Source organism: Megascapheus bottae, chromosome 16, assembly GCF_031878675.1.
Source record: "Megascapheus bottae isolate mThoBot1 chromosome 16, mThoBot2.hap1, whole genome shotgun sequence".
Lineage (NCBI taxonomy): Eukaryota > Metazoa > Chordata > Mammalia > Rodentia > Geomyidae > Megascapheus > Megascapheus bottae.
The window spans coordinates 25,383,892-25,672,249 of record NC_143524.1 but is presented as its reverse complement, the minus strand read 5'-3'; the positions used below and the strand labels follow the sequence as shown (position 1 = coordinate 25,672,249).

General features: G+C 35.5%; 2 protein-coding genes and 1 long non-coding RNA gene across 7 annotated transcripts; 1 reads left to right on the top strand and 2 right to left on the bottom strand.

Moving 5' to 3' along the window:
- Window positions 1-61,520: 61,520 nt before the first annotated feature.
- Window positions 61,521-121,945, bottom strand: Kif18a (kinesin family member 18A). 2 transcript variants are annotated; one of them, XM_090347961.1, is made up of 18 exons: window positions 121,843-121,945; window positions 119,270-119,615; window positions 113,439-113,808; window positions 111,745-111,902; window positions 108,229-108,333; window positions 107,616-107,726; window positions 105,753-105,950; window positions 102,761-102,937; window positions 101,520-101,594; window positions 101,209-101,321; window positions 96,727-96,889; window positions 90,148-90,312; window positions 87,397-87,518; window positions 84,771-84,997; window positions 72,212-72,620; window positions 71,276-71,383; window positions 64,097-64,206; window positions 61,521-61,912 (listed from the first exon to the last, which is right to left on the bottom strand). In XM_090347961.1, the coding sequence occupies exons 3-18, from the start codon at window positions 113,761-113,763 to the stop codon at window positions 61,833-61,835; spliced, it is 2,646 nt and encodes an 881-aa protein (XP_090204087.1). In that variant the 5' UTR covers window positions 113,764-113,808; window positions 119,270-119,615; window positions 121,843-121,945; the 3' UTR covers window positions 61,521-61,832. The 2 variants fall into 2 exon arrangements, with proteins under 2 accessions (XP_090204087.1, XP_090204088.1); XM_090347962.1 differs by lacking the exon at window positions 119,270-119,615 and having other exon boundaries at window positions 121,843-121,909.
- Mettl15 (methyltransferase 15, mitochondrial 12S rRNA N4-cytidine) lies at window positions 119,461-235,616 on the top strand. 4 transcript variants are annotated; one of them, XM_090347964.1, is made up of 7 exons: window positions 119,461-119,547; window positions 121,878-122,100; window positions 125,539-125,822; window positions 173,582-173,718; window positions 211,434-211,625; window positions 215,065-215,243; window positions 232,498-235,616. In XM_090347964.1, exons 3-7 carry the CDS (start codon window positions 125,556-125,558, stop codon window positions 232,944-232,946), a joined length of 1,224 nt encoding a protein of 407 aa, XP_090204090.1. In that variant the 5' UTR covers window positions 119,461-119,547; window positions 121,878-122,100; window positions 125,539-125,555; the 3' UTR covers window positions 232,947-235,616. The 4 variants fall into 4 exon arrangements, with proteins under 4 accessions (XP_090204090.1, XP_090204089.1, XP_090204092.1 ...); XM_090347963.1 differs by lacking the exon at window positions 119,461-119,547 and adding an exon at window positions 119,550-119,601; XM_090347966.1 differs by lacking the exon at window positions 119,461-119,547 and adding an exon at window positions 119,550-119,601 and having other exon boundaries at window positions 215,109-215,243; window positions 232,498-232,697.
- Window positions 211,514-217,426, bottom strand: LOC150053037 (uncharacterized). Its single transcript, XR_016538063.1, has 3 exons — window positions 217,229-217,426; window positions 212,707-212,770; window positions 211,514-211,597 (listed from the first exon to the last, which is right to left on the bottom strand). It is a non-coding gene; the product is annotated as an uncharacterized LOC150053037 (long non-coding RNA).
- Window positions 235,617-288,358: the final 52,742 nt, after the last annotated feature.

Here is a 288,358-nt window from a genome sequence, read left to right as displayed (position 1 = left end):
TGCTCATCTGCTTTGAATGCTGCTTATCTGGGAAGCAACTAGTTAGAAAATACATTTGCTGTGGAATGCTAACCCCCAGGAGAAATGAGATAGTGTCTATTTAAACATCTTAAGGGTATCAAATGCTAAGGTGTAGTAACTTGCAATCAATACCTGTAACTTGATGAATAGGTAACCAAATCCATCCACCTGGATCCAATATTTATTTATTTTTCATCAAAGACTAGACTCAAAACAAAATCAAGTTTTATAACCTGTCATTTCAGGTGAAGCATAGAACTTAATCTGCAATAAATCTTAAAACATAAACAACACAATACATAGATAGTTTGAGTGCCCAGAAAGATGGGTGGCCCAACTTTTGAGCCAGAGCACATCTTTAGTGCCAGAGACACATTCTTACAGTTGAGCAGTGCTCAGCTCACCTCCCCCAGGAATCCATGTCTCCCAGACTTAAGACCTAAGTCTCTGCCTCCCAGATGGCACAACACATCTTTGAAATAGATCAGTGTTAAAGATAATTTCAAAAAAGACTTGGTATCTTTGAATATTATCCTCAATCTCTTAAAACTTCAGAAGAGAAGATTTGAAAGCTTAACTCATATCTTGGGAAATAGCTATAGTTCTATGAGCTGTCTTGATTTCCCAATATACTCCTGTTTTCAAAATAAGTTTATACTCATTCATCACAAAGAAATCGATCAGTGGTGTTGATTTTGAGATAGACACTGAATATGTAGACATGAACAAGATGAAGACTCTGTCCTTGTGAAACTTATATTGAGGAATGTGTTGAGTAGCTTTGTTCTTCCTTCACCTCTTTCTAGAAAAATTTTGAGGGATAGAAAGACAAATTTTATTCTATTGACTCCAAAGAATATGATGAGGAAATATATGATGAACCTAAACGAATTCCCAGATTTTAGCACCTAGAAAATCTAGGAAGCAACTACTCATTATCCTAAAAACCCCTAAGAGTATCAGTCAATTAAATTGATCTATTCTGTCTATAAGAAAGTCCTCTTGGGGGAATCAGAGGAAGATGGTGGTGGTTCAATGTGAGTCTTCCTGAGCTCTTGCCAAGATACCAGTTCTGGCATCATAGGGAAAATTCATACCCAAAGATTGATCCTAAGTAAGCTTTAGCACCACAGAGATCTCAGTCAGAGAGGAAAAAGGCAGAAAACTGGTGCAAGAAGACAGTGTGGAGCGGCGCCGGCTGCGGAGACAAAGCCTCTCTTCCAAACCTATGTAGACAGTGCTTCTCGGCAGCGAAGATCCACCGACTCCAGACAGAGCCACACACAGCCTGCGCGAGCCCAGAGCCTTCACCCTGCCTGGCACGGACCTGTCAGCTTCACAGAACCGGAGAATCCAGCAATTTGTGAGTACCTCTGAGGAGAAGTTTCCACTTCTGCTCGCAGAATGGCAGTGGGAAGGAATCCCCTCCCTGACCAGTTGAGAGCAATGCCATCTTGACTGCTGGCAAAGACCTGCCGATCCAACTAAAGCCTGAGAAGTGGTGCTGGCAGTGCCATCATTCAAAAGGACAAAGGATTTCCCAGAGGCAGCTTAGCCGGAAGTCCGCCCCCTGTACTAGCTGAAGTCCTTCCCCCTGCACTGGGCCACAGTCCTGGTAAACAATCATGACTCTTAGAGTTTCTTCCAATCAAGCAAACTGATCCGAAAAACTGCAAAGTCAAATCACAAGAGAAAAAGACTTTTTGAAGTGTTTGGATCCTGAATTTAGTGGAGACACAAGTTTCCTATCCTGCCCACCACCCCCCCCCCAAAAAAAAACTAAACTGAAGAATAACCCCCCTTTTTTTGCTTTTTTTTTTGCTTTTTTCTTTTTCTTCTCTTTCTACCCTTTTTCATTTGCATTTTTATGTGTTGTTATTTTTATTTGTCATTTTACCTACACCTTTTTTTTAATGTTATGAGTCTTTCCTTTTTTTTTTTCCCACATTCCTTCTGTCATTGCACTCATTCCTAGAAACATAGTGACAGCACTGGGTGCAGACTGGATACAAACGATATTTATAGTGATATAGTCATTTGCTTTTTTTTTTTTTTTGACAGTCCTGGGCTTGAGCTCAGGGCCTGAGCACTGTCCTTGGAGTTTCTCAAGACTAGTGCTCTATCACTTGAGCCTCACCACCAATTCTAGCTTTTTTCTATGTATGTGGTACCGAGGAATCAAACCTGGGTCTTCGTGCATGCTAGACAAGCACTCTACCACTAGGCCAAACTCCCCGCCCAACCCTAGTATTTCTGGTCTAAGAACTCACAATAGTGTGGGATCTCCCCACACCTTTTCTCTTTTTCTTTTTTTTTTTTTGCTTTGTTTATTTTTACTTTTTAAATTTTTTCTTTTCTCTACGTATTCTTCTTATTACTCTTCTTATTTTCATAAGTTTTATCTTATTTTTTCTAAACTTTGTACTCAACTATATTACCTTTCTATCACCTTAGGTCAGTTATCCTTACGCTATCCCTTTTCTTCATTACTATATTAATGTTACACTCCTACTTTAGCTTTTCTTACCTCCCCTGTTGTCTTTCATACTATTTTTCTATCTCTGGTCCTCTGTTCATCCTTCAACTCTTATAATGCATGGATCTACACTTGATGGTTGTTGAGCAATACTGTATATCTAGGTATTCACTTATACTCTGGGTCCAGAGGGACTTAAATACAATAGAGATTGGATAGAGGGGTTTATTGTTTTGGTCATAAAATGGTGATCAGTGGTGGTATTAGATTTGTCTGTAAGTGCACAAAAAGAGAGAGTGCTAATTCCAATCTAAAATTGTGAACTTCTGTTGTCTGGCCAGCTAAAGAGGTCTAGATTGGTTATGTCTTAAAAATCGTAATCTTGTTTAGTATTAATCTTGCTACCATTTTCAAATGGGCAGAACAAGAAATTCAAGAAAAATGTCAAATCAAGGAATAGCATCTCCCACCCAATATAAACAGGCAATGGAGAAGTCAATGGCAAAACTAGAGGAGAGACCTGAAAGTGCTATACAAATGCAATTGATAGACATGATTAATGAAAAGCTTGAAAACATACAGAAAGAGATACAGGAGGAAGCCATATCTAAATGAGGTGAAACCATAAACAAGGTTATATGTAAAAAAAAGAGGAAGCCATAAAGGAGGGTATAATAAAGGTTTTTCAAAGAACAATGGAGGAATTCATAGAATCCACAAACAAACAGCTGACCAAACTCCAACAAATGTCCAATGAGAATAAAGCTGCTGAACTAACCACTCAAATGGAAATTAAGGAGTTAAAGAAATCCATACATGATCTAAAACAAGAGATGGAAGGTATAAAAAATGAGCAATTAGAAGCAAGGGAGAGGAAGAGTAAAGTAGAAAGTTTTGATAGCAGGTTAGACAATGCAGAAGAGAGAATTTTCGGGGTTGAGGATAATTTAGTTTTTATAGAGAAAGAAAAGAAAATGAGTCAAACCAAATCTAGGAAATATGAGAGAATGCTTCAGGAGGCCCAAGATACAATAAGGAAGCCTAATTTAAGGCTAAGTGGTATTGATGAGGGTCTGGAAAAAGAGGTCAGTGGTTTTGGAAATATATTTTAGGGAATCATCTCAGAGAATTTCCAAAATATTCAGAAGGGCAGGCCCATCCAGACACAAGAAGCTTTTAGAACCCCAAACAAACCTGACCAGAAAAGGACATTCCACCACCACATTATAATCCATATAGGATCAATAGGGACCAAAGAAAGGATCCTAAAAGCAGCCAGGGAGAAGAGAACAATTACCTATAAAGGCAAACCAATCAGAACCCCCCAGATTTCTCAGCAGAGACCATGCAAGCAAGAAGAGATTGGAAGGATATATGCCATGCCCTGAAGTCAAATAACTACCAATCAAGAATAATGTACCCAGCTAAGCTCTAATTCATAATTAAGGGAACAATAAAAAACATTCCATTCCAAGGAAAAGTTGCAACATTACGTAGCAACCAAACCAGCATTACAAAAAAATTCTCAAAGATGTTCTACATATTGAAAACTAACACAAATGTAATACTGACAAAGAAATGGCACCTAAAAATCATATCATCTAAGTACCACAAGAACTGTCAAGCCACAGGCCATAATGAAAGCTTTTAAAAATAGCAGGAACTAGTAAATATTTTTCAATGCTAACTCAATTTCCATAGACTTAACTCTCCAATTAAACGGCATAGATGTCTAGTTGGATCAAAACGCAAGATCCATCATTCTGCTGTCTTCAAGAGAAACTTCTTGCCCCTGAAAACAAACATTTTTTCAAAGTGAGAGGTTGCAATAAAGTTTATCAAGCTAAAGGCCCCCATAAATAGGCTGGAGTTGCCATCCTCATATTAGATAAAATAGACTTCAAACTTAAATTAGTGAGAAAATACAAAGAAGGTTATTACATACTAATAAAGGGGTCTCTCATCCAGGAGAACATAACCATCCTAAATATCTGCACACCTAATCCTGGAGCACCGAACTTCATCAAGCAAACTTTACTTGCACTGAAACCATACATAGATCGAAACACAGTGATTGTTGGTGACTTTAACACACCACTCTCATCTACGGACAGATCAACCAGGCAAAAAATCAACAGAGAAACCTCAGAATTGAACAAATGTATAGACCAACTAGATCTGACAGACATCTGCAGATTATTTCACCCAGTAACAACACAATATATGTTTTTTTCAGTAGCACATGGAACATTTTCCAAAATAGACCACATTTTAGGGCATAAAACAAACCTAGACAGATTCAGAAACACTGAAATTATTCCCTGCATTCTCACAGACCACAAGGGCATCAAATTGGAACCGAACATGAATCTTCACCAACGAAAACCCTGTAACTCATGGAGACTGAACAACACATTATTGCATCACCAATGGATCATCGAGGAGATCAGAGCAGAAATTCAACAGTTTATGAAATTTAACAAAAGGAGCACACAAAATACCAGCTCCTTTGGGACACAGCAAAGGCAGTACTAAGAGGAAAATTTATAGCTCTGAGTGCCTAAGAAAACAAATTGGAAAAATCGCAAACCAAAATTTAATGTGTCACCTTAAGCTCCTGGAAAAAGAGCAACAAACCAACCTTAATCCCAGTAGAAGGGAGCAAATTATTAAAATTAAAGCAGAATTAAATGAATTGGAGTCCAAAAAAACTATAGAAAAAATCAACAAAACAAGGAGTTGGTTCTTTGAAAAAATTAACAAAACTGACAGACCCTTAGCAAATCTTACCAAAAAAAGAAGGGAGCACACCCAAATAAACAAAATCACAGACGAGAATGGTAATACAATGGCAGAAATTACCAAGATCCAGAGCGTCATGAGGGAATACTTTTCAAACCTTTATGCCAACAAATTTGAGAATCTAGAAGAAATGGATGAATTTGTAGCCAATATTAACATACCCACACTGAACCAAGAAGACCCAATCGTACTAAACAGACCTATTTCAAGCACTGTAAAAGAAATGGCAATAAGAGATCTTACATCCAAGAAAGGCTCAGGGCCAAATGGATTAACAGCTGAATTCTATAAGGCTTTCAAAGCAGAGCTCATACCAATACTCCTCAAGCTCTTCAACGAAATTGAAAATGAAGGCTGTTTGCCAAACTCATTCTATGAAGCCACTATAACCCTCATCCCCAAACCAGAGATTCATCAAATAAAGAGAACTATAGACCCCTTTCTTAGATGAATATTGATGCAAAACTTCTCAACAAAATACTGGCCAACAGTCTTCAACAACTCATCAAAAAAATTATACACTATGATCAAACAAGATTCATCACAGGGAGGCAAAGCTGGTTCAACCTATGCAAATCAATTAATATAATGCAATACATTAGCAGGAGCAAGGACAAAAATCACACGATTGTCACAATAGATGTAGAAAAGGCATTTGACAAGATCCAACACCGCTTTATGCTAAAAGCTCTGGAGAAACTAGGAATCCATGGAACATTCCTCAGTATAATAAAGGCTGTGTATCACAAACCCACAGCTAGTATTATAATTAATGGCGAAAAGATAAAACCATTCTCTCTAAAATCAGGAACGAGAGAAGGATGCCCACTCTCTCCACTCCTCTTTAACATAGTATTAGAATTCCTAGCCAGAGTAATAAGGCAAGAAGCAAGCATAAAGGGGATCCAAATAGGAAAAGAGGAAGTGAAACTTTCCCTCTTTGCAGATCACTTGATTCTGTATGTAAAGAACCCTGTAGGTTTCACTCCCAAGCTCCTTGAGCTGATTCAAAACTTTGGCAAGGTAGCAGGGTATAAAATTAACCCTCAAAAATCAACTGCCTTTCTCTACGCCAACAGTGAGAGGAATGAGGCAACAATCAGGAAAGCAACTCCTTTTGCAATAGCCCCAAAGAAAATAAAGTACGTAGTAATTACATTAACTAAAAATGTAAAGGACCTTTTTAATGAAAACTTTAAAACACTGAAAAAGGAAATTAAAGCAGAACTGAGGAAATGGAAAAACCTCCCATGATCTGGATTGGAAGAATCAACATCGTGAAAATGACAATCTTGCCAAGGGCTATCTACAAATTCAATGCAATACCCATCAATCTCCCAATGTCATTCTTTAAAGAAATAGAAGAGGCAATCCAAAATTTCATATGGAATAATAAAAAAAAAACCATATAGCAAAAACACTTCTTAGCAGAAAGAACAGCACAGGAGGAATTTCAATACCAAACTTTAGACTCTATTACAGAGCTATAGTGACCAAAACAGCTTGGTACTGGCACAAGAACAGGCCTGCCTGAAGACAAATTGAATAGAACTGAGGACCCAGATATTATCCCACAGACCTATGGCCACCTAATCTTTGATAAGGGAGCCAAAAAAATAGAATGGACAAAAGACAGCCTCTTCAACACTGGTGCTGGCAGAACTGGTTAAGCACATGCAGAAAACTAAAGTTGGAGCCTTCTTTGTCACCCTGCACCAGGATTAACTCCAAATGGATCAAAGACCTGGAGGTAAAAGCAAATACACTGAAACTTTACAAGAAGGAATAGGAGATACACTAGGCCTCCTTGGCACAGGTCGAAACTTTCTTAATAAGGACCAAGAAACACAACAAATTAGAGAAAGGCTGGATAAGTGGGACTGCATTAAACTGCAGAGCTTCTGTATGGCAAAGGACATAGCTAGTAAATTAATTAGGAAGCCTACAGAATGGGAGAATATCTTCACTAACCATACAACAGACAAAGGCCTCATATCTAAACTATATCAACAGCTCAAAAAATTGAATCACTCCAAAACTAATCTCCAAAGAAACAACCATCCCATTAAAAGATGAGCCAAAGACTTAAAGAATCTTCTCTGAAGAAGAAATTAGAATGGCCTATAGACACATGAAGAAACGCTTGACATCTCTGGTCATAAAAGAAATGCAAATCAAAACAATATTGCAATTCCACCTCACTCCAGTTAGAATGGCCAGGATCAAGAAATCTAATAACAACAGATCCTGGAGGGTATGTGGCTAGGAGGGATCACTACTACACTGTTGGTGGGAGTGCAAACAACCAGTAGAACCACCTTTTATTATTATCAGCCAAACAGCCTCAATTCTTTACTGCTCTGTCATCCTCATCCTAATACCCACTGATGGCTTAATCGAAAAAAAAAATTACTCCAATGAAGACTGCTCATTCAACCACTATGGAAAGCAGTCTGGCGAGTCATCAAAAGATTAAACACAGAGCTACCCTATGATCCAGCAATTCCACTTCTGGGCATTTACCCAAATGTCCACAAACAGGGGCATAATGAAGCTACTATTATAAGTATGTTCATTGCAGCATATTTTCCCATAGCTAAGATATGGAACCAACCCTGAAGCCCCTCAATGGATGATTGGATCAAGAAGATGTGGTTCTTGTACACAATGGAATTCTTTGCTGCCATCCGGAAGAATAACATTGTCTCATTCATAATGAAATGGAAAAAGTTGGAAAAAATCATATTAAGTGAAGTAAGCCATACCCAAAGGAACATAGGTTAAATGGTTTCCCTTATTTACAATAATTAGTACACATCTAGGATTCTCCTAGCAGAGGATAACAATATATTAAAGCCTATGTAAATGTGGTCATACATGATGAGACTAAATGAAATGTACTTGAGGTTATGGAAACAAGAGGTTTATCTGTGTCATTGTTGTTTTTCTTTTTCTTTTTCTTTTTTTTTGGCAGTCCTTGGCTTGAGCTCAGGGCCTGAGCACTGTCCTTGGACTTTCTCAAGACTAGAGCTCTACCACGGGAGCCTCAGCACCATTTCTAGCTTTTTTCTATGTATGTGGTACCGAGGAATCGAACCAGGTCTTCATGCATGCTAGGCAAGCACTCTACCACTAGGCCAAATTTTTTTTCCACCTATGGTTAATCTCATGTGGTTACTGTATCTGACTTTGTTACCTGGTACACTGTATATACAGTTATTTGTTTATTTGAATTAGGGAAGGATAGGGGGAAAACAAGATTATTGGGTGGGGTTGGGAGATGGGAAATGGGAACAAAAATATGACACAAGGATATGAGAAGTAATGTACCCATTGCCTGATGAATGTGAATGTAACTGTAACTCCTCTATATGTTATCCTGACAATAAAATTTAAAAAAAAAGGCGAGAAAGTACTTATGAGTCTAATATATTTTCTACAAAATTAAGAAGTGAGGGAAGGTGGGATGGATAAGAATATTGAAAGGGATGACATCATTCAAGTTATATTGTATTCATAAACTGTTTTGTTAAATAGCACCTTCTCTGTACAGCTAAAAATTAAGTAGTACACAGACAAAACTTTAGCAGAAGAGCTTGCAAAAATACTACGTAGAAAAAATATTATATTCAAATTATCTTAAGTCGCATGAGATACATTCTTCATAAGGATCTTGAGATTTTAGTAGGTAAGAGGACTTTCTTTTTTATTAAAGAATTTATTAACATTGATTTTTACATCATATTTCAAATGACATGTTTAACAAACAAGTATTCAAGAAGGGAATCTCTATATGCAATCACAGGCACTTAGATTTTAGAACATAATTAAAATTAGGCTGAGGGTTTGCATGTCATAGATAAATATTAATTTATGTAATAAAATATTATATCTATACAGTCATAAATGTTTATACTTCCAATACCATGTCCATAGCATTGGGTACGCAAATATTGATTAAGAGGACTTTCTTTTTTGTGCGTGTATGTCAAGCTAATGTATTAAGATGTTCCAGTCACATTCAGAGATGTCGAGCATTTCTTCAGGTGTCTATAGGCCATTCTTATTTCTTCTTCAGAGAAGTCTCCCTTTAAGTCTTTTTTGTTGTTGTTTTGCTTTTTTGACATTGGCAAATATCTTTATTTCCTCTCATCATTAATTCTTTATTTCTTTTTTCTTCATATATTTTCATTGTAATTAATAGAAGGGTTACATTATACTCACCAGATATAAGGTACATTACTTCACAAATATTGATACCCTTTCTCATGTCATGGTCCCCATTTCCCTCCCTCCTCCCCCTGCTCATCTTGATTTCCCCCTTTCCCTATCCTATTTCAATTCCTTTAAGCCTTTATCCCACTTGTTAATGGGATGGTTGTTCCTTTGAGGATTTGATGAAAAAGCAATCCAAAAATTATATGTAATAATAAATGCCCCACGAATAGCAAAAACAGTCCTTAGCAGAGAGAACAGCACAGGAGGAATATCAATACCAAACTTCAGACACTATTACAGAGCTACAGTAACCAAAACAGCTTTGTACTGGCATAAGAACAGGCCTGAGAACCAATGGAATAGAATTGAAGACCCAGAAATCAACCCACAGACCTATGGTTACCTAATCTTTCACAAGAGAGCAAATAAATAAATAAATAACATGGAGGAAAGAGAGCCTCTTTAACAAATGGTGCTGGCAGAATTGGTTAAGTACCTGTAGAAAATGAAAGCTAGATCCTTATATGTCACCAGGACCAGAATTAATTCCAAATGGATCAAAGACCTTGAAGTAAAAGCAGATACCCTCAAAACTTTACATGAAGGAAGAGGAGATACACTAGGTCTCCTTGGCACAGGTCAAAACTTTCTTAATAAAGACCCAGAAACACAACAAATTAAAGAAAGTTTGGACAAATGGGACTGCATTAAACTGCAAAGCTTCTGTATGGTAAAGGATATAGCTAGCAAGTTAAATAGAAAGCCCACAGAGTGGGAGATCTTCACTAGCCATACAATAGACAAGGGCCTCATATCTAAAATATACTTACAGCTCAAAGAATTGAATCTCTCAAAAACAAATTCTCACCTTCTTTTATTTATTCTTCTTCCCCATTTCTCTTGACTGAAACCTCACCTTTCAAGTACCCTCTTCCTGGTGCTTTATTTTGCTGACCTTTACACTATTTGTGATCTCCCTTTACTCTATCATATTTCAGTTAATACATTTGTATACACTTGCATATAAGTTGATAAGCTAAATCTAGCTTCCACATATATCCTTTGTCTCTCTGTGCCTGACTTATTTCAGCTACAATTTTTTTTCCAGTTCTTTTCATTTCTTTACAAATGGTATAATAGCATTCTTTCTATAGGATGAGTAAAAATCCATGTGTACAAATGCTGTTTTCTTGACCCATTTGTCCACTGAAGGGTATCTGGAGTAATTCCACACCTGGGTTATGGTGAATATTACTGTAATATACATAGTTGTTCTGGTTGTTTTACTGTATTCTGGTTTACAAGCTATTTGGTATGCACTATTTTTCCTTCCAATTGTGGAGCTTAAAGTCAGGGTCTGTGCACTGCACCTGTGCTCTTTTGCTTAAGGTTAGTGTTCTATCACTGAGACACAAAGACACTTCTGGTTTTTGAGTAGTTAATTGGAGATAAGAATCTTACAGAGACTTTTCTACCTGAGCTGGTTTCAAACTGTGATCTGATCCTCAGATCTCAGCCTCCAGATTAGCCTCCAGATTACGAGTGTGAGCACACTGGCACCTGGCCAGTAGGCACTATTTTGATTCAGTTCTTACAACAATCATATTGGGTAGGTTATTTTGTATAGATTTCACGCATAAGACAAATGACTCTTGAGGTAGGGAATCCCAAATTTAGTGAGTTCTACTGATTCATGCCACGCAATTTCTATTGTAGAGCTTCATACATGTGAAATTTTCCAATAATAAATGAAGAATGGCAAAACTGAGAAATTCAAGCTGTTTACTTCCAAACCAGGAATCTTTACCACATTAACTGCCTCCTCATCACATCTGGTACTAACAACTTATGATGCCTGTAGCATAGTCTACATTTGCCTTTTACTTTGTGCTCTGAGAATTTGACATCCCTGAACTGCATCACCAGGCTCCACTGCCTACTGGATTCCAGTTGGATTTAGCCAATGCGGTACACACAAGAGAACATGAGAGATGGGATGGAAGAGAGAAGATAAGGTTAGTCACTTCACTATTTTCCATTCTCTCAGAGTATAGGTTACCCACGGGCATATTTCTTTATCAAAGGAATGGATGGCTCTTAGCAGATGGTGTTCTCCAGAAGTTAAATCTCTCTTCAGGTTCTGATGATTGTTCTATCCCTTTCCCTTTGGACCTATGGGTGGTCAGGGCTCCATGTTCAAGTTGTTAATGAAAGGAGTGTGCTTCACCATTTCTTGATGACTTTCTTATATCTTGTCCTTATATTTGTAATAATCCCTTCATCAAACCTTCTTTCAATCCCCCCCTTTAGCGTGGCCATCTGTTTTTGTATTGGGCCCTTGATTGTTATAGATTGGGAAATGGAATTTAAGAACTAAATGGGTAAGGTTATTTCCTTTAATAATAAAATTAAATTACATAACCGTGACAAACTCCTAAAGGGAGCTCTTCATATACTTGGTGCAGAAAATTGCCTTAACTCTTCTCTTTGTCTTTCCCTGAAGATGGAACTTTTCTCCCATTCTCTTCTGGCATTGTCAAGAAAACAAAGTTATTTTTATTCTTTCAGTGTTCATTCACTTCAAGTTGATATTTCTTCCTCTAAAAAGTTTAAAAAATTCAATAAAACCTTAGACCAGAACAGATGTTAACATTTTAATATTAAACTTTAATATAATGCCTTTTGGTATTACTAATGATGCCTGATTGCTCTAAATTTTGCAATAAAATAAAAGCATCTTGACTGTATTTTGGAATGATGGGACATAGTGAAGTCATAGGTTATTATTTCAGTAAGAGAGACACCGATAGAAGTTAGTAAGATGGTATCTATTTTCACTAGTCTGCCTTGTGAACTATCTTAAAATTGGTATGTCCAGGAAGACAATTCTCCTACTTTCTCCTTCATTGGCCAGAATAATCATGGTTTTAAGAGACAGTTCATATGGGGAAAGAATATATTCTTTTCATAAATATCACAGAAAATTTCCCTGTATTACAGGATTGCACTGCAAATATAGTATTGATTCCTAAGATGTTTATAAAGTATCCTTTATTACACTACTCCTCCCTGCCACTGTCCTAGAGTAACAGCTCCCTGAGGAGACTCTCCACTTTGAGTAGTACTCTTGTCTCATCCATCTCCCATGCTTTAACCAGAAATGTCTTTCTACAGAGTAAGTATGCTTCTTTCCTGTATCAGTCCTTTGAGTGTTATTCCACAGTGTACAGAGTAAAGCAAATCCCTGAAAAGAGCGAGGGAAGACCATCTTTACCTACTTTTACAGGTGTTTCTGTTTCTTACAGGATCTATGCTTTCTACACCTCAAAGTGTCCCACTCTTATCGCCCCTGGATGCTGTTTGATCTCATTCTTTCTTTTAGGGTCTCCCCTCTGCAGTCATATGGAATGTTCATTTCTCTCTCCCTTGGAGAGTCTTCTGCTCTGGAGAGCACGACAAATGTCATCTTTCAGATAAAATGTTCCCTAGTTTCCTCCTTACAACAGTTTTCTACCACCTTTCATTTCTTAGACTTTTTGGCTAAGTCCCTTTTTTTCCTTTGTTGTATATCCTATCTATTCAGAAATAGGAGAAAGCACCAGTTATCTTTTAAAATGTCATACTCTTCTAAATTTACGAGATGTTACCATATTTAGCAGGGAAATGACATGTATTAAGCATCCTTTTGATACTGCAATGCATTATTTACAGATATAATTTCATTTCATCCTCATGACAGTCTATAAAGAAATGCTACTTTCCCACTTTTTTCATGAGGAAACTGATTTTGAAGAAAGAAAGAAAGAAAGAAAGAAAGAAAGAAAGAAAGAAAGAAAGAGAAAGAAAGAAGGAAAGAAAGATTACTTAAGGCAGTTCAACTGGTTTTAAGGAATCCAAAATTTGAAATAATAATCTTTGATTCAAAATCTGGGCTTTTTTCCATTATATCACCTTTTATGCATGAAAATTGATTAATTCAACTTACAAGTCTTGCTATTTTTACAGAGCATGGTAGATATGACAAAGTACTTCCAACACATTCTCTTATTTGACCATCATGTTATAGCATGGTATGGGCCTCACTTTAGGGTGTGGAAGCATCCCAGAAGAGAACGATTTTACTCTGGCCATTTAAACCAAATTTAGAGCTATCAACACTGTAACTCATATCTCCAAAGACAATTCTCTTTCTGACCTCCCTCACAGATTATATAGTTTCCTCTTTACTGGAAGAAAAAGCCTAATCTTCAAAGCAATTCACCTTTCTTGGGAAACTCCACATGAACTTCTCACATATCGTGTTCTTTGATTCTATCTTAAACAATGGAGACCTAGTAACTGTCAATTCTGTCCTCTTTTTGTGTTTTTTTTCACTGTACACTACATTAAAAATACATATGTATAGGCCAGGAGTGTGGCCTAGTAGTGGAGTGCTCTTCTAGCATGCATGAAGTCCTGGGTTTGATTCCTCTGTACCACATGCACAGAAAAAGCTGGAAGTGGCATTGTGGCTCAAGTGGCAGAGCATCAGCCTTGAGCTAAAGTGTGCAAGGACAGTGCCCAGGCCCTGAGTTCAAGCCCCAGGACTATATATCACACATATATACACACATATGTGTATGTATGTATACATTAAAAATCAGGTGTCAAGAGAAAAAAATAAAGCCAAGGCTATCCCCATCACTGACTGAATCCAATCATGGAAACATCATTTCCTTCTTACACACACACACACACACACACACACACACACACACATATATATATATATATGTATATATATATGCCTAGTAGCCTTCTGAGTTTCTAGGTTATTTCTCATCCTTTGGAGATTCCCTGTTGAGATTGATATGATGTGAGAGCTCACAGGAGTGATGTCCACAAATTCACTTGCCTCTATGCTAATTTTCAATTGTACCTCAAGGCTGTGTGTGCTTTCTTGGAATCAGTCCTTTCTCTCAAGCATTAAAGAGCATCCTCTACAAAGACACTTTCTTTCTTCCATGAAGACTAAAGACATCAGGCATCAACTATTCCTGATAGTGTTCCTTTCTGAACCTCCTTGTACTGGTACCCCAAGTTCTCCAGGAGATGAAGTGTTGGGGACCGACTGTGGGGTCAATGACCTTGGACCTGGCCTTGGACCTACACAACTGTATACACAAGGAAGCAATTCTTATCAGGATAACCTTAAGCAATGTCAATCAGTTCTTATCAGGATGACTTTAAGCAATGTTAATCCTTTCTCATTTATCCTATATGTGACTTGTTTACTATTTTGTATGAATGTAGCCTCTGGCAGTTCCCTAGTTTTAAGAAGAGTATTTAAGGTCGGAACTTAAAATAAACAGGACAGTCTTAGGCGGCAGTCTGGAGCTCACAGCCTTCTTGGACTGCTGACTTGGGCTGTAGTCCTCCCGAACTCCATCTGTTTGTCTCTCTTTTAATTTTTCCTAGTCCTTGCCCCTATTTCAGGAATCCCAATCTGCGAACCCTGGTTTGCTGCCGGCTGGCCCCAGCAATGAAGCATTTATGAGAGGGAAAAAATTACTCATTCAATGATGGAGGAAGTTCTGTCTAGGAGGCCTCTTCCCTGTCACTTGTCATTCTTGTGTTCTCAGTGGCAAAAAAGTGACAATTGCATAATAGAAAAAAATGCTCCACAATCTTTCTGAGCCTCATATTTCTATTTCATCTTTAACATGGGTCCTTTGCTCTTTAACAACTCTTCCTTTTTTTTTCTGGTTCTGGGCCTGAACTCAAGACCTGGGTACTGTCCCTGAACTACTTTTTTTATCCTTTGTGCTCTACTGCTTGAGCCACAGAACCTCTTCCTTCTGAGTAGTTAATTGGACATAAGGGTTTCACAGCCTTTCCTGCTTTGGCTTGTTTTGACCACTATCTTCAAATCTCAGCCTCTTGAGTCACTAAGGATTACATGCATGAGCCACCAGTGCCTGGTTCCAAATCTAACATTTTCTAATGCTATCAGGACTCATCTTTAATAAGCTCAATTTTTGGCATATCAGTACTTTATCTATTGTATTATAATTAAAATATTAAAATATGTCTCAATTTTCAGTCAGAAGAACAATCCCATATGTATACATTGTGTGTTCGCTGCTCACAAATCAAGAGTACTTCTGGCTTAAATGCTGAACCCTTCTCCCTACTCTTCTTTTTTTTTTGGTGGGTCATGGGGCTTGAACTAAGCCTGGATATTGTTCTTGAACTCTTCAGCTCAAGATTAGCACCCTACCCTTGAGCCAATCCCCACTTCCCATTTTTTAGAGATTAATTGGAGATAAGAGTCTCAGGTCCTTTTGTGCCCAGGCTGGCTTTGAACTTTGATAGTCAGATCTCAGCCACCTGAGTAGCTATAAATGCAAGCCACCGCTCCCAGCTTTCCCCCTACTCTTTAAGCTTTAGTTTTCTCTTTATAAGTTAATGACAATGGATTAAATTCAATAAATCTGTAATTGTGAATTCAAGAAATACCCTTTGATGAGCTTATGTATCAGTGATTATTGAGAAAAATACTGCAGAGAAAATTAGAGACCTAGGTGCTATGAATAGATCTGCTTGCTCTGCAAGAGCTTTGGTCACATAGACATACTCTAGGCCTTTGTCCTGTGGACATTTATCACTTTGGTGCTGTGTGTGTGTTTTCAATCTGGACAACATCATTAATCTTCATAACCACTTTCTGTCACTCATCTTTCATCCAGGAATTTCATTCATTCAACTATTATCCACTAACTACTTTCTTTAGGGACCATACTTTTCTGGGAGTTGGCAATACAGGCAGAAGAGTCTCTGGGAAAGTGGAGGTGCCTTCCTGAAGAAATCTGATGCTACATGGCACATAAAGCAACAAGGCTGGATTCTGACACAACTGTTTCTTTTTTATTAACTCTCTTGCTAACTTTCCCTTTTAGCCTCCATCCAGTGTCTTTTCATCTATGTACTTTTTATTCACTTACACCATGTTTAATCTCTACCTTACCAGGGAAAGTAGGCAGTGTAATAAGCATATAAGCAAACATTAAAAGTAACTACACACTAATGGGCGATCTTTCAGCCAAAGGAATGGTATATGTAGGTTGTGATCTCAGGAGAATGGGAAACCAAATTTTCTGTGGGACTTTAGTCAATTTAATCTTTTTGATCCTCAGCTTTTTCTTTCAGACTATGGAAATACCAATAATACCTGCCTTATAGGGAAATATAAAATAGTTTAGTGTAATAATTTATATCATAGACCCGGTCAAGTTTTATGTAAATTAAATATGTTTATTTGACAGTGAAAGAAAAGCCATGAAAGGGAGCTAGTGAGAATCTCCAGAGAAGGGCCCAAAGTGGTGTCCACTGGAATCCTCTTGGAGAGTGGGTTTTACAGTATGGGACTTCTCACCTATGTCCTCTTCTGGCCTTTGCATGAATTGCTTGATGAGTTGGTCATGCTATCACTGCTCTTTTCATTGGCTGAGTGGGCTACCAGGGCATGATGAAAAAAAGCAGGTAAGCAGGAAGCCACAGCATCCGAACAGGATTCCCAGGTACTATGAGAACAGTAAGTGCCATGATAGGTCATTCGTTATGTGCCATGTTTTACGTCCAATTTTTATTTCTAGCAATTCCTCTTTCTTCCTCTCATTCCCACCTCCTGAATGGAAACCCTAACTGCCATTAAGGAACAAGGTAATGAGTACTCCAGGCCACTTCCTGCTGAGTGACATCAGAAGGGTGTGTCTGGGATGCTCCAGGGAATTTTTTAGTCAGATGGGACATTCAACATCGGTGGCAAGTAAAACCAGTACAAATTTTGAAAAATCGTACTTGTGGTCTGACCAACACCAGAGGAAGGACCTAAACATCATGCTAAAGTTAATGGAAGCGGGTAGAAGGTCTCAATTCAAAGTCACCCTCAGTGAGTTTGCTCAGGTTGACAGAATCAGCAACAAGATTTCAATTCAACTCCTCTGGTATTCAGCATAGCAAAGAAAACCTCTGTCAGTTACAGAGAACAGGGTTTTGATCTCTGGTACCAAAGCCTAGATTTTGTTTTTCTGAAACTATGCTTGTCAGGAGCCTTGTTTTGCAGGTAATAGATTTGCGAATGGGTGTGTTCTTCGTTTTTGTCACCTTGAAAGGAGACACTCCACAAATGGGGAGAAGGATCAAGTGGCTGTTTTGCCTAGAGTGTCTCTTGCCTACATATTGTGCCATGGTGTTGGAGGCTAGGCTTCATAATTACACAGTGCGACACACAATTGCTCACAATTAGTCTAATTATATAAATACACTATGATTATCTGAAAGATAATGTTAAGTCACACACAAAGAGGATGGGATGGCCCTGAGGTAAACTTAAGGAGATGATGGAGGGGATGTGAAGGGCAATCAAGATAGTTTTGGAGATGCCTGGACAATACATTAGGGAGGATTCACCCATCCTTTTTCTTTGCACAGCAACAAGTCCTGTTCACAGGTTCAGAGTGCTTGTTTCCTTTCAGGTAATTCCCAAATGTTCTCTTTTCCATCTGTCTGTTAGCACAACAAGTTATAAAGGGCAACTGGATGGGAAATCATATCTAAATTTCAGGGCAACTCCATAGCCACACTGCTGACATTTAAAGACAAACAAGTGCATTCTGTATTTTTACTTGTTACTGATGGGCTTGCCATTCTGAGTTAGCCAGGCCAGCACAATTAAGCAAAGGTTTACAATAACATAAAAATGACTGCCAATAGACAGAAAAAGCCAACTCCAGAACCTCTTGCCTCCTCTGAATATTGGCTGCAGACTTAACATTTTGACAAATGCATGTTCAATTGTGAAGGAAAAGAAACAAATTAGTATATACACATAAGAAAAAACAAAACAAAACAAAAAAAACCAGCTACAATTTTGGATTTGGAGGTTAGTATTCCAAGTGTCTGTTTTCTGGACTCTCCTGAATCAGGATTCTTGATATTCATTAAACTTTATTGAAGATTGATTTATATTTTTTGCATTTTAGTTTTTGCTCATATTCAAATTAGAAGCAAGAGCAAAGAAAAACAGTCTTTTTACACCAGGAGCTCATAGTCTATCTGAGGTGAGAGAGAAGGAACATACTCTGCTTGGAAGTGGATTTGCCTGGTTATGTAATAAGGAAGATTTCATGATTTAAATCTCCTTTCCTAACTTATGAAGCCACCACTTCTTCACATTTGGTGGATTTCGCCACTAGACCTGCTTTGGCTGATGGGATTTTGGTCAAACTGATAATGGTCAGTTACAAACTTTATCTTCAAGAGACATCATACTATCTGGTCTCTCAAGGAGCCTTAAAACTCTGTCCCATAAGTGGTACAGAATATGTCCGAGGTATTTGCTGGTCCTAGATGAGAGAGAAATACATGATGCCATAGTCCTGAACTGAATCTAGTAGAAAATACACCAGAACTTTTGTGTGGAGACAAACCCTGACTAAAGCCAAGATCAACAAAATCAGTTTTATAGCCATACTGAACTAATGAAAAGTCTTTTTGAAGTTCTATGTAAAATACTTCATTGCCAGATTACTTTCACTGAAAACAAGGACAACAAAAAGAGACAAAAAACTTTTGGAAGGACACAAACGGAACTGTTAACAATGACTTTCTTCTTTTTATCTTTCTCTTTTTATTTTTTTAAATTTTTAGTAGTACTAGGGTTTGTACTCAGTGCCTCATGCTTGCTAGGCTGGGTCATGTCTCCAGGCTGGTTTTATTTTTATTATTATTACTGATTATTTTTCAGTGACTTTTTCTGACAGGGCCTTGCTTCCAGTCAAGTGTGCATCTAAGCCTAGAGGCTTTCCATTACAACTAGGATGGCAAGTGCATGCCCCCTTGCCCAGTCTCCTTCCAGGTATATGGAGTCTAATGGACATTTTTGCCTAAGTTAGTCTGGCAATATGATCAACCTAATCTCAAATTCCTATGTACTTTGGAATACTAGATCTACCCCACTGTTCCTAACTGTGGGTCGAGAAATAATTGTTCAAACTTATTGGGCAAGGCTAGCCTTCAACTACAAACCTCCTGTTCTCAGCATCCCAAATAGCTAGTGCATCTTTTTGTTTTGTACCTGCCTCTTTTTGTTTTGGTTTTAATGGTGCTGGGAATACAACCCAGGCTTGAGGACATACTAGGTAAATAATCTACTATATCCTATTCACTGTTTTTGTTTTGTTTTGTTTTTGTTTTTGTTTTTGAGTTCTGCTTTTGCTGTGAAGATCAGGATGGTTTCATGAGCTTGTTATATAATCCAGACATGCCTCAATCTCATGATCTTCTTGCCTCTGACTCCTGGGTTCTAGGATTATTGACTCAGTTCTTTCCTTTACAAACTGGTTTAGAGAAAGAAAAAGAGAATGTTATAGAATAACAAGGGTTATTACTCTGTAAATTTAACCTTTAAGTTTCAACAAGAAGGTTATCTTTTTAAAGAAATGCATTTGAAACAAATGAAACAATTATAGAACAACACGAAAAGAGAAATGGGCAGAAGATAAGCCTTGATTATACCCTTATTGTATTCTAGGCACAGTGTTATTACTTAATACACATTTCCTCATTTAATTCTTTTTTATTTTTATTTTTTCCAGTCCTGGGGCTTGAACTCAGGTCCTGATCACCATCCTTGGGATTTTCTCAGGGCTAAGTCTCTACCACTTGAGCCACAGCACCACTTCTGGCTTTTTATATATATATGGTACTGAAGAATCAAATGCAGGTTTTTGTGCATGCTAGGCAAGCACTTTACCACTAGACCAAACTCTTAGCCCTCCTTATGTAATTATTTGAACTATACGGAAGCATATAATACTCTTCCTGTCTTAAAGTTAAGGAAACTAGGCTCAGAAAGTTCTGGCTGCTTACCCCAGGCCCCAACAACTACTTCACTAGGGAGAGAATATTTGAATTCAAGCCTGTGAACCTCAAAATAATTATTCTTTCTTTATATTATATTGGTACATCCTGCCACAGATGAATAACACTTGGAGACTTTGTTCATCTGCAAAAACAGAATATGCCACATCTTCTCTAATGTTTCTGATAGTCGAGGAATCTGTGAGTGAAAACTCACACTATGCAATAAAAGATTCTTTACTTTCAGAGGAATACAATCAAATTCCCTTTAAGTATAGTGCTCCCCTAGCTCACATAAGTGCTTATTATTTCCAGATCATTAACTGCTTGACATAGAAATTTGGCCGAGAAACTTGAAGCTCCAGTGTTAGAGGGCTCTGCCAATTGAAAATCAGTCAAATGTGGATAATGGCTTCTGTTACTATAATACAAGTCTACAGGAAAATGTGATTCAATTTATAAAAATTCTATCAACTGCAGCTTTTCAGGAATTCTGTTGAGTACAACAAGGTACATCTGTCTTGTATTACCCAAATAAGTTCCACCTGGAAGGCAGATGACTGTAAGGCTTTAAAAAGAGAAAAAAATAGGAATAAAAGATATGAGTTGCGTATGTGTGTGTGTGTGCGCGCGCGCTCTCGAATATAAAATCCTTCTATCCCTGCTCTTTCTATTTTAGCTTGTTTTAGTCTCATGCATTCATTTCTACGTAAAGCCAAACCATTAAATTTGGCAAAAGAATAGTGATGCACTTTTTATTAACAGACAGAGATGGATTGGTCACGAGAAAAGTTTTTCAAATGTTATGCTACAGTGTGGAAAATCAGGAGGGGGATGTGAAAAAGAATACCCATTCTTTGTTGAATTGGCTTTGGTTATAAAGAAATTCATAAAATGGTCATGGAAGCTGTGTAATGTGAATCCCTAGAGGCTCACTCTAGATTTAGCAAACACTAAGGGTCCTAAGAATACCAAAGGCTGCCAACCTATTAAAAAAAAAGAAGCGTAATTACCTTGAAGCATTAAGAAGATCAAGGCAGGTTATTTGAATGTCTGGGAAACTAGGACTGGAAGAATTCTTTCCAAGTCTATAAGATTTAGCACACCGGATTGTTATTATGGTTCATAGTCTGTCTTGGGTGACAACATTTGAACTTTCAGCAGGAGATCCCTTTCCCTTCTTTCCATTCCCTGCTCATTTTCCCTCAGTCTCAGTGGCTTCACCTAAGACAATGTTGTCCATTCTTACCTAGGGCCTTTGTAAATCTGAATACTTCCAGACTAAGAAGTTATCTTCAAGAGCCAGACATCTATTTCATTATGGATAATCTGTTTAATCATAAAAGAGTCACTCAACACTGCCTCCTGTGATCTCATGAGTGCTACAATAGCAGACCAAGAGAAAACAGACAGACACACGTCCCATGCTCACCCCCTCCCCCTGACCAACCCTGACTGCCTTGTTCTAGTTCCAAAAGAAGCAAACCTGGAAATTAGAAGGCTTTTCAGATATAAGAAATAACAATGCTATTTTCAGACACTGGTTTTATTTGCTGTTTGTAAAATTCTTTTCTAAAGCCAGGGGTACTTCCCTGCTTTTCAGGGAAGTCTGTCATGTTTAGCATAATTGCCACTTAGATTTATTATTAAAACCAAAGAGTCAAGAGGAAGTTGCTAGTTCATTGATTGTTCTGTCGACAACTGGAAATTTGATAAATTATGTATAATCAACAGATGAGATTTTAAAAAATGCAACTCTCCAGATATCAAGTTATGTCATTGCTCCCTTCTTCAGTATGAAGATATTGAGGATAGAGCATATAGAGCTGAAAAAATCCATGATGTATTTGGGGTAGGAGATCATATATATTTCTCAAGATAGAGATTTTTTCTAAAGAATTATCCATTTTAATTGCAATCAGAAATCTTCAGAACAACTTCTCCATCTTTGAATTTATATATTCTCAGAAATAGCCTCTTCCAAGTATATTCTGCCTGCTTTACATAAGGGTCACCATACTGAGATACCATTAAAAGCTGTGAAAGTAGATTTTGTGTAAGGAATTAATAAGAATTAGAAGAAAACAAAATATACATATAGTCTTTCTTTTCCTGAAAATTATCTCATTAGAAGGTCATTTGCATATTCTGTTGAGAGTTCCTCTGTTCCTGATCTCAGATCTTGTAGGAAAAACTTCCATAGGCACTGAAGTTACACAGAAAAATTAATTTAAATACCTCAGAAAACTTTCTTTTTTTGTTAGCTAACAAAACGACCTTTCCCTAGGTTGTACTTTTCATATGAGATTTAATACTTAAAGATTTTTAATATTTACAAATGTCAAATTCACCACCAAAGGATTATTTGCTACTATTAAGGCTATTCCAAAGGATATAACATAAGACTTTTGAGGTAATTCCAATGTTCTGTACAAGGTGATATTTTTAGATTAAGTGTGCCATCTGTAAAGTGACTTCTCTGAAGATTCTGCTCACATGTTTGTGTGGAGTCAGGTTGCCACACCACACAGCCACAGAGAAGATTCCAAACTCATTGCATTTAGGTAAATAGCCCCTCCTGGTAGATATGGATTATAGATATAAGCTCCTCTGTGAGGGAACACCATAGGACTATGATCAAAAAGTTACCATCCTAGTCTTTAGCAAAAATCATTTTAAGTATATATGTTTGTGTGCATGTGTGTGTATGTGCATGCATACACATGCACACATGTATGTTTCCTTTCTTGTTGAATCATCAATTGATGAAACTGACTTTTTAAAAATAACTATCCTTTGTTTTATTTATGAGTCTTCCAGAGAAATAGGAACTAACTCTGAACATGATTTGGATTTTTTTGCATACATTTTATTAATTTTTTCATGTATTTTTATTGTAATTAATAGAAGGGTTACATTATATTCACCAGATAGAAGGTGCATTACTTCACATACATTTATACCCTTTCTCATGTCTTGGTCCCCATTTCCCTCCCCCCACCCCCACCCCCATCTTGTTTTCCTCCCTTTCCTATCTGACTTCAAATAACCAAATACACATATATACAATATATCAGACAACCAGGTGAAATACTGTAACAATATGAGATAACCAACGGACAACAAAAGAGATGAGAGATAACACAGTACATTAAGGACCACAATCACTCATTATGTGGCTGGTTTGGCTTTGTACATTTTTATTTTGCACAATGGTTTTTATATGGCAAAATAGAAACATTTTTGTCTTGAAGTTAGTGAGATAGTCTTGAAAGGTTGAGAACTTTACTGCTGGCATAACTTTCCTTTAATCTGTTCATAAGCAAACAAAAAAAAATCACAGTGAAAAGGAGATTGGAAAAAAATGACAGAAACTTCTAAAACGAAAGACCCAGGGATAGAAACTGGTTACTGGCCTTACTTAACTGGTTAGGTTTACAGGTCACATTCATCAATATTTTGTTTCATAGCAGATGTGGAGGAAGTAAAAAGTCTGGATTGCAAGGGAACCTAAGAATACAGAAAAATATCAGATTTCACACACATGGAAAAAATGGAGGAAGGAGAAGATTTATGTATATCTGAAAGTAAGAAGGATGAAAAACACACAATTCAAGTCATCAAAATCATTGTGCATAAGCTCTATTTGAATCTTGCTCCGAGTTTTTCTAATTAATTTCAACAACTCAATGCCATAAATAACAAGTATATCTCTTTTGCACCACAGTGTGGTCTAGTGTCACACATGGTGTGTGTGTGGGGGGGGATGACGACTTCAGCATTAGACTTGTGAGTACATATTGGCACATACATCTCTATATGCATAAGCATGATTGACTGTTCTCTTCTTGTCCCTCTCCCTCTCAATCTCTCACCCCTCCCTCTCTCAAAACATTAAAGGATTATTCTCTGAGGACCTTTTATCCATTCAACATTTAGGGAACCCTCTTTGAGGACTAGTCTCTCTACTAGGTATGTGAGGAGAAACAAAAATAAGCAATACAACAGTAAAAGGAAGAAAATGATTAGAGCTACTCAAAATGTAAGATTCTTCTTGAGAAATGAACTTAGGGAGAGAAAAATATGTGTCTCCCTAACAGATCCCCAAGCCACACTAGATATCCTTATGCATGCCTACTGTGTGCCAGAGGTGTGGCAGGTACAGTGGGGAGTAAGCAAAATCAAGGCAGAGCTTTCTGTTCTCACCTTGAGCTTTAAGATAAATTTCTTTCCAAAACATTCTTAACCTTTTCCTCATTTGCATTCACCCAAATTGCGCAAGTGGACGTCACGAGTCATGGCGCCCTTTCCAACCGAGCTGACTATGTAACACAATTACAGATACCCACTAACTCTAATCGGTTGTTTACCACAGCAGCTATTTTAAGGGCAGCTTGTGACAGCTGCTGGCAAGTTGGTGAGTGGAGGAAAAACAGGAAATGAACAAAATCATTTATTAACATTGAAAATAACAAATCCAAAAGTGTTGAGTCCTGGGGTAAATAGCACTTGGCTATTGCAAATGAGGGAATGGGGATTTTCCAAAGAAAGATTTCACCTGAGAGTATTTTCAATCATGCGCTTTTGGTGTCATGGAAAAATACTAATTTTACACAAATTTTATTGATTACCTAATCTGTCTTACTAAGAACTGTCACACCATCATCGAACCTGACTGTGGTATACATGCCTTGGATACATATCCTGAAAATAAAGGAAGAAGTGAATGAAAAGTTTTCTTGTGCACCATCTTTATGTAACAGATGTTTTCAGAAACATTATGCCATCTGTATTTCACAACAACCTTGGGTATTAAAATCACCTCTTTACAAATGGGAAAAAAATAGATGCTTGGAAAGGCCAAACTACTTTTCTAAGGTCACATAGCTTATGAACACAGGAGCTTGTGCCTTTGACACCAAGATATTCATCTGTCCATCTATCCAACAAACTACAAGTCTGCCTTCATTCAGCTCACACACTCTAGTAAGGGCAGACTCACATGAGCAAAAAGGCACTTTGGAATTTCCTTTTAAAGGTTTTAGTTAAGGAAAGATAGTTAACCAATCATGTTTTTCTTGAAATATGTATTGTTCTAGAGTATTGTATAAGATAGAGACATGCTATTTAGGTGTCACTGTTTTCCTGCCTTTTCCTTTATCCCAAGACTGTGCACTGCCCTGGGACTGAACACTGACCCGGGAAGTCAGTAGGAAAAAGAAAGAAAAGTCTTATTTGTTTTTCCCTTCCCTCATTCAAATAAATACATAAATGTAAATACAATGCACCAGGCACTAAAGTCAGATACGGCAACAACAGGGGATAAATCATAAGGGGGAAAAAAGAGTAAAGAAATAACTTCACATAGTACATTAAAAACAACAACCATAAGGATATATCTCTTGGGAAAAGCAAGATGATGAGACAAAGGTCAAAGGATGAACCATTGTTAACAATGATATTAACAAGACAATATGTTGGAAATAAACTTTTCAACTTGGAAGGAGGTGAGGGAGGAAAAGTGGAAGAAAAACATGGGAAGGGATAACAATGTTCAAGAAGTAATGTACTCACTACCTTATGAATTTAACTGTAATCTCTCTATACAGCACACTGATAATATAAAGGTCCAGAGGATTTTGTTACACTAAAATAATGAAACAAATGGCAAAACACTTATGAGCAGAAATCCAATGTGATATGATATAAAGTTGTAAAAATTCTTTAATACCTAAATGTCTGGTAGAGCAAATACATAAATGAAGCCCATTTATACAATGTCAACTTTAATAGTGATTAGAAGCAGTGGTATGTCCCTGAGTGATATACAACTAGCCAGTCTTCATCATACCATCTTGTTTTGTATGTATGTTAAATTTCTCACACTGAAGTATTTTTCAGGTCAGGTACAATGGCTCATGCCTGCAATCCTAGCCTCTCAGGAGGCTGAGATCTGAGGATCTCAGTTCAAAGTCAACCTAGACACTAAAGACAGTAAGACTCTTATCTACAATTAACCACTAGAAAACTAGAAGTGGAGCTATGGCTCAAGGGGTAGAGCAGTAGCCTTGAACTGAAGAGCTCAGGGATAGAGCTCAGGCCCAGAGTTCAAGTCCCAAGACCAACAGAAAAAAAATTAATGCTGACATATATATGTTGATATGTTACTATAGAGAAAAAGTTAATTGAGTGAAGTAGAAATTCACATTATTAACTCACACCCATTTCTTCCCCCCCTTCAAGGCATGAAAGGATTATACTTCTTTTCTTCTTGCATGTAGTCAAAGCGATATGCCTCCTTCTGGCTTATAGATGAAGTCAGGAGTGACATGTGACATTACTTTTAGTTGAAGCAGTTAATTTCTAATGTGAGACTCTTCAGCCTTCTTCATCCCTTACTTCTGCAACCTGTAGCATTGCAAGCAGTAGAGCCTTTGTCTCCAAGGGAAAACAGCTTCAAACGAAACTCCCTGACAAAGTAGAATGGACTTGTAATATGAGCAATAAGTAAACCTTTGATGTTCAGGGCCATTGAGACGTTCATAGCCACGGCCTAGCTTAGCCCATATTGATTGATTCATAGAAGGACATAATTTTCCCAGGAGTACTCATCTTGCCGCCTCTTCATTAGGTGTTTGTATCAATCTTATTTTCCAATTAAGAGCTTTCCCATGTGGCTCCCTTTTAAAATTGCAAACTCATACCCCTTTAAAAATGTTTTTCCCATAGGTGATTCTTCTCTATAGCACCTATATCTATTTTTCATACTACACGCATGAAATACATAAAAACAAATAGATTCTGTTTATCTATCACTTTTATTGTTTATTATCTGCCATCCTATCTAGGCTGGAAGCTCATGAGGGAAGGGATTTTTGACCGGCCTTTCCAGGCATAACTAACCCTTCAATTTGAGACAATTAGGTGAATGCTAATTGATAATAACAATGCTTATTTATTACAACACCATTGGCCATTTCATCACAGTTTGCTCATATTTCAGCTTGGAGGACAGTAAAAATGAGATTAAAAATATGATCAAACCTGGGAAGACTGTGTTCATTTGTAGATCACAATAATTCCAATAGGTTAGACTTTATGGTGGTCTTTTTCTGTGCTAATCGTGTTCGATGTTTTATCTGGTTTAATACTCAAACCAACACTTCACAAGTGAATTGGATCATTAGCCAATGATCAATAGGATCATTAGTAAGGAAAGAAAAGAAATTTGAGACATTCCACCAACAGTCACTGAGTAGTAACTAAAGCTCAACATTGATCCGTATACTGAAAATACAGTACTAGACACAGGCAAGATATTTTTCTTGTGAAGATTACACACCCTTGGAAGGAAAGGTATGAATATTAAGTATATCAAACACTGAGGATCCCCACATAGAGGCCTGAAGTCAGACTTGAGTCTAGTTGCTGCCATAGATGTTTATGCAATATATTGATTCAGATCAGATTAGAATTGGCCAAAAAATTAAGACCCATTGATAAAAATTTCAAATACAGGAAAATGGTAGCTTATGTGCAAAAGTCCTATCCCAAATTTAGATAATCTGGAAGGGAAAGCATATGAAACTCAATGAACAATTTGCTAAGCAATATCAAGAATATAAGGCAAAGTACAGTGATCTGGCAGGATAGAGCAGGCTCTAGTACTAAACTGAGTGTCTTAGTGCTCAAGTGAACTAAGATGTATGACAAATCTTCAACAGATAGTATTTGGAAACTGGCTACAAGCAGGGAGAAGATAAAAGCAAGATCCTTCAGAGTGTACAAAAATAAGTATAAAATGGATTAGAGATGGTAACGTAAGACCTAAAACTTTGCAACTGCTACAGGAAAACAGAATAAACATTGGAAGATATAGGCATATATCACTTTCCTGATTATGGCTGCAATTTCCCAGACAATAAGAGTAAGATGGCAGCAAATTAGAAAAGTTTCTTCACAGTAAAGGAAATAATCACCAGAAACAAGAGATAACCTATAGGCCAGGAGTTTGGCCTAGTGGTTAAAGTGCTTGCCAAGCATGCATGAAGACCCGGGTTCGATTCCTCAGTACCACATACATAAAAAAAAGCTGGAAGTGGTGCTGAGGCTCAAGTGGTACAGCTCTAGCCTTGAGAAAGTCCAAGGACAGTGCTCAGGCCCTGAGCTCAAGCCCAGGACTGGCAAAAAAAAAAAAAAAAAAAAGAGATAACCTATAAAACAGGAGAAAATTTCTGTGAATAATTCACTGGTTAAAGAATTAATATCCAGCACCAGGTGCAGTGGCTTGTGCCTGTGATCCTAGCTACGTAGGAGGCTGAAATCTGAAGATTGCGGTTCAAAGCCAGCCCAGGTGCTAAAAAGTCCATGAGACTCTTTTTGACAATTAACCACTAGAAAACTGGAAATGGTGCTGTGCCTCAAGGGGTAGGATGGTAGCTTTGGGCTGAAGAGCCCAAGGACAGCACCCAGGCCTGAGTTCAAGTCCCAGGACTGACCCCCCCCCCCAAAAAAAAAAAACAAAGAATATCCAGAATATAGAAAGAACTCAGAAAATTAAATACCAAATAGAAAAAGAACATACAAATGGATTAAACCAAGCATTCTCAAAAGAACAAATACAAAATGGTAATTAAGTACATAAAGATTTAGTGGCCCTTAGTCATAAAGGAAATGAAAAAAAAAAAAGCCAAATTGATTTCACTGCACTCCAGTCAGAATGGCTATCATCAAACAGAACAATGATAACTAGGTAGACAAAAGGAACTTGTATACAGTGTGGATGGGAAGGTAAATCTCTTATTGTTATTATTTAAATAATTGGACAAAGGACTTTCAAATCAATATGTTAATTTATACATTCAATGAATCTTGACTTTTATAACTTTCATCATTCTCCCCTTACCTTCCTTCTATCACTCCCATAATTCCATTTTAATTTATTTATGTTTAAGTATTATGACTGTATTCCAATTTCACATTGAGTAATTGTAACTATTTTTACTCTCCATTCATCCATCCCCCAGTCCTTAACTGCCACATATGTCAGGCAAGACAGATTTCAGTTTTCTAATATTCCTCTTATTAAACTGTCAGTTAAGTATTCAAAGGGGTTATACCATGGAAACCCACCTCTGTGCATACTATAGTTTAGTCTGATCATGTATATAGGCATATGGTCCTCTAATGTGTTTTATATATTTATAGTTTAGGTTTTACTTCTGTGTATGAGAGAAAATAGGCACTCTTATTTCTTTGAATCTGACTTCACTCAATATAGTTTTTTCCAGGTCTTTTCATTTCCCTGAAAATGACGTACTATTTTTCTTCCTGATGGATAGATAAAATTTCTCAAGGGACATATTACATTGTCTTAATCAATTTGTCAGTTGGAGAGCATTTTGCCTATCAGGAAGCTTTACTGCATCTTGGTTTACAATCTTTTGGATAAATGCTTGTGTGACAGGGAAGGTAAACTTTTGCAACCAACATAGAAATCAATACAAAGGCTTCTCAGGAAAATAAATATAGTACTATTATATGATACGGTCATGTTACAACTTGTCACATATAAAAAGTAATGTCAAGTAGCATACAATGAAGGTACTTAATATGCCCATTTTATAGCAACATTATTAATAATAGCCAAACTATGAAATAGTCTAGGCATCTATAAACTGTTGAATAAAGAAACCATGGTGGGTAAACACCAGGGATTAATATTTATCCAAGAAAAATAATGAAATTATGCCATTTGCAGGGAAATGGATAGAAGTGGAAGTCATCATGTTAAGGTAGATTGAAAAAAAGAAGTATCTTTTGTCTTATATGAAAAATCCAGACTACCCTCAAAAATGACAGGAGTGTAAAATGGATACGGTTTAGAAAAGTAAAACAGTGAGAGGCCTGGCTAAAAGAAAGGATAGTGGGGAGTAATTATGATTGAAGTACTTTATATACATATATGAGAATAGGATAATGAAACCCATTAAAGTCAGTTAAAAGTAGGGAGGGGAGCAAGAAATTATTACATGGGAATTCAGTCAGTGAGGTACAGAGAAGCCACTCTTTTCAGAGGTCGAATTGAGAGTCTTTATTAAAATGCCAACATCGGCAAGAGGACTCATCACTAAAAAACTTTCAGCATTGATGAAGGTAGAACGAAACTTATAAAGGCAAAACCCACAGATGGTGTGAAGAATTAAACCTACCAAAAATGTTTTACATAAACAATCCAGGTGAGGAACGAAGCCTAATAAAAGTGTTTTACATAAGTAAACAAACCAGGTGAGGATCAATTAAGGACTTGGGGCAAGAATTCCGTGTAGCAAGACTTTTATGGGTTAAACAACATCTGCAATTCTAAGAATGACCTATTTTATCTCGAGTTTTTCCAGAAAGTCTCTATCTTCTATTAAGATGTCAAGATGACTATGAGGACAAAATGACATTACTTAGACCCAGTATCCATATTTCAAAATGAAGTTAAGTTCCTTTGTACATGATAGAAGGTGGTAGCACCAATGTGAGAAAAAAGAAAACAGGTGAAACTAGGAAAATGGAGGTGGGCAGGATTTTTGACTTTTAAATAGAAAACACAGGAAAGGTCCAGTTAAGATTTTGAGCAAGTTTATCAACAATTGTGGAAGTTAACCATGAATAAATAACTAGGATAAATGGCCCCAAGACCAGAGTATGATAAGTTTATGAGGAACATAAAGAAGCTGGAACAGATATGTGATGGGGTGTTATAGAAATCAGAGGCAATGGGGCTACACCATACAGGACCTTATAGATGATGGCTTGGATTTCCTGTCTCTAAATGAGATGAAACGTCGTGGGGAATTTTGATAAGAAATAGTGGGACTGAACTTATCAAAAGATCCCTTTGACTTTTCTCCCCCCACCTTGGCTTTTCTATTTAAAAAACTGATGAAGGTGTCAAGGTAAATGCAGTGAGGTTGTAAAAATCCATTGCAATAATCCAGATAAAGGTACTTGTATCAGATAGAACTGGTAGAAGTTGAGAAGAGGATTTTAAATCCATTTGCTAGGATTTGCTTGTGGATACTTTCCACTGAGGGAATGACGAATCAAGGAGAAGCCTAAACTAAAAACTTTCATTTTTAGCTTAAGCAACCGAAAAGGAGAGGTTGAGATTAGGAACAGGTAGTTCTATCGTCCCTAGCATTTCCCCCTCATTTTTGTGATCAAAAATGCTTTGCTACACCTAATTGTACATTTCTATATTCTTGCCAGAGAAGATGGGGGAAACACCCGGTAAAGATCTTCTTTTTTGTTATATACACAATGTTTCCATCATAGTCCTTTGGCCAAAACTTTAATATCTAGCCTTAAGGTTGATAAAGAAATGTAGATTTCACCTGGATTGTCATGTTCCTCAGTCATGAGTTTATGTGTTCAGTTACCAAGAGAGAAATGGAATATGGATATTAAGAGGACCATCTAAAGTCTAGGTCACTGTATACATTGCCTTCCCAGCAGGCAATTAGACCCCTAATTGCTGAATCTTTCTCCAGTTCTCTCACCTTCTTCTAAATAGTCCTCTCTTTAAGTTGTGAAACATTTTTCATAAATCCTACCCCAGCAATATGAATTGGAATACTAGTCCAAGTACAAGGTGTAATTTAGCTACTACACATTTCTAAAGCCAACAAACATCTGAATACTTACAATGATCAAGACCATATGATAGAGGCTGCAGAGGGGAAACCCCCAAATCAGTAAGACATCATGCATTTCATCAAAGATCTCATGAAATGAAACTGCAGAAGAGAAAAGAACAGACACATATAATGAACTTCAATCAGTGGTAGAATTCAATTAAAGCAATAAGATGTAAGCAGTCAATTAGGAGAGATCGAGATATTTAGTAAACTGTAGATATCCGGGGAGTTAATATGAGTGAGCCATTGAAGACTGAGAAAAAATTCACTAGACCAACAGACACAAGAAAGAGCAATTAAAGTCCAAACCACAGATGTACTGAATTGGTGTGGGGTTGGGGGACAGGAAATATATGTTCAAAGAATGATGAGCTGTCCAGTGGGCTGAGACATCACCCAGGTACATGGGGAGATGTAACATGATATGAAGTTGGAGTGATGGGTTAGGGTCAGATGGTGACAGCTTAAAAATCTCTCATGAAAGTGTTTATAGTTCATTCTGCAGGTGTGAAGGAGACATTTGGGGTTCGTGAAGCAAGGGATTTCTAGATACGACTTTGATTTGAGAGCAATTACTCTGGCATTGTGGTAGATTGGGGAGAGAGGGAAAAATGATTTTTATTCCTACTTTAGGGATAGTGCTTGTCCCCAAGTTTGTCAACTGCTCACTTTTCTTTCTTTCTTTTTTTCGTATTGTATTTTATTTTCTGGGGTTACAGTTATATTCGTCAGGCAATGGGTGCATTATTTCTCTAACCTTGATACTCCTTCTCATGTTTTTGTCCCCCTTCCACTTCCCCAGCCCTCTCTAATCATCTTGTTTTCCCCATTCCCTTCCCTATTTCAAATAAATCAATAAGTATGTGTACAATATACCAGGTAACAAAGTCAGATACAGTAACCACATGAGATTAACCATAGGGGGGAAAAAATAGAAAAGAACTGCTCACTTTTCAAACTGATGACTCCTCTCTCAATCTTCCCAGAATGTCCTAGGCCCCTGAAATTTGATGATCTTTACTGACACAAATATACTCATTTTGCATACTTACATGGAAATTAAATATACTAGAAAGAACAAAGCCTAATGGAACTAAGAAAATATGGAATCTCAAGTCATTTGTCACAGTTCTTAGGAAAAGATGCATCCCCAAGCAGCAATGTCACTTTAACTGTAATAAAAAGTCATAATTTAGGGCTGGGAGCATAGGCTGGTAGTATAGTGCTCACCTAGCATGCATGAAGTCCTCGGTTCAGTTCCTTGGTACCACATACACAGAATAAGCTGGAAGTGGCACTGTGGTGCAAGTGGCAAAGTTTGTCCAAGGACAGTGCCCAGGTCCTGAGTTCAAGCTCCAGGACTGGAAAAAAAAGTCAGAATTAGAAAAAGGAACATGGATCAATTAGTAGAGCTGAATGCGTACAGGTCCTGAGTTCTAATACCAGTTCTGAAAAAAAAAAAAATCCGCCCCCCCCAAATAACTCAACAGCAATATCCCTGTGGAATTTGATGGATCATTTGCCTTGGTGATCAATACCAGGTCCCAGAGAAGTGAATAGTGAGTGCTCAGAAAACAAAATTCAGGACTAGTGGTAATATTATAAACTTCAATATTAAGTGCTTTATCCACTGCTCTAAGCCACAGAAACTACTCTTCACTTAGAATTTCATATTTACAAGTTTGGGGCCAGCTTCCAGGTAAGAACAGATGAAAAAATGTTAGTTAATATGGTATCACTTAAATACTTAAAGCTCAGTCAAAGCTTAGTTTTAAAACCTAATATTTTATAATCATCAGCACATTTCTACCTAATTACTTAGTTATGAAAATCTCATAAAGATGTGTAAGGTCACCTGATTGATTATTCACTGAAGACTCTTCAACTAAGTACCAAAGAGCCAGAAGTGAAGCTGTGGCTCAAGTGGTAGAGTTCTAGGTCAGACCCAGGCCCTTAAATTCAAGCCCCAGGCTTGGCATATATACAAAAGAAGTCAACTTGTCTAATGACAAAATCTTCAAATTCTTTGGTTTGACTTTATGAAAGATATGAAGGCTTGCCTTGAGTTATCTTGGGCCAAAGAGTAATAAAATGTGTTATTTGTACCATCACTCAATAAAGGAGGTGAGGTCAAGGTGAAACCTATTCTTAAAATGTTTGTAGTTCAGTAAAACAACCATTACTTTCTTAGTTCTCTCCTCTACTACTCTTAATGTTCTTGATACTAATTTAGACTATATAGAAAAATTAGCTCCTTGTTCCGAAATATAATCAACAGGATGTCAGTATTTGAACTTATAGGGAAGGGAAGAAAGGATGACACATAGAAAAGCCTCTCAGCTGCTTTGTTCACCTCACATCTGGAACTCACTGAACAGGAAATACCTACTGAAGCTCAAATGATTACTCTGTTGCCTGTGTTTGCTATAGAGGCTTCTCCTAGCCAGGGCCAGTAATCATTGACAAGCCATACAGAGAGGCCCTTGACAAAGTTTGCAAATAAATTGCCCTGACAAAAAATGAACCAAATCTTAGCCATACATTTCCCTGACAGTAGCCACAAGAGAAAACCTAGTTCTCGTAAAGACATTTGCCCTGTCTTAGGGTCTGCTATCTTCCTAGAGCCAAACCCCTGGAGTAAGTCCATAATTCAAATCACAGGAAGCCTTTCTGCTCTTCAAGTACCAATTCATTCTTAAGTACATATTGCCTGAGACAGTGTGTACACTCAAAGGAAGAGCTAGTAGTTGTAATAATAGTAACAAACTTGGGCAAAACACTTCTTGGTCAACAAGGCCCTCTCTCATTTCTATTTGTTCTCTGTGTAGGAGATAAACTGAAATTGTAAACAAACTATGATCCATGTTCTCAGAGTGCTCCTCCCACATACTCCTTCTCCCTTTTTTTTCTTGGTGGTGCTGGGGATTGAAACCTGCAGTCGGCATGCATGCGCAGCAAGTGTTCTGTCACTGAGCTATGTTTCTAGACCTCAAGTTTAACCAAGCAATACTACATTCTGGTTTCATATTTTTGCACAACCTAGTCATGACAGTTGCTTATCTAAGGATGTACAAGTATCATAAAGTCTGTAGTTGTAGAATCTTTCTCTCTAGTGTAGGAGCTATATGGCTGCTATGTACTTAAAATAGGGCTGGCATGAGCTGAGAGGTACTTATAGTGTAAACAGATACTACAAACCTGGTATGAAAAACATGTTTAAAGAGCATCTCCATAATGACTATAGATAGAAAGATTGTTTATATATACATATATACATATACTGATATTGAAATACTGTTTAGTGAGTAAACTGTACTATTAAATTAATTTCATCAGTATTGTTGTGTCTGTGCTAGTACTGGGATTTGAACTTAGGGCCTCCTGTTTATGTTTAGCTTTTTTTACTCAAAGCTCATGTTGTACCACTTTCATACCTCCACTTTTCTACCTTGGACATTTTTTAATATATTTTTACTGTAATTAATAGAAGGGTTACATTATATTCACCAGATAGAAGATGCATTACTTCACAAACATTGATACCCTTTCTCATGTCTTGGTCCCCATTTCCCTCCCCCCACCCCCATCTTGTTTTCCCCCCTTTCCTATCCAATTTCAAATAACCAAATACTCATTTAGCCAATATATCAGATAACAAAGTGAAATACTGTAACAATATGAGATAACCAAGGGACAGCAAAAGAGATGAGAGATAACATAATACATTAAGGACAACAATCACTCATTATATGGCTTTTGTTTTATATCCTAGAGGTCCTTTCATTTAGCGTACCTTGGACATTTGGCTTTTTTTTTGCCAGTCCTGGGCTCGAGCTCAGGGCCTGAGCACTGTCCTTGGACTTTCTCAAGGCTAGAGCTCTACCACTTGAGCCTCAGCACCACTTCTGACCTTTTTCTATGTATGTGGTACCAAGGAATCGAACCTGGGTCTTTGTGCATGCTAGGCAAACACTCTACCACTAGGCCAAACTCCTGGTCCTACACTTTGGACATTTTTAAGTGAGGCTACTGAGCAATTTAGTCATATATCTGGCTTCCCTTGTAGTCCTATACAGTGCCATTTGCAGGTGAGTTAGTTTTGCCTTCCTTAAATCTTCCTCTATTATTAAGAGGGCGTGTCTCAGCCAGTTGGACAATCGTGAGAATCATTCACAAAGGATCTAAGAAATAGACAACTTGTCCAGATAAATGACTGATTATTCTCTTTCCTCTGCTCCAAGTCACAAGGAATGAAGCCCTTTCCATGGAAAAAAAATGCCCTTGGCCTTGAGGGATAGAAAATGGGCCACAGAAGAGATATCTAAGGCTCATGGAGTCTCCAGAGAAAATTCTATGGTAGCTATATATCTCATAAGACTAAGATCTAGCTGGACAGAAAGGTAATTAGCCCTTACCAAAACACTCAGAGATTGACTTCTACTCTAATCAATCTGCCTAAGAAATGTGCAACCTGAAAATTTTTTTTAGAGCTTAGGAGTTTATTCTATGGCAAGGCTCTAAGGTTGGTTTATATAGGTTAAATTTATTCCCCAGGAGTTCTTGGCACTTGATCCTATTTAACTCCTAAGACCTCCATAGGTCTTCCTTCATGAACTTATCTTCCTACTCTCTCCCTTTTCCTAGTCAGAGTATCCTCCTTCAAGACTAAGTCAAAGAACTGAGTGTATATATCCCTAGTGGTACTGTGCAAGGCCCTGGGTTCCAACACTCAGCACGGAAAATACAAAACAAAGCCCTTAAGATCAATGACCTCATCAGCCCTCTATTTAGAATCTCCTGTAAACCTCAGTGTAAAATCATCTATCCTATAAGTCTAAATCACTACTTGATCACGTCTTTTCTTTACTTCTTATAAATCACTCAAGTCTTGACCGTGACTTGTTCTTGACTTTTCCTTTTAACTATGATATTCTTCTCTTATTTAATGAAATGGATCATTACCTTATCTCCTTTAAACTTTTCTGAAATCTCCCTTAGCATGGTCTCCCTAGCACCTACTTAAATGAGCAACCTGCCTTCTGCAAAATCCAATTTCCTTTATTTACTCTGTACTGGGAAACATATCTATCTAGTTACTACTTGTCCTGGGCAGAGACTATGAATATGTCTTGTTTGTTTATTGATATTTTCCCAAAAATCCCAAACAGGGATTGATTCTCAATAATTACGTTTTTCATAAATGAAGGGAGTCATATATGTCTGCCCTCTTTCCCCAACTATCCACAATTACCTTTCCAAGGCAACTTTACATCACGCCTTATTAGGAAGACTCCAGGAGCATCTTACCTTATTATCTCTCTGTCCTTCACACTTTTCTAAGTCCTACCTGGTCTTGCCATTATGGTTGAAAGGATTGTAAAATTCAAAAATTCAGGATTCAAAATTAAGCTTGTAATTTGATTCTTGATGGAACAGCAGTGCTAGATGTGGAATTCAGAGATTGATTAGGTTTTGTAGGCAGTCCTCAAGAAGGGAGTAAATACCTATTAAGGGACTTTCAAGAGCATGCCTGATCTCTGTCCTGCCACGAGAACTCACAGCATTCATCTCATCTGTAGGATATGGAATCAAGGCATCAAGTTGAATCAGAACAAGAACTCACCAGACATGGTTGGATCTACCATTTCATCGATACTGGACTTCCCAGCTTCCAGAACGCGGAGAAATGTCTTTTCATTGCTTACAAACTAGCTAGTCTGAAGCATTCTGTTGTATGAGCAGAAACAAGTGAAGATATTTGCCTGCAGTCAAATTCAGTAACGCACAAATAATTAAGCACATTCTGGTGTATAAACAGTTTAGGGTGGGATTGTTTAACAAGTCTCAAAGGCACAGTTATTCTACTAAGGAATAATTAAGCCTGTATGAAATGGAGAATTGTTGAAAACTTTTAGTAAGTGGCATTTTAGCTATTCATTCTTCTCAATTCTTGGAGTCTGTTTTCTCAGAATCACTTTATGTAGTCATAAAAACAAACTAGTTGGTTTGCATTATCAGACCTTGAGGGGATGCTGTTGAGAAATAGCTTGTCTATAAATATTACACATTTAAAAAAAAAGACATATAAAGATCATCTATTTTAATACCTTGTGCATCTTTTCACAAAGTTGAAACTTTTTTTGGTCACTAATGGGTAAGAAATGGCCTAAAAGTAGTAACAAAAGAAGGTTTTTGTTTTTTTTTTTCTGTAGCTAGGTGAACTAGCTTTCTTCTGTCAAAGAATGACAGTAGTCAAATGTGATGTCTTTCTTTTGTGCATAATTGTCACAAAATCTTTTTCAGGACTATTATGGTGCTTAACTTTTTATTATTAATAAATAGTATCATGAATTTAATTTTTTCATTATTATGATCAATGCATTAACACATATTTCTATAGGCATTTTTTTAGTCTTCAGCTATTTGTAAGAGTTGGAAATATGAAATTTCTGTGTCAAAACAATTGAACAAATGGATGATTAACAGCTCTGTCTTGATCAGAGGTAGGGGAAATTTTAACATTGGAAGAATAATGGCTATTGTTGACTAAGACATGTGGATACAAAATGACATGAGAAAAGAGAAAACACAGCAAAACAAAAACTTGGTTACTCACAGAAGTGACAATTTCACTAACTATTGGACATATGCAATAGTGATTAAAAAGAAAAGTACATATTATTTCATTGTAACTATAAATACAGTGCACTTGTAATTGTCAGAATAGAAAAAAGATTTTTTTTAATTAGAAAATACAACTGATCATTGTGAAGTAAATAACACAATCACCTTACTTATAATGTATAATGAAATAACAGTGCATACCTTCTACATTTTTCCTGTGCTTCATTTGTAGGCTCTGTCCCATTTTGTGTGGGTCATACATTCGTTTAGAAGTATATGGCAAATATAATGAGTGATTGTTTTCCTTAATGTACTATGTTTTCTCTCATCTCTCTTGCTGTCTCATATTGTTACAATATTTTACCTTGTTATCTGATATATTGTATATATGCGTATTTGGTTATTTGAAATAGATTAGGGAGGCCGGGAGTTTGGCCTAGTGGTAAAGTGCTTGCCAAGCATGCATGAAGACCCGGGTTCGATTCCTCGGTACCACACACATAGAAAAAAGCCGGAAGTGGTGCTGAGGCTCAAGTGGTAGAGCTCCAGCCTTGAGAAAGTCCAAGGACAGTGCTCAAGCCCTGAGCTCAAGCCCAGGACTGGCAAAAAAAAAAAAAGAAATAGATTAGGGAAGGGGGGAAAACAAGATGAGGGGTGGGGTGGGGGAAGGGAAATGGGGACCAAGACATGAGAAAGGGTATCAATGTTTGTGAAGTAATGCACCTTCTATATGGTGAATATAATGTAACCATTTTAATAATTACAATAAAAATATATGAAGAAAAGAAGTATATGGCAATTTTTGTCAAAATTTCAACCTTGGTCTCATGATTTTTTGTGATCATTCTGGTATTTAATTTTGCTCAATCCTTCTGTGTGCTTGGAATCAGCTAAACACACCCATTCTTGTAAACTTATCCTCGTGCTAGTGCATGTAGACAGCAAGAGAGAAAATTAGAGCATGCTATATTTAAGATATAGAAAAAAAATTAAAGCCTCCAGTCTTTTCACTTATCATGCCCCATCAATAGTTGGTCAAATGATCACCGTAGATTCTTGTCCTTATGCAACCATTCTCATTCTGGGCTGTTAGACTTCGAATGATTTTTGATTAAGTAAAACGTACTTATTTCCTTCAACTACTGCCAAAACAAATTTCCACCGGTTGGGTGGCCTAAAACAGCAGAAATACACTCTCTCATACTTCTAAAGGGAAGACATCTCAAATCAAGCTTTTGATAGAGTTGTTTCACCCAGAAAACAGAGCAAGAACCTGTGCCTCAGGCTGTTTTCAGGAGACATTGACATTCATTTGCATGTTAGTTGTGTCATTCCATTCTCTGATGATGTCATTACAGAGTAGCTTCTTGGTATGTTTGTCTGGGCTTCTCACTTTTTTTTAATAAGAACGTCAGGTACTAGGGAATGGAAAGGGGAGGGGGCGGAACAAGATGATTGGCAGGGGGTGGAAGAAGGAAAATGGGGACAAAAACATGAGAAGGGGTATCAATGCTCAAGAAGTAATGTACCCACTACCTGATGAATGTAACTGTACACATTACCCCAACAATAAAATATAATTAAAAGTATAAAATACCAAAATAAGAATGTCAGGTACATTGAATGAAGAGCCCACCCTACTCTCAAATACATTCATATTAATAATCATATTTTAGTGGCCCCATTTCCAAATAGGGTCACATTTCAAGGTACTGAAAATTGTTTCTTGAATAATTTTCTTACAGAATGAAATTCAGCCAACGGTACAACAAGCCACCATAGCCACTGCTTATGAACTTCCTGAATTTGGTGTCATGTTCTCTAGCTTGATTTACTTTGGAAGATACTAGGAAGAGAAAATAGTAACCAAACAGGCACCAATGAGAGTTAGAAATCATGCAAGCAATTGATCCCAACCATTTCAAAATTTCCACCAATGAACTTCAGTGCCTTTACTTGACCTTATGTGTTCCATTTGAATTTAAAGTCTTTCATGGATCTTCTTGGACTTCCAGTAGCTGTCTCTACTCTTGAGGCATTTAAGCAATCTACAGATTGATTTATTCTTGTCTTCTTGTAAGAACCCTAATCATTCCCTTTCCTGTGCTCTCCTCATCTCTCACAATACCAAAGCCACCATTTTTAATTATCATTTGAAGTAGTCATTTCCTTTTGTCAATTAAAGAAGCAAACCTGTTGTTTGATTTGGTAGGTGGGTAACATCCATAACCTTTAAATCTTAAAGAATTTCTGAATTAGTTGTAGCAACAAAATGCCTCAGTGGGAGAGACATGGGAACAATCCTAACACTAACAAAACAAAACTCCCATTCACTAATATGAGGATGAATACCTGTGAATGGTCAAGACACCAACTTTTCTAAACATTTGTTTTAGTATGTAAATAGCTTTTCTTTTGCAAACTTCTTAAAATGAGTAAGCAAGATATTGTTTATGAGGTGCTCACAAGAAATATTAGCCCAACATCAGCGGTTATTTCAAGATGACTTTCAGTGAGTGCTGCTACTTTCTTCCTGACAAAAGTCTACAACTATGTATTATCCCCTAAGCACATTGACCATTTGAGAAACAATATTTAATTATTCTACAAATAATCATGGTGAGTATTTATAAGAATCACATAAAGAGGGGCCAGGAGTTTAGCCTAGTGGTAGAGTACTTGCCTACCATGCACAACGGCCCAGGTTTGATTCCTTGGTACCACATAAATAGAAAAAAAAAAAAGGCTGGAAGTGGTCCTGTAGTTCAAGTGGTAGAGCTCTAGCCTTGAGTTCAAGCCCCACAACTGGCAAAAAAAAAAAAAAATAAAGAATCACATTAGTAATAACATTCAATCACACAAATGGTACCTGAAAGCCAAGCACTAGTGGTTCACATATGTAATCCTAGATACTTAGGAGGCTGAGATATGCAAGGCCATAGTTAAAAGTGATCTAGAAAAGTTTGCTAGATTCCCACTCCAAAATAATCAGAGAAAAGAAGGACTGCCTGCATGGCTTTAGTGGTAGAAAGCTAGTAAGTGAGACTCTGAGTTCAAATTCCAGTACAAATTCCAGAAACAAAGAAACTTGGATATAATTTTTATCAATCTCATCATTTTCAGGCGAGAAATTAGTCTTAGAATGAGTGAAATATTTATCTATAGCTACATAGTTAAATATTCACAGAACATGAAAGGCAGCTTTTTGTTTTGATTTTGAGCTTGAAAGAATTTCATGCTTTTAATTGAGACTTTGAACATTGTAGAAATTATTTCAAACAATTGTAAGCAATAAATGTGTTCTTAATTGATTTGGCAGTGAAATACAAACTTTTCAATCTGAAATAAGATGTAAAAATAAAAATATGTAGGCCAAGCTCCACTTTCAATTCTCTTATACTGTATTTGAAGGCCATACATTCTATTGGCAATATCTTGGGTGGTGATTCAATAGAAGTGTGTGTTTTGGATTTTTATGTATAGGGGTTCTTAGATAACTTTGAAGGAAAGCTATGGGAAAATATGCTGATGCCTTCCATATAAAGATGTTCTGAGGATGAAAAGATCAGTGCCTGGTACCTCATTATTTCCTCAGCCATGTATCTAGGACTCCTCAGTGTCTGTTATTTTTTAACACATCTGGAAACTAGCACTAATACTAATTCATGCCATCATGAGCACACTCTATAAAAGTTTGTGGAGCTTATTTATTGTGCTGCGTTCAGTTGTAAGAATTCAGATTCAGTTTAGAGTATGGATTTACTTATACATTTGTTTGCATGTTTCTACTCCATCCTATATTATTCAAATTCTTTTTTGCTAGTCCTGGGGCTTGAATTCAGGGACTGAGCACTATCCTTGGGCTTTCTCAAGGCTAGACCTCTACCACTTGAGCCACAGCACCACTTCTGGCTTTTTCTATGTATGTGGCTACTGAGGATTCAGACCCTGGTCTTTATGAATGCTAGATAAGCACTTTACTACTTGGCCAAACTCCTTGCCTCAGATTTCTGTTTTTGTTTTTTTTTTAATAAAAACAAACATGTGTTTAAAAGATAACAGCTTCATTGAACTTTGAGAACTAGTATAGTTATTTGTCTTCTTTAAAATGATAGCTCACCTACATAGATGGTAGTTTAAAAGAGGGAATCATTGCCTACAATCAGGGGAGTCAGCTCAGGAGCTATGAAGAATCACCATTCTCTATGTCTTTCTTGACACAGTGGTGACTACTTACATATTCTTGTTTAAGGTGCCTGGAGAAGCAGAGCTAGCTTGTTATCACGGTGCATTTTTGTTAAATAACATAATTTGCAGAACTAGACCCTATTCATCCAGGCAACGGTGTTTATGTTCCCCTTCACATGTACCATGAAAGCACAGAGGTGTGCATTTATCAACCAGGCTTTTCCAGTAAACAGACTCTAGCGGGAAATTTCCCAGCAAAGTCAAGCAGAGATATGTTGATGGGTACTGCATGTTTCTGTGGAGGCCAGCAGGGATGGGTGATAACCAAGTGTCTAGGTGCCATTTGCAATAGTATATTACCACAGAAATAAACTCATTCAGAAGCACAGATGGAACCACTGAGCCAGCTGATTTACTATGAACTGACCAAAGTTAATTAGAAAGCTTATTATATAAAAATGTAGCTCAATTATAGAAAAGTGTTTTGTGCTTCTGACTATGTACAATGAAATTTACAGTAAGTATGTACATTTAGGCAGACAGAAACCTTATATTTTTCTAGTTGCAACCACTGTGCTCTTTATAAAAATGTTACCTATCTTAGCAACAATTTCCTGAAAAAAATCATATCACACTTAGAATGCACAATTATTTAAAATGTAATATATCTCATATTGGAGATGAAATGTATATGAAGATTATGTAAATTACTGGAGATCAGCAACTGCTGATGAACAGGGATAAAAATGCCTGTTTTTGAACTCATACACATCTTTTCTTCAGCTCAATTATCTACCTTATTATATCTTCTTATAAATTATTCTCTTATTTATTTCACAGAGGAGTCGTTTCTGTCATAGTGCAAATAAGACATGGGGAGGGAAAGGTTTTCAGACCAATGAAGAGTAAGCTGAACATTACCAAGTTATTTTTTTGCCCTGATACCTTCTAAATGTAATGGATCGTTTCCTTCCTCCTCTGAAACGATGGGTGCCAATCAATCCTTTTGGATTTGGACCAATAATTTTATTTTGCCTTCATTTCCCACTCATTTACTCCAAATCCACTGCCCATTTCTTCTTGTAAAAAGTCAGTTTGGAAGAGGCATCAGGTAACAAGAAGATTGATGAGAAATCCAAAGGCAATGTCTGGGTCAGTGAACAGGGCTCAGCAGATACCATTTTACCAGAAAGGTCTTTTTAATTCCTTTACATCTCTAGTCCAAGCGGAAACCATTCATGTTTGTCATTGGAATTCAAATGACACTTTCTTCATTCATCTATTCATTTTTATTACTTATTGAGCATTCACGTTCATGCTAGGAGTTGTTGTATGCAGGGCATTTAGCCATGAACAATCCATGCACCTTGTCTTTATAAAGAGTTCAGTTTTAATGTGGCAACAAAAACTGCAGTTTAAAAAAAGCTCAAAAGTACAGTAATAGAGGGGATCTGTCTACACACAGGTCTGCATTTCAATCTGTCCATCTGTCCATCAGTATTAGCATAATGAACATCACTGAGTTCATAAGTATGGAGTTAGAGTGGGAGACTGAGTAGAATAAAATCTTCAGCAAGAAGGTATGTTTTAATGGACCTTGAGTTTGTCAGGTGGTGATCAGCAAGGTTTTGCCTTCACTGGTGAGAAATATCAAGTTGTAGACCAAGTGTTGATTTCCCAAGAGTGTTTACATGATTAAGACCTGGCATTCGTCTTTTGGACTCAATGTGAATAAAATATAGGAACAACAATCAAAAACACTTGCAGGGCCATTTCCACTTATCATCATAAGATTCATCCAGTTATGGGGGAAGGAAAGAGAAACAAAATCATAAGAAGGGCTATCAATGTTCTAGAAGTAATGCACCTATTACCTGACAAATGTAACTCTAACCCCTCTATACATTACCATAACAATAAAATACAATTAAAAAGATTTATCCAGTGAAATGATATATACTACATGTTTTACCATCAGAAACTCTCCATTTCAGTTTACTGCCTAAAGGTGCTCAGAAGTCTAGTGTCGCACCATCAATCCTCTTTAAGGATGATGGATCTCATTTGACTGGTGCTAAGTGGAAGATCAGGTGTTTAAAGTCAGGGAGTATGTACAAAGCTCTAAGTAGGCAAAACAAGCAGTATGTGTTTCCATGGACCTCACCTTGTATTACTATAGAACATAGATACCATTCTAATAATACAGACACTCAACTTACAATGGTTTATCTTAGACTGTTGTCAATCATAGTAACAACACATTCACATAGAGCCCTTCTGGGTTTTTTTCCAAGAAAATATTCAATAAATTATAAGCTATATTCTATACTTTACTATAAAATACATTGTTTTGATTATTTTTCCCAATAAAGACCAAGGTAAAAGAAGTTATTAAAGTTTGTGTACTAAGAAATTGTGAAGAAGGAGCCTGAGGAAGGAGAGTGGTACAGAGGAAGCAAAATGTACTCAATGAACTAAATTCCAGAAGTGAGCAAGGGAAGAGAGTGGAGCACAGGTAAAGGGAGTGGGCTCAGGAAGAGAAATGTAATAAAATTCTTAAATCATAATTTCATATTTAGTTTAGAATATGTACACAGATGGGCACTAAATATGATTATGACCATACCAAAACCCAGGAAAAACATTTGTAACCAGAAAGTTAACAAAAAAGATCACAAAGTGATTTTTCCTGTAAGAGGTCAAGGACCAGTGTAGTTATGTGAATATTACAGATGAAATTGAACATAACTTTTTAAAACATTATTATACTTCCCTTAATGCCAATCTTTAGTACATAATAGATGTCTGTGAGAATACACCAACTTCAACCAAGAAGAGAAATAAAATGCTTGAAGTCCAAATTACATAAATAAAAATGATGATCAATATCTTGACATCAAATAGCACTTTTAGATATAGTTCAAGTATTTTTCTTCACTAAAAGTTGTGCCAGGAGGGACAGAGAATGCATTGTTGGTGTCTTTTGAATATGGGTTACTCATTTGGAAAAGACAGAATTCAATAATACCATTATTTAGAAGCTGAGTAAGTAGCAGTGACATTCCAGGCACAGCTCTAGCCCCAGGATATAGATAAATGAAAGCATGAACACTACTGTCACAGAAATTACATGTTTTTGATTGCCTCATATGTAACTAATTGGAACTTGTCTATAACCAAGTTTAAAGGGAAAAAGAAGGCAAGTAGAAGAAGCCAAGATCATCTTGTGAATTCTGCAGGGTTTTTTTTTTCCTTAACAGTGGAGCATCTCCTGGGGCCAATGTACAGTCTTCCACACAGAAAGCTAACGAACATTTTCCGTTTCTGTGACTATCAGTGTGCTCACAGACCCCCTTTCCAGGCTGCATTGTGTACACACACACACACACACACACACACACACACACACACACACACATTTTATATATATATATATATATATATATATATATATATATATTACAACAGAAATACTCATGAACCTCCCTGGGAAAATCTAAGAGGATAAAGGGAGCAGGTATGTTAGAGTTCTTCATTTTGGTGTGCTATGCTGAACAATCTATTTCAAATTTGTATTCTGCACAAAAAGGAGCCTGAATTTTCAGAATGAGTTTAGGTATTCTTTTTATTTTCTTCTTCTCTGCCCTCCTCTCTCAATTGCTAAGGCTTCTGCACACAAGAATACCTCCATTAGAGACAGAAAGTGGTAGCATGATGCAGGACCAGGCTCTGAATTGTACTTCAATGGATGAAGTCATTTAAAAAAGGATACCATAAGTACAAACTTTTGGGTAAATACATTAGCAAAATTTAAGTCTCCATGGGAAGATTTAGGAAGAAACAGCAGACATCCCAGTATCTATGCTTCATACAATAAACAGACTGACTGACCCAGATAAACTGTCAGTTATCACTAATCCCTAATGATAACAAAATTCATGTGTTCAGTGTTGACTATGTGCCAGGTATTATGTTAGTGTATGGCATCATACTTAACTTTAACTTAATCTGGAGATCACTACAATTACTGTCTTAAGGATCGAAATAGCAAGACTCAGGAAAATAAAATAACTGCCTAAGATTAAATTACTAGAACTCATACTTCTGTCTTTTTAACCAATACATTCTGAAATTCTGTTATTTAATGAGGAGCTAGAAACTAGTAATTAAACTCATCATCAGTACTTGTAATTCAGTTATGTATGCTGTTTGTGGTTCCAAGTTATGCAATTTTTTATTCTATAGAATATATTCATTCATTCATTTCTTTAAAATCTCATTTGGTTTCATAAAATGTCCTTATAGAATAATACCTACAATAATCCTGAAGATAGAAGACAAGCATAAAAATTTCAGCAAGTAACTAGAAACCATAAAAATTGGAGCATTGCTTCTTTTTTAAAAGAAACAAATAGAAACTAAAGAATTGAAAAATGTAGAAATGAAAATAGTTCAAAACCCAAAGGATGGATTTTGCAGCAGTAAAAATATGGAAGGTATGAGAAGAGAGATACTTAAATATATAGCAGGATACATTCATTTAATTGGTGTCTCAAAGGAGAAAAGAGAAAGTGAACATTACCTCAGTGCTGAGATGAATATTTCTTTTTCATATTTTTACAATTTGTGAAATTAGTCTGTGCTTTACAATTGATACTATGTTACTAAAGCTGGGCAGAGTTATCAATTATTATGTCCAGTGCATTTAAGAGGGTAAAACTTCCAGAAAAGTGGTTAGTGATTTATACAAAAATCCCAAAGAAAATAGTGAAGCATTCTTTTCACTAGCTAATAGGTATGAGAAGATGTTTAGCATTTTCTGAGGAGTCAATAGAAGGCTATTTCAGAAGAAACCTTGGCTTTTGGGTGTAGGGGTGGGGAACAGTCCTGGGCCTTGAACTCAGGGCCTGAGCACTGTCCTTGGGCTTTCTCAAGACTAGAGCTCTGCCACTTGAGCCACCCCAGCACCATTTCTGACTTTTTTCTATGTGTGTGGTATCGAGGAATTGAACCATGGTCCTCATGAATGCTAGGCAGGCACTCTACCACAAGCTTAAACTCCTAGCCCCTAGAAGGCTATTTCATAATGTCAAAGCCAACTGATTAAGAGCTCATCATTAATGACTTTTAGTTTCTTTATGGAATATTTGAGGGAGTATTATACACAGATTACTGTAAAATAGTGATTTGGAAGACTTGGATTCTTCATGGGGAGAAGTTTTAGGAATACTTGTTAAGTAATTTGTATTATGGCTGTTTGTTGAACATTGTGGTGGTTGAATGTATGTGTAAAAATTGACTGCTCAAGGGGCCGGAAGTTTGGCCTAGTGGTAGAGTGCTTGCCTAACATGCATGAAGACCCGAGTTCGATTCCTCAGCACCACATACATAGAAAAAAAAAAGCCAGAAGTGGTGCTGAAGCTCAAGTGGTAGAGCTCTAGCCTTGAGAAAGTACAAGGACAGTACTCAGGCCCTGAGCTCAAGCCCAGGACTGGCAAAAAAAAAAAAAAATGAGTGCTCAAACATTCTGGATGTATTTGTGAGGATATTTTCCAATGTTTATATTTACACCAGTAGGGTTTGTATAAGAAAATCGCCATCCACAAATTAATTGGGTACATAATAATACATGATTTTGTTGAGCTGGTGATTCAAGAGTATGTTTAAGAAAGAAAGGTTCAGACATTGCCCCATCTGTAGGGAAATGGAAAGACTTGGAAAAAATCATATTAAGTGAAGTAAGCCAGACTTAAAGGAACATAGGCTCCATGGTTTCCCTCATTTGTCATAATCAGTAGAAACCTTGGGCTCTCCTAGCAGAGATTTACAATAGAGCAAAACCTAGATACATAAGGCCATATAGGATGATGCTAAATGTAAGGACCTCTAGGATATAGAAACATAAGCCATATAATGAGTGATTATTGTCTTTAATGTACTATGTTCTCTCTCATCTCTTTTGCTGTCCCTTGGTTATCTCATATTGTTACAGTATTTTACCTCATTTTCTGATATATTGTATATATGTTTATTTGGTTATTTGAAATCGGATAGGGAAGGAAGGAAAACAAGATGAGGGGTGGGGATGTGGGGAGGGAAATGGGGACTATGACATGAGAAAGGGTATCAATGTTTGTGAAGTAATGCACCTTCTATCTGGTGAATATAATGTAACCCTTCTATTAATTACAATAAAAATATATGAAGAGAAAAAAATGAAAAAAAGAAAGAAATGTTCAAAATCTCTCTGACCAAAAATAAAGAGCTATAGATTTCAGATATCCAGTAAACTCCAAGGAAGAATAGAAAGAGTGAGAAAAAAAGGGAAAAAAGATAGAACCACATATAATGAATCTCATGAAAGATAAAGAAAAAATTTTTAAAAAGAAAGATAAAGCCAAAGAAAAGTCTTCACAAAAGCCAGAGAAAAAGACAGGTATTTTTTTTCCTCCTCAGTTCTGGGGCTTGAACTTAGGATCTGAAAACTGTTCTCAAGCTTCTTTTCCTCAAGGATAGAGCATTACCAAATGAGCCACAGCACCGCTATTGACTTTTTCTGTATGTTTGGTATTGAGGAATCAAACTCAAGGCTTTATGCATGCTAGGCAAGCACTCTACCACCAAACCACCTTCCTAGCCCAGAGAAAGGTATTTTTAAAGGAGCAATAGTAGAACTGACCACTGAAAAGCAAAAACTGAAATCAATATAGCGATGTCATTAATGTGCTAAAGGGAAACATTTGCTTCTAAGCAGGGTACAACATCAATAGTACAAATCAGTAGCTGTTCTGTGTACCAATAACAAGTATGTTGCAAGATAAATCAGGAAAAATAATTCTATTCACAAAGAATCAAATCTAGGAACAGATCTAACTAAACTCTCAGAAAATTAAATACTTAATAATAGAGCTGACCAGATAGAAGACCTCTTAAAAGGCAACACAGAATAAATTGAAAAAGATCCCAGATAATGGAAAGACCTAATTAAAGGAATTAATATTATTAACAATTACATAATTATGGGTATATTAGTTATTGTTATTAATACTAATATTTAATATCCCTACATTCAACATTATTACAAAAGGCTATATTTCTTTAGTTGTATTACAGATCCAATGTGCTACTATAAAATTTCACAGAAGTGAAAAAAAAAATCAACCTTAAAATTTATTTGAAAGCCCCAAAGATCCCAAGTAGCTAAAACAATTCTGAGCATAAAGAGCAATGACTGAAGTATCAGGATGCCTCACTTTGAATTATGTTGTAGACATAAGGTTACCAAAGCAGCATGGTATAGAAGCAAAATCAGACATAGTCCAATAGAATAGGAGCCTTAAAAATAAACCCACAAAACCACAGCTATCTGAGTTTTGACCAAAGCATAAAACACCTTTCTTGGAGAAAAGACAGTCTTTTCTGCAAATGCTGTTGGGGGGAAACTGGATCTACATGAAGAAATCTGAAACTAGACTCACATCTCACATGACATAAAATTTACTAAAAATTGGACTAATTTACTAAAAACTTACTAAGGGTCTTAATGTAAGACCTGAAACTTTTAACATGTTGAAGAAAACCATTCTATAGGAAGACATACATATTGGTAACACTTCCCTGAACAGAGAACCCCACTTCCTCAGAAAATTTTTCTTTAAAGTATTAAAACATGGGATTGAATCAAATAAAAAAGCTTCCTAAAGCTCGTCATTGTTGGCTCACATCTGAAATCTTAGCAGCTCAAGAGTCTGAGATAATGGAGGATCATGGTTCAAATCTAGACCTGGTAGTACCTCTGTGAAATTCTATTTCCAAATATAACTAGCAAGTAGCTGGTATAGGAGCATGTCATGAGTGAAAATGTGCTAGCTAAGTATGAGGTCCTGATTTCAAACCATAGTACTGGGATAAATAATCACCAAAAGAAGTAATCGCCCATTATTCATCAGATAGAGGATTAATACCCAGAATATACAAAGAACTACAAAAACTGAACACTACAACCAATAAACAATACAACCAATAAACTGAAAAGAGAATTGTTTTCAAAAGAAGTACAAATGGCTAGTAAATGCACGAAAATATTTAACATCCATAGTTACAAAGGAAATGTAATCAAAATATCATTGAGATTCTATCTCACACAATTCAAAGTGATGATTACCAAGAAAACAAGCAATACTAATGGTCATGCAAAAGGAAAAGAGAGAGTTTTATGCACTGTTCAAGGATTGTAAATTAGTGCTACCACTATGGAAATCAGTATGAAATTTCCTTCAAAATCTCAAAATAACAGATGATTATATATCACACAGAGACATAACTCCAAAGTAATGTAAGGCAGCCTATAGTCAAGGCACAGGCAACCCCGTGTTTATCACAGCACTATTCACAATGGCCAAAAAAACAAATAAATAAAAAACAGCTTAGATACCCATCAGACAATGACTGGATAAAGAGAACATGGCATATATACATACTAGAGTATTATTCAGAAATGAGGGAAAATGTAAACATGCCTTCCACAGGAAAATGGATAAAATTGGAGATTATGTTAATTAAAATGAGCCAGACAGGGAAAAACAAATGGTGTAGTTCTTATTACAATATATTATATGCAGAATGTAGACTTTAAGAATGAATGGACAGGAATGGAAAATGTGGTCTGCTAAAAATAGGGATCCGAGCAAAGGAGAATAATGAAACATGTCAAAAATATGTTTTAAATGGCACTAGGCTCCATATAAATCACACCTGTAATCTTAACTACTTGGAAAGCTGAGAATGAGAGGATCATGGTTTAACAACAGCCCAGGCAGAGAAGCTTATAAAGCCTTTTCTCAATCTCAGTGACACATATTTGTCAACCTAAGCTATCTGGCAGTCTAAGACTGGGAAGATCAAGGTACCATGATGGTCACATTTCTGCCAAAGCTTGAAAGTCTTAGAGACGCTGTCTCCAAAGAAGGAAAACTAGACTCTGTGAGGCACACCTGTGATCCCAGTGAAGACAGAAAGTCTGAAAATTATCAGTCTGAAGATTCCACCTTTGTGAGAGTAAGACCCTATCTCAGAAAAATGATCAGTGAAAAACAGGACTAGAATTGTGGTTTGGCAATATCAAACCAGTGCCACAAGTGAGAAGCTCTGATTTCAAACCTCCAGCATTGTCATAACCAATTAACCAGACAATCAATCAATCAACCAGTAGACATGCATACAAATATACCCCATATATAAGAAATAATGACACTGTTGTCAGACTTCACATTAACAATGCCAGATGGGTGAGTAATTCAATGTCTTCAAAGTTCTGAATGGGTTGAAAGGATACTGAGAATAGATTTCCATATTTATCCCAACTAAAAATGGCCAGGTGAGATTATTTTTGAGTAACATCCTCCTAACCCTCTACTTTAAAAAAATTAATCAAGAGCTTAATTATGAGTGACTGTTATTCTTAATGTATTATGTTTTTCTCTTTTTCTTGTGTTGATTTTTGGTTAATCTCATCTCGTTACAGTATCCCACTTTGTTACCTGGTATATTATATAGATGTTTACTTGTTTATTTGAAATAGGAGGGGAAAATGAGGGGAAGCGGTCGGGGGGGGAGGAAAATGGGGACAAAAACATAAGAAGGGATATCAATATGTGAGAATTAATGCACCTTCTATCTGGTGAATATAACTGTAACCCCTCTATACAGTAAAATAAAATATTATAAAAAATTAATCAGGGCTGGGAACGTAGTTTAGTGGTAGAGTGCTTGCCTAGCATGCACAAAGCACTGGGTTCAATTCCCCAGTATCACATACACAGAAAAAGTGGTGCTGTGGTGCAGTGGTAGAGCGCTAGCTTTGAGAAAGCTCAAACCCTGAGTTCAAGCCCTAGGACTGGTTAAAAAAAATTAATCAAAGAGAAACAGTAGGAAAATCTAAGCAAATAAAATGACATGAAAGACAGTAAGCAATGGCAGCTGTGTATGAGCTACAAAATACAAGAACTGATATATTGTACATATACCAGTTTATTTGTTTGATATAAGGAAGGGAAGGGGGAAAACAAGATGATTGGGAAGAGGTGTGGGGAGGGAAAGGGGGACAAAAACATGAGAAGGGGTATCAAGATTCAAGAAGTAATGTACCTATTACCTGACATAACTGTAACCCCTGTGTACATTATCCTCACAATAAAATACAATTTTAAAAAAGATTAAAAAAAAAGACTGTTTAGAAGATTATTTGTGAAAAGGCCAAATTTTAATGCAGAGTATTGTTTCTCAACTGGGACTATTTTGACACTAGGGGAAATTTGGCAAGGTTTAGGAACATGTTTGGTTTTTACTAGGAGCAAGGAATGCTGTTGAGCAGCTTACATTGCACAGGGCAGATCTTCATAACAAAGAACAATGAAACTCAAAACATCAATAGTGCAGAGCTTGAGAAACTCATACATTTCCTTGACCTTAGATCAAAGCACATTACTTAATTCTATATAAATTACAAGTATAAAATTATCATACTAACATTGAGAGTCCTTAGTAGGTGTTTGCAAATTAATAGAATACCCTACCATACATATAACAATATGATGAAGAAAAATTTACGATTGTCCAAAAAGAAATGGACTTATTACCTGACGTATGTAAATGTAACCTCTTAGTACATCATCTTTGAAATAATAATAACATGAAAATGAAAAAAAGTAATGCATGGTGAAGCGTCAGAAGATGTCCACATTTCAAAGGACGTAGTGGGAGTCTCATCAGAGTCAGGAATCCCTTTTAGGATATCTTTTAGTCTGAGACTTTTTATTTCTTACAATTCCTTCTGTTATTTTTTTCCCTCCTCATCAACTATTAATGTTTTCCTTTTATATTTAATGTTTTGAGATGTTACCAGGAAAAACAATACAGTAAACATTGATTGATCACTTATTATATTGGTGATTAACTTATTTAAAGACAAAAATCACCAACTATGCATCACTGGAGTTTCTCTTGTTACTTTTAAAGTACTAGCTAGCAAATAATAATACCAAAATATGTTTCACTTTATTTTTCTTAGTTTCTTTGCATTTCAGAGAAGAGGGAGGGTTATGATTGCTCTGCATTTCAATTTTATATGGTCTGAATTCCTCTACGACTAGAAGTTTTTTTCATATACTTATATTGAGGTAAACACATAAATTGATTGTATCATTTTTGTAACATTTAATTATTACCTACAAAGTGCCATATTCTACCAAGGGTTGGGAACCAAACGGATTGTTCATACAGTCATTTTGGAATACTTTGGGGAAGCTTTTCCTTTCTGGAGAAAAACCAGATGCAGTCAGGGAAAACAGTATTTCCCTTTCTCCTTTTCTTGAATATCCAAAGTGACCAGAAAGGCCTAGAGAAGTGCAAAAAAAAAATTTATCCTTGAACATCACTGTACTTTAGGGCAAATACTAAAAAAAAAAATGCTAGGTCTCTAGTTAGGTGGGAAGAGAGTCCTTTCTTCTTAAGCTATTATGGTTGGATGCGCTCTTCCTCACAGTGTCAGGCATTTCTGACTAACATAGCATGTGCAAACAATCAGGAACTGGTTATTTCCCAGTGACATTATCAAGTCCTTTGTAATAAAGGTTAATGATTCTGCATGGCGGATTTTATATTAAGTGTAAGTGGGAAATTAGGGACAAGATATGTAACTTTATTGCTTTCAAGAACAGAACTAGAGCCAATAACTAAAGTTTCGGAGGGCCAGTTTTGCATACAACACAAATTGCAACTTTTTTAAGCATTAATATTTCAATAGTGGCATGCACTATATTGCAAAAATATTAATTTCTTATCCATTAAATATTTCTGGATGAGGTAGGGTTGCCTTAGAAGAGACTCCTGCATGGATTCCTACACTACATGTAAAGTTAGAAGAGATGAAAAGAAAACCATGTTTCTTCTTTTGCCAAGTAAGATTCTAACATCAGTTTTGAAAAGTGAGACACTGAGATGTTGTTATAACAACAATGTTATAATAATAAATATGTATTTGGGTTTGTCTCCTTTCTGGCACAAAAATTTTCTAAGCACTAGGCACAATAAAGGTAAATGTATCACATTATTCGTAACAAGCTCCTTTCAACCATATGTGAGTTTAGTTTAATCAGATGACTTTTGGAAAACCCTGGAGATAAGATGGGGGTGGTTGCCAGGGGAACCAGTCACATGATTACAGGGGAGGGTTGATAGCCTGAAGACTGACTTAATCATCAATGGCCAATGATTTATCGAATTGTGCCTCATAATGAGGTGTCTATAAAGAAAACAAATGGGATTGGGGTGGCCTGGGAGTATAAACTATCGTCAAGATAATTAAGTTATAAACAGATACAGGTGAAATAAGAGCTAGGAAGTGATGTCTCTGCGAAAGACTTGGGACTACATTTTCTCTCTTCATTCATTCATCTCTGTATGTCTTCCATCTTGCTATTTCCAAGGATAAAGATAACTAGAGTGATTGTGTCTGGAGTTCAGTGAGCAGTGACAGCAACTAATCAAGCCTGAGAGGATGGTTATGGATTCTGCCAACTGTAGCGAAGTTGTTAATGTGTAGTAGAGAGGGAATCCATTATTTGTGATTGGTGTCTGATATAAGTGCAGCCTTCTTGACTAAGACCTTAACCTATGGAGTCCTCACTAATTCCTAGCAATTGTCTTAACTGAATTATAGATCAGATGTCTAAATTGGTCCCTAGAGACATGGAGGACAGGTTTATATGAGAAAATGTGTATCTTTCAATGTCAGAAATGAAGTATTGAAGGAACAATAAAGTGCCAAGAAGTTCTCCTTCTGAGAGGCCAAAACAAAGCTTTAAATAAATTTAAAAAGCAAAAAAGAAAAATTCTTTCAAACTATTGAACCCTAAATACAAGTGATCAGAATACCTCAACCCCTTAATTCAGATTATATGGGTTATGTAAGAGAGATAGTAATTTAATGGAAGATTTCATTTATATATAGAATGTTTGATTATTTTTCCTTCATCTTGAAACATATTGACAGGATAAATGTACACAACATTAACAAAAACTCACCCATTAGATGTTTTAGAAGAGCTTCCCCCCTCCTTCTTTTTCTTTTTGGTCAGTTGTGGGGCTCATGACTAGCACTCTACCACACTGAGCCACAGCACCACCTCCAAACAAGAGTTTTACTCAGCAAAAGAAAACAGGTCTTTACTTTTAGCTAAAAAGGAAAGGAAAGAAAACCCTCTAAACAATTGCAATTATAACTTTAAGTGATGGTTTCATAATCTTGACATTAACATTCAATATGTTAAGATGTGATTTAAAAGAATTAGAAAAAAAATAATTCAATATTCAGTGCTAAATTGAGATTCTGCCCAAGATCAGTGTAGCCACATATCCTCTGCCCACATGGAGGGAGGGAAATGGCATCAACCTCACAAGTTCTGTGACTCATTGGCTACCTGAGAGATAGAGAACATATGACCCAGGCCAGTCTGGAGGAGTGAGAACATATTTTAAAAGACAATTGCTAGTTTAAAATTCAGTGATCCCTACTCAGAGTCTGAATTATTCTCCTGTAGATTTAGTTGATTCCCAAAGGGAAATGCCAAGATCAACTAGAATATGGATTAGCTATAATAAGTTTCTCAATGGCAAGCAAAATAGGACCAGGTACTGAGTTCAGTTTGGGGGTACAGGGGGGTAAGCAAGAGCAATATGATGCTAGATTTTGGAGAGCTTCTGTTCTTGTTGCCATGAATGTTATACAACTCTGATACAATAGGATATGAAATTACTTCTTTAAATGCAAGACAGTAGGCTCTAACATTAAGAGTAATATACAGGGGCTGGGATTTTGCCCAGTGGTTGAGTGCTTGAATAGTAAGCACAAAGATCTGAGGATCTGGGTTCGATACCTCAGTACCACACACATAGAAAAAAGCAGGAAGTGGTATTGTGGCTCAAGTAGTAGAGGGCCAACCTTGAGGAAAGCCCAAGACCAGTGCTCAGGCCCTAAGTTCAAGGCCCAGGGCTGGCAAAAAAAAGAGTAATATACATTTATTAAACTATTGGTTCTGATTTTAGTTAAGTAAAACAACAAGACATTTTAAACCTTATGTATATATTAGTTACTATAAATATCAAATGTAATTTTTCAGTGTGTGATTCCCTTAATTTAAAAAATTAATTTGTACTTATAATGGGGACTTTTCTTTATAACCTTTGTTTTCACCTAAGGAATAAACATTTTTATCTTTGCATTAATGGTTTAATTTACAAGTGTTACTAGTTAGGAATGCTTTTTTACTACACACCTATGGATGGTCTGACTAGCTCTTTCACAAACAGACCTGCAGGAACACAGAAGGCCCATTTTGCTACTGTTGAATAAGTAATGCTACAACTGTCTTTATGAATATAACAATCCAAATAACAGATTATTCAGAAACAGAATTCCTTTCTTCTCTCAGTCTCAGCAATTTTCATTCTAATGACACTCCAACTGAAAAATATCCTACATCCAAGCCACTTGTGTTGTTGAGTCATGCTAAGTTATGCAATATTATGCTGTATCCCATCTGGCATTAGATAATACCTTAGAGTATACAATAATTATACGTGTTCAAATATAGATGATTCAAGGTGCTTCCTGTATTTCAGGATTTGTCTTATAAATGTATTTTATAGATAGATGATGGCCAATTAAAGGTAAACACTTCTAATACTCATTGCACTAAATGTGCATTTTCTATCTAGAAATGTTAAAAATAATATTGGCATCCATTTGAAGGACTTGTTAAGCTTCTATAATTTTGTACCAGCAAGTATCTGGAATATGCCTTGAAGCAACTTCTGTTTACAGACAAAGTCTGTAAGATATCCAAATACCACTGTGATATGTTTACAGTTTATAAAAAGAATTAAATATCAAGTCCTTTTGGGTGTGCATTTCTAAATGAGCATTAAGTGAATTGGGGGGAAAAACTAGAAAATTTTCATATCTGGCATGTGCTAAATGAATGATTATATTTGTCTTCTATTTATTAGCATACTTTGGTAACTGAGGGACTTCCTAAAGGTCATTAATGACCAGAAGTCAATTTGCTTTCTAAAATGAATTTTACCTGGAAATGTCATTCCTATGCAACCAACTATATCATCTTGGGCCTAGAGCAATGATACCGAACTGTTGACAGATGGTGAATTTTGAGATGAGTCCCAACTAATTCTGACAGGCATCACTTCCCACCACTCTTTAAAAACTAACTTCCAATAGTGCTTTTTGTTTGGGGGAGAAAGGGATGGTAAAACTTCTCCACAAAATGTTTAATATCACAAATTATTATTCATAATTCTTTTGGTAGAGGTAGAATGTGTCTATGTAGGGAGTTGAGGTAACTTCCAAATAAATCCAAGTTTGTCAAATTAATTCTTTACACCTCAGGAAACTATCTGCTGGGGAAAAATGTCATGTTACAGTGATAAAAATATTATTTACTAAAAGTGTGACAATTTACCTGCAGTTTGTTTAGTTTGTGTTGTTTTATGACTTGTTTTTAAGTCTTCCTATAAAATGAAGATTAAAACTAGCACATTTCTTCAAGAGTCAAGAAGATCCTCAAGGGCTTGGTATCAGTGGTAGCGGATGCTTTGCTTAATATGTATGGCTGTAGATCAAATCTCTAGCATCCTCTACCCTCTCCCAAAACATCATCAAAGTATTTAAGAAAGTAATTCTGGATGGTTGGATGCCACAAAGAGCTAATTAGCTAATTAGACTTATCATTGCTTTAAAGCAGAGACAGAAGCCTGCCCTATAGGATTTGAAAGCAAGAATCGAGATCCTGAACTTTCAAAACTCAGAAACGTTCATTTCTTGAATGATTGATACACTAGTGGGAAGGTCTCAGGGTAGCTCCATCAAAGTTTAGCCAAATAGATGACTTTGTTAAGAGCATTTGTAGGTAAAACTGACTTAGGGAACAGTTTACACAAAAGAGTTCACATCAACCCGTGTCACTGTAGTTATTGATGGGTGCTCTACTGTTTCCCACTGTATACTTCTTTTTGATAGTTTCTATTTCCACCTGGTTTGCCTCCCTTTTGCCAGGAATGGGATGGCTAGGCAAAGGCCAAGTGTGTGAATTCACACACACGAAGACAGCAATTATGAGGGAAAACTCATGGAATTTGAGAAAATAATAGCAATGCAAAAAAGGAATATTGCAGTTGTGCAAAAAATGGAAAATGGTAGCACATGGTAGCACCTTACAACGAAGGTGCTCTTGAGCTGGGATGGAAATTTGGAGGTGCAGTCATATAGAATTGAATAATTGTTTTGGCTCAATCCTGCATGAGAAGTGATATAATTAAGAAACTCAGATGGCAATATATGAAGTCTTGGTATCTGGATGGGAATATCTATCTGCCTGCCTATCTATCTATCTATCTATCTATCTATCTATCTATCTATCTATCTATCTATATCTATCTATCTATCTATCTTGCCACTCCTGGGCTTGAGCCCAGGGCCTGAGCACTGTCCTTGGGCTTTCTCAACACTAGAACTCTTCCACTTGAGTCTCAGCACCACTTCCGTTTTTTTTCTATATATGTGGTACCAAGGAATTGAACCCGGGTCTTCATGCATGCTAGGCCACATTCATGACTTCATATTACCACTAGGCCAAACTCCCAGCCCCATGGATAGGAATATTTATAAGAATTTTTTAATTCTTAAAATTTTAATTTTAAATTTTTTAATTTAAAAATTTAAATATCTAGCCTGTTCCAGGAAAGAATATATGCCCACACAATACTGGGATAGGGACTGAAGGAGCATGAACATGCATATATCAACCATACATCCTGTGCTCCCAGCCCCTACCCTGGATGGTGTATTGGTGGACAAGACAGCTCTTTTAGATGAGATCCAGCACATTCAGGGTAGTATGACCATAGACAAGACAGCTCCTTTAGGACCCTGCTGAATGGAGGGATTTACCAAAGAAAAAGAATTTTAATCTCTAAGTAGGCAAATAACATATCTGACAATAAAACATTACAGTAACAATTCTATGGAAATGTATAATTATTTTTTTGGTGCTGGTATTAGGGCTTGAATTCAGGTTCTGTAGCACTTCCCCTTATCTTTTTCACTCAAGGCTGGTGGTCTACTACTTAAAATTACATCTCTACAGTTGTAGGTTTTTCATGATTACCTGGAAATAAGTCATATGGACTTCTTTGCCTGTGCTGGCTTGGACTGCTAATCTTCAATTTCAGCTTCCTGAGTAGCTAGGATTAGAGACGTGAGCCACCACCACACAGCAGATAAGTGTATTTATTCGGTAATCTAACAAAGAACATTGTGAATGATTATAGTGAAAAATATCTACAGGTGTATATTTTTATATGTTGAAAATGGTAATAGCTGGGAAGGCTGCACAACATTTACTAATTAACCAGATATCTATATGAAATAGCTTCAAGGCCGGGAGCTTCGCCTAGAAGTGCTTGCCTAGCATGCACCGAAAACCTGGGTTTGATTCCTCAGTAACCCATAGAAAAAAAAGCCGGAAATGGTGCTGAGGCTCAAGTGGTAGAGCTCTAGCCTTGAGAAAGTCCAAGGACAGGGCTCAGGCCCTGAGCTCAAAGCCCAGGACTAGCAAAAAAAAAAAAAAAAGCCTCAAGATAGTGGCAAAATGAATCTTACATAACATTACATGTTAAATGTGTACATATTATGTACTTTAATCAAATTCACTTCTTTTATTAAAATATCCATCTCACCCTCCCTCACAATGGTTCCCTATAGCCAAAGTCCCCATTTTATATGTGTGTGTATGTTTTATAGGTGGTATGGCTTGAAGAACTGTCTGCCTGGGAACTGTCCTTGAGCTCTTCGGCTCAAGGCTACTACCCTACCGAGCACAGCTCCACTTCCCATTTTTTAGTGATAAATTGCAGATAAGAATCTTATGTTCTTCAGTCCCTGGGCAGGCTTATCCCCCCCCCCAATCTCAGCCTCCTGAGTAGCTAGGATTACAGGCGTGAGCCACCATGCCTGGTGTGTTATTTTACATAGATTAACACATATCTATGACATACAAACTCTCAGCCTAATTTTAATTATGTTCTAAAATCTAAGTGCCCGTGATTGTATATAGAGATTCCCTTCTTGAATACTTGTTTAATATACCATTTGAAATATGTAAAAATCAATGTTAATAAAATCTTTAATTAAAAAAGTAAGAGTAACTGTTAAAAAACATTTTTAATTTCGTTCTATACTGCATATCTGAAATACATACCTACAAAATTTGTATTTTATATAATAGTTCACAGTATGCAAAGGCTGGTAATGAGACAGGAAGACAAACACTTTAAAAATCTACATCTTTACATATCGATGAGTATTATGATGGTATTAAAACAATATTTACAAAACCTTTGTGGGGAGATCTATCTACATTTTTACATTAAAGTATTTTACAAAAAGAAAGTCATACATAAAAGTAAAATAGTGTATGAAAACATAATAGGACACCAAATACATCTTGGGAAATATTTCTACCACTTGTAAATTCTGCTGATTTTAAAAAAACAACAGGTAACATTTACTATTTTCTAAAATGTTTTAGCTACTAGCTGTAACACAGTGAAACTAGTATAATGCTAGGTTAGGAATTTTAAAGGGGTGGCAAATATTTTAGAAATTTAAACATAATTTTGTCAAAATTCTTTATTTAAAATTTTAAAAAAGTTAGAAGGTTTCATTTTTTTGCTTGCTGAAGACTCTTGAACGAACAGCTTTAGATAGGCTTCTTTCACAGACTGAGACAGTTTTACAAGCACACTTGACCATTTCACTTTGTTTTTGATTTTGAAGCCCGTTATCTCAGATTTCCTTTTGAAATATTTCTTCCAAATTTTCTAACCACGCCTGAATTTATTGTATGTTTTTTCTTATCCTCTGGAGAAAAAACAAGGGTGCATAAATACAGGAAGAGTGTCATTCAACAAGTTTTTCATTTAACTGATACAAATATACAGAAACATAACCAAAAGAATATTAACTTAACATTTATTATTGTGAGCTTTTAATTACAGTAACAAAAGAAGATTAATACCTTTGGTTTAAGTCTTTTACCAACTTCACCTCTCATATTGCAAAGTAAAGTTTCAGTGAGTCTATATAGTTACCAAATGAAGTCAGGAATGAATTTGTGCTTTCACATTCCTTCCTTCTCACAGATGCAGGATTATTTTGTATTTGTTCCCTTTTACTTTTGTATACACAGTTTTTTGTTCTTTGGATTATTTCCTCAGGGTTTTGAAACTTTTATGTTTTTGCTTCTAGTAGTATTTTCTAACTGGTTGACACATATCATGCAGTTCTCTTTTCTACCTGTTCTTACTTTTCTAGTTCTGCATTAGCCTTCACAGTGATTCTGCAACCAATGAAGTCATATTATGATAAAGTGCCCTTGATTTCAATAAACAATAGTTTATCTACTTGCTTTCTTGGTCCAAGTAGGTTTCAGATTCAGAGGCAAATATTTTCTTGACAATATTTCTTATTTTTCTGCTCACTTTATAGTAGTTATCTTCTCTCATGTAGATGGCTTTTTGTCTTTCTATTTGTATACTGGAGGAGAATTCAGGTGAGTATAACTTAAGAAAGGAAATCTTAATTTTTTGCTTCCCTAATATGTGTCAAGTCTTCATCATTATTTACTATTAATATTATTAATATTACTTATTATAATTAATAATATTAATTTATTCTATTGGCTTGTACTCAAAGCCTGAGCATTGTCCCTGAGCTTTTTCACTCAAGACTGGTGCTCTGTCACTGAGCACTGTCTTTGAGCTTTTTCACTCAAGACTGGTTTCTCTGTCACTTGGGCCATAGCTCCACTTCTGGATTTTTCTTAATAACTAGAAATAAAGACTCAAGGACTTTCCTGCTCAGGCTGGCTTTGAGTTGTGTTCTCAGATCTTAAGCTAGAATTATAGGTGTGCACTACCAACTCGTGGCTTACTTGCATCATTTTAATGTACATAAAATATTGTCTTCTCTTACAAATTAATATGTAAGTCCTCTACAAGTGCTCTACTATCCTTAAGCATCTGTAAATTTTGTAACTTTCAGCTATTTTTTTCCATTTGGCAAGCAGGAAAAAGCTTTCACCATAATAGATATTCTTAGTTGGTATTTTTATACCATTTTTAGAAAATAAGCAAATACATATAATTTCTATGATTGGAGATTTTCTTGAGTTTATTATTCCTTTCAATTCCAAATGCTATTATAGGACAAGATGAATGCTTAGTAAGTAAATGCTTTTTCTATGAAGTGTTAGAAACTGCAGTACTAGATAGCAGAGGTCTAGATAGCATAGCCCAGATATTTAGGTCATCGCCTGCAAAGGTGAAGGAATTTTGTGATCTTTCAAACTTGTTGAAAGGGAGTTACCAAATAATTATAGCTAGGACCCTGTCTGTGTAGAATCTAATCTAGTGAATCAAAAACTGAAATATTAAAAATAAGATGAGAGGGGCTGAGAGTTTGGCCTGGTGGTAGAGTGCTTGCCTAGCATGCACAAAGACCTGGATTTGATTCCTCGGTACCACATACATAGAAAAAAGCTGGAAGTGGTGCTGAGGCTCAAGTGGTAGAGCTCTAGCCTTGAGAAAAGTCCATGGATAGTGCTCAGGCTCTGAACTCAAGCCCAGGACTGGCCAAAAAAAAAAAAGAAGAGAGAAAAATTCTAAGCAGGTATACTTATAAAATATACCTAATTAATAAACAATAGATTTAGTTTCTTATTTCAGTTATTAGCTTAATTATTTGCCCATTTTTCCTGCAACATGAAGCAAGCTAATTAACAAAAAGAGTAAAGCATACAGTTAGTTGGGAGATCAAATTCTGAGTTCTGGCTACACCATCTTATTTCTAACTAAGTACTTTACATTTTATGTCTTAACTTTCCTTATCTGTGACATGTGGAAAACAATATTTGTTCTACTGCATAATACAGGTGACAAGTACTACAGAAGAGGACATTTTTATGAAGATATTATGTAAAGAAAAGTATTAATAATATGTTAAATACTCATGCCATTAACTATCAAATAAAGGGCTCAGACATACCCACTGTTGATTTGTTTTCCTGTAAGAGCTTATCACTTATATTTTCTTGTCGAATGCGTTTGGCAAATCCATGATTTTCTTCAGCAGTCAATGGCACATCTGATGAAGAACTTGAAATGAAAAATTTAAGGAAAAGCATTAAAAACCAAAATCTTTGTTATACCCTCTATGCTCTACATGTAATATTTTTCAAACTTATAGGTGCCAAATGTATTTCTGAGCCACAGAGAAATCTTTATAATTTTGGAGGAACTAGGATTTGAACTCAGGTTCTTCTGCTTGAGCTATGTATGGCCTCAGCTCTCTGTTTCGTTTATTTGTTTATTTCCTGGTCTTGGACTAGGACTCTTCTACCTGTGTCTCCCACACAGCTAGATTACACACACACACACACACACACGCAAAGGTGAACTGCCATCCTGTCAAGCGTAGTTGTGATCACAGGAATTTGTTATCATTTCTAGATGCTCACAGACAAATCTAGCTGTGTGTATTTTTTTATGTTGCATACTACTGTTACAAAATATAGAACAATTCTAGAGCAGATCATTTCCAAGTTGTTCTGGTGAAATGAGTAAATATTCACAAGGGATAAAAAAAATACAAGCTTTCATGACAAATTTGAAGCAAGAACCCTAATATGGGAATGCAAATAACTGATACTAATTTAAAGCTTGTTTTTAAAATCAAAACATAGTAGACTACAATACAGATAAAAACTGTTTGATTATAATTATTGAAACAGCAAAGAATGATCTAGTGTCATTCATCCCATCTTCAAACATTTAACAAATTTTACAATGTAATACTAAATGAGATGAAACACTTACTCTAATCTTATATTATAGGACATATAAACATGACATGATCTCTGCCTTGAAAATGTATATAGTGGGTATAGTGGAGGATGTGGAAAAACAAGGTAAAGATTAAAATTATATAAAGTAGAATGAAGAACACACTACACAAATTTTCTGATTTAACAGAGATTGAAAAGATTTGATAAAGTTTGAACTGAGCTCTGAAAAATTACAACACTAAGAGGATTGAATTTTAACAGGGTAGATGATGAATCCTCACGACTCTTCTACCTTAGTTCAGATAAGCTAATTTTAGGCTAATAAACATACCACATGATGTTATACAAATTTATGTTAACCTGATTATTAGTTATATTAAGCAATGGGGGATTTATTTTAATGGCAACTTGCTTTTCTGGAAGTATGAATCATTTAGTAAATTGGTGGGTATATGTTTGTGGAACACAGAGGATGCACTAACTGTATATTCATTGCAAATAGTCCGAAACACCAATTTAATATGATAGCAACGAAAAAATAGCCAAGTTTTTGAGCAGAAAACGCAGAGAAAAGTAGCCAACTTGATAAACATCAATTTTTTAGAAACCCTGAGAGAAATGATTATGGTGTTCATAATGGTCATTGTACCTAAGGTGTTAAATGATATCTAAGCACTGTGTTTACAAAGAAGCACTAATATTATACAAGTAAACAAATTCATCTGCTGATAGTTTTCATCAATTAAACACACTTGTTGACTACATTTCTTGAAGTATAAAGGTCAAGATCAGGGCTAGGAGAGTGGGCCAGTGATAGAGTGCTTGCCCAGCATGCATGAAACCCTGGGTTCGATTCCTCAGTACCACATACACAGAAAAAGCCAGAAGCGGTGCTATGGCTCAAGTAGTAAAGCGCTAGCCTTGAGAAAGCCCAACGACAGTGCTCAGGCCAGGAGTTGAAGCTCCAAAACTGGCACAAAAAAAAAAAAAAAAAAAAAAAAAAAAGGTCCAGATCATTGATGACTTTTGAGAATATATACTTTCTTTATAATTTATATTGAAGTTATCCTTAATATTTTTCCTTTGGTTAGTTCTAACACCTTGCATTTTATTTACAGCATGCTGTTATTTGAAATTAGACTTTTGAATGTAACTGCTGGTTTAAAATTCTTCTTTATAGGAATGCAAGAAAACAAGTTGCATATGTCTATGTAAGTAGAAAAATACCAAAACAATTCTGGGTGTTAGATGAAATAGGCTGTTGATGAAATGTATCATTTAAAGTTAGACCAAAAAAAAAATCAGATGACTTGAAATTGATGAGTGCAATGTCAGACTACATTACAGACTATATTTAGAAGAAATCTAATGACTTTTGTGAGATAAATGTGTTTTCCATAAGTATTAATGCTAAGAATTAATATTTTGCATTCTTACATATGTAAAATGGTTCTAGTACATACACAGTTCATTCCATACTCTTCTATACTTTCTAGTTGGAATTATGAAACATTATTTTTAACAAAATGAAAAATATACAGCAAATGCAAGACCATTTTTGAGTGTTAAGATTGTAGCACAAATACAACCAACCAACTGGGCTGGGATGTAGCTCAGTGGCACAGTGCTTGACTTGCAAGCACAACATTCTAGGCTTATTAACCTGTAAAAAAAGAAAAAGGCAAAAAGAGCCGAGCATGATGTCTCATGCCTGTAATTCTAGCTACTCAGGAGGCTGAGATCTGAGGACGATGGTTCAAAGTCAACCTGGGCACTAAAGAACATGAGACTCTTTTCTCCAATTAATCAGTAGAAAATGGGAAGTGGGATAGTAGCCTTGAGCTGAACAGCTCAAAAATTCAATTCCCATGAACACAATAAATAAATAAATAGGAAAAAACAAAAATAAACTTCAAGAATTTTTGATTACTGTAATGTATTAATAAAATTATGTATACATGTTATATTTATATATTCGGTGCACTACTTTCTTTAGTCAAAATAGTTTGCTCCATGAAGTTTACAAAATTAACATTCTCTATGAATGTAATAAGATAAAATTTTTTCACAGATTTTGAAAAATTTAGGACTCTTCTTTCAGAAAGAAAAAAAATAGTGTAAGGCAGAAAAATACATATACCTTGAAACTCACTTTATTTTTAAAAAAATACCAGAACAAACATAAGCCTAAATATGCATATAATGCTACTAAAATAGTAGTGGAAAATACCAGTATTTATTACTCTCAAGCCCATGTAGCTTTAATTGGGAAAAAGGAAGGTTAAAAAAAAAGTAATTATGTACATTTCTAACATTAATCTCTTTTAACCTTAGTTAATGGCAGGATCTAATTATTGGTACCAGAGGGAATGAAATAGAATAATTAATGGGGTATGAAAAAAAATCAAGATACTTTCTTAACATGTCTTTTGATATTATTTCACAATATTAGCTCATGTGGTAAGCCTTAAACTCATCCAAATACATAATTTACATACCTAGACATTTCTGCAAATCATGTGTCTAATAATGGTTGTGTTTACATTTTACAATTATTCTTAGTAGTAAACATTTGCCACATTTTGATAAATGTAACAAAGTGGATGCTACCAGTAGAAAAGCAGAAAACTCAACAGAAATTGATGGAAAGTACAAAATTAGCATTATCAGTGATACAATAGATGAAACATGATAGTGACTATTTAGGATCACTAGTGAGCCAGATTAATTACACAATTTAAGTCTGTTTCTTAGCAATACACAGTAGTTATTCCTTATCACCTGGCTATTAAGACCATCAGTAGATTCCTGAAATTATGGATAATACCAAAGTCAATACGTGCTGCTTTTTTCCTACACATTCATATTTATGATAAGTTTTTAGATTTATTTTCATTGCTAGAAATCTTACTCTTGTTATTATTAAGTAAACAGAGTTTACTGAAATAAGAAGCATTGAGATACTATGTTGACCTTGTAGCCTAGATGTCATTTAAGAGACTAACAAATGTGTAGTATACACAGAGTGGATACACTGGAAAAAGAGCTAATTCACTTATAGGTATAAAAAGCATACAGTTTTAAAATACTATTCAGAGTTATGTGCAATTTCTGGAATTTTCCACTAATATCATCAAATCTTTGCTGGCTGTAGGTAGTAGAAAACAGTAAAAGCAAAACTGAGTAAAGGGAAACTACTGTTCGAATTTTTAAATTCATGGAAAAAAATCAAAATGTGAATGTATAGATTATATATTCCAAGTTATTTATGTATGTTAGAGGGCAAGGAGAAAGCTGACATTCACCTATGAGAAGATATTCCATGAAGTGAAATAAGCAGACTTTGTACATTTATTTCTTGTGGCTCAGATGACAACAGGTCCATGGCAGAAAATTAGAAAATTGAAAGGGAGTTTTGTTAAGGTCTTACCTTTTACAATTCAGTATACTCTATTACTGCATAGGAGTGTTTCTTTTTGTATTATTCCTGTTTGTAGCCTGCAGGACTTCTTGATTCTGAGATTGAATGTCTTTAAAATTTTTTAGTCTAGGCCCCCCCAAAAAAAAAAAAATCTGCATTCTCTTTGGGCCGGGAGTTTGGCCTAGTGGTTAAAGTGCTTGCCTAGCATGCACGAAGACCCGGGTTCGATTCATTGGTACCACATACATACAAAAAAGCCGGAAGTGGTGCTGAGGCTTAAGTGGTAGAGGTCTAGCCTTGAGAAAAATCCAAGGACAGTGCTCAGGCCCTGAGCTTAAGCCCAGGACTGGCAAAAAAAAAAAAAAATTTTTTTTTTAGTCTAGCAGGATGTGGGTTGCTCACGCCTGTAATCCTAGCTACTCAGGAGGCTTAGATCTGAGGATCATGGTTCAAAGTAAGCCTGGGCACAAAAGTCTGTGAGGCGCTTATCTTCAATTAACCACCAGAAAACAGGAAGTGGTGCTGTGGCTCAAGTGGTGGACTGCTAGCCTTGAGCTGAAAAGCTCAGGAACAGTGCTTAGGCCAAGAGTTCAAGCCCTCTGACCGACAAAAAAAAGTCATCAGCCTATCCTCATCTACTGTTTTATTACATTATTTCCTTGTAAGAAATTATCTCTTCTAATTAAATTCATATATTTCAGACCTTTAAAACAGTGTCCTATAAGAATCCTCTTGCCATCTTGTCATCTCTTTATGTATCAGTGTGGTTAATTTTTCTACTTGCCAACCATCTAGGATACTAAAATTTGTCTTTTGCTGTTATGATGAATGTAAGTTGATTTACTGAGTTCTTAATTTCAGTAAATTCTGTTTTCAGTTCTAGAATATCCATTCTACATTGTTTAAACAAATCATATATATATATATATATATATATTTTTTTTTTGCCAGTCCTGGGCTTGAGCTCAGGCCTGAGCACTGTCCTTGGACTTTCTCAAGGCTAGAGCTCTACCACTTGAGCCTCAGCACCACTTCTGGCTTTTTTGTATGTATGTGGTACCAAGGAATCGAACCTGGGTCTTTGTGCATGCTAGGCAAGCACTTTAACCACTAGGCCAAACTCCCAGCCCCTCATAATTATAATTTTGAAATTATCTTCTAATCCTAATCTCTACAGTATTTATAAGTCACTGCTTCTCTAAATTGTTTGATAATTCTTAAGGACGTGGTCATGTCTCTTTACACACGTAGCTGTAGAGGCTCTGGATAGTATACTCACCCAGTGATACTAAATTCTGTTTTAGCAAGTTAAACAAGAGATAGACCACCTTGGTCCAAACAGATTTAGTTGGGAGATGGACAAAGGTCTATTTAAGGCTTTCAAGGGCTGGTCTATTCTAAGTTTCTCCTCTACTACAGTACAGACATTTGATTATTTCAAATAAAATCCTGGTTGTCATATTTGTTATGATTCTTGAACTATTTTTATTTTTTTTTTGGGGGGGTGGCCGTGGGGCTTGAACTCTGGGCCTAGGCTTTGTCCCTGAGCTCTTTCTTCAGCTCCAGGTTAGCACTTTAACTCTTTGAGCCTCAGGGCCACTTCTGGTTTTCTCAAAGCCAGAATGCCTGGGCTGGCTTTGAACTGTGATCCTTAAACCTCAGCCTCCTGAATAGTTAGGATTATAGGCATGAGCCATTGGCGCCCAGCCTTGAGCTGCTATTTTATGTCTCAGTTCTGAAAGAGTGTTAAAACTAATACTTCAATTTTTCAACAGCTACTTTTAGCTTGGTCTCTTCTTTTCCTCCTTAAATTTCTCCTGAACTTTAAGCCTGTCTTTTCTCCCTTTCTTTCTTTAGAATACTAAGTGAGTCTTTTATTTTTTTTTTTTGCCAGTTCTGGGGCTTGAACTCAGGGCCTGGGTACTGTCTCAGCTTTTTCAATGCTAGCACTCTACTTCAGGGCTTTGTGCATTTTAGGCAAGCACTCTACCACTGGGCCACACTCCCAGCCCCAGAATACTGAGTCCTGAATTCAGGGATCATGCTTGCTCAGCTTGCTTGTTCCCATCTGACACTATTACTTGAGGCATGCTTCCAGCTCAGCTTTTTACTAGGTAACTGGAGACATTTCTGCATGAGTTGGCTTTGAACTTCTCTCATCCATATCTCAGCCACCTGAGAAGCTAGGGTTATTGGTAAAAATCACAGGTGCCAAGGTCAACTTCGTTTCTTGGCCTCTTATTCCACAGTTTAAAATTTGGAAACCTTTGAAGGTAAAACTCAGTGAGTCAATCCTCAGTTTACATTTTCTGATACTTATATATCATAAGCTATGAATGGCAAGTACTAATTGGAAAAAAGAGGTAGGGACAGCTAGCTGCTCTCCATGGCTTGTTTGTCTTTTATCTGGGATGTTATACCCTTGAGTAATTGGTTACCTCTGTGGTTCTCTAGTGCCTTTAGTTGGCTGCTAGTTGTATTTATTTAGCTTTTACAGTTAAAAGTTATCACCACTGTTTTTGAGTGTCTTAGTCTTATACAAGCTAAACTGTCAGAGACAAAAATAGTAGACTGCTCACTTTATTATATATTTAATCAGATACCAGAATCCACTAATACAAAGGTGAAAGAAAAATATTTAAAAGTACAAATAACTGGGTAAAAAAAACTGCCAGCAGAAGAAAAGTTAAAATGAAGTGACATTTTGAAAGCTAGAAGACTTTTCCATTTATTTTTAATAATATAAAAGATTGAATACTTTGAGTAAATATCAAGTGGAAGACTTGGGCTTTATCAAGATCGCCCTTTGATAACATAAATCCATTGCTTCTTTCAGAGCAACTTACCATAAATATGCTTAAATATGAGTTGACAGACTAATTATAAGAAATACAAAGAAGTCATGGAAAATTGAAGCATAAAGTTGATCTTGTGGAGAGATGGAGCCAAGAAGCCATACCTTGTTAACTTCCGTTTCCTCTTTGCAGCAGCAGTCATTGCCATGTAGGAGGGCACTATGTTTGATATGGGCAGAGGATGCTTAGATGAGAGTGACGGAGGGTCCTGTCTGCATATTAAATAATGAAAAAGAAAGAAGAGAAATAACTGATTTGTTAAACTATAAAACAAAGGCATACATAGTTCAATAATTAGAAAACCATTTAGTATTAATATATATAGAGAAAAATATTATGTACACAATAAAATTTTCCTGCACTATAAATATTTTCGGCACTAGTATGTCTAATTTGCAAAGGGTTTACTTTTTCTTATTCTTAAGACATTTTTACATTCCCATAGCATACAAAGGTGGAGGAGTTTTTCTTCTTATATTTTGATCGGGTGTGATTAAGTAGATGACATGCATCAACCTCGACTTAGATAAAGAAGTTTTATAACATTAATAGAAAGTATCAAATGTCCTTTAGGGAGGACATTAATGAATAAATAGCCAGACAATTTGCTAACAACAGTTTATGTCAAGTAACTTTAACTACAGGAAAAGAAGAAAAAAGGGTAATATTTAAGAGCTATATAAAAACAACAATAAGCCAGGCATGGTAGCTGATGGCTCACGCCTGTAATCTTAGCTACTCAGGAGGCTGATACCTGAGGACTGAGGTTAAAAGCCAGCCCAGGCACAAAAAGACCTGAGACTCTTGTTTCCAATTAATCTCCAGAAAATGGGAAGGGAAGTGCAGTAAGTGCAGTGTGTGTGGCTAGGATCAAGGGTAGGGTGGGAGCCTTGGGCTGAAGGGCTCAGAGACAACGCCCAGGCCAAGGGGTAGGGTGCTAGCCTTGAGCTGAAAAGCCCAGGGATGAGTTCAAGCCCCATGAGAACTCCCCATGACCGACAAAACAAAAACAGTAAAATATTAAGCATTTTTTCTTGTACCTTTGTAAAGTACTTTTGTTTGGTAGTGATTCTTCTTCAGGTAATTTACTTTTCAACCTTCTGGTAAATGTAGAGTTCAAATTCTCCTGTACATGTTTTGTTCTTCTGTGAAGAGAGATCTGGCCCTCATACATTTTTGGGCAACTGTCACTGTTTACATTTGAGCTGATAGTCTGAAAATTTATAGTATGTGATGCTCCTGGAGATAGATTTTCGAATGCTTTTCTAGAGTCTTCTGGAGTATACACAATAGGCTGAAGTTCTTTGCTGAGAGAATCATTGAGCTGCACACTTTCAAGCAATGTAGATTGTTGAGAATGTTTTATTTTTAAAGGAGAAGGCATTAGTTTTCTTCGGGTTCTCTTTTGTGTAGTAATTGTAAGCAGATTAGACTCACTTGAGGATGTGCCTGTTCAAAAATAATGTTTTAAGAACAATTAAGAATATAAAGGATATTTTCCTTAAAGTTAAGAAAATATCATTTATTGCTAATAAGTTTCCATTAGCAAACTCACAAAGAATCTACAATACAGAATTAATGTATAGTATATACTGCATAGTAAATGTATAGTAAATTCTGAGATACTGAGTAATTATAAAAACAAATTTATAACCAGCTCCAACAACTTCCAAGGACTTAAAATTGGTAGGTACAGAAATGAATACTTTCTTATTGGTGAACATATCAGTTTACCATTACTCCTAGAGTCATACTTCAGTAAAGCTATTTAGAAGTTCAGCCTGAAGGGACCCCTTATCTGACTTCCCCCAAATCCAGCACCTATAGGCACTTCCCATCTTCATGACAAAGGAGTGACTCAAGGCAGGGTCTGTAAATTCCCTGATAACAGCTCAGATTGCAAGAGCAGTTAAACTAGGTGGAGTTACCAGAATTCCTCCCCCACCCAACTCCCTTGGCCTGAGAAGAAATTCTCTCCCTTTCCTTTGTCATCAGAAGCCCACCTAGATGATAGGTGAGTTCAAATAGCAAAGGTGTCAGTGTTGCCCCAGTCAGCACTCAAGTATGTTGGGATTCCACTGGCCACCTGTATATAGCCCAGCCCAACCACATGGCTGGCGGCCTATAAAAGTAGCCTGTAAGATTAGGCGGAGTCACTCTCTCACTCACATCTTAGAGATGGCCCGGATGGTCAGTATGATTCTTGATGCTAGGCACAGAATGAAACTGTTTAACTTCCGCTTTTGTGTCAAATTTGTTCCTTTGATCACGGACCCTAATATTGGGGGACTGGACCCTAACACAGCCAAGTTAAAATATACACATATAAACTGGGAGTCAGTGATTACCCCTGTATATTACACCTGTAATCCTAATTACTCAGGAGGATGAAATCAGAGGCTCACAGTTTGAAGCCAGCCCAATCAGGAAAGTCCACGGGACTCCTATTTCCAATTAACCACCCAAAAGCCAAAGTGGAAATATGACTCAAATGGTAGAGCGCTAGCCTTGAGTGAAAAGCTCAGGGACAGAGCCCAGGCCCTGATTTCAAACACCAGGACCTGCACACACATATTCAAAACTACACATATAGCAACCACTATAGCACATGTGTTATTCTTGTTACAATATACTTATTGTGTATAGCAGAACAGTTGACAAGAGTTTCTTCTGTAGGGTAAAGTTGACAATTACCCTCTAGGAAATGCAATTTAAAAACAGGAAGAAAAATATGATCTCTGTTCTACTAAGGAATTTGACTTTTCTGAGAACTAGATAAATGAGATCTAGATCTTAAAATAATTTTCCACTCCCTTTAACATGACATTTGTCAAATTTTCCATTACCAGATATTTTTATACTAATGCAGCAGTGTAAAGACAGTTACTTTTCTCCACTGTGCAGCTACCACCAATTTGGTGGCTATTAATAGCTGGAAGATTAACTTCTTTTCCCATGAGAGGCACAGGGGTATAGAAGACAGAAAACTATATCGAGGATAAAGAACTGAATTGGGAGTCAGGAGACTTGAATTCTATTTCTGGCTTCACCAGCAACTCACTGAGTGACCTTGGGCAACTCACTTAAGCAGTGTGGACATGGATACCCCTAGGAAAAAAGAAACAATATCTTCATAGACAAGAATTTTCTAGGATTCAATGATAGAAATATTTGGGATTCAAATGAAGGGTTCTAGAAATATAAATATGCCTCAGCTTAGCACTACAACTTTCATAGAGAAGGGGTAACTTACTTCTCAATAAGACATCAATAATGAATTTATACATATTTATTTCTAATACCTTTCAAAGAATGTTTCCCGTTCACTTAGCACGATATACACAGTCTTTCCAAGTTGGTCAAGTATTATTTGCAAACTGTAGGCTTTACAAACATGTTCAGAATTATGTATTCACATGGTTATGGTTTCATTTGGTTTGGAAGAAAGACATATTATAGAGATACATTATGTATAATATAGAAATCACATCTTTTCCTCTTCCCAACTACAAAATAAGAGGGTAGAGGTAGATGGTCGATTTAGGACTAGCTGCTAAGAAACTTTCAAGTGGGAAGCCAAACAAGACCAAGAGCACAATACATACATAAAAATTAAACAACCTCTGTAACTATAAATAAAAAGGACAATGACCTTATTTATTATTGAAAACTGAAAATATACAATATATTTTACTTCAAATATGATTCGTAAAATATATAAATATAACAATTATTTTTAAAGCTAAATTAGATAATTTAAGATAGTATAGTAACTAAGAAGTATTGGGCTAAGAGAAATGAGTTTATAGGCTGTAAAAACTACTGAATATGCTAGGTCTAGGTCTATTAAAGAGATTCTCTGTATTTTTCCATTAGAAGAAAAAGGTGCATAGTAAATTTCCAGAAGAACAGGCTTAGGTTGCACTACAGAGCCCTTGATTTAGCTTGGGAAAATCTTACCTACCAAGATTCCAAAATTTTGAGGATGCAGTATACAAATGATAAGAAGGAACCTGAAAGCAGACTATAGTCCCACAGAATGAGAAAGGGAATTGGAGATTGTCAGAAGAAAACACCTTAATAGTCAATAATTTGGGTGTTATCCAGAAAGGCATAGAACATTAAAAATAAATTGTTATAACCTGGGATAGAAAATATAAATAGCCATTTAACAGGTCAACAAATCTTTTCTGTATAAGAAGTTAGCTCAGTGTATTACATACTAAAATATAGGTGTCATGGTGATAATGTACCTTATAACTTTTTAATAATTTTACTTTCTTTACATCCTCTTTTGGGGACTTCTCATATTATAGATGTACTATACCAAATTTCTATTAACCTGAGATGGTTATGACCCATGAGATATTTTTGTATCTCATGAAAATGAACTCTTCAGACCCATATACAAACAGTAATAAATATGTTGAGATATTTAAGCCACTACTATGAATTCTAATGCTGAATCCATATTTGTACTGTTTCCTACAGGGAAAAAAAAAACTTTTTAGCTACAGTTCTTCATTGAATGAGAATTTTAAGGGGTTGGGGAGGGAAGAACATTCTAAGGATGGGATATATGGTTTGAGACTCAACTAGTTATGATGCAAGTTTCATAAAGATTTGGTGAAAGAAGGAAGGAAATCACAGGTACAAAGATACAATGGTAACAGTCAATTTATGTAGCTTACAGAAAAGAGGATTGTGGGACTGAAATGTAATTAAGTTAGAAGCAAAATAGAAAAAAGAAGAGACTATAGAAATCAAAAGTGGGCCAGGAGTTTGGCTTAGTGGTAGAGTGCTTGCCCAGCAGGCACGAAGACCCAGGTTCGATTCCTTGGTATCACATGCATAGAAAAAAGCCGGAAGTATGTTGAGGCTCAAGTGGTAGAGCTCTAGCCTTGAGAAAGTCCAAGGACAGTGCTCAGGCCCTGAGCTCAAACCCAGGACTGGAAAAAAATAAATAAAGAAAGAAATCAAAATTATTATTATAGAATAATGGACACCATTAGAGTTCAGACTTATTCTAAATGCAAAGGGGTATCTGTGGAGGATCTCAAGTACGGGTATACTGAGATCTGATTTTAAAAAAAGATTGCTTTGCTTGTTGGATAAGAATAGAGTTTGAATGGGCAATACAGGGCCAGGGAAATCAGTAACAAAGTTATTGTCAAACTCATATAGGATACAATGAAAACTTGAAGAATGACTGCTGTTGTGGTGGTGAGATATAAGAAAGGTGTTAGAATTAAACAGCCACATAAAAGTCAGCTCACTAGACTTATAGAAGGACAGAATAAAAATTTCCTTAAATAGATCCCAGAAATAAATTTCATGTGTTAATATTTAGGAATATGAAAAATACTATTTTCCTAAGAATATTTTAAAGCAATGCTTACAATTATTCTTTTAATTATTATACTGTTAGGCCAGTCCATCCTAAATTATATGCGATATCCAAATAATTATAAACAAACGACGTGGCTTTACTTAATCTCTATTCAGAAGAAACATAGGTTTCTTAGTAGCGAAGAAATTTAAAGACATATAATTCTAATCAACTAGTGTTCAGGTAAACTTTCTCAGCCTATAGTTTGTTCTTTATAATAAGAAAATGATATGGTCAAAGTCATAATATCATTTATATTGGCTATTGGTAGATGTGAAGTTATATCTGGTCATTTGTTTATTGAGTGTAGTCAGGTAATAAAACAAGTCATATAAAGTAATAACAGGTGATTAAAGATTTGTGTAAAGCAAATTCTCTTTATGGGTCCAAAACATAGGAATAAAAGTTAATACTTTACTTCAATCTCCAAAGTGAGATAGCCATCTTCTGACTATCATTATACAATAAGAAAATAAGTGGGGCCGGGAGTTTGGCCTAGTGGTAGAGTGCATGCTAAGCACGCACGACACCTGGGTTTGATTCCTCGGTACCACATACACAGAAAAAAGCCGAAAGTGGTGCTGTGGCTCAAGTGGTAGAGCTCTAGCCTTGAGAAAAAAAGTCTAAGGACAGTGCTCAGGCCCTGAGTTCAAGCCCAAGACTGGCAAAAAAAATTCCAAAGTAAATACATGGCTCAAGCTGCAGAGCACCAATCACGAGTGCAAAAGTCAAGCAAGAACGTGAAGCCAAGTTCAGGTCCCAGAACTTCCAGCCACTTCTCTAAGAAACAGTAGCATCAGAAATTTTCCTAGATGGTTCAATTAGAAAGAGATATGACAGCCAGGCTCAGTGGCTCACGCCTGTAATCCTAGCTACTCAGGAGACTAAGAGCTGGTTCAAAGCCAGGCCGGGCACAAAAGGACCTGAGACTTTTACCTCCAGTTAACCTCTAGAAAATGGGAAGTGGGGCTTGGCTTATGGGTAAGGCAGTAGCCTTGTGCTGAAGAGCTCAGAGACAGCACCTAGGCCCAGTTCAAGCCCCATGACCCACCAAAAAAAAAAAAAAAAAAAAAAAAGGTATGAGATATTTAATCACCAATGAGTTTGAAATCCTAATCTTACAAAAATGGGCTGGTGGGCAGGCCTTTTCAGGTCATTTTTAATATACTATATTCTGCGTTCTGAATAATTTTACCCTGAGGAATTAATTTATCAAAGGCATAAGGTTAAAAAACAAAACAAAACAAAGGTGTAAGACTTGAAAACAATGAAAGTTAGTGTAAAACGCAGAATGCAGGATTTAAGAAAAATGAGTCACAGTCTGCAAAGTATGGTTACTGTGACAGTGAGACACTAATGAATGGGATTAGATTTGAGATTTGGTACAAAATGATAGCAAGGTTATTTCTTTTGTTAGCACTCCTGTTAATATGTACATGAAGAGGTATTTTGGGAAACTGCTAAATGACAAGTAGGTTCTAGAATGAAATCAAGTATTAATACATGCATTTCAATAAACATTTTGAGGCTAAAAATGACTGATACAATTACTATACTAATCGTAAGTCCAGATACTTTATAACAGCCTTGTGACTCATTGCATTCACAGTTGCAAATAACAGAAGTGAATGAATTTTAACTATTTAAGAGTTACATAACAAGATATGACCAAATTAATCAAAGAAGTTTTTGCTAGCGCAGTATGACAGTACGTGGTTGTTATATCAGTACCAATAAAGAAAACATCAGCTATAGAACAAACATTACAAAAAAGAGAATGTATTCCCAGGTACTGAAGAATTTCCATAGTGCTTCACATTAATCCAGCACTTCAAGAAATAAATCAACCTTGACCTTTTGATATATGTCTCTGTAGGAAAAAGCTGACCCTAGGTTTATTTTTTCCTCTGAATAACAAGAAAAAAAACGGACAATGCAAAAAACTGTTTAATTCAAAGCAATATTTGCAGTTGCAGATAAACAGCAAAGAGCTCTTTTATATACTTGGAAAATAAGAGGAAAATAAAATATATTTAAGACTAAACGTAATGACTTAGGCTATGCGTAATGATCAGATTTTGTTACCATATGGGAAGTATCTGGAAGATATGATTTATTGCCACTTTTTGAAAAAGTAGCATAGAGGTCCTATTTTAAATTGAAATTTCCTTCAACTAAAGCAATTTGAGAGAAAAATCTAAATTTATGAAGGTATTCAATCAGAATATACTTTGGAAAGGCTGCTTTCTACAATCTTTTCTTTCATTGTGCTTTGAGATAAAACGACTGACACAGGGTGTAAATTTTTTAAAAAGGAAAGGTTAAAGACAGAGATTACTGACTGTAAGTTTCCAGATGGATAATGAGGAAATCTTGACTTTTCAAGATTCAGTTCCGCAAATAAACCTTGCCGTCAGCACCCGAGTGAGTGTATTATTTTCCAGACAGAAAATAGGTGCCCATATTACTCAAAAAATATCATTTGAAAGTAAAATTTCAGGTCATAAAATTTGTTTCCCCAAAATTCAACAGGTTGACATTGGCAAAATATCAAAATTTGTTAAAAAATGAAAAAAGTTAGTTTTTTCCAAATAGAAAGTAATATATCAATATCAAAAAAGAAGCCCATCTAACAAAAATATGAAACATAATACTTAGGCATATTGTTAGTAACAAATTACAGAAAATGTATAAAGAAAACTAAAACTTGAGAAATATAAAGCTAAAATTTAGAGAGATAAACTGTTAGTGGGAAATGAGAAGATATAACTCATTTTTTTTTTCTTTCTGTTTTCAGTGTTGGTAGCGGGGTGTGAATTAGACTGATACTATCCTTTATGTTTTTCACTCAAGGTTAGCACTCTACCACTTAGGCTACAACTCCACTTTCGGCTTTTTGGTAGTTAACTGAAAATAAGTCTAAGGAACTTTTATGCCCAGGGGCTGGCTTTGAAAAGCATGTCTCAAATCTCAGCCTCGGAATAGTTAGGATTATCTCCAGCTCCTGGCAACCTGTCACTTTTTAAATACATGTTGTGTTAAAATAACATATACTAGCCCTATATAGATAAATAGGCTAAGAGAATACAAGTTCAATAAAAAGAACTGTGTTACTGTGTAGTAAATATAAAACAAAGATATAATAAGGATAAACTGTATATGAATATGCACACACATACATACACACAAACACACACACACAACACTCACACATACACAGAATAACAAGCTTCTTAGAAAATGTGAGTTTAGGGGTCTATCACATTATATAAAAATAGGAGCTGGGCACTGGCCTGGGTGGTTCATGCTTGTAATCCTAGCTACTTAGGAGGCTGAGTTCTGAGGATCACAGTTTGAGGCCAGCTCAGGTAGGAAAGGCCATTGGGACACTCATCTCTAATTAACCACCTTAAAACTGGTAGTGGAGCTGTGGCTCAAAGTAGTAGAACTTTGACCAAAAATGCTCAAGGATAGCACCTAGGCCTCGAACTGAAGCCCCAAAATTGATTACAAAAAAAAAAAAAAAGAAAAGGGAAGAAACTTTAAAAGAAATTATGTATAGAAAGGCCTTTTGAGGAATGTTTCCAAACTTTTTGAGAAAAGTTTTAAAATTTCAACACAAAATAGGACCCCTCAAAGTTAAGAGTAAATGATGGCTTAAGTGGTAGCCATGGGATCTATTTATAGTAACCCCCCACCCCCAATTAAAAATAAAGTAAATAATGAAATTTCAAGGATGTAACTGTACATAGAAGTATCCCATGGTGATCTCATTTAGTCCTGTGGTTTTAAATACCATGAAAATGTTAACATCTCTCAAATTTGTATTTTGGCATAGACTTCACTCCTGAACTTCAAATTCTTAACTGCCTACATGATGTCTCCACTTGGATTCATTGTAGACACATTTAACATGACCCAAACTGAACTACTGATTTCTTACCCTCCGATCTATAAGCCTATTCCACTTAAACTCTTTATTATCTTGTTTAAAGTGACTCCATTTTTTGAGATGTCTAGTTCGAAAATCCCAAGTCTATTTTGCCAAGAAATTCTGCTAGCTTTGTTTTCAAAATATATTGTAGGCAGGTATTGATAGCTATGCCTACAATCCTAACTACTCAGGAAGCTGAGAGCTGAGATTTGAGAGCTGAAGTTCAGCACTGGCCCAGGAAGAGAAACACACAATACTCTTACCTCTAATCAATGAAAAAATGCCTGAAAATGGAGCTCACATGGTAAAAAACCAACTTTGAACTCAAAAGGGATAGCTCCCAGCCTCTCCTCCCTTCAACCCCCCTGCTGCTCAAGCCCTAATACTGGCATGTGCAAGTACACACACACACATACACACACACACATACACACACACACAAGCACTTTCTCTCGCTATGACCACTTGTCACTAACTCTATTGCCAGAAGGAAACCTTGTCTGAGCCACCTTACCTTTAACTTGGGTTACTGCAATAGTTTCCTTTTTTACTTTTACAATATAATCTCACCCCAGAAGCCAAAGAGTCTTGCAAAATTTTCTTCAGATCATATAATTCAGAGTACAAGACTGAAATCTTGGTAGGCAATAGATGAAGGAAATAAAGAAAGCTAATCCAGGGTCATTGAAAAATCCTATAATGGGAGACTACATTCCTTCTCAATTTACTCTTCAACCTTTTTTTCTCTGGATATTTTTGTACATGTGTATAGTTTTTTTGCCAATTAGATTTTTAAATAAAACAATTTTTATTAAAAGAAGAGTACAAGACTGATTAATTTTTCAGCAATTTACAAGGCTCTGTGTTATATCTTGCTACTTTCCTTCTCTTCTTGCCATTCTTTTAATGTGCCAAATATAAGCATTACATATCTTGCACTGTTTATTTTCCCTGCCATAAAGGCTAGATATCCACATGGCTAAATTTAAATTTCAAGTTTTATCAGTAAGATCTACTTTCATCATGCCATTTCAAATCACCAATGCTACTCCTATCCCTTAGTCCTAAACTACTTTATGTCTTTGCACATAAGGTATGCCATATTCTAAGATTCTGTTTAATTTATACTTAAATTTTAAAAAATGTGTTCAATTTACTTTTTCTTTTCTTATTTTTACTAAAAAAAGAAGCTCCAGGAAGGTTTGAGAGTTAAGTTTTGTTAGCCTCAAGTAAATAGCTGGCAAATGGTAGAAGTTCAATATTGTTGAGTGAATAAATATTCTTATACTTATGATTTTGTAAATTATTTTCCAAAAAAACTATATTAGAAAAACCAACTTATACAAATATAAAAGTCAGAAACCTTTTAGTAAATAAACATGAAAAGCATAGTAATAATTATTAAACTGGCAAAAAAAGTCAAGAATTAGCAAGGACGGGTATCATAGCCAACTGTAAAGCAACTGTTTGGTTTTCAATATGAACAAATGGTAGCAGCAAATCACTTGTGTGATAATGGAGAAATATGAACACTGATTGGATAATTGACAACCTTAGTAGTAAAGAGGGCATTACACTTTCTTTTAAAGACATATGATGTCTCTAAATGTTAAGAAATATAGGTGTGAAATTTACTTTGAAATAATCTGGTGAAGATTCCAGAGTAGAAGAAGATGGAGTTCTCAAGACTAGACATGAAACAGCAGTTTTTAAAGTTAGGTAATTGGTACGTGGGCTTATAATGGAGTTTCTTACTGAACTCTATTCATATAAGTAATTCATTAACAAAATGTCAAAACTGAAATTATTCTAATATTAAATGGCAGTGGATAGTCAGGTACAGTGGCTCATGTCTGTAATCCTAGCTACTCAGGAGCCTGAGATTTGAGGATCAAGGTTCAAAGCCAGCCCAGGCACAAAAGGACCTGAGACTCTTATCTCCAATTAACCTTTAGAAAACAGGAAGGGTAGGGTGGTAGCTTTGTGCTGAAGAGCTCAGGGACAATGCCCAGGCCAAGGGGTAGGGTGCTAGCCTTGAACTGAAGAGCTCAGGGACAGCACCAAGGCTAAGTTCAAGCCCCATGGCCCACCCCCCCCAAAAATATAAATAAGTAAGCAAGTAAGTAAGTAAATAAATAAATAAAATAACAATCAGTGGATATAAAGAGAGAAAGGAACTCTCTATCCTGCTGATGGGCACTGAGATAATCATATAAGGGATATGCTGCATAGTGAAATACATCCTGAGTAAGAAAATTCAACTTGCAGCAAAATATATAGGCTTGTTAACTGAGATATTATTGTAGTAATAATTTATCAAACAACCATAATAATGGAGTACAGGCTAGATTGATAGTGGTGGTTAATCTAATCAAGTCTTTTTAAATCACAGCATGGCTTGTGTGCAAGTTAGAGAAAAACATTGCACTTGATACAAAAGTTCTTAAGGAACTTGAAAAAAAATCAGTAGCAAAACCACTTAATATAGACAACTTAGATAGTTTCAATTTTACCTTGGAATGGTCTATATTAATATTTACATTGCTTCTGAAATAGGTACTATCTAGGTACTGTATCATGTCTTTAGAAATCCAAGCACAAATTATTCTCGTTATGCTTTGCATGACTAAAAACAGTAAGTGGAGTCATGAAATCCTTCCTGATACTGTTCTTTGATTCTGCTTATAAAACACATATAATTAAATTAACAAGACATATTAAGCAAATAGTTAACTTCTAAAATCATTTCAACAAAATAATGTAAAATAAAAACTCAAGAAAACAAAACACATTCTCTGATGTTTTCGAAAGAAAATGCATACAAAGTATAACATGACTTCAGTAGCCTTTCCTTTGCAAATACTATGAAAGAGAAAACCAAATAAATGTTTGTTTCATTGTTGACAAGTATATTTAGTGGTACTACACTTGAAATATGTGTTTTAAAATAGGGAATAATGAGCATCAACTAGCAGTTGGTCAGTCAGTGCTAAAACCCTATTTCCTCTTGAACATCTTGAATCCATTATATAGAAGGAATTAATTCTAGGCTCAAAAGATATAGAGAGTGAGTTTATTTTTTTTAAAGAGAATATATTAAATTTCTCTATTATGTTAGAGAAAAGAAAAAGATGTAGTTAATTCAGACCAACCTATCTCCCTGTGAAAAATAAAAAAAATCTGTGTGTATGAGTGTGCATGTGTGTGTGTGTGTGTGCATGTAGGGCTACTCTGGGAGGACCTGGAACCTTAGAAGTTAGAGCTGGTTGGAAGAGGCAAGTCATGGGGCCATGCCATTGAAGGCTAAACCTAGTTGGTCCCGTTATCTTCTTCTCCCTGGCCACCATGAAACTGAGATGCTACTCCATCAAGTGTTCTTGTAGCCAGGATGTTCTGTGTTCAAGTGCATGAGGGCAAGCAGCCAAACCAAAACCAACTTAAACTGTGAATCAGAATGAATTATTTACTTTAAGTGTGTTTTCTCAAGTATTTGGTCAGAACAATATGAACTCTGACTAATGCAAACAAGTATATATTGTGATAAGACTATTCATAAAGAGAACACTAAGTAAATTATAATATATCTATTCTCTGAGTTCTTGTACTTTAGAAAGAATGAAATAAATTCTTCTTATAAATATCCTAAACTAAACAAGTGAAAAAAACTGCAGACCAATATTTATAATATCCCACCATTCAAGTGAAACGTAATGAAAAGCTGACAATTTAAAATTGTTAACATCCATTATCTCAAAGATAATTGTAAGATAATATGCTTTGAAGAGAATCAAAGAGGGCATTTACCTTTTGTTATACAATGTCTGCATTTGTTTAGTCCAGATTATATATTAACTTTGCAATTAACACATTCTCCCACAATTTCACGAGTAAATAACAGATAGAAAATGATATGCCAATGAAAACAGTAATTGTATGGGTCACTTGATCTCACCAAAGGATGGTTATTTATGACTGAACAGAGTATTATTGATTATAAGATTTAGACCACTTTAATAAAGGTTACAATTATTAGGGCAGAAGTAGAATTTTTACTTTAGAAAATGGTATTCAAAAGATTCATTTAAAACATCCAAGTATACTTGCTCTTAGGTCTTAGGAAGATACATGTGAGTTGAAATGACTTTGAAGTTAATCTTATTGTTAGTAACCACTAAGTACTTGAGTATCTTAAAAAAGTAAGTGCTCAATGGATTAGTTTATACAGAATCTCTCTAGAATAATGTTACTATTTGGTTAAAACAAAACCAGTACTTACAAGAAGTAGCTGTTCCAAGTTGTGGAAAGGCCATAAGGACTGAAATCCCTGGTATATCATTTTGGTTTGGATGTTCAGTACTTTGGTCAGCCCAAACCACCACTTTTTTCCTTGCTACCAAATGTTCAATTTCTTTGAAGTCAGATTCAAAAGAATTATTTGAAAGGCCAGCTTCTTTCAATGTGCAATACTGTTTTCTTAGGACTGGAAGTAAAGCATTCAATACTCTATGAAGAAAGATGACAAGAGAGATAAACATTAAGTTTTAAATATATAGTTCATTTGTACAATGTTCAAACTATTATATCATTAAATTATTTCCTGTATATGATTTCCTTTAAGATATGCTATTGCAATCAAATAGCTTGAGTGAGAACTGTAAGAACCAGGTTCTGTTCTTAGCCTTTACATAGTTTCTTTGGAGAAACAACAAACTGAAGCTTCTATATAAAGTAGGGTGACACCTGAGCAGCAACATATAATGTTCTGTGGACTAAATGACTTACATATCTGTAAAAGCTTTTAAAAATGTGCTTTACAAATCATACATGTTCTCATTAACATAAAATTGAAGTAAAAAATACAGCATGTTAAATAAGATTCATTTATGTATATAATATTAAAATATGTAAAATAAACAACAAAACAATTTTACTTGAAGTTACATAAGCAAGAGTAATGGTTTTGTAATGAGACTGAATATGGTTTGAAGAAGAGAAGTTTTAGGCAAAGAATATTTTAGTAATATTTGAGGTAGGTACTAGAATCTTGTCTCTTTCTCAAAATCTCTCGCCAATAAACAGATCCTCAAGGGATGTATTTTATTTTATATTAGACCTCTGTGTAATCATTCAGTGAAGAAATAGTAACTAGGGGCCGGGAGTTTGGCCTAGTGGTTAAAGTGCTTGCCTAGCATGCATGAAGACCCGGGTTCGATTCCTCGGTACCACATACATAGATAAAAAGCCAGAAGTGGTGCTGAGGCTCAAGTGGTAGAGCTCTAGCCTTGAGAAAGTCCAAGGACAGTGCTCAGGCCCTGAGCTCAAGCCCAGGACTGGCAAAAAAAAAAGAAATAGTAACTAGTTATAAATATATATTCAACCAATAGTTTCCAAATTTTATATTAAGAAGATGCCTAACAACAAGAAGGACATTCAAATGATTCAGAGTTCAAGTATATTAATAGAGTCAGTAGATGATACTTCAAGTTAACTTATTCAGGAGAGTAGAACCGATTTAAATACGTATGGCAATGGGAAAAGAAAAGCAAATCAGGCATCAATTTTGCTATAATTACAAAACTGTAACCTTAAATATCTAGAAAGTAGTACCAATAATCTGTGACCTTGTTTTTCTTGGGGTGGCAAGAAGTTTAAACTGTGGCTCCCCAGAGTGACCAGTTTCATATTCCATTATTAATAAAACATTTAAGTTCCAAATCTCCGATTTGAATTTCTTCCATGCCAACAACTATGCCAAATCCATATCAAGAGATCTCTAACATAACCTGGGTACACATACCCACTATTTCACAGATTCTCAGCCTGTTTCTAGATTTGTGACTTTTGTTTTATTCATCTCCTATCTTTTCATGGAGTATGCAGTTAACCCTAGATTGCATCTACAATGAAAATGTTGTTATTTGTGTCAACAAGACACAAAGTAAACAAAACTCAAGATCTATGAAATGATGGGAGGCTACATCAGTGAGCACCTATACAATTCTCCAGTTAAGAAATGATTGATTACATTGATACATTTGTTGAACATTAAAAGTAAAAAGTCAGCCAGGCACAGTGGCTCATTTCTGTAATCCTAGCTACTCAGGAGTCTGATCTGAAGACTGTGGCTCAAAGGCAACCCAAGTACTACAAAGCTGTGAGACTCTTTATCTCTATTTAGTCACTAGAAAATGAGAAGTGGATCAAGGGTAGGACAGTAGCCTTGAGCTGAAGAGCTCAGGGACAGAGCCCAGGTCCAGAGTTCAAGCCCCATCACAACGATTCCCCCCCCCCAAAGACTGATTTTCTTTATTGTTTCATAAAGTATTCATATAATTTTTAGAACTAGGAAGGTAAGACTGGCTTACTGTGTTTACACTGTTTTCACAAACAACATGCTTTATGCTGCATGGAAACTTTAGTTTTGAAATCTAGATTATTTGAATATGGTACATAGAGGGTACCCATGAGACCCCAAAAGAAACCTATGCCACCGCGTCTCTGAAGAGTTCAGATGTTGCTAGAATTTTGGTGGAATTAAGCACACTCTTTTGAAACAAGATTCTTCAAAAGCTTGTACTTATTTAACTCTGTCCAGTACCTTTCCCATTAGCTGAATTTACTTTGTATTTTCTGGCTAAAATAACTCACCAATTATATGGGTCTTTTGATTGTTAGTAAGTCTCTGAACCTAGAAGTAGTCTTAGAGACTCATGACACAGGCACTATATTGTATTTATATATAATCAACTTTTGGAACAAAGGCATTGCATTATATTTATATTCTAATCTACTTTTATGCTTAAGAAAACTAAGGCATATAAAGTTTATATATTTTCCGTGGGATTGTATGTATTACTAAAGGCAGCAAGGCTTAAAGACTTGATCCTAAAATGTACACTTACGCCTCCGTCTGACTATGTTGCTGTTCCTGAAGACAAACTAGATCCTTCATATGTCTAACTTGTGCTTTCAGATCTTTGTTATGGAGTTGTAAATGGTGACAATGAAGTTCTCTATTGAGTTCCTAGAGGAAAGAATGTAAAATATATTTTAGATTCTTTGAAGACTATTAAAATTATATATTAGTATATCTAATTTTAAGAAAATTAAATTTATTTTCATTTTGGCAGTATTAAGAGTTTGAACTCAAGGCCTTATGTTTGATAGACAGGCATTTTTAGCATTGAGCCATTCTTTTCTTTCTTTTTAAACACTTTTTTATTATAATTAATAGTTATATTGCCAGATAGAAGATGCATTACTTCACAAACATTGATACCCCTTCTCATGGTCTTGTCCCCATTTCCCTCCTTCCACCTTCCTCCTAATCTCGTTTCCCCCCCTTCCCTATCCTATTTCAAAAAAACAAATAAACGTATATACAAATGTACCAGATAACAAGGTAAGATACTGTATAGATACGAATGGTTTCTACTGTTTTTTTTTCTTGTATGCCAGACCTGGGTGCTGTCCTAAGCTTTTTGTGCTTAAACCTAGTGCTCTACTATTTGAGCCGAAACTCCAATTCTGGCTTTTGGTTAACTGTAGACTCTCTAGGACTTTCCTGCCTGGGTTGACTTCAAACCATGATTCCCAAATCTCAAGTCTCCTGAGTATCTAGGTTTCCAGGGCTAAGCCTCTGGCACTAGCCTTGCCTTTATGTTTTATACAAATGTTAACAAAGTCTCATTTTCTTAAGTCTTATGTGTTTGGAGTCAGGTGCCTGTTAATGTCTGACCTGTTACCTAAAGTTACTAATGTTTCCTGAAACCTGCTAAACCCTAAAGAGAAAATATTAGCCCAGCCTGGCACGGTGGCTCATGCCTGCAATCCTCCTAGCTACTCAAGAGGCTGAGATCTGAGGATCAAGGTTCAAAGCCAGCCCAAGGAACAAAAGAACCTGAGACTCTTATTTCCAATTAACCCACAGAAAATGGGAAGTGAGGCTTGGCTCAAGGGTAGAACAAAAGCCTTGCGCTGAAGAGCTCAGAGACAGTGCCCAGGCTATTTAAGCTCCATGACCCCCCCACACACAAAAAAAGAAATAAAAAAGAAAAAAAAAAGAAAAAAAAAAGAAAATATTAGCCCAGTGGTTACAGTGAAGTATGATGGATAGTCCACGGGCATTTTCAGCATCTGGGGAAAATTTTAGGTAGCATAATTTGGAAAAAGCTTTGGAGAGGACATTTCGTTTAGCTGAGCCAGTAATCTCATAACCAGGAAAGCTAGGCCTGGAAAGTTCCTTTAATGAAAAATTCCAATTATCGAATTAACTTTTTGATAATTGTACACACTCTAGAGTTGACCACTGATTTACTTTTTACGTCCATTAAAAATTACTTCCTGGGGCCTGGAGTTTGGACTAGTGGTAGAGTGCTTGCCTAGCATGCACAAAGACCCGGGTTCGATTCCTTGGTACCACACACATAAAAAAAAGCCGGAAGTGGTGCTGAGGCTCAAGTGGTAGAGCTCTAGCCTTGAGAAAGTCCAAGGAAAGTGCTCATGCATTGAGCTCAAGCCCAGGACTGGCAAACAAACCAAAAAACAACTTCCTAGAAGGATGAAAAAAAATGTAGGCATGGTACTCAGTAGAGACTATATGGAAAATGAACGATGGAACTTGTAGGCAGGGACTAGAGGAGAGCAGGAGAGTTAAGGAAGGGGTGATTCTGTTCAAAAAGAAATGTATTCTTTAACTAAGGAAATGGTAACCCCTCTGTATAACATCTTAATAACCATAAAATTATATTGAAAAATACTTCCTATGCCAGTAGTGGGAACTACAACAGAAAAACAATGTCATTCTGTTTACCTGAGATATATTAAAGATACAGTTTTATTATATAACTTATATTATATAACATATGACTTCAAGAGATATAAATAAGTACTTTAGGGAAAAAAATTTTCATGGAAGCAGGATGATATACCTAGAATACTGTGATATGAGTCTTAATTTTTAGGGAAAGGCTTAACATGAAAGAAATTGCCATTCACATTATATGGTCTATATGCATGTCAGTTTCCATGACTAAGATTTAAGATCTGTGTCACATAGTGCTAATATATCAGAACTGCATACTTCCAAGACAATGTTTGTTAAAGGAGTAAAATATAGCCTAAACTGGCTAAGCCATTGAAATCATATTACTTATAAAACTCTTACAAAGCCATTAATGAGAACTACCATCACTATACTTTATAAATAAATGTATTCTGATGTTCTAACATGGAACATCTTCTGACACAAACAAAAACACACACAAATATACATCTCTCTGTACCTCACATCACTTTACTTAGCTATAATATTAGTAATATTCAAAACTATTTTTTCAAAAATATCAATATTTAAAACTAACTTAAATTACCTCCATGATCAATCCTAGTTTGAAATTTAAGAAACACCTAATAAAGGGAGAATTTGTTTAAGAATAACAAAATTTAAAAGTAACTTTTCTCTTCTGAAAGTACAGAGAAGACAAATCTAGTAGCTAATTAGCAAGCAGAAGGTATATTGAGTCATAAACAGTATAAAATGAGCCAATTAAAGTTCAGAAATTGGTTAATAGTTTTCTTATGAAAGATACTAAATAGGAAAGATAGAGCTCAATTTTCACAAATTAAATCTGAACATATAAATACATCTGTACCTTTGGAATATGACCATTTTGACCTAAGAGTACCATTTCATTTTCTACTTGCTGGAGCCAATTAGTATTTTCATCAAATTGCTTCAGTTCTTCATCTCTCTTTTTCTCCAGGTAGCTACGACGCGTTTTCAACATTGCAAGTCTATGGTCTCGTTTGCAAGTGGCCTAAAACATGATATACACATTTAATTGCGTATTTGATATACATAATATTAGCAAAATCCTGTTTTTCTGAAATGTTAGCAAAGCATATTAACTTAAGCTATACTTTTATACATAAAATTATTTCCTCTTTAAAACAGTATAGTACTTATAGGAAAACAGGAAATTGAATTGTGAGTCATTTGTATTAACAGCACTTGTTGAGAGTTTATTGCTGTAAGAAATACAGTGACCAAATTCAAAATCTATAACTTTTTATTTTTTGGAGTGTGTGTGTGTGTGTGTGTGTGTGTGTGTGTGTACATGTGCTAATAAAATACATCCTCTTTCAGTACATTGAATCTGTAAAGTTTATATAAGGTCAGATAAATTCCATGACTTCCTTAATCAAAATCAAAGTAGATTTATATGCTCCTGTTACCTTTTCACAACTCTGAAGGATGTGAATAAATAGCTACATTGTTCTGATTTTGCCTGTAAGGCCTTAAATTGTCTCATACAAATGACAGAAATGAGTTGATAATCAGACTGCTTTTCAATATCTGATTTTACCTATGGATGGCTTCCATTAATAGCTACATGGCTATATTTGGTGTTTTACATTTGCAAAAATCACATTGAAATCAATCATACAGCATGACCTCTGTGGGAATTTTTCTAAAAGATACCTAACTCAATAATTATCAGATATCATCAGTACACCTGAAACAATACATCTTCAAGACTTGAACAAATACAACTAAATTTGGAAGCAGAAAGTGAAAGAATAATATAATGAGGAGGAACTAGATTTAAGGACTTTACCCTTTTTGGCTAATAAATTCCTCTAGCTCATTAAGTTTTATAAATGTTGCATAATTAAAACTGGCAGGCATAAAGCAAAAACAAATATGACTGTCTTCATCTGCAATGAGCCTTACATAGGATTTTGGATATGGTAAATGTAGCTGTCATTAACTCAAAGCCAAATTCTAGGTATTCATACATTTTATTTAACCTTTCCTTCAAGAGAAACATAAAGGTTAAGTAAAAAAAGACTTCCACTTTATGCTAGTGTTTAATGATCAAGAAAAACTAGTTGATATTCATTGCCATTCTCAATAAGATTCTTGACATTATTTCTCTGATTAATTACATCCCAATAATTCATTGCTATTAAAACAAAACAAACTGTTTATACAAAGATGAAAGATAGTAAACAGAGCCTTATGCCCAAATTTCTAGAGCAAAACGTTACAGAATGCTACAATGTCGAAGAGGCTAAAAAAGATGTATGCAATCATTATTTAAAGATCCTTAAGACTCTTTCTTATATTTTACACAATCAATACAATTTTCATAACAATGTAGTCTTATTCATAAATTACAGTATAGTTTTACAAACCAGAAAACCAACATTATTTTTTACTACCCATTATTTTGTTTTTAGCCACAATTAACTATTTTCATAAAGATGTTAACATGAATTATTGTGAAATCAACTTTTTACAATTAGTTTGAGTTTTTTTTTATAAATTTCATTTTTACTTTCTAATAGAAATATTGGTAGAATAAGGAGGGGTGGAAGGAGGGGAAGCAGGAGAAAAACAATGCTTAAGAAGTAAGTGTAGGACCTGGAGTTTGGCCTAGTAGTAGAGTGCTTGCCTAGTATGTAGGAAGACTAGGGTTTGATTCCTCAGCACCACATACACAGAAAAAAGCTGGAAGTGGTGCTGTGGCTCAAGGGTAGAGCTTCTAGCACTCGAGAAAAGTCCAAGGACAGTGCTCAAGCCCTGAGTTGCCAAAAAAAATGTAAATGAAGTGGGCCGGGAGTTTGGCCTAGTGGTAGAGTGCTTGCCTAGCATGCATAAAAACCTGGGTTCGATTCCTCGGTACCACCCACATAGAAAAAAGTCAGAAGCAGTGTTGAGGCTCAAGTGGTAGAGCTCTAGCCTTGAGAAAGTCCAAGGACAGTGCTCAGGCCCTGAGCTCGAGCCCAGGACAGGCAAAAAAAATAAATAAATAAAAATAATAATGTACTCAGTACCTTATGGAGGTAACCGTAACCTCTTTATACATTACCCTGACCAAACCAAATTAAACAAAAGATACTGCTGTTACAGAAAGTGGACTATAGAATTTCTTCTGCTATTCAGAAGTTGTAAAAATTCAGGCAAGTCAGTCTTAGTGGGAATTCCATTATCTCACAGGAAAATGAATGTAGTATTGGTTCTGTAAGACAGGCACCTAAATCAACCACTATTGTTATATCATTTACAAACGTAAAGACACCCCTAGAAAACAGGGCAAAAATGATCTGTGGATCTGAATGTAGCAGTATTTAATGTCAAAAAGATCCTAGCTAAAAGTTCAAAAGTAAGTTCGTAGACTTTTTACTTTTGGGGGGGGGAGGGTCATGGGGCTTGAGAACTCTGGGCCTGGGCTCAGTCCCTGAGCTCTTCAGCTCAAGGTTACTATCCTACCCTTGAGCCACAGCCCCACTTCCCATTTTCTAGTGATTAACCGATGATGAGTCTCCCGGCTTTGTAGTGCCCAGGCTGGCTTTGAATAGTGATCCTCAGATCTCAGCCTCCTAAGTAGCTAGGATTCCAAGGGTGAGCCATCACGCTCACCTGACTTTTTACTTCTAATGCTCAACAAATGTATCATCCATGACAATTCTCTATAGGAATATTTACTTACTTCCAACGAACCACTGTTCCAAGATGGAAAGTAAGTAACTGGAAAAAAAGTTTTAAATATACAAATTATGTACTGGTATTAAAATGAATTTTTGCCATTAAGTTTGAAAAGAGCTTTATGCATTTCAGTAATAAAATGTCCAGAACACCACCACAAAAGTCTTGAAAAAGAACATAATTTTGAAATTTTAGGTGTTATTACTTTGTACAAAATAACTAGTATTAAGATGAACTCATATTTTCATTATAAAAATTTATAGATTACCTTTATGTGGCTATAAAACTACCCATGAGTTTTATTTCAACACAGATTTCAGTATCCATATTCCAAGCCTATTTATAGCTGAATCAATGTTATGTCATGAGATTCTTTCAGTAGTTCTGATAATAAATCTCTTTTGGAAGGCATCCAAAATAAAATTCTTTGCCTTAGAAAGCAGCTTATTAAGACATTTCTGTCTACAATAAAAATGTTATAAGGGTTGGGAGTTAGCCTAGTGGTAGAGTGCTTGCCTAGTATGCACAAAGACCCAGGTTCGATTCTTTGGTACCAAATATATAGGAAAAAAATCATAATAATAACGAAAGCCTGGTATATTACTCAATGGTTTAATTATAACTAACAACTTCTCTTTTTGGTCACCATGTACCATAGACTGGCCTGAACTTATAAGCTTCCTGTCTACCAAGTGCTAGACTATTGGTATGGGCCAATATGCTTGTCTCAAGATTTTCATTTCCATTATTTACCTAGTTTCATACATCCAGCTCATGCTTCTAATACTAGCTACTTGGGAAATAGAAATAAGGATGAACACAATTCAAGGCTAACCTAAGCAAAAATGTTAGCGAGATCTCATCCCCGCAAATAAGCTGGATGTAGCAATACATGCTTGTGGTATCAGGTAGAACTGTGGTCTAATGCCAGTACTGGGCAAAAGTAAGAGAAATCCATCTGAAAAATAATTAAAGATTGAGGGTTATCACTCAAGGGGTAGAGTATCAAGAATGCCTGAAAAAAAGTATCAATTATAAAAGCAAACTGGGTCATAGAAAGTTAATATACAGAATGAAGATAAAACACAATTCAAAATTCATTTGAGAAAGTAAATCAAAGTAAAAATTGACCTAAGCTAGTAATTAATATTTGCAATAAAAGTCTAACATTCAGACTACCTAACAGGATAGTGTTTTTAAAAAAGTAGATTCTAAATTCCTGGCAAACAATGCTTCCACAATGTGTGAAACTGTATCTTCCCAATTACTTGTCAATAATTTTAACAAAATGTCTTCTATTTATCATGTGCCAACTTCAATCCATTTATATATAATGTCTTTTATTTATCATGTGCCAAACCAAACCCATTTATAGTGGTTTGTGCATGCTAATCTGTAGTTCAGAAAGATTAGGGCAATTTACTAGAGAAATAAGCTATGAATAAAGAAACTATTTTTTAATGCAGAAGTATTGAGTGTATTTAGGCATTTTATAATAGTCTTCCTGAGTATACTTTGTATTGGTCAAATTCATATTTTATTTAGAATATACTATTTTTGTTGTTTTCCAATTGATATCTTTATTCAAGGATCAAAATAAATCTGTTCCTTCCATCAGAAAGTTTTTTTTTTTCTTTCTTTTTGTTGGTCATGGGGCTTGAACTTTGGCCTGGGTGCTGTCCCTGAGCTCTTTAGCTCAAGGCTAGTGCTCTATCACTTGAGCCACAGCACCACTTCCTGTTCTCTGGTGGTTAATTGGAGAAAAGAGTCTCTTGGACTTTCCTGTCCGGGCTGGCTTTCAAACATGATTCTCAGATCTCAGCCTCCTGAGAAGCTAGAATTACAGGCGTGAGCCACAGGCACCCAGCTTAGAAAGCTTTTTTAAAGTCATCACAATGGCAATCTAATAGTTACAATACTTATGGTACCTACAGAACAGCAGTAATTAAGGAAGACTGAAGCAAGTCAACTAGGGTTTTATATTTGTTTAGCAATACTAATTAGATAGGAAACTAGAAGACTTAAGAGTTCTCAGTGCTCTGCTCATCAGAATTGGTTGTAATATTATTTTCTGACATACAGAGTTGTCATAAATACTAAAAATTAATCTATTGAAAGAACTTTAAAATGATGTCTGGCACATGGTTAATGTTCATTGATATTAACCTACTTTTAAAATTATGATGCTATTGTAGAATACACATTACTTGCATAGTGTACATGACACCTGGATTCAATTTCAGCACACAAAAAAAGAACAAGAAAAAGAAAGAAAATACGAAAGACATAAAAGGAAACAGATAAAATCACACGTACGTATACATGCATATACCTTACCATCAATGAACATTAAAACTGTGGAAATAATTGTGGTCTTATGGGTCTAGGTATGTATATATTTTGTATTACTGGAAGTCCATTCCTTTTGAAGTTACATCTTTTTTACTAGAAAATCTATACAACTGCATTGTCTTCTGGAATGTCTATTAGATGACGTTTTGGAGAATCTGTCCTATTTGCAGTCTGTGAAGTTTTTCTTTTTCTTTTGGTGCTGTGTCAGGGCTCATAACTCAGGGCTTTCTTGCTCATGTCTAGCACTCTATCACTTGATTCACACTTTCAGTACAGTATTTTGCTGGTTAGTTTTTGAAATGGAGCCTTTCTGTTTAGGCTAGCACTAAACTTCAATTCTCTAGGTCCAGCCTCCCTAATAGTTAGGATTACAGGATGAGCCACTAGTACCCAGTCTCTGCTGATTCTTGAGTGTGATGAAATTGTTCCACTATGTGTTTTGTAATTATTGACTTAATGGGTAGAGTTGAGGGTTTCTTTCTTGGGTGATTTTGCATTGATTCTGCAGAGGAACTACTGTTTTAATATCATTTTGTTTATTTTCAACTTTAGGAGTTTCCAAAATAAAATAAATAAGTTGTTAAAGTTCAGACCTCAAATCAGTCAGGGGAGTTGGGCTAACAAGAAGGATAAAAAAAGATAAAATATGGTCAAAGTAGACAGAGTGTATTAAAATAAAACAATGAAACCTGTACAAAATGTTTTGAGAAAGTGGGTAGTGAGAATGTACAGGGTGAGGGCCGGGAGTTTGGCCTAGTGGTTAAAGTGCTTGCCTAGCATGCATGAAGACCCGGGTTCAATTCCTTGGTACCACATACATAGAAAAAAGCCGGAAATGGTGCTGAGGCTCAAGTGGTAGAGCTCTAGCCTTGAGAAAGTCCAAGGACAGTGCTCAGGCCCTGAGCTCAAGCCCAGGACTGGCAAAACAAAAAAAAAAAAAAAAAGAATGTACAGGGTGAGACTGGCTGGCATATGCTCCCCTCTTTTGCTGTATGCTAATCAAAAATTAAAAATATTCTTTTCTGAAAAACATTATCTCCCATTGGTTTATTCTGTAAATCACCACCTGGGTCTAGATGGGCTGTCTCCACTGTCATATTTCTAGCAACAAACTCTACTTGAGACTGTACTTTCTGCAAGGGGTTCATACACACTCAGTAAAACAAGAGATACAACTGAGATTTTGCTGTTTCTCATTTTCTTGTTGCTAAAATAGAAACTAAATTTCTTTCTACATACTTTAGCATTTAAGATAACGATTGGCATAGTTCTTTAACATTTCCAAATGTTGGTTCAGAATTACTATCTTTGTCTTTGAAATTTTTGAAATCCAAACTTTTTGTGGATTTACATTCTACACAATTTCACTATGAAGTAATTTAGATACCTTTTCTAGTTTGTCTTCAGAACATATCATTTCTATCTGTTTATGACACTGCTGGTGATAAAATGCCTTAAGTTCATTTTCTTTGAGCAACATTTCCAACTTTAGATATTCTTGTCGAATTTCCTCTCGATTCTGGAACAAGCAGTTTAGAATTTCTTGAAATCTGAAAAACAAAACAATACAAAATTTCATTAATTTTGAAGTGATACAAATTTTCTTAAATAACCAAATAGATGCCACTTAGAATTCTATTCAGTAATAAACTGAAAGTAGATAAATGTTAGAAAGGAATACTATATTTTTTTCTACTATAGGTTTTTTCTCAACCTCTGAAAAAGGAAAACCTGTTATTGATATATATGTCTATCAAAAGATTTCTATTATTAGTAATAGAATACATTTTGTTCATGCTTCTATCTATAGGTAAGACTACTTACCAAAAAAATAATAGGTATTTATAGAAAAGGATGATAAGCTAGAATTGTGTTGCGGCTATTCTCAAGGACCCACCAGTAACCAAAAATTATGTTATTTTGGTGGCAGCTTACTGTGAAGAAATAGCATTAGGAGGCACAGTCCCAGACTGCCTCCATGGCTCCTTAGGGATTATGAGAGGGACAGAGTTCAGCTTCAGAATTTATTTTTTTCTTTTTTTTCTTTTCTTTTATTTTATTGTAATTAGTAAAAGGGTTACATGATATTTGCTAGATAGAAGGTGCATTAATTCACATACATTGATACCCTTTCACATGTATTGGTACCCATTTCCCTCCCCCCCACACCCCCCACCCATCTTGGTTTTCCCCCCTTCCCTATCAAATTTCAAATACCCAAATACAAATAAATTCAATATATCAGATAACAAAGTGAGATACTATAACAATATGACATAGCCAAGGGACAGCAAAGGAGATGAGAGACAACATAGTACATGAAGGACAACAATCATTCATTATATGACTTTTGTTTCAATATCCTGGAGGTCCTTTTCAGCTTCAGAATTTATTATCGTGAAACACACCATAAAGGCTAGGTAATCCCCACAGCATGGTTAAAAATCAAATACTTTCAGGACCCAAAGTATGCAATAAATGTAGAAAAGTCACTATAATTTTTTTAAGTTTAATACAAAATCAAAGTAGGGAAATTTAATTCAGATAATCACATGTTTTAACACTTTATGTTGATTAACTCCTATGAAAATTCCTGACGGAATCCATAATCTTGAACCTTTCTAGGATTAACAGAAACACACACTAGAACCATGTTTTAGTTTTATGTAAACAGTGTTTCCAAGCCAGAAATCAGAAATGAGAAACAGTATCAGTCTAAACAGTTACATATAGACAAAAATATCTAAGAAAAATTAAGTGTAAAGCCTTTAAAATAAAATCAAATTTGCACATTTAAAAATAAATGTTCTTTGGTCAGAAATTTAGATGTATTTGCAAGGATCTGTGGTAAAAATACTGCCAATTTACGTCAGTAGTTCTTAATGAAACTCTACAGGGAATGGATATAAGCCACAATACATTGACTTTACTGCTGTTTTGTCAAACTGATGAATATTTCATAGGAAATATGTACGGACATTGTGATACTGTATTGTATTACACCAATGCTTATGCCAGTAAATGAACTGTCAAGTTATCTTTAGGCTTTGCTCAAAGAAAATATCTTAGTTTTTCTGTAACTTATTAATCAAGGACAAAGTATTTGCCAATTTTGTCGATCAGACATTTCACATGACGCTGTTTACTGATTAAAATGGAAAGAAAGGAATTAGTATCAAATGTTTCTACAGCATGTCTTTAGGTTAAAAAACAAACAAACAACAACTCTGGAAAGGATTGACAAATTACTATTTTCTAGTCATCTACAAAATTCAAATTCAATTTGCATCAAGTGGAAACAAGTAAAATTTTGCACCAATATTTTTAGATGATGCACAATAAATTTCATATTACATAATTTTCTTGGCAGTTACTAGTGAAGTTTAATGTGTATAGTTTACAAAGAATTTTATTTTTTCTTTGTAAAAGTTCCTACGGAACATTACTTCTTCAAGTAACTAAGCATCTACTGCATATTTTTCCCACTATTTGTTTAAACAGCATAAAAATGCTATTTACGTTTCATGATGTGACATTGAAAACCAGGACATTAAAAAGGCCCATGTTGGGAGTTGGGTTGTGGCTCAAAGCATGAAGCCCTGTGTTCTATTCCTCGGTACCACATACTCAGAGAAAGCTAAGTGGCTCAAGTGGCAGAGTGCTAGAAAAAGTGTCTAAGCCCAGGCAGGCGCGGTGGCTCATGTCTGTAATCCTAGCTACTCAGGAGGCTGAGATCTGAGGATCAAGGTTCAAAGCCAGCCCAGGCACAAAGGGACCTGAGACTCTTATCTTCAATTAACCTCTAGAAAACAGGATGTGGGGCTTGGCGGTAGCCTTGAGCTGAAGAGCTCAGGGACGATGCCCAGACCAGACCCCCCCCGCCCCCCCGCACAAAAAAGGCCCATGTAACTATATGATTGATATAAAAGGTATTTCATGTGGGAGACAATTACTTTTGACAGAAATAATAAAGGTTACAGGATTCAGAATTTTACAATTATTTATGAGTTAAAATGCATTATTTAACATGTGTCTGGAACTATAGTAAGTCTCAATTATTAAGTCAGATTGAAATAAAATAGCCATATAAATGTTCATTTCATAGCCCAGGCTACTGCCCTTCTAAATAATTTCACCAGAAAGTAAAGCTCAATGATTTAAAGACATCAAGTCCAAAAATTAGTTTACTAACTGTAAGGTTTTCAAATAGCAGAGGTGATTTGGCTAAGTGTGGCTGAGAGCATATGAATGCTTTAACTTAGAGGAATGATTTCTTCCAATATATTCGTGTTATTTGAGGACTTCCTGCTATATTTGAATAACAAAATGAAACATTAAAACAAATACTATACCATCTATTTCTTTCATTGATGAAACTAAAAGAATTTTTTTAAAAAAGAATTACTTATTTTAAGATACTAAGAATGGTAGGAAAGAATTCAAAAAATTTGATGCAAAATAAAATATTTAGTAACAACTGAAAGTTTAAATAGGTTGCTTGAGAGTAGTAGGAAATTTCTAGAATAAACAGAGCTTCACTTGTAAGAGCTTCATTGTAAGTCAATTTGATGCTGTCTACAGAATGGATGACTGACACTGATATTGTCTAATGATGCTTGTAAAAATGACTGTGTTGGAATCAAAGATTACAATTTGAAAAATATGGGAGCTGGGAGCGTATCCTAGTAGTGGAGGGCTCACTTAGCATGCTCGAAGCCCTGGGCTTGATTGCTTGGTACCATACCCCCTCATACCCCATCCCTCTGCCCCAGACACACACAGAAAAACCCAGAAATCCAGAAGTGGCACTGTGGCTCAAGTGGCAGAGCACAAATCTTGAGGAGAAAGTGTCCAAGGACAGTGTTCAGGCCCTGAATTCAAGACCCAGGACTGGCAAGAAAAAAAAAAACCAACCAAACAACAGCAACAACAACCACCACAAAAACTCCGACAATTTGAGCTCTTACTCCTATTTGTAGTTGAGGGTAAAATAATTCCTTTAACTATATTTGAAAACTTTCTGGTAGTGACTAGATTAAATCAACATGCACAAAAAAAATCATCAAACCATATCAAGCCATATATAAAATAATATAGAGATGGAGATGGGCAAGGATTAAGAAATACAGAGCAAGTCCATCAAGGACAATACCATGGAGTTAAAAAAAATTATCCCAGCCAGGAGTTTAGCCAAGTGGTAGAGTGCTTGCCTAGAATGCACTAAGACCAGGGTTTGATTCCTCGGTACCACATACATAGAAAAAAGCCAGAAGTTGCTGAGGCTCAAGTGGTAGAGTTCTAGCCTTGAGAACAAGCTCAAGGACAAGCTCAAGCCCAGGACTGGCAAAAAACAACAACAACAACAACAAAAACAATAAAAATTATCCCAAAACAATTATGACAATTTCAGTTTTGTAAACTGACTCACTGGAACACTGAATCCAGAAATTATAATCTGGAATCATAAACTGTTCTTGAGAGACACCATTTCTACTAAGTCCCTATCAATTTTTATCACTATGAGATGTTTACTCAAGTAATTAATTTAAATATATTAAGTAGACTACTTGATCTATGTAGAAAAATAAAGAGATTTACATGTAATTTTTACATTAAAGGTTAATTTCATAGGTGATGTAACTGGCTTTACCTCTTCCATCTCACAGCTAAATATCAATTATCACTATTATCTGTAAAGTAAAAACATGATTTTCAAAATATACAACAGAATAGTGACTTTCTGAATTCAGCTGGGTATGTGTGTGTTTGTGTGTGGGAATCTAACATGATAAATTATAACAAAAGATAATTAACATAAAATATCTAAATTTTAAAACAATTCCTCAAAATAAAATTTTATTGTCTTTACCTTTCAATTTCTTTTTCCTGTGGGTTTGGAAGCATTAACTTTGATTTATCATTTTTATCAGCAAAGGCTTTCTGTTCTTCATATGACTTTAGTTTCTCTTTTAACATTAAAATCTAGCAGAGAGAAAATACAAATCAAGTTATTTGTTCCCATGGTACCTGATCACAGCAAACGTGCAGCTAAGAATACAACCAAATAAGCCAGATTTCAATTGTAATAGAAATACACTACATTATTGGATAATTAGTAACAGAGTCCTATAAGTGAAAAACTGAAGAAGTTTAGCATAACAATGTAAACATCAGACATACCTCTGCCTTTTGCTCATTACAGATTTTTACATATTGAGATATATGACTGTTGAGATTAAGAACGTTGCTCTTCAACTGTTAAAAGAGGAAAAAAGGTTGTACCTCATTAATCAAAATTAATTGTATAGAGTCCCTTCTTGAACACTTGTTTGTTAAACATGTCATCTGAAATATGATGTAAAAATCAATGTTATAAATTCTTTAATAAAAAAGTACAAAAAATTAATTCTAATTTTGAGACAATTTTGATCATGTGGCAATCATAGTTTTACTCCTTAAAATCTGTAACAAGAGAACATGCTGTGCATATTAATATTATATGAGATTATGTATCTTTTTTTTTTTTTTTGCCAATCCTGGGTTTGAATTCAGAGCTTTGTGCTCTCAAGGTTTTTGCTCACGGCTAGAGCTCTAACACTTAAGTCATGCCTCCAGTTCTAGTGTTTTGCTATTTAATTGAAAACAAAAGTCTCACACATTCATCTGCCTTGGAGGTTTTGAATTATAATCTTCAGATTCCAGTCTCTCAAGTAGTAAGGATTATTGACATTGAGCCACTGGTTTAAGATCACGTAACTATAACCAGAGCAGTACTGAAATTTGAACTCAAGTTTTGCATTTTTGAGCAGGCACTCTATCACTTGTGTCATGCCCTTAGCTTGTTTTCCTTTAGTTGCTCTTTGAATATGTGCTTAAATTTATGCTGGATTGAGAAATTTCTATTTCTACTTTCTGGGTAGTTGGTCAATAGGTATGCATGATCACATCCTGTTTGTCTGTTCAGATAAGCTCCTGAGTTTTTTCCTGGATTGGCTTTGAACACAGTATTTCTGATCTTAGCCTCTGGAATACCTGAGATTATAGGCATGAGACACTGTGCCTAGCTTCAATTTTTTTTTTTGTGTGTATGTGTTTTAATAAAATGCTTTATAAGTTTGATAGTTAGTTGGTGCTCACTAAAGTACATCATCATCTTCCGTCTGTTAAAGTGACTACTTATTCCAAGGTACCATCCAAATACTACCTGCTGTGATGGGAAAAAACTTGAGGAGAGATGCATTAAAGTATGCAAAAGATTGAATATTATCCATTATAAACAGAATCAGGATGTGCAAAAGCTAAGTCAATGTACAATTAACCACGTAAATAAAGACAGTTTTAGCCCTCAGCAGCCTAACTACTTAATAGAAATAGAACCTTCATTAATACTTCTGCAACAAAAGCAAAGTAAATGTACTTACAGAAGATTTAATATCCTTTGCTCGGTTAGCATACTTAAGAGTGTTATATGTGTCCTCGTAGAATAAAGAAGAAGGACTAACAGCAGCTATCATTATAGTTTGGCAGTTTCCACCAAGAGAATCCTTCAACAAGCGAGTAAGCTTACTATTTCTGTAAGGGACATGCTGATTCTTTTTCTGAAACAAAAATCTTATATCATTTTCCACATTTAAATACAAGCTTGCGGGTGGGGGGTGTGTGTGGGGGGGAGGGAAACGGGTACCAAGACATGTGAAAGGGTATCAATGTATGTGAACCAATGCACCTTCTATCTGGCAAATATCATGTAACCCTTTTACTAATTACAATAAAAAAAAAATAAATAAATACAAGCTTGCTACTACTACTTACTACATGAATAAAAGCCTTGCCTGATTTTATAATTGTAACTGATTATTAATATGTTCCTCAATCTCAAAGGATTATTCAGTTAATATAAGACAAAAATCATATTTAAAAATTGTCTCCATCTAAATATAAACTTTAGAATAAAAACAAACTATAGATATCAGTTTATTAGTTGTTACACCATGTATCCCACTAAAATAACCAACAGAGTTGGGTGTAGTGGCATGTGACTATAATGCCAGCTAGCTCAAAGACTGGTTCAGGAGGCTTACCAGTTTGAGCACAGCCTGAGCAACATAGCAGGACACCGTTACAATAACAAGAGTAACAGCAACAAGAGTGACAAGAGGAGAAACCAGGCATTAGGAATACTTAAAAAAAAAATCTCTCTGCATTGTTTATTTGAAATAGGGAAAGGGAAGGGGGAAAACAAGATGATTGGGAGGGGGTGAAGTGAGAGAAAGGGGGATAAAAACATGAGAAGGGCTATCAAGGTTTGAGAAGTAATGCATCCATTACCTGACGAATGTAACTGTAACCTCTCTATACATTAGCCCAACAATAAAATACAATAAAAAAAAATCTTTGCATTACTTTCAGACTTTTCTGGACACCTAAAGCTATCTGAAAATAAAAACATTATTTCCATCATTTATAAAAACAGGAATTGGACCGGCAATTTGGCCTAGTGGTAAGGGTGCTTGCCTAGCATGCACGAAGACCCGCATTTGATTCCTCGGTACCACATACATAGAAATAGCCCAAAGTTGTGTTGTGGCTCAAGTGGTAGAGTCATAATCTTGAGAGAGCCCAAGGCCAGTCCTAAGGCGCTGAGCTCAAGCTCCAGAACTGGCAAAAAAAAAAAAAAAAAAAAAAGAAAAAGAAAAAAAAGAGAAGGTGAAAGTAAAAATGTATACATGGAAGTATACACACATACACACACACACACACACACACAAATATAATAACGGAATAATAAAAATTCTGCATGTAACAAACTTATTTTACTCTTTAAATACTCTAATTAATATGGATACAAAAATACAGATACCACATATAAAATTACAAGAGTTCTCTTCTTTCTTTTTGGTAATACCAAGGTTGAAACTCAAGGCCTCACTTTCCCTAGGTACACACTATCACTTAGGTTATTCCACAAGCCTCTAGAAATTATAAAAGATTTCTAAAAGGATCTATACTTTCAATGATTTCCTGTACTTAAAGACACAGCTCTAATCACCTTTACAATAAACATTTTAAAATGACATAGCTCTAATTCAAATGAATAAATTGGAAAACTAAGTCACAGAGCTGATCAGATTCCTATTTCCTAGTAATTACGTGCTTCAAATCATAGCAGTCTTCCTCAAACAGTATGAAATGTTTACAAAATCAGTTTTATAATTTATGGTCTGCACACAGTTAAAATGTTAACTACATATAACAAATACTTTGTTTTTGCAAACTTCATATGATTTTAGTCATTCACGGCTTTTTAGAAGACTTTCTAATCATTTTAATATACTGTTTTTTTCATATATTTTTTATTGTAATTAATAGAAGGGTTACATGATATTCGCCAGATAGATGGTGCATTAATTCCCATACATTGTACCCTTTCACATGTCTTGGTCCCCATTTCCCTCCCCCCTACCCCCACTCCTCATCTTGTTTTCCCCCGTTCCCTATCCAATTTCAAATAACCAAATACAAATATATCCGATATATCAAGTAACAAAGTGAGACAGTGTAACAATATGAGATAACCAAGGGGCAGCAAAAGTGATGAGAGATAACATAGGACCTTAATAATATACTGTTTTTTAAATCAAAATATAACAGGGAGTGGGAATGTGGCTTAGTGGTAGAGTGTTTGCTTAGCATTCATACAGTCCTGAGTTTGATTCCTCAATACCACATAAACAGAAAAAGCTGGAAGTGGTGCTGTGGCTCAAATGGTAGAGTGCTACCCTTGAGCAAAAGAAACCTGGGACAGTTCAAGCCCCAGGTCTAGTAAAAACAAAAGTAGAAAAACCCCTACATGAGCTGGGAGTTTTGTCTAATTGTAGAGTGCCTAGCATGTATGAAGACCCGAGTTTGATTCCTCGGTACCACATACATAGAAAAAAACCAGAAGTGGTGCTGTGTCTCAAGTGGTAGAGCTCTAGTCTTGAGAAAGCCCAAAGACAATGCTCAGGCCCTGAGTTCAAGGCCTGAGACAGGCAAAAAGAAAAAAAAAAACAAACAAATAAAACCCCAACACACACACACACACACACACACACACACACACACACACACACACACACACACACATTATGTATGTATAGATGTGTATTTTTTGTATGTGTGTGTGTATATATATATATATATATATATATATATATATATATATATATATATATATATACACACTAGGCTAGAGGCCCACCTCAAGTAGTAAAGCTTCAGCTGAATAAGTGCAAGGCCCTGAGTACAAACCAAACACTAGCTAAAAATGTGATATTCTTAAACTTTGAGTTATAATAGAATCTCAAAAAATTATATATTATCTGTAGAAAATACTGTCAGTATTTCAAAGTCTTTAGCCAATTATGTACATACCTTTGTGTCTGCTAAGGCATTGATGACATTCCCAAGAGCTAAAAGTGACCTATTAATATTTGTGCCTTCCACAAATCGAGTTCCTTTAGCACTGGTAGCACTGGCACGCTCAGACCCGGCCAGGTCAATGAGTGACATCTTAGCCACACGAACATTTTGATTGATGCTTGCTATTTTGTCTTGTTGTCGCAAATAAATCTTCAATTAGAAAATGGAGAAATCAAGGAAGCGATTTAATAAAATGAACAGGGAAGTACACTCCAGAGAACTTGAAATCACAATTACTGGCATTTATGCAATGACCTGAACAATCTATAATCTGGTTGGTATTTTAGAGTACTGAGTAATGGAATTAATTACTGAAGTTGAGATAAATACAAAATCAAATTCTTATATGTGAATGCTACTGTTTGGCTCTAATGTTTCCCAAAGACCCATGTGTTAAAAGGTTGTTCCCCACCTTGGTGATACTAGCAGGAGATGAAAACTTAAAAGGTTGGGGCTAAGTTGGGCTTCATGGTGCAGAATTGTAGTCCCACAAATTTGGGAAACTGAGGCAGGAGGATCACTTGAGCCAAGGTGTTTTTGAGATCAGTTTAGACAACATAGTAAGACCTTGCTTTCCCTCACCACCTGGAAGAAAAGCAACAATAAGGTAGGGCATGGTAGGAGGTCTTTTGGTCACATGTTCCCCTTAAAGGAGTAGGACCCTAGCCCTTTCCTCTTTCATTTAATTTCCTCACTCACAGTCGGAGAAAATAGGTTTTGTTTCTGTACATACTTTCTCCAATGTTCTGCCTCACTACAGGCACAAAAGAAACAAGGGAAATTGATTATAGACCAAAAATTTCTAAAACTGTGAGCCAATATAAGCCGTTTAACTATTGCCTTTTGTATTCTCATACCATACACCCAGAACTCGGATTGGCTGGAGGTGATAGTGGGGCATGCAGATTCTATAAAAAATACTTCTCCTAAGAGGAAATCAAGGTAGTAGCTATAATGTTCTAGTATTTTATCCAAACAAAAGGCTGAATTTGATAGCTGAATCAAACTGAAAGCAAATTTACTGTAATTCCCAAAACTGTTGTAGATCCCTGAGATTATTTCATATTAAAGAGTAAAGGATTATTCCTGTCATTTCACTGTATACTTTAGTCAACTAGTTTAATCTCTTTTGTAGTTTATCTAAAATAATAAACCAGGTGGTAACAGACGAAGAAGGAAAACTATTACTTCATTATGAAATATTATTATTATAGCAAGATCTAATTATTTGAGGGAAATCTAGGTCCCACAAACACTCAGCTCAGGATCACCAATAAATGCTGTTAGTTGTAAGACTAGAAAAGATCACTGAAGTAGTGTTGCACGGAGATTACTTGATAGCGTCAATGCCTTGGTTTTTTTGTTTTGGTCAGTGGTGAGGCTTGAACTCTAGGCCTGGACACTGCCCATGAGCTCTTCAGCTCAAGGCTAATGCCCTACCCCTTGAGCCACAGTACCACTAGCTTCAATACCTTGGGTATAAAAGCTATCAACTGTAACAATTTCTTTCTTATACAATGAATTTCATATATTACGACCCATAGTGAAAATTTTATATAATCTCTTGGAGGGAAACACACTAGATTTATAAGCAATAAAACATTAACTTTTATTTGGCTCTTTTTGGACTTCTAAAAAAAGTCAATTAGTATTTTTCTCCATTAACTGGTTCTATAAATCTAGAACTACAGAGTAAAATCTATGAATTTTAAATTAATCACTAGAAAGATTATTTTCACAAATTTATACAATAATAAACTTGGCTTCAGTTATCTTAAATTTTAATTCCAGAGTGATAGTTTAAGGGCTTGTTACCTGAAAAACAGCATGAGAACGAGAAGATGCAGCATTTGTATCAGTGGGATGCTGTGTCCTGTTTTTGTTTCCACTATCCAATAACTGTAAAATTTCCTCTGAGGATTTGGGCTATAGATGTTTATGTAAAAGAGAAATGCACAAATTAGAAATCTACTCAATGTTTTTCAACAAGCGCTTATTTTTCTTTGTGATTCCAGGGATGGAACATGGGGCTTCAATTATGCTAGGCCAGCATGATGAGATACACATCCCTGGCCCTTTAATAAATTTCAACAAATAAGACCTTCAAAACAAAAATGTAAAAAAAGAAAAGAAAATGTATTCTATAATTTTAATCCTAATAAATGTAGACTGTGTACCACTTGCTTGCACTTGGCATTATATAAGGAATAAAAGATAAAAATCTAGTCTTTTGAGTAGATAAAAATATAAATTTAGGAGACTAATATATGAAATCGAATGCCTTATCAGATCTCTCGTTTCTACAGAAAACAAAACAAGGCAAAAGATACACTTTAATCATTTTTACCTCCTATTTCTTTATCAAATGGCTAGTGGCCATTGCTAAACACAGTATTCTATTAGAAACAGAAGATGTTTATAAACATACCTGGTGTAAAGTCAGACCCTGAACAACAACTCCTTTTTGGGAGTCTTCCCGGACAGCCAGTGGTCCTGAATTTACTAAAAGATCACGTATCTGTTCATTGTATACCTTCAAGTAAAAAGAATAACTTCATAATCTATGTCAAAATAACGATTACATCACACATATGACCAACTAAAAGGATGTTAGACTTTCATTTTAAAGATAAGCAACTGTTCATTTTTATGCTTCTCATCCCCTTTTCTTACATTGCCATTTTTCTACTATTTTGGAAAAACAAGAGATCACCTATATTTAGAATTGAAAATTAAAATTGGAGTCATTTAAATTTTATTCTGCAATTCCTAACTTGATATTGATGATAAAAAACAAAACAAAACATTAAGCTGCCTGGATTGCTTCTCCTTATTTTCTGAAATATATTAATTTTAGAGAAGAAAGAAAGCATATGCTCAGGAACAGATGTTTTTTGTCTTCCTTTGAACACATGAAGTATAACATAATTATTTAAGAGTTCCCTCATTTCAAAGACAGGGCATCTAGGACCTCCTAAGTGATTTGTCTATCCAGACTAGGGTCTGGATACCCTGTCTATACTGGGACATGGATTACAAATCTTAATTTTCTTTATTGTGGTTCTGGATTGAATTTGGGCCTTGGCACTTGTTAGCCAGAGTTCTACTACTTGAGTCCTTTTGGTTTTTAGTTCGTTTTTCAGTTAGGGTTTCATTGTGCTTGTCTGACTGGGCTGCCCTCTAACCATGATTCTCATTTCTTTGCTGCCATTACAGACATGAAATATCATGCCTACCAACATCTCCATTTTCTATTGTTGCGACATTAAAAAGTAATTTTTATAAATAATACATACAGCAAAATTTACTTGATTTTATGAATTAAAGGAAAAAAGTTTAATACTTGCCAACCAAATGACAGTTACATCTATTACTGATAAGATTTAGGAAAAAAAAATACCCATATAAAAGTCTTTTGCCCGTAAACCTAGCTACTCAAGAGGACTGAACTTCTTGAGACTCAAAAAAGCTGGAAGTGGTACTGTGACTCAAGTGATACAGTGCTGGCCATGTGCTTGGGACAGTGCTAAGGTGCTAAGTTCAAAACAGGCAAAACATACACACATACACACATACATACATACATACATACATACATACATACATACATACTAAAATCTTTAAGGGTTAATGACATGGCTTAGTGACAGAGTGCTTGCTAATCTATGTGAGCAGCTGAGTTTAATTCTCACACTACATGAAAGATTGCCTATATATCTATATCTCTATATATACATGTATAACACATACATGACTAAATATGCTATTATTTCCTCCCATATGCTGATAACCCATAATGAAAATTCTTTGCTGAGGTAATTATCCACAATTAAGCTAGAGTTATGGCTCCAGTGGTGTAGTACCTGCTAGCAAAGGCAAGGCCCTGAGTACAAACTCCAGTACAAGGAAAAACAAACAAACAAAAAAGTATATTTTCCCACACTAAAGACATCCTATTATCTCCAATGAAGGATATATTTATTAAAATACACGATTTTCTTAGTTATAAAATGATATAAAGAGACAATTATCATATTTTTTTTTTCTGCCAATTCTGGGCTTGAACTCAAGGCCTGAGGACTGTCCTTGAGCTTTTCCTCAATGCTCGCACTCTACCTCTTGGGCCACAGCACCACTACCAGCTTTTCTATGTATGTGGTACCAAGAAATCAAACCTGGGTCTTCATGCATGCTAGTCAAGCACTCTACCACGAAGCCAGATTCCTGGCTAATATTTTAATTCTTATTGCTGATGGATAACAGCTACTTTTCTATTTGCTTCTTTTAATCCATTTCCATCATATTAAACAATGATTTCTGTCCAGTTTATCTGTGCACAAGACTCAACTGGGAGCTTGTAACAGGCAAAGACCGACACCTTGGCCACAGTGTAGGCCAATTAAATAAAAATATTTTATGGATAAAATGTGACAATATGAATGTTTAAATACTCCAAAGGCAATTCTGGTGCATAGCTTGAATAAAATGCCATATTGGGTACTGTTTTATAAAAACAAAGAAAATAAAAGAAGGGAGGAAGGAAAGAATGAGAGAGAAAAAGATCAAGACAAGAAGGGGAAAGGAAAGGGGGACTAGAGGGGAGGGGAAGAAAAAAGGGTCATAAAAGAAGGAAACAAACAAAAATGAAGCACCTAAACAGAAAAAAAATTATTACTTACCCATGAATTTTATTTTTTCTAATGAGTTTTACATTTGTAAGTTTTATAGTATAATGAGGAAAGTTCTAAGTTCTATAATATATATGAATTTTATCAATCTTTGTAAGAATAGTCAGTGGGGATCAATTTCCAGATGTTAATGAGAAAAGTTTTCTGACACCAGGAATAAGTGTCTATTAACACTGTGTGTGAAAGTAGGAATTTGTTTCTGTACTAGTTTCTAAAACATGATCTAAATGTAAAGTTAGTTTGCCATTTAGTTACTATTTACAAAACATCAGAAATTATTAAATAGGAGTTTTTTTTCAAAGAATGGTGACAATTTGACAAAATGACACAATAAACCATATGAATGTGTCTCAACTGGACAAATCTTGCAAAAATTTTACCACACTAAAATAATCATAGAAAAGATTACCATCAATTGATCTAAAAACAAAAAGACAGAAAATGAATGTTCTTTCTAGAAGAATATTCTAGAAGAATAACCCTAGAAATAATGATAGGTTTCAAAACTTGTCATCATCTATCACCATCATTATAATTGACTCAGTTATCTATCATCAGTGAATGTCAATACTAATGATGAAGAGTTTGAGAAGAGGATATTTACATCATCTCCCTATAAGGTACTCATTAATTATAAAAGACAAGATAGTACCTTTTTAGAGCAAACTTGCAGATACCAGCATAAATGAAATTCATTGAAATTAAAATTGCCAGTAATAGGACCAAGCAACCACATAAGCTTCTTGATATGAGGGGATAAAACATCATTTCTATGGTATTTCAGTCAGTATGTAATCTGTATCTGACACACATAAATAGAGGATTCTAAAAGAAATGTAAAAAAAGGACAATATAAAACATGACATAGATTTTTGTCTCATAGTAAAGGCCATTAATAGAAATAGGGAAATCTTATCTATTTCCTGATTTTAGTAACTATTTGGTAGTTATGAAAATCACTCATTTTTGTAACTTAAATAGCTCCAAAAATATAAATACATAGACACAATAGAAATGTTAAAAGATGGAGCTTGTGAATGAAGAGTTTCTCAAAGTTCTTCCTATTATTCTTACAATTTAAAAGAAAGAAAGACGTACAAAAAATATTCAAGATCAGCTACTTCAATAATTTGACACATTCATGACAAGATTACTGTATAAATAATTGGAATGATCTAGGTAACTAAAAACTCTCTCAGAAGGTTAAGGAAGAACGTGTGTGTTTATGTGTGTGAAGGGGGATATTGCCAACTTACCTCTAGATAAGAAACTGCAGTACTACATATTTTTTCTTCCTTAATCTCATCCATGGACTTGTAAAGGTCTAACATTGTCAAGTACATTACTCCAGGCTCAGCAGGTGATCCTAGCATTGTGTGGGTCTTCCCAGCTCCAGTGGCACCATATGCAAGTACTGAGGTTTTATGAAAAGATATAAAGGAATCAATGCTTCTCATTGTAACATAACATTACTCTATCTACTGTCTATTGGATAGATAATTCTATTTGAATATCCTGAATAGTGACTTTAAACCCAGTAGAAACCCTGTGTTCTTACTTGAGCACCAATGCCATTTTCTTGTTTCTTCTTTGATAATAAGCAATGTATAATTATTCATTCTCTCCCTAAAGCATATGTTACACATCCATATCCCTCTAGTTTATCATGTATTATATTGTATTCCAAATGTGAGCTTCACCAAGGTATGATGGCAACACAGCCTTCTGTGCCTCAGCAAATCACTTGACACAAGAGTAATACAAGTTGAATAAATGAACTGCACATAGAAGCCATTTATAAAATTCTCTCATATAATCTATTCTTAGATTTACAAATAACTAATGTCTAATATACAGATACAGTATTAAATTTTCTTAATATTACTATTTGGTAAAATCTTTTTTAGTAAATGAATTAAATTCATCATGTTTTGCTTTGTTTGATTTTTTTTGTTTATTTGTTTTTGCCAGTCCTGGGCTTGATCTCAGGGCCTGAGCACTGTCCTTGGACTTTCTCAAGGATAGAGTTCTACCACTTGAACCTGAGCATCACTTCCACCTTTTTTCTATGTTTGTGGTACCGAGGAATTGAACTCGGGTCTTTGTGCATGGTAGGCAAGCACTCTATCACTAGGCCAAACTCCCGGCCCTGCTTTGTTTGATTTTATGTAAGTTCATGTGAAAATGTTTTGAGATAGCTGAATGATTTAGCAATGACAGAGAACTATTTTTTTGGAGTTAAGAAAATCAAAAACTTCTGAGATAAAATGAACTAGAACAAAGAAAGAATATCTGGTTAGAAATGAAAATCATGTCCTAATCAATAAATCATATTCCTTTCTTATTTTGATCAACAGGGCAAGTATTCTGAGATAAAACTGAATGAGTAACACCAGATGGTATATTGAAAATGAACCATGTAACTTGTAGGTGGGGATGGCAGGGAAAAAATTTCATACAGAGAGAAATGGTAAGATGGTCCAAAATGAAATGTAGGGGTTGGGAGAGTAGCCTAGTGGTAGAGTGCTTGCCTAGTATGCACAAAGCTCTCCATTCGGTTCCTTGGTATCACGTATACATAGAAAGCCAGAAGTGGTGCCAAGGCTCAAGCAGTAGAGAGCTAGCTTTGAGCAAAAGCAAAAATAAGAAAGCTCAAGGGCAGTGCCTAGGTCCTGAGTTCAAACCCCAGCACCGGAAAAAAAAGAAAAAAGAAAAAAGAAATATATTCTTTACCTGACTTATGTAACTGCAACCCCCCATGCATCAACTTTGTAATAATAAAAATATTAAAAGAAAAATATATTAAAAAATCAGTAATAATAAACATTTTACAATCATAAAGCATATTGTAGAAATGTCATAAAAGGACTGATGATTATAAAAATAAGATGTAAACAATAATGTTTGGACTGAAGCCAGATGGAAAAATATACCAAATGAAAAAAATTACCTGTGCAGTTGTATCCATTCAAAAAACTACGAAGAATTGGCTTGGTGGTATGTTCAAAAACATCCATCTGAGTTGAATTTTCATCAAAAACAGTATCAAATACAAATTTAAGATCTTTATTTTGCCTCTTTGTAACATCAAAATTTGTAACTCTCTTTCTATGGAAAAAACTGACTTCTTCTTGTTTGGGATCAAAAACCAGAATACGTTTATCCACAACATGGACCACTTTATGGCATCCAACTGCTTTTTCTTTTGTGTTCTCAGGGCGTACACGAACGACGACTTTCATTTGATGACATAAGTCTTCTTCATTAACAGACATTGTCGATCAACTTGATTTCTTGTTACAGAAATGCTTGCTATGTCTCTGAAATTAAAAAGGGAAATAATATTTTAATATTATTTCGACTTCTATCTTGCAAGTAGTATTCATTCAAAAAAGGTGTTAATTTTCTTCCACAATCTAGTGTCACTTAGTAAATATGGAAAATATATATACCTGGATATCTATCTATCTATCTATCTATCTATCTATCTATCTATCTATCTGGTGTGTGTGTGTCCATTCATATGTGCCTGCTCTGTGATCTTAGTAAGGCTTCCTTTATGGTGGGGATGAAAGGTACATGTTATGAGGCCTAGATTTTTATTGGTTGAGTTAAAGGGGTCTCATGAATGGTTTGCCTTAAACTTTGATCTTCCTGCTTGCCAAGTTGTTAAAATGACAGCATGAGCCACAGCACCTGGGAGTCTCTTAAAATTTTTTTATTTATGGCAGAAATGGGGTTTAAACCCAGGGTCTTGCACTTGCACCATTTTTTTTTTTTTGGTTATTTGTTCAAATGATGTCTTATTCTTTTTACCAGTGCAACCTTAGGAGAGAACTCTACTTATTTCCAAGCTGGGATTACAGACCTGCACTACCACGCCAAAATCAAACATTTTAAAGTTGCTATGGGTGGAATTTCACTGTTTTCATCACAGAGAGCTAAACTTGTGAGGTATAAGTAATTAGCCAAATTAGCTCATTCAACATTATATAGATAAGAAATGTCCCTTTTCATAAAAACATCCAGTTTAGTGTATTTTGAGGGAACACTGAAATATAACTGATAATTTCCCCTATACTCATCACATATCATGCAATAGCTATCCTTAGCAGGTATGTTTTTAAAACTGTATTTTATTGTTGGGATAATGTATAGAGGGGTTACAGTTATATTCATCAGTGAGCACATTATTTCTCACAGAATGATACCCCTTTTCATGTTTTTGTCCCCCTTTTCTTCTCCCCTTCCCATCCCAGTCATCTTGATTTACCCCTTCCCTTGCGTATTTTAAATAATGAATGTATATACAGTATACCAGGTAACAAAGTCAGATGTAGTCACCACATGAGATTAACCATAAGTGGAAAAAAAGAGAAAAGAAATAACTTCACACAGTACATTAGGAACAACAATCACAAAGACAAACCTCTTGTTTAGTCTTAAACAAATCCTCAAAGAAACAACCATCTCATTAAAAAGCCAAAGACTTAAAGAGAGCAGACTTAAAGAGAGACTTCTCTGAAGAGGAAATAAAAATGGCCTACAGACTCATGAAGAAATGCTCAACATCCCTGGCATAAAAGAAATGCAAATGAAAACAACTCTGGCCTTTATCAGGAAATCTAATAACAACAGATGTTGGCAGGGTTGTGGTCAGGAGGGATAGCTACTATACTGTTGATGGGAGTATAAACTCATTCAACCATTCTGGAAAGCAGTATGGCAGTTCCTCAAAAGACTAAAACATAAAGCTCCCATATGACGCTGCACTCCCAGTCCTGGGCATTTACCCAAATGTCTAGAAACAAGGACATACTAAAGCCACTAGCACACCGATGTTCATTGAAGCATTATTTACCATAGCTAATATATGGAACCAACCCAAATACCCCTCAGTAGATGAATGGACCAAGAAGATGTGGTACTTATACACAATGGAATTCTATGCTCCTGTCAGAAAGAATGACATTGCCCCTTTTGTAAGGAAATGGAAAGACTTGGGAAAAAAAAATCATATTAAGCAGGTAAGTTTTAAAGAATCCTTGAATTGGGCTCTTTGGGCCATATTTATATATATACACATATGTACAAATTTTTATACGTATATATACACAAGGATATATTTCTTGATTAAAGTATGAGATTTCTTAAAGTAGGACCCGTGGTGAACCAACCTTTGACAATATTCATTTAGGAAAATGAATATTAGGAAGATGAAACATGTCTAAAGTTCACATTAAAGGTGGGAGGTCGTCAAAAGATTGAAGAGTAGCTAGGCGTGGGTAGCTCACACCTGTAATCCTAGCTACTCAGAAGGCTGAGATCTGAGAATCAAGGTTCAATGTCAGCCCCGGCACTGAAGACCAAGAGACTCTTACCTCCAATTAACCGCTAGAAAACTGGAAGTGGATCTGTGGCTCCAGGGTTAGGGTGGTAGCCTTGAGCTGAAGAGCTCAGGGACAGTGCCCAGGCCCAGAGTTCAAGCCCTATGACTGAGAAAAGCAAAAAACAAAAAAACCCAAAAACAACAAAAAAAGAAAAAACTTAGATGAGTAAGAAGGATGACAATATAGTCAAAGTAGTTGATGTAGGGGGCAGGGAAATGGGTACCAAGACATGTGAAAGGGTATCAATGTATGTGAATTAATGCACCTTCTATCTGGCAAATATCATGTAACCCTTTTACTAATTACAATAAAAAAATAAAATAAAATTTAAAAAAAGATGAAAAAAAAAGAAAAAAAATAGTTGATGTACACGTGTGAAATGGAGCAAGGAAACTTGCTTTGAATTGTTTGGAAAGGGAGAGGAGAAGGAGGGAAAATGAAGGAGGGGGTGACTGACCAAGATGCACTGTTTATAAAACAGACATGTTAAAAGGAAATTCCTTGTACAACTGATGCTAATTTTTAAAAAGGAAGTAAGGCAGTTTAATTATGGGTGTACTGTGAATTGTACTTTCTGAAGGACAGAATGTCTAAAAAGACACTGGAATGATGTATGATGTTCTAGCTAGAATGAGCCAAGTAGAAGGGGGAGGGTAAAATAATTTGGATTATAGTCATAATAATAATAATAAAAAAGGACTGGTTAAGTAACAATATGATTATGTTTACTGCTATGTAGAAATGTAATATAAGGATTAGAGATTAACCCACTGATATGATATATTCAACATACTATCTGCTTAGATGCAGGCATGAGCAGCAAAGTGGCTCAGATTTTGTATCCAATCTTAAAGTAGACAATATTTCCAGATAGGTAAATATGGGCTATAAAGGATGAAAAGAGTAATAGAAAACTAATTAATTAATTAAGTTTTTGGCTCGAGTTGAGATAGCCATTAAAGTGAGATGAAAAAATATTGAGGGATGGGGCCGGGAATTTGGCCTAGTGGTAGAGTGCTTGCCTAGCATGCAGGAAGACCTGGGTTTGATTCCTCGGTACCAGATAGAAATGTAAAGGCAGAGAGAAGCCAAGTCAAGAAAATAAAGGTTATCCTTACCATCTAACTGAAGTTTTAAGACTTAAAAACTTTTAAAGTTTTGAAAACTTTTTTTTTTTTTTCTAATGGTTGGTCGTGGGGCTTGAATCCCAAACTCTGGGCCTGGGCACTGTCCCTCAGCTCTTTAGCTCAAGGCTACAGCCCTACCCCTCGAGTCACAGCACCACTTCTAAAGTTTTGAAAACGTTTGAAAGTCTTAAAATATGTAGGAGAATGACTATGACACTTTTAACACAGCAAGTTTGAACACAATTCTCAAATATACAATTAACAAATAAATTGAGCGCATACATAAAATCCAAACGCAATTTACTCATGGAGAGGCAACTCAGGAATTTTCTCACAGAAATTAAGAATATACTCGCACACTTTAAAATATCTTAAAGATAGAATATATTCAAGACATATGATTTAATATATGTAGAGCTTGTGTAACAAGTACAACAATCAAATTAATAAATTCATCACCAACTATGCTCTGTGCTACACTTTAGATCTCATGAACTTATAACCTGAAGTCTGTATGTTTGGTTAACATTGTCCCATCTCCCCCATTCCCCAGCTCCTACTAAGCACTTTTCCCTTTTCATAGAAATCTCCAGCTTAGTGCATTTTAAGTGAATGTTGAACTATAACTTTTAATTTTCCTTGCACTTGTCACATTTCACCCAATAGCTGTCCTTAGCAAGTATGTTTGGGCCAGCATAACAATACTAATGATAATGAACAATGATAATCATTGAGTCACTGGGGTATGTGTCAGGCACTAGGATAAACATCTGACTTTCATCACCTCATTCAATCTTCATAATAATCATGTAATGGTGTTATTTAGTGTTGTCACTTTGCAAATGTAGGAATATAACCTTATAGTAATTTTTTTCAAGGTCACAGAAAATTAAGTAGAGAGCCAGAAAATGGATCCAAGTCCTAATAAAAAGCCCATATTCTTCACAACTCTGCTTTGCTAGAATCAGAAGAGAATGTTTCCAGTGTGGTGAGGGATGTAGAGTTATTACTTAAATACACACTCAAATGTGAATTTGGTTCTCATTCCAGATACATTTTTTTAAGGACTGGAAATTATCAATTATAGCTTCATGTCAATTTCTCTTAAAATAGCACTTCTACTGTTTTACAATCTAGGGAAGAATGACAGCTAGTTTTCAAAGAATCAGCCACATAACTGTAATTTTATTATTTACCATAAGTTGATCAGTGAGAAAAGACACTTGTAAAATGAAAACTCTGAATTGAAACCTCATTATACAACGACTTAATAGTAGTAATAAATAAGTTAAAAAGCAACAAAGTAGAAACTTTACGGACTAGTAAACACACTTGGCCAATAATGTAAGAAATGAATTACCATTAAAAGGCCGACCATCTGTTCAACTAAAACCTGTGGAGTGTTTTATTAATGTACTGTTCAATTGTTTCATGGTTTAAAGCCTGCACTATATGTATGTAACAAAGACTAGTTCTGGTTAAACAATCCTTGCGCATATAATAATAATAATAATAATAATAATAATAATAAAAATAAAGCATCGACAGCCAGGCTTGGCTTAGCGTTTAACTGAGAGGTTAAGGAGTTCTAAAGGAATGTCTTGCAGAAACTAGCAGCAGCCCAGTAGGACGGACACTTCAGCACCCAGAGTGAAGCAGGGTACTTATCTTGGATCCTCAGCAACCTCATTAGGCCGCCCAGAGTTCGGGTTTGCTTCGATGCTGCTATTATTTGGAGTTCCAGACGGGTACCCTCACAGCCTGGCCAGACGAAATCAATAAATAAACCAACGAACACAAAACCTTGCCGTGGCGACAAGGGAAGTTTCTCCATCTGACAGTCAGTAAAAGCCCCGGAGTCCACGCACTCGGTCCGCAAAGGATTCCCAGACTGGAATCCGGAAAGAACGGGGCACGCAGGCGCGCACACGAGCACACACACACACACACACACACACACGCACTACCAGGCGCGGGGCAGTTAAAAGACCCCGGTCCACACCCGGGAAGGGAGCCAGGGGACCCTTTAAAGTTTAAAGTAACTCCCGACTTCCTTCCTCCTCAGACTGGAAAGCCGGAGATCCCTCCCTCCCCGGCCCGCAGACCCTCGCCGCCACCCAGGCAGCCCCGCCGCTTCCCCCCGAGCCCCCCTCCCGTGTTTGTCAACAAGCCCCTCGGGAGCCCCCTTCCAGATCTGCGGCCGCCACACTCTCCGCTGCCTGCACACAAGCGTCCCACACACCACAATCCCGCTTCTCCCTCACCTCAAGGCCCAGCCGGAGTGGGCGCCACAACTTCAATTCAAGGCCGGGTGTCCCGGCGCTCCAAAGTCAGCCACCAAGATTCAAAACCAAGCCAGCTCCTTCTGGGCCTGCTCTGATTGGCTACTGTCCTCGTGACGTCACCACGCTTGACGTTGCAAACGGCGCGCTGTAGTTTGGCGCCAGCGGTTTCGCGGCAGGCCCGGGAGTGGGAAGTGGCTGGGTCGGGGCGTCGCTGTGACAACGCCGTTGCGCGCACATTTCCGGAGGCGGTGGCTCAGGTGGGCGGGGCTAGACCGGAGGTGCAGGTGGGAGGCTGCCACCTGGAATCATCTGTAAGCCAACAGACCTGGGGGTGCAGGGATTGGATTCAGGGTTCAGGGTGTGAGTGACACGGGAGGTGGAAGGTGCACCCTGCTAGCAGGAGGGGCGGATCCTGCCTGGCGTGGATGAATGGGTTCTGGATGTTTATTATTTATTTTTCCTTTTCCTTGTCACCTCAGGAAAACCTCTAAGACCTAGGTATTAAGCTCTGAAAGATATGGGGCCTCTTCAGTGAATTGGGGTGCTGCACTTGTCAGGTCTCCTAGGCCTGTTTCCATTAGCGTTGTGAAACGATGTAGTATTTCATGGCTTTTTACATTTTCTGAAGATGGTATGACAGAACAAATTTATTTAAAGGTTCTGGCCGACTTTGTTATTGTATAGTCTAGATTGTACCCGTTAGTGGAGGATGCGTACCCCATAGAGAGAAAATTATCAGGTAGGAAAGTGGGGAATACTCTTGCTGAGATATCTCATCTTCATATTTTAACTTTTGTGGTGGTAGGATCCAATTTAGGGCCTTGTACATGCTAGAAAAACTGTTTACAGAGTGACATTCTGTCACCCCACTGGATAAAATCAGTATTGTGATTTGAATTTCATTCTTCTTTATATAACTGTTGTACTGTTGTATTCATTCATTCAGCTAATATTGATTCTAGATTTTAGAGACACAAAGGAGACAATAGTCAAAATCTACTCTCTAGGAGTTTATATTCTGTATTTTTTTTTGGCCAGTCCTGGGATTGAACTCAGGGCCTTAACACTGCCCTTGGACTTTCAAGGCTAGAGCTCTACCACTTGAGCTTCAGCACCACTTCAGGCTTTTTCTCTATATATTGTGGTAGCGAGGAATCGATCCCTGGTCTTCGTGAATGCTAACTAGGCAAGCACTCTACCACTAGGCCAAACTCCCAGCCCAATTTAGGAGTTTATATTCTTACAATTCATTATCAGGTATACAGTATAAATAATAGGTAACAGTGCAGAATATTTATACATGAAACAAGGTGTTGAAAAACCAACACCTTATTCCGACTGAAGAAAGTCAGGAGCACTATCTATGATATCTAATTGTTTGAGTAGGGGGATAGATAATAAGTATATCTTATTATATCTGGTAGAATTATATTTCTTTTAGCTAGGTGATGATGGGTTTAATAAATTTAGAAGCCTTTTCATTTTTATTTCAAGTATATCCTGATGTTCTAATACCTTAGCTTGGTTTTTTGGGCATTTTTTTTCTTAAGTCTTTGATGTATCTCAGTTAATTCTCAAAACATCTCAAGGTATGTGGAAATTATCTTTAATTAACAGAGACAAAACAAGTTCCAGAAAAGTTCTAAGGGAAAATATTTATCTTGAATCATACAAATAGGCCAATTCAGAATTCAGCTTTTTGCCTTTGAAATACTAATGACTAAATGACCTACACTGCTATTTAATCTATCTCAACATGTGCATATTTTGCCACTTAGCTTTAAAATTGCACTGGAAAGTGAACATGAAAATAGAACTAGTTAAAACTTACTCTTTTATTGAAATTCACAGGATTCGTCATTTTTAACTAATCTAAGCATTTCTGTTTTATGTTCAGCACTACATTCACCATACAGCATTGTTGAGATTATGAGATTCATTTTCTCGAGATAGTCACAAAGATTACTATAGCAGGACAGTGAGAAGGTGTGACCGGATAAGAGAATATTGTATCTTGGAATGAAAAAAAAATATCTTTGGACATACGTAGAGTCAAAAAGTCCCATCTGTTGTTAGAAATTAGGGTACTCAACAACTGTTGTTAGTAAACACACCAATGTAACCTATTTTCATGGGGAAGAGTAGGGGAGACATGAAAAGTTTATATTTTTTATGGTATAGGAAGGTTTTTAATAGACATTAGGAATTAGATATAATTATTGATTCCGGTCCTATACTGACTATTAAAAAACAAATTCAGAAAAATCTTCACTTGGCTTAGACTAGAAAACAAATGTTATTTGTAATTATTTCTTAGACTACTTGAATATATTTGCCCCTATTACACTTCCAAACCAAGAATATCACTTTCATTTCTTTATGATTATTCCGTGAATATATAACAAGATTTTCTTTTGCCAGTCCTGGGGTTTGAACTCAAGGGTCCAGGGCACTGTCCTCAGCTCCACTTCTGGCTTGAAAAGTTATACTTTTAAGTTGCTTCGGGGAAAACAACAACAACAACAACAACAAAGTAAAAGTGAAATTTTCACCTGACACTGGTGAGGTCCTCTTTCTTTCCCTCCAGGAGGCTCCCTGAGAAACTCCAGCTTCTGGCGCAGCGGAACGAAAGGAGGACGGGCGTCAGTTGCAGGGCCGGACAGAGGGGCCGCTCCGTCCGTCCTTCCCAGGTTCCCCCAGGGCGGCCTGCCTGCGACCTAGCCCAAGTAGGGCCCAGTGGTTCCACGAAACCCAGGGGGGGTCATCGCTGGCCCCAGTTGGAGGCCGACTGAAAAATCTTCGTGCCTCAGGTGAGGAGAAGGTGGCCAAGTTTCGGGTGCTCCAGGGGGTAGCCGGATCCCCCCACCCCCAGCCCCAGCAGAGGAAATCGGTGCTCCTCCCTTCCACACTCCCTCCACCTGGACTCCCAAGTTTTTTCCAGCTTGCTCCTTCCTTCCTTCCTTCCTTCCTTCCTTCCTTCCTTCCTTCCTTCCTTCCTTCCTTCCTTCCTTCCTTCCTTCCTTCCTTCTTTCCTTCTTTCCTTCCTCCCTCCCTCCCTCCATCCCTGCCTCCCTCCCTTCTTTCCTCCTCTTCCTCCTCCTCCTCTTCCTCCTCCTCCTTCTCTTTTTTAAAATTACTCGTCCCAGCATAACTCCTAGGCAAAAGAGTGCATTCTTCTTTCTTTAGAACTTCTTTCACTTTCTTTGTGTGTGGACTCCCATCTTTCATTTAGGACACTTTTTTTTTTTCCTTTTTGAACTCCCAACTATTACATTTGCAATGTAACTTAATGTCATGGAATTTCTCTACATGGGGGGAAACTATCTGCAAGAATTCTGATGAGCACTTTTGAGGAAGAAGCAGTCTTAACAAGCATTAAGGACCTTCCTGTTTCCCAAATCTTGTGGTCTTTCCAAGTGAGTTTTTGTTGATAAGACTGAAGTTCACTGAGTTACATCTGCTCTAGGGACCAGATTTTTTTTTTTTGTCTTGTCCTAAAACTAGAAGGAACTTAACCTTAAATAATTTAAAGTGTCTAGCCCTTAGAGGATTGCCAGGAGGGCTTTGGGTTGTCTGGGGAGACCCAGAAGGAACACCCTAAATGAATCTTTCCTCTTAGAATTTTTAAAAAATTGTATTTTATTGTAAGGGTAATTTATAGAGGGGTTACAGTTACATTCGTCAGGTAATGTGTACATTCCTTCTTGAACATGGATACCCCTTCCCATGTTTTTCTCCCACTTTCCCTTCCCCATCCCCTCCCAATGATTTATTTTCCCACTTCCTTAATTCATGAGATACGGCATATACACAGTCAGCACAAAGAGCAATTAAGTTACATCAATATATTAAATAGTTCCAGTGATTTATGTTTCAAGGAAGACTAAGATTTCAGGATTTGAAGACTATTTGTTGTTAAAGGTATAGCTCTGTCACTGTCCAGTTGTGTGATTTTTGTCAAGTTATTTAACTTCTTTGTTTTCCTCACGTGTAAAATAGGGTAAAACAACATGTTAAAGATTGAATGATTCAAGCATGGTAAGGTGGCTCAAGCCTGTAATCCTAGCTACTCAGGAGGCTGAGATCTGAGAATCATGGTTCAGAGCTAGCCTGGGCACTAAAAAGTCTGAGACTCTTATCTTCACTTAACCACTAGAAAACTAGAAGTGGCACTGTGGCTCAAGGGGTAAGGCAGGAGCCATGAGCTGAAATGTTCAGGGACAACGTCCAGACCTAGAGTTCAAGTCCCAGGATTGACAAAAAAAAAGATTGAGTGACTCAGAACTGCTTATAGTAGCAAACAGTTCTTAAGTATTAAATATTGGCCACTGAAAAATTTAGATGCATTAACCTAAAGGATAGTTGGATATGTGGAAATCTTTGTGGAAAATCTTTATGGAAAGTTGAGGCATAAATAACAATTTGGCTAATTCATTGCTACTTACTTAATATCCAGAAGTTTACTAAAGATTTTCTGATCTACTTAAAAAAAAACTTTGTTATTTTGGCAGTGTTGGTGATTGAATTCTCAGAATCTTCTTTTTCTTTTTTTCATATATTTTTATTGTAATTAATAGAAGGGTTACATTATATTCATCAGATAGAAGGTACATTACTTCACAAATATTGATACCTTTTCTCATGTCCTGGTTCCCATTTCCCTCTCCCCCTCCCCCCGGGTCTTGTTTCTTCTAAGTAAGAACTTTATCAACCTATTGGAACATGTCTTCAATTCTATAATTTAATTCACTTGTTTCTTTTCCTAATTATAGTTTTGTTGTGTTAAATTCTGTGGATTGTATGTTTAGCGAAGATGACATCTTTAAGGAAACATCTTGTTCATATTTGTATAGCATACTTGCAGTCAGTTCTAATCTATACATGTTATCAATTCTGTACTTTCTATTGTAAACAAAGGAAGATAGGCTTAAGTAGTGCTTAGGTCTTCAGTGGTTTGAGAGTAAGTGTTTTCTGATGGAGCCAGAGAGGTGAAATTTCTGTAAAAGAGTATTGATGAAATTTTTTTTTCTGGTGTCAGAAGTTTATCTGTCCACTCTTTGTCTTTCTGGAAACACTGAGCATCTAGTTTACATTTTGATTTTGTGGATACAAAGGTTTGGGTCTTATTCTTAAATAACTCATAATTCATGAAGATGGTTTATGAGCTGAATATTGTCTGAGGCAGTATGGAAAACGCATTTTGAAGCCAATTAGATAGTGGACACTGTTTTCAAAGGGTCTTTTGTTAGTATATTTGCACAAGTTTGTTTTCCCTTACAAGTTTGTAAGAATTATAAACTGCAGAAGAAAATAAGGAATTATAAGAAACTGAAGAAATGTACTTTTTTTTTTGATAATGGGGCTTCAACTCTGGGCCTGGGACTGTTCCTTAGCTCTTCAGCTGAAGGGTAGTTCTCTACCATTTGAACCAGAGTGCCACTTCTGGTTTTCTGGTTGTTATTTGGAGATAAGAGTCTCACAGACTTTTGTGCTTTGGCTGGCTTTGAAACAATCCTCAAATATTAGCCTCTTGAATACCTAGGATTACATGTGGCAGCCACTGGCACCAGGCCAATCCTGGCCTTCAGCTCAGGGCCTGAGCACTGTCCTTGGACTTTCTCAAGGCTAGAGCTGTACCACTTGAGCCACAGCTCCACTTCCAGCTTTTTCTATGTATGTGGTACCTTGGAATCGAACCCAGGTCTTTGTGCATGATAGACAAACACTCTACCAGTAGGCCAAACTTCCGGCCTACATAAATCATTTTTTTGTGTACATGTTCACTTCAGATAATGGGTAATTTAGGTTAAATTGAAAATGAAAAATTAGCATTATAAAAAAAATTGAGCAGAAAAATTTACAATAAAAGACTGTCTGAACATAAGCTCGGGAAGTTATAATCCCCTTAGTCATCTAAATAGCTTTTCAAATAAATTATTTTAAGTCATTGAAGGTACCCTTTAGAATGAAGTAAAATTAAAAAGCATAAATGAAAATGATGAATGAATAATGAATTTTCATATCCCTGATGGTTAAAATGTTAATGGTGTTAGCATTTATGAGGCTACCTTCAAAATTATGTTATCATTATACGTTTTCATAGGTACTTTGTTTAACTTGAGGAAGTAAGTCATCTTGTTCAGATGATACTATTTGATATATTAAGTGTTTTATATTAATTTGCTCCCAAATGTTATAACATCTATTTAAAACTCCAACAAAACTCATATTTTAATTTTCTTTTCTAGATTTATTGGCCTACACCATGCTTCGATACTCATATTTTTGTAGGATAGTTAAAGAGTTTTTTCCATATTCTTTGGAATCTGGCATACGTAATTTAGGTGTCTGGCAGAAGAAGATACATACTACAGCAAAAAGATATGAACATGAAGCTCAGGAATCAACAGATGAAACTAAAGCTCAGGAGTTAGACAGATCTCAAGACTGTGATTCTAAAGTCATGGATAACTTACATATTCCCGTAATGGTGAATGAAGTTATTCATTGTTTGGCACCACAGAAAGGACAGGTGAGTCGATTTGCTTTTTATTTCTTAGAAATAACTTTTGCTATTTTTTTGTTTCTTTTTTTGTCAGTCATGGGGCTTGAACTCTTAGGCCTGGGTGTTGTCCCTGAGCTCTTCAGCTCAAGACTACTGTCCTCCCCTTAAGCCACAACACCACTTCCAGTTTTCTAGTGGTTAATTGGAGATAAGAATCTCAAGGACTTAAGAGTCTCACGGCTTTGAACCACATTCTCAGATCTCAGCCTCCTCAATAGGATTACAGGTATGAGCTACCAAGCCCCAGCTAAGTTTTGCCTTTCTGATAGTCACCATTTTAAAGTAGTGGTTTGTATCATACTGACATTTTATAGTCATCACTACTGTCTAATTCGTGAACATTTCCTTCTCCCTTGTAAGAAACCTCATTCCCTTTGGCATTGATAATCAGTCCCCTTTAATTTCCTTTCCTCAGTGCCTGATAAACAACAGGCTATTTTTCTTTACTCTTCGTGGAGTTCCTATTTCAGGACATTTTATATAAATGCTTTCATATAATTTGTGGGCCATTGCCTCTTATTTCTTTAACATGTTTTCAAGGCTATGTATGTTGTAGCATAAATGTACTTTGCTCACCCCTACTGTCCCACGTATTTTTGTAGTGTCTAGGGTCAAACTCAAGTCCTTAGGCATCTTAGGCAACTATTCTGCCACTGGGTTCTGCTTCGCCTCCATTTTTACTTTGCTGTTATTTATGGCTGAAGTCTTTTTGTATGGTTATACTACATTGTATATATCTACTTTCATTTAATGAACATTTATGTGTTTAAACATGTTCTGACTGTTGTGAATGTGCAAGGTTTTTTTTTTTTTTTCTTTTCCAGACCTGGGGCTTGAACTTAGGGCCTGAGCACTGTGTTTGGGCTTTTCCTTAATGCTAGTGCTCTACCACTTGAGCCACAGCACCACTTCCTGCTTTTCTGTGTATGTGGTACCAAGGAATTGAACCTGCATCTTCTTGAACGCTAGGCAAGCGCTCTACCACTAGGCCAAAATCCTGGCTTGTGAATGTGCAAGTTTTAAATGTACATGTTTTTAAAATTTTCTTGGGTATATAGTTGTGTATGTGTTGTTTCATGGTTAATTTATTTGGGTGATTCTGGCAAATTATTTGCTATAATTGATTCATTTTGTTAAATCATTGTAGTTTGAAGAAAAATTTAAACTAGCTAAGAAGTTAGGTTATGAAAACTGAATCCTAGTATAGTTTCTTGAAAATTTTATAATCTTTTCAGGAATAACTGGATACCAAGGCATGAATCTAAATTTCCGTTTCTTATTTTCTCTTTCCTAGTTTTCCAGTAACTTACTGTATTAGTCATGAATCTCAAGAGACATAAAACTAACTCTTCCCCCCCATGTGCGTGCGTGCGTGCGTGTGTGTGTGTGTGTGTGTGTGTGTAGGTTTTCAGTAACTATAATAAAATACCTGAGTATGAATAACTTGTGGTGAGGAAAAGAGGTTTATGTAGCTCATTTTGGAAGGCAGAAAGCCAAATGGTGTGCTAGCCAGCTATACTGAAGTTAGTCTTGGGAATATATCATGGTGTTTGGCATCATGGAGGCCGCACATGTGAAAGAGAGAAATCATAATGTAAAAAGTAAGAACAGAAAGGACACTCTTGTTCTTTTTTTAGCAACTGTCTTACAAGAACTATACGAGATTCTTCTGAGAGCAGCACACTTATTCCAAATGATCTTATTACTTCCTACTAAGCTCTACCTCTTGAAAGTCCACCAACCTCTCAACATTGTGACACTTGGTTTTCAACATGTGTACACAAACTACTTTAGAAGATATTACATCATCCCCCCCACCCCTGTACACACACATCTAAGACCTCTATTGTATATTTGAAATTATGGATAGTATAGGGTCTTATATAAACTAATTATAACATTCAATTCAACTCAGGGCTTGGGCACTGTCCTTTAGCCTTCTCAAGGTTAGCACTCTAACACTTGAGCCTCAGTACCACTTCTAGCTTTTTCTGTGTTTATGGTACCAAGGAATTGAACCCAGTGTTTCATACATGCTAGGCAAGCACTCTACCACTATGTCAAACTCCCTGTCAGGAAAACAAAGTTTTTAAAGGGAATAAATTGTCAATAAAATGAAAGTTAAAGTAAGTATATTAAAATTTTAAAGTGCTTACTTTACATAAGGAAAGTATATCAGTTAAATTTTCTTGATTGTCATATGGCACTGAAACAAATGCCTGTAATACAGCACTCAAGTTAGTGTGTTTTTATCTTAAAAGCGAAGTAAGAACAAAAGGACTTGAGACATAACTGAAGTGGTAGAGTCTTTGCATAGCATGAATGTGAATTCAGTTCCTAGTACTATGGCCAAAGGACAAAAATTAAAACAAACACTTGAAACCTAAGTATAGGAAAAAATTTAGGTGATCCTGAATTTGACACTGAGTTTTTTGTTAAACCAGTAATGAGACTTGCACTCAGGATCTCAAGTAGCACTTAGCTTTTAGCCCTGGATGACTTACAACTTGAAACACACACCTCCACTTCTAGCTTTTGGCTGGCTATTTGGAGGTAAGAATCTCATACATTTCTGTGGCTGTGTTGGCTCCAGACCATGATTCTCAAACTCCAGCCTCTGCAGTAACAAGGATTAAAGACACGAGCTACCAGCATTTGGCTGGTCATTTCCTTCTTACATACAACATCGATATATGTTCTTAGTTAAAATAAAAAAAATGTTCTATGAATTCTACACCATGAATGACATTGCCAAGAAAATGAAAAGACATGGAACAAACTGGGCGAAAATATTTGCAAGAAAACCATATAATAAAGGATCTCTTATTGAAACAAAATATGAAAAAACACTGTTAAAACTCATAATTATGACCAATCTATAAATAAACCACAGATTTCACTAGATATATCATTAAAGAAGATATATAGATAGAAAAATGTACTTAGGTTTCAGGTGTTTGTTTTAATTTTTGTCCTTTGGCCATAGTACTAGGAACTGAACTCATAGTCATGCTGTGCAAAGACTCTACCACTTCAGTTCTGTTCCAACTCCTTTTGTTTTTACTTCCCCTTATGGTTAATCTCATGTGGTTACTGTATCTGACTTTGTTATTGGATGTATTGTATATCCATTTACTTGTTTATTTGAAGTAGGGAAGGGAAGGGGGGAAAAAGATGATTGGGAGGGTATAGGGAAGGGAAAGGGGAGCAAAAACATGAGAAGGGGTATCAATGTTCGAGAAGTAATGTACCCATTACCAAATGAATATAACTCTAACCTCCCTATATATTACTTCAATAATAAAATAAAATTAAAAAAAGAAATGAAGTTATGAAAAGAACCAGGCAAGGATGGCATGTAAATATTATTAAGTGCTGGAAAACAATATGAGGATATATATGTATTCCAAGGTTCCAATTATATGGTATGTTACAAAAATCAAAACTATACAGAGTTAAAGACAGTGGTTGCCACAGTTTAGGGGAGGAGGAATGAATCAGCAAAGCATAAGGAATATTTAGGTCAGTAATACTGCTGACCTAATGTTTGGTACATAGCATTACAAATGTATCCCACCATATGGAAGGTCAGATCACCAACTTTAATGTAAATCATTATTTTGAGGGTGGTGATAATGTGTCAATAAAAGTTCATCAGTTCTAACAATGGTACCATATTATAGAGGATTTTGGTATTGGAGAAACTATGCATTTATAAGGGCAGAGAGTTTGTGGAAGATATATATATATATATATATATATATATATATATATTCCATTTACGTTTTATCTAAACACAAAATTGCCCTAAAAATAAATCTATTAAAATCATTGCAAAGCATAGCTAAAGCAAGGTACTGTGGTTCACACCTACAATCCTAGCTACTCAGAAGGCTGAGTATCATGGTTCCAAGCCAGCCCAGGAACAAAAATACTTGAGACTCTTATCTCCAGTTAACCTCCAGAAAATGGGAAATGGGGCCTTGTTCAAGGATAGAGCAGAAGCCTTAAGCTCAAGAGCTCAGGGACAGCACCCAGGCCCAGAGCTCAAGACCCATGACCTACACACACACAAAAAAAAGAAGCTAAAGAATAAGTCTTTCCATAGTTAAGAAAAATGATAATCTTACATGTTTAAGAGTCAGACACTGGTCATGCACAGTGGCTCATACCTGTAAGCCTCGCTGCTCATGAGGCTGAGATCTGAGGATCATGGTTCAAAGACAGCAGGGCCCAAAAGTCTCTGAGGCTGTAATTTCTATTTAATCACCGGAAAATGGGAAGTGGTGTTGTGGCTCTAGGGATAGGGTGCTAGCCTTGAGCTGAAGAGCTCAGGGACAGCACCCTGGCCAAGAGTTCAAGCCCCAGGACAAGCAAACAAACAAAAAAACAACAACCCCCCCCCCAAAAACAAGAGTCAGACATCAGACATATGAAGTAATTTTTCAATTTCTTTTAGAACCATTTCAGTAAATAGAGATATGTCTAAGAAAATAGGAGCCCGTTTTATACACGATGTCTAGAAAAAAACAAGTGAGGCTTTTATCTTCACAAAGCAAATTCATGTGCGTCATCCTTGATACTGGTTGCTGTGTATTTAGGTCAGGGTTAGACCCTGATCAATTGTCTACTCATAGCTACCGCAAGAGACTAGGTCCAGTAGTTCTGCCTTTTCCCTTTGTTCTTCTAAATCTCATATTGTTTGTGTGAAGAGTGGTAGGAAGTGTGCCTTAACCTTTTGAAGTTTCATAACATTTTATTTTCCTTTATTCCATCTTTTCTCATAAAAAAATTACTGATTTGTAAGTAGCATACCTAAGACTTTCCTTTTTTTAATAATGAACAAAGTAACTCACCTTTTAATGTTTTGTGCATCTCTTTTTTCTTATTTGATTGGGTGTTAGTATTTGCTTAGGTGAAAAAAATGCCACTTACTAGTTTTTAATTAGTCAGGTTTGTTTTAGAAAGTATGCTGATTTTCATAGCTACTTCTCTTCTTCTGAACTGCTTGTATGGCTCATTTAGTATTTAATCATTATCTCATTGCCTACTAAAGTGGGCAAGTTATCTTTGTCTTATTTTTTTACTGTCTCCAATATGGCATTTGCATTTATTTATTTGATTTGCTACTTGTTCTTTGGGCTATATCCAAGGACTGTATCTGTTTTAAGGCAATGTCTACTTCTTTCAGCACGCATTTCTTTTTTCTTCCTAGAAAGCAAAAAATATGATACTAAATACATAGGTGCAAAGGATATTTCACTAGATGTCAATTTAGTTCCAGAAGAGTACTTTCAATGATTATAATATAGTTTTGTATAAGATTTTACTGTTGTATGAAATTTTTATTAATGCAAAGAAGTTTTATATATTATTGCTTGTGCTTTTATTCATAGTAATTTCAGTTTTTTTTCAACAAAACATTGTGTCAACTATAAGAGAGAAAGTATCTCTAGATTTTGTGTTTTCTGGAAACTGTATAGTAATTAGTAACATTAGTTATATTTAAATGTTTTAGCTAACGATCTTGTTAAATTATATACTTTTTTTACTCTGCCTTAGGTATTTGTTCTTAAATTCTATTGGTCAGCCAAAAAGATTTTCAGGGCCTAAATCAGTTGCTTAATCACCAAAGATAGCCAAGGCCTAAAGTAGGTCATTAGCTTCTTGAACACTTGGGGATATACCATTGTTGTGTTGTGTCATTTGAAGTAGATGCAGTTTTTTTTTCCCTCTTTAACTGTCTTAGCCTCTTTGGGAGAGTCTAGATTCACCATACTGGTTAGCCCAGTAGTTTTTTTTTTTCCCCATCTTGAGGCTTGAACTCTGGGCCTGGGAGCCATCCCTGGGCCTCAGTGCTGTCCCCGAACTCTTCAGCCCAAGGCTACAGCCATACTCCTTGACCCAGTGCCACTTGTGGTTTTCTTATGATTAATTGAAGATAAGAGTCTCATGGATTTTATTACTGCCAGGCTGCCTTTGGGCCACAATATTCAGATCTGAGCCTCCTGAGTAGTTTTGATTATAGGCGTGAGCCACTGTGCCTGGCTCATTTTCTTTTTTTACAGCACTGGGGAATCTGGAGAATTTTTAGATAAGGAGTAACCTCAATAAATTTTCATGTTTTATAGGCTATTCAAGTGGCAGATGGTGGAATTGTTTGTTATAGAAATGTTTGCATTGAAGAAATTATCTCAACCAAAACAGTACTAATTAGTGTTTTGAACGACAGAGTTAAAAAAAAATCAGCAAACAAAAATCAGAAAACAACCATAAATTTATGTGAACAAAATTTGGATAAGAAAAGGAGGGACATGGATGGCAGCTTGTCAAAGAATGGTTATGTATGTACATCTGTGTAGATGTCTGTATATACATAAGGAGAGATTTACCTTTAAAAAGGTACATCAAGGCAGAGTGAAAGCCTAAAACTACAAGAGAGGGTATGCTTGAATGAGAAAAGTCAAACATTCGTGATGCAAAGCCACAGGAATAGAAAATTGATTTTTAGTTTTCAAAGTTGTTTCCTTCTCTGGATCTTTAGGTGAGGATGGATGTAATTAAGAATAATTTTGTAGATGATAGATCAGAAGAATTAAAAAGAATCCAGTGGTTGGGCCTCCATTTTCATGATGAAGTCAAAGGTAATGTGTATAAAGCCCAAAGGTTTTTGAAAAATTATTGAAGCAGATGTTTGAGGAGATAGTTGTACGTTTAGGATAATGATTTTGAATAGGATGAATGTTTTCCTTGAGTAGTATTTATACCAAATGGTTTTTCATGAACAAGATACAATTTGAATATTAATTTGAGATTATGGTTTTGATGGTGAGACTGAAAATTAAAAGTCCAAAGGAATAAAACATTAATACAGAGGAAATGGTTCTTGTGACACTCTTGGGATGCAGCTTGGCTAGGGATTAAAAGACTCCATAAAGGGCTCTTATTCACTGAGAATCCAAGCAGAAATAAGGAGGTTTAGTGTCTACTTGCTACTGGGGAGATGTCAGAGAATTAGAGAGGAAATGATTACTTAGGCAAACACAGAGACAAAATCATGAATGCAGGAATAAGCATTGTACAAGATTTAGATGGAGAATGAAAGAGGAGATTCATTGACTGACTCTGGAACTCCACTGCTGAGCAGAGCAGGTGCATTATCTTTCAGTGTTCAACTTTCAAAGTAGGAATAGTCATTCTTATTATTCTGGGGGTTAATGTTTACCTATAAAGCCTATAAAGTGGTCAGAGTAGTATTGACACATACTCTATATTTTGCTTTGTTATTTTTATTATGAAACCAAGAATGAAGGAAAAAAGCAACCAGTATAGCTGGCAACAGTTACTAAGAGGGAAAATGGGAACATAAGCTGTGCTCACAAGCAGGACTGGAGGATTTGTTGTTAAGAGTACAATGTTTGAGTAAAAAATTTCAGAATTCAAAGAGCTTAAGCTAATTAAATGGTCTAGCAGCTTACTGTGAGTGGTAAAGTTTATTAGATTTGAGTTGAACATATTGTTTGGTTTGGACATTGTGTCAGGTTGCTATTTGTGAACAGAATGAACTTCCGCATTTGTAAGTGTGGAAAGTATGTTTATTGACCACTTAAATATGACAAGTAACATTGCTTAATTTTACTTCAATTTCTGAAGTGGAGTATACTCTTGGTAAACATTTTATTAATTTATAAAGTAGCTGTATTTATAGACAATTCAATGCATTTTAAATATCATAAAAAAGAACTTTCTGGCGGCGGGAGTTTGGCCTAGTGGTAGAGTGCTTGCCTAGCATGCACGAAGACCCAGGTTCAATTCCTCGGTACCACATACATAGAAAAAGTCAGAAGTGGTGCTGTGGCTCAAGTGGTAGAGCATTAGCCTTGAGGAAAGCCCAAGGACAGTGCTCATGCCCTGAGTTCAAGCCCAGGACTGACAAAAAAAAAAAAAGAACTTTCTGCAAATACAAATACTACATGTATTAATTCCTATGTAGACTAGAAGATTTTATGCCATAGAGAATACGATTATGGTCACTAAAGGTTAGGAAGAGAGAGGAAATGGTGTATAGAAAATAGCAGTTAGATAGAAAAAATAAGTTCTAATCACAGTAGTAGAACAATAATTTACAACAAATTATTATACATTTTATAAACAGATAAAAGGAGCTCATAGATTTCTGACTCAAGGAAGAAATGTTGTGGTAGAATGTTAATTACCCTGACCTGATCATTATATATTATATACATGTATTGAATTATCACCATAACCCATAAATATGTTTAACTATTACAGGTCAATTTATAAAAAGTATTACATGTTATAAATGAAATTTGACTTTAGACTTGTTTATTCTCATTCCCCCCTTCATAAGTACTAGTACTCTACAACTTGATTCACAGCACCACTTCCAATTTCGTGTTTATTTGGTCCTGAGGAATTGAACCCAGGGCTTCATGCATGCTAGGCAAACACTCTACCGCCAAGCCACATTCTCAGCCTCCTGCCCCACACCTTCTTTTAAATAGCGCTCTGCTATGCATTTGAGCTTAGTAGGATATCTGTTGTTCCTCTATCTCATCTGTGAAGTGCCAGTAGATTCTTTTACTTAAGTATTTCTTCTGTTAAAGTGCAAATACAATTTGAAAATGTTCCCATTGAACATTCTAGAGCTAGGGCAAAAAGTCATGGAACATCATGTGGATTAGACCTGTGAAGAAAGATTCTGCTTTGCAACGTGACCATGCATGATTGGGATGGGAAGCGGAAGATCGTCTCTTGGCCAGCAAATCAAGTAGATCCTGGCATTAAAATTCTTTGGGTGTGAGACAGTAAAATTTCTTTTTATACCTGCATTCAGTTTATATTATCTCTTCCCCTACGGTATGCCTATTTTTGTTACACCTGGTAGTTCTTGACTGTAGTACTTGGTAGCCCAAGTGAGAATTCTTAATTGGATTTGCTAAATTGTATAATTTAAGCAGAGTTTTATTTATCTATTTTCATACACAGGTACAAATGCTTTAATTTTCTCATGAATGTGTCAATTTTTCTGTTTTGATTTTCGTAGATAAATAAGTTACATAAAAATGTAATTGCCCGCCTGCCTCCCTCCCTCCCTCCCTTCCTCCTTTTCCTTTTCTTTTTGCTTCCTTCTTTTTGTTCCTCTATTTTAGTTTCAACTCAGATCCTCATGACTTGTGCACTACCATTTGAGCCATGCTTGACTCTGATGTTGTGCTGCTTAGTTAAAGATAAAATCTCTCACATTTTTTTCTTGTAATTTTTTCTTGTAATTAATAGAAGGGTTACATTATATTCACCAGACAGAAGGTGCATTACTTCACATACATTGATACCCTTTCTCATGTCTTGGTCCCCATTTCTCTCCCCCCACCCCTGCCCCTCATCTTGTTTTCCTTCCTTCCCTATCCGACTTCAAATACGCATATATACAATATATCAGATAAGCAGGTGAAATACTGTAACAATATGAGATAGCCAAGGGACAGCAAAAGAGATGAGTGATAACATAGTACATTAAGGACAACAGTCATTCATTATATGGCTTTTGTTTCTATATCCTGGAGGTCCTTTCATTTAGCATCATTCTGTATTGCCTTATGTATCTAGGTTTTTTTTCTATTGTAAATTTCTGCTACGAGGGCCCAAGGTTTCTACTGATTATGACAAATGAGGGGAACCATTGAGCCTATGTTCCTTTGAATCTGACTTACTTCACTTAATATGATTTTTTCTAAGTCTTTCCATTTCCTAACAAATGGGGCGATGTTGTTCTTTCTGACAACAGCATAGAATTCCATTGTGTATAAATACCATATCTTGTTGATCCACTCATCTAACTGAGGGTTATCTTGGTTGTTTCCATATCTTTGCTATGGTAAATAGTGCTGCAATGAACATCTTTGTGCTAGTGGATTTAGTATGTCTTTGTTTCTGGATGATTGGGTAAATGCCAAGTAGTGGAATTGCTGGGTCATAGGGGAGTTCTATGTTTAGTCTTTTGAGGAACTGCCATACTGCTTTCCATAGTGGTTGAATGAGTTTGCACTCCCACCAACAGTGTAGTAGTGATCCCTCCTGGCCACATCCCCTCCAGCATCTGTTATTATTAGATTTCTTGATCCTGGCCATTCTAACTGGAGTGAGGTGGAATCTTAGAGTTGTTTTGATTCTCATTTCTTTTATGGCCAGAGATGTTGAGTATTTCTTCATGTGTCTATAGGCCATTCTTATTTTTTCTTCAGAAAATACTGTCTTTAAGTCTTTGGCCCATCTTTTAATGGGATGGTTGTTTCTTTGGAGATTAGTTTTGGATTGATTCAATTTTTTGAGCTGTTGAGGCAACAGTCAAGAAGGCAACTCCTTTTGCAATAGCCTCAAAGGAAATAAAATACCTAGGAATTAACTTAACTAAGAATGTAAAGGACCTTTTTGATAAAAATTTAAAACCCTGCAAAAGGAAATTAAAGCAGAACCGAGGAAATGGAAAACCTCCCATGCTCCTGGATTGGAAGAATTAACATCGTAAAAATGGCAATCTTGCCAAGGGCTACTACAAAGTCAGTGCAATATCCATCAATATCCCAATGTCATTCTTTAAATAAATAGAAGAGACAATCCAAAATTTCATATGGAATAATAAAAGACCCTGTTATAGCGAAAACACTTCTTAGCAGAAATAACAACACAGGAGGAATTTCAATACCAAACTTTAGACTCTATTACAAAGCTATAGTGACCAAAACAGCTTGGTACTGGCACTAGAACACGCCTGAAGACCAATGGAATAGAACTGAGGACCCAGATATTAAACCACAGACCTATGACCAACTAATTTTTGGTAAGGGAGCAAAAAAAAAAAAAATAGAGTGGAAAAAAGACACCCTCTTCAACAAGTGGTGCTGGCAGAACTGGTTAAGCATCTGCAGAAAACTAAAGCTGGATCCTTCTTCGTCATCCTGTACCAGAATTAACTCCAAATGGATCAAAGACCTGGAGGTAAAAGCAGATACACTGAAAACTTTAGAAGAAGGAGTAGGAGATACACTAGGTATTCTTGGCACAGGTCTAAACTTTCTTAATAAGGACCAAGAAACAGAACAAATTAGAGAAAGTGGATAAGTGGGACTGCATTAAATTGCAGAACTTCTGTATGGCAAAGGACATAGCTAGCAAATTAACTACAAAGCCTACAGAGTGGGAGAATATCTTCACTAACCATACAACAGACAAAGGCCTCATATCTAAAATATATCAACAGCTCAAAAAATTGAATTACAGTTTTTCTTTCTAGGCAAACTTGAAACCTACACCCTCATATGCCAATCCTCTTGAATAGCAAAGACTATAATTGTGGGCCAAGGGGACCTGTATAATTACTGCATTTCTGTGTTTGTTCGTAATCACATACAAGTACAGTCCATACTGATGGTCATGGCAATTTCACCTTTATGAACTCATGAACATTTTGTAGAATTATCTTTGCAAATTTTAATGTTTTAGAAGAAATTCTTAAGGTGGTTTATTTCTGATGATCTTATATGGAAATACTTCTTTCAGCACCACTGATGGTATAATATTGAGCCAAGTTGTTATATTTAGATAGTTGCTTTATTTTAAATTGTGTGACTTCTGTAATACGAAACAGTAATTTTGATTTTAAATAAAATATTTAAAATGATAAAGTGATTATCTACCCAGGAAATTAGATAAGATGTAAGGAGGTGTTTTGCTTCATTTGTGAAATATAATCCACACTAAACAGTAGAATTCTTGAAGTTTGTGAAATATGTTTCTTTGCTACTATAGAAATCCCTGAGCTATATCAATTATTATGCTTCTTTGTTCTCACTGCAGAGCAGCCAGAGCTGCAAAAAAAAAAAAAAAAAAAAAAGCAAACTTGATTTTTGCCCTGTAAAGGTCACAGCAACATTGTCTTGAAACAGAGAGCTATAATGGCCACAGAACTGGTTTAAATGGAATTTGTAATTATATCACAATTATAAGCATGGGTGGTATCTCATGACTAAATCACTTTCCTTCCATATTAAATGTGCATAATTTTTACGTGAGAAAAATTATGTTTCACTAAACATAATTTAGTCTTTATGTTAATGTTAATGTCATTTAGTGTTAATGTCATTTAGTCTGTGTTTGAAATGATTAGGAAATAATTTGATCATTTACTTTCTAAAACTCTTGAAAATTAATTGTATTAGTTAATATAATTATATCAGTTAGTTTCAGGTGCTTTTTTTCCTTTTTTAAACTTTTCAGTCCCATGGTCTTAGTCATGCTAGGCAAGTGCTGTAGCGCTGAACTTCATTCTTATACTTTCAGCTGTTTTTAAATTCATCCTGTGGGACATTCTCCCTTGAGATTTCATAAACTATAATTGAACTTATATTCACCCTCCAAATGACTTCTTCAATGATATTTTCTTCAAGATTCATTTTGATGTATCATATATGTTACAAAGTTATTTTGATGCATTATACACTTTTGTTACTTCTCTCATATCATTTTAAGCTTCTAGAAAGATATATGAAAATCAAATTCCAAATCTTTATTTCTTCATTACATTATATCATAATCTATGTTTTATTTGAACTTAGAGTACTCAATTAACACTCATGAGAGTTTGATATGATTGGAAAGTAGCTATATTTTTAATTTTCAACACTAATTTGTTTATTCATTATTTTTTTGGTACTAGGAATTAAAGTCAAGTGATTTTTCTTGGTAGGCAAGAAGTGCGCTACTACTTGAGATACACAACACAGTTATGTGCTTTCAGTTTGTACTTTTTAGATAAGATCTTGAGCGTCTGCTGGGTTAGACCCTCATTTTCTTTTCCTTCTAAATAGTGGGATTACAGGCTTGAATCACCATGCCAATCAGGTTTTTTTTGTTGTTGTTGTTGTTGTTTTTTTTTTTTTGTAACTTAAACTCATGCCTGGGCTGGACGGGAGCTGTGATTCTCCTTTCTGCTTTCTGTGTACTTGTAATTATAGTCATGTACCATTTTTCTTAAAGATGGGTAAGTTTACAGATGTACTAGAATTTTGTTGAATAAGGAATTTAATTATGCTTTGAACTTTGACAAAACAAAAAGTTTTAATAGATGATATTGCAAAGAACTGGTCAGCATGCCAGGAGTTTGGCCTAGTGGTAGAATGCTTGCCTAGCAAGCACAAAGACCTGAGTTCGATTCCTGGGTACCACATGCATAGAAAAAGCCAGAAGTGGTGCTGTGGCTCAAGTGGTAGGGTTCTAGCCTTGAGAAAACCTGAGGATAATGCTCAGACCCTGAGCTAAAGCCCAGGACTGGCCAAAAAAAAAAAAAAAAAAGAATAGGTAATTAGAACACAATCCTAACTAAGGATATTGCTTAAAAGTAACATTGTGTCTGTATGGGGAGAGGAATGGAGAGAAAGTAAATGTGGACAAATGCAGTCACAGTATTCAATATACATATATGAAAATGGAACTAGATGAATTGATGAAAGAGGAGACACTGATCAAGGTGCATTATACTGGTGTGTTCAGTTGAAACTTATCTTTACAAGTAACATAACAAAAAGTAGGTTTAGAGTAATCTAAGGGAAAGACAAAAATTACAACTTAAATACAGAAATTTTGTGACACTTATATTTTAGAGTATTTAGAAAATTTGACTTCAAAATTTCCCTCAGTACAGTTAACCTAGAAATCATGGTTAGAAGATTTAAAGCAGTTTTTGAGTCGTTTTTTTTTTTTTTAATTAAAATGACAAGAACTTCAAACATGATCTTGAGTGTAAGAGTCGTGACTCAGGTACAAGATTTGAAGACAATTTCAGGCTTACTTTAATAGTCACTTTAATAGTGTTTCAGATTAGTCCGTTGGGGAAGTGTATGGGATTAATTTGTTGGGGAAGATTTTAAAAAATCACATCATATAATATGGCTTCAATTATTTCTTTCCTCCTTGTATTCATCTTTTCCATATTGATGTAAAATGAACCCTATAACAGGTAAAATACTACAGAAGTCATAATGTGTAACTACTCAGATAAAATCATAAAATATAGGAGTTGGCTTCTTAGAGCTTCTTCCATGTTTTCTCTGAGATGGGAGATGGCTTACTCTGCAGAAGCCAGCTTCGATAGCATAGCAGCGTAATAGCATATGATAGTTAAGAAGCCCTAACTAGGATCTCATAGGCTGAAACTAAGGTCTTCTAATAGCAGTAGATCGGTGACCCACCTTGAAGATGGGTCTTTCATCCTCAGATAGGCTTTTACCTGAAGGAAGCCTTGGCCAAGACTGATTGCAACCATGTGAGACACTCCTAGCCAGACTTACTTCGTTAAGTTCTGCCATTGAATTCCTGACCCCTAGAAACTTTGAGATAGTATTCCTTGTTTCAGCACCCCGAATTTTAGAGTAATTTATTATGTAATGCAGAAAAGTAACAGACATACACTTAAAAGCAAAATTTCAACAGTAACCACGTCCATAAGAGAAAGATACACACTATTAAAAAAATGGCTAGCAGACTTCTGATTTAGTATGGGTGGTTGGGGAAAGCTTATGAGCTCAGAACAGGAAAATGTGTTCCTAATGGAAAGAGCAGCATGTGAAATGGTCCTGTTGTGAGAAGAAGGCAGGGAATGTATGGCTTAATTGTAGACCTCAATGAAAGCATAGAGATAGTAATTTTACAAAGGAGTTTCATTGTGATATTTCCATATATGGATATAATGTATTTTGCTCATAATCACCTCCAGTATTAATTTCATGTCTTCCCCTTGTCTTTTAAAATAATTTGTAAAATGCTTCATTAGTCTGCTTTCATATATGCATGATCCTTTCTCATTACTAAGCCCAAGTCTTATTAAAGATATGGTCTGTATTTGAAAAGCAGTGAGAATTCACTGAAAAGTTTGAACAAGAGATGTTCAGTAACTTGATTGTGTGGTTATTTTATACAGAATATTCAAGTCCCATTATGGAGAATTGATTAGCAGTGGTAGGCTGGAAGTGGGTTGTACAAGAGTGAGCAAGTGAAAGGTTCAAGTTAGAAAGCAAAATATTTCTTGAAAAGATGATTTGAGCTAGAGCTGTATGAATGTAGAAGTTTAAATGTAGAAAAGTGGGTAGATTTGAAGGATTTTGGATGTAAAATAAATAGAATGTATCTAGGAGATACTTAAGAGAGGTGAAAACTGTTCAGATAGTAGGTGTTTTTAGCCTTGTCAATGGATAATGAGGACATTCTTTATTTTCCAGAAGATTTCATATTTTGTTTTGGATATTTTTTATATGTTTGGCAGATAGTCAAAATGGAGTTCCAAGATATCTGAATATGAGACAAAATTTAACTCATATTAAGTCATATTCCATATGGAATAGTCCACCAGACTTTGACCAAAAGAATAGATTCCATTGAAGCAAAATTTATTTCAAAATAATAAATATCATTTATGAATTTCTCAAAAATGCTAACAAAACTCATGATTTTTAATATTATTTTGTAATTTTGCTTTTACAATGACTTTTGTTTTTCTATCCTTTAAAAAAATTATCTATCTAAAAACTTATTTGTATTTCTCAACATTTCTGAAGAATTTACCCAGTATTCTTATCAAGGATAGCTTTCCATCTAATGTCTTTTTTTGTTTTTGTCATTTCTTTTTCTGTTGTTGTTTTTTTTCTCTTTAATTGATTTAAGTGTTCCTGTTTTGACAATATAGGACTTTGAAGTGAAGGGTTGGGAAAGAAACTTAGAGCACATAACCAGTTATTCTCTTGATATATTAGGAATAATATGATTAGGTATCATTTATTTGTGGAAACCATGACATTAATGTTATTTGCCGTTTAACGAATTATCAGCATTTAAGTAAAAAATAATGAAGCCAAGAGCATGGGTGGATTTTGCGTTTAGTAAATGAAATGATGTCTTGATAGTTGAAGAGCTTCAGAGCTTTGTCATTTACTGACATGTCAAGGAAAAGGAGCATAGAGGAGACTTTGTACGATCAGTTGACTTCTGACGAGCACTTGGTTAAGTCCTGCTTCAGGCCTCAGCAGATTTATTTGCAGAACCTTTTCTGACATTTTAGTTTCAAGTTAGGTTCTTCTTCAGCAGGAATTGGGTCCCAATGATAGTCTTTACTGTTGCTTTAATTACTTATTCAGTTGTTGGTGATCCCCATTGAACTGTAACCTCTGTGAGAATAGGAGATGTATTCAACACCTCATCCTCTAATTATGTACTATCTTACCTTTTTGCAATAGGACTTACTAAGTGCTTAGCTAATTAATTCAGACAGCTATTCTCCTTAGTTTCCTTGCATTTCATGTGCGTGTATCAACATTTCCTTCATAGTTTCTCTCAAAATAGACATGGCTTCTTAGCAAACAATGTGAAATAGCAATACTCCTGGTTCTTATTTTAGATTATGACATTGAGCTTTGTGTCACCTAGTAGCAATATGAAGTTGGGGGAAAATTAAATTTGTGAAGGACAACTACAGTGCAGTAGGCCCATGTCAGTTTCCAATTCCTAGAATTTGTTTTTACTAAATTGTGCTCTGCTATTACTCCATGGGTTGTAGTGAGGGACTTTAAAACAAACTTAATTTTTAAACTGAACATTACATTTACTGTAGAGATGGGGAAAGGTAATAGTTTAATGTGATTTCTTTTTGGGGGGTCATGGTGCTTGAACTTGACCTGGGCACTGTTCCTGAGCTCTTCAGCTCAAGGCTACTGCCCTACCCTTGAGCCAAGTCCCACTTCCTTTGGAGATAAGGGTCAAGTCCTTTTGTGCCTGGGCTGGCTTTGAACCTTGATCTTCAGATCTCAGCCTCCAGAGTAGCTAGGATTACAGGCAGGAGCTGCCACACCTGGCTTACTGTGATTTCCTTATGAAGACCAATAGGATTTTTTTTTCAAGATACATTAATTAAAAAGCTTCTTTTAGCCAGGCATTGTGACTTATACCTATAATCCTAGCTACTTAGGTGGCTGAGATCTGAGGATCAGGTTCAAAAGCCAGCTTGAGCACTAAAGATCTAGAGACTCTTATCTCCAATTAACCACTAGAAAATCAGAAATGGGGCTGTGGCTCAAGGGGTAGGGCAGTAGCCTTGAGCTGAAAATTCAGCTCAGGGACAGTGCCCATGCCTAAAGTTCAAAGAAAAAAAAAAAGCTTGTTTTGAACCATGAGAATTTATGCAAACAAAGACTGTGGTGGAATAATGAAGAGATTTTTAAGTCAAAATGAAGGTCAACCACGGAATACCATAAATTCCAGTTGTCCAGATGAGTGTTTTCAACATGCTGTTTATTTTACTGCTTTTGTTTTCAAGTATTTTAAGCCTGCAGATTAGTTCCAAAATAGTTGAATAATCTGGTATTGTTAAATGTAAACTACATCTGAATCTGGAAAGTTATTCTCTGACAAAGTTCTTATGAAGCATAAGTGAGTGATGATTTAGGGCTTTTGTTCCTGTCTAAATTTTATTTTTACTTCGATTTTAAGGAATTAAGTTCAATGAGATGCTTAAATATTACCAGATAAAATTAATTCACCACTGAAATGTTATGTTATTTATGTGCTCTGAATAGTTTAAAATAGCTAGCATTTTTATAAGTATATTTGGAAACTCAACTTACAGTAATATATTTTCATTGTTTTGTTAATAAGTCAAACTTTTAAAGCTATTTCTGACTATTAAAGCTTTGGAAAGTTGTTCCACATCCTTCCGGTCATCTAAATTTATCACAGGTCTTTAACTAAGAAGGTTGGTGAACCTTCTTTCCTTTTGATCTTGCATCCTGGCGGTGCTTGGATATTTCTTGTATAAGAAAAGTTTTAGTGGATGAGTCAGTGAACTTAGTCATAGGCAGCATGAAGCCTCTAGTGTTCTATACTAACTAATTGGAAACAATTTCAAAATTAATTAAGGCACAGTTGTCAGCACAGTGTTACTGATTGACATCCCACCAAAGTATTTTGTCTTTGGTAAGTTGCTTAATTGCTCTGTGATAGTTAGGCTTTTGTTTTCTTTTATGAAGTTTTTTTTTAATCTATTGAATAGACCTTATAGTTATGTTGATTTTTAGAGCCCTTTAATGAACCTTGTGTCATTTGTGTTTAATTTTTTGCCTTTTCTCGCTTAAAAAAATATTCAATACAATTGCTTTGCTTTTTATCTCGCTAATTTATCAGTCTGAGAGAAATCTTTTATGCTGTACGGAAACTAGTTCATACAATAATAGTATATTGATTTCTCATATAAAAGCCCACTCTCCAACAAAGCACTGCGTGTTTAGTTAATAAAAAACTAAATTAAGTAGCTATGATTCCTTTATCTTGTATTAATTTGAGCATAATAAATTTATTAAAAAACATATTTCCTGAATGAGTTTTTTTCTTCAGTGGGCTCATATTTAAAAGGAAGTTTCATTTATATATAGAATTTGACATGCAAGATTGATAAGATGTTCTTCACATTAACAGAATAATAAAAAGGAAGTCAACAACAGCATGGTATTGTGACTGAAGTATTTTCTAGCAAGATGATAAAATGTTCCAGTGAATTATTGAGGGCAATAAAAAGAAAGAAAGAAAATCTCACAAATAAGTACCTCCTAGCATTCAGGTACTTTTATTTGTTATTTCTCTTAATCCTCTGCTACCACTAATAGGTGGGTATTATGAACCGATAATCAAATGTGGAACTGAAATCCCAGTAAGTTAATAACTTATTTAAAGATCTCAACAATATTTGTATAACAAGCACCTTAATGATAGCACTTCATTGTGCTTTCTTGTACTAAATTTGGGCATTATGCCAGAGGAAAATTAAAGAAGTGCATTTGATCTAGTTATATAATAGACAACAGACAATAGATGGGTTGAACATCCTTTAATCATTCCTTACAAATATGGTTGTCCTTATCAATGAGCTTAGGATACATTTTACAATAATGACATAATTTAGTTGGTAGCACATTTTCTCATGACAGGCAAAATTAGCACCATACCTTATAATCAGTAACACTTTAGATTTGGTAGAATAAAGTATGTCGTCTTTGATGGAATGGAATATGATTGTCTGTCTATCCTTTGACATTATAGCACAGGCAATTAGCTTAATAGCAAAGACCTATTAGTTTCTTATTCTATAGTCAAATATGTTTTAGAAACATAGGCTAGGAATGTAGTTCCATTGTAGGGTACTTTTCTGGCTTGCCCTGGTTCAGCATTTGATCTCTACCATTGTCACAGTCAACATAGATTTGTACGTCTCAGATTGTGAGTCAATAAAGACTCTTTCTGAGGCAAGAAAATATCTGAGCTGCTGTGCAATTGTAAACTACTCTTTGCTTGACTTAGGCAATGAAAGAATCTGTTAACTATATTGGATAATATTTGGTAACATTTACAAGGGCTACAACTGGGACCAGTTGTTTTTTTTTGCCAGTCCTGGGCTTGTGCTCAGAGACTGAGCTCTGTCCTTGGACTTTCTCAAGGCTAGAGTTCTACCACTTGAGCCTCAGCATCATTTCTGGCTTTTTTCTATGTATGTGGTACCAAGGAATTGAATTCCGGTCTTTGTGAGTGCTAGGCAAGTACTCTACCACTAGGCCAAATTCCTGGCCCAACCAATGTGATCTTTGCAGATTTCCAGTGTTATGTAGACTACAGACTTTGCATTACTCCTGGTGCTTCTCTGTAGCAGGCAATCTTAAATTCATGGACAGGTTAGATTTGAAAGCTTTAGTCAGTTACCACCCTACCCCCCACCATACCCCTTACTCCTGCAGCTATTCACCCCATTCCTTTCTATTTCACTGCCCACAAAGTGAGTGGTTCTTGATACATAATCCAGACTGGCCTGGAAAACTAATTATGTAGCTAAAGCTGGCACCAAACTTGTGATCCTCTGCCTCAGCTACATGCAAGTTGGAATTAATGATAGGCCTGCTTAGAAGGTTTTGAAGTTATTCTCCACTATATTAATGTAATACTGAATTTAATTCAACCTAGACCTTCTTAAAACTTTAGATCTTACCCTTCTTTCTTGTTACCTGTTTTCATATTCTTTATTATTCCACCTCTTGAATCATGACACTAAGGTGAATTTTCATGAGAGACTTTGAAAGAACAAATGAACTGGATTGATATTTTCTTATTAACACCTCTTTGTCAGACAAGTACATCAACTAATGTTTGCTGTTTTGTATATTCAGAAGGAAAAGACAAGGGTGATTAAAGTTCCAATCTGTACTAACTTTGAAGATTTTTTTTTTGTCAGTCGTGAGGCTTGAACTCTGGGCCTGGGTGCTGTCCCTGAACTCTTCAGCTCAAGGCTACCTTCCCTACTTCTGTAGCCAGCAGCGCCACTTACAGTTTTCTAGTGGTTAATTGGAGATAAGAATCTACAGTCTTTAGTCCCAGGGCTGGCTGTGAACCATGATACTTAGGTCTCAGCCTCCTGATTAGCTAAGATTATAGGGGTGAGCCTCTGGGCCTGGCGAAGATGACTTTTTTTTGGTGGGTCATGAGGCTTGAACTTGGCCTGGGTGCTGTCCCTGAGCTCTTCAGTTCAAGGCTACTGCCCTACCCTTGAGCCAAACCCCACTTCCCATTTTGTAGAGGTTAATTGGAAATGAATGTTCTTTGGTGCCTGGGCTGGCTTTGAACCTTGATCCTCAGATCTCAGCCTCCTGAGTAGCTAGGATTACAGGCATGAGCCACTGTGCCCACACAAGGCTGCAAAGATGATTTTTAAAAATAAAAATTCCTTCCCCGTTCAGGTTTCCCTTGGAGTGATGTAAATATAGTTTACAAAAGCCCATGCATAATGCTATGTATCTTTATTCTAAAGGATGAAGCTATGTTGCTATCACTGCTAGTTATCAACAGTGCTGCTAATTAGCAGCACTGTTAGGAAAAGAAGAGAATTATTGCTGTCTATTCATGAGAGTTGATACTTTAGCTTTATTTTCCTATAGGGCATTATTCAGCAAAGGTATTGTCAGGAGGGAAAAATGAACCTGAAACTGTTCCAACTTGTGCTGAAATACTCCTACACTATGTTTTTGGAATAAATTTAAGCACCTTGTGAAACCTGTGCCAGAAATTTCTCCCATTTGAAGTGTCTGTCCTTAGTTAGATTAAGAGGAGGAATTGCCAGCTGTTCAGACAGAAGAATAGTGATCAAAAAGAAGGAAATAAGAAAAGATTTTCCTGTTTGAGATATGCTTTTTTTGTGGATGAAATTTTTTCATTGAGATTGTTTTAATATGACAAATAATTGGACCTGATATTTAAAACTGATATTTGGATCAGAATTAAATGCAGATTTATAGCTTTAAATGTTACATTGTATAATTTTTTATTTGTACTTGGATTCAGACTCCTTTTGGCATTCTTGATTGCTTAATATCTCATCCCTTTAGATGAGATAACTCCCTTTAAAACATTATTACAACAGTCTCATCTTTTACATGTTCATTTACTTGCAGGGGCATTTTATTTGGTCATTACATCTTTTACTTTGCTGTTATATATACACATATACATATTCATATATATATAGAAAAATATATATTGTATCACACACACACCTGGCATACACACATTTATATACAAACACATTTTAGATTTTACAATCGCTTCCTAGTCTATTAACTTCCTGGTCTATAAACTTGTAGCAGAATCTACAAGTTCTTTTTACTATCAAAGGTATGAGGATTTTAATATGGATCTGGATCTGTACACACATTTCTGAATATGCTTAGTTTACAGTCAGCTTACCTATTTAAAAAGGTGGTAGACACATTTCTGAGAATGTCTAGCTAGTGTTATAAAGTCATGTTTTTCAAAAGGCAACACAGGACACTTATAGTGGTGTAGTCTTGTAATCTTAGCGTCCTGCAAGGCTAACAAGGAAGAGTCTTGGTTCAAAGTTAGCCTATTTTACAAAGAAAGAAGATGTGGGGGGCCGGAGGAAAGATGGCAAATGTTAATGTGGAGAAGATTTAATATTGTAAAGAGCTAAGTTTACTTTAATCCCTTCTTGAAGAATGATCTGAAGCTGGGTGCTGGTGGCTCACACCAGGAGGCTGAGATCTGAGGATCTCAGTTCAAAGCCAGGGTATGAAAGTCCATAAGACTCTGATATCCAGTTAACCACCATAAAACCAGAAGTGGTATGGTGGCTGAAAGTGATAGGGCTCTAGGCTTGAGCTGAAGAAATCAGAGACAATGCCCACGCCCAGAGCTCAAGCCCCATGGCCACCAAAAAAAAAAAAAAAAGAATGAGAGCCACTCCTTGACCTGTCTGATTCCTCCTAAACTTCTCCAAAATGGTTTAACTGAAACAGAACAACTTTGGAGGCACACTAGCATTGCTTTCAAGGGGAAGTTTATAAAACTGCTGAATTGATAGTTGCTATCCGAAAGCTTTGAAATTTTCCTCCAGTTCTTCTGACCACACTTCGAATTTATTTAGACAAATAAATTGAAGTTTAGAGAAGTAAAATGACAAAATGTGATAGATTCTCAGAAAGACTATGTGTACCTTTGTCTACTATATCAAACCACTAACGTCATCCACATTGTGCTTGGGCTGAACTTTGGGATTATGTCCTAACTTCTCTTTTGAGTTCATTTCTTACATCCAACTGAATGAAATGGGGTTCTAGATTCATAATTTCTCTTTCCATTTCATTTTGATGAAAGGGACCAGTATCTGGTGCTCCCTAAATGGATATCCTTGCACCAACAGAGCTGGGGTGAGGGAGGGGCTGTCAGGGGAGGGAATGGTAGTGCTGAGAATCAAAACTCAGGATCTTGCAAAAGCTAATAAGTGATAAGCAAATGCTCTATCACTGAATTATATCACCAGTCCTATATATTTTTATTCTTTTTATAGTTTGACTGAATAAAGGGCAAAAAATAAATGTTGTGGCATATTTCTTTATTCAAATTAATGGCACTCGCAGGGATTTTTATTTTGTTAACTTTAGAGAATGGTTTTAGAAATAGAAGTATTTTGATATTTGATTTACTCAGTTGAGGTTGCTTAAATTGGGCAGAAGGAATACTGAGATTCATAGCTAAGTGAGCTATGAAAATATTAGTTGAGAGTACACTAAGTATATTCTAGTATACTAAGAAAGAAAAACAAGAACACTTTATTTTATTGTTATCCCAAAGTTTTAGTGACCCAGTCTACTGAGTGGGCAAAAGATTGTACTGAGAACATGATGGAATTGGCATTTAGAAAACTCAACAGATAAAATATTACACTCAGTGACTCATGAAACACAAACAATTAAGGTCCCAATTTAGAATGACTCCAGATAGAGGCTCTAATCATTAGATTCAAGATACAAATATGTGGTACAGTTATGAGTATGAGATAACTGCAGAAATTAGCAGTATTAAATAAAGTTCTGGCTTAAAATTTGAGCCTCTGCTAATCCTTTTGAATTGGCTAATTTAAATTTTAATATAAATATTGAAAAACCAGTGCAAAGAAAGAGTTGTTTAAGTTTTTAAACTAGGTTTTTGCCTTGTGTTTCTGTTTTTGATTCTTTTATGTATAACTTGGAACTGTAGAATTTATCTTAATTTTAGGGGAACTGGAAAGGAAATTAGGAATGCATTTGTAATTGTAAATCAGATTGTAGTAGAGTGGTTAAGAACCCAGTGAGTGGGATGAAACTGCATGAGGACAATAAATCCAAGTTTGTTGTTGTTGTTGTTATTTGCTTCTTTATTATCTTAGAAAAGCCACTTGACTTCTCTTTGTTTCAGCTTCCTCACTGTAAAATGTGAATTGTAATAACACCTATCCTATAGATTGTAAATTTGTGGTAAATGTTAATTTGTGTTTTCCATGTTGCCATAAATTTGTTATGTAGCCCGAGGAAAGTCACTATATTTTTATGCTTTATTGATAATGAGGACTCAAGTAAGCTCCAAATTTTATCCCCCCCCAGGAATGATTTTTATCAGGATGAAATAAACCTATGGAATTTTATAGACTAAGTATATGAGTAGTGTAAAATTTTATTTTAAACACATATTTGATATTTGAATGAATTACATACTGATCTCAGAAGTCTGACTTAGTATTGGGTTAGTTTGGGTAAGTTTTTTTTTTTTTTTTTTGTCAGCCATGGGGCTTGAACTCTGGGCACTGTCTCTGAGCTCTTCAGCTCAAGGCTACCGCCCTACCCCTGGAGCCATAGTGCCACTTCTCAGTTTTTTGTTTTTGTTTATGTTTTTTCAAACAACATTGAGTAGTCTCATAAAATTGGAGAATGCTTATGTCATAGAAGTGTTGTGCTAACTTATTGAGATAGCACATGCAAAATGTCCTTGTAATGCTTGGTAATATAGTATGTACTCAAAGATGCTACTGTTACTGAAGCACATGTCAAAGAACAAAATTTCATCAATTGTAAGACCTAAATTATGTTTTCTGTTTTAGGGTCTGGCAACACCTAGTAAGTATTCAGGGAGCCGAAGAGAGAAGGTAGACTTGGAGGCAGTAATGTGTTGAAGAAAACAGAAAGAGCCAGTAAGAGATTCCATTTTGCAAAGCAGAAACAAGGAGACTGAGTAGAAGGCAATTGATTGATTATATCAGATTATTTCAAGTTACTTTTATAGGTCGTAAAGGATATAGAAATTAAAGTAACTGTGTATATAACAAATTATTCTAATGTATACAATTGAATATATGTTAGTCTCAATATAGGATGATTTTAGCATATGCCGTAGGTCAATTTGTAAATTGCTAGTGAATTTGTGAGTCCAGATTTATTTAGTCCTTTGGGAGAAAGAACCTTATTATGGCTAGTGTTAACTAGCTATAAGATGTAAATTACTTTTATTAGCATTTATTTGGATAAGGTCAGATTTGAAAAGATTGCAAAAAGCAAATTAAGAAAGTAAGTTAAATGTAAGAGGTGGCTCTGTAATCGTCTACAGCATTAAGCAACATAGTTTTTGAAAAATGGATTCCTTTTTGTTGATGTTTTTCTCTAGCTTGGAACTTTACTATATTTCCACATTTTCAATTAATAAGGATTTGTACAATGTTTTTCTGTCTGATAAACATATGATATTGATTCTTTCACTTGCCTCACTACTAGCCTTTTGGTAAAATCTAATGTTCTAAGGATTTTTTTTTTGAAAGAGATGGAAAATGGACTTGATGACTTAAGTATTTTCTGATTCTAAAATTTTAGTTATGGTATTTATTAATCTAAAGTGTTACTTTTTGAAGTATGGAGCAATTGGCAGTAGGAAATGACATCTTTGTGCCAACAAATTTGCCTTTACAGCTAAGTCTTGATTGTCTAAAGAAATAGGTCATATTTCTTCACAGTCTGAGTAATGCATCCTTCTATTATAACTTTTTTTAGAAATTGTCCTTTCTTCTCATCCTATGCCATTTTTCACTTTGCTTCAATTAATAGCCTGTGAACATTTTTATAGGAAGAAGAAGAGAAGGTAGAAAGGTTATACTTGATCTATGGACATAGGAATTTGCATAAAGGTCAAAAAAAGAAAAGAAGAGTATTAGAGGGTAAAACATGTAAAACCTGCCTGAATTCAAGCCCTGGTGTATTTTTGACTCTATTTCTGCACATTTAATGATAATAATAACCCTTGTAGGATTGTATTAATGAGACTTTAATGAGTATTAGATAAATATTAGCTGGCATTTATTACTGTAATTTTTTAAAGGTTTCACTGAGGTCATAAGAGTTATGATGAGTGTGAATATGGCTGAAACGTTTCATGTACATGTGTGAAAATAGAACAGTGAGCTTTCCTGAGATTAGTCTTCATTTTGTATGGTAGATATGACTTACTAGAAATATGTTAGTCCTAATATGTTAAATTCATGACTATATAAATAAGTTTTCTCCTTAAGAATATTAATTGCTTGGAGAGAAATACATATGCTCTTGTTTGTGTATAATGGCTCATTAGAATCTAAAGTATATACTAGGCTGGAAAATTGGACTTGAAAGTGACCTCTAAGGAAATCTAATTTATCCCTTGTATTTTTCAAATCATGTGATCCTGGAGGGGTAACCGGTTGGAAAGAAGGAAATGATGGAAAGGACCTATAATTCTTATTGAAACATGTACAGCTTGGGAACGCATTTCCTTTCCCCTTCTCTTCCTTTTCCCCGTTTCCTTTCCCTCACCCTTTTCCTTTCCCATTCCCATTCCTTTCTGTTCTTTTGTCTTACTTTTCACTTTCCTGCTTCCCCCTTCTCCCTACCTTACTCCTCTTATCCATCTTCTTCCCTTACATTCTTCTAGTCCCCCTACTACTTCTCTCCCTCTTCCTGCTCCTCCTCCTCCTCCTTCTTCTCCTACTCGTTGTTGTTGTTGTTCTCCTCCTCCTCCTCCTCCTCCTCCTCCTCCTCCTCCTCCTCCTCCTCCTCCTCCTCCTCCTCCTCCTCTCTCTTGCTTCTCCTACTCCTTCTTATTCTCCTTCTTTGTGTGACTTGGGTTGGAAATTGATTCTCCTCCTAGTGAGCTATATCTTCAGCTATATCTTCTGTACTTTTTAGTTTATCTTTTAGACAGGGTCAAATGTTTGCTTGTAGACAATCCCTTCACTTTTTCTTTCCCCTTAGGAATACAGGTAAGTCTGCTTGTTTTGTGACATAGGGTCTTGCTAACTTTTTTGACTGGGCTGTTTTGAAATTGTTTTCCTATTATGCATAGCTAGAATTACAGGTGCATGCCACCCCACCAACCCCTACTTTTCTATCTTTGAAATCATTAAAATGATTACACATTCATCTTACTATTCATATCATAAATGCTTTCCTATTTTTAAGAAACCAATATTACCACATTTTAATGTATCAAGAAAATATTTCTTCAGTTCAAAGTGCTTTGGTAACTGTTCCCAAGGATTGTCTTTTCAATAGAATCTGAAAGCCGTTCAAACGACCTTATCTAATAGATATATCTTTATATAAAATTGTCTTCATTTTATAGATGGTTTAAGTCATTCTTAAGCTATTTTTGTTCTTAGGTATTAGAATTTACCAGCTCTCTATTTTTATGGGAAAGGAATGAAACAACCAAATGTGTGCATTTATTTCCATAAAACATACAGAATACAATTTAATTGTTACAAACTATGAAATTTATCACCACACTTGTTCCATCCTTTATATCTTCTGAAAAAAACATAAATGATTGTGCAGAAAATTATTTTCTATTTGTGTTGCTTTAGCTTACAAATGTGTCTCTACCTAGAAGATAATGCCCTCAAAACATAAGCAAAAAATAATTGTGGCATCAGAAGGAACACAAACAACACACAAACACATTAAATTGTTTGCTATGAGGTAGCTGTTTAATTTGTGGTATATAGATGTGTATGTGAAATAAGATTGTCAGTGAGATTTTATAATAACATACTATGGACATTTTTAGTGTGTCTGTGCCAATGTTAACTATTCTCATTGCTTTGTTTATAAAATATAATAAATATGTACATTAGATTTTTGTTGTTGAAACAAAACATTTGAGATCAACATTTGAATAAGGAAAAGTTTGTTTGTTCCACCATTTTAGAGGTTTCAATTTTAATAGTTCCTTGGACCTAAGATAGCACAGTATCACATGGCAGGTGATCAAGGTTAATGAAGCCGTTCACCTCCTAGTGGTCTGCAGAGAAAGAGAGGCAGGAAGAGCAGTTGTTCCTAGCAACTCTTTCAAAAACAGTGTCTCAAACACTTGACTTTCTTTCACTGTGTTCCACTAGAGCACCTCCACCTCTGCATAGCACATAGATTGGAGAACATTGAAGGTAGAATGAGTATACTCTCCATTCTATTAGATATGACAAAGATTTTTACAAAGTTAAGAAGAATAAAGGAAGTGATAGGTCTAGGGAGGGATGGGGGGAAATGTTAAAAGGGTTGACATTAATCAAGGTTAATTATATTAATACACTGCTTTGTTAAGTGCCAACTCCTAACTACATATTGGTAATTTAAAAATAAAAAGAAACAATCAAAAAGGAAAGAAAGAAATGGATATTCATAATACTGTAAAACCCAAGAAATTAATGTGTTTGAGGGGACTAGAAATTTTCAATATTCTGTTTTCCTCTTAGTACTTTGAACTTTAATGTACTCTACCAGATTGTATTTTGATCCTCAGTAAATGTAGTGTAGCCAGCCTTTTAATAATCCTGATGTCATTTTCAAAGGAAATATATCAGAAATAAGAAATCTAATTTTAGCTTTGTTTAAGGCAGCAGAATATGTTGAAATACCAAAAGCAATGATTAGTTTTAGTTAAAAAATATTTCAGAAAACTTCAGTGTGAAAAGTGAAAAAAATGTGATTTGTACTATGTAGTCAAGAAGGAGCGACTCATCATTTTTGGGTGTGATAATGAGGAAAGAAATATTCATGTGGGTGTTTGATGATTAATTAGTTGATGTGTGTAAAATGCTTGAAGGAAAAAAATGCATGGCATAAATTCTAAATATTATTATTTTAGTCCCAGAATTCTGTCAGGATTCATGGCTGCTTTCCCATTTGCCTATCTTTCTGCACCTGTTTCCAGGACTTCTTTCCACAGCAGCACAGATTTTGCTGTCATTTGAAATCTGTTCCAAATTTTTCTCTCATAAGTCTCTCTACATGCTGTTAGATTTGTTTAACTTTATAGGTCTTTTTGAATAGAATATCATTTTATGAAAGTCTGGGTGTAGAACATATGTAATCAAATATAGTTTTACAAATTCAATTATTTAGGTAAAATAATTTTGCCTACATAAACCTTCAGGAATTAATTGCCCCAAATAGTTTATACCCTAAAACTTAATATTCTTTGTTTTTACTCCTTAAATTTAGTGAGCTCTTCTCATCTTCATTATTAATTTGTCAATGTCGGTTTCTATTTACTTGAAGATGCTGTCCTTATAAAAGTAGGAATTTCAATTTGACATTCACTACACCTATTTTTTTATTCTTTTTTTTTTGTTTTAGTTAAGTTTTTTTATTGTAATTAGTAAAAGGGTTACATGATATTTGCCGGATAGAAGGTGCATTAATTCACATACATTGATACCCTTTCACATGTCTTGGTACCCATTTCCCTCCCTATTTTTTTATTCTTTTGAGAAAGAATTTTAATTTTAATAGAGCTGGTAAATTATAATTTGTTTCTTTGAGGATTTTTTTAAACCCACCAATCCAAATTTTCTTACTTTTAAATTAGTGTATTAAATTTATTTTAAAAAATAAATGGGAATTTTAGAGGTAATTATCATTCAAAATAAAATGCAAATCTGTATTATTATGTATCTATAATACTTTGTTAATTTATTACATTCACATTTATACCTTACCTCAGCATTGTATCTTTTTTTCCATTCTTTTTTTTAAGAATTTATTAATGTTGATTTTTACGTCATATTTTAAATGACAGGTTTAACAAACAGGTGGTTCAAGAAGGGAATCTCTATTTACAATCACTGGGACTTGGTATTTAGAACTTAATCAAAATTAGGCTAAGGGTTTGTATGTCATAGAACATATTAATTTACGAAATAAAACATTATGTCTATGGAGTCATAGGTTTTTATGTCTCTATAGTTATGTTTATATTTCCATTACCATGTCCATAGCATTGGGTATGCAGATATTGAGTCCTCGATCTTGTACTCTTTGGATTTAATAGCCACATATTAAGGATACCATGCGCCTTTTGTTCCTTAGGTCTTGACTTGTCTCTCTAAACATGATTCGCCTAGATTCATCCACTTCCCTGCGAATGCCATTATTTTATCTTGTCTGTTGGCTATGTAGATTTCCATTGTGTATATATTCCACATTTTCTGTATCCATTCATCTGCAGTAGGGCATCTGGATTGTTTCCATCACCTGGCTATTGTGAATAGTGCAGAGATGAACATAGCTGAGCAGGTATCCTTATCATATCTTGGGTTATGATGTTCAGGGTAGATGCCCAGAAATAGTATGGTGGGATTGTAGGGAAAGTCTATTTTCAGTTATTTAAGAAACCTCCACACTGCTTTCCAGAGTGGCTGAACTAGTTTACAATCCCACCAGCAGTGTAGTGGGGTTCCTTTTTCTCCACAACCCGACCAGCAACTGGTGTGAAACTAAATTATGAATTTATTATGATTTTTTGCTAATCCTGGGGCTTGAATTCAGGGCCTGAGTGCTGTCCTTGGCCTTTCTCAAGACTAGAGCTCTCTCACTTGAGCCACAGCACCACTTCTGGCTTTTTTTATGTATGTGGTACTGAGGAATTGAACCTGGGTCTTCATGCTTGCTAGACACTTTAGGCCAAATTCCTGGCCTAAATTACGAATTATTAATGTGAACAAAACGATAACTTAAACATAAAAGGAGTTTATAAGTTAATGTTATTATGATCTGATCACTTTCCTGGGAAGTCAAAAGACAGAAGAAATACTTCTTTTACTCCCAAAGTCTACAATGAATTAGAACCTCTTTTTTATTTTAGAATTGATACTCTAAAATGTATTTATTGAAAACTTGTTAGTTCATCTTTTAAAGAAAGTGAGCTGACATTGTGACTATAGCATATAAACTTATCTCCACATTTAGCTATGTAGAGGTTCTTTTTGTTTGAAAAATTAGCTATTAATATCTAAATGGTTTTAACGTTTTTAAAAAAATATTTTTAGTAGTAGAGATCCAATGGGGATATATAAGGTAAGAAGGTCTTTTACCATTGAGCTACATCCTTCTTTATATGTTTTTTTAATGAAAAGATTAATATTTTAATTGACTAATCATAATTGCATGAACTAATGTAATTATGATTAATCAATTAAAATATTAAATCCCCCCAAAACAAATCCTCAAAAACACAACCACCACATTAACAAGTTGGCTAAAGACTTAGACTTCTCTGAAGTGGAAATTAGACTGGCCAATAGACACATGAAGAAATGCTAAACATTTCTGTCCACAAATGGGATGCAAATCAAAAGAACATTAAGATTCTTCTTTAATTCAGTTAGAATGGCCATTATTTAAAAAATGTAATAAATATGATGGTGGCAGGGATGTGGCCAAAAGGAAGTCCTATTAAACTGATGGAGTGTAAACTTGTTCACCTACTGTGGAAGACAGTATGGAGGTTCCTCAAGAGACTTAAATATAGAGCTCCCCTATGACCCAGCAATCTCAGTCCTGGGCATTTTCCTAAATGACCACAAACAGACCATAGTAAAGCTGTCAGTACAACTGTGTTCACTGCAGCATTATTTAACCATGTCTAAGATTTGAAACTACCCCAGATGCCTCTCAGTAGATAAGTGGATGAATAAGTTGTGTGATATATATATATATATATATATGCACACACATACACACACAATAGGGTTCTATGCCTCTATCAAAAAGAATGACATTGCCCCATTTGTAAGAAAATGGAAAGACCTGGAAAAAATTAAGTGAAGTAAATCAGGCCCAAAAAAATATAGGCTGCATCCGTTTCCCTCATTTGAAATAACTAGCATATGACTATGATATTCTTAGCAGGGGATAACAATAGCCCATCGCTAAGTGCATAGGAGCATATCAAAATGAACCCTAAGAATTAGAAATAAGTTCTTATTATGTTCTATATATATGTTACTTCTATATTTTTCTGTCTGTTTTAGTTTTCTGTACTTTTTCTCTCCTATATAAGCTCATCTGTTCAAAGAAAGGAAAGGGAATAACGGAGATAAAACATTAAAAAATAAAAGGATGAACTAATCCAACAATGGTAATCATAAGACACTGTGTTGGAAGTGAACTCTACATTTGGGGCGGGAAAGGAGAGAATTGGAGAGTGGTAAATGCGAGAAAATGAGAGAGGGGCTTCTTTTTTTTTTAATCTTAAAGAAGAATGCCTGATTTTCCCATGTGGAAAGTAGCAGTCGGACTACTCAGAATCAAATGGAAGTATGTCCCCATGATCTTATACTCCTGGATATGATCATGAATCACCTTAAATGTAGTTTCTTTAATATTAATTTTAGCATATTTTGTAGTCTTCTATTGTGCCAGCTGACCTAGAATCTATGTCTGACTAATCTCCAGAAAGGGAATTTCCTATCTTATAAATCCATCGAAAGGAAGAGGAGTCATATTCCACTAGTCCTTATATAAACTTCCAACCTTTATTCACTTTGTTCAGTCTCTTCCTATATTCTAAGGAAAGCTGAGACCTATTTTGCTTTTCTTGGCTGTTTTTTACAAGGTGTTTTGTATGTAAGATCTTTTCTATTTCTGGATAATTGTTTATATCTCTCATATTTGTCCATGCTGGTTTACATCTTATTAAATTTTTTCCTGTGACTTCTTAAGTGGCAACAGGTAATTTCAATACTAAGAGGCGGTATTTTTCACAAGGGAAAATGTATGTGAAAAGCTTTGTCAAATGTACTTACATAGATTTTCTTTTTTTAAACAAAACGTAACTGGAAAATGACATAAAACATACTTCCTTATTGTACAATAAAAATCCTCTTGCTACCATTTCTTGGAGTTCATTTCAATAAGTATCATTCTAGATGATAATTCTCCTTGGCTACTTCTTTTTTCTTCTTCTTTTGTTGTTGATCCTGGGACTTGAACTCTTGGACTGGGTGCTGTCCCTGAGCTCTTCAGCTTAAGGCTAACGCTCTATCACTTGAGCCACAGCACCACTTCTGGTTTTCTGGTGGCTAATTGTAGATAAGACTCTCAGACTTTCATGCCTGGGCAGGTTTTTAACCACAATCCTCAGATCTCAGCCTCCAGAGTAGCTAGAATTACAGATAGATATGAGCCCCTGGCACCCAGCCCTTGGTTAATTCTTTACATTCTATTTTACATTTTATTGTCTCAGTAGCCCAGTGAATATTAAATCAGCCCTTTTGAGATGAAAAGACTGTTGGAGAGGTGGATAAGTTGTTTTAATCATTGTCTCAGATATTGTTAGGTACTCTAAATCAATATTAAATCTATATTAACAGATATTAAATTTTACATTGAGTTGCACACAGTTCTGGAATTTTGATTGTCTTAATATGTTGAGACTGTGTAGTCACAAACATTTCTTCTCAAAAATAGATAAATAGAAAAAACAAATATGGGGATATGAAAAAAATGCAGTACCTGAGAAAACAAGAGCTTTGAAGAGAATATCTCTCATTTTCCAGATTTGTAGATATAGCTATATTTATACACATATATGTATATCTATTTATATATATGTTTATATATGCATATTTTTATTTTTAATTTTAGTTTGGTTGTGAAGAACTCTGCCTTTCTCTAAACATGTCTTACAAGGAGAATTGACACTCAGTTATTGGTTATCAGTTGCATCCTTACAATTTATTTTAACCTTATTTTTTTTTTTATTAAACTTCAATGTCAAGATGAAGCATATGTATGTAGCTTCATTGTAGAGTTACTCATTTTCCCATTTTCAAGGCCATGATAATTAGAAAGAAGTCACTATGTGCAGTGCCTGCACAGGAGTGAGAAATCACATTTCCCCCTCAGGAATGCAATGGACCAGTCTCATTTCCCTTACAGGATTGGGGTATTTTACATAAATCATTTGGCATTCTTCCTTAGTGTCTTTTTCTCAAGCTGGCTCTCAGAGTCTGCCCTCTACCACTTGAGCCATATCTTGTGGATTTTGAATCATTGTTAGCAATGATTTTTCACACTAGTTTTTTTTAATTTAAATTTTGCCTAATTTTTGTTCCTATTTTTGAATATTAAATATCTTAAACTTACTGTAATATTCAAATTAATTCATAATATATAGTGTTGATAATACTCATTTCAGACTACTTTATGTAAGATCTCAACTATGAACCCTGAGATATATATATATATATATATACATACATATAGATATGTATATATACCTCTGAATTAAAGACTTACTTGGAATTTATTTAACAATTGTTTTACAATTTATTATTTATTTAACAATCATTTAATAGTTTATTTAACAATTTTAACATTTTATACAACTCTTTTTTATTTTTAAATCCACACCTCTTGTCATAGTAAGTATGGCCACCTAATTGCTGTAGCCCTTCAAATCATGATCTGTTTTACTTCTTTCATCTAAAAAGACCTCTCTCTTATTGCAGAACTCCAGTGTCTGAGTTGGAATCCTGGTTCTAGCTGTGCTTTGGAAATCTTTACTCTACATTTCAGTTTATCTGCAAAATTAGCATAGGGATATATATATATATATGTTTATTTATTTATTTTTCTTGGTTGTGGGGCTTTAACTCTGGACTTAGGTGCTGTCCCTGAGCTCTTTAGCTGAAGGCTACTGCTCTACCACTTGATTCACAGAGCCACTTCCTGTTTTCTGGTGGTTAATTGGAGATGAGTCTCATGGACGTTAGTGTCCACACTGGCTTTGAACTGCAATCTTCAGATCTTAACTTCCTGAGAAGGTTAGGATTATAGGTGTGAGACAATGGTGCCAGGTTTGTAATTGTTAAATCAATTAATTGCTAAAAATCAGTTAATATTAGAAGATGTTTTAGGATACTGTCTAAATAAAAGATTTATTAGCTATAAATTTAATTATTGGCCAGGAGTTTGACCTAGCGGTAAAGTGCTTGTCTAGCATGGATGAAAACCCGGGTTCAATTCCTTGGTACAACATACATAGAAAAAAAGCCGGAAGTGGTGCTGGGGCTCAAGTGGTAGAGCTCCAGCCCTGAAAAAGCCCAAGGACAGTCCTCAGGCCCAGCGCTCAAGCCCTGGACTGGAAAAATATAATTATTAAACAATTACTAATACAAATAATAGATATATATTAATGGATATTAAACTTTATAGCAACAGGTATTAAATTATTGATATAATGTTATCGTTAATTGTTAAAGTTATAATCAGTAGATTATGATGATCATTCATTATTCTACATTAGAAAATTTTATTAACTGTAATTATACATCACATAATTTGCAATCTTAGAAGGTAATATATATGTGTTCATGTATATATACATAGCATGCAATAATAGTCTTAGCAGCCAAGTATATTTGGCTAATCTGCCAGTCATTAGCTACATGACCTTGAGTAGTTAATGTAAACATGTTGAAAGTCAACTACCTGACATTTGACATAAGAAAACTGAATACTGTCTATTTCTTATAAAAATAAGAATCCGTAGAAAAGAACAATGTAGAAAACTGGTGCAGAAAATACATTAACTAAATGTCAGTGTTTATCTTTTTAAAGTGGACAGTTTTACAATGATCATCAGATATTACTTTTAAAATATTTTCAAAATTCACAAAACATGAATTTGATGAACTATTTACCTTTTATACATATAATAATTCATAGTTGGACTTTCTAGGCAGAATGTTATGCTAATACAAGTTTTGTAGTTACTTCCTTGTTTGTTGATACCAATTTCTACACTTATACATACATACATTATGTCTTGATCAGTCACCCCCTGTCATTTTGTAATTATTTATTTCTTCAGTTCCTTCCTCTCTTTGCCTTGCACCTCTCTTCTCTTCTCCATCCCTCTCTTCCTTTTCTCTCATGTCCTCTTTTCCTTCTTTCCTCCCTCTGCCCTTTTATCTCCCTTTCTGCCTTCCTTCCTTCTTCCCTCCCATCTTTCCTTTATTATTCCTTCCTTTTCCCTACTCCTTCCTTATCTCTCCTCTCCCTTCCTTCTTTTCTATCCTTACTTTCCCCTGTTTTTTCCTTCCCTCCTTCCTTCTCTCTCCCGTTGTCTTCATTTTCGCTTTTCTTTTCTAATTCCTATATTGGCAAGTTCTTTACCACTGAGCTATACTTCCACCTCTAATTTTTAGTTTAAACTATTTACTATATCTTTAAAGAAATCAGATATTGTATTGTAAATATAATTTCCATCAGTGAATAGGGTCCTCTATTACAAAATTTAGCATAGTTAATTTTTTAGAATCCTTGGCTTAAAATAAAATAAAAATGCTGGCTTCTACAAAGCGGATTGAAAGAAGTGTATTTAATTTGAAACATTTGTTGGCAAAGCAGATGTTTCATTTGAGACAAGTGTTTCAGCTTGTGTGAAGAATCTAAGTAAAATGTTTTCTGTGTATGCTAAAAGCTGTATTTAATATGAAATATGGCAATGTAGGCCCAACATTTTGGTTATATGTATTAGGTATGAAGAATGATTTGCCTGTGAAAAATCATAACAAAGAAACCTGGGAATTGTAGAATTTTACTGCTCCATTTACATAAGATGAATTAGGAAGTTGTTTTGAAGTTGGATGTTTTATTGGTTATTAATATTCATTGATTTTTTTCTCCCATTATGATAAAGTGATGGGGTCTGTTGGAATTTAGATCTCCTTCATTCCCTTTAGATCTCAAATATGAAATCCTGAAGATTCATATAATGTAGCTTGATTTTGGATGGCTGAGTGGATTGATGGAGATGGATTAAAAACAAAAAATTGGCTAGGTACCATTATATAAGTTTGTATTTTCATTCAGTTCATTGGTAGTTCATTTTTATTACAATATCATATAGATTATTTAATCATTTTTTGTCCTCTGTTGATTGGCTTTTTTTTGAGAGTTTTTAAATAGTAAATAGAGCTGATATGAACCTACTCATACATATTTTTGGAATGTTCATGTGTCTTCCCAAGTTATACCTGACTATCATTATTGAGTCAGATGGAGCCAAACAGTGCTATTGGTGGATGATTTAGTGTGCTTATGCTTTCTTCAGCTGTATATAAGAGTGTAAATTGGCCAGGTGCCCGTGGCTCATGCCTGTAATGTTAGCTACTCAGGAGACCACATGATTTACAGGTATGTATGTCCTTTTTTTTTTTTTTTTTTTTTTTTGCCAATCATAAGCTTGAACTCAGGGCCTGAACTCTATCCCTGAGCCTTTCTGTGCTTAAGTCTAGTGCTCTACCACTTGAGCCACAGCATCACTTGGAGCTTTTTCTATGTATATGGTACTGAGGAATGAACCCAGGGCTTCAGGCATGTTTGGCAAGTACTCCCTCTACCACTGAGCTACCTTCCCAGCCCCAGTCTATTTAGGCTGGCTGTAATCTGAGATCCTCAAATTTCACCCTCCTGAGTATCTAATATTATATTGAGGAATCACCAGTGCTTAGCTGCTTATTTTGTTTTATAGAACTTGAAAATGGTCTAAGGGCTAGAATAAATAATGATTTCCAAAGATACGGATAATTAATTTGTAATATAAAGATATTGTCCAACATATGTGAATGTGTTAGTTTCTTTTGTTTCTGCCTTGTTGTTGGTCATGAAATCTAGGTCTGGGTGCTATCCCTGAGCTCTTAAGCTCAGGGTGTTATCCCTTAGCTCTTCAGCTTAAGGCTACCTTACCCCTTGAGCCTCAGACCCACTTCCCATTTTCGAATGATTAGTTGGAGATAAGAGTCTGACCATTCTTTAGTGCCTGGGCTGGTTTTGAACTTTAATCCTCAGATCTCAGCCTCCTGAGTAGCTAGGATTATGGGTGTGAGCCACCTCACCCGACTGTTACTTACTTTTCTTATCACCATTTCAAAATACCTGACTTCAGTATTATATGAATAGAAGGATTTAATTTGGCTCACAGTTTCAGAGATGTCATATATAGTGATTGGGACTATGTATTGGAATAAACAAGTTCATGTTATGGAGACTGCTAATCAGAGAAAAGCAGGATCTACAAATGGTTCAGGGAAAGGTATAGCTCATAAAAGCATGCATTCCAGTGACTTCCTCCAACTACTCCCCCACCTGCTTCTTACCATCTTCCAGTAATGCCTTCATATTATGAATTAATCAACCAAGTGATTAATATATTCATTAAGTCATGATCTGCTTTTGTGGAAATACCTTTACAAGTAAACCAAGAGGTGTGTTTTATTAACCTAGGTGTGTGGGGGGGAGTAGGGGGGAGGTTGCCAGTCCCGGGGGCTTGAACTCAGGGCCTGAGCACTGCTCATAGGCTTTCTGTGACCTTGAGTCACAGCATCACTTCCAGCTTTTTCTGTGTATGTCATACCTAGGATTCAGGACTTCATACATGCTAGACAAGCACCCTACCACTAAGCCTCCCAGCCTCCAGGTGTTTATTTTTTCTTTTCTTTTTTGGGTCATGGGGCTTGGACTCTGAACCTGGAGCTCTTCAGCTCAAGGCTACCACCCTACCCCTTGAGCCACAGTGCCACTTCGGCCACTTCCCCCAATTCCTGTTTTCTAGAGATTAGTTGGAGATAAGAGTCTGTTGGATTTTAGTTCCCAGGCTGGTTTTGAACTGAGGTCCTCAGATCTCAGCCTCCTAAGTAGCTGGGATTACAGTTAGGTGTTTCTTAATCTAATAAAGTTAACACTTGCTCTGCTGGCACAAGTCATGGAATAAGTCTGTGAAACTAGAAACTCTTAGATCCCTTCTAATCCCTTCTCTTAAGTACTTAATGATTGAGCACACTTGCTCCTCTCTTTGTAACTTTGCTAAAAATTCAAAGGACTTGTGGCCCAAGAGCCAGCCATTGTGGCAATATCTAACACTGAAGAGTTGACCATGGTTGTCAGTGGATGGCTAGTGGAACATTGGTATGTGCAAAGCCATAAACTGATTTTTTTTGTGTGTGTGTGTGTGGGTCTTGACTTGAACTCGGCCTGGGCGCTGTCCCTGAGCTCTTCAGCTCAAGGGTACCACCCTACCCTTCAGCCAAGCCCCACTTCCCATTGAACCTTGATCCTCAGATCTCAGCCCCTTGATTAGCTAGGTTGACAGGCGTGAGCCACTTCACTGGCTCATAAACTGATTTTTTACTAATTCATTCATCTTATCATATTTTTATGACTTATATTTGGGAAATATATTTTACCATAATATTTCCAATGCCTCCTTTAGTTATATAACTTATTTTACTGTTGCTTTGTCTTCAAGAACATTTCAGCTTGTATTAAACAGAAACATATAAACTGACTGAAACCTGGTGCCAGTAAATACGTGGCAAATTTTAGTACCCCTCAAGAACCCACAAGAAATGTTAAATAATTTAGATGGGTTTCTAATTCTAAATTTCATTTATTTCTTTAACATATTGTTTTAAAATTTAGGAATAGAAAGTCACTAATAACTTGAACTACACAATGATATTTTGGTCTTTTTAATGAGTACTATCCTGTGCAACATCAGCTTTTATTTCCCAGAGGTGGAAACAAAACCTACAGATATGGGACTGTATCTAACGTCAATGTAAAATTTTATTTTTGTTTTTTTATTTTTTTAATATTATTTTTGAAGAAAGGTATCATGGAATACCTCTAAGGATTTCGCCTAGAGCTTTAATTTGAATTTTGTAGTTTTGAGTCTAAACTCTTTGTATCAGATTCTTCAGGTCTTACTTTGACAAATACAAACAAATCTAGGCCATTATTAGTCTCAATTAATCAGTAAGCAAGTAATAATATGTGACAAAATTTGAAAGCCTTCTGACTCCATCAGGATGCCATCAATAGCAGTATAAACTGGTGAACATTTACAGGGGTAAGCTTCTATAAGGGAATAATTCCAATTTGATGATTCCCTGTGGTGATTAGTTTGTTAGTACAGTAACCCTCACACTTTATGCACTATCCCTAGTATGCCATATGAGAATATTCTATGATTTGTTCTATGAAACTAACGAAATTTCAATAAAATGAAAGAAAAAAAATTGATCACAATCAATCTCTGTTGGCATTGCAGAAGCACTTATGAAGCCATTACTTCAAATTTCTTTCAAACAGATTTCATATATTTTTTTCAGTGCTATTGATTTATAATTTCTTTTTCCAGGGCTCCTGCTGGAGTACCATGAAGAAGCCTGTTTGTGGAGTTAATGTTATTGATCAGCTCTTAAATGTTGATAATACTTTATTGGCTCCTTTATTTTTCTTGATCAGTAGTTATTTAAAAACTGATGTAATGCTGTTCATTAATGATAATTTTAAATTATTCTTTTCAAGAAAAGACCTCTTAATGTATGTTTTTGTTTTCTTTTTGTTGTTGATTGCTATACAGCCATTTAGAAAAAGGAACCATACTTCTAGAGACAAAGAATGTTGACAGTTCATTATTTATTCCAAACTGTAAGGTTTATAGCAAAATTCTGAAATAAGTATTGAAAAGAATAAAATGAAAGATGTCAATTTTATTTGTTTTATGTATCTTTCAATCTAAAAAACATATAAATGAAATTTGAAGATAAAATCCATGCACTTTTCTAACAATAGATTTTTAAAGAATTGAAATGGCAAGAACAAACTTACAAAAAATTTAAACTCAACTAAAGGATTATATTCTTATCCCCATATCTGAGGGAAACAAAAGAAACTAGATTATCATAACCCATTACAATATTCTTTTTATTATAAATTATAAGTACTTCAGTTTTCAACTTTCTTGAACAGTTAATATTGTAAGTCAGAATGTGTGATTAGTACAGTTAACACCAAATAAAGTCAAATTTTGCCATATTTGTTGTGTGGTATTAATATTTCCATTCATACAGCTCTGTGGTTTCCAAGTACATGGATCTTCTTGTGACAGGCAGGTTTTTTGTTCCTATTTATGGAACTGAAGCCTCTGTGAGTAATCATTTCCTTAGTTAAAATATCTTATTAATATTTAATAACCTTTAGTTATATATCCATATATATTTTCAAATTCCTTTCATGTATCTTGTCTTATTATTAGTCCTGATGACATGGACTGGGATTATATGCATAATATTTGTACATAATTGTACATAATAATGTATAATACATATATACAATATACTCTAGTCATGTGTGTGTGCATGTATGCAAAATTAATGTTATTTGGGGGCCGGGAGTTTGGCCTAGTGGTTAAAGTGCTTGCCTAGCATGCATGAAGACCCGGGTTCGATTCCTTGGTACCACATATAGAAAAAAGCCGGAAGTGGTGCTGAGGCTCAAGTGGTAGAGCTCTAGACTTGAGAAAGTCCAAGGACAGTCCTCAGGCCCTGAGCTCAAGCCCAGGACTGGCAAAAAAAAAAAAGTGTATAAAGTTGGTTGTACATGACCTAGATTTATTACTGAAATTCATCTAGTGACACAAGAGTGGAAGCTGCACAGCACAATTAATATTCCAAAAATTTAATGTATTTGAAGAACTTAATTTAAATAGAAGATAGAAACATTTTGTTATGACAAGTAAAGATTTCTTTGGTGGCTAGGATACAGGCGAAGCTGCAAGATTAAATGTTTACGAATTTAGACAGAATGAGTCATCCTAGTAACACAAATACCCTTAATAAAATGGGGAAAGACATAGACAGTGAGTGCTTTGATTGTTTTGTTTGTGGTATAGCTTTTGTGTCCTTTTGAGAGTTTTTAAATTTCATTTTATATAAACCTATGTGATAACTATAAAGAAAACAAATCACAGCACAATAATAAACAGTGAGTTTGGTTGGAAAAATCTTTGTTCAAAATATTACTTGACTAAGCTTGGCCTTCTATGTTCACCAATATTTGTTTTAATTAATATATGTATTTGTAAATACATTACCATAAGGACAGTCTATATAATATAATCATATATTAGAAAACATAAGAAAAGCCTGATACAAATCTAAGATAGTTTTCAATGCTTGAAACACACATATGCTCAAGCGTCTACATGGACAAGCACATAGATACATAAATCCACAAACTTTTTGTTTTTTTTTTAGTCAAAATAGCATTTCTCCCTACTTATATGGCACGTTTTCTGCTCTGTTGCCTTTTGGAAATGTGTACTGATTTAACTAATGGTAGCATATGGATTATATGTAATTACTATAATATTGGGGATTTTCAAAATGTATCAAGACCTTTGCTTAGGATGAACTATATTCTTAGAATATTGTGAAAAAAATCAAAGTTCTTGATTACCACCATTTATTAATACTTTAACATTTGTAGATATCATTTGTTTTGTTTTGGACTTCTCAAAATCTTCACCCAGCGATTTATCTTTTTATTACTTCAGTTTTACCACACAAAAAATTGTATTCTTACATTAAAATTCTTAATTTTTTTCTCTAGGTATCCTATATCTTCTTATTCTTTCTTTATTTTCCACATCCTTTTTTCTCCTAAGGAAATTATGTCTTTATTAAAATTAAAGTCCTGCCCGGTCCTAAGAGTATTGTCTTTATTAAAATTAAAGTCTTGCCCGTGGTGCCACCACCTGTAATCCTAGCTACTTAGGAGGCTGAGATCTGAGAGTCAAGGTTCAGAGCCCGCCCAGGCACAAAAGGACCTGAGACTCTTATCTCCAATTAAACTCTAGAAAACGGAAAATGGAGCTTGGCTCAAATTAGGGCAGTAGCTTTGAGCTGAAGAGTTCAGGAACAATACCCAGGCCCAGGGGTAGGGTGATAGCCTTGAGCTGAAGAGCTCAGGGACAGTGCCTGGGCGAGTTCAAGCCCCATAATGTACACACAAAAAATTAATTAATTAAATTAAATTAAAATCTTTAGTTGTGCAAAAGAATTTCCATTCAGCAAAGCAGTTCGTGAAATAATGCGCCTTAATCAATGTCATCCTTTTCAATCTTTTCATCAGTCCCTCCCAACCCAACCCTTACCTCACTTTTCTTAAATTTGTAAGATATACACTGAGTTTTTTTGTTTTTTTGTTTTTTTTTTTGTCTGTGGTGGGGCTTGAACTCTGGGCCTGGGCGTTGTCCCTGAGCTCTTCAGCTCAAGGCTACAGCCTTACCCTTGAGCCACAGTTCTACTTCTGTTTCTAGTGATTGATTGGAGATAAGAGTCTCATTGACTTTGAACTTTAGTGCTGGGCTGCCTTGAACCATGATCCTCAGATTTCAGCCTCCTGAGTAGCTAGGATTACAAGTATGAGCCAGCAAACACTGACTTTTTTTTAATTTATTTTTTGTCATATATTTTTTATTGTAATTAATAGAAGGGTTACATGATATTTGCCAGATAGATGATGCATTAATTCCCATACATTGATACCCTTTCACATGTCTTGGTCCGTATTTCCCTCCCCCCGTCTCCACCCCTCATCTTGTTTTCCCCCCTTACCTATCTAATTTCAAATAACCAAATACAAATATATCCGATATATCAGGTAACAAAGTGAGATACTGTAACAATATGAGATAACCAAGGGACAGCAAAAGAGATGAGAGATAACATAGTACCTTCAGAACAACAATCATTCATTATATGGCTTATGTTTCTATATCCTAGAGATCCTTTCATTTAGCATCATTCTATATGGCCTTTTGTATCAAGGTTTTGCTCTATTGCAAATCTCTGCTAGGAGAGCCCAAGGTTTCTACTGATTATGACAAATGAGGGAAACCATTGAGCCCATGTTCCTTTGAGTCTGGCTTACTTCACTTAATATGATCTTTTCTAAGTCTTTCCATTTCCTAACAAATGAGGCAATGCCACTCTTTCTGACAGCAGCATAGAATTCCATTGTGTACAAATACCACATCTTGTTGATCCATTCATCAACTGAGGGACATCTAGGTTGTTTCCATATCTTTGCTATTGTAAATAGTGCTGCAATGAACATTGTTGTGCTGGTGGATTTAGTATGTCTTTGTTTCTGGATGATTGGGTAAATGCCAAGTAGTGGAATTGCTGGGTCATAGGGGAACTCTATGTTTAGTCTTTTGAGGCACTGCCATACTGCTTTCCATAGTGGTTGAATGAGTTTACACTCCCACCAACAGTGTAGTAGTGATCCCTCCTGGCCACATCCCCTCCAGCATCTGTTGTTATTAGTTTTCTTGATCCTGGCCATTCTAACTGGAGTGAGGTGGAATCTTAGAGTTGTTTTGATTTGCATTTCTTTTATGACCAGAGATGTTGTGCATTTCTTCATGTGTCTATAGGCCATTTTTGTTTCTTCTTCAGAGAAGACTCTCTTTAAGTCTTTGGCCCATCTTTTAATGGGATGGTTATTACTTTGGAGATTAGTTTGGGAGTGATTCAATTTTTTGAGCTGTTGATATATTTTAGATATGAGGCCTTTGTCTGTTGTAAGGTTGGTGAAGATCTTCTCCCACTCTGTAGGCTTCCTAATTAATTTACTAGCTATGTCCTTTGCCATATAAAAGCTCTGCAGTTTAATGCAGTCCCACTTATCCAGCCTTTCTCTGATTTGTTGTGATTCTTGGTCCTTATTAAGAAAGTTTCAACCTGTGCCAAGGAGGTCTAGTGTATGTCCTATTCCTTCTTGTAAAATTTTCAGAGTGTCAGCTTTTACCTCCAGGTCTTTGATCCATTTTGAGTTAATTCTAGTACAGGGTGACAAAGAAGGATCCAACTTTAGTTTTCTGCATGTGCTTAACCAGTTCTGCCAGCACCACTTGTTGAAGAGGCTGTCTTTCTTCCATTCTATTTTTTTGACTCCCTTGTCAAAGATTAGGTGGCCATAGGTCTGTGGTTTAATATCTGGGTCTTCAGTTCTATTCCATTGGTCTTCAGGCCTGTTCTTTTTTAAAAAAATTACATTCTCACCCACTTATCTTCATTTGTTTATCCCTTACCCTTTACCCCTTACCCTGCCCACTCCACCTTTTTCTTTCTTTCATAGTAAACCTTTATTTCTTGGTCCATTTCCTTCCCATATCTCTCATGTCCTCCCTTCTCCCTTTTCTCTTCTCTTGTCTCCTTTTGCTAGTATTATTTTTATTTATGTGTAAATGAATATGACCCCACTGGACTGGAAATCCATACAAAATATCTTTGCATTTTTTTCTGTGGCCTTTGTACATTGCATGTACATGCTGAATTTGGTCTATATGCAGTTTTTAAGTTAATGCCATATATCTTTTAATTATAAACTGAAATAAATTCAAACTTTAGTATTCTTGTCATATTTATGTGGTTCAAAATGAAACTAATAGTGCATATGTAAAGTTTAACTGAAAAGAAAAAAAATCTTTTAAAAAGCACTTTCAATTCTAAAAATTCAAAATTAGCAAATGCCATATTAGAATATATTTATAGGAAGAAATTTTAAAGTGAAAACCACACCATATTGTTTCCAAATTCAGATGGAAACTTACTATTAAAAATCTTGCACAGATTGGAAATGACTAATCAACATTAGGAAAATGAAATTGGAATATCTGCCCTCATACCATTTTTGGCTAAAAATGTTTCTGTCCAATTTTTACAGAGTGGTTCCTGTGTAAAAATTTCAGTGACTGGAACTATTGGGTTAAAAAAGCAATATATTATTTATTTATCTGTGTTTGATTTGGGGCAATAACTTGGCGTCTGTCCGTCCCCATCTCAAGTGAGGAGCCTGAGCTAGTTTTCAAGGATATCAAATTGAGACTAGATAAGTATATTCTAGAAAGATAGGACAGATTGTATAATAAAGAAATTAGACTTGAAATCGTTTTACACTTCTTCACCATGCTATGATACTATGATTTTGAAATGCTCTAGGTTTTTTATTGTTTTGGTGGTGGCTCTTTTCACCCTTCCTTCCTTCCTTCTTTCCTTGTATCCTTCCTTCCTTCCTTCCTTCCTTTTAATTTTCAGATCCATTTGCAAACTAGCTTCTCAGTAAGTCCCCTATTCATCATTTGACTGTTACAGATAGCTCTGTTGGTACAAAGTGATTGATTTTCCTTGGGATTTATGTAAGTAGATTTATCTCCATAAACGTTCTTTAACATATGAAATTATAAAACAGTAGTGTTTTTTCGACCTGTGTTAGAGACTTAAGGAGCAAATATCCTACATATAGTAGCCCTAGATCAAGAAAGAAAACTTTTTCAAACAACAGCTGTTTTTATTCCAATGGGGAATAATACTCTTTAAGATGAAATAGAAGGGCTGGGAGTTTGGCCTAGTGGTTAAAGTGCTTGCCTAGCATGCATGAAGACCCGGGTTTGATTCCTCGGTACCACATACATAGAAAAAAGCCGGAAGTGGTGCTGAGGCTCAAGTGGTAAAGCTGTAGCCTTGAGAAAATCCAAGGACAGTGCTCAGGCCCTGAGCTCAAGCCCAGAACTGGCAAAAAAAAACAAAACAAAACAACAAAAAAAGATGAAATAGAAGTAGCACAGGGTCTGAGTTTTAATGTTAACTTTGTCCTCAAAGAGCTACCAGTTTATCTCTCTAGCACCTCAGTGTCCTTGTGAGTTAAATGAAGGCTTGAGATTTTTTTCAGAATTCTTTGGATATACTGTATCCTGTCAGATTTGCAGTTACTGTGCAGGTGTTGAGTCATTGTGACAAAAGTAAGTCGAATAAGTCATTTCTAGAACAGTGAAAATACTATATGCACAAAATACCGTTTGGTTTTATTTATTTATTTATTTATTTATTTATTTTTATTATTTTTTTTTGCCAGTCCTGGGCTTGAGCTCAGGGCCTGAGCACTGTCCTTGGACTTTCTCAAGGCTAGAGCTATACCACTTGAGCCTCAGCACCACTTCCAGCTTTTTTGTATGTATGTGGTACCAAGGAATTGAACCCGGGTCTTCGTGCATGCAAGGCAAGCACTTTAACCACTAGGCCAAACTCCCAGGCCCCGTTTGGTTTTATTTTATTTAAAAAAAACTACCCTAAAGTAAGAAATGCTCATTTTTTTTCACATTTCGCAAGAAGGAGGCTGTATTAGAAAATGAAATATGGTGCCTTATAATGTTGAATGGTAGAATCAATTATCAATCATTATTAATGTCTTAGAAGTGTCCTTTTCATTAATGAATCAGTTGGTAATATTAGAATACACTGATATTAAGTGGCTCTTGAAAGCTATTTAGGCTGAATTAGGATTATTCAATGATGTTCTATAATAGTGAATCTTACATATTTTAGCTAATGCTTCTACACACACATATAAATGAGCTTTGGGTTTTGTCTTCTTCCAAGTAGTTATCTTGGACCCTTTCTTACCTTGCATCAGTGTGTGTGTGTGTGTGTGTGTGTGTGTGTGTAGTCATTAATTTTTTTTTGCTGGTCCTGGAGCTTGAACTCAGGAACATGGCACTGTCTTTGAGCTTTTTCAAGGCTACTGTTCTACCACTTGCGTCACAGCCCCATTTCTGGCTTTTTCTGTGTATGTGATACCAGGAAATCAAACACAAGGCCTTGACCATACTAAACAAGCACTCTACCACTGGACCATGCTCCCAGCCCTCATTCATTCATTCTTTTTGTGTCTCTACCTTTCTCCTTCTCTTGCTGTGAAATCTCTTGGTTTTCATTGGGGTAAATGAAACTTGGGGTAAAGTGATTTTTAGTTATCTCCAAATAATGAGGGATAAGTATAATATTACTAGATGGGTGCTGGAAAGTGTTATAACGTAAGCTATACAGTAGTGTGGCCTGTTTGACTCTATAGTAAAACAGTGTTATCTTGATTTGCCATTCTGTACAAGGGATTCTTTTATTGGTAACCTTTATTTTTACATTGGTTACTCAGTTGAGCCACACTTATATTAAAAAAAATTGAGCTCCAGTTATTTTGTTTTTCGCTTTGCTTCCAGGCCTAAAAATAATATGATTCTAAAAATTGTCAATTAGTTTAATGATAAGCACCCTTGGAGTAATTTTCTTTTTCTGTATTATTTAGATTTTTTTAGATATGACATTTGGTTCAGGAGGGCACACAAGAGCCATTCTTCAGAAGGAATCAGATGTTATTCTATATGCCCTAGACAGAGATCCAACAGCTTATTCTATAGCGGAACAGCTTTCAAGATTGTATCCGTAAGTAATGCTCTTGTATATTGATTTTTACATAGTTTGGTTTACCTCTTTTGAATTGGTTGTACCTAGCTGGTGTGTTTTTCTCAAACATCTCCTCCTATTCCTCCCAAAAGAATTACTGCAAGTAGGTTTAAAGTTTCTCTTAAAGTAATAATCCAGCTTCATCTGTGCTTTCTGTATCCATGAGATATATAAGAAAATAGCCCCTAGCAGTGAGATGAAAGACAAGTTTGAAACATTCTCATAATATTTCATGAAATATCCCATGCTTTTCAAACTACATTTCCCCATTTTTTTAGCCTGAGCAGTTGTGAAAGGGATTGTGCTGTGTCCATATATGCATACAATATATTTCTACTAATTCCATTCCTCCATTCCTCCTCATCATTCCTCCTTTGAGTTTTTAGAACAAAGTTTTGTTGTTATAGTTTTATACAAACATATAGAATACTTTGATCCTATATTCCTGCCTCAATCCCTTTACGCCATATAATTTTTATTTAGGTGTGGTGGCATGCGCCTTACTCATTAAGCTGAGGAAAGATTTCTAGAGTAGGAGATCAAAGTCACCAGAAAAAATAAAACAATATAGCATGATGCTTTCTCCAGGAACTGGCATGAGTTACTTTGCAAGTATTTAGCAGATTAATTAATGATGTGAGACCTCTTTAGACCTCGCAAAGCCATTTGTATGAAAATAATGCACTTGTTGTCTCTGAATTCTTTCTAAAATTTACAAGGAATTTATAACGATTTATCCTGTTGTAATTAGTGGATATCAATATACAATAAAAAACTGCTTTGGTGAGCAATCTGCCTTAAGAGAAAGTTTTAATTAGACAGTAAAGTCTAAATAATACATTGTTGAAAACATTGTAATAGAGAAAACTGTCTTGGAGCTAAGATGACAGTCTGCAAATAGGTAAATAGCAGTTGTCAGTAATGAGAATTTTTTCCTCTCTCTCATGCTCTGGAGCTTATATTTGTTATGTTTGAACTTCCCATTGCTCATGCCTGTAAATCCTAATTGCTTGGGAGTTGAATATGAAGAGGATTGAAGTGCTAGGCAACACTAAGCAAAAATGTTTTTGAGACTCTCATCTGAATTGGAAGAAGCTAAGTGGGTGGCACAGGTGCCAGTAATTCCATTTACAATAGGAAGTCTAACATACAGATTGCCATCTAAACACAGCAAGGACAAGAAGTGAGAACCCACTGCAAAAATAACCAAGACAAAAAAGATCTGGAAGCATGGCTCAGTAATAGAGTGCTTGCTCAGCCAGCTTGTAGTCTTTTTTATTTTTACTTTTTTGTTGGTGGTAAGGCTTGAACTCTGGGTCTAGGAGCTGAGCTATTCAACTCCAGGCTGATGCCACACCACTTTGAGCCACATCACCACTACCAAGCTCGATGTCTTGAGTTCAAGTCCCAATACCACCAAAATATTTTTTATTGAACTACCTTTTTGCTAGTTGTCCTTACCCAACAGTTAAATGATCTCTGCTAAAGTAGCCAAAGTATGACTATGAATAAGTTTAGTCTAGGAATAAAAGTAAGAAGAAAATACTAATGCAAAAGTCTTTTCAATTTCTTAAGGTTCCAGAATTTCTGCAAACCTTATGAATAAGATATGTTTTCCCAATAAAATTGTGGTTTTTTTTTTTGCCGGTCCTGGGCTTGAGCTCAAGGCCTGAGCATTGCCCTTGGACTTTCTCAAAGCTAGAGCTCTACCACTTGAGCCTCAGCATCACTTCTGGCTTTTTTGTATGTATGTAGTACCAAAGAATCAAACCCAGGTCTTCGTGCATGCTGGGCAAGCACTCTACCACTAGGCCAAACTTCTGGCCCCCCAATAAAATTGTAAAGAAGTATTTAAGCTGTTGTTTGGACAGTCACAGAGTTTTATGGACACCAAGTTAAATATCTATCTTATTTTCTACAAATCTGAAATATAGCGTGTCTATACTATTTATTAATAATGTGCTGGCTTCTCATTAAATGAAAACTTTTTTCTAAGAAAATCTCATTCTTTTATTAGGACAGGTATAGTTGACAGCATACACCAGAAAGAGAAAAAAATCTATTTTAAAAGTTTATAACATGTACACTTATAATACACACATAAAATGAATAATATTTATAATTCATGATTATAATATACACATGCATGTATATACATGCACAAAAGTGTATACTAATGTACAAACACAGAATAAATACACAGGAGAGAATAACTAAAAACATAAATCCACAATGCCAACAGTGATTGTGTCTTAATATTGGTACTTTTTTGGTGGGGGGGGGGCAGGGAGGGTTATGGGCCTTGAACTCTAGCCTGGGCGCTGTCCCTGAGCTCTTCAGCTTAAGGCTACTGCCCTACCCTTGAGCCACAGCCCCACTTCTTGTTTTCTAGTGATTAATTGGAGATAAGAGTCCATGGGTTTTGTATTGCCTTGCCGGGGCTGGCTTTGAACTGCTATCCACAGATCTCAGCCTCCTGAGTAGCTAGGATTACAGGCATGAGCCACTGCACCTGGCAATAGTGGCACTTTTAAAGCTTGAGTATGAATTATCTTTTTGTAATTGAGTGGTTATTTTCACTTTGTATGAACAGTTAGACTAACCTAAGAGGCAGTTCAACCAGAATAATTTTTTATCATAATTTTATAGTCAAGACAGGTAGATGAATTTGGTCTATAACTTTTTATAACCAGGAAGATGAGAGATTCCCTGTTGAACATGAACACAAGAAGTGGGAGTACTGCTTATGTGCTGAAAATTATTAAATGGTTGGCTGTCATCTTATTTACTTTATGTAACAAGCATTAATTGGTAGTCAGTAGCTGTTAAGTACTGTAAACAGAAATACCATGTGAAATGTGCCTTCCAGAAGCTGTGTAGTGTACAGAAACTTAGTGGAAGTGTCACTGGGAGGTCTACATTAGACACAGGTCAGTATATGAAGAGCATCTAATGCAGACAGGATGGTATAATCCCTCAAATGAATTTGGGACCTCACGTGTGGAAAATTGTAGATTCAGTTATCAAAAGAGCAAAGGGAACAAAATGCCTCTTTAAGCAGATAAAATATATGAGCCAGCCAGGCGTAGTGCCTTAAACAAAAACATTTTTTTTTTCATCTCCTACATTCCTTTTTGTAGCTGACTGTTTCTGACTTTTTGAATAAGGTTAATTCCTTCAACTCAAGGAAATATGTCCTCCTGTGTGTTCAGACCTTGTCAAATGCCCTTTAGTAAAATTACACTTTTTTTCTTAAAAATATATTGGAACCATAACTTTTATTGTTGAATTTATCCTTAAATCTTTTATGAAATTTTAGGTGTATTTGTCAATGGATCATTATTTTCTTCATTTCTCTTGTGAAGTATTCCCATCTGAATGGGGTTACAAATTTGTATGTTACCATCTCATTACTCCCACCACACTGAACCAAGCCCTACCCTTAAGTCAAGCCCCAATTCTATTTTCTAGGGGTTAATTGGGAGATAAGAATCTCAGGTCCTTTTGTGCTTGGGCTGGCTTTGAACCTTGCTCCTCAGATCTCAGCCTCCTAAGTAGCTAGGATTTCAGGCGTGAACCACCACACCTGGCTTTTGCACCACATTTTTATGTTAGAATTTACATTTGTTACATTTGTCCCTTGACTGTGTTAGCTGTAGCTACCATTAACAGTGTTGTTCCATAGCCCTTGCAGTACAGGACTAAATTTAATCCACTGTTATAATCATAGGTGTTTGCTACTTATGTCATTGCATTTTCTACTTTTTCAGGATTTGCATTATCAATTATATTTTGTTTCATTTTAAAGAAATTTATTCGGATATTCTGTAAAGTAGGCTTTCATTTTCTTTTCTGAAGCAATTTTAATTTCCAGCATTTTTTAAAGAATTTATTAATGTTGATTTTTCTATCATATTTCAAATAATGTGTTTAGTAAACAAGTATTCAAGAAGGGCATCTCTATATACAATCACTGGCACTTAGATTTTAGAACATAATTAAAATTAGGCTGAGGATTTGTTTGTCATAGATACATATTAATCTATTTAGTAAAACATTATGTCTATAGAGTCATAAATTTTTACGTCTATGTAGTTGTATTTATATTTCCAATACCATGTCCATAGCATTTGGTACACAAATATTGAGTCCTCGTTCTTGTACTGTCTGGATCTAATAGCCACATATCAAAGATATCAAGCTTGGCTTAGCACTTTTGATGAGAAGTTTTCTGGTAGGCATATTAAAATATGTTCTGTATATTTCTTGTATCTCTCTTGGAGTTTTTTTTCCAATAATTTTACCATTATGTGTATTAGTGATCTCCTTTTGGGGGGTTAAATTTGTTTGGTAGCTACTGCACATTTTAGACATACTGTATATTATTTTATTCTCATATTAAGGGAATTTTAAGTCAATGACTTTGTTACACATGCTTTCTGCCATCTTTTATGCCTTTCCCCCTTGAATACATGCCTTAACATGTTAATTATGTCTCTTAATTTCTGCATTAGTTTTTCTTTTTGCTTCTCTAATAATTTCAATTGCTACGTCTTTGAATCCACTGATCCATTCTTCCACTTAATTGGTGTAGGTGTTGAGATTCTCATGAAATTTTTCATTTTAGCCATTGTGTCTTCATATTTAAGATTTCTAATTGTGTCTTATTTGGTCCTGTCAAACTTATGTTATTCATGTATAATTCTAATCTTTAGTTATTTTAGCTGTATATACATGATGATCAGAAACCTTAATTTGGATTATTCTGAATTCTTTTAAAATTATTTTCTGGTGCCGGGAGTTTGGCCTAGTGGTTAAAGTGCTTGCCTAGCATGCACGAAGACCCGGGTTCGATTCCTGGGTACCACATACATAGAAAAGAGCCGGAAGTGGTGCTGAGGCTCAAGTGGTAGAGCTCTAGCCTTGAGAAAGTCCAAGGACAGTGCTCAGGCCCTGAGCTCAAGCCCAGGACTGGCAAAAAAAAAAAAAAAATTATTTTCTGGATCTCCCTTTTTTATGGAATATTATTGGAGCTTTATTATTATTATTATTACTATTATTTGAAATGTCTTTGTAACCCTGGCTTTCCATGTCTGTATTTTCTTGTTTGCAAAGAAAAACTTTCTGTTTTTTTTTTTACATTTTTTATTGTAATTAAGAGAAGGGTTACATGATATTTGCCAGATAGAAGGTGCATTAATTCACATACACTGATACCCTTTCACATGTCTTGGAACCCATTACCCACCCCCCTCCCCCTTCTTGGTTTTCCCCCCTTCCCTATCAAATTTCAAATAACCAAATACAAATAAATTCAACATATCAGATAACAAAGTGAGATACTGTAACAATATGAGATACCTAAGGGACAGCAAAGGAGATGAGAGATAACATAGTACATTAAGGACAACAATCATTCATTATATGGCTTTTGTTTCAATATCCTGGAGGTCCTTTCAATTAGCTTCATACTATATGGCCTTATGTATCAAGGTTTTGCTCTATTGCAGATCACTGCTAGTAGAGCCCAAGGTTTCTACTGATTATGACAAATGAGGGAAACCATTGAGCCTAAGTTCCTTTGAGTCTGGCTTACTTCACTTAATATGATTTTTTTCTAAGTCTTTCCATTCCTAACAAATGGGTCGATGTCGTTTTTTCTGACAGCAGCATAGAATTCCATTGTGTACAAATACCACAACTGGTTGATCCACTCATCAACTGAAGGACATCTAGGTTGGTTCCATATCTTTGCTATGGTGAATAACGCTGCAATGAACATTGTTGTGCTAGTGGATTTAGTATGCCCTAGATTCTGGATGGTTGGGTAAATGCCAAGTAGTGGAATTGCTGGGTCATAGGGGAGTTCTGTGTTTAGCCTTTTGAGGCACTGCCGTACTGCTTTCCATAGTGGTTGAATGAATTTGCACTCCCACCAACAGTGTGGTAGTGATCCCTCCTGGCCACATCCTCTCCAGCATTTGTTACTATTCGTTTTCCTCATCCTGGCCATTCTAACTGGAGTGAGGTGTTTGGTAGGAAAAAGGTTTTCCTAGCTTGTGCATCCTGTTATTTTTGATGGACCAGTTAGCAATGACCTTCATTTTAGATTTTCCAGGTAGCCAAATTACTGCTGTTGCATTGAGTTCCAATAAAGCAGCTGGCCATACTCTACTATCCAGCAAAATTCTCAAGTAGCTTTGCTGTGTGCTACGTGAGCTAATCTATGGGCATCGAAATAACCTCTGTTCTGATGAAGCCAGGCCCAGTGACAGGGTATATTTATTCCTTGACCACATGGTCCTGTTATTGAATGTTAGTCAGGTATACAGGAGGAGCTTTGAGGTTAAGTGGGTATTGGATATGGATGACTGGAACATTCTTACTGCTCATTAGAAATTCTTGGTTATGGTTTATCTCTGTTTTACTTTGTCTGAGGATCTATAATTGACTTGGAGGTTATGCTAATACGTTGCAGAACTGATCAAGCTCCTAGTTATGGTAGTTGCAGTATATGCCATATTTCAAAGAATATCTTCTCTAGTCTGGGCCCCATTATGGAGTCTGTTGCTTTGCCTGGAAACAGACTATCTAGAGGTGGATAGCACTTCCCATCTCTTCTAAGGAGAACTTCATGAGTACACTAGTATCTAAGGTTGAGTACCACTGTTAGCAAGTATACCAAACTGTCACCAAATTTCATTCTACCTAATTTCAGTGGTCTAGCTATGCAGTATTCCTGTAGTTTTCCTGTCTCCTATGAGGTAAGACTATGGTGAATATTCTAGAAAATATCTTGAGATGCCAGATTAACCTGTAGAAACTCTAGGTACTAAAGCATCTTTTCCACTGGACACTGTGATAGCCATAGAGAAGGAGACAGTGTGGTCAATGAAAGACCTTCTTCCATCCCTCCCTGTCTTTCTCCCTCCCTCCCTTCCTTCTTTGTTACTGGGGCTGAACCCCGGACATTACACTTTCTAGCAGGTACTGTACTACTTGAAAGATACCCTTCAGCCTTCTTTTCATCTGTAAATGTAATTTTTGTTTGATTCCATATAATATGCATTAAGGTCATACTAATTTCCACATTTTTGTTTTTTACCCAATTATGAATAATTATAACTGGACAATTGATAGTTGATTTTTGGGGGGATGTGGGATTGAGATTGGACCCCTTGTTGCTCTAGCTTCCATCTTTATTCAAATTTACTCAGTAGTCATGTAAATAAGCATTGCGACTATATAGGTCTATATTGTAATGTATTCAAAATTACTCCTAAAACCTCAAAAATTGTGTAGTCTGTTCTTTAGGATTTACCTTTTTACTAAGCTGTATTTTTTCAATTTTGTCACATTTACACCAGAAGCAATAATAAAGGTAAATGTAGAACTCAGTACTTCAAATTTGCTTCATGTGTTCTTTCAACCATTCTAAAGTTTATTTAAACTAAAAACATTTGTTATTACATGCTATAGAAAGTGAACAGTTAATCCAAAGAATTTTGGCTCCAAAGTCACTTTTAATGTTATGTAAAAGAAAATACATCACCCAGAAAATAAAAGAAAAGAAAAAAGAAAATACTATTTTAAACAACTTTCGTTCTCATAGTTTTTAGACTTCCAGGATAAGATATAGGAGACAGTGTTGTCAATCTTACTAACCATAGGATGGCATGTGTGCTTTTCTCCATGAAACTAAGAGAATTTCCATGATCATAAACAAGTATGAAAAAATGATATGGAAATTTTATAAGACTTTTTCAGACTATTGATCATGTACTATCACTTTCTCCGTGGTTTTGATAATACAAAATTCCAGTACCAGAATTTTATTTGCTTCCCTTGAATTTTCTTAAATATAAGCTTTTCCCAGGAAAAGTTATTTATGGTTAATATAAAAATACTTGACTCTGGTTTACCTAACAGCTTCAAGGACTGCCGAATTTATGTTTGTCCAATAAACATTAGATTATCTTCAAGGAGTTTGCCAGTTCTATTTTGAGAGTTCCAGAAGGATTAAGTCAATGTTTTCACTAAGCTTAAAATGAAAATTGAGCCAGGCATGGTGGCTCAGGCCTGTTATCCTAGCTACTCAGGCAGCTGAAATCTAAGAATCAAGGTTCAAAGTCAGCCTGGGCAAAAAAAACCCTAAGATTCTTTTTTTTTTCCTACAAAAGGTGACCTTTTATTAATCTGTTCCAGTAACTTGGCCAAGAAAAATTACAAAAGCAAAGTCATAATTTGTACATGAATTTTAAGGGACCAATATTTTTCTTAATGGGAAAAATTTAGTTTAAATTTAGCATGAGTACATACTTTATATTACTTCGAGTTAGATATGTTTATTTGAAAGAAAGTTAAATTTGATATCAAATTCACACAATTGATTTTTTAGTAAATATAACACTCTTTTAAAATAATTTGCTTGACCTTAGAACAACCAAGAGCTGCAACAAAGAGATCATTAGTAGAGATTTAAAATGTGCAGCTATCTCCTTTCATTAGAGGAGATATTTATTTGTTGATGCTATGTGATTGATTGCAGGGCCTCCTGTATATTTTTTAAATATTTTTTATTGTAATTAATAAAAGGGTTACAGGATATTTGCCAGATAGAAGGTGCATTAATTCACATACACTGATACCCTTTCACATGTCTTGGTACCCATTACCCTCCCCCTCACCCACCCTCTACCCCCGTCTTGGTTTTCCCCCCTTCCCTATCAAATTTCAAATAACCAAATACAAATAAATTCAATATATCAGATAACAAAGTGAGATACTGTAACAATATGAGATACCCAAGGGACAGCAAAGGAGATGAGAGAACATAGTACATTAAGGACAACAGTCGTTTGTTATATGGCTTTTGTTTCAATATCCTGGAGTTCCTTTCAATTAGCTTCATACTATATGGCCTTATGTATCAAGGTTTTGCTCTATTGCAAATCTCTGCTAGTAGAGCCCAAGGTTTCTACTGATTATGACAAATGAGGGAAACCATTGAGCCTAAGTTCCTTTGAGTCTGGCTTACTTCACTTAATATGATTTTTTCTAAGTCTTTCCATTTCCTAACAAATGGGTCGATGTCGTTTTTTTCTGACAGTAGCATAGAATTCCATTGTGTACAAATACCACAACTTGTTGATCCACTCATCAACTGAGGGACATCTACGTTGGTTCCATATCTTTGTTCTCCAATTGACTTCTAGAAAACGGGAAGTGGGACTTAGCTCCAGGGTAGGGTGGTAGCCTTGAGCTGAAGAGCTTAGGTACAAAGCCCAGGCCCAGGTCAAGCCCCAAGACCAACCAAAAAAAAGAAAGAATTAGCAGATTCTTTTGTAATTGCTTATGTAATTACAGTTTTGATCATGACTACTAGTAAATGAAATATACCTGAAGAAGACTATGACATTACAATACAGTCTCGAACATCTGGGAAGATTTCCAAAGTATGTATTTGCAAGTCATGACCTAAAAGATGAGTAACTCTTGGCTTGTAAAGGAGGGAGGGATGGCAAAACAAATGAAAACATGATATTTTGAGAATAGAATATTCAGAGTTCTTAGAAAAGAAACAAAGACTATGTTCGAGATGTAAGAATTGTAAGAATAATAATGCAGGAGAAAAGTGGCTTAAAAGATGAACTCAGATCAGATCACTAAAGATCCTACAAGAAGTCTTTTGTTCTCTTCCAAGCTATGGGAAGGCAACAAAGTATTTGAAACAAACAAACAAAAAATGACATGGTCACACTTGTTTTTGTTTTTTTGCCAGTCCTGGGCTTGAACTCAGGGCCTGAGCACTGTCCTTGGACTTTCTCAAGGCTACAGCTTTACCACATGAGCCTCAGCACCACTTCTGGCAAGCACTCTACCACTAGGCCAAACTCCAGGTCAAGAGGAGCCTTTTGCACACTATGATTAAGTGAAAATTTTAAAGCTCTCAAAGACAAGCTTAGTGCCCTTACAAAGGTAACCTCTCTTATACTTCTATCAAGTGACGATACAACCTTTGACCCTTTCATGTAGGTCACAATAAGTCTTCAAGTAGAAAATATGCCTTCACTAGAAACTGACTCTGCTGGAATCGAACTAGGGTTTTCGTGCATGCTAGGCAAGCACTGTACCTCTAGGCCAAACTCCCGGCCCCCCAGTTTAATTTTTAACTCCTTAAAGTCTGAAGTTTCTGTAAGTCTGATTCCTGAGTCATCTTTATTATGTGTAGACATTATAGCTGATTATTTGTTAATAGCATGGAGTCACATTCTTTGTTTACTTCAATAACGTCGTTTTATTTTCTAACAAAAACAATTTCAAACACAGACCTATGCATTAACATCCCTACACCTGTTTCCAATTAGTGTTATAAATTTATTCTTAGAATATTTGGCTTAAACGTTTACAAATATAAATTATCCATATTTGAAATGCAAATGATATTTATATTATAACCATGAGAACTGAATTACTCCTTCACAAAGTTGAGATAATCCATTTTTATTGCCTACGTCATTTAAATATATCCATATGGTACAGGATAAGAATAGCAGCTGTCCTAGCACTCGAATAGCTATACCTAGAAAGATTTCATTTTATTTTATCTTGGGCATATTTTAAGGCATATTTTATTATATATGAGAGCGTTTTAGTGGAACTTTTATATTTGGTTTTCTAAGTTATTAAAAGAATGAAAACAATACTTGTAGTTTCTCTAACATCATAAGCTAATTAAGTCACAATGAGTTTGCTATAATTACATATATAATCATCTGTGCTTTCCACTCCAACTTTTTTGAAAACAATGAGAAGAGTTTAAGAATATACTTGAATCACACACACACACACACACACACACAACACACCAAAAAAACAAAAAGGTATTACATAAGGAAAAAATAATGTAACACTCCAATTTTTTGTCTGATGTTTAAAGTAAACCTGAAACAAATGATTGCTTGGTTAAATTGTTCACTTTATTGTTTTATTACTCTCCTTTCCTAAGCACATGCATCCAAGTTTTTAATTGCCCAGCTGAACATCACTTTAGTGCTTGCTCTATGGAAACACAGCCTTGCATAGGTAGTTTTGGTTCTGTAAGTGAGCTCATTTTCTTTGTGAGACTAAGTAGCCAATTATCCTTGCTGGGAAATACTAAGAATAGGATGGGACCATATTTAAATTTAAATTTTTTGATTTTATACTCATGTTTTCTCTCAACACTGCTACTCTGCTAATTCAATTCAAGATATTATATTTCAGGGCATATATTATACCATAGTTTTGAAATATAGTTACATAAAGAGATCAACATAATATCCCTTCTTACTGTATCAGGAAACACAGATGTCAAACAAATGTTTAAAAAAGAGGCTTATACAGACTCAAAGGAACATAGGCTCAATGGTTTCCCTCATTTATCATAATCAGTAGAAACCTTGGGCTCTACTAGCAGAGATTAGCAATAGAGCAAAACCTAGATACATAAGGCCATATAGTAGGACGCTAAATGAAAGAACCTCTAGGATATAGAAACAAAAGCCATATAATGAGTGATTGTTGTCCTTAATGTACTATGTTATCTCTCCTCTCTTTTGCTGTCCCTTGGTTATATCATATTGTTATAGTATTTCACTTTGTTATCTGATATATTGGATATATTTGTATTTGGTTATTTGAAATTGGATAGGGAAGGGGGGAAAACAAGATGAGGGGTGGGGTAGGGGGGAGGGAAATGGGGACCAAGACATGTGAAAGGATATCACTGTATGTGAATTAATGCATCTTCTAGCTGGCGAATATAATGTAACCCTTCTATTAATTACAATAAAAATATATGAAAAAAGAGGCTTATAAGAGTCAGGACCCAGAAGTGTTAGGATTTAAGAAAATAGACTTTTGTGACATGAGGAATTACCTCTATATTATTTAAATAAAGTGCCATTATAACAATTATGCAGTTGTGTGCAATGTGTAGGTTCAGCATGGATTTTCTTCACTAAAACATTGCAATGGTATGTATTGGTTAATTTCTACACTTCAGGAACCTTTCTAACCTTTTTTGAAAAGTGGGTGTTGAAAGAGTTAAATTTTAAGAAATATTGCTACTGACATATTTTTTTCCTTTCTCTTCTAGAATCTCAACAGCTATTCCCTTGTTAGAGGCATCCCCAGAAATTTCATCAAAGAATTTCCACCCACACTCTGAATATCTAACAGGGCTTGACCCATTTTTCCCCCTCTTATTAATGTAGCAACATGTGACCTATGGGGAAAATTTGGAATAAGAGCTAACCTGAGTTTAGACCTTCGAAGAGTACATGTAAGCAAGAAAATGAAATAGAAACCCAAATTAGTCTTAATATACCCTTAATAAGTCTAAATACTTCACAATTTGAAGTTACATCTGATGTAATTTAATTTTTTCTTTTAATTTTTTTTGGTACATAGTTTGCTATGACACCAGTCTTTTTTACTTAGATCTCTTAGATAGTGCCTCATGCTTTTACTTGTTCTTCCCTTCAGAACATGATCCTCCTACCTCTTTCTTGTAGCTGAAATTATCATGGACAGTTGTTGCTTGACATAAAGTCTTGTTAACTTTTTGTCCCTGCTGGCCCTGAACTGTGATCTTCTCACCACCTCCAAAATAGCTGGCATTAGAGTGAGCCACTGCACTCAGCCTTCACAATGCTTGTGAGTTACTTTAAGATGCATTTTCAGATGCAGTGAATGTAAATGTCCAACTGGGACATAATATCATATAAACCAGTATTTCTCCATTGTATCTGATTTTGTGTGTGTGTGTGTGTGTGTGTGTGTGTGTGTGTGTGTGTGTGTCTGTGTGTGTGTCTGTGTGTGTGTCTGTGTAGCTCCTGTGGTTTGGATTCAGGGCTTCGATGTTGTCCCTAAGCTTTTTTAAATCAAAGCTAGTACTCTGGCACTTTAGCTACAGCTCCCCTTCTGGCTTTTTGTGGTTAGGTGGGGATAAGAAACTCATGGAGGGGTCCGGAGTTTGGCCTACTAGTAGAGTGCTTGCCTAGCATGCACGAAGACCTGGGTTCGATTCCTCAGTACCACATACATAGAAAAAGGCTGGAAGTGGTGCTGAGGCTCAAGTGGTAGAACTGTAGCCTTGAGAAAGTCCAAGGACAGTGCTCAGGCCCTGAGCTGAAGGCCAGATTGGCAAAAAAAAAAAAAGAGTCTCATGAACTTTATCTGCTTGAGCTGGCTTCAAACTATGATCTTCGAATCCAAGCCTTCTGAGAATCTAGGATTACAGGTATGAGACAGCTGTGTAGCTGTTTCTGGTTAAGACAGTATATTTACTAAGTGACTAATGAAGTAAGAGCTAAAATAGTTTTAATGAACTATACAAAATGTGGGTAGGGAAAGGAGAGAAAAACTGGGATAAAGTGAGTGACCTGGTTCAAAAAGAAATGTACTCACTACCTGACTTATATAACTGTAATGTCTCTGTACATCATCTTTTTTTGCCAGTCTGGGAGCTAGAACTCAGGGCCTGAGCACTGCCCTTAGTTTTTCTCAAGGCTAGTATTCTACCACTTGAGCCACAGCACCCCTTTCAGCTTTTTCTGTGTATTTGGTACCGAGGAATTGAACTCAGGGCTTCATGCATGCTAGGTGTCACTCTACCATCAGGCCACATCATCTTTACAACAGTAATAAAATGCATTGAAATAATCATAATGCAAAGAACAGAAAAATAATTTATTTTATGTAAGTCATCATATTTTAATATTGAATTTTTTGATCCATCTAAAACAAAGGATCTCCTGATTCTCTTTTTTGATATATAAATATTAATACACTGTGGTGAATAAATTTGGGGTTTTAATTTAAAGGAAAATGCTTCTTTTGAATATAATGACTTTTACCTTTTCCTCTTATTGATTATTTAACTTTAAGCTCATTACTGTCTCTCTTGTTCAGCTAATCTTGTTTATAATGACTGAGGTTTAAGGAAGAAAATAAATCTATATTTAACTAAATGGTAATTGTTGTTACTATAGCCTTTGCTTCTGTTGCTGTTTATTTAGTCAGGCATCCAGTTAACATTAAAGTACAAACACATGTTTGGTGAGTATTATTACCGCCAGTTTATAGTTTCTCCATCATTTGTCTGTACAATGTTATGAATTTTTTCCTCTTGGATAACCTAGGTAAGGTTCTCAATGCCTCATCTGTTCTATCAAGTTTCTTTTTTAAAAGGCAAAGATTCCATTGATACCCAAATGCCAAACTCTTATGTCAGTTTTCATTCCTTTTTTTTTTCTTTTTGCCAATCCTGGGGCTTGAACTCAGGGCCTGGCAACTGTCCTTGGGCTTTTTGAAGGCTGGATCTCTTTGCCTTTTAGCCATAGCACCACTTCTAGCTTTTGTACTATGTATGTGGTACCCAGGAATCTAACCCAGGGCTTCTTGCATGCTAGGTGAGCACTTTACCACCAGACCACACTCCCAGTGCCTTCATTCCTTATATTAAATAAACTGTTAACATTTTGTAATAGAGTTGACTGCCTCCTCTTTCCTTTATTTGAATTCTTTGATTTTAAAAAAGTCCTATATAGCTTACCTGTTCCTTTGCACTAATATTTGTTCTTCAGACCCCATCCCACAAGTCTCTTTTCTGTGTATACTCATTTCCTAAATATTCTCAGAGTTTTAAAACCTATCTAAAAATTGATGACATATGTATTTGTATAGATATATAGTTACACATAGATTAGATTAAGATATGAATATATAGATGTAGATTTAGATTAGGTAAGCTATATATAAAGGTCATAAAGTAGGGTTATTAGTTTTTTGAGGAATATTTATACTGATTAAGTAATTTATTATTGGTTTATTATTTTGCTGTTAGATTTTTCTGAATATTAATCATTTGTTTATTAAATAGCTAGCAAAGATTTTTCTTTCCTTCCTTGATTGTCTTTTGACTAGTAATTATTTCTTTCGATGTATATTAACTGGAGGTGTGGCTCAAAAGGTCCAGCTGTTTCTAGCATGCCTACTTTTTTGTTTCATCCTAACCTCGGCTATGTTTTAACTATTCTAACTACTTCCTCTTCCAGAGGCTATGCTGCCCTCGGAAATAGAAATTGAGTTTCATTTACTCTCACAGATCCAATACTTAAAATACTGTTTGACTCTAAGGTGTCAATAAATGTCTTTTATTGAATGAGTAAAGGAATCTATGAACACACAGCAATTAAAATTGACAAGGAGGTGCCTGTTATTTACTGCATTATAAATGATACAATTATAAATGCTATTTTGTCTTTGAAATGGATTCCTCCCTATATTTCCCAAGGTGATCTTGAACTCTTGGACTCTTTTCCATCAGCCTCTTATGTAGCTGGAACTATGGGTACAAGTTACTAAATTTTACATAAAGCTGTGCTGGAATATTTGGCTATTTTATAGACTTTACTAGAGTGTCGTTAAACTAAATAAATCTGTACATCCACTCAACCAGTGTTAATTTGATATGATGTGAAGCTTTCTGAAACTGTTTTGGGTTTTTTTTTGGCCAATCCTGGGGCTTGAACTCAGGGCCTGATTACTGTCCATAAGCTTTCTCAAAGCTAGAGCGCCACCACTTGAGCCACAGCACCACCTCCAGCTTTTTCTGTGTATGTGGTACTGAGGAATTGAACCTTGGTCTTTGTCCATGCTAGGCAAGCACTCTGCTCCTAAACCAAACTCCAGGCCTAGCTTTCTTATCTATCAACTGTTTTCTTATCTATCAAGCAAGGCAGAAAGACACGTTAGCATTCAACTTCTGTACTTAAGGGAGAAATCTGTTGACACTGTAAAAAGACTTAATGCAGCTACAAAGTTATACTTTATTTTTGTTTCCTGAGAATTTTCAGGACCATGCTATCTGCTATATGTGCCTTTCTATAGAAACCTATAAAATACAATGCAAATAAATTAAATTCACATGCTTTTTAACTCAAGGACAGAAATGCTTTAAAATACTTTCAGTCACTATTCTTACTTACCTACCACATTCATTTATCTCCTGATTTGCTTGTCTGCTTTGCACTTAACCAAATGGCAAAACTTTTGTTTTTATGCAGTTGGCCATAAACATACATTGAGTAAAATGAATGAGCTTTGTTTTAGGTAACATGAAATTACATACAATGTTCTACAAAGATTTATGAATTATTAAGAACTCTGGGCCTGGGTGCTGTCCCTGAGCTCTTCATCTCAAGGCTACCACCCCACTCCTTGAGTCACAGCTTCACTTTACATTTTCTAATGATTAATTGATGGTAAGAGTCTCATGTTCTTTTGTGCCTGGGCTGGCTTTGAACCTCGATCACAGATCTCAGCTTCCTGAGTGGCTAGGATTACAAGCATGAGCCACTGACCCTGGCAGAATAACTTTAAAGAGAAATAATTTTAAAAATTAAAAAATGTTGTTGACATGAATTAGACTTAAAGGCATAGCTATAGAAGAATAATATCTCAATTTTTTATGAAAATTCAACAAGTTCATTTATTTCATTGTATTTTCACACTGATTATGTGCAATGTAGATAGTGCTTGTATTCCTACTTCTTATCAAAGCAAAAACCCAGAGATCAGTTGATCTGTATTGTTGTGTTGATATAAGTTTTAACTTTGGGTTTTTCAGATTTAGACCCTACCCACTTGTTACTTTAAACAAATTTCTCTTTCTTTGTTTCATTTGTGTTGTTGTTTATTTTTCACATCAGAAATTTATATCAGAAATAGTGGGAATAAAGGATGACAGGACACGAAAACAGGCAAAATTGGGGAAGCAGTTGAAGAAATACGAATAAAAATAAACCTCATTGGGAAATTAATGAAGAATCCTGCTTACTGACTGATTTGACAAAAAAGAAAAAAGAGAAAAGCAAAAAATATTAGAGGGGAAATCCAATTATTTAACAATATTTGATTATCAGAAATGAAAGATTTTTAATCCTATTTTACTCTAGGAAAAAGTTCATTTATTAACATGTATTAAACATCTCTGGTTATTTTTGTTGTTGTTTGATTTTCAGTTGGTTGTGGGGCTTGAACTCAGGGCTTTGGCTCTGTCTTTTCTCTCAGGGCTAGCCTTCTACCACTTTGAACCACAGTGCTACTTCCTAGGTACTTTTTTGATACTTAGATTATCAATACATGAAAAAGTGTGATCTGCTATAGAAAACAAAGCACAGCAAAATTAGACTGGGACTGTGAATTAGAGGGTAGTGTGCAGACAAAATTATTTACAGTTTTTAGTAGCATAAATAGCAATCTTGGAACAGGTAAGGAATTAGTATGAGTTGGATCTGAAAAGATAGCATGCCAGAAAAGAAATGCCAGCGCAGCAATGAAGGCATGAAGTTATCTCATACTTGTCTGGGGTGTTCATAGGAAAAGAAGAAAGCAAGTTAGCAATTTACTAAACAAGTGAGCAAGTAAGAGATAATGTCAGAAAGCTAATGAGTGGGAAAGGGGTAGTCTTGTTCAAGTAGCAATCCATGTAGAGTTCTGCAGGTCATTGAAAGAGTTTTGGTTTAAATTCAAAATGAAATCGTTAGGCACTGTGAGTGTGAGCACTGGGTGATATTATCTGACTTGTTTTAAAAGCATTTCTCTGGCTACTATGTTGAGAATAGTCCCAAGGGGGGCCAAGGAAGAAGCAGAGAAGCTGGAAAAGAAGGGGGTCATTAAATACTATCAGTAAGACTGTGTTTAAGATTGTAATCTTGACTAGAAATTTGAGACAGTCGGAAACAGGCATTTGATATGAACGATGCATACTTTTACATGTTTTTAGCATATACTCATTTGTCAATTGGTTTTAGCTAGTCATGTTTAAATTTTTCTGTTACTATACATTGGACTATATAGATTTCCTTTCAAACCTCATGTAATCTTTTCTCTGAAGTATGAAATGTTCAGTGACAAAAATGACGTCTAGTTTACTTGGGTATTCTCAGTGCTTGAAATTTGTTTTTGAATTAAATTAATACAGCCTAAATATAAGTTGTATTTAAAATGAAAATCAAAAGAAAAAAGAAAATTATTTTTAAAGAGCAAGCTCCAAAGTGTAAGCTTTGTCCATCATAACTTAGAATAAGCATGAAAATATTAATTTCTCTAAAAATATTTTTATCAGATTATACAGTCCTGTGGTACTTTCCTTTGGTCTTACTTTTGTTTACCTACATTATTACTTTTCACTTTCATTGATGTCTTTTGTTTTGATAGACAAAATAGCAGTTTATCTTTCAATAGTCCTCTATTTAACAGCAGCATAAATATTAACATTTTTTTGGAATTAGGCAGAATATCTTAGAGCCGATCTGATCAGTATTTTCATTGAATTCTCCATGAGTCGTAAGAGAATTCTGAGGCTGTTCCATGGAGAAGAACAGAACAAATGGTTACCAAATAGGTCCATAGCCCAAAACCTACAGGAGTTCATTAGTGGAGAGATCAGATTCTTAGCAAGATGCATTATATTCATAAATTGCTTTGTTAGATGACAATTCCTGTATACAGCTATTTAAGATAATTAAAAAATTAAACAAAAATTGGTATTAAGCTGTTATTAAGTGTATATTTGTATCATCTTTCCTTAGCAAGCTTTATCATTAGAGCTTTGTATTTACTATACTTTTAATAAATAGTATTCAGTTAGATATGAAGATTTCAATATGATTGGAATTAATTTCATAATTTCTTTTGGTGATGCCTTGTCTTCCTTAGCAATTGAAGTTTGGTAAATATGTATTTGTTGTAATTAAAATAGTCAAGTGGAAAGAATTTCTAAAAATATGTTATCATATTTGCTTCAATGTATTTCTGTCATTAAAGTCTTTTTGACTAATTTGGTAAAATGGGATTTTTTTAAAAAAGAATTTATTAACATTGATTTTTACATCATATTTCAAATGTCATGTTTAACAAACAAGTATTTAAGAAGGGAATCTCTATATACAATCACTGGCACTTTGGTTTTTGAACATAATTAAAATTAAGCAATCTATGTAATAAAACATTATGTCTATATAGTATATAGCCCATCATAGATTTTTATGTCTAGGTATTTATGTTTATATCTCTAAGACCATGTTAAAATGGGATTTTTTTAAATAAAATTATTTTGCATTGTGGCCAGGAGATTGGACTAGTGGTAGAGTGCTTACCTAGTACACAAGAAGACCCAAGTTCAATTCCTCTGTACCACATACATAGAAAAAGCTGCAAGTAATACTGTGGCTTACATGGTAGAACCCTAGCCTTGAGAAAACCCAAGGGCCATGCTCAGGCCCTGAGTTCAAGCCCCAGGACTGGCAAAAAATAAAAAAATCATTTGGCATTTGCTACTCTTTTGAAGAATGACATGCCTTCTAAATTGATTTGTCTTCTTAAAGAACTGGTGATTTAATTCATCATTTCTGTTGAATTTCCCCAATACTTATGGTTCACTGCAGTCTGTTGGTGAAATAGTTCCTTGTTGTAAGATTAGTTATTTTATATTTCTAAAAGCTTGTTTTTCAAGGATTCTGATAGAAAAAGAACAACTACCAAATGAAAATCAATGTAATATTCAATTTAATTTCAAGGATTGAAGATTATACATTTTCTATTAAGCATACTTTTACCTTTGTTAAGCAATTGTGATTAATAATAAAAACTTAAAAATTGCCCTTTTAAATAATACACATTTTGATTAGCTACTTTAGTTTGCTAAGGCAATTACTTGGCTCTAACTACTTAGTAGAGCCTTTGGGTACTTATTTTGATTTGATGGTGTTATAGAAAGTTACTGAGACACTAAGGGTACAGTTAAATTCAATTTTTATATGTTATAGGATTAAGATGATTAATCCTATGATAATCATGTTAAATGATTAGAAAAGTCCCTAACAAGTAGTAAATGTATATTATTTGCTGTACATCAAAATACATGATCCTTAGAATTAATTACATTATTATAATTCTGGTCAATTTTAACTTTTGCCAAGGAAATAAGAATTCAATGCTTTGTTATGGAATACTATTCCCACATCTTCTAAGTAAACATTTTAGTAATAAACATGTGTGAGGTCTGTAAGTTGAATGATTTTCAAGAACTGCACTGTCGTACTATAGTTTTGGTCACTTGTGCTCACTGTTTGAATATTGATATAGCTTATGTCCAAAAAGCTAAATTTTTATTTTAATTACATGTAAAACTGGTACTTGAATTAGCTATTGGAATTTTTAAATTAGTTTTGTAACACCCTGAAAATGTGAATATACGTTTTCAACTCTAACTTTTATGAGATTTAAATAGAGATGAGGTATTTCAAATGAAATGATATTTGAATTGAGATATGCTGTAATTATAAACTAAATGATTTTAAGTAGTACAAATATAATATGAAATGTCATTGATGACTTTTACATTAAATCAGACACTTTATATTCCTATAATTTCTCAGAAAGGCAAATTATTGAAAATGTGATAACCATATTAAAATTCTACATATTTTAAATTTTGGTAGATACTGCCACAATAATACAATATATAGTGACAATCGCAACTTTGTTTTGTGGGTTTTTGCCCCTTTCATACCTAAGATACTTATTTTGTTCAGTGAAAGGAGTCTTTTAGAGAAAGTGTATATTTACATATTGTTACTGTTTTATGAAAAAAGTTGGTTTATACTGTCATGCTATTAAGCTTCCAATCAGCACCTATCATAATGTCTAAAGCCTTGGGCCTGAGAGTTTGGCCTAGTGATAGAATACTTGGCTAACATGCATGAAGACCTGGGTTGGATTCCTCAGTACCATATACACAGAAAAAACTGGAAATGGTACTGTGGCTCAAGTGGTAGAGCTCTAGCCTCGAGAAAGCCCAAGGACAGTGCCCAAGCCCTGAATTCAAGCTTCAGAACTGGAAAAAAAAATTGCCAGGCGAGATAGCTCACGCATGTAATCCTAGCTACTCAAGAGGCTGAGATCTGCCGATCACAGTTCAAAGCCAGCCTGGTCACTAAAGTCTGTGAGACTTTTATCTCCAGTTAACCACTGGAAAATAAGTGGAGTGGTGTCTCCTGGGGTAGGGCGGTAGCCTTGAGCTGAAGAGCTCAGGGACAGCGCCTAGGTCCCGAGTTCATGCCTCACAATCAACAAAAAAGAAAAAAAAAAAAAAGCCTCTAAACCCTAGAAACATGTATGATTGATGATTTGAACAAAATTTCCTGGGCAAAAGGCAAATACTATGTTATAAATCTGGAACCAAAAACTCATTCTTTTTGGGGTTGCTTATGTGTGTGTCTCATAATCAATTTTTAAAAGTACAGCAGGTGGCTTGAAGATAAAGTAAATTAACAATTAGTAAAGCTTTTGCAGGGCTCTTTGAGTCACCATTTATTTTCAATTATTTACTAATAAATTGCCCAAGAATTTAAAATCAGGTGAAATATAATAAATGGAAAGCTTGTTTAAACCACCAATTACTAGTCAAACTAATTTAAAATACATTAATTATAATATTTAAGATTTTTACAGGCCAAAATGGGATTTTGACCTGTAAAAATTATCAGTCTTACTAATTAGTGTGTTGTTGAAAATAACTGTTAATACTTGAAAAAGAACATTTTTGATCTCTTCTAAAAATATTTTTAATTGTATTTTATTGTTGGGATGATGTATAGAGGAGTTACAGTTTCCTTGGTCAGATAGTGGGTACATTACTTCTTGAACATTGACTCTCCTTCTCATGTTTTCCTTGCAGTTTCCCTCCCTCCAACACCTCCCAATCATCTTGTTTTTCCCCTTTGCTTCCCTATTTCAGATAAACAAATAAACATATATACAGTATACCAGGTATTCTAAAAATCTTATTCGGTAGTTAAAAAAAAGTAGTATGGTCCTTTCTTCTCCATAACACTTCCTCTTTTACCTTAACTTCTACTACATAAAGTATACCTTTCTTTTCTTTCCAAGTATTGGTCAAGTATCTTTCCTTAACATCTATTTCTTATATCTATCATAAGATTTATAGTATACCCTTAATATATGCAAGTATATAAAATTCCAAAGAGAATACCAATGAAGAAAACTCACAGGCGCCAAGGATGCAGAGTTCAGTTCACTGAACTGCAGATGTTTTATTCATTTTCCTGCTGAAGACATGCTGCTTTTCAACAAACCTGAAAGTTTCACTTCATAATTTAAATTAATTTTACCATTCCTTTTGAAAACCATTTTACTTTTGAGAGAAAATTTTTCACAAGATGAGAGGCTAAGAGACAGTATATCAGAGAATGATTCAGATAAAATGGATTTAAATACAACAAATATACAAGAGTGAAGGAGCCACTCCTTGATCTAAGCTGCATAATGTGCATGTGAAAATTTCAAAATTTTGTTTTGAAATGTCTTGATTTAAATAAATATAATGTCTTATGATGTTATTGGTTATTGGCAGCAGTTGGTCCAAAACCCATGCAAATAAATGTATAAATAAGGCATACCTGCTGTATTATGTTTTAGAACTCTTGTATAGCTCTATCTCCTGTTTTTATATATTGCCTGAAGTTGATCCTTCCATCTGATTTTTATTCAATACAGTAGCCTTATAAATAAAAACTTAACATTTAGTCATTTTAACCATATATTATAAATTGTGGAAGTTTAATTGTAGGAGTTTATTTCTTTTCATTTTACTAGAGGGGAAAAGCCTTAATTTTTGTTTTGACATTTTATATATATTTTTTATTGTAATAAAAGGGTTACATGATATTTGCCAGATAGAAGGTGCATTAATTCACATACATTGATACCCTTTCACATGTCTTGGTACCCATTACCCTCCTCCCACCCACCACCCATTCCCCATATTGGTTTTACCCCCTTCCCTATGTTTTGACATTTTTAGGGGTAATAACAAATAGTGAAGTTATAAATCTTGCATCTGTACTCCATGAAATAAGTTACTATTTTTTGTTGTTTTTTGTTTGTCATCAATGTTAGGGTTTGCACACAGGGTCTCACACTTGCTTGGCTAGGGCTTTACCACTTGAGCCATGCCTCTGGTTTATCTTTTGTGAGGATACTTTGGAGATGGAATCTTGAGGCACAACAGTAATGCATATGTCTGTTACTTTCTATTAGCGATTCATTCTAAAGTAACAATTTCAACATGTTTATTTGACTATCACTTTCTGTCCTGTTAGATCTTATCAAATAATCCTGATGAGACTTAGGATCTCTATCTACCAGTCTTCAGTTACTATCATTTACTTTCACTCTTATCTCCATTGTGTCTTTTCTTTTCCCAACTACTCCACACGGAAGCATTGGAAATACCATTAGTTTTCATTTCTTTTATTCCTCTGCATATCCCCTGGAAAACCTCCCAAGTTTCATTAAACCCAAATAACTCATTATGCTTTGCCTCCAGCTAGACCTTACTAGTGAAGACATAATGGGGACTGGCATGCATTTATTTCCACAAATGTATTTAATCAAATGATTTATTATGTGTGAGCAGTTCATTTTAAAAAAAAGTAGATGGCTATCATTGTGCTATGTTATTTCTAAACCTTATCTTTTCTTCCATTGGTCTGCATTGCTGTTTTTGTGCCTGTGTGTGCTCTTTTTATCATTCTGTAATACCCCTTGAAGTCCCATACTATACAGAAATACCATGTCTTTTAATCTCTTCATTTATTATATTGCCCAGTTTTTTAATTTTATTTTTTGTCGAGGTAATGTATAGAGGGGTTATGGTTACATTCGCCAAGTAGTAGGTGCATTACTTCTCACATATTGATACCTCTCCTCATGCTTTTGTCCTCATTTCCCTCCCCCTACTCCCTCCCAATCATCTTGTTTTCCCCCCTTCCCTCTGCCAAGGAGATCTAGTGTATCTCCGATTCCTTCCTGTAAAATTTTCAGGGTATCTGCTTTTACATCAAGGTCTTTAGTCCATTTGGAATTAATTCTGGTGCAGGGTGACATAGAAGGATCCGACTTTAATTTTCTGCAGGTACTTAAGCAGTTCTACCATCACCACTTGTTGAAGAGGCTATCTCTCTTCCACTCTATTTTTTTTTCTTTTTGGCTCCTTTATCAAAGATTAGGTGACCATAGGTCTGCGGGTTGATTTCTGAATCTTCAGTTCTATTCCATTGGTCCTCAGGCCTGTACATGTGCCAGGACCAAGCTGTTTTGGTTACTATAGCACTGTAATAGAGTCTACAGTTTGATATGTATATTCTTCTAGTGCTGTTCTTTCCACTAAGGGTTTTTTGTTTTTTGCTGTATAAGGTCTTTTATTACATATGAAATTTTGGATTGCTTTTTCCTTAAAGAATGACATTGGGATATTGATGGATATTACATTGAATTTGTAGATAGCCCTTGGCAAGATTGCTATTTTCATAATGTTAATTCTTCCAATCCAAGAGTATGAGAGATTTTCCCACTTCCTCAGTTCTACTTTAATTTCCTTTTCAGGTTTTTAAAGTTTTCATCACAAAGGTCTTTTACATTCTTAGTTAATTCCTAAGTACTTTATTTTCTTTGAGGATATTGCCCATTTTTTTGTAACATAATAGGTAGCAATGTGAAGTTACTAACTTAGTCATTGTTTACACTTATAACAGCAGATTCTCAAAAGGCTGAGACTGAGAAGTTGATGACTCAAGGCCAGCCCAAAAGAACAGTCCAGACCACTCCTCCAGGACCTGAGTGTGGTAGCACAAGCCTGTCATTCTGATCTTATGGCAGGCTGACAATGGGACAATTACTATTCCAGGCTACCTCAGGGAAAAGAAAAAAAGTTTACACGGTTCCATCTTAAGGAGAAAAGTTGGACGTACTAGTGTGTAGTTGTCATCTTACCTGTGATAGAAAGCGTAAAGTAGTTAGATTGTGGGCCAATCACAGGCTTGAGTCAAGAGCAAGACTGTCTCAAAATAATCAGTACAATAAAAGACTAGAAGCACAGCTTAGCAGTAAAGCCTGCCCAGCAAATGTGAGACCCTGAATTTCAATCCCAGTATTTTTTTTTCAATCCCAGTATTGCCAAAATAAAAATTATTCAGATGCTTACTTTTTGTGAGTTAATTTTTTTATTAAAGAATTTATTAATGTTGATTTTTACATCATATTTTAAATGACAAGTTTAACAAGTGTTCAAGGAGGGAATCTCTATTTACAATCACTGGGACTTAGTATTTAGAACTTAATCAAAATTAGGCTAAGGGTTTGTATGTCACAGAAACATATTTGTGAAATAAAACATGTCTATAGAGTCATAGGTTTTTATGTCTATATAGTTATGTTTGTATTTCCACTACCATGTCCATAGCTTTGGGTATGCAGTTATTGAGTCCTCAATCTTGTACTCTTTGGATTTAATAGCCACATATTAAGGATATAATGTGCCTTTTGATCCTTAAGTCTTGACTTGTCTCACTCAACATGGTTTGCTCTAGATTCATCCACTTCCCTGCGAATGCCATTATTTTATCTTGTTTGTTGGCTATGTAGAATTCCATTGTGTATATGTACCACATTTTCTGTATCCATTCATCTGCAGTAGGGCATCTGGATTGTTTCCATCGCCTGGCTATTGTGAATAGTGCAGAGATAAACATAGCTGAGCAGGTGTCCTTATCATATCTTGGGTCATGATGTTCAAGATAGATGCCCAGAGTGGTATGGTGGGATCGTAGGGAAGGTCTATTTTCAGTTCTTTAAGAAACCTCCACACTGATTTCCAGAGTGGCTGAACTAGTTTACAATCCCACCAGTTTTGTAGTGGAGTTCCTTTTTCTCCACAACCCCACCACGTATACTTACTTTTGAAAGAGTTATGTTAGCCGGCGCTGGTGGCTGATGGTTGTAATGCTGAGATTATGACTCAAAGCTAGCCCAGAGAGGAAAATCTGTGAGACTCTTTTCTCCAATTTACCACCAGAAAACTAGAGATTGCATTGTAACTCAAAATGGTAGAGTGCTAGCCTTGAGCAAAAGAGCTCAGGGATTAAGCTCAAGTCCTACAATCTACAATAACAAATAGTGCTATTAAAAAAGAGTTGCTAGGGCCGGGAGTTTGGCCTAGTGGTTAAAGTGCTTGCCTAGCATGCATGAAGACCCGGGTTCGATTCCTCAGTACCACATACATAGAAAAAAGCTGGAAGTGGTGCTGAGGCTCAAGTGGTAGAGCTCTAGCCTTGAGAAAGTCCAAGGACAGTGCTCAGACCCTGAGCTCAAGCCCAGGACTGGCAAAAAAAAAAAAAAAAAAAAGAAAGAAAGAAAGAAAAAAGAGTTGCTATTTAATGAATGCAACAATTTAAAAATAATATTAAATTTCACCTATCTGCAGTAAATATACCACCTTTTTGTTTGTTAGACAATCTCACTGTTGTCATTGAATGTGATTAGCATTGTTCTAGACTTTGTACACTTTTTAAAATTTTCATTGTCATTTCTACATGTCCAGCTTAAGGATTTATAAGAGGTTTCTAAAATAGCTCTACATATCTGATAAATGATGCTATATTCTGTTAAATAATGGGTTTTATATCTAAATTTCTTGCCTTCCTATGAAGGCAATTATGTAAAAAAGAGGAAAGCAGAATAATGCATGTGTGGGAGCAGATTTATCTGTTATTCCATGGTTAAAATTCTTTTATATCACTGTCTACATTAAAAAGGAAATTTTCTGTTTTGTATGGAAATATTAATGGACTAACACAATAGTTTAAGTATTTTCTTTCACAGAAATTGTCTTTATCAGAAACATATGCATCACCTGTTGTGACATTAAGTAAATAATGATGTTAAAACAAAATAGCAGTGTTTCTACTCTTCTTCTCTATGCCATTCATAGCAGGAATTGATTGAGAGAAATGATTATCAGTTTAATTGTACATTTCATTTGATCAGTTGTTAAATAAGATCCTTTTGTGCTGTCTTTAAAATGAAATTGATCATGCCAATTGACATCTTTTCATTATTATATGTAATTGGAGCACATGTTACACGTATTTTCAGCTTATAATTTCAAGTGTATTTCTTGGCACAATTGCTATTTTGGTTATAAATTTCTGTGTTTATTTGTGCAAGAATACTGTGGCGTTTCCCACATGAAGTAACATAATAATCTATATTTTGCATTTTGTATACATTTGGTTCCTTATTGCTCCATGTCCCTTGTTAGAACATAATAAGTACACTTATCAAGAGAGATTTAGCTCTGTAAGAGTCTCTTTATCTTCAAGATACACAAATATTTCTCTTGTCACTGTGCTATCTTTGGATAACTCAGTTATATCCCATTTTCAAACATGACAGAGTAAAGCAGTTTTTTTATTTGAACTTTAAGAATCTGTGCATCCTAAACCACTAGATACTATTTTGGTATAATCTATCATCTTTGTTAATGTTCTATTGGCTATAAGTCATATTATATCAAGTTGCATAGCGACAATATGTTTCACCAGGCATTCTATTTTTATAATTTTATTTAAAACTGACATGTTACTTGCTGTACCTGAAACCCCAAGTGAGCCAGTTATTAGAGTGTAACAAAGTTTTGACGTCAGAGTAGCTATTTATTGTACTGGAAACCATTAGCAATGCATTACCCTTTGGCACTGCTGTTTTGTTTTGTGTTTTTGCAGAAAAATGGTTAAAATTTTATGACTGATTTTGACCAATTAGGTTTCTATCTCTGTTAGAACTAAGAAAATATAGTACACAAATGTGTGTGTAGCACAAACATGCCTTATATTCCTGAAGATTGTAGTTTACTTAAACACATTTATATGCCTTATAAAAGTTTGTACTCAGCATCTGTTATAATATTATTTTCCTCAAGTTTGATTGCTAGTACATAGAAAGGAATTAAAGGCATTTTGTTGTTGGCTATTATGGATATGAGTGCTTATTAGCTACATGTAATCTTTCCATATTTGGTGATGTACTTGATGTTAGTACTAATTTTAAAAGATCCTCAGCATTTTCTTTGTCTGCCTTCAGCAACAGAGTCTTTGGAATTGATGGAGATAATAATGTTTCATAAACATATAATGTAATTAGTTACAAACAGGTTGTCTTCCTGCTTAACTGTGACTGCAGGCCTCTGCCCCAGAAAAGGTACTGAAATACATGCTCTTCATCCAGACATGGACTTTAAGCCCCTTAACTCCTGGGCCAACCTAATGTTAACATTTGAACCACTGCCAGAGCATTTCGTATCCAATGGGGCAATAATTTGAAATTAAGCAAAAGGGAATCTCTTGGGATTTTTATCTTTTAACCCAGCTACTTTTATTTATTATTTATTTTTGTGGGTCATGGGGTTTGAACCCAGCCTAGGCGTGGTCCCACCCTTGAGCCAAGCCCCACTTCCTGTTTTCTTTCTCCCCCACCCCCTACTTCCCGTTTTCTAGAGGTTAATTGGAGATAAGAGTCTCAGATCCTTTTGTGCCTAAGCTGGCTTTGAAACTTGATCCTCAGATTTCAGCCTCCTGAGTAGCTAGGATTATAGGCATGAGCCACAGTGCCAGCAACCCAGTTGCTTTTAAAACCATCTTTTTTAAAAAAATGTCCAAACCCATGTTTATAAAATAATTTGGTTGTTTCAGCTAAGAATTGCCTCCATTTAAGGAGATACAATTAATTTTCTCAAATTTTAGTGTGATACATTTTAAATTGAGCAATACCATTACTTTTGTTGTTGGTTTTGAGGCAGAGTCAAAAATGGCATGATCTAGGTTGGGTAGAACCTGTTAGGTAGCTATGGTTGAGCTTGTGATCCTCTTGCCTTATCCTCCTAAAGGCTAGAGAATTATAGGTATGTACCACTGTGCCTAGATATATTACTTCTGTCATTTTACTGCATTATCTACTCATTAATTTTCACACATTGATGATTCTTTTCCCTTGAAAATTCAAAACAATTTCTGTAATAATATATTTCAGATATTTTTTCAAATTTATATATAAATGAGGAGATGTCTGATACTAATTTTTATAAATGTTTATTTTATATTTCATTTTATGTATGTATGTTTTATGCTAATGTATATATTATGTATAGGATATTGTTTTAATATATATTTCATATATGTGAATAGATATATATTCAGGGTGGAATGGATCAATGTCTTCTACATTATATATATATTTAATAGGAAAACTTCATATGATAACCTTTTTAAAAAGCCTGTTACACTTGTTTTCCAAAAAAGGCGGGGAGGAGTGAGTATCCCCATCCACAATGTTTTCTCAAAAAAAAGAATAGGACAAGTGCCAACTCCAAAAGTGATAGATTTCTTATATAGCATTGCAGTATTGCACAATCATAAGTAATAGATTTACTGACAGCAGAGAAACCAGGGTTACAATCGGTTTTTCCACCACCACAAAGAATAGATTAATTCTAAATTCTGGGTCAGTGTACTGATGTGTAAAATAGATGTAGCAGCAGCTACTCAAAAGATTACCATATTTGGGAAGGCTAAATAAAATAACATACAGGATGTCAACTCAATTTCTTACCCCAAATGGTAACTCAAATGTGTCTTAAATCATTGTACTTGGTAATTCTTATCTGTACAAGCAATATATTAGAGTGCTTAACAGCATAGCATGCAGGCTTTTGAGCCAGACTGCCTGGGTTAACCTCCTTAATCCACTCCTATGTAATCAGACTTTTTTTTTTTTTTTTTTTTTTTGCCAGTCCTGGGCTTGAGCTCAGGGCTTGAGCACTGTCCTTGGACTTTCTCAAGGGTAGAGCTCTACCACTTGAGCCTCAGCACCACTTCTGGCTTTTTTTGCTATGTATGTGGGGTACCGAGGAATCGAACCCAGGTCTTCATGCATGCTAGGCAAGCACTTTAACCACTAGGCCAAACTCCCGGGCCCCAGACTTTTTTTTTATTTGCCAGTCCTGGAACTTGAACTCAGGGCCTGAACAATGCCCTTGGTCTTTCTCAAGGATAGAACTCAACCACTTAAGCCACAGCACCACTTCCAGCTTTTTTTGTCTATGGGTACCAAGGAATCAAACCTGGGTCTTCGTACATGCTAAGCAAGCACTCTACCACTAGGCCAAACTCCTGTCCCTGTAATCAGATGTTAAGAAAATTTCAGACATCCTCTGCCTTCATTTCCATATTTAAAAAAATGAGGGCTGAGTGCCAGTGGCACATGCCTGTAATCCAAGCTACTTAGGAGGCTGAGATCTGAGGCTCATGGTTCAAAGCCAGCCAAGGCAAGAAAATCCATGGGACACTTGTTTTCACTTAACCAGCAGAAACCAGAAGTGGCCTTAAGGCTCAAGAGGTAAAGCACTAGCCTTGAACTGAAGTACTAAGGGACAACGCCCAGGCCCATAGTTCAAGCCCCACAACCAACAAGAAAAAAAACAAGAAAAAGAGGGAATAGTACCTGTGTATGGTTTAAAATTTTTGTCCTTGACTATAATGAAAACATTAGTACATGATACAATTAGTATCCGCCTTAAAAGTACTGAATATGAACTCCCTGCCATTTTAGAGATGTTTTTAGTTTAACCTTAACATCTTATAATGCTTAAACAAGCCAAACTACAGAAAAGATTTCTCCAAAGTCCTACACATTTCTGAATATTTTGACACTTTGTTATACTGAAAATAGCTTTTCAATGTGTATTGACTGAAAAGCTCATTTAAATGAAAACAACCCAAGTAAAATAATTGACACTAAACTCAAGATGTTTTCATTTTGGTTTTTTTCTTTCTTTTTTTTTTTTTTTTTTTTTTTTTTTTTTTTTTTTTTTTTGCCTGTCCATGGACTTTCTCAAGGTTAGAGCTCTAACCTTTTTTGTATGTATGTGGTACCAAGGAATTAATCCTGGGTCTTTGTGCGCAAGCACTCTACCAATAGGCCAAACTCCCGGCCTTATTTTGTTAATTTTTCTAACATATTAGATCAGATTTTATTGTTACTTTCTGATTGTTGAGATATATACCCCTTTTAAGGGACCCTATTTGTGCTAGTATGAAGTAAAACTTGCTAATTTTAATTTCAGATTGGTATTTGGATATTGTTTGTTGTCATTGTTCTTTTTTAAATTGTATCTTATTGTCAGGGTGACATATAGAAGAGTTGCAGTTACATCTGTCAGGCGATGGGTACATTACTTCTTGAACATTGATACCCTTTCTTCATGTTCTTCTCCCACATTCCCTCTCCCAATCCCTCCCAATCAGGATTCTGTCTATTCTTTTTTTCATGTATTTTATATTGTAATTAATAGAAGGGTTATATTATATTCTCCAGATAGATGGTGCATTTCTTCTCATACACTGATACCCTTTCTCATGTCTTGGTCCCCATTACCCTCCCACCACCCTAGCCCCTCATCTTGTTTTCATCCCTTCCCTATCCGACTTCAAATAACAAAATATGCATATATACAATATATGAGATAACCAGGTGAAATACTGTAATAATAGGAGATAACCAATGGACAGCAAAAGAGATGAGAGATAACATAGTACATTAAGGACAACAATCATTCATTGTATGGCTTTTGTTTCTATATCCTAGAGGTGCTTTCATTCTATATGGCCTTATGAATGTACATTTTGTTCTATTGTAAATCTCTGCTAGGAGAGCCCAAGGTTTCTACTGAGTAGGACAAATGAGGGAAACCATTGAGCCTATGTTGCTTTGAGTCTGGCTTACTTCACTTAATATGATTTTTTCTAAGACTTTGCATTTCCTTAAAAATGGGGCAATGCCATTCTTTCTGACTGCAGCATAGAATTCCATTATGTATAAATACCTCCTCTTGTTGATCCAGTTATCTAACTGGAAGGGCATCTAGGTTGGTTGCATATCTTTGCTATGGTAAATAGTGCTACAATGAACATTGTTGTGTTAATGGATTTAGTATGCCCATGTTTCTGGAAGGTTGGTAAATGCCTAGTAGTGGAATTGCTGGGTCATAGGGGAGCTCTATGTTTAGTCTTTTGAGGAACTGCCATACTGCTTTCCATAGTGGTTGAAGGAGTTTGCACTCCCACCAACAGTGTAGTAGTGATCCCTCCTGGTCACATCCCCTCCAGCATCTGTTGTTATTAGTTTTCTTAATCCTGGCCATTCTAACTGGAGTGAGGTGGAATCTAAGAGTTGTTTTGATTTGCATTTCTTTTATGGTCAGAGATGTCGAGCATTTCTTCATGTGTCTATAGGCCATTTTTGTTTCTTCTTCAGAGCAGACTCTCTTTAAGTCTTTGGCCCATCTTTTAATGGGATGGTTGTTTTTTTGGAGATTAGTTTTAGAGTGATTCAATTTTTTTAGCTGTTCATATATTTTAGATATGAGGCCTTTGTCCGTTGGATGGTTAGTAAAGATCTTTTCTTACTCTATAGGTTTTCTAGTTAATTTGCTAGCTATGTCCTTTTCCATATAAAAGCTCTGCAGTTTAATGCAGTCCCACTTGCCCAGACTTTCTCTGATTTGTTGTGTTTCTTAGTTCTTATTAAGGAAGTTTCAACCTGTGCTAAGGAGACCTAGTGTATCTCCTATTCTTTCTTGTAGAGTTTTCAGTGTACCTGCTTTTACCTTGAGGTCTTTGATTCATTTAGTGTTAATCCTGGTGCAGGGTGACAAAGAAGGATCCAACTTTAATTTTCTGCAGGTGCTTAACCAGTTCTGTCACTACTTGTTAAAGAGTCTGGCTTTCTTCATTCTATTTTTTTGACTCCCTTGTCAAAGATTAGGTGGTCATAAATTTTTGGGTTAATATCTGGGTCCTCAGTGCTATTCCTTTGGTCTTCAGGCCTGTTCTTGTGCCAGTACCAAGCTTTTTTGGTCACTATAGCTCTGTAATAGATTCTAAAATTTGGTATTTAAATTCCTCCTTGAGCTGTTCTTTCTGCTAAGAAGTGTTTTTGCTATACAGGGTCTTTTATTATTCCATATGAAATTTTGGATTGCCTTTTCTATTTCTTTAAAGAATGACATTGGGTTATTGATAGGTATTGCGTTGACTTTGTAGGTAGCCCTTGGCAAGATTACCATTTTCACGATGTTAATTCTTCCAATCCAGGAGCATGGGAGATTTTTCCATTTCCTCAGTTCTGCTTTAATTTCCTTTTTCAGAGTTTTAAAGTTTTCATCAGAAAGGTCCTTTACATTCTTAGTTAAGATAATTCCTACTTTATTTTCTTTGAGGCTACTGCAAAGGAGTTGCTTTCCTGATTGTTGGCTGTTTCTCTCATTGTTTGCATAGAGGAAGGCAGTTGAATTTTGAGGGTTAATTCTATACCCTGCTACCTTGCCAAAGTTTTGAATCAGCTCAAGGAGCTTGAGGGTGGAGTTTGTAGGGTTCTTTAAATACAGAATCATGTCATCTGTAAAGAGGGAAAGTTTTACTTCCTCTTTCCCTATTTGGATCCCCTTTATGCTTGCTTCTTGGCCTTCTTGCTCTATCTAGGAATTCTAATACTATGTTAAATAGGAGTGGAGAGAGTGAGCATCCTTGTCTTGAAGGCTCTTTGCCAAACTCATTCTATGAAGCCCCTATAACCCTCATCTCAAAACCAGACAGATTCATCAAAGAAAGAGAACTATAGACCTATTTCTTTGATGTATATTGATGCAAAACTTCTCAACAAAATACTGGCCAACTGTCTTCAGCAACTCATCAAAAAAAGTATACACTGTGATCAAACAGGATTCATCACAGGGATGCAAAACTGGTTCAACATATGCAAATCAATTGATAAAATTCAACGCATCAACAGGAGCAAGGACAAGAATCACATGATTGTCTCAATAGATGCAGAAAAGGCATTTGACAAAATCCAACACCCCTTTATGCTAAAAGCTCTGGAGAAACTAGGAATCCACAGAACATTCCTTAGTATAATAAAGGCTGTATATAACAAACCCACAGCTAGCATCATACTTAATGGTGAAAAGCTAAAGCCATTTCCTCTAAAAATCAGGAACAAGACAAGGATTTTGTCTATTCCTAAGCACATAATAAGTTTGTCATCGGACAGATGATTTTTCTGCCTCATAATCCCTTCCAGTGGCCTCACCACCCCATTATTAACACAGATGCTAGATATCTATGGTTGCATTTCTCTACCAACTCTCTTTCTCTCAAGGAGATGCTAAAACTAGAGTGATGAGTAGATTTTTTTTTCCTGGCATGCCCTGTCGTAGTTTTAAAAACTATATACGTAGTTCAAGAGTTACTATTTTGAGAAGCTGTTGAGTTAATTTTATCACAGAGGTGCAAACATTTGCCCTTAAATATACCCTCTATCTATAGTATTGCTTTGACATCTTTGTCGAAATTAATTTAATCTGAATCCAGAGCCTTACCAGTATGACCTTGAGCAGTTTTTTTTTTTATTTTCAATCATTTATTCTACACTCATTCTGTTATCTGTTACTATGCTGGATGATCTAATCAGAAATTATTTCATGCTCATATCCACTTGCATATTTTATTAAAATGAGAAAAGATTCACAGTAGCCATGGAAATAAAGCATGGCAACTGAAATGCACAGAAAAACCCCTTTCAGAGAAAGGTCACCGGGAAATAAATAGTATGACTGAAAGAAATTTTCTGAAATGAACCCAGCCTATTAATTTGCATTTACAGAGAAAATGAATTTTTCTTTATCCTACTAAATTAGAAAAAATGAAAATCCACTGAAACACATCATATCTATTTTAGGTTATAATAAACTGTTTTTCAGAGGACAGAAAGGCTACATTTTCATTTTAAAATAAAATCATTAACTGTTTGCTATAACATTCTTTTTTATGTTATATAATAATCATACTGGATTTTGAAGTGAATGAGAACCTTCAAGAGAAGGAAAAAAACTACAGGCTTAATATTTTCTTCTCTGGATGCATTATTTCAGCATTAGTAGAATAAAGCATTGTTTTAAACTACAGGAAAAACACAGCTGACTTCCTGAAGTGTCAGTTTGACTTGTTAATATTATAAATTAAACATTATATTGTTTGTAAAAAGTGTATAGATGTCAAGTGAGATTAATGTTTTATTTATTTGTTTTAAATCCTAAACCTCAAATGTCATGGGCTATAAATGTGAGAACTATAATTGCAGAGCTATGATACTGCTTTGCATTATTCTTGGATACTGGTTTATATGTAGTAATTTTTTGTGTGAGTAAAATTAGATTTAAAGTGCCATTTTAATATCTATCGTATTAGCAGTTAATAGAATAGGAATTGGTTATCATTGCTGAATAGTAGTTTGAGTGCAGTTGATGCATGAAGACAGGCTCTTCCAGCATGTCATGTCTTTCGTGCTGAGACCTTTTTCCTCACTACCAGCAAGTAGAGTTCTTCCACAAGCCAGTAGCTAATACTGCCATTCTTGGCATTGTTAGATAACCACTGTTCTTTTCATAAAGTAGAGCTTAATTTTTCTCATTGTTTTCATGTTTATTGATCATACCTTGTTCCTAAAAGCTGTCAATAGCCTCAAGACCATTCCAAATGGTCTTGATAGAAATATCGAAAACATAGGTTTTTTTTTAAGCAGCTTTGAATGAGAACCCCCTCCTCATTGAACCCTCAAAATATAACTTGCTGAGTTGATGTTGATTATGTAAAACATAATTTGTAAATATTGTTCATATGATTTTGACATTCACTTTTAGTCAAAGACCAGTGGACTAAATCACGTAACCTCTTCTAAATTGGATTCAGACTGTTTTCTGAATACCATTATTCAACAATGTCATCAAGCATTCATGACTACTACTGTTTAAGTTGTGATACACAGGAATTTCCTGAATAATTAATACAATTGATGGAATCCGTGGAATTTATTCAAACAGGTCAATCACAGGCCCAACCCAGAGATCCCGGTCTCTTGATCCTACAAAGCCTTCTTCCAAAAGACTGTGGTTACCATTCTCTCCTCCCATACTACAAGCATAGATGGCATTTTGTTTCCTCTTCTCTTGAATGTGAGTTTATGTGGTTAATAAACTCCATTGAATCTTATCTGTTCCATGTTTGGAATTGGGGCTTTTTGCCAACTTTGTATAATTAAAATGAGAATCTGGGGCAAAAAGGAGATGATTAAAACTGTTTCTCCTCCCTTTATCTGGCACTACAAACTGGAGTGGGAAAGGACTAATACATCAGTTACTGGCATAAGTGATAACTGAGTTACATTATAATTCCAAACATACTGGGCAATTTGTTCACCTCTTTATTTCTAGCTCCCATCAGATGATTCAGTGAACTATTCACTTAAAAAGCCACATTTTATTAATCTTCAAATATCCTTCATATGGCCTCCAAACAATTAATAACAAATATAAAATGGGTATTCGATAAGTATTTGTTCAGTGAATCTGAAAGTTACTTTGTCCATTAGGCTGTGAGGAAAGAATTACCAATGAGCTTTGATGTGCCCCATAAACAGAATATTTACATGAATAAATATCAGAAATGGGAATTGTCTAACACTGTTGAAATATTCCATTCACTTTCAAATGGCAGAATGAGAGTCTTGAGAGTATTGCCTGATTTTCTTTTCTTCTACCTCTTCTGCAATGAATTTCAATTGCCTTAAGGCTTCTAAAGAATCTTGAAGGCAACACCTCACTTTGTTTGGGGTGAGTCAAAGAAGTGACATGGTGATCCTTTCTTCACATGTGTAACTATGTAGTTCCCCTATCTGAATCTTAGGAAGAAAACGCAGAGAAAGATGTTGCAATCAACATGTTTGACATGTCTTTTCCTGTGATTTCTGGTTAGCATGAATTTATTTTTAACTGTTCTATTAAAAGGCACATATTAATAGGACAATGCACTGTTTTAATACATGGAACATTATGTAATATGGAAGTCAGGATAAGTATCTCTCTTCAAACATTTATTAATTCTTTATCATGAAACATCTTATTCTGTATGGCCTTTTGGAATGTACTATACATTGTTGTTACAGTCACCCTAATATGCAAATGTTTCTGTGATTTAGATAAATCATTAAGCATTCTTCCTACTGGTTGCCCTCATTTTACTCCCTACTTCTCTTGAGATCAGTTGTTTATAATTCCACAAGAATGAGATCATTCTGTAGTTATCTTCTTTTGTGCCTGGCTTGTATTACTTCGTGTAATGGTCTTCATAGCCTTTTCTGCTGTCACAAATCACAGATTTTCATACTTTATAGCTGAGTAGTAGTCCATTGTATGGTCCACTTTTTCTTTATACATCTTCTGTTATGTTTAAATTGTCTTAACTAGCAAAGGCATTCTTTTTCTTATCTGTAGATTTTTTATGAAAAACTGATCTGAAGAAAGAAATTTTATGTTTTGCAATTCGGTATACACATTGTCAAAATTAGTAAATTGTGTTTATTGCTAAAAGGACAATTGCATTAAATCAACTCTAATGTTTCAAACAAAAGATGTGTAGTTTTGTAGCCCTGTCTTTATACAATGCTCAGCATATAGTTGTTACTCAGTAAATTTATATTGAGTAATTTATTGTACAATCTAAACTAATGGCAATAATCATCTAATAATTAGATGTACTCCCTTCAATTGATTATTGATTTAAATACTTTACTATAACAAAAGTGTTGTCTTTAACCCTTGTCTTTATTCACAGTAAACAGATCCGAGCTATGTTAGGCCAGTTCAGCCAGGCTGAAGGCTTACTGATGAAAGCTGGAGTGCAGCCAGAAACTTTTGATGGAGTTCTTTTGGATCTTGGATGTTCCTCCATGCAACTTGATACTCCTGAAAGAGGTTTTTCTTTTCGCAAAGATGGTCCTTTGGACATGAGGATGGATGATGGCAGGTGAGTATTGATAAAGCATTTCTCCTTATGCAGAAAAAAAAATCAATTCCCCCCCAATGCTGTGAATTTAATTTCCTATTAAGACTAAAGAATTGCCATCATACCTAACACTACCAATACAGAATAAATCAATTATGTTTGCTATTCATTATAAATTTTCAATTTTTTTCCTTGGCATTGTCATTTTAAAAGAAATTAACTGCTATTTTTACACAAAATAATATGGTGAAAATTTGCAGTAGATTATCTTTTTCACTGATAATAGTTTATATACTAACAATATGAATATGTCATACTGAAACAATGGTTTCACCTTTATGCATGAACAACTCTGTCTCTTATGAGTAGGAAAAGGAACTCTATTTTAATACACATTACTTTATGATATTGCAAAAAGACAGTATCTAGAAGTCACTAGTTGTTTGTTTTGCCCCATCTCCCCCTTTTCTATGTGTTAGTAATAAGATTTGAGCTCTGGTCTGTCCCTGAGAAATTTTTCTCAATCTACCCCTCAGCCACAGCTCCACTTCCTGATTTTTGGAGGTTAATTGGAGAGAAGTGTTTCATGGGGCTGGTTGGCTTTGACCTGTGTTCCTTACATCTCACTCTCGTGAATAGATAGGATTCACTCTTGTGAATAGGTACAACTGACTAGTACCTAGCTCTCATGTCTTTTATTACTGGCACTTTGAACTTTCTCCAGAAAAATTGCAACTTATGATAGTAGGTCAAGCACAGAAATATGTGTGATATGCCCTTCATACCTGGTCCTTATTCCCTCAACACTGCAGAAATAATAGCAATTATTTAAGTATGTACATAGAGAGATAATACTACCAAGAGGTTCCCAGCCTGGGAGAATATAGGAAAAATTACTTTTTACCTGAATTAATTTTTAAAACTTGCATTTTTCTACTACCAATTTTGGGCCTGAACCTATATCTACAAAGAATAACTGTTTCTTGTGACTCATATTGTGACCTACTACAACCTACTTTGTCTTGCTTAACTATTCACATGTAGTCCTTTATCCATGTTCTGACATTATTTCTTGTGAGTTGTATTTTAATAGAATACTTACGTTTTTGAGACTCACTTGTTCTGCTTTATGCATTGTTAGCATTCATAGAATGAAGAATGTCATCCTAAAAAATAATAATAAATTCTTTAAAAACCAATGACTATCAGTAAAGGTCAAATGTTCTCTTGTTTAGAGATCGTGGTAGTTCAGAAACAATAAAAATGTCAAACGATTTCTTCTATGTTCCTTGCTAAAGAACATGTCTTCAGAAACAGAATGAATAAAGTTTCCGATAAATAGTAGTAACGTCCCTTTTTTTTAATATAAAGAGTAGCACATTTTTATCTGTTTCAGAATCCCTGATGTGCTCTTCCAGACCTTGAAAATAAATTGCTCCTGAGAATTAAACTCTTAAGTAAATACCTAATAGATGGAGTAAGAATTGAAGAATTTGTCTAAAGAAACCTGAATGAATTCCAAGTAGATAGTTTAGACTGTAAACCTATCTATGGCATTCAGAAATGGAGAATTAATTCACTTGTATTCTTAGAAACAAGAAATTCAGAGATGCAAATATGGGCACTGCTAGTTCAAGTGAGGTAACAGAGAGCAGGAGAGCAGGACCAAAATATGATGTCTAATCCTGGAAACTGATGTATCCCATAATGAAGATGCACACAAGACCATCTAACACTGGAATCTTAAAAAAAGGAATTTATTCTATGCTGAATTCAATTTCAACCAGTGCCTTTTAAACTATAAGCCCTCTCATGTAGCAGAAAGAAATTCAAAGCCTTAAGGACTTGAAAGTTTTGTTTTGCTGGCAGTTCACTGAGATAAAATGAATTGGCAAATATCTTAATATGTTTTGCAAGCATGTAGCAATTATCAGTCAATAAAATCTACAGGAATGACAATACAAGATTTTTTAACTCGTCAAGTAAGGAGAGCATTCAGCATCTTAGCTTCTTTGCCACATGAAAGCCATTCCAAAACAGCCTGGTAGCTGGCCAACACTCAGAGTAGTGTCTGTGCTGCCTTGAAGCACTCTCAAAAGGTCTATACTGTTATTCAGTGTTAATATAAGAAAATTTGTTCTTGTTGTTACTGCACTCTATCTTTTCAAAACATTTTTAATTTGTTCTTCAAAAACTTCTAAGCACACACATATTGTCTTAAAATTGTCTTACATGTCTTACATGAGTTAGACTATATGATTCTCATGGAGCCTACTATCATCAACAAGCTCTGTTCCAATACTCAGTGTTTTTTTGTTTTTTGTTTTTTGTTTTTTTTTGGCCCCCTTCTCTTTTCTGGCCCTGCTCGCTCCGGCCCCGCTCGCTCCGGCCCCTTCTTGCTCTGGCCCCGCTCGCTCTGGCCTCGCTGGCTCTGGCTCGGCTCGATCCCGCACGCTTCGGCTCTGCTCGCTCCGGCCCCGCTTGATCCGGCCACCACTCCGTTGGGCTCCGCTTGCTTGCTTTCGCTCTCTGTCGCTTGTTGCAGTCTCGTCTCTGGCACTTCTGGCTTGGTTGTGTCTCGTCTCTGCCACTTCCGGCTTGGTTGTGTATGTGGGATACCGAGGAATAGAACCCGGGTCCTTGTGCATGCTAGGCAAGCACTTTAACCGCTAGGCCAAACTCCCGGGCCCTACTCAGTGTTTTTTATTTTTGCTTTTTATTATTTTTTTTTTGCCAGCCTGAGGCCTTGAACTCAGGGATTGAGCACTGTCCTTGGGTTTTCTCAAGGCTAGAGCTCTACCACTTGAGCCACAGCATTATTTCTGGCTTTTTTTCTATGTATGGGGTACTGAGGAATAGAACCTGGTGGCATTCTACCACTTGAGCCACATTACCATTTTGGGCTTTTGGGAGATTGATTGGAGATAAGAATCTCATGCAGTTTCCTGCCCAGCCTTCCTTTGAATCTCAAGCCCCATATCTCAGTCTCCTGATTAGTTAAGATTATAAGTGTGAGCCACTAATACCCTCAATTAAATATGCCACACAATTAGTTATCTTCTTTTATTTTAGGCTTGTTCATACATCAGCAATAGGCTTGAATCTCTCTCCTAGGCAGAAAAACTAATAAAAATAAAAAATATTCAAGTAGTAATTTAAATTTAAAAACTTAAATCCATTAAAATAATTTTCACTGGAATAGTTTGCCCATTATTTTAAGTTTGTGAGATATCTGCAAAAGCCATAAATTCTGTGATTGAAAGTTTTCTTAGCAAAATATTTTAACTTCCTGCTGCTATGACTCTACAGTTTCAACTCTTTTTTTTTGTTTGTTTAAATTGTCAGGATAATGTATAGCGGGGTTACACTTACATTCCTCAGGTAATGGGTGCATTGCAAAGTTTCAACTCTTAAAATCAAAACTGACTTCTGTGACCTAATTGACTCTTTGTATGTGTAGGTATCCTGACATGCCTACTGCTGCTGATGTTGTGAATGCTTTAGATCAGCAGGCCCTTGCATCCATCCTAAGAACATATGGGGAGGAGAAGCATGCCAGAAAGATCGCTTCAGCAATCATTCAAGCACGAAGCATATACCCTATCACCAGAACCCAGCAGCTTGCCAGCATTGTTGCAGGTACCTCATTAATTCTGGCATTGTTTGGGAGGAAGGAAAGGACAGAGAAAGAGAAAGAGCAAGTAGGGGAGAGGGCATGAGGAGAGAGAGAAAGAGAATGGTGTTTCTTGTATTTCTTCACTACCAGAGGGATTCATTTGTACCTGAAATCAAACAAGATAGTGTTTCCTATATTTTTCTGTCAATTTATGTGAGTTTTCAGGATTTGTCCCTCCAATATTTCTTCCCCACATGCAACCTTAAAAAATTGTGTGTGGAAGCTTGTTGATTAGTATAATAGAAACATTTTTTTCTTTTTTATTGAAATTAATAGAAGGGGTACACTCACCAGATAGAAGGTACATTACTTCACAAACATTGATACCCTTTTTCATGACATGGTCCCCATTTCTTTCCCCCCAGTAGAAATATTTTTATGTGATGTATTTAGTCATTTGTACCTAACAGAGTGAAACATGGAAATGATAAGAACCAAAAAATTTCTTGATCCATCACAGTGGTTGGTGTGCACCTTGTATAATATTTGACATTGCTTCTTTTTGTTTCACATTTCTGCATTTTAATATTTTGGGAAAAAGGAGAATTGCATTGCCCAAATGCTAAAATAGAATCCAATGACTCATACATCTATTCTAAACAAGCACCTAACAAAGGGTATGTGATGTATAGGTTATTCCACTTTGTGAATGCTAACAAAATCAGCCTAAGGGGCTTATTGAAACATTTCATCTTTTTTGCTGTTCACCATCATAGAACTCTTGAACCTGACTATAGCTAGGAAGTGCTTTATCATAGCCTTTTTGTTTGAAGTCAAAGTTGTTTCACAGCTGTATTTCATGATGAAAGTTTTCCAAGGTAAAAATAAAAGGCCTACAATATTCTAGTGGTAAAGTATCTTAGTATAGCAATTGAAATCTCATATCATTTTTATTTACCAAAAATGTATTTATATATCTTTACTGTGGTTCCTATTAAGTTATTTAGTTGGCTAAAGAAGTAAAAATAAGGAACATTTATGTAGCATTTCAAAAGTGCCTGATACTGTTTATACCAATCAGAATAAATATCATTAAGGTATCATCAAGTAATTTTTGTTGCATCATTAAATAATATTCACCTTAAGAATAAAATATAAGAACATGACTAAGTGTCTAATATTCTGAGCTATATTTTTCAAGGCCCTTTAAAGTCTCTGCTGAGACTTCTTTAGGCAACTTGGATCAGAATGCTTGTTGGCTATGTGATTGTAAAATATTTCATGGTATTGTCCCCCAAAATGAGTTTAAGCTAGAATTCTGATGTTAAAGTCATTGCTATCTTTTGAACTCTCTTTTCTTCTCCATGTACAATAACTACTTCACCTTATCCTTTTGTCATTCTTTAAGTTACTATGTTTGTTGGCTTCTGTTTCACATTGGGGGAGAAAAAAAAGCAGTAAGACATTAAGAAACTATACACTTTTCCAGTACTAAAAATGAGGGCTGGGATAGACTAAGCACTTTGGTTTTTTGTTGTTGTTGTTTTGTTTTAATTGTTGGGGTGATGTAGAGGGGTTAAAGTCACATTCGTCAGGTAGTGGTACATTACTTCTTGAACATTGTTACCCCTTCCCATGTTTTTCTCCTACCTTTTCTCCCCCCACCCCCTCCCACTCATCTTGTTTTTCCTTTACCTTTCCATTTTCATATACACAAATAAACATATGTACAATATACCAAGTACCAAAGTCAGATACAAAAACAACACAAGATAAACCTTAAGGGGAAAAGAAAGAAAAGAAATAGCTTCACATAGTACATTAAGAACAATCACAAAGATAAACCTCTTATTTTTATATGCTGGAGTTCATTTCACTTAGCCCCATCCTATATGGCCATATGTACATAGGTTTTGAGCTATTATGATCCTGTTAGAACCCTAAATGTATAGTAATTGTTACAAATGAGGGAAACCATGGAACTTATGCTCCTTTGAGTCTGGCTTGCTTCACTTAATATGATGTTTTCCAAGTCTTTCCATTTCCTTATAAATGGGGCAGTGTCATTCTTTCTGATGGCAGCATAGAATTCCATTGTGTATAAATACCACATCTTCTCGATCCAATCATCTACGGACAGGTATCTCAGTTGGTTCCATATATTAGCTATAGTGAATAATGCTGCGATGAACATAGTTGTGCTGGTAGTTTCATTATGGTTTTGTTTCTGGATATTTGGGGAGATGCCCAGAATTGGGATTGTTGGGTCATAGGGGACCTCTATTTTGGGGAATCGCCATACTGCTTTCTAGAGTGATTGGACAAGTTTGTATTCCCACCAACAGTGCAGTAGTGATCCCTTCTGGCCACATCCCTGCCAGCATCTGTTGTTACTAGATTTCTTGATAATGGCCATTCTAACAAGTGAGATGAAATCTCAAAGTTGTTTTAGTTTGCATTTCTTCTTGAACACTTTGTTCAAGAATATAACCTAACTAGTAAGATACCAGGACTAATTCCAAATCTAGGAAAGTATAAATTTAAGTGTGCTTTCAAGAAACTAAAATAGGAATTCTGCACTTTAGGAGTTATGTTAATATTTCTGTTTCTTGATCTTAATCTCCAACATTGAGAAAATAGTAGAAATCCATGATGATATCCTATAGGAACAATTAAGGTAATTTTGGGTTGATGTTGATGAGAAAAACACATTAGGCCTATGGAAAAATGACAGAGTAAATTTGAGAGTATTTATGTATGGGTAAGTAAAACCCCAGTTCAATAAATAAAGTAATATAATAATTTTGTGATACTTTAAATTTAAAAAATGTAATAGGGCCAGGTAATCCCAGCTTTCCAGAAGGTTTAAGCTGGAGGATCATACTCTTTAAGACTGGCCTGTAGTATTAAACCAATAAGTTATACAAAATATATCCTTGAGGTATGGCTCAAGGGTTAGAGCACTTGGTTAGAAAGTACAAGGCCCTGAGTTCAAACCTTAGTACTACCATAAATAAAAAGAAAAGTAAACAAAGTAAATTTTGTAATCTTTTGATCACTTATCAAAATCAATTACCTTTATTAGGAATAAAATAAATTATTAAACATATTTTGGGAGAGATGGATATTTGACAAGCCATAATATTTAGGTACTGTACTCAAGCTCTTTTTTGTGCTAATAAATTCATATTAATATGTTCAAGACTATCAAGCCCTCTGGGAAATATGCAGCATAGCCTCTGAAATATGCCAAAACCCATATTTTGATGAAAGCATAAATTGCTTCCCTTGCTTTTCAAAGGCTAATAATCCAGTAAAACAAGGAAAACCAACCACCATACTTGAAAACATAATGTACTGAGAAAAATTCTGCAATAATTTAATTATGCTATGATATATAAAAGCCAAGACCCGGTACCTTTTGCTAACACAGAATTTTAGCAGGAGCTCTAAAAGACAGATTTTTAGGGCTCAGTGGTAAATGGAACACAGCACTTTCAACTACTATGAGTTACTTTATAAATCATGAAAGTAGTATTTTTTAAATTTATTTTTATTGTAGAGTTGACATACAGAGCAATTTCCAAGTCCAAGAACAGTCTGCAGAACTACTACCCATGATCATATAGATACTATTTTTAAAAATAGCTAGGGGTTTTAATATAAGTACTTATGATATCTAGTATTACCTATGATAGTACCTATCATATATATATATATGTATATGTATATATATGTGTGTGTGTGTGTGTGTGTGTGTGTAAGGAATTACACACTGTGTGGCATAGCTCAAGTGATACAGTTCCTACCTAATAAGAATATATTCTAACAACAATAACACTAATATATACTGGTAAATTATAAAAACCACATTGCTTCCCAATGTTTCATTATATTCATCTTCAAATCAAAGCAATATATATTCATATATACATATATTTTTTTTCTTATCTTCTTACTTAGAATACCAGGAGGAAAAATCCTAATATTATCAATTGATTTTTTTTTTTTTTTTTTTTTTAGTCATGGGGCTTGAACTGGGTGCTGTCTCTAAGGTCTTCAGCTTAAGGCTAGTACTCTACCACTTGAGTCACAACACCACTTCGGGTTTTCTGGTGGTTAATGGGAGATAAGAGTCTCATGGACTTTTGTGCCTGGGCTGGCTTTGAACCATGATCATCAGATCTCAGCCTCCTGTGTAGCTAGGATTACAGGCATGACCCACTAGCACCCACCTTCAAACTCTTTTGAAGAAAGAAAATTTATGTACTAGTTTGGGGGGAAACATGGCTGTGGCCTGGATCTTGTAAAACTGATGTACATTTCATTTGTACAGTGTTGAAAGGAGATTGCAGACATCCTATAAATTAAAAATGGCTATTTTTCCCAAGAATCTGGCTACACATATTTTATACCATTTTTCTATATTCTATTTCTCTTCATTCTCTTCAGTACAGCAACAGATAATCACCAATTAAATGCTTACCTAGCTTAATAAAAAGAACTTAGTTCAAGTCCTGGCTCTATAGCTTTCTTCCTGTATTGAATATTCCTAGATTTCATCTTTTTGACCTTGAAATCATAGTTGTGATAGTGTTATTGCTGATTCTTTTTGAAAAATATGACTATACAAATTGTTTTCTATTTAAACCCATATTAAAATTCATTTGCAGTGTCAATGCATGCCAAAGTCAAAAAGCAAGTTTTAAAGATTTAAATTCTCATGTTGAAAATGGATTCATAGTAAAATAGTGACAAAAGTTACATAATATTACCTAAATGGGAAATGAAAGGGAGGAAAATATCTTATATATTTGTGATTCATGTTGATTAAATGTACAGATTTATTCCGTGACTGAAACTTACGTAACCTTTATTCTGACTCATGAAGTGGTTACGTGGCAAGAGCTTAATGAATGCTTGTTGAACAAATAAATCAATAAAATGATGTTTACATTTCCAGCAAAGTAAAATGAAAATTCAGGAGAAAAAAGTGTAAATGGGAATCAATTGTACTCTGCCCTTCACTTTGAAGAGGAGAGCAAACCAAACATCAACACTCCCAGTATGAATTAAAGCAGCTTGAAGAGCAGGAAAGAGACATCTAGATTTAGAATTAAAAACAATCTTTCTTTTTCTAGTTCTCCTATGTATATGCTCTATGAAACTTAAGTCAGTCACTTATCTTCTATGGTACTATTCTAGAAAGTAGAACTAATTCTTTCTATGACTATAATGAGATGGTTTGTAGAGGTGTTCTTTGTGAACTTAAAATGGAAATACACTTGTGTATGTTTTTCTCTCCTTTCTCTCCAAAGTAAGATAATTCAGAGAGCAAACAAGTACTTTTTACAGAAATCCGGTGTGTGGGCTTCTCTGTCCTTTGCCAAGCAGTGTGATAGGTTGATCATTTCATTCTGAGCTCTTCTGGTCTTTTATGTGATGTTCAGGATGGATACAAAAAGTCGCCTCTCCTTCAGTGGGACATTCAATATATAATATTGAACAGAAATAAGTTTATTTGGGAAATGTCATTGATAATCTAAGTTACGAAGTTATCATAGTAATATAGAGTTAGATTGAATGTACCAAACTAAAATAATGATGGGTGAATAGATAGATTTCTTAATAATCGTTGCCGTCAAATTTTAGCAGGATAATAAATTTTTTGTGATGAAAAAAACCTAGCTTGTCTCATTCATAGTGTGAATAGAATGTTCTATTACCTACTGACCAAGGTGCAACTCTAATTTAATGATATGGATCAGTAATGGTAACTGGGTATATGCTAACTACTATCTAAAATTATTTTTACCAATTATATTCTTTGCTCTGTAGAGCTCATGAGCCAGGTTCATTATTATTATTATTATTACTATTATTATTATTTTATTTTGGCCTGGGCACTGACTGATCTTGAGCTTTCTCAAGGCTAGCACTCTACCACTTGAGCCACTTGGTTTTTTCTGTGTATGTGGTACTGAGGAATCAAATCCAGGTCTTTGTGTGCTAGTCAAGTGCTCTATCACTAGGCCATGCTCCCAAACCCAGGTTCTTTTTTTTTTTTTTTTGATCATGGGGCTAGAACTGTTGGGCACTGTCCCTAAGCTCTTCTGCTCAAGGGTACCACCCTACCCTTGAGCCAAGCCCTACTTCCTGTTTTCTAGAGGTTAATTGGGGATAAGAATCTCAGGGCCTTTTGTGCCTGGGCTGACTTTGAACCTTGCTCCTCAGATCTCAGCCTCCTGAGTAGCTACGATTGCAGGAGTGAGACACGGCTCCCGGCTTAGATTTTCTTTAGGTGAGGCGACAACTCTGGAGTATGAGCTGAATGTTCCTTTAGATTGGTATTAGGCCTCTTGAGTCATCTTTTTCCTCTGGTCATTTTTGCAATAAGTTCTCACTTTTTTTTGCCTGGTCAGCTTAAAGCATGATCCTCTATCTGTGTCCTTCCCTCCTTCTTATATTTGGGATAACTAAAAAATACCACTATATTTAGCATTTTCTGTTGAGATCTCATAAACTCTTTACCTAGGCTGGCTTAAACCCTGATGCTCTTGATCACCACCTTCCAAGTAACTAGGATTATAATCATGAGCCTCTGACACAGTGCTGAGACCCATTCCTTTAATTATGATATAAAAACTTTAGTGCTGCATGAGAAACAAATGTTTTAAAAAAGTCATTTGCAATATATTTGAGTACTTTATTTTAGGTAACTATGCTAAAAAAGATAATTAACTATCTTAGAATTCAAAGATTAAATTTGAGTATAGCTAACCTCACAAGGGAAGATAAGTATTATCAAATACTGTTTCCTACTGTTTTTTTCCCAACTCGAGGAAGTGAAAATGGCCAGACTCTGTGAATAATATAACATAAAAAAGAAAATTCCTTAACATTAAAAATACAATGGGGGCCAGGAGTTTGGCCTAGTGGTAGAGTGCTTGCCTTGCATGTATGAAGACCTGGGTTCAGTTTCTCAGTACACATACATAGAAAAAGCTGGAAATGGTGCAGTGGCTCAAGTGGTAGAGTGCTAGCCTTGAGAAAGCCTAATGACAGTGCTCAGGCCCTGAGTTCCAGCCCCAGAACTGGCAAAAAAAAAAAAAAAAAAAAAAAAAGTTCTATTGTAAGTTTTAAATATGTTCAAATTTCCCATTTAGACTTCTTTTTGTTCATAGTACCTTGCAAATAGATCTTAGTCACTCCTTAAAGATTTGGTAGTTAGGGCCAGGAGCATGGCCTAGTGGTAGAGGGCTTACCTAGCATGTATGGGTTTGATTCCTCAGTACCACATACACAGAAAAGGCCAGGAATGGTACTGTGGCTCAAGAGAGTGGTCGAGCCCTAGCCCTGAGAAAGCCCAAGGACAGTGCTCAGGCCCCAGGACTGGCAAAAAAAGTAAAATAAAATAATATCATAGTTAAACTAATAGTAACCACATCAGTACACACAATTCAGTTTGAATTACTGTAGCTATTCTGAGCACATTGAGACATGAGTATAGTATATGAAGTTTCACTGAAAAATAACGCATAGAAATTTCAATCTTTAATTTTAATTCATTTCTTTGCCATTTTACTATTTTCTTAAGCCTATATGATTTTTAAAAATTATTATATGAGGATTTATAACTCTTGGCTCCTTATAATGAGATCATATTTTCATCAGACTTAACCTGATAGGAGCTGAGATGCTGAAGAAGTTTTTAAAAAAGAAAACCTCACCGAGTAAAACCAATTTCACCCAGAATCATTCAAGTTCACAGATTTTAATTAACAGTTTGAAATTTTTAATATTACTTGAATTTCAGATGGGTGAGAACTTAACACTATATTAAAGGGTCCCAGGCAAAAGGACATAAATTGCGTCACAGAGACTTATTAAAGGCAATGAAAATTCAGCAGACAAATACTGGCAAACAGATGCAAGAGCTGAATTAATTTTTAAGCCCTATGACTTAGAGTGGATTGTAATGCATCATGGTGACAGACACAGCACATTACTTATTTCATTCACAAGCTTAAACATCCCAATACAGTTAAACACATGAATGAAATGAAATTTTTTAAAGTGTAAGTAGCATAAGGGTATCCTAGAATTGAAAATGCTAATTTCTCTCTGGGTCCTGAAGCCATTTGTCTAGTGAGAGGTATGATTCTGCTTTATGAATGAAATCTTACTGCTTTCCCAAACAAATTATGTTCTATTACATTTATTTAGTATAGATAGTTACCAAGGTTTTTCTCTTAATATAAAATTGTTTATGAATCAGAGGGAAACTGTATTTACTAATATAGTTTTGTTTTGTTTTTTTAAGCTTCTTCAGTCACACCTAAAGGAAGTTCTTGGTCATTGAGTTGATGATATCAAGTTGTGAAATGTCATGTGGTTAAAGGAAAATGTACCAAAAGCAAAACTAATGGAGTGCAGAAGCTCTCCTGAGTAGTATAATTTCTAGTAATAAATTGCAAGATGGTAATTTAGCTAACTAATTGTTCTCATCTGCAGTTCACCTACTTTGTTAGTATTTGTTAGTTCATTTGAGAATTTGATGGAAACTATGTAACATCTCCACATGAAATTTTACATGTACAAGTCTTACAAAGATTTGAGGGGGTTTATGAATTCCTACCTTAAGACAGTCATTTGCAATATATCTTAACATTTATTTGGGATTGAAAGGTTACTTTTTGTTCTTTGGATTTTCCCATTTGTGACCTACTATGTAAAAGACTACACCTAAGACTAAGGAAATAAAGGAAAGTAACTCTGGACATTTTACAACCTAGTATAAGTTGATAGACAAGTGATATAAAGTAGTAAGAAATTATTGATATATGTATGAAAAAGCTGTTGCAAAAGCTTGCTGGGAAGGATGGCACTTATTAAGGCTGAGTAGATGTAAACTATAAGACAGAAAAGACATTCTGTGGGGAAGCAGTATGGGGGGAGGTGCACAGATGAGAGCAGTCTGCACTGCCTTTACATTGCTAAAACCATGCACTGATAAGAGATATATAGCAACAAACGTATGGGGGAAAATTAGATTTCTCTGTCAGCATTTCTCAAGAAGTGTTTGAAAGCTGTAAAGAATCTGAAAGGAGCTAGTCTTCCTTTCCCTAGTTTAGCCATCACAAACCCTTTCTTCTAGTTTTGTATAAGCTTTCCCCCCACACACATACACACATCTACCCCACTCCCATCGTCTTCCTTAGCTGGAGAATATTTGGTACTCATTTTGAAGGTAAAAGCAATGAAAAAGAGCTTGCTTCTAAGTAAGTGATTCAGGAAAATCCCATATGTACTACATTCCTAATCAAATACATGTAATCTGTTCCTACTCAAAAGTCTTTTGATAATGGCAGCAGTTACAACTGTTTCTTTTTTGGCCTTTATCACAAAAGTCGATGAAAAAGAGAGCAAATGCGTGGTCTAATAGTCTGAGCTAACAATAAGCTATTTTCAGTAGAGCAAAAAGGACGAAAGCCAAAGGTATCCATTACCCTTCCCAGGACAGAAGACCAAGGCAGTTGCCGCCTGCACCAGATGCCCAGTCTTTGGGCTTGACAATGCACATCTTCCCTAGGGAAATATTGAGAGAAAACTAAACTCTTGCAACTTGATGCAGAGTGATTTGATGTCCATTAAGACATCTCTCAGTAAAAGCCTATTCAGGCTGAGTAAAGATTCCATACTGTTGTCTCCTAGAAAGTGAGATTGGTATGTAAATCACCAGATATGGAATTTGGGCTTTAGAAAAACCATCAAACCATGCACTATCATCTTTACTATTAATCAAATAGAGACAAAGGGTTAATACACTTTTTTTCTGAATAGCTCTTTCAAATTAATAAAAAAGCAATAACATAAAGAACACAAAAGGTTTGTTAAACTAATCTGTAGTTGGAATCAAATGGCTGTTTAAGATTTAAAAGGATGGTCAAATCTTATTGGCTAAGAAGTGAAAATTAAAATAATAAAGTTATCATCTGCCTACTACTAGAATAGTCAGGGTCAAAAAATGTTCTTGTCTGGAACTGGTAAGGATGTGAGAAAACAGCATTTCTCATAACCTATTATCAGGAGTAAATTGATACATTTATTTAGAAAGTAAATTTTAGTTTCTTAACAGTACATGAGCAGAAATACCCTTTTACCTAAACAATTCCAACTCTAATGACACTCAGGTTCACATACAGTGGCAAATATTTTTTCTTATATTGTAAACTGTCATTTTTATAGAAGTTTTCTGCTATCTTGATATTTAAACTGTGCAACTCACATATGTATTGTAACATTGTGTGTGTGTGTGTGTGTGTGTGTGTGTGTGTGTGTGTGATGGCAAAAATAGAAATTACCCAGGTGGATACCAATGGCTCACACCTCTAAACCTAACTACTATAGATCCAGAAGATTTAGGCTCATAGCCAGCCTGGGCAGAAAAGGGGAGGTAACTGCTCCTAGGTGTGCTGGCCACCAGAGTGATGCCACTGAGTGCGAGAAGACTTCTGAGGAGGACATGTGTGGTCCTACATGGAAAACAAAGAGACAAGGGAAGTGTACAGGCAGACAGGCAAGGAGAAAGGAGCTCTTTTCCCTGGCAGACCTAACAGTCAGACCTCAGCCTTCTGGGTAGCTGAGGCTATAGACATGAACCACTAATGCCTGGATCTCACTGACTTTCCTTCCCAGGCTGGCTTCAGATCTTAATCTTCAGATGTCTATCTCCTGTCTAGCCAGGATTATAGGTGTGAGCTACCATCACCCAGCCAGAACTTTCCATTTCCTTTTATATGGTAGAACCGATTCAGAGCTAGTGAACAGTAAAGTGACTTAATCTCATTTTTTGATTTAAAGGATGACTCTGGTTAGATGATAGTGGAATCCTCATACAGAGCTGAGTTGTAAGAACTTGCTGATATGATATGAAAGAAAAAGGACATGTCAGAGATTTAAAACAATACTGATTGAGAATGGTGAGGTTCTACTGAGGCTGAGGTCTTTTACCAAAGAGTTCTTGAGTAGCTAGAGTAAGTCCAAGTGAGAGGCAATTTTTGTCATTAATTTTCACAAATTGTATAACAATTAGACCTTGTTATCCCATATTAAGTTTGATGTGTATTTACTTTTAAGTGTATATACTTAAAACTTTATTAACTTAAAACCATCTTGCTATCAAATACATATATATATATATATATTAATCCCTCATAATTAGTTTCACTGACATAACTTGCCAAAGTAGAAGGAAGGGGCTGGGAGTTAGGCCTAGTGGTAGAGTGGTTGCCTTGCATGCACAAAGACCCGAGTTCGATTCTATAGAAAAGCTGGAAGTGGTTCTGTGGCTCAAGCGGCTTTTTGGAAGGCCCAAGGACAAGGACAGTACTCAGGCCCTTTATTCAGTCCCCAAGACTTGCAAAACAAAACAAAACAAAAGTATAAGGAAGAAAATTATCTTTTTTGTTTTAACTCTTCAAAATTTGTGATTTGCTATTTTATAGGTATAAGTAAAGCATACATAAAATCCAAGCAATAGTATACACTAACCAAAAAGTACTTGAAGGTAAATCACTAAAGTTCTTATTTTTAAAATATGAACTACTGATTTTATATTATAGTTTAATCTGAAAAATAAATATGTAAAATAAGATTCAGTTTATACACTTACACTGTGTTTTAAAAGCCTGCAGGCTTGCATTTCCTGTAGTTAAAATTATTTGTAAGTGCCCTTGAATATTCAAATGCTTGATTACTGACATGCCCTGTCATTAGCAGATATAATGAAATATGTGTAATCAATTCTGAGATAGTGAAATTGCTATAAAATTTTAGTTTTGTTTGCCCATTAATATCATACTTTGGAGCCCACCAACACACTTGGTATACAGGAGACTATGCATATAATGATATATTGTTAATTCTATTGATAATTTTTCTGTGACTAAAAGTAGTATGCTCCAGTTTTCTTGCTTATATATGATATGACATCATATTGTCTTTGTATTCGCCAGTGATGTAAGTGAAACTCTTTGTGCTTACAGTCACAGGATTTTATTCATTCATTCCCCCATTGTTTTTCTATTTATTACCTAGAAACCACTTATCCAATAAACATGTGTTGAGAGCTTACCATAATACTTTTTAAATCTTGGCTTCATGTCAAATTTTTGTAATATTTTTAGTGTTGCTGATTATTGGTAATGAATCAACCCCTACAATAGTCTCAGCAGTGTCGGTAGTGAGGCCAGAAATCTACATTTTGTCAAAAATGCTACAAGTTAACTGTGATGTTAACTCAGAATTAAGAATTAATAGGCTTTACTTTCAAGATCCAGGAATGTAAGCAGGAACAGGAAATAGTTGTTATTTGCCCAAAGTAATTACAGTAGAGGATAGTAAGGGCATGAGTAGGGTAAACATACATCTTCCCACTGAAATCTAAAACACTGGTCCCTTGATAAGTAAGTCCATTCAGGAGGTTTAAAACACAAAAAGAAGAATTTTGTCTCTTCACCAAACCAAATGATCCAAATTGTGATTGAGACCATATTTTCTGCCTTACCTACTCTATTCCTTAATCAAATGAATCAGCTATACCAGACTCTGTGATTAAACCCAGGAAATGAAAAAGCAGAGAAACGTTTCTATTTCTAATGAAAGACTACTAGAGATTAGAAAGAGATGAAGAATTGCAAAAACAACAGGCTTTTCCAAAGCAGGACCTATGTTTCCGTTTGATCAAGATTTTCCTCCTATGCCCAGGTCAGAATCCTACCTGTAGGGTGGCAGTGAATCGGCCTGGGTGTTGTCCCTGAGTTCTTCAGCTCTAGGCTACCACCCGACCCTTGAGCCAAGCCCTATTTCCCATTTTCTGGAGGTTAATTCGAGATAAGAATCTCAGGGCCTTTTGTGCCCAGGCTGGCTTTGAACCTTGCTCCTCAGATCTCAGCCTCCTGAGTAGCTAGGATTACAAATGTGAACCATTGTGCTGGACATCATATGTATTTTTTAGTCTTCCCCCGCCCATGGCTTATGAGCTAATGCTCTTATCTAGTCTCTACATACCCAAGATAATTCTATCCCTTGATTTCTGACCAGTGAATTTAATGAGATAACTCAATTTTCCCTATTCAGAATATTTATTTATCTTTCAGCTTAACAAGTCAAAGATTCTTGCTAAATCTTTCATATTTGCATTCTTGTTTATTTGGGCCATTGCCAGGTGTACTGTTCTCGTGGCTTTAATATTCATTACCATACACAAATTTTATGTCCAGTTCTTTTCATTTTATTTTTATTTTATAAATTAAGCATTATTAGAACCTTTCTTCCTATAATTACTATATGCAAATACAGATTATTACTATAAACAGAAGGTGGCTTTGGAAATTTAACCTATTTGAAATAAAGGGAGACAAGCACCAGATTCCTTAAGCAACACCAAAATTCTCTACAAAATGCAGTGCTTACAGCCATTCTCTGTCATTTTCTGGCCTTCAAAAGTGGGAATTGGGAAGTGTAACAGGACCATATCTAGAAATCCTTTGCTGGAAATATACCCGATATAATCCAAGCCAAAATCCTGTAAACAATACTAAAAAAGCCCCTCTTATTAAGAGAAGTTTGTCTGATTGCAATGTTAATTTGTCAGCTGCAGGTTTAAATGTAGTATGGATACATTTAATGTGAGTATGAATTATATAAATTTCAAGTTATATAATACCAAATATTAATAAAATCTCAACTTAGATAAATATTATGAAATAAAGATACTTTCCTCACACATGCAATTTGAACTTTTTTTTTGTGGGTCATGGGGCTTGAACTCTGGGCCTGGGCACTGTCCCTGAGCTCTTCAGCTCCAGGCTACTGCCCTACCCCTGGGCCTGGTGATTTTCCCTGAGCTCTTCAGCTCAAGGCTACTTCTCTACCCCTTGAGCCACAACCCCACTTTCCGATTTCTAATGGTTAATTGGAGAAGAGAGTCTCATGGAACTTTAGTGCCTAGGCTGGATTTGAACCTTGATCCTCAGATCTCAGCCTCCTGAATAGCTTACATTATAGGCGTGAACCGCTGTACCCAGCTTCTAACTTGATCTTTTAACACTATCTTTCCTACTTATGGTGAAAAGCAGGTAGCCCGATCTTAGATAGGATTTTCTTGGTTATCATGCGCTTTTTAAATATGACTTTATCATTTTCTGCTAGTCTTTCTATTCCTATTTTGTTATTTTTCATATATTTTTATTGTAATTAATAGAAGGGTTACATGATATTTGCCAGATAGATGGTGCATTAATTCCCATACATTGATACCCTTTCACATGTCTTGGTCACCATTTCCCTCCCCCCACCTCCACCCCTCATCTTGTTTCCCCTGTTCCCTATCCAATTTCAAATAAGCAAATACAAATATATCCGATATATCAGGTAACAAAGTGAGATACTGTAACAATATGAGATAATCAAGGGACAGCAAAAGAGATGAGAGATAACATAGTACCTTGAGAAGAACAATCATTCATTCATTATATCTATTTTGTTATTTTATAATAGACTTGACTTTTAACAAATATATTTTCAGCATCAATTGACATGATAATGGTTTTTTTTGTTAATGTAGTATATTACTTGAGCTATTTTAATATGTTGAATTATAGTTGCATTTCAGGATTAAATATCACTTAGTCATGGTGAATAATCCTTTTAAGTTGTTAGTAAATTTATTTTGCAGGTATTTTGTGAGGATTTTTATATTCAGGTTCAGAAGAGATATTGATTTATACTTTCCTTTGGACATGTTAGGCTTTAGTTTCAAGGTAACAGTGACCTCATAATGATTCCTTCTTTTAAGAGATTTGATATTGGTCTTAATTCACTTGATAAATATTTGGTAGAATTCAACAGTGAAACCATCAGATCTAGTTTGAGGTCTTCCTTTCTTTCTCTCCCTCCCTCCCTCCCTCCCTCCCTCCCTCCCTCCCTCCCTCTCTCTCTCTCTCTCTCTCTCTCTCTCTCTCTCTCTCTCTCTCTCTCTCTCTCTCTCTCTCGCTCTCTCTCGCTCTCTCTCGCTCTCTCTCGCTCTCTATCTTTCTTTTTTTGCCAGTCCTGGGCTTGAGCTCAGGGTCTGAGCACTGTCTTTGGACTTTTTTGATGCTAGAGCTCTACCACTTCCAGCTTTTGTCTAATAATAATCTCTCTATGTTACATCTTTCCAAGCCCTTTTCATGCTTTTTACTATTATTTAGTTGTTAAAAGTATTTCTTGTAAACAAGACATAGTTTGTTCTTTCTGCTTTTTTCAGTTCCTACATTTTTATTGGAGTGCTTAATATACTTTTGTTTAATGTTATTATTGACATTGAAATATTGTTTTATTTTATTACACTTGTTACCTTTTTTGTTTGTTTTGCCCTTCTCTTCTTTCTTTTGTGTTAGTTTTTTGTGGAAATGTTCTTTATTCCTTATTGTTTAAGTCTATTTCTATTAGTGGTTTTTTTCTTTTTTGGTTGGTTTTGGAACCACAATATTACAAATTTTACTTTGAGAAGTACATTAGGAGCCTTCCATTTCCATTTACCACTTGCATCCTCAGACATCATTTTGATATATGGCGCATATCTATCTGTATTATAAACCTTAGAGTACTCAATTTGGCTTAAAGATTCTTACATACTTTTAAAAAATCAAGAGAAGAATATATATCTATTTACATATGTTACATATATTAACATTCTTTTTAGAGTTTTCACTTGGTGTTTTTTATTTCCACCTATTTTCTGTGTGTGTGTGTCTGTGTGTGTGTGTGTGTCTTTGTGTGAGTGTGTGTGTGTGTATGTGTACTGGTCAAGGGCTTCAATTTGTGCACTGTTTTTTGTTGTTGCTTGGTTGGTTGGTGGTTTTTTTTTTTTTTTTTTTTTTGCTTAAGGCTACTGCCCAATTTGAGACACTTTCAGCTTTTTGAGAAGGGGTTTGGGGAGGTAGCTAAATGCATATAAGAGTCTCATGGACTTTCCTGCCAAGACTGGCTTTGAACTACAATCCTCAGTAGCTAGAACTAAAGGAATAAATCACCAGACTTCTTAGCAGTTTATTCTTTTGCTTCTCGTTTCTTTTAAAATGTCTTTCCCACAGCTATATTCACAGGACAATATGTTGGAAATGAACTTTACAACTTGGAAGGGGGTGGGAAGAGGGATAGGTGGAGAAAAAGATGGGAAGCATTAACAGTGTTCAAGAAATAATGTATTCACTACCTGATGAATGCAACTGAAACCCCTCTATACACCACCCTGACAATAAAATAAAATTTAAAAAAAAAAGTCTTTCCCAAGGGCTAGAGATGTGGCTCATGTGATAAAGTGAGTGCAAAGCCAAAGGCCCTGAGTTAAAACTCTACTAGTGAAAAAAAAAAAAAAAAAAAAGAAAGAGAAGAAAGGAAATGCATGTGTCTCTTTACATAACCCTTTCAGAAGGTCCTTTTCTTTCTCAACACTTTGAATGTGATTGTAGCATCTTATTGCTTCTATTATGCTGATGAGAAATTAGTTCCTCTTCATTACTTTTGTTCTCCTTTATTTACTTTATTGAGTTTTTTGGTTTTGCTTTGTTTCTCTTTTAGTGTTCTCATGATTTTTCTTGATGGTATCTTTGACTTGGAGCAGTTAGTTGTAATGTACCTCAGTGCAACGTTCTTTGTATATTTTATTTGTGGTTCCTTGAGTTTTTTGTAGCTGCGATTTTGTGTTCTTCAGCAAAGTTGGGAAACTTTTATATTATTATTTATTTAAATAATTGTTCTCTATACCTCTCTTTGGCCATAGTTATCCTTATATTTGTTACCAAAGTCATTTAAAGTTATTGATGACAATTATTTATGACACACAGTTTTAAACCTTGGAAGAATGTTTAATCTCACTTTGTTATCTGATATATTGAATTTATTTGTATTTGGTTATTTGAAATTTGATAGGGAAGGGGGGAAAACCAAGATGGGGGGGTGGGGGGGAGGGTAATGGGTACCAAGACATGTGAAAGGGTATCAATGTATGTGAATTAATGCACCTTCTATCTGGCAAATATCATGTAACCCTTTTATTAATTACAATAAAACTATATTAAAAAAGAATGTTTAAAAATGAGAGGAGTATGAATGAAATGTTGATTTTGAAGAAAATGTAATTCATTAAATATGCATATACACTATAGTTCATAGTCTGTAAATTATATTAATGTCACCTGTCTTCTTCCTGTTTACAAAATCTGTCCTTAGGTGCATTTCCTCCCTCTGCTATCTATTCTCGAAAAGACTTGCTACAACGATCTACCCATATTGCTACCAAGACTTTCCAAGCTCTCCGCATATTTGTGAACAATGAGCTCAACGAACTCTATACAGGACTAAAGACAGCTCAGAAATTTCTGAAACCTGGTGGTCGCCTTGTTGCTCTCTCCTTCCATTCATTAGAGGACCGCATTGTTAAGCGATTTTTGCTCGGCATAAGCCTTACTGAAAGATTTAACCTAAGTGTTAGACAGAAAGTGAAACAAACACTACAGTTGAGATCAGACCAAGAAAATGAAGAAGAAATCTCTGCAAGAACTCCCTTAATGTGGGAATTAATACACAAAAAGATACTTACTCCAGAAGCTCAAGAAATACAAGATAACCCCAGAGGACGCTCAGCCAAGCTTAGAGCAGCTAAAAAGTTGAGAAACTAATCGCCAACTGATCTTCCACTAGGCTGTCTGTTTTTCTAGTTATTTTAATGTGATATTCCTGAGCAGTTTGAAATAGCTAAAATATGTGACAATATAGAAATTAATGGGACTTAGAGTTATTATTTTTCCTTCAACAAAATGGAGGAAATTTCAGCATGACATAGAAAGCTCAAGCCAGGTTGCAGTAACATCTCAAAATTGGAAAACTATTTCTCTTTGCATTGTTTTTGACTTTTGAATAACCACTCTTAATGAGAAAAATTTTAAAGAATATTGTTGTGTTCTCTAAATATGTAAATTCAAGCTGGCAAAGAGAAAGATGCTATAATCATGTCTACATGACCTAAATTCTAAATTTGTGTTCAAATTTGCAAGACATTTTATGGCTCAAGTAATTAATGATAATCATGGAATGTATTTTAAATTTCCTACTTGTGAATAATTGATTACTACAGCTTTCTCAAGTGTAAGCCTTTTTACATAAATTTTAATTTTCAAATATTACTTTAAGGTATACAAAACTGAAAAGAATTACATTATAAATCATTACCTTGAAGGGATTTTCCAATATAATTTGCACTGTGTTTCATGTTTTGCATATAAGAATATAAGCCTGCTCTACCAGCTGTCATGGAGAATTATTGCAAAACTTATTCTTAATATCATTGTGTTTATTTTCTTTAATATTTTTTGTGGGTCATGGGGCTTGTACTCTGGGCCTAGGTGCTGTCCCTTAGCTCTTCAGCTCAAGGCTATCGTCCTACCCCTGGAGCCAGTGCACCACTTCCAGTTTTCTATTGGTTAAGTGGAGATAAGAGTCTCAGAGTTTAGTGCCAGGGCCGGCTTTGAACTGTGATCCTCAGAACTCAGCCTCCTGAGTAGCTAGGATTATAGGCATGAGCCCTACTCTCACACCCTGCTTCATTGTGTATTTTAATAATAACAGAGAATCCTGTTTGAGTCCTGTGATTTTTAATTAACACCTATTAATTTTTTAAAGAGCTTTATGATATTTTCATATATACATCTAATATATTTGGATCAAATTTACCTCTTTTTTTTTTTGTCATGGGGCTTAAGCAGTGTCACTTCCAGTTTTCTAGTGATTAATTGGAGATGAGAGTCTCACAGACTTTAATGCCCAGGGTGGCCTTGAATTGCTATCCTCAGATCTCAGCCTCCTGAGTAGCTAGAATTACAAGCATGAGCCACCGTGCCCGGCTTAAAATTTACCTCTTTATTATTTTTTGAACCTTGAGTTATAATTGAGCTGTTAAAGGAATTCAGAAATCTATTTGAAATAGAAAATTGTCAGATATACTCAGTATAATAAACAAATGCTTCCTCAATATATTTTTGCAGATTTAGTATGATAAATAAAAATGGTTTTTAGGTGAGTATTTGGCAGAGTATAATTTTTTTAACAAAATGATGAGATTGATAATTTGCATGTCAATGTTTTATATATGAATTTTTCTAAGTTATTCAACTTTTCAACAGGTAATAAAATTTGCAGTGTAAAATATAAATAGGTAAGTAGTTCAATGAAAGAAAATGATTTTAGTTAAATGATCACAAAATCCATTATAATTATAAAGAGTATATGGAATAGAAAGAGGGCATGATGGCTGAAGATACATGTAAAAAAATATTTCCTTAAATATCTAGCCTTGAAATCCTATTTAGATTGATAATTATTTGTTCAGTAAGCTATTATAGTTTCCATTATGCTTGCAAGTTATAAGTGAATCCAAATGAATGCAATTGCAACATAACTATATTGATAAAAATAGATGATAATTAAGAATTAATTTGCAAATTTACCTCAGACTTATTTTATCTACTTCTGTTGTATTTAACTTTAGTACTCAAGCTTGTTTGCTGTTTTACTTTACAATGTTTATTTTGATGTGAATACTCCTATAATGAAATCAGATTTAGAAAATTCTGCAAAGTACAAACAAAGCAAGGACTTAGGTTAATCCCCTGAATATTATTCTTGTGAATGGGAAAGATTTACAAAGTTCCCACCTGATTTCTGATTAGAAAATAAATGCCAAGCCTAATGGCACATATCTCTAATACTTAACTCTCAGGAGGTAGAGACTGGGAATAATACCTCATGGTTTAAGACTAGCATAGGCAAAAAGTTAGCAAGATTATCTTATCAGCCAACAAACCAAGGTTGTGCTATAAATCTGCGATCCTAGCTACCTAGGAAGTACAGGTGGCTGAGGATCATGGTTTGAGGCTAGTCCAGGCAAAAAGTTAGTGAGGACCCAATTTAACAAATTAGCTAGTGTGGTGGTGTTTGCTATAATCCCAGCTACATAGGAGGTTTACAGAAGAGGGTTGTAACCAGTCCAGACAGAAATGACAAGTGGAAAGAGAGGAATGGTGGGTGAAAGTAGCCATGCTATGTGAAAATGGAAGTAGATGATTCAGGTAATGAATGGGACTGGGAGATCTGAAGGAGAATGATAGAAGGAGTGATGCTGACCATGAAACATACTACTCAAAAATTTGGCATGTTGAGTTGAAACCCCTTAATTCAATTCTTTTTTTTATTGGTATTATAAAGGTGATGTACAGAGTGGTTACAGTTACATAAGTCATGTATTTCTTTTTGGACAATGTCACTTCTTCCCTCACTCACCTGTTTGTATAATTTTTAAAGATAATTTTTAAACAAATGAGAAAACTCTCTGAAAACTGCAAAACTGGTGAGTTCTTGCCCAGCAACCATAAAATCCTGTGTTCACTTGCCAGTACTGTTTTGTTTATTAAATTGTCTTCGTTTCTATGTTCTCTTAGAAGGGCCTAGGGTTTATTGAGAAACATTAATCATATTTTTATGTCTTTTCTACTTCATGTTACATACATATAATTTGCAATTTTATATAACTATTATTACTGAACTATTTGTTATGCCAAAACCAACAGTTTATTAAATATACCGGGTGAATTTTAGTTAACTAAAATGTTTGAAATTTACTTGCAATTATTTGAAAAACATTGCTGTTTAGTCTTTGTAAAGTTTAAGATTAACCATTTACAGAGAAACAAAAACTTGTCTTTCTCTTCTTTTTTATACTCCATTCCTTTATTTGTAACACTGATATGTGAATTTCTTATGGCCATGGAGGTTATACTAATTTATGTTCCAATTTAACTGAACAAATAAATCTCAGATAGCATTGGTGTTTCCCTGGAAATCCAAGCTCTGGTTAGAATCATTGTAATACATAGAAATTCACTAAAAATTGCTTGTGTTCTAAACTGTGTATTTTAATGTAGTATTTCTCTATATTCAGTTTTTATAATTGTTGCAATACTGTAAGATATTTTTGTATGTGTCTGTCTATTTTTCTACAATGAAAAAGGATAAGAAATAAAATATGAAGAGAATTTTACAAAAGTGGATAATAAATTAGGGGTGTGTTTTTTAAATCAGAAACACAATGCCATATCTTTCCTGTTGAATGTAGCATAGTTTATAAAAATCCATACATATTCAAAACTGCCTGGGTTGTGTAACTAGCTTAATGTTTTGTATCTCTCAAATTTTATCTGTTTATAGCAATTATTTCCAACTAATATTTGATATCATACAGCATGATCTGTAGAAATGCTAAGAGCATTTATGAAAATTATTTTTAATATAGTTGTAGCATAACATTTCAATGCCTTAGAAATTTGTTTGAATTAATGCAATATAAAAATAGTCATAGTTTATAATGCCAGTGAAAAGTGCTTCATAGGTTTTATAATCTACCAAAATTATTAGACCAAAGTAAATAAAACAACATTCTGTTATGCAAGGGAGGAAATTGCCTATTCAGTGACACTGCATCTCCTCAAGCAGTATTTCATTTTAAGCACTGAAGTAGCTATTGACACTGTTGTTCTCTGTTGTATTTATCATTATCATAACTCCAATGTTATCATGCAAAGCTGAAATCAAATGAGGTCAGGAGCCACCTCTGCTTCCCTTATATTCCAATTTATACTTTACTAAATAATACTTGCCTCAAACAGGTGGGAATCTATGTTGCTAAATAATCAAATAATGGAGTCCTAATTCATTCAAAATATCCAGCTTTTACAAGTGCTAAATTAGAAATAGTATAATTAACACTATTTGATGTTGACTCAGAAAACCATGAATTTTAATTCCAGATTTGTATATTGGAGCTGACCTCTTGAATTATCATTTATTTCACTTTAAAATGAGGGTAGTATTCATACTTTACTATGAATGAAATAGTTGATAAATATGCATGAATTGAAAGTTATAATTATGAAATAATACATGTGAAGCATTTAGTATATTTTGGGTACAATAAATAGTTGAGGGTGCTGTTGTTTGTTAAAAGTCTAAATGTAGCTTATATTTCTGCACATACTATGATTAAGAAGCATAAGCTTCTTTCTGATAGACAACCTTTGCATCAGTAGCAGTAATTTATTTTTATTATATGTTATACATTAAATGTATTTATTTTATATATTTATTTTTATTATTTCAAAATTGTTTTCTTACTTTTTTTATTTTAAAAACTATTGTTCATACCTTTGTGTGAGTTTTCATGGATCAGTAACCTACCCATTCATTTATTGTATTAGTGAGATGGCAGGAACTCCAATTTGCAAAGGGACTCTTAAGAACTAAGATTTACACACACACACATTTATTAATTTATTTATTCATTGCTGGTAGTGGGTCTTGAACTCAGAGCCTCATGGATTATTTTGGTGCAGACTGGTATTCTGCCACTTGACCCACACCTCTTGTTTTTTTGTTGAGGTCTCTTGGTGTCCAATAAGATGCCCTAATTCAAGTATAAGAATTTATTAACTCATAAAACTGGAAAAACAAAAAATGTATTTGTGATTAGTCAGATTCAGGTTTTACAGTACGCAGCAAGGCTAACACTCACTGCTTTAAGCCTTTATGTGATTTTATTCTTTCATGTTCCTTTATAACAGTATCTCCTCTCTAGTCTACTTCTCTCCCCTTTCTTTCCTGGCCCTCTTTTTCCCCTCTCCTCCATTCCCTTCTCCTCTCCTGTGCTATACCTTGGCAAATAGTCAATGGTTAAAAATCTGTATTTGAATATGGCTGTTTTTTTTGTTCAGTTTTTATAATTGCTGCAATATTCTAATAATTATTAATAAATGCATAAATAGATACATAAAACACACAGCCATTGTTCTTGTAGAATCTCCATTATAAGAAGAGAAGGTAGGATAAAGAACGAGTTTATTATTTGATTCACTGAGGCTGAAGTAAACATTTATCCTCCCACACGTCTCTATATTATTAAATAGCCAACCAATGTAGTTGCCTAATATGATTCTCTCCTTTTTTTAATGGAGGAAAAGAAGATAAATTATTTGTAAGATAACATAAGATAAAGAGCTATGAAAAAGCATTGTATTTTTTCTATCCTATGTGGAAATTGGAATTGAAAAATACAAGATGACCTAGACATAGTCATAGGACTACCCGGAAAGGATGAGGAGACTGCAGGAATGTCAGGGTTTTTAGTCCTCAGTCCCTCCCGACCCACAGGAGGGATAGAGAGAACAGCCCGGACCAGTATGAGCCAAGAAAGGAGAGGGCCGACTGACTGCCTGCTCCCAGCCCTCCCTCGGCGGAGGGCAATCAGACGTGACAGGGAGACCCATCAAGGCAGGAACTCATTTATTGAGGAAGTACATTTAGCTAATATAGGATGCAAGAGCCTAACAGCACAAAGGTGGGCAGGGCAGGGAAGGTCCACGTGTTTACTCTCACTATAGGTCTCAGCAGAGAGTGATAAAGCAATAACACATTCGTACCCAATGGTAATCAAGTCTCAGCAGAAAGTGATTCACAATACTGACAATATAGCTCAAAGTTAGGCATGGCATTCATACATGACAGCTCATTTCTTTGTGTGATTATCTTACTCAGTGATGCAGATTCATGGGCCAGCCTGACCCTGCACTTGGCTCCGAACACAGGAAGTCAGGGGAGACAGGAGGGAAGAAGATGGTCTAGAAGGGGAATAAAATAAAGACAATATACATGCAGAGATGGAAAGATCACAATGGGAGTCCCATTAATGTGTGTAATTGATATGCATTCATAGTGACAATTTTTTCAAAACCTTTAAAAGGAAAGAAAGGTTTCTTTAAAACCAATGAAAAAGACCTAAGGACCAACGCACTACACATTTTGCATGTCTTTAAGGCACAATACGTTATTAGAGGTGAAAGGACTTGATAATTTGATCTAATCTTTCCTTTTACAGGCACAGAAACAGATCTGAGTCCATCTGTTCCCACCCCCCACCTTCCTCTCAGCATTTATCCATCTCTTCCTTTATCCCTATTTAGTAGCCTTATATTTCACACACACACACACAAAAACCCTCATTCTGTTTTGTTTCTCTTTTCTCCAAGATTTAGTTTATTTTGTTTGCCTCCTCTAGTCACACAATTCCTTCTCTCATCTTTTCTTTAGCCTACAACATGTGCTAAAAGCAAACAAAAATAATTATTTCCTTGACATTGCTTATCAGAATGCTATGCATTCTCTAATTTCTTTTATGGTTTGATTTCTTAAGAGAATACATTCTAACTTCAACTTTTTCACCTATTTTTACATATCCAATTCCAATGTGTTCTCTACAGAAACTCTCATTTTGTGTGAATCATCTTTGACTTTTACTACCAGACGCAACCTCCAAATGCCATCTTGAGCTACATGGTTGTCTCTGTAACATTTGTTAGTGTTTATCTTTGTTCCCATAAAAAAAAATATCTCCATTGCTTTCTACATAATCACTCCTATGGATCCACTAAACATTCTGATTCTTCTATTGAATTCTCTTCCTTTCTCTATCCCATCAAGGGAAACTATGGCTTTTGTCAGTTCTTTACCAGGTATAGGTAGTTCTAAGTGTGTACATTTAGTAAGCATAGTACCATGAAGTTGATCTACATGGAGTGGATGACATCTGAATTTCTCATCAGTATAATAAAGCATAAAAGACTGGAGTACTCTTGGATGAAAATGTAAAGCTGTTTCATTGTTTCGTAGATGTTTAAAGAGGATATCAGTTATTTGGAGAGGTCCTCCTGGGAATGTGACGTTCCTCATCCTAGTTCCTCCACAAACCTAGATTCTGCAAGGCACTGAATTTCTTCTACCTTTAACAACTCTCCTCAAAATTTAGATTGTGTTTATAACCACATAGATAACAGGTTTTGATTGGCTTCCTTCATTTGAATGTTATATAATTCATTAAAGTAGGTTCCTCAAATTTACTTGTCAAACTATTTCACATAAGAGGAGGATTCAGGATCTTATTAAATTTTTGTGAAATTTTTTTCAACTGCAGAAATGTACAACCCATATCTGTGTGTATGTATTTATGTATTTGCCAGTTCTGGGGCTTGAACTCAGGGCCTGGACACGGTCCTTGAGCTACAGGGCAACTTCTGGCATTTTCTGTTTATATGGTACTGAGAAATGGAACCCAGGGCTTCATACATACTAGGCAAGCACTCTACCACTATAGCCACATTCCTGGCCCCCTGTAGCCTAATTTCTAGGTAGTAATATGTCCCTGAAGCCTACCTTGATAGATGTGACATTTTTATCATTTGTTTTCCTAATGATCGACATTTGCTAACATACATCTGACACAGACTTTCACTTAAATAATAGCAGATCTCTTAACCTGCACACTGCTGATTTGATAAGAAAAAGAAAATTTTCTCTTTCAGTACCCATGTATATTATTATTTTCTGTAGAATGACACCATAACTACCTTTGATTCTATAAAAGCCTTTGATAGCAATGAACATTAGGTTTAAGAATAGCCAACCACATGTTTTCCTCATTACACACCACACACACACACACACATACACGTTTCATGGGATGGATAGGAGTCAGAGAATTTACTGAATGTTGATCCTCTCTAGTTATTCTAGAATCAATCATTGTTTCTTTGGGGAAATTCAACATTTGTCTTACAACCAGAGAATAAACATCAGCTGGTAAAGAAAGCTATTGAATTTTGAAATCCCTTTGAAATGTCACATTAACTTGTTAAGTTTTCTGTCAATTCTTCAAAGTATCTAACATTTCGTGATGACGCCCAGATCTATAACTGCTTATATTTCTCCAACTTAAAAGCGTGTTTCCTTGCATCTCAATTGAACTGTTGGCGGATGAATCAGCAATGTTTTGCCCTGGGAGAAGTGTATCACAGCTGCAGTCTGTGTGGATTCATTTTGCAGGTTAGTTCAATCTGTGACCATAAAGCAGGGTCAGATGCTAAATTGGGTTGATTGTTTTTTGAAACTCTGTGGTTCTAGTCTTGTATCCAGCCTCATTAAATTTTAATCATTAAAGCTGTATTTATTCCTGTGTTATTCTTTTATTTGGCCACATAAAGGAATCAGGCAATTGTCATTAATTCACTTTTGTACTCAAAAATATCAATTGAGTGTCTGTTTACTGGGCACTGCAGGTCAGTTGGAGAAGGAAGTGTTCAAGAGCCACTTGTTTGTACATAATAAGACAAGTATCTAAATTTTGAAATATTAGAACATAATGCTGGAAATTAATATCCTACTCAAGTCACTTTTCCCATGACATTGTGATCATCAAAGGATGTAAGAATTTTCATCTTTCACCCTCACCCTCAGTGCTTCAACTTCCAAACATTGTTTGAATGATCTCTATTTTCATGAGTCAATCTGGTTAGTGTTTCAGCAAAGCTAACAGATTTTCAAAGCCGTTTTTAGCTAAACACACACACACACACACACACACACACACAAATGGATAATTAAATGGTTTCTGAAACCTACAGTATTTTCAAGATTCTCGATAAGTGATCAGAAATTTGAGCTCTTTTGTAATTTTTGAAAAGCCACCCTGAGAAAAACAAAATGAAACATGAAATAAATTTTATTAGTATATTCTGGTTAAAATTTAGATCAACATGTAAACAATATATTTTATACTTTTTCATCAAATCTGGTGTTAGATTTTGATAGCATCTACATTGTCCTTGTTTTATTTCAAGTGCTGTATAACTCCCATCTCTAAACATGACTTGGTCTCTAAACATAGCATTCGTAACTTTTTTCCCCTTTTAACAAGCCCTATTCCCCCAATAACTTTAGAAAGCCATCTGTGATTCTGGGAAATACAAATTTGACTTGAAGGAATAATAATATTTTGCTTTATCATAAATGGAAGTAGAATAGTAATCACCCTGATCTATGAAGAAGTTTCCTCTTTTCATTTTTCTTAGAGAATGTTGCCAATAGACAACCTAGTCTTCAAAATAAAATAAGACATGCTGGCACAATGGCTAAAACTTGCTATCCTCAACTGCTTGGGGTGTAGAGATTAGAGAATAATGTTTCACATGGATACCAGGAAAAATGCAGTTCACAAGACTCCATGTCAACCAATGAATTGGTGTTATAGTCTACTTTATACAGGTCTAGACAGCTGTTACCAGCTGCAGGGACAGAGCAATGGCTGGGAACACTGGCATCCATATGCCATTTCTAGTGACATGGAGGTAAAGCAAGTTTCAGCCCATGCCCACCTCAGAATAAAGTGAGAGACCTTACCTTGAAAATAACCAAGGAGGTGAGGCTCAAATGCTAAAGTGACTGCCTATAATAAAACCCCTAGTCCAGAAAAAAATATAGAGAGATGCATAGATAAACAAATAGGATTTCGTACCCACATTCAACATCACAGAAACAGAAACCACACTAACATTACCCCTGAGATTAGAACACAAAAGATAAGTATGTATGCTTCTAAATCAAGGAATGCTAACCAAAAATAAATAATCACAGCATATACAAAGCTGATGGTGTCATGTATAATTAAATGTATTTTAAAAAATGATTTTGAAGGAAATTCTTCCCTCGTCCCTCTCTTTCAACACTGAAACACAGTTTTGCTCTCCCTCACACACAAACCCATACACAGTGTTGCTACCTCACATATACAATAGTGGTTTACTACTTAGATATCATAGCATATTTAATAAAATAGTTAAAATGCCCAAACTATAGCAAACTAAATGGCAAAACAGCAGTTTGTGTGCAGCAGCTATTTGAAAAACAAATGTTCAGGTTTCCTCAATTAAGCTATCTTCTATATGAATTTAATTGTTTGAATAACCATTTTCTTGCCAGAAAAAAAAATGAATCGCCAAATTCTTGGAAGCATCAATTCTTTACCCAATTAAAAGCTCTGTTGTGTTTTTAAATGGCATCATTTGGAATAGACATATCATCCTTTGAGGAAAGGGCAAATTGTTAACTTTTTAAAGAGATATAGTAAGCATCTTGAATCTTTTTCTCAGAGTTAAAAATGATCTCAATGCAGAAGTTAATAAATGTTAATAAGATGTTTTAATGGTGGCCGCAATATTACAGTGTTAATTGCGATGAGTCATATTTTAGAGTTATTTCTTATGCAATTTGGAGAACTTTTCAAGCACATGATAAAGAATGAGGGGACTTCAGACCTAATAAAATGAGTCTACCAAGACCATTTCCTTTCTTTAATAGGCTCTAGAAATTGTATAATTAAGAATAGACTAAAGTAACCTAAAATTATATTGTAGATTTATAGTCTTTTTAAACTCAAGAAAATTTCAACAAAATCAGTAGATATCTACTGTTCTGAATTCAAAGTTGGGAATACTTTTGCTATCTCATGTCTTCAGCATTAACCCCATATTTAGGTAGTACATTTCTACTAAATAGAAATAAGATTAAAGCTATAATCCATTAGCAACCAGCTATTTTTCAGCATATAAAAACTTATATGTATGTTCTACAATGTATGTAAGTAATGTTTAGGTTAGCCACTACAGATGGACCAGCTCTGCTAGACCACTTTGCCTGAAGCCAGAAAGTATATCACTTATACTTTCTACTTCCCCCTCAAAAGAATGTCATGGTTACTAAGATAAAACTTGGCTCCACATAAGAAAACTATGATGGTGGATTACATATAAGCAGTAGAACTTATTGTGGTGTAACTGATTAATGTCTACATTAAGTCTGCTTTGTTTCTATGCAAATTGAGCTTGAAAATCTGAGCTAAAAAATTCCCAGAATCAAACCTGCACTTTTTTTTTCATAACACAGGTAAGAAAATGTTTAATCTTTGTGCTGGGATAAGGAAATGTTTGGGCAAAAATAGCTGAGCCATGAATCAGCCAATAGCTCTCTTACTATGATGCTCAAATGACAAGTTAAAGGATTTTTCCATATCATATTTAGTAACCTACCTATCTGCCCTCTTGCTTTTGTGATCTGTCAATAAGAATGCTTTTCTCAAGTTTTATTCACCTCTATCTTAACAGTAAGAATAAGATATACTCAATAAATATTTATGGACCTGAATAGGAGAAGATAGCATTCAAAAAACAATGAAGGCCAAAGAAAAACTGGATGAAATCTGATTAGTAGGGGATTGGGGAAAGGAAGAGAAAAATAACTGGGTATGGACTAGGGGGAGCTGGGCTGGTGGAAGGATAAAGGAGGATCTCAAAATAGATTATTTACAACTATGAAAACAAAAGAAGCCTGTTGGACTTGCTATGGAGGGGGTGGATGAGGAACATGACAGGGTGAGATTAATTGGAATATAGTGTAGTCATATGTGGAAACATAACTTTAGTAAATGTCAAGGAGATGCAATGAACTATATGTCTACTAGAAAAAGAATGAAATTTAGTGCTGCCATTTTTTGGTACCCAGGACTCAAATAAGAACATTTTTTCAATGAGTATTTTGCATATTCATCACTCTTGCCATTTCTAGCTTTTACTTTATCCTGAATATTTACTATATCTTTGAGAGCAATTCCATCACAGAGCCTAGTATCTCAATTCTTCCTTTCCTTTATTCCAATCTTCATTTTATACCTAAGTGTCATGGAGAAGTTGGGTCAATAGAAGGGAAGATTATTTTTTTAACATTCACTGAAGGTTTATTTTTTCATATATTTTTATTGTAATTAATAGAAGAGTTACATTATATTCACCAGATAGAAGGTGCACTACTTCACAAACATCGATACCCTTTCTCATGTCAGGGTCCGCATTTCCCTCCCCCTCCCCCCAAGGTGAAGATTATTTAAGGAAGGAAGTGTATCTGTGCATAAAATGAATCTCAGAAATTTATACTGTGTCAGCAAAATGTACGCATTCATGGGGGAAAAAATGGCCTTGTTTATAGTAGCAAGATCCAGAGCATCATGAGGGAATACTTTGCAAACCTTTATGGTAACAAATTGGAGAATCTAGAAGAAATGGATGAATTTCTAGCCAATATTAACATACCCACACTTAACCAAGAAGAACTAACCCAACTAAACAGGCCTATTTCAAGCTCTGAAATAGAAATGGCAATAAAAGACCTTCCATCCAAGAAAAGCCCAGTGCAGATGGATTCACAGATGAAATCTATAAGGCCTTCAAAGCAGAGCTCATACCAATACTTCTCAAGCTCTTCAACGAAATTGAAAATTAAGGCTCTTTACCAAACTCATTCTATGAAGCCAGTATAACCGTCATCCCCAAACCAGACAGAGATTCATCAAAGAAAGAGAACTATAGACCCATTTCTTAAATGAATATTGATGCAAAACATCTCAACAAAATACTGGCCAACCGTCTTCAACAACTCATCAAAAAATTATACATTATGATCAAACAGGATTCATCACAGGGAGGCAAAGCTGATTCAACATATGCAAATCAATTAATATAATTCAACACATCAACAGGAGCAAGGACAAAAATCATATGATTGTCTCAATAGATGCAGAAAAGGCATTTGACAAGATCCAACACCCCTTTATGTTAAAAGCTCTGGAGAAACTACGAATCCATGGAACATTCCTCAGTATAATAAAGGCTGTGTATCACAAACCCACAGCTAGTATTATACTTAATGGTGAAAAGCTAAAGCCATTCCCTCTAAAATCAGGCACGAGAGAAGGATGCCCACTCTCTCCATTCCTCTTTAACATAGTGTTAGAATTCCTAGCCAGAGCCATAAGGCAAAAAGCAAGCATAAAGGGGAAAGAGGAAAAACTTCCCTCTTTGCAGATGACATGATTCTGTACATAAAGAATCTTATAGACTCCACTCCCAAGCTTCTTGAGCTGATTCAAAACTCTGGAAGGGTAGTAGGATATAAAAAATTAACTCTCAAAAATCAACTGCCTTCTTCTATGCCAAAAGTGAGAGGAATGAGGCAATAATCAGGAAAGCAACTCCTTTCGCAGTAGCCTCAAAGAAAATAAAGTACCTAGGAATTAGCTTAACTAAGAATGTAAAAGACCTTTTTGATGAAAGCTTTAAAACCCTGAAAAAGGAAATTAAAGCAGAACTGAGGAAATGAAAAAACCTCCCATTCTCCTGGATTGGATGAAACAACATCGTGAAAATGACAATCTTGCCAAAGGCTATCTACAAACTCAACGCAATACCCATCAATCTCCCAATGTCATTCTTTAAAGAAACAGAAGAGGCAATCCAAAATTTCATGTGGAATAATAAAAGACCCCGTATAGCAAAAACACTTCTTAGCAGAAAGAATAGCACAGGAGGAATTTCAATACCAAACTTTAGACTCTGTTACAAAGCTATAGTGATCAAAACAGCTTGGTACTGGCACAAAAACAGGCCTGAAAACCAATGGAATGGAACTGAAGACCCAGATATTAAACCACAGACCTATGGCCACCTAATCTTTGACAAGGGAGCCAAAAAAATAAAATGGAAGAAAGACAACCTCTTCAACAAGTGGTACTGCCAGAACTGGTTAAACACCTGCAGAAAACTAAAGTTGGATCCTTCATTGTCATCCTGTACTAGAATTAACTCCAAATGGATCAAAGACCTGGAGGTAAAAGCCGTCACTCTGAAAGCTTTACAAGAAGGAATAGGAGATACACTAGACCTCCTTGGCACAGGTGGAAACTTTCTTAATAAGGACCAAGAATCACAACAAATCAGAGAAAGGCTGGATAAGTGGGACTGCATTAAACTGCAGAGCTTTTGTATGGCAAAGGACATATCTAGTAAATTAATTAGGAAGCCTACAGAGTGGGAGAAGATCTTCACCAACCATACAACAAAGGCCTCATATCTAAAATATATCAACAGCTCAAAAAATTGAATCTCTCCAAAACTAATCTCCAAAGTAGCAACCATCCTGTTAAAAGATGGGCCAAAGACTTAAAGAGAATCTTCTCTGAAGAAGAAACAAAACTGGCCTATAGACACATGAAGAAATGCTCAACATCTCTGACCATAAAAGAAATGTAAATAAAAACAACTCTAAGATTCCACCTCACTCCAGTTAGAATGGCCAGGATCAAGAAAACTAATAACAACAGATGCTGGAGGAGATGTGGCCAGAAGGGATCACTACTACATTATTGGTGGGAGTGTAAACTTGTTAAACCACTATGGAAAACAGTATGGCAGTTCCTCAAGAGACTAAACATAGAGCTCCCCTATGACCCAGCAATCCCACTACTAGGCATTTACCCAGTTGTCCAGAAACAAGGACATACTAAATCCAGTAGCACAACAATGTTCATTGCAGCACTATTTACCGTAGCAAAGATATGGAACCAACCCAGGTGTCCCTCAGTTGATGAGTGGATCAACAAGATGTGGTATTTGTACACAATGGAATTCTATGCTGCTGTCAGAAAGAATGGCATTGCCCCATTTGTTAGGAAATGGAAAGACTTAGAAAAAATCCTATTAAGTGAAGTAAGCCAGACTCAAAGGAACATAGGCTCAATGGTTTCCCTCATTTGTCATAATCAATAAAAACCTTGGGCTCTCCTAGCAGAGACTTGCAATAGAGCAAAACCTAGATACATAAGGCCATACAGTATGATGCTAAATGAAAGGACCTCTAGGATATAGAAAGAAAAGCCATATAATGAGTGATTGTTGTCCTTAATGTACTATGTTATCTACGATCTCTTTTGCTGTCCCTTGGTTATCTCATATTGTTACAGTATCTCACTTTGTTATCCGATATATTGGATTTATTTGTATGTGGTTATTTGAAATTGGATAGGGAAGGGAGAAAACAAGAAGAGGGGTGGGGGTGTGGGGAGGGAATTAGGGATCAAGACATGGAAAGGGTATCAATGTATGTGAATTCATGCACCTTCTATCTGGCAAATATAATGTAATCCTTCTATTAATTACAATAAAAATATATGAAAAAAAGAAACATCAAAACCAAAAATGTGCCATCAGGCATTAGTATATCACAAATTTTAAAAATGAGCTACCTAATTGTGTAAAAATATTTTTTGCTACAATGATGGTTTGTAAAGGTTATATTTGTTAAACCAAGTGACAAAATGTAACCGATAGAATATAACAGAAGATGCAGAAGTAGACCCATCTACTTAGAAAACATCTGTCTATGTGTATAGAATTGACACTAGACTCAACTCTTATCCTATAGAAAGATCAATTCAAAACATATCAAAGATCATAATGTAAAATCAGAAACATTGACATGATAAAAAAGAAGAAAAATGCTTTAAGAGTTAGGCATAGGTAATGACATCTGAATAAAACTCCCAGTTACTTAGAATATAAGAGCAGTAATTGACAAATGGGTTTTCATAAAATTAAAAAGCCTTTGCATATCAAAGGAAACATCTATATGAAGAGACAACCCACAGATGGGTGAAAAATTTTGTAAGCTATTTATGCATCAAAGGATTCATATCCAGAACATATAAAGATCTATAGTTCAGTACTAAAACACCAAAAGAACCATTGGCTCAATTAATAATTGGGCAAGTAAGTTGAACTGACAGCTCTCAAATGATGACATACAAATGGCTAGTAATGCATGAGGAAATGTTCAGCCACAAAGGAAATGCAAATCAAAACAAGACTGTGATTTGGTCTTACCCTATCAGAATGATTATCATTTAAAAATTGCTTTGAGGATGTGGAAGAAAAAGACCTCGTATGCACTGTTGCTAGGAAAGTGAAAGAGCTATAGAAATTTTAGTTTCAAACAACTAAAAACAGAACTATTATATGATCCTCCTATTTCATATATTTGAAGAAATGTTAGTTAACGTTCAATAGAGATACCTATGATTACACGTAGGTACTACTAGATAACTATGGATGCGATAAGTACCCTTGCTTATAGCTCCACTGTTACTAATAAGTAATAATGAATTAGCCTAATTGCCTAATTATGAGTAGATGAGGAACATGTTGCATCATAGAATATTATTTTGCATAAGGAAAAATGAAATTACATTGTTTACAGAAATATGGATTTGACTGGACATCATTATGTTGAATGAGACAAGCCAAACTTTACAGAGAAAAATATTTGTTTTCACTTATATTCCGAATCTAGGCCTAACAACAAAAACAGCACCAGGAATAATAATACAACATGAAGTTAAAAGATGGACTATTTTGTTAGGCATCAGCAGGAGAAGGGTTAGGAAAGGAGAGCATGATGGGGATGAATGTAAAGAAAGTACATTGCATATATGTGTTAAATTAACACAATGGAACATTAAAACCTTAAAAGGGTAGAGAGAGGAAGGACTAAAAAGGTAAGTGAATTCAAATGAAGTACCTTATATGCATGTGTGGAAATAATGAATCCCCATTATATAATTAAAGTATACTCATAAAACTATACCCCAAAATTCTGTTTTGGTCCATTTTCTATTTCTAATAATGCATACTGGAGACTGAGCAACTGATAAAAAAAAAGAAGTGTGTTTTGACTCATGTTTCTGGTATAACTTTGACAGAGAGCATCTAGTAGTGACATTCTTGTTTGGCATTCTCAAAGTATTACAGAGCATCACAGCATGAAACAGGGAGGACAAATTTTATGTTCTTCTGGTCCTCTTGTTTCATACCCTCTTCTTATACCGCCATTAGTATTCAATCATGGGAATTCCACTCTAATCCTAGTCACCTTCTGAAGGACATTATATTAAACATGAATTATCAGATTGTTTTCACTCTTCACATTCACCATATGTGTTAAACTCCAACATGAATTTCAAAGGGGAAAAATCATATTTAAACTATATCACTTCATACCATGGAAAAAAGGTGACTGGTAAGAAGGAATGAGACATATAGCCAGGATGCACTATCAGCTGAGTTGCAAGAGAACTTTGCCTTCTGAATGTAAAAGAATAATAAAATGCCAAGTGGGGTTTTCCTATTTGGAAATATAGCTGAAGACAATGAGTAACATGCATCTTTATATTCAAAAGAGGGATGCCAGCTACATGTTGAGGCATTGAAAGACAGCAAAGGACAAAGCTCTGAGAACTCTAAGTTCTCAGCATGAGAACTCTGAACAATCCATTAAAGCATCTCCACAGAGCACAGGATGTACACAACACACAAGAGTACCAGGCAACTACAGCACGCTCAATGGATAAAACATTTCTCAGCTTTGTTTCCTCATCCTTTCCCTCTCACAACCTAATGTTGCCAAGAAGAAGAAAATGGGGTAAAGGACATGACAGAGAATGATACGTTGTAAAGAGTAAGTAGGCTTTGTCACTTTTCCTACTGTTATTCGGAACTCTTGAGTCACACCAGAGTGGGGGAAGAGATCAGCATAAAATTGGATGAGAAATTGAACATTATTTCAGATATACTTAAATATCTGGAAGTGACACAATTCTATTTGCAGCAATGGCCAGGAAAGCAATGGAATTGGCCTGAGAGGACAGAGAAGAGAGAGCTAGTATAATGTCTGCAGGGCAGCAATGAAAGAAAAAAAAAAAACAAACTATTGTAGCCTTCTAGCTCACCTCATTCAACAAATAGAAGCAAAAAAGGTCAGGACAATAAATACTGCTACTCATACAGTGACATAAAGCTTAAGGGAAATTGGTGAGTGGTTTTTATAATTGGCTGATTTTCCCCCATTTTTTTACAAAATGTTTTTAAATTGGTATTGAACTTCTAATGCTTTCATGTATGCTCCTAGTATATTAAAATCCTTGGCTGAAAAAAACACATTGAGAAATACTATGAAAGAGCAAGAGATTTGGAACAGAAATTGAGTGAAAATGGAGGGCTGAGATGTTTTTTAAATCACCAGCACAGTAGTGGAAGAGATGAACTCATCTATCACTTGGTCATTCACCAAGTTCTTGCCTGCTAGTTGATAAGACATGATTCAGCCCCATTTTCATTTAGCCTAACTGGTAGTAACTAAAGTTAATTATCACTTTGAAAGAGAAATAGTTATATAATTTTATCCCTCCTTCAGCTACTTCAGAGTTTCAAAGTGCTCTTTTTTTTTTTGGTGGGGGGAGGGTCTTGGGACTTGAACTCTGGGCCTGGGCACTGTCCTGGAGCTCTTAGGTTCAAAGCTACCATCCTACTCTTGGGCCACAGACCCACTTCCATTTTCTAGAGATTAATTGGAGATAAGAGCAGATTAATTGGAGATAAGAGCCTCACTGTTCTTCTGTGCCTAGGTTGGCTTTGAACAATAATCTTCAGATCTCAGCATCCAGAGTAGCTAGGATTACATATATGAGCCACCGCTTGGTCAAAGGTGATCCAATTGAAAGACTTTTCTACAATTATGGAATTTTCTAGATCCCATCAACCCATATACCTGAATGAAAAAGTCCACTTGAAGCATGTCTCTTATGGTGCCAATTAAAAAAATTATTTATGGATGAAAGTATCTCTGCAAAGGCAAACTTTTTTGATCTTTGGAGAAATTCTGATATTAGATTGATTAAATTCTTGAGGCGTCATTTTCTTTTTTGATAAAAACTATGTTTAACAAGTTTTGTGAAATCAAATAAGAGAAAGTATATCATGGCCTGTAACTGTCCCATGACTTGGGTTCTCCTTGTCTTTCTAACTTTATCTCTTTTTCCCTCCTTTCTTTCCCTCCTGCTATACTAGGCCATGTTCTTTTGCATGTATTCTTCTCTGTATAAACAGTTTTAGTTCTACAAGGGAAAGGATGGAACCAACTTCATTCTATGGAACTAGTATTTACCTTACACCAAAAGAATATAATGACATAACAGAATAAAAGCAAGGAAGGAGGAAAGATATTGACTAATTTTCCTGATAAACATAGACAAAAATATAGCTCTCTAAAATATATACATCCCAACTGAAGAGTGCATCTAAAATATTACACAATATGATCAAGTTGGTTTCCTTACAATGATAGAAGAACAGTTCAACATACACAAATCAATACACAAAACACAGCATGTAAACATAGTCAAAGACAAAAATCATATGATCATCTCAACCAATGCTTGGAAAGTCTTTGAAAAATATATTCCCAAAGAAGCTGAAAATATGTCATATCTCAATATAAAAGCTATATATGACAAGCATATAACCAACATTACACTGAATGTGAAAACCTTCATTGTATGTACCACAGAATTGAGAAATTACAAGGGAAAGGATGTTTCAAAGAAGGATAAAAATGAAGTAACAAAGATCAAGATCATTATCCAATTTTATTGCTTTGTTAAATTCCAAGAAATGACAGTGCATCAGCTGCAATTAAGATAAAATGTGAAGGGAGTTGGGAGTGGTAGGTGAGTATGTTGAAAGGGATGACATGGATCAAGATCCTCTATGTTCATCTGCATTTGCAACTCCTTTGTACAACTACTCAAAAGTAATTTTAGCCAGGGGCGGTGGCTGTAAGCTACTCTGGAAGTGGAGGTCTGAGTATCAAGTTTCAAAGCCAGCCTGGGCACAAAAGGCCCTGAGACTCTTATCTCCAATTAACCTCTAGAAAATGGGAGGTGGGGCTTGGCTCAAGGGTAAGGCTGTAGCCTTGAGCTGAAGAGGTCAGTGACAGTGCCCAGGCAGAGTTCAAGCCCCATGACCTCCCTTCACCCTCGGGGGGGGGGGGGGGGGGGGGGGGGGAACAAAACAGTAGTTAAAAAAAGTAAGCATTTTCTCAACAATCAGGATCAAGATAAGAATGTCTATGGGCCAGGAATGTAACCTAGTGGTTGATTGCATGCATGAAGCCCTGGGTTCAATTCCTGGGTACCAAATAGACAGAAAAAGCAGGAAATGGTGCTATGGCTCAGGTGGTAGAGTGCTACCATTGATCAAAAAGTGCCCAAGGATAGTGACCAGGGCCTGAGTTCAAGCCCCAGGACTGGTGCCCTCCCAAAACAAAAGAAAACAAAACAAAAAAGAATATTCATTTCCCTGGTTCCCTGGTGCATGAATTCTTAAAACTGTGCCATAAAAGAAAAAAAAAGGAAAGGGGATAGAAATATAAAGAAAAATAAAGAAGTCAAATTATTCTTATTTGCATATATGAATCTATATTTAAAAGTGATTGCCAGGATTACATGCCTTTAATTGCAGTTATTTAGGAGTCTTGATTTGAAACCAGAGTGGGAAGTAAAAAATGCTCAGGGGCAGTGCCCAGGCCCTCAGTCCAAGCTCTAGTTCTGGGGAAAAAATATTAAAAACTCCACTAGTACCTGACCAACACTTTAAAAAGTTTTTACAGGATACAAAATCAACTTACAAAAATACGGTGCTTTTCTATGTACTAGTAATATACTAGAAACAATGAGGAAAACAATTTCACTTACCATTGCCTCAAATACAACCTAGAAACAGATTTAACCAAGAATATTGGAGACCTTCTGAAAGTAAACTGTAAAACACTGAGAAATTGCAGAAGTCACTATAAGATGGAAAGTCTTCACCTATTCATAGAACAGCAGAATTAATATTTCAAAAATATATTTCTGAAAGTGATCTACAGTACAATGAATCATAAATTCTTCACAGAGACAGAAAAAGTCTGTAATGCACATGGAAATACAAAAAGTCCTGAATAGCCAAAGCATCTGAGCAAACAAAATAATGCAGATTTCCAAATGCCTCATTTCAAAATACACTATAGCATATCCATAATAAAATCAGTATTGTACTGTAGCAAAACTAAGATATTGACTTATGACATAGAATAGAGAACCCAGAAGTAAATCCAATTAGCTACTGCCACCTGATTATCCAAAACATAACGAAAAGTAATGAATGTTGGAGAAAAGACAATCTTTTCAACAAATGGTGTTGGGAAAACTATATAATTACATGAACCTAAACTTCTATGTTTAACGTTGTATAAAAACTAAAACAGGGCCAGGAGTTTGGTCTAGTGGTAGAGTGCTTGCCTAGCATGCACAAAGACCTGGGTTCGATTCCTCGGTACCACATACAGAGAAAACAAAGCTGGAAGTGGTGCTGAGGCTCAAGTGGTAGAGCTCTATTCTTGAGAAAGTCCAAGGACAGTGCTCAGGCCCTGAGCTCAAGCCCAGGACTGGCAAAAAAAAAAAAAAAAACCCTAGGACTAGAGACCTTAATATAAGATCTGAAACTATGAAACCACTTAAATGAAGCAGTGACTTTCTTTTTTTTACATATTTTTATTTAAGTAGTTGTGAAAAGCAGTTGGAATTCAACAAAGCAATTTATGAATACAGTGCATCTTGATTGATGTCACTCAACATTCTTACCCATCCAACTCACCCTATCACTTCTCTTAAATTTTGTAGGGTATTGAATTTTTTTTACTGCATTCTCCCCTCATTCATGTATGTCCTTTCTTTTGACTTTATACCAACACTAAATTGCCTGCTGATATTGTTCAACTATGGTTTTGCCTTTCTAAGGAATAACACTGTTTCAGTTTTCTCTTAAATGTACTACATTCCAATTAATACATTTATGCAAACATGCATGCCATTCATATTTACTTATATATTTGTAAACCATTCTAGCTTTCAAATCTAAGAATAAAAATGCACCCTCTGTTTCTCTGGGTCTACTTCATTCATTTTTTCCCAAGTACTTCCATTTCTTTGACAATGATACAATATCATTCCCTCTGATGATTAAAATTCCATTGTGTTTATTTACTGCATTTTCTTGATGCATTCATCCGTTGAGGACCATCTGAGTTAATTCCTTACCTTGATGCTGGTGAATAGTGCAGCAGTGAACATGATTGTGCTGGTGGCTTCACTCTATCCTAGTTTGTAATCATTGGGATAAATATTCAGGGGTGGAGTTGCTGGATCCTAGCATAGTTGTATGTTTAATTTTCCAAAGTAGTTGAACAAATTTACCAGTAGTGTGTTAGGAGTCCATTTGCCCACTTCCACACCAGCATTGTTTATTGTTTGTATTCTTAATGAAGTCCATTCTAACTGGTGTGAGGTTGAGTCTCAGTGCTGTTTTGACTTACATTTCCTTTATGGCCAGAGATGGTGGGATTTCTTCACATGCCTATTGTTTATTTTACTTCTTCTAGAATTCTCTAATTCATTAGACCATTTACCAATTGAGCTGCTGAGTCTTTGAGGGCTTACTTTTCAGCTCTTTTTATATTCCAGATATTAGGCCATTGTCTGATGTACAGCTAGCAAAAAAACAAAAAAAAAACAACTCCCATTTTATAGGCTACCTTGTTAGCCTGTTGGGCAATAATATACAAAATAAAAGCAAGAACTGGAAAGTGGTATTGTACCCAATAAAAATATTTTTGTATATCAAAGGAAACATTTAGTAGAAAAAAGAGAAAGCTAACAGAATTGGGGAAAATCTTTACCAGTTATTCATCTAAGAAGGAATTAATATTCCAACTATATAATGAACTCAAGAAATTAAACACCAAAGAAATTAATTGAATAGATTGTTCTCCAAAAAGGTATAAATGACCAATAAGTACAGGAGGAAAAAGTGTTAAACATCTTTAGCCATAAAGAAATGTCACTAAAAATATTACAAACCACCCCAGTCAGAATGGTTATGGCTTATATATACATGTATATATATGTATATATCAGTTATATACATTACATATATTACACATATATGTGCACTTTATATATATTATGCATATAGTGAATTATTATAGAGCATTCATAATAAAGAACAATTGATGGAATTGATTATCATGTTAAATAAAATAGACACAGAAAGACAAATACCAAGTATTTTGGTTGGAGGTATGGTTAAAGTAGTTAGCATGAGACCTTGAGTTCAAGTCCTAGTACCACTTTAAAAAAAAACCCACTAACAAGAAAAGAACAGTTCTCTCTCATATATGGGAATCTAGATTTTAAGATAAGTAAATCCTACAGGTAATATGTGGAAAAAGGAAAAGTATGTCTCTTTCAGATTTCATAATGAAATTTCTTATTTCAAATTTCATAATAAATCACATTATTTTATACAATAAATGTACAATAATAAAACATGAACTGGACTGACTCAACTATAAATGGTCCTAATATTCACCCTATCAGTTACATTCAGATCTGATGGAATTTCATTTAATCATATAAGTTATATATATAAATGTTAACTTCTAAACTCTATTAACAAGAATTTTCTTGAGTGGTTTCCTAGAGACTCAGATCTGTTACTGTGGTACCTATTATATCTATGTACCTGTCTGGTCCTAAGCCAGTTTTGACTCTGGAAATATTCTTTTTTGTTTTGCCAGTTCTGGGAACTGAACTCAGGGCCTATGCACTGTCCTTGGGCTTTCCTCAAGACTAGGGCTCTACCACTTGAGCCACAGCACCACTTCTGGCTTTTCTCTGTATATGGTACTGAGGAATCGAACCCTGGTCTTTGTGCATGCTAGGCGAGCACTCTACCACTAGGCCAAACTCCCGGCCCCGACTCTGGAAATATTAAGGAAATACAAAAGAACCCCACCCCTCAGGAAAGGCTGCATGATTTTTGCCATCATGGATCTTTAAAAGATCTAAAAAGTGTGGTTAAGAGAAGTCTTTTAATTCTGTATCTAAGCTGCAAAATCAGGCTTTCTCTTTTTAAGATCTCTATAGATATGGACGACATAATCTCTTTATAGCTCACTTTAGAAAGTCACTCTTTTGCCTGCCATTTCCCCTCCCTTACAACCGTTTCCTCAAAATACAAGCATGTTATGAGCCTTATTAGTATACTTGCACTGGAAAACTCTGCTACCTGACCTCCTATTGCACTCCTCCAAACTGCATCATTTCCAGTTCTACTGAGACTGAAATGGTGAGCAATAGGTATGAACTGTATAGATAATACTTTGTTAAAAAGAAAACATCAAAATTCATTTTTGAAGCCTAGAACTATCAAGTCAATGAGCTGGTGTAAGAAGCACTGAGAACCATACCACTGAACTGTGGAGAACACTACTGGACTTCCTGTAAGTAGCATCTTTATATCGAGTTTTTAAAGATTAGAAAGTATAACAACGCAAAATATCTATAGCAACCGGTAAAGTAAGTAACATTTTTATATTGAGTTTTTAAGGATTAAAAAGTATAACAACACAAAATATCTATAGCAAACTGTAAGATAACCCAGTATCATTTAAAGCCCCCTAAAATAAAATCAGGAATGAAGGGGGCTAACTTGAACCTCATACGCTGTAAAACCTGTATTCCAGTGAACATTACCTAATAGCACTATGTCAAGCAAAGTGTTAGAATTGGATACTCTGCCCTTTACTCCCCTACAGAACACTGACCATAGTCTAAAAACAGCATGTATGAGAATATCAGAAACCAACTAAGAAGTTACAGTACCTCCAATCATGCATTACACAAAAAGAGCTTCTTGAAATGAACAATAAAAGCCATTTGATCTATCATAACCTATACCTACAAGTTGGCATAACTTAATGAGGGCTGAGGGAAAATGTCCCAGTCATGGCCTCTTGTCAGAAAAGAAGACTGAAATATGTTCCATTGTTTTGACTTCACAGAGTGCTGCATAAGGGACTCGATATGTGCCTCATCTGAATCAGAGTATAGACAGGAAAACGGCAGAGTTGAAATGTCTTGAGCCTTTGAGAGTAAAACAACTTAGAAAATAGTTTCAGAATTCTAGAACCTGTATTACCTAGATACGAGAGAGAGAGAGAGAGAGAGAGAGAGAGAGAGAGAGAGAGAGAGAGAGAGAGAGAGAGAGAGAGAGAGAGAACAAATGAGCCATAGGAGAAAAAAAATTTAGCAAATCTAATTGGAAATTATATGAACATGCTCGAAGAAGACACATAGCCAGACAACGTTTGGGGTGTTTCCATACTCTCTAGCTAGGCTGATGGGTGAAAATATACTATGTAGTTCCAGACTAGAAAACAAGGAATGCCAAAATCTCAGCAAAAATCTAACATGGCATACAAACAAACAAGAAGCAGCCCAAGGAAAGAAACATGATGAAGCTTCCAAAGCTAGTCATAAAAGAACAGAGATCTGTGAATTAACTGGTAATGAATAAAACATAATCCTCTTTAAAACATTTAGTGAGCTATAAGGAAGTCAGTCAACCAAATTTAATCAAGAAAATGATGCATAAACAAAATGAAAACATTGACAAAAAGAAGCTAGGAAAAACCTACAGAAATCTTAGCACTTATGAATGCTGTAACTGAACTGAAAAATTAGAGATCCAACAGAAAGTTCTGTCAAGAAGCAAACTCACCAAGTTTAGGATTTAAAGTTGTTAAATTTATTAAATTTGTAAAATGTATAGTTATTAAAACAGAAGAAAAATAGAAAATGAAAAAAGCAAAAAAAGAAACCTGACATACTTAAAGAATACCATAAATCAGACAAGTATGTGTCCTACAGATTTGTAGATGGATAAAAAAAATTAACCCTGGAGAATATAATAAAAAATAATGGCTGAAAATTTCTAAAGTCTGAGAAAATCAACAGATACCCAAATCCAAGTAGCTCAAAGTACTCCAAACTAGAATATACCAAAAGAGGAACTCGTCAAGGATCATTATAATCAAATTGCCGAAAGTGAAATATGAAGAGAATTTTGAATGGAGATGAAAACACTTACCAAAGAAGTTTTTTTTAGTAATCTTATTATCATATTGTCATAAATATTGACAATGGTATATATTCAAGATAGCAAAGGAAAAAAGATTATTATAGATGGTAAAACTCTTCTTTAGAAATAATTAATAGCCGGGCACAATAGCTACTCAGGAGACAGAAATCTGAGGATCAAGGTTCAAAGCCAGCTGGGGCACAAAAGGACCTGAGACTCTTATTTCCAATTAACCTCTGGAAAATGGGAAGTGGGGCTTGGCTCAAGGGTAGGGCGTTAGCCTTGAGCTGAATGTTCTGGGACAATGCCCAGTCCTCGTGGTAGGGTGGTAGCCTTGAGCTGAAGAGCTCTGGAACCGTGCCCAGGCCTAGTTCAAGCCCCAAACCCGTCCACCCCCCAAAATAAATAAAAGCCTTCCCCCAAAAAATGATGAGAGAATTTATACACACCTTCCTTAAAAAAAACAAAACAAAACAAAACAAAAAAACAAAAGGAGATCTCCATGATGAAATGAAAGAACATTTGACATAAACATGAAAGAACAGGAAAATATCGAACGGATAAGGCTAAATAGACACAATCAAATCTTATGACATTGTACCTTAGTGACACCAAATTTATAAGAGTAAAAACGTGAAAATACCTGCAAAACTATGTGACTATAAAACATAAAAAGAATAACATCTGAGTATGATTGTGCTGTAATTCAAGCACACTAGAGGCTAAGGCAAGAGGATCAAGAGTTTGAAGGAAGCCTACAGCTACATACTGAAACAAAAAGTAACAATAGTGAGGAAGTAGAGATATCCAGAGGACTAGATTAAGTGATGAGTTGTTTTCTTTTTAAAATTGTGTCAACTGGGAAGCCATTTTAGTAACTACAAAGAAAATATTCATAGATTTTTCAAGTGAAAATGAGAAAAGATTCAAAGCATGTCACTACAAAAATAATCAACAATACCTAAAGGAAAATAACAAGAAAGGAATAAAAAAGAAAAATTTAAAACAATCTACACACAAAAAACAGCAAGATGAACTTTTCAAAAAAAAAAAAAACAACTGTCATCTGCAGATGACTCTAAACATGAGGATATTCAGAGCTGAAAGTTAAAGTATAAAAAGACATCCCATGAAAAATGGTAACCAAAAGACAGCAGTGGGACCACAGTTTTGTGTGGAAAAATAGACTTTAATTTAAAACTGCAACATGGGACAAAGAAGAGCATTACACGATGCTGTAGGAATCAACTCACAAATATATGATAATTATAAACACATATACCTGACATTTGGGTACTCAAACATATGTTGCAAGCATTGACATAATCGAAGAAAAAACAGTAATGGAGTAATGAGAGGAAATCCTGATATAGCTAGCTACCTTTAATAAAAAAAAAAAAACACAATGAGATTGATAATCACTGACAAGACAGAGAACTTGTGCAACATTAGAGACTAATGGGGTGTCACAGACACATGACACTATACCACAGCATTGTGGATACTCTTCCCCTGTAAATAAAGAACGTTCTCTGCATGTTAGGCCACAGGATAAGTTTTAAGGCATTTCACTGTTCTTCCTCCACACTCTCAATACACGTCCATGCATGTCACACATGCATGCACATATTTGTATAACTGCATAAATATCCAGTTTTAATTGTATATAAAGTGTGGAGATAGATATATCTTTATGCATCTATTTCTATTATGGTAAGTAGTATTTATACCTTGTTATATATAAATGTAATATATTTTACCTAAATAATTGAGGAAGGGATGAGGCGGAGGCAATAAGGAAGAAATGATTCCTTGCAATTAGCTTTTGTCATCACAAGGCTCTATGACACATTAGAATTCCATTTCTGTTCATTCACCATGGTTAATAAAGACAAATATCTTTGTAGTGGCAGTTACAAAGGAACAGGAAGAATAAGAAAAACTTTTCATTTACAATAACATAACATGCACAGGAATGTGTGTGAACATTGGCATCATTCAATTTGCACTATTCTAACTATGCTATTTAGTCGTATTTGGGTCTAATCTTTTTTGTCTTCTTTTGGATGTTTTATTCCAATCATCTGGCACAGCAGCTGGAGGAATGGAAGTTATAAAAAAGAGGAGTGTGGCCCTGGATATGTCAAAAGATAAAAGTACACAATCCTAAAAAAAAAAAAAGTACCAAAATGTTTCATGGATTCTTTCAGTTCTGATTTTTTCTGCTGGGAAATCTACATGCACTAATGACAATTAGATTTTTTTTCTTATGACAAGCTTCTCTGATGAAAGATAACTGATATTCATGATGTTTTATCTTTCAATTTTGCATCAATTTTGCTTTGATCATAGATTCCTATGGCTTTTCCAATAAAATTCTTACATTGTTTTCCTATAATTGTTAGTGTACAGTGGTGATTCTGCCAGATTCTGAAAGAATCATATGTTACTTATTTTACATGTGTTTCTTGGCATTTGAAAAGTAACAGATACTTAATAAGTTCAACATGACTTAAACCATTTAGTCAGAACAATCATACTCAAGATTCCATATTGACAAGATCCCTCTCACACTGCGTACCACTTACTTAAATCAGTAGAAACAATAAGCTGCTGATTGTTAATCAGTCAGTACAATTAAATTTAATTATTCAGGAAAGTTTCTTCTACATATATTTGCACCATTTTCTGACATCATCTGGAAATTATGCTTTGGAATTCCCATCTACTTTAGAAAGGACTTAATCTGTTCAGAATTAGAGTAGAAAGGACTTCTTGGTTTTTGAGCTTAGTAGTAGGTGAAACACAAACATTTTTCACAACCAAAAGGTTGTATAGTATATATAGGGGTGGCTTCCCATGATGTAACTCCTCTAAACAATTAACTCACAGTTTAACAAAATGAGTAAGAGGAAGCTGAATCGTATTTGTCTTGGGGGTTTGGGGTTTAAGGGGAAGTGCCACAAAAATGAAGAGGAAGATGTTGGGTGAATATAGTCATAGGACAATGTACATATGTGAAAAAATGGGATCAGATAACTTGAAGGGATTGAAGGGGTTAGGCTAGATGGAGGAAAGAATGAGCAGAGTGACACAAGTCAAAATGTATTATGCTCATAATGTGCTGAATTGAAGCTTCTTTGTATAACAATATAAAGATACTAAAAATAAGAACCTTGACCTTGACCTTCAGGGGAAACCCATCAGCAAACACTCCCTTAGTACTTTCATGTAAAGGTCTAGGATTGGCAGCATGCTTAATATTGTTTCTGCTTTCTGAAGGAAGAGGGGTAAATGGGCTTCTATATTGCCTCTAGAAACTAAAAATGTTTCTATCTAGGTTACTTTATTCAGGTTCCTTGCATTACTCATCGGGACTAAAAGCTAATTCTCCTAGTTACTGAGAGTTGATGACTTGAGGACCCTGAGAAAATGGCCTTATCTTGAAGAGTCTATATTCAGTGACTAGCCAACATATAAATATAAACATATAACCACTAGGCCCAGAATTCCATCACACCATTCCTACTATAGAGTTTCTAGTAGGAACAATTAGACCTTTATTGTGACTTTTTTGGGATTTCTCCCTTTGTTCCATTCTTCCTACCTCCTGGCTGTTGACCTTGTGATAAACCCCAAATAAATATTGTCTGATTTTTCTTTTGCCTGTCCTGGGGCTTGAACTCAGGGCCTGAGCACTGTTCTTGGGCTTTCTCAAGGCTAGAGCTCTACCACTTGAGCCACAGCACCATTTCTTCTATGGATGTAGTACTGAGGAATCAAACCTGTGTCTTCATCCATGCTAGGCAAACACTCTACCACTAGGCTAAACTCCTGGATTGACATGATCCATCATGAATCACTATAATTACAGTTTATGTTATAAGCTCATTACAATTTATATTAACTATGTTTCATTTTGAAGTTTCTGAATATGTACAAAACATATAGAAATCATTTCTACTGTGAAATTGTATATATAGTATATATACACATATACTACATATAGTTCATGGATGTGTGGGAGTAGAAACCTGCGTTCAACCAAGAATTTTGGGCAACACTAGTAAAGCACAATCTAATTAAACAACTGAAATATATTTTGGGGGTATTTGAACACTTTCCAAGAACTCAGTACTGAACTAAGTATTAGAACTCAGTGCTTTGATATAAGTATAAATTATTTTCAGTGCATTAAGACTAAGAGAATTTTATGTTCTTTCTCATATCAACAATGATGAGAAAGCGAATATGAAACTTATCTTTCCAAAGAAAGCTTCTTGATAATACATTTATGTTATACTTGAATGAGAGGTTGATTTTCACCATTTATCTTCACAGAAAATATACTGGAATTATCTGTCTAATTATTATGCCCAATACTATATACTATTATGGAAAGAGGTACTAATAACCTGGGCATAGAAGCTCATATCTATAATCCTAGCTACTGAGGAGGCTGAAATCTGAGGATTGCAGTTCAAAGCCAATCACTAGAAAATGGGAAGTGGGGCTGTGGCCCAGGGGTAGGGTGGTAGCCTTGAGCTAAAGAGCTCAGGTACAGCACCCAGGCCTGGAGTTAACCAAAACAAAATTAAAAAAAAAACAAAGAAAAGAAACATACTTATCTATATAGGTTTATTTACTTTGATCCATACCTTTTGGCCTTCATACAGAATATAAACATTAAGGTATACAATTTGTTTTTTTCATATAATTTTTATTGTAATTAATAGAAGGGTTACATTACATTTGCCAGATGGAAGGTGCATTACTTCACATACATTCATACCCTTTCTCATGTCTTGGTCCCCATTTCCCTCCCCCACACCCCCACCCTCATCTTGTTTTCCCCCCTTTCCTATCCAATTTCAAATAACCAAATACAAATATATCCAATATATCAGATAAAAAAGTGAAATACTGTAACAATATTAGATAATCAAGGGAAAGCAAAAGAGATGAGAGATGACAGTACATTAAGGACAACAATCACTCATTATATGGCTTTTGTTTCTATATCCTAGAGGTCCTTTCATTTAGCGTCATACTGTATGGCCTTTCGTATCTAGGTTTTGCTCTACTGCAAATCTCTGCTAGGAGAGCCCCAAACATCAGACTGCATCTATATTGGATAATAAAATGGAAAAAATGTAATTTAAAATATTTTCATATAAATTCCAAAAACATAAGAAGGTGTAAATAATGTTCAAAAGATTTTTCTAAACTTTTCTTGGGTTAACCTGATAAGGGACAGTAATGAATTGTCATGTGTCTCAAATTGTTTAGAAAGAATGTACTCCTTGTCCCCAGCAGTATTGGAAATATACACACAACTACATAGACATAAAAATTTGTGACTCTATAGACATAATGTTTTATTACATAGATTGATATGTATATATGACATACAAACTCTCAGCCTAATTTTAATTATGTTCTAAAATCTAAGTGCCAGTGATTGTATATAGAGATTCCCTTCTTGAATACTTGTTTGTTAAACATGTCATTTGAAATATGATGTAAAAATCAATGTTAACAAATTCTTTAATAAAATAAAGCAATGAGTAAAAAAGAATGTACCTAAAGTCATTTCTATACCATAACACATCATAAAGTCTCCAAAAACTTTAAAAGAGGACATATGACCGAACAGATTCCTACAATTAAGTGGTTATGCCTCATCTTGAATCATCTTTTTCTCTCTCTTTCCATACAATTTGCTGTATATTTGTAGTAAACTTAGAAACATTGCCATGAAGATTTGTTCAGAATCAAAGATTTGGCCTTCTATTTAGAGACCATCACAGTTTATTGTGACTTCGTCAGCCATCACTGATTAATTTGTAGTACATACACAAAATTCCCTTTTATTCTCTGCAGCAGTCAGTTACCATACAGTGCAACTTTCACTGAACTTTATTCAAACCACACTTATGCCAACAAATATTTGAAACCTTTAAGAAAGCAGATCATGTTTAAAGACACCAACACAGAGGGGGGAATATGGTATGAATGACTGGTTTCTATACAGGCATGAGCCGCAGAAAGTGCTGAAGACCCACACGTAGAGGTCAAGATTTCTTTTCCCTTATTACATATCTTTCCAGGTCCTCTCCTAGGAAACAAAGGGGATCTGAGGTGGCTAGGTGAGAAGCAGTTCAAACACCAACATAAACTCGTCAGGAGTCTGAGTTATCCTCTTCACTCTCAGAGGTTGTGGATTTCTTTGACATCTCTGCCTTCAGCTTTCTAGCTCAATTGGCTTTTCAGAGCCTGAGGAATTTATATTACCCAGATGAATGTAGATAACATCAAAGTTTTCTCCAGTGTTGTGGTGGGCTTGGTCAATGAAAATGTTTGCTAAATTTAGAAGGCACTTGAAATGCTTACTAACCACAACAGTATGCTTTGAGAACACTAAGACTGGAAGTCAAACTACGCTCCTTCTAACCAGCTTCACTCACCATTGAACTAGATGGAACTGAAAACACTTGAAAGCAGTGACTTATTTGAAGTCTTGTTAACTTCAAGATTTCCTTTGGACCAGGCACACTGGGTGAACAAAAATTAGTGTGTCTGAACAGCTGTCAAGAGGAAGTCATTACCAATCAATGTTTTTAAAAATAGCCAGCAAGTTTTCATTAGAATAAAAGATAGATTTTTTTCCCCTTGGCATAATTCCTCCTCCCAAATAAATGACATGCCTAGAGGTACATGTTGTCATTTTAATTTTGACAAAAATCTACTGATTTCAGTATATGTGAGACTGCCACATTTGAGGTTTCAATTTAACAATATGCCTAAGTTAGGAAATTATCTTCATTCCAATTGTTATAACTTGCAAAGAAGAATAATGAGCTGACTGTGGCTTCCTGTCTATGAATGTCTGCCTGGAATATTGGTTTAGGGGCTGTTACCTATTCAAGAGCTTCCAGAAATAATAATTATTATTGTTTTGCCAGTCTTGGGGCTTGAACTCAGGGCCTGAGCACATGCTTGGGCTTTCTCAAGGTTAGAGCTCTACCCCTGAGCCACAGCACCACTTCTGGCTTTTTCTATGTATGTGATACTGAAGAATCGAATCCAGGTCTTTCTGCATGCTAGGCAAGCACTCTACCATTAGGCAAAACTCCAGGCCCCAGAAATGAATTATTCAACCCCTTCTTCTAACTAATTATTACCAAAGATTTATAACTTTCGTTCTTCAAACTTTGGATAAGAAGAAATTCATCCATTACTTTCATGTTTATCATATATATATATATATATAGTATTTTTCTTTTGCTAACTTTTTTATCTCTGTGATTTTAGAAAGGAATTGATTGGTGATTTCTGTCTCAGGTATTTAATGCGTTTTCCTTTTCTAATCTTTTGCTTTTCAATGATGCTTATTGACCACAGGAGCAGTGAAATGCATACAAGGCAGCTGGGGCCACACACAGGGAAAAGAATTAGAGTACCCATACTGACCTGAACTCTGTACCTGGCTCTTCCTGAATCTAGAGGGAACCTCTGATTTGGCTTTGGTAAAGATCTCAAGCCTCACCTTGGCTATCCAAGTAAGACTAAAAACAGATAGACAGACAGACAGACAGACAGACAGACAGACAGACAGATGGACAGACAGATAGAGACAAATTGCCCTTTTGCGATTTTGAAGTTCTAAAAGCCAATTTATTGTACAGGAAGGCACACCAAAGGTAGCTCAGAGAAGTCACTGCTGTAATAGTTTCTCACTTACAGTGTGATCCGAGATTCTCTATGAAATATATATATATATACATATGTATATATATATATATAAAACTTCAGACTATAAAAACTCTACATAATTACACGTAATGAACTACTTAATGAACTGCCAGTGGATATGAAACCCTACCAATGAGACAGATTAGAAGGGCCCACTTCTCCTTGGGTCACTGGGACAGGAATTAAGCATAGATAAAGCACGACTAAGTATCATTAAAGTATTTTAAATGTTAGTGATAAGTCTTCATTGTAAGCATTACCTTTAATATATATTTTTCTTTTAAATAGGCTATAATGATGGGGCAGCATTATTTGATTCCCTAATAGAAAAAGGTTAAAACTTTCTTTAGTGCCCCAGTTTCCCAGAAAGAACCATCAGCTAAGCAGTTGGCCACACACCCTTTGTGCCAGACTGTCATGAATGTATTAAAAAAGCTACCTGACCACAATAGCAGTTTGCTATTGCGGTACAATTCCATCTCCAGAAGGAGTTTAGAGGCTTTTCAGCCATTTTAACCCCAGCAGAAGGCCTGTGACTGTTTACGCACTATAATCTATTTGCATGCAAGATGAGCCTTGGTTGATGACAATTCCCTTCCCACATCCACTTTTTAGTATATAAGCCAGTGGTTCAGCTCATTTTCTGAAACAGATGGAAGATACTGTGTAGTGCTACCTCCTGGAAGGTAAGTAAAACTTAAAAAAAAAATAAACGTATTGGTTATTGTTATTATAAAGATGATGTACAGCGGGCTTACAGTTATATAAATCAGGTAATGAGTACATTTTTTTAAGCATGTCACCTCTTTTATGTGATACTGTCTTGCCCACTTTTGATATTGTCTTGCCAACTGAAAACTAGGCATCTAGCTATCAGGCTTGGAGCTCAAAGTCTCTGGGTATGCTGGTCCAGGCTCTAGGCCTTGGGCATTTTAGGGTATGAGATTTTCAGCAATTGAAATGTTTTCCCTGATAATTCCTATCTGGGTAGAGACAAAGGTCCACAGCTAGCTGATGGTAAATACCAGTAAGCTAATTCTGCTGTGTGAAAACTCCCAGAAATGATTTGATAGTTTCTAGAAAGTTTAGAGAATATTCTTGTAATACTGTTAACTAACTTTTTATTCTCTCCAGGTCTTGTTTTTAAGGAATGTCACCATTACCTAATTAATAAGAAAGAATTTGTAATGCCTTCCTACTTTCCTTTTTTTTCCCCTTCAGCTAAGAAACAAATCACTTTAAACAGTAGATTCTGCCTCACTGAAGTTTTTTCCTTCATCTCCTTTTTGATATATATATATAGATATAGATATAGATAGATAGATATAGATATAGATAGATAGATATAGATATATATCCCTTCATTTCCCCTGGCTGTTGTTCAGTTTTGACTCTCTCTCTCTCTTATTCCTTCTCTGCTCTGTATCCAAACCAATCCTAATTGCTAATACTCATTCCAATTTATAGCCTCCAGTGTTCCTCTGATTTTACAATAATATTTAAGTTCTTAAATATCTTGAGTTCCTTATTATTTACTACATTTACATTTTTCATTTCTCACTACCACTCTTACCTTGAGATCTGGTACATACCCAAATATGACTCTGGCCACAAAGGCTTTACATCTGCTCTTTCCTCTATGTAGAACATTTTTCTTGCTCGCTACCTAGCTACTTTCTACTAATTATTCTGGAATCATTTAAATGGCTTAGGAAGATGCAAGAGCAATTCAAAAGTTTTCTTCTTCTTTTGTGCTCTCACACAATCACATAATGCTATAGGATTCTCACATATTGAGTGAATTTGTCGATTCACAAGCAGACACAAACTTAATGTCCTCCTATTACATTAAACTCTTCCCCTGAATGGAGATATACTCAACATATGTTGATTGTGAGATCCAACAAGATGTTGCCCTATTTTAGATGTCAATAGTTGTGTTTCCCCAATCAGGTATAAACTAGAGTTTCTATGACCTCTTCTTTTGCTTTAGTTTTTTTTCTAGATCGTACAGAACTCAATGAAATATAGTCAGTTGTTTATTTATAAACAATATTATATGAGATACAAATGAGCAGACAGATAAGGTGCTACATAGAATAATGTCTGGAAGGATGCTGAATGTAGGAATTTCTAATCCTGTGGAATTGGGGTTTTCTGATGTCAGGGGAAACAGACGTGTTCCTTCTACTGAAGCTTCATTACAGAAGGTATGATTGGCTAATTGGCTAAACCTTTAGCTACTGGTGATTGACCTAAACTCCATCCTCTCTCTCTCTCTCTCTCTCTCTCTCTCTCTCTCTCTCTCTCTCTCTCTCTCTCTCTCTGTGTGTGTGTGTGTGTGTGTGAAGGCTAGAGTGGATATGAGATTGAAGGTCACAAGCATTTATATTTCAGTCTTTTTGCTCCATCTTGATAATGTTAGGGAAAAAAAATCTGCAGTCATTTCATTAACATGAGTTGTGGCTCAGGAAGTAGCACACTGGTAGAGCCATTTAAGGAGCATGCACAAGTTCCTGAGTTTGAATCCCAGCAGCATAAATGAATTAGGATCTTAAAAACAATCCCCACAATTCCCATTCATCACTCCACAGATTCCAAAGAATTTTAGAAACCATGGGTCTGGAAACAGGGACAATAGGACAGGATATATATATATATATATATATATATATATATGCATATAAGTACACACATATATGTATATATATATATATATATATATATATTAGAATCAACTTCTCCTGGACACTTTGAAATTGCATAAGGAGATCATGTCAGTGTTCCCCGAGCTCTGGGCTTCAGTCACAGCTCTTGTCACACTGCTGAATCAAACACCTCTATTCAGAGGCAGATGCATGCTCTTTGGAGGACTGTGGTGAAACCCGTTCTTTGAAGATTTCCAGGAATTAAGGATGAGGCTTTATGGAGACTTTCAACAGAAAAGAAACAAGTGGAAATCACAGTAGAGCAGGTCAGCTTGAAATCATTGGAAATCACAGTAGAGCAGGACAGTTTGAAATCATAGGGACAGCCAATAACTTCCTCTTATTGTCTATGCACAGTAACTAAAGTCCAGAAAGGTTAACTGATTGTTATTAGTTATAATCCCCACAGGCAAGGCATGCTGACTTCAACTTGTATATCCTAAAGAGTACAGTATAAGCTCTTATGCTGTTGAATACAGTAGCCAGTTGACAACTGTGGATATTGAGTACCTTAATGTTGTTAGTATAGTTTGAGAATTGAGATTTCAGAGTATAGACACACACACACACACACACACACACACACGTATCTCCCAGAGCAAGGTAATAAACCTTCATAAATAAGTTTTTAATTAAAAATATTTTGGGTATGAGTTCAAGTAAAATATTAAAAATAAATTCTCTTGTTTTTATTTTTCAATGTTTCTGGAAACACATTTAAATTTATATAAGATTGACATATTTCTGTAGGATCATATGGCTCAAGACAAATTTTAGTTGACATGGCATTTAAGAGTATTAAGAATATCACTACTCTTCTTTATTCCTCTTTAAACATTTTTATTAGTAATTTTTTTATTTCAGTGTATAGAGGGGTTATAGTAATATTTGCCAGATAGAGAGTGCATTACTTCTCACATATTTATATCCCTTCTTATGTTTTTGTCCCAATTAAAAATTTTTTCCCCTTTAAACATTTTGACTAGAACAAAGACAAATTTCAATTAGTACTAAATTTTCCTCTATTTTTTCTTGAGAAAGAGTGTTTAAGAATCACATCTTTAAGTTTAACAGTATGTTTTGTTTTATTGTTTTTTTTCAAATTACTATGGATAATAACTGATGCTGGTGTTTAACTCAATTTGGTGAAATAAGATGTAATTTATTTTCTCTTTACTATAAAGCAGTAAGTGTATTGGAATCAAAATATGAAATAAATACTAATTTAGATTTCCTGTAAAAGAAATTCATTAAAATGGTATATGAAGTCTCATGTTTGGGATGCATTTTATGTAAAGAAATATTAGACATAAGCAATATTTTCAACACCTTGAGGAGTTCAAAGTCAGCATAGGAAGGAAAATCCTTGAAACTCTTACTTCCAATTAACCCTCCACCAAAATTGGGGTAGAGCTATGACTCAAAAAGTGATATAGGGCTAGCACTGAGCAAGAAGAATCAGGGACAGCCTAGGCCCTGAGTTCAAGCCTCACAACAGATCTAAAGGGAAGGAAAAAGACACTGTTGGTGGGAATGAAAACTTATTCAACCTCTCTGGAAAGCAGTATGGCAATTCTTCAAAAGACTAAACATAGAACTCTGCTATGACCCAGCAATCCACTCCTGGGAATTTACCCAAATGTCCATAAACAAAGAAAAACTAAAGCTACTAACACAACCATGTTCATTGAGGCCTTATGTACCATAGCTAAGATATGGAACCAACCCATATGTCCCTCAGTAGATGAATGGATCAAGATGTGGTTTTTATAAACAATGGAATTCTATGCTGCCATCAGAAAGAATATCACCCCATTTGTAAAGAAATGAAAGAATTAGGGGAAAAATCAGATTCAAAGAAACATAGGCTCCATGATTTCCCTCACTTATAATAATTAATATACATCTAGGATTCTCCTAGAAGAAGATCCTAATAGCTGAAAACTATGTACATATGGCCATATAGGATGAGGCTAAGCAAAATGAACTTTAGAATATGGAAACAAGAGATTTATCTTCGTGATTGTTGTTCTTAATGTACTATGTGAAGTACATTATTTTCTTTTATTCCTCTTATGATTTATATCATATTTTTACTGTATTTGACTTTGGTACCTGGTTTATTTGTTTATTTAAAATAAGGAAGGAAAGGGGAAACACAAGATGATTTGGAAGGAGTGGAAGGGAGGGAAAGTCTGAGAAAAAGATAGGAAGGGGTATCAATGTTCCAGAAGTAATGTACCCACTACCTGATGAATGTAACTGCAACCCCATTATATATCACCCTGTCAATAAAACACAATAAAAAATACAACATAGAGTCTATGATTCACATTAGAATTTAGGACTTGAAAGGCAGAAGTGAGCTATATTTTTTGAAGTTCATAAATGATTCAGGTGAGAATAATTATGAGAATATTGATCATGCTATCATACCATTTTCACACATGTATGAGCATTCACACATATTCCCACCTATCTAAACTTGATATAATACCTTAAAATTCTTAGATATTTATCTGTGAGAAAATATTTTTCTGTACATTTTAAAGTATTAAAGTTTTAAAATAACAATAATATATTTTACTTTGACAAAAAATACTAGGTGTTTTCTATCTTTAACTCAAACTGTAAGTGGACACTTATTTACATATGTCTCATTTAGCCCTCAGACCATTTTTTTTTTTTGCCATTCCTGGGCTTGGGCTCAGGGCCTGAACACTGTCCTTGGACTTTCTCAAGGCTAGCACTCTACCACTTGAGCCTCAGCACCACTTCTGGCTTTTTGCTATGTATGTGGTACCGAGGAATTGAACCCAGGTCTTCGTGCATGCTAGACAAGCACTCTATCAGCAGGCCAAACTCCTGGCCACCCCTCAGATCATTTTTATCCAAGCAGAGATTCACAATAGGTTGGCTTCCTTTGTTTCCAAGTCATAATTCTTATTCCCAATTTAATTTCTACCTCCATGAACTTGAATCTTAGAATTGTTTAATACCTTTGTTTAAATTACTTGACTTGCTAAAATTTTAAACTAATTTTTTGTTTTTAAGTTGACTTGGGAAAGAAAATTTGTGCTTTTGTTTTCTTTTTTGGTGGAGCTTGAACTCTTGTCCTGGGTGCTATCCCTAAGTGCTTCAGCTCAAGGCTAGCACTAACACTTTAAGCCACATATCAAATGCACACTTATTGAATTAAAGGGAGAAATGAATCTCAAATGCTAATATTCATGACTTCTTTTGCTCCACAAAAGCAAATTTTTTCTTGTCTTTCATTCTTTTTTTTTTTTTTTGTGGGTCATGGGGCTTGAACTCTAGGCATGGGCCTGCCCCTAGCTCTTCAGCTCAAGGCTACAGCTCTAGCCCTGGAGCCACAGCGCCACTTCTTCTTTTCTAATGATTAATTGGCGATAAGAGTCTCTTGGTCTTTAGTGCCTGGGCTGCATTTCTACCTCAATCCTCAGATCTCTGCCTCTTGAGTAGCTAAAATTACAGGCATGAACATCAATTTTTTTCTTTTTATTCAAGGATGTGTTTGTAGTGCTTTAGAAGAGTGTCTATGACATGATAGTTAATTGATGAGCAAAAGAAAAAGTGACATAAAGATGAAAGCACATGTTTTCATGTTTTTTGTACCTTCTTTTGCGTTATTTCATAAATGTAAGATTTATGCTTCAACAATATTTCTCATCTCTGGAATGAATTTTCTTTCTTTTACAGTACTGAGGATTTAATTAATAGACTTCTTGATGTGGCCTATATTGGAAGATAAACCTACTGTGCAAAATTTACCATTTTAAATTGACCAGCAGGTGTTGGTGTATTTCACTACTCATCTAGATACCATTTTACCTGAAGAAAAAAAAAAGTTAAGTCTACAGATTCATATCCTATTCTCGAGTCCTTCTTTTTGTCAATTGTGGGGCTTGAATTCAGGGCCTGGGCACTGTCCATGAGCTCTTCAGCTCTAGGCTAGCGCTGGATCACTTTAAACCATAGCACCATTCCAGATTTTCTGAAGTTAATTATAGATAGGAGAGTCTCACAGATTTTCAGGCTGGATGGATTTTCATGCTCAGGGTGGCTTTGAACTATGATCCTTAGATCTCAGCCTTCTGAGTAGCTAGGATTTCAGGCATGGTCCACAGGCACTTGGTATAGTCCTTCAAATATAAGGTTACTGAAATAGAGTTTCCACAGTTTAGTTCCTGATCATGTAATACCCAGTTCCTTATTATTCTGCTAGTTTCTTTCTTCATTTGTGTCAGTCCTGGGGCTTGAACTCAGGGCCTGGGCACTGTCCCTGAGCTTCTTTTGCTCAAGGAGAGCAGCACTACCACTTGAGCCACAGAGCCACTCTGCCCTTTTCTATTTATGTGGTACTGAGTCATTGAACCTAGGGCTTCATGCATGCTAGACAAAGCAGTTCTACCACCTAGACTCAGTCACTGTCCATCATTCTGTTTTAAAAGTCACTCCTTTACATTACTGTGACATTTCAGTCTTAAACCACTTGGGACTTTTCAATAGTATTAGTTTAATTCAGGGAGATCATTATACAGGTAATAGAGTTGAGAAGAAAGAAAAAGTAGACAGACGGTAATGTGAAGGGAAGAAACAGGAATCCACTATGATTGGCTGGAAAGATGAAGGAAAAAGGCAGTGTAGCCAGGTGTGGTTCAAGACTGCAATCTTAGCTATGTGAGACGTGTTGATTTACAGATGGCAGTTCAAACCAGCCCAGGCCACAAAAAACTATTGAGATGATCACAACCAATATCTAAACATGATGGCACATGTCTGTTATTTTAGTTACTTAGGGAAGCACAAATTAGAGAATATTCTGGGCCTATGAATAAAGCCAAGATTTCAAAAATTAACCAATGAAAAACAAAACTAGCAGAATGACTCAAGAGGTAAAACTCTTGACTAGAAATCATGAGGTTTTACGTGTAAATCCCAGTACAAAAAAATGTTGGCAATGTATGTTTTTGCCAGGAACAGAAGATACATGACTGAAGTTGAAATTAAATCAGATTAGTTAACCAATGAATGAAAACTATGAGCCAGAGCCATAGAGAAGAAACAACTTCCAAGTTGCTAGCTGAGGTACAAAGCTGAGAACACATTTTTTTTTTCCACTACATTCTTTGCCAAAGATGAGGCTGGTTGTGACTGGTCAGAAATTCTAGGAAATAGTCTACATGATTCAATCTCCCTGTACAGTAGGGGAAAATGCCATAAAAGAGTCAACATGCCCCAGCTCTCAGCCCTAGTACCTATGGTTATGTAAATTGTTGTAAGAGTTCAAAGCATTTTCTAAAGGGTTTTATGTGCTTTCAGCCACTTGATGCCATATTCCAATATGGTGCCATAATCTGAGTCATTTATATATTTTTAAGAAGAACTTCACAGAACAAGTTGGTAAGTACTACAAGAAACTAGGGGAAATGTTTTTAAATAAAAATCATGTTACGTAGGTCTTGAATAAAGAATTGTAGATTTTAAGCATTCCACTGAAAGATACTATTAAAATGACCTTAAAAAAGAAATTTGTCCTCATAAAAAGAATAGGGCTCTGTTTTATGAGGATCATATTTAAAAATACCACAAGGAAGAGAACATACACCATCCTGTGATATCTACTTGAAGCTTGCATTGGTATAGAAGTAGTTAAAAAAAATTCCTTAAGCCTTGTTCAAAGCCATGGTTTAAAGCCAGCCAGGGAGGAAAGTTCACAAGACTCTTAACTCCAATTAATCAGCAAAAAGCCAGAAGTAGAGCCATGACTTAAGTGGTAGAGCACTGGTCTTGGGAAGAAAAGCTCAGGGTCAGCTCCTATGCACTAAATCCAAGCCCCAGAACTGGCACAAAATGAAACAAAACAAAACAAAAAAGATTCCTAAAGATACAGAAAAATCAAGAAAACTCAAGGGGAACTTCTTAAGCGCTTGAATCCTTATCACTGCTACTGGGAATCATGTCATTGGATACTCCAGGAAATGAATCTGTCCTGAAGTGGATGAAGTGGATGATTAAATCTCTGAGCTGGGTAAGTATAACAAAATAATGCTTGACAAATTCTTGAAGAGTTTAAATAGCAATCAGGGTAGAAAATGGTTTCATGTAGCATAAGAACTTAGAGCTTGAAGTAGCAAAATGGAAACATTTGAATGACTTTCAAGAAATATTTCCTAATGGAGGCTATAAATTAAGGCAGTGGAATTGGTTTATTAGAGAGAAATGGATAGGAACAGAGGGTCTTTTTAAATTAAAAATATATACATATCTAAAATTCTGCACAGAAAGTACACGTAAGGAACCAGGCATTATAAGCCCTTTACTTTTTAGTTCCATGATTAGAAATGGCAATGTTAAATCTACATCACTGTTTTGTAGTGAAGTGCATATATATTTTACCTGACTCAAGGTAAAATTCACAGAAATTAAGAATGGCTTGTTTAAAGTGGCAGAGCTAGTAAGTGTTAAGAGCAGGAACTCTAGCTAAAGCTTTGCCTGCTGGAACATCAATGTTGATGCAAAGTTACCATCTGTGGTAATTTCTGCACTTCAGGTCTCATGCAGATGTATCTGTCTAGGAGAGCCTAAATTAGAAAAGAAACTCAGGTGCAAATGTACTTCAGGTTTTACAGCTTATGTTACATAGGAAGACACATTAGCAGGAGAGAGTAGACTAGAAGACATACACATTTCTTTGCAACATATAAAAAAATTAGAAAAATGAATTTTACTGATATATGTATATATATATAAACAACTTTTGTCTCTTAAAGCATATTTATAGGAAAAGGTAATGGTGATATTTTTTTTTCTTTCGTTTTTGGTGCTGGCTTTGGAGGTTGAACTCAGGGATTGGTGATCTTGCTTGGCTTTTTTTTTTTTCCTCAAGGTAAGTGCTGTACCACTTGAGCTACATCTTTATCTCTGGCTTTTTGCTGATTAACTGGAGATAAGAGTCTCACAGATGTGACTTTGGACCTCCCCATGAATAATTTGGATTATAGGAAGGAATTACCAGCACATGGCTTCAGGAAATGGCCTTTTGAAGCAGTGTGTGAAAAAGAATTCTGAGACTATCTCTGGACCCAGTAGGGAAAATTACTTTCTCCAATGTTTGATATCTGGGATGAAGGCTTGTAAATATATTGAAATGTGCATTCAGGTTTTATAAATATGTGCCTAATCATAAAATTGTGGATTAACTCTTTATCTAAGGAATTTAAATGATTTTGAATTTTCCACCCTGTAACCTTATCTGCCTGTGACTGCAATTAGCTGAAGAAGGAAATAAAGGCAGGCATCTGTGGCTTGCACCTGTAATCCTAGTTGCTCAGGGAGCTAAGAACTGGAGGATCTCAATTGGTAGACAGCCGAGGCAGAAAAGTCCTTGGACTCTACTTAAAAAAATATCACTAAAAAGCCAGGGTGCAGCATGGCTGAAATAGTAGAGCATCAGCTTAACAAGCTAGTGGAGTATCAACAGAAACAGAAAAATATCACAAAGCAAGTCACATTTGTCAGTATTAAGGAGGCAAGAGAAATTGCCCATTTAAAGGATGGAGCAGATAGTGATAAATGTTAAATGAGTCAAGATTCTCTTCTTACCATTTTTTTGGGTCGATGATTGAAATAACAGTACCTATAATAGCAAACCAATCCCCAAACTCCTGTGATATAGCATAATATAAATTGGTTATTGTTCACATAATAAATTGAATGCAGGTGCTTCTTGTTAAGAGTGGCCTGAGGCTCAGGTTGATGAGAGCTTTATTTTCAGATGTGCATGCAGAAAGCACAAGAGAGAAGGAAGTTTGAGAGGAAAGGGAATATGCTTTTTAACCACTTCAGTTCAAGACATGACAAATATTTTCTGCTTGCCTTTCCTTATGAAAACTTTGGAAACCTCAACTGATTGTAAAGTTAAGTCTGGAAATTAGAATTTTTGTCTGGGAACTGATTTCTTGCAACCACTCTATACCAATTCTCCAAGTCTGGTCTACTTTCCTTCACTAGAAGCACAGACTTGAGAAACATCTTTAAAATACTTACTTTTTGGTTTCCACCCTAGATTACTGAATTAAGATAAGGGTAATTGGGGCCTAGAAGTCTTAAGTTTTCATAATAACTCTACCACGATTCTAATCGGTGCTCATGCTTGAAAATCTTTTACTCAGCCTATCAACACAAATCTCTGATGGGCAACTTGTCATTTGTATTCTACTTCCTGTGATGACTGAATTCTAGCACACCAATATTTGAAGCCTCTCCCTGCAAGGGGATTATATTTCCTGTGACTTTGTTGGGTTAGAAAAATGTGATCAAACATGCTAATTGCCACTTTCTGGTAGTTTTAAGGGCCAGTGGATGTTTTGCTATTTCATTCATCAAGAAAATAGCAATTCTTTTAGCCTAGGTCCAAGAGTTAGGAGAGCAAGCAACAGAAAGCAGGGCTCCAACTGACTTCTGCGGGGCACAGAAGAAAAATAAACCTTTGTTTTTTTAAGTTTTGGAGTTTAGGGATTGTTGATCATCCAGCACTAATCAGACTGGCATAACTGATTCTACTAATCTACAATGTTGACAGTCAAATTCTATGTATTATTTTGGCCAGTTCTGGGGCTTGAACTCAGGGCCTGGGCACTGTCCTTGGACACTTTTTGCTCAAGGCTAGTGCTCTACCACTTGAGCCACAGTGCTACTTCTGCCCTTTTCTGTGTAAGTGGTACCAAGGAATAGAACCCAGGGCTTCATGCATCCTCAGGAGCACTCTACCAATTAGGCTACACTCTCTGCCCTCTATGACTTTTGCTTAGCTTTTCTCCCTGGGGTTATTTCCTCCTTATCACTCTGCAAGGATTTTTGGCATGGTACTATCTAGGGAGTTGTGTTGGTTTCTAGATTTTGCACACTTTCTCTTTTACACAGGTTTTATTTTTATTTCATATATTGATGGCATAGAGACCCTGGCTATTTGCATGTCACAATTCTCATTTTGCTTGCTTTGATTTTCATGATCCCAATGCTTCCGTTGTTAATGTTTGTGGAAAGAGTCGCTCAAAATAAAATATCCTGTAGGGAAGCTTTTCCTCTAGTTTCTAGTCCCTGATCCATCTATTGTCTTTTTCTTCCAGGTTCAAGAGTTCAACACTATTGAGCAGCAATAATTTGATTTCTTGAGAATCTGATTCAAAGGATTCAAAAACAAATCAAACCACACAAAACTTAGACCGTTAGCTTAAGAAGATATCTTCTTAAGTAGTCTGCTGAAATCTGACTGAACTCTGGTCAGCACATAAATGTATATTTCATAGCAAAGGTAGCAGCTAGCAGTAGAGAAAACTTGGAGATTCTATATTTGTGGTTAAGTGTCTGGGTGAATTTATTTTATGTTTTTGAGGGTATGAGAAATTTACCTATCTAATTTTGTTAGGCTCTGGCTGGTATTAGCATAATTACTGTGTTTCCTGCTCATGGATCCTCCAGCCAATGAGGGACAGGTGGCTTTAGTCTCAAGTTGGAACAGAACCAATGCACAGTAAAATGTCAGCTATCTATCTCAAACATTAAGGAAATGAGTTTGTTCTGGTTACAAAGTTCACATGTATAAAAATAGGTTCATTTTAACTATTTTTGGTGAACATTTTCAATATATATATATCCCTACTTTATTAAATAGAACATTCTAATTTGATTTTGTCTCGATGACTCAATCATAAATTATTCTAACCCACTTTAATAGAGCTTGTGACTACAGGGCTCTATGACTGAATCTATGAGAGATTTAGAGTTCTGGTATCAACTTTTTTGAGTTCTGTCCTCTTCCTCAACTCTCAGCCTGCCGACTGCTCTTTTTTCTTTCTTTTATTTGAATGACTTTCTAGAAATATTTCCTAATGGAGCCCATGTATTTAGACTTGTTCAATGTGGCAGAACCAGTAAGTAGATGGTATAACTGAAAAGTCTTGCTTAGTCTTTATATTAAAGCTAGTTTAATTTAAACAAATCTTACTCTTTTAGAGAAATCAAAGCATCTAGCAAGCTCTTCCTCTTCCTTCCCTTTCTTCTTCTTTTTCTTCTTCTTCTTCTTTCTTCTTCTTCTTCTTCTTCTCCTTCTTCTTCTTCTTCTTCTTCTTCTTCTTCTTCTTCTTCTTCTTCTTCTTCTTCTCCTCCTCCTCCTCCTCCTCCTCCTCCTTCTCCTCCTCTTCCTTCTTCCTCTTCCTCTTCTTTTTCCTCTTCTTCTTCTTTCTTTGTCTTCTTCATTGTCTTCTCCCTTTTCCCTTCTCCTTTCTTCTTTCTTGTTTCTTCTGTGTGCATGCAATTTAGGGCCTTGCTTGATGATGATGACAATGATGATGATGATGATGACAATGATGATGATGATGATGACAATGATGATGATTTGCTCAGGCATGGAGCTCTTCTTATTGAGCCACACTTTCACTCTGGCTTTTGCTGCATAATTGGAGATGTGTCTTTTGGAATTTTCTGTCTTGTCTGGCATTGAGCCAAGATCCTCAAATATCAGCCTCCTGAATAGCCAAGGTTACAGGCATGAGCCACTGGTGCTTGCTATACTTTCGCTTTTAAAGCATTTCTCTTTTCTTTTCTACAGTATGCATAGTCTTATGAAAAACTCCTAAGGTTATTACTAGTCTCTTGGTCTACTCGTATCTAAGTTGTGTGGGTCACTGTCCCAAAGGCCCTTCTCACATTTTTTGTTCTCTTCTTGGAGGGAGGCATGGGTGAGAGAGTAGAGAAGGCACATGTATATCTGGCAGTGATGATGGAACAATGAGAAGAGGTGCACCAATTTAAAGCAACAGTAAGAGTTTTCGGGACACAGTCACTTCAGAAAGGCATGAACAGAATTCTCAACACTGTCTCTTCCATTTAACAAACATTTGCATTCTAAGAGCCCTTGCATTTTTAAAGTGTGTGCCAATGAAAAAAGTGACTTCTGCCGGCAAGTGCTTCAAATAAGCCTATTTTGATCTCGGAGAGATCACACACACACACACACAGACACACACAGACACACAGACACAGACACACACACACACACACACACTCACATGCACATATGCGTGTGTGTGCACGAGATATACCTCCCTCCTTTCTACTTTCCCTGACAGATGACAAACATATTATTTATCACAGATGGCCAAGACCTTTTCTGTGGCTGTGTTTATACCAAACATTCCAGACATCTTCTATCACCTTGCTCCTTTGTGGTGAGCCACAACTTGTGACACTAGGCAGAGTATGTAGAGAGAGCAGAAAACATATGTTTACCGTTACAGGGGTGGCAGTCGAAGGTCTTAGACAACTAGTCAGAGCCATAAAATCTGGGCATGTTGTCTCAGAAGGCAATGGTGGCTGGCTGGCTTGATGGAGCATGAGAAGGCATTCTGAAAGCATGAAAGGAAACCACCATTAAATAGAAACCAGCCATTGTTCCCATATGATTGTATTTCTGCTGGGGGAGTTGACCCTGAGGCTGTTTTTTTGGAATATAGATGTGAATAAAAGACTTGAGCAGCAGGTGAAGTGCAGAACAATGACTTACTTGAGTCTGTTTCATGACATAGGAAAAGCAAGCATTGGTTTCCTATCCATAGGCTGTCATCCTGTCCCTCTACCGCTTCACTCTATTCTTGTCACACAAAGCCTTCTTAAAATATACAAGTACTCATGTTACTCAGTTTTTAAAAGCCTTTCCTAGCTTGTTTTTAAAGGCCAGACTCCTGCTTGTGGCCATGATCATAACCAGGGCTCTACCCACTTCTCTGGTGACCTCTCTTAGCTTATCCTCTCACTTCCTATTACATTCCTGTCACTAGAGCTTCATTCAGTACCTGAAGGAATCATGATTTTTCTTGTCTCTGGGGCTTAAAGCAAGTGTTTCTTTTCCTTTCCTCTCTAGTTTGCCTTTTGTGGCCTCTTGTCATTAATCACTTGAATCTCTGTGCTAAGCCCTATCACCACAGGTGGTAACAGGAGTCTTATTTCTAAAAGTCAGACCCTGCCGGGGGGGGGGGGGGGGGCATCTCACCTTACCCAGGTTGACTATCTGTTCATATTGCCTTGGTCCAGAATAGTCATTGCCATCTCTTCACTGCCTAACTTTTAAACTGTGACACTGGTTATCTGGAATGCACAGCAATTATATTCTGTTGTCCTTTGTAGAACATTGCTGGTCTTCCTCCCATTGCTTCAGTATCTTCTTTTAATAGAGTGTGTATATTCCACGTTGATCTTCTCAGCTTTATTATACCATGAATTTTTGTTTAGAATGTTTCTATCTTAAAATGTCTTTAAGAATTAGTTTATGTTTTGATAAAGTTGATGTACTTTAAAATTACATGAGTCGGGTAATGAGTACATTTCCTTTTGTATAGTGTCAATATCTTAAAGGGAGAAAATACACAGTTTTAAATGAAAATTAGAGAACTTTGAAAGCTTGAAGTGACTTGCAACACTTGTTTTTAAGACTTTTAAAAGTAAATGTATTAAACTTCGATAAAGTTAACAATGTTTAGTGAGACTTATATGGACAATCCAGGAGAAAATGAACCTAATACAGATGCTCCAGGTTGGCTTCTTGACTTTTTTTCTGTCTCCTTGGATATGGAGGAATTCTTTAATAATCACAATAGTATCCAGCTGTGTGTACAGGTAGGACTTACTCCAAATCCTTCTTGATAATATGTCTATCATATGGATTATGTCATATAGGAGGAAAACAAACTCTCAACCAATCCTACAGTGTGATATATAAAAAGTACTATATTTTATTTGGATAATGATTAAGGATGGAAAAGAATAATGGAATTGATCGGGACAAGAAAAGCACTGTTGCTTTATTTCTTTTTTTTACATTAAAATTTTTATTGCAAAGATGATGATGTATAGAGGATTACACTTACATTGGTCAGGTAGTGTGTATATTTCTTTTTGAACAGTGTCACTCCTTCTCTCATTCTATCACAGTTTTTTCTGCTCTAGACTTCATTTCCCCCCAAGTTGTATAGTTCATTTCCAACATAGTATCTAGTGAGTATCATTGCTGAATTTGTTCACTCTTTTTCCCATTGTTTCTGTGATTTCTCCCTCCCCATATCATATAAACTTATATATAAGACAAAGGGTACAGAAATAAAAAACAGTGATGAAAGAGAATAAGCCAAAGAAAAACAAAAAGAAAAAAAAAGAATCGCAAACAGTTCAATAAAAAATAGTTTCCATTTCTTGGAGTTTATTTCAATAAGCATCATTTTATGTGATCATATGACTATTGAGCCCTTGTGATCCTCTCCTAAGAATATCCTCTTTTGTTCTTTCTGTTTCAAATACTTAGAAAATATACTTGGAGCTCAAAAAAATTAAACCTTACCAAAACAAATCCTCCAATGATCAACAACCCAATTAAGAAGAAGGAAGAATGGCCAGTAGACATAGAAGAGATGTTAAACATCTCTGGATGTAAAAGAAATACAAATCAAAACAACAGTAAGATTCTACTAGAGCCCAGTTAGAATGGCCTTTATTTCTCTTTAGTACTGTGTTCAGAATGTTGTACCCATGTAATCAAAGTTAAAGGTATCTTTATTTTTCAGAAAGTAAAGAAAAGGACCAATGATGTTGCTATGATCATTCAAGTCAATCTGGTAGGTAGGCATGTCTGCAATAGGGTAATGATCTTCTTCAGAAAGGTATTGGCTGGGCTCAGTGGCTCACACCTTTGATCCTAGCTACTCAGGAGGCTGAAATCAGAGAATCACGATTTGATGGGTAGGAAAGTCATGAGACCCTTATTTCCAATTAATCACTAGAAAACTGTAAGTGCTGTTGTGGCTCAGAGTGATAGAGCTCAAGCCTTGCACAAAAGTGTTCAGAGATAACACCTAGGTCCTGTGTTGAAGCCTCGTAACCAACAAAAAATGTGTTGGACAGTTTATTCTTTAATGTTGTGGAAAGTCAAGAAGGAGAAATTCTCTTTTTCTTCAGTGGTCTGGAAGTTTTGTTTCACCTACTACAGAAAAATGAGAACATTTGGGGTCTTACATTATAGCATTTTTTGTAGGCATGGTCATTTCCAGTTCCTCTTCTGTAAAAAGGAAGGAATGATACTGATAGAGCATGATAGAGCATGGTTACAGGGAGTAAATTATTCAATATATCTAAGGGCTTGGCACAGTGTGTGTGGACATAATGAAATGCTCAGATATGCTTGCTAATTATAGTCAGAGAATATGGAAGCAGGTATAGTCAAGAAAAATTCTTTACCGTATGCCCATTTTGACCCTGACCTGGTGTAACTTTCTTAGCAGCAAACTCCCAGGTTGCCACCTCATTTTGCTGACCTCCTTTCCCTCTTGTATTTTACCTTCTGCCTCTAGGATACAAGTCATACTTGTCTATACAAATAAGCTACTTGCCTTGATACTAATGATGCAAAAAAATGATATCCTTTAAATGTCTTTCTGAAATTCTGCCTTGCTAGCTTCTTTCTTGAAGACTATATAGGAATTGCTATTTTTATTAGTATAAAAAAGTATAACATCTTATTCCCTTCTTATCATCTTTCTTCAATCTTCTTGGCTCTGCCATTGATACTGTTAATTTCTTACTAATCCTACTCATTTGTTTATTCATTTATCCTTTCTTTAAAAATTTACATATTTTTAAATTTTAATGTATAAAGGGGATACAATTCTATTTACCAGATAGTAGGTGCATTGCTTCTCACACATTGATATATCTTCTCATGTTTTGTCCCCATTTCCCTCCCCTACCTCCTCCCAATCATTTATCCTTTTATTCATTTATTTTCTCACTTATCTTGTCATTCATTAACAATTATTGTTATCAGCATAACAAACCTAAATCAGCATTAGACAGATAGCACATATCCCAAGAACAGAAGCAAAATAACATAATGTTTTAGGTAGGTGGTGTCTTCCACCAAAGTACATTGCATACACGTATGAAAGCAGAATAATGAAACCTATTAGTATTTGTAAAAAAAAAAAAAGGAATAGAGATGAACATAGCTGAGTAGGTGTCCTTGGGTTATGATGTTCAGGACAGATGCCCAGGAGTAGTATGGCGGGATTGTAGGGAAGGTCTATTTTCAGTTCTTTAAGAAACCTCCAAACTGCTTTCCAGAGTGGCCAAACTTGTTTACATTCCCACCAGCAGTTCAGTAGGGTTCCTCTTTCTCCATAACCCCACCAGTATCTGTCATTGTCTGAGTTCAGAATATTGGCCGTTCTAATTGGGGTAAGGCGGTATCATATGGTTGTGTTTATTACATAGATTAATATGTATCTATGACATACAAACCCTCAGCTTAATTTTAATTATGTTCTAAAATTTAAGTGTCAGCAATTGTATATAGAGATTCCCTTCTTGAATACTTGTTTGTTAAACATGTCATTTGAAATATGATGTAAAAATCAATGTTAATAGATTCTTTAATAAAAAATTAAAAAACCAGAGAAGTAAGGGTATTAAATAGGATGAGTAGAATCCAAAGCATAGATAGAATTATCACAATAAAACAATGAAACAATTTATATATACCAGTCAAAACCAAGGAATGATTTCATTGATGACAGAAACCATTTCTTTTTCATCTTTAGCTCCAGTGTGTCCCAGCTGACAGATCTGAGTGAGTTTGGATAGAAAAGATTCAGTTACTCACCTGTAAAGTGAGAAAAGTGTATTTTCCTACATTGGAGGGTTGTTGAGAATCCATAAGACAGATTGTGAAGGCAAAATGAAAACATTATCTGACATGTTAGAATAGGCACACAATCAACATTAGCCTTTGTGCTGGTGCTGGTGCTGGTGCTGGTGGTGTCGATTTTCACAGATCTGGTCTTCTGACTTTGTAGGGGTATCACTCAAGTTTCCATGGAATTACTGAAAGTGTTAGGCAGATAAAGGACTAGGTTTTGGTCACCTCTCTCCAGCCTACCAGCTTACCTTAGGTTATTGCTAGCATTTTCTTCGGAGGTCTCATAGATCATCTGTCTCTAATTCCATGAAGAACCACTCGCATTCATAAAAAGTGTGATTTTATTGAATCATTATGTAGTTATGAGATGCCATTAAACCAAACATCTTCTGAAATAATAAATGGTCTCCCCAGGCTTTGTTTGTAGTGAGCCTGAGCTGAGTGCTGATAGAATAATCACAACTCTGATCAAGGCTGTTCAGATACTGACTTGACAACTTCTCATGCTCATAGTAGCTTCTTTACTATTATTTTATCTGTTTGTAAATTTATTGATGCTCATTTGGCTGCAATCTTACGGCCACCATTGAAAAGACAAAATCAGTTAGCTGATTTTATTTGCCTCAATTGCATGTCTTTAAAAGGATTTTGTGGTGCTGTGACAGCACATGGATCCCATTTCACAAGTGGTCTCATCAGTTTACTCTTGCTTTCTGATGTACGTAGTGGCTATTATTTCCCATGGATCTATGGGTAGTTGAATGGCTCTGAAACTCTGGGCCAAGTTCAATGCATTTTGCCTGGGTTTGCTCAGTAATTTGAAGTCATCTGGCAAGTTGACTGGGGAGGGGCCATTCTAGTACAGGTTCATCTAGAACAACTGTTTTCTCTCCTATTTTGTATTTTCCTCAGAAGAGAGGTGCTGATAGGTTCCCATGGCAGGGGCAGGAATCAAAGAGACAAAGCACAAACCCATTAGCACTTTTTCAAAATTCTGTGATCTTAACTATTTCCAGTTGGTCAAAACAAGTCACATAGTTAAACCCAGGGTTAGAGTGTGAAAACTATGTTTGATGGGCTAGTGTTCAGCAGTCACAAATATGTGTGGCTAACAATTCTATCATGCTCACAGTCTGCTTTGTCTTCAATTTATGACAGTGGCATCAGGTTTGAAGTCTAAAGTATTATGGTAATACCAGTCTAGAGAGGGCTCCTTCTCATCCCAAAAGTTATGTGCTGAAAATAAAGGTTATCTGATACACTTAGAAATTATACTGTGGTGAAACAAGAAAAGACTAACCTATATATCCCCATTTTGAAAGGAATATAATAGAAAACGCTTAGAAATTGCTGGTCCAAAGTAACTCTGAACTAATTCTTGGTGAATACTTTCCATTTCCCTGCTCTGGAGTTGGAGAAGAGTCCAGTTAGCTTTGCAATTGTAATATCTAAGAATGATTTCCAAGTCTCTCTGTAATCTCTTGTTCTGTACTCCTACAGTTTGCTACTTTATTTTATTTATTTATTTATTTAATTATTTATTTTTTGACAATTGTGGAACTTTGAATTCTGGGCCTGAGCACTTTCCCTGAGCTCTTCAGCTCAAGGCTACATCTCTACCACAGTGAGCCAAAGCACCACTTCCTCTTTGCTACTTTAGAAGAGAATATTGAACAATATTCCTACTTCATGCCTATGGAGAAACTAAGGGCACCAACTTTTCTTTTGATAAATTTGAAACATTGCAGTCTCAATTCTTTTGAGTATAGGATGTCAGAACACTACCAACCATGAGAACTGAGAACACTGTGAGTCCAGTTAGGTATGATGTTTGCCCTGGCTGCAATATGCCTCAGTTCTGGTTTTCTCAAAGTCTTTCCTTTTCAGGAAGCCTCAATCCAAAGCAATCCCATACTTCAGTTTAGCAATTCACTTTATTTTTCCTGCTACTAGAATAAATCATCTTGAACTTGGACACCTCAGCTATGTTGAAAGTTGATCAGGAACATGATCAATGCAGCATTTATCTAAATATTCTTCAGAGTACCTGGCCTAATTGCCTAGAGGTATTTTATTTGCTAATTTTTTTGAAAAATAAATAATGAGTAAATTAGTGAGCAGTGTTTATACAATGGAAAAACTTTGTGTATTTTGTTATCCTTAAGCAGTTAGACCAGTAATGCTAAGCACTCAAGAAATAGTTGTTAGTTGGAAAATGAACAAATGAATCTGTAAATTGAACTAAGGAATGAATAAAAACAAATCAAATTCAGACTTACTCTGCTCATATCAGGAACTTTTACTCTGCATTATGTTAAGAAACTATTTTGTGATTATTTTGAATAATAATTCTTTAGAACAGCCTAGGAACTTAATTCTTCTTCTTCTTCTTCTTCTTCTTCTTCTTTTTTTTTTTTTTTTTTTTTGGTTGGTCATGGTACTTGAACTCTGGGCCTGGGCACTATCCTTCAACTCTTCAGCTCAAGGCTACCATCCCACCCCTTGGGCCATATCACTACTTCTGGTTTTTTGGTAGTTAATTGAAGATAAGAGTCTCATGGATTTTGGTGCTTGGGTTGGCTTTGAACTGCAATCCTCAGATCTCAACCTCCTGCTAGCTAGGATGATGGATGTAAGCCACTGTTACCCAGCTCCAGGAACTTAATTCTATTACTATTTGGCTTTCATTCATGTACAAAGATTATCTCCCAAACAGCAAAATGTAGAAATTATGTATTATGTTCACTAGGAACTTCATTTCTAAAGTGAAATATTTGAGAATTTCCAACAAAATAAAGGACCAATGTCTATACATTGAGTGTAGTTATCAGGTACATAAAAAAAATCTGTCATTTGGCTGCAAATTTCTCTTCTTTCACTGAAATATATTCCTTACATATTTGAAGAGTTGGGTTTCAACATAGTGAGCATCCAACTTGTCTAACTGAATCAATTTCCTTTCTCCAAAGACATTGTAATTTGGTTGTCAATGGATGGGTCCCAGAAAAGGTTATTGTATTAGCTACTGTAGTTCTATGATTTTGATGTTGGTGATCTGAAGATTCTATGCTTAGGATATATATGTGCACAGTATGTATGGCCATACTGTGTTTCTGTATGTAGAATGTATTTTTTAAAAGATGCTGTAGTAACTCTGATGAGTTGACATCTATGTAGACTCCAGTGAAGGCAGAATA

Coding starts and splice junctions, on each gene's coding strand:
- Kif18a (XM_090347961.1), bottom strand. CDS start 113,763: ATGTCTGTTAATGAAGAAGACTTATGTCATCAAATGAAAGTCGTCGTT. Junction 102,938..105,752: donor ATGCCTTAGCAGACACAAAG/GTATGTACATAA, acceptor TTTTTGTTTCAG/AAAAAGAATCAGCATGTCCC. Junction 96,890..101,208: donor CAGGAAAAAGAAATTGAAAG/GTAAAGACAATA, acceptor TTTGTTTTTCAG/ATTTCAAGAAATTCTAAACT.
- Mettl15 (XM_090347964.1), top strand. CDS start 125,556: ATGCTTCGATACTCATATTTTTGTAGGATAGTTAAAGAGTTTTTTCCA. Junction 125,823..173,581: donor TGGCACCACAGAAAGGACAG/GTGAGTCGATTT, acceptor TGTATTATTTAG/ATTTTTTTAGATATGACATT. Junction 211,626..215,064: donor ATGAGGATGGATGATGGCAG/GTGAGTATTGAT, acceptor TTGTATGTGTAG/GTATCCTGACATGCCTACTG.